This window comes from Pholis gunnellus (genome assembly GCF_910591455.1).
Source record: "Pholis gunnellus genome assembly, chromosome: 21".
NCBI classification, from domain to species: Eukaryota; Metazoa; Chordata; class Actinopteri; order Perciformes; family Pholidae; genus Pholis; species Pholis gunnellus.
Genome location: NC_136548.1, coordinates 16204610 through 16468620, shown reverse-complemented (window position 1 = coordinate 16468620; position 264011 = coordinate 16204610). Strand labels below are relative to the sequence as shown.

Genomic DNA, 264011 nt, shown 5'->3' with positions numbered 1-264011 from the left:
GTGCGAGTTAAATAACTTGCCCCCGCGATGTGATATCGCCCCACACGACTCCATCTCTTAATTGGCTGCGTGCACACTGGAGCAGCATGACGGATAATCTAGAGATTAGGCCCCGTGCCATCAGCTCAATCTCCGCCTGGCTGCCCCGTTCTCCGGCTCTGTCACTGATCACAGGGTCAACACTGTGAATCCCGCTCCGCCACATGGTGACACTGGAGAATTCCCAGTTTAATCTCCACGGCTGCTGCTGGTAATCACTCGCAGTGAGAAGCACAGCGAGTTAGCAGTGAGGGTGCTAAGCTTTGAAACCGACCTATAAGGTGACAAAGTGAGCGATAAGAAGGGAAAGAGGTAATGATGGCGAGGAGATCCACTCACCTTAAGGTCATCCAGAACTGGTTCTTAAAGCTGGCTTTACCCAAGGTAATGTCTATCCCTTTTTCAAGCCTGATTCTTCATTTATTATTAAACTAAGTAAATGTTGTGACAAAATTAAGTTGCATTCTGGTTCCTCATCTTGGCACTTAAAGCGAGACACTGCAGGCAAAAAACACTGTTTTTCATGCACTGGTCAATTTTGAGAAGTTTCTCAAGTCTTCTGAATCTTCTTCCAGACGAGTGGAAAGAAAACATCCAAAATACACATTTAGGTGTTTATTTTACTACTTTGTCTATCTGTAGATTCCTCCTAAAGTGCTCAAAAGTTAGCGTGTCCTCTGTCAAATAAAGGCAAAAGCGCCCCAAACAATGGACAGTTATTTAAAACAATCCAAATCGATGCAGCAGAACCAGAGATATGGCCCTTTTTATTCCACACAATCTTCTTCCTTGTCTGACTGTAGCGCCTACATTACCCACAATGCAACTCCACCACTGACAGTTGGTTCAGAGATTCAGGTGTGATATGTTAGCAGCTGCGAATGTAGCCTCAAGCAGAGGTGAGCAGCAGGCTACAGAGGTCTGGTGTTTGTTTCTAACTTTCACACCACTCTAACTTTTATTTATTTTTTTTATTTCAAACTTTGTCAGCGCCTCGAAAATCACCTTCTGCCAAAACTGTGTCTAAAGAGGACAGTAGAGGAACCAGACAGGCGGGCACGTTGGTGAGAAACCCTTTGGTGTGGTTTTGTCAGCTGCTGCCTTCATGTCACACACACTGAACACGGCATCGTTTCAACACATCTGCATTTGTTCTGTATGCTGCAGGAGCAGGCGAGGACGTTGACAGCGTGGTGTTGCCTCACTGATGAAAGCTTGGAAAGTAAACACATCTGCCTCGGCGGTGGCACGACCGCTGTGTCGTGCATGACTGGAGAAGAGAGGAATCGGACGAACCGGCAGGTGTGAGTCTGAAATACCTTTTACTATCAGTTACCTCCTGTTTATTGATCTGCAAACGGATCAGATGGGACATTTTAAACTAATTTCAGAGGTAGTCTCTGCCTTCTGGAGCTTATCAAACATCCTGAAATGAAGTCTTAACTTGCCTACAGAAGAGTTTTTCCAGAGTATGATGAAGCTGTTTCCCAATAGGAGCATGGTTTGCAAAATACAAAGAGACATTTCTGCGGAAAGATCGATAAAACAGGTGAGCTATTCCTGTATTTCCTTTAAACTGATCCCACTTAAAATGCCAAACGCTCTGCCACACTTGTGATTACATTTGTGCTAAAGCCATCAACCGACAAATACTGGATAAATATACTTTATTATGTATTATAAGCTAAACTTGAATATGGCATTTCTTTCCTATCTTTAGCCCAAACCACTGGGAGTTGGCATACAGCTGAGCCGTAAATGAGATTACTCACTGCACATTAATGGGAGAATGAGTGGGTTCACCCTGTGGGCTACATTTACTGTGATGTGGAGAAATCTTAACACAAATCTTCTCAAAGAAGCATGAAATTGTTATTGTGTCGCAAATTATCTGCCTCTTCCTACATTGAAAATATATAGAATTGGAAGAATCGCTGTATATCTTGACAATATACACAAAAATAAGAACATGCCATGATTTATCTGGACTCAAGGGGATATAGATAGATATAATTTAAACATTGAAATAGGGTATTCTTTCGTCCTCTAGTTTCTATTTTCCACATAATATGACGGATCATCTCGCCCTCTTTATCTGCGGTCGAATCATAACAAAGATGGAGCACTTTAGAGACATTTCTTGCTCAGATTGTTCAACATTTATAATGAAATAAATCTTCTCATTGGGAAACCGACTTTGTCTTTCAACTTCTTCTCTATTATACTAAAATCTCTCTTTAGCCTCGGTGTACTGTATAATCTAATTCGCACATATTGTGTTATGTGCAGTTTATACACCCTGCTCCTCTCTACACTCGAGGGATGAGATTACCACTTCACTCAACTGTACCACTCTCTAATATTGCGCCCTTTATGTGGAAAGAACGGCTCTGATAATGGTTGGTACATAATTGAATTACAACACTTTATCTCGCTTGTTTTTCCAGGAACAGCTTATGGGTTGCCAGGTTGTGGCTGGTTTTTAGGTATAGCTCCTAAATCCACCATGAAGACCTCACCAATGGTTCGTTTGACCTCCGACCTTCTGCAAAATGTGCTGCAGGGCATCTGACCCACAATTCATTTATGAACAACTTATTAATATGTATAACTGTGGACTTGATGGATTCCTAAAAAAACATTTATTAACGACCTATTAACATTTGCAGACGACTTTTGCTGATGATTGTGAGAAAGTGAGAAACGTTTGACTCTATTTTTAATAACTTTGTTTACATTCACTTCACTTCAACATAATATTTAAGTATTTGTTGTTTACTTGAGGATTTCTGTTTAATGATACTTTACACTTCTACTCCTCGATATTTGAGAGGGGAATATAAGGAAGTACTTCATTTACACAGTTATCTGACAGCATTACTATTCAAATTAAGATTTTAAATATATGATACATCTATGAAATATGTTTTATACATTAATTTAACTTAGCTTCACCACCTTGAATTATTAGAAAGTAACTAAACTAATCTAATTCAACCAACATGGCAGCTCTATCTCATTTATGTCCAAATAAGAGCAAGGATGCATTGACAACTAGTTTTGATGGTTAAGTTGAATGAACTTTTACAACAAACCAGTGACTCTAACACAAACAGACTAATCTCCCTCCTTCTTACATTCACCTTCTACCACGAGTAAGACACGAACACACCTTTGAAACAGAGAATACACATTTCATGTGTGATTTTATGTCAAACCTTTGACTTTAAGAACAATGCAGTCAGAAGCGTCAGGACTCTTGTGATGCATGATGCAAAAACACTCCCGGACATAAGCTAACAGTCATCCCTTTATTTCACCCGCACGAATATGCTAAGTAATAAGTAAGTAATAAAACGCTTATATCGTATGTAAAGCAGCCCGCGTGCGCTAACGAGCGCGCCAACATGCACCCATGTGCACCTGTCCGACCTGGACTGCAGCACCGAGAGGGTAAAACAGCGCTGCACATTATTCAACCACCTTCACCTGAGTGTAGATGCGCGTACAGAGAGCGTGCGGGAAGGAAAAGTGGAGGAAACGCATAGAAATAAAGAGACCAGTAGAAAAGCATTAAAGGAATAAAACACGGACTCACCTTTTCTTTTGTTTCCTGGAGTCCACAAATATCCTCTGAGTCGTCCTCTCCGCACCGAGCTGCGCTGCTGCTGCTGCAGTTACCCAATGCTGCTCAAACACAACCAGTCCTCCCCCACCCCCTATCTCTCTCTCTCTCTCCCTCTCCCTCTCCCTCTCCCTCTCCCTCTCCCTCTCCCTCTGCCTCTCTCTCTCTCTCTCTCTCTCTCTCTCTCTCTCACACACACAATGTATAGCCCGTATAAGTCGACCTGCCTTATGTTTTTTTGACCATATAGTTTCCTTTTGTAGTCTTTGCTTATCGTTGTTTTGATACATAAACGTCGGGGCTGCTTTTCTTATAGCAATGTTTAAAATTATTAAAAAAACATTTTTTAAACAGAATATAGTTTATATATGTCCTGGTAAAAGTATTATAAATTACAGGTCTATATTATTTTGACAGGATAAGTTATATGCGTTTTCATTATTGTCTGTAACTCACTGTTATTGCTGCCTTTCTTTCTTTTTGACCTGGAAGCTCCAATGAGGCTTCAATAAAGGTTAAATAGTTTTTATAAATAGCACTTAATGAGTAATGAGGGAGTGGAAACAACTATTAAAGTATAGTATAATAATAATGGCATGATATGCCAGTGTTGATTATAGACAGCCATGAAATACGTATAGAAATATAACTGTAACATTGTTACTGATACATAATTCTTATCATTTGTGCTTTCTAATGTGTCGTAAATACAGTCTGTGTTGTAGCGGTGGTCTGTGTCCCGTGACTGCTCCCTGCTGGAGAAGAGATAGAAAGACACACAAAACATGGTCTGTGGCTTTTTCCTGTTTTCTCTTCAATGTGTATCACCAATGCAGCTTCATTTGTTTGCCTATTTATATAGATGTTGTAGGACAGTGCTGTCAATTATAGTCCACTGTTTTTGTATTTAAGTAGAAACAGTAGAAAGTTATCAGAATACCTCTCTGAGGATTTCAATGTGTTTTACTAATAAGCAGTTGATTAGCAGTCTCAAGCGAACTTTCCTTTCCTTGACTGATTTATACCTCAAATGATCAGACAAACAGACTCTGCATCAGAAATTATAGTGTACTTGCAATAGTATGTACAATGCAAAGAGAGTGTGAATGGGGCCAGATTTGTCTTCAATGAACTTCTTTATATTTCTTTTATATTTCCATATCAAAAAAGCGAGAAATATTACTTAATCATGTTATATCTGGTGTTGTTAACATGTAAATAAAATCCCACGCTGTCACGTTTTTATGGTTTTCATTTTTACTTCTATTCTTATTCTAGTTTTACAGCCTACATCTATTTTAACCTCTGTATGTCTGCCCTTGTGCAGCAGAGGATCAATAAAGGCTCATATATTTAATCCTATTCTAAAGTAGCAGAAAATAGAAATACTGAAGCATCTTACGGTACAAGTACCTCAAATTGTGCTTAAGTGCAGAAGCCTACTTAATTCATGTAAATGTTACTTTCCCCCACTGACAGAGGAATAAACTTTCCTGCAGCTCATGCAGCTCTTCCTGGTTGACCTATATCTACAAGTACTCTGGACTGACTGGGTTAACAGGATCTGGTAGCACTGGGTGTCGCCGTATTTATCTGAAAACCCCTTTAACAAACCCAGTACGGTTCGTCACGGATGTGAGTAACCCAGTGTAGTACTCGTGACGTCGGTCTGTCCGTGTCCAGACGCACGTCATGCCGGTCTCCGTCCAGTGATCGAGACACAGCTGCTGCTGACGAGCCAACAAGTCACAGTTTCACTATCGAGACTAAAAACGTCTTTATCCGGTCTGGTTATCTGCTCTTCTGACGGTACGTGACATTTATCTATCTCTCTCTCTCTCTCTTTCTCTCTCTGTGTGTCATGAATACACATAACGCGTTTATCTCCAGTTAGGCAGCCACCCTTTTAACCGTTATCGTTAACCTAGCTAACGTTAGCTACTGCTAGCATATAAATTAGGCTAGCTTGTGCTAACCATTAGCGGTATTTGGCTTAGCCCAATAACAGATCAGTAATAGATGTATAGCTTTATTGTCAGGTAGTTATTGATCTGTTATCAGACACAGCAGACCACACAACAAGTGAGGCGTTGTAGCTTTAATGGACCAGAGAGTAACGGTAACATTAGTACAAGTTTATTGATTAGATAGCTAACGAGCTGCTGGAAACGTTCACCATACTAGATAGTGTATCTCTGTCTGTCTCTATCTCTCTGTGTGTCTGTCTATCTCTCTCTCTCTGTCTCTCTCTCTCTTGTCTTTCTGTCTCATCTCTGTCTCTCATCTCTCTCGTCTCTCTTTCTCTCTCTCTCTCTCTCTCTCTCTCTCTCTCTTAATAAGCAGTAAAGCAACCTTTCCTTCCCTCCTCTGCCTTAAAGCTCCTAAATCAGTCATCCATATTAATACTTTCAATATGAAATCATTGCAACAGAAGAAGACAGAGAATGGAGCCCGATCAGTCTTCAAATGCTTTGTTCTTTCTGTGTGTGAAAGGAGTGTTGTGTTCCCAATGTTTTCTACGCCACAGTGTCACAATGACAGGGTTTTAGAAGCTGCATGAGAATACAACAGAAACGTCTTTCCACAGGTGTAAACAGCTCCTGAATCAGCTGTGGCTGAGAGGACCTGAATTGGATATCTGTAGATCCATGTTCCGCTCTTTTGCCTGTTCCCAAGTCGACCACTTCTGATTCTTTTTGAAAGATATGTGTTAGAGATGTGATACGGAGCAGCCAGCTGAGAGTCATCCCGCTTCAATGCTTGGACCTGATGGTTGGAAAGCTTTTTATTTCACTCCTGATCCTGATATGAATGAAGAGCTTTGCATAGACGCTCCATTGTGGTCGACTCCCACAGAAAGAATCACATCACCCTGAGACACTGTTATTGTGAGCTATTATGTGCCCCCCCCGCTGAAGATGTGAGAGGATGTTTTGTAGATCGGGGCAAGTCTGAGCTTGTGGGAGTCAGGTGTGAATAGATTGCAGTGAAATTACTTTGCCTGAAAAGAATGACCGACTGAGGATCGTGTGACTTTCCCTTTTCGTCGTGTCAATGTGAAGTAGACCAGCTTTTTGTCAGGGCAGTGTAGTTTTACACACACAGACCACAGCTGTGCGTGGGCCAGAGCAGACAGGAACAGCGGCCTGCAGCCTAACTAACTTTAATGACTACTTACGGTGCCATTGCTATGAAAATAGCTCCCTGTTGCTCGGCTCAAACATCTGCAGAGACGGAGACATGTTAATAACACGTATGTGGCTGTAACTACCAATAACGCTCAGAAATGTTTCACCCTATCCAGATGTAGAACGCTCGCATACGATTATGTCTTTTATTTGCTTCAGGGTGAACTGAAAACCTGCGCTGTGTCTTTTGCAGGCTATGATGATGAGGTGGTGACCCGGGGTCGGCCAGGCCGTGAGATGACTGCAGCTTGGCACGGAGGAAAGACAGAGCAGCGTGACTGAGAGCGAAGAAGAAGAATGGGCAGGAGAGCCTGGGGCAGCTGGCAAAGCGTCGTCTCCACTGCAGTGCTCTACGGCTCTTTGGCCCTCTTCATCTCCATCCTCCACAATGTGTTCCTCCTCTACTATGTGGAGACGTTCGTGTCCATCTACAAGATTGATAAGATCTCCTTCTGGGTTGGAGAGGTGAGTGACGAGAGACCTGCGTCAGTTAAAATGTGGGTTGTTGTTATTCTTAGAAGCTTGATATCGTGTTCTAGCTTATCAATAAACAATCATGGCATTATTGTCCTCTCTCCTGCTCCACAGACGGTGTTCCTTATATGGAACAGTGTGAATGATCCTCTCTTCGGCTGGCTGAGCGATCGCTCCTTCCTCAGCTCTCCTCAGTAAGTGTCTCACCGTCTTCTTCCTCCTTTCTTCTTAGACAAATCAACTCCCTACAACTGTTTCCTAAATTAGAGCTGTTGAACTCGGACAACGGACACGACGCTAACGTGAACAAGAAACCATAATTAGCGGCTAATTGTTTATGTTTTAGCAAATTGTCTCATTCAATGCCGTCCCAAAGCAAAGACATTTTCTTTTTTTGTCAAGCTGAACATAATTTGGTGTTATTACAGTGGGCGGATACAATAACCTGCTTTAACCTATCTCCGGATATGATAAGTTAGTTCTGAGAATGTTTTTTTAGTTACACATCCTCTTTATTTAGTTTTGTTCTCTTTTTACTGTAAACACACAGCAATAACAAAGTAGTTCAGCAAAAAACATTGGTCCACACAGTCAGCATGAATAATAATGATTCCCACACACACGACAAAACACACCCATGACTGTTTAAGTGTTTAAGCGTGAACTCTTTCATCGGCTTCAGTAATGCTCACAAGGCTCGGCAAACACCTCGTCAGAGCCAGATCCGTCAAACAGAAAGCTGCCATCTGTGTTTGCATTTCATTCTGATTAAGCCTTCTGTAACTGTGCTGTCGTCAGTACACAGTCACTGTTGACATAAGTCAGTTATCACATTAAAGTTTGTAATATCTGCAACACCTAACCTGATCGTACAGCGAGAGACTTTAACTATTCACCCTTGTATGTATCTGTCCTCTTTTTATGATGGTTTTAGTATATTTTATTGTGTTTATCTGTATTTACATAGGTGGTTATACAGTCAAACATCAGCCAAGTTAAAGTTGGCTGATTGTAGCCAAACAAACGTCACGTTGCACCAGAGGGATTGCTCAGTTGTCACAAAAGTTGTATTTGTATCTAATTAATTCAGTTTTTTTCTGTTTTTCCACTAAGGTCAGGCTCTCAGATCACGACTCCAGAGGTGGTGCTGAAGCGCCTGAAGGCCCTCTCCACAAATGGCCCTCTCTTCGCTCTGTCCTTCCTGGCCTTCTGGGTGGCGTGGGCCCGACCGGGGCTGCAGTTCCTGCTGTGCCTGTGTCTGTACGACGGTTTCCTCTCGATGGTGGACCTCCACCACAGCGCCCTGCTGGCGGACCTCGCCGTGTCCGCCGGCGACCGCACGCGCCTCAACTTCCACTGCTCCGTGTTCAGCGCGTTGGGCTCGCTCTCCGTATTTCTGTCCTACTCCTTCTGGGACAAGGAGGATTTATACTCCTTCCGCCTCTTCTGTGTGACCCTGGCAGCGTTTTCCATCTTGGGCTTTTTCTTAGTGTCACGGTTGCTTCGGCGTCGTTTCCAAAAGGAAGTCCGGTCGAGACAGGATGAGGCTCTGGCACTCAAAGAGTAAGGATTTATCTGAAGATCTGGAGTTTCTCAGGTCAGTGTGGTTGTCTTTCCTCTCCATCTCACTCCTCTCTCTGGTCTTCTTTTGCTGTATCACAGGCTGAATGTTGGCCATGCTCCACTCACCCACACAGAAAGCCCCGTCACCATTGGACAGTACCTCAAGCAGCTCTCCAAACACAGGAACTTCCTGTGGTTTGTGTCCATGAACCTGGTTCAGGTACGATATCAATCACATTGGATGTGCTATGAATGCTAGTAGAGATAAAGTGGGAGGACACTATCACTCTTACGATAAGTGTTTTATTACTCCATCTGGTCTGTTACAAACTCCATTGTTGTCTCTGCCCCCCCCTGCAGGTGTTTCACTGCCATTTCAACAGCAACTTCTTCCCTCTGTTTCTGGAACATCTCCTGTCTGACAGTATTACTGCCTCCACAGGTTCAATCCTACTCGGTAAGAGACAGGAAGTGACATTCAAGTCTTCTTAAAACATGTTTGATAGTGCAGTGATTATCACACATTTTTAGATATTTTATACTGGGTTGGAATGGAAAACACAGATTGAAGGTTTACCATTACTGCCAGTAATTTGAGTTGCCAATATTTAGATGAATATGATCCAATCTCCCTCCCACATTTACAGACCAGGAAGACCTCAGTAAACCAGCGATGTGTTATTCTAAAAGACATCTCCTGAATTGTTAGGAACAGATCGTAATTGTAAATGAATTGTGACTGAAACATGTTTCTATTTCTATATGATTTGCTATCTGTGTTTTTGTTTACAATTGCTCTGCTTTCCACTGGTTTATTTTTTAAATTCCGTTCTGCTTCTGCTCCCACGCAGGCATCTCATACATTGCCCCCCACCTGAACAACTTGTATTTCCTGACACTGTGCCAGCGTTACGGGGTTTACCAGGTTATCCGCTGGCTTTTTATGCTCAAACTGGGACTTAGTGTGGCTATGCTGCTGGCGGGGGCTGACCACATTTATCTGCTGTGCATCTTCATCGCTAGGTATGGCCACGCACACACATCAGGGGTCCGATGTGTGACAGCTTGTACTTTTGTTTGCTTGTTTTTGTGGGTTGTTTTTCAAAGCTGAACACACAGCAACACGTAGTGTTCTAGACGAGGACTCTTTTCTGTTTCCAAGGTTAACTCCAAATATTGCGTTTACTTTTCTGTGCAACAGGAACTTTTGTCCCCGAGGACATAAAAATGTTTGTGCCTCTTTCCCTCAGAATGAACAGGAGTCCTTTTATTCATGTAGCCCCAAAATATTTGACTCAAAAGCATTTTAAATCTGTACACACATCTGATTTGAATAAGGAAAAAGTGCCCGAAAGATTTTGGATGTAGTAAACTCTTTTTAAGGGAAAGAAAGAGCAAGAGAAGGGATCATTCTTCCAGAAAGGACAGACGAACAATAGATTGCCACACCTTAATTAAATGGAATGCACTTAAGTAGAGCATAATAATCTACCCTTGATAAACATCTGTCAAATATACATTTCCTTGATGTGTTTTTCCCACAAACCCTGACTGGAGACTTGTCTTCCTCTAGTAACCGGGTGTTTACAGAGGGGACGTGCAAGCTGCTGAAGCTGGTTATTTCCGATCTGGTGGACGAGGACTTTGTGGTGAATCGGCGTCATCAGGCCACCTCCGCTCTGCTCTTCGGGATGGTCGCCTTGTTGACCAAACCGGGCCAGACGTTCGCCCCGCTCATCGGTACCTGGCTGCTGTGTGTTTACACAGGTACAGACAGAAACACTAGGATGTGTGTGTGTGTGTAATGACCTCGTTTCTGCATTCATGTGTCTTTATGATAAGTTTATTATAAGCTAAGCCAGCTGGCTTTTTCCAAATTTAGCTTGAATGCTATCGGCAGAAAAGAAAAGCAAATGTTAGGTTATAAACCTAACATTTACGTACACTGACTGACTGAACTACTTATTTCTCGTTCCCCAGGTTACGATATTTTTGATAGGGAACCCGTGAAGGACTCTCTGGTCTCCGTGCCTGATGTGGCCTCTGGCTCAGGGACTCCGCCTCTCCGCCTGGGCTGCTTCTACATGGTGGTGTTTGTGCCTATCACCTGTGCCCTGCTGCAGCTGGCCGCCTGGTCTCGCTTCACCCTACACGGCCGCAAGCTGCAGGGGATCAAGGCCCTGAGGCAAGGGGCCCAGCATGGCCACCTCATCGATGTCAAGGCCATATAAGCTGAGCGGAGCTGCCGTGAAGCTGCACACAGACACTTTTAAAATGGTCGGTTTTACAATCTCTCAGCCTTGTGTGCAAGAATATGAACCACTACACTACATGTGAGAGATGCACAATAGACTGACAAGAAAATGCAACATTGAGGGGAAAAAAATGAAACCTGCCTTATTTTTATATATTAGATTATTGACCTATATTTATATTTGAACAGAAGACCAAAAGATAAAGTCAAACCAATCAATAGTTGGACCAAGGTGAGAACTTTTCATGGTGTTCGCCAAAGATGGGGTGCCCTCTTTTAACCAGTTTGTTAAGCATAATTCTGGCCGAGAGAACCGTCTAAACGCCGTGGCTGCTGGGTAATTTATCAGTGACATCAGCCAGATGTAAAAAGATGGAGGAGGAGAAGTTTACCACAGAGCTACAGTTCTGATTTCTAATGTTATTAATAAGATGAAGAACATGAAATGAACTTGCATTAATGTGTTCAGAGTGCCATTGAAACTGCATGGATTCCACGTCCAACTTTACCGTTTCGTTACATTTACACACGATGGCCTGCCGGTTTGATGTGAAGAACTGTGTTTTTTTGATCGATGTTTTTGCACAAAACTGCCATTTGTCCATTGTACTTCTAAAGTTCTGATTGTGACATATTTTTGTGTACCGTAATAATGAGAAATGGAATCGGTAAACTATGCTGGTAGCCATATTATCCTATCACTTTTGCAATTTTTCAGATAATACAAAGAATGTTTGGCATTTCCACAAATAAACCATCTAAAACTCAACCTGTGTTTGACCATTTAGAGTCGTGTGTGTGTGTGTGTGTGTATGTGTGTGTGTGTGTGTGTGCGTGCGCGACATTTATAAGCCTGTTTGTTTGTGTATATTCCAGTGACTTATGAATTGTAATTTGGGGGAAATTGCACACAGAACCACAGGCGTATTGACCTGCTAGAGGTCCGAGGGGCAAAGGGAACTGCTGTGTGATCATTTTAGTAAAAACACATATTTAGAAACGTGCTACATGTAAGCACAAAGCTGATCAAATAAAGGTCTGTGGTTCCCAACCATTTGGGCTTTAGGGACGGGACAAAAGTGAAAAGTTCCCTCACACAGTGATTTTGCTTCTCTGAATGTTTAATTTAAAGGATTTTAGAGGCCAGGAAAGATAAAAACATCCCCAAAAATAGGTATAAATGAGAGAATACACATAGTAAAAATGAATACGTTATTCACTGTGACAAAAATGTATGAAAACAATAGACTATATATAACACTAAATATTGACCTGCGCAGGTCACATGTCTGATTTTTATGATCGTTTTAACGGCTGAAATTCATTATTAAAAAAAAAAAAGTAAAAGATACTTAGTTTTAACGGGTAATCTAAAGGAACTTCACATAATGTAAGTGTCTCACGAAGATGGGGACCAGACTAGATACAAAGAATCATGAACAACTCTTTGTACTGGGATGCTTCCTGTGCAAAGACGGAAGTAGCAGACGGTAATCCTCTTGTTTTGCCTTTCTACTCCCTGTGTGCGTTTGGTTTCCCTTTTATTCCATATTCACGTTATTCCCATGTTTTTAATTTCACAGTTAGACTTGTAAATCGTTTGTTTTTCATGTTGCTATCTTAAAGGGCTAACAAAAACTATCCAAGTCATACGTAACCGATATGTAACATATTAAAAGTGCGATCAGCGCGACGCTACCCACCATGCACCGCGTGCAACATTTAACGTGTTCTATAAATCAATCGCTTCAATTTAGAGAGAAAAAAGATATTAAATTAATTCTGAAGTAATATTTAGTCCAACAAGTCTTCAACACAAGTAGATTGTAGATGACGTAATATAGTAGTTGTGTCGGCGCACTGACACCGTGACTGAAGAGGCTGTGTTGGGAAATCAAGACTCTGCCGACTATTTTATAACAGTTAACACTCATGATTCTCTTCAGATCGCATAAATCTTTCGCCTTTTACTAAAGATTTCCGTGGAGAGGATCAACATGAGTTCAATCTAATTTTTTTAATGCCCTGCCTCGTGCCGGGCTTCCTACACTTGTCATAATAAAACCATCTTATAATAGCCTACGGTCGGAATCAATGTGACCTACCACAGAGGGATATTTATCGTAATAGGTAACTATTATGCAGATATGTCAGATAACATGTAGGCCTATGATGTCCTGAGGAATCTGAGTATTTAGTTGATTTCATTGTGACAGTACAGCCACGCCCCCAATTTATGAGCACCGGATGTTCACAGACTGTTCTGTGAAATTGGTGGCATGAAAATAAATGATTTTTAAATGACATTTTTGCATCAACAAACTATATTTTGTAATAACTCTAGTTCTTAAATTAAAACAACACATATTTTTAGATAATCTTAACAAGGAAAGTCATGTCAAGAATTCTTTCTAACCAAAATAAGTGACATTTTACTGTCTGTGTTACAGCTCAATGATACAACTCTCCTTCACACAAAGCTCATTCTCAAGTCATGGGTGGAGATGGACGGAGGTATATTCTAATGAGCGCGCACGTGTTTCATGGGAAGGGGAGCCAAATCTGATTGGCTTGTTGAATCACATGTTTTCAGATCCACAAAAAAAACTGACTGGGTCGCGCAGTATTTAAAATGTTTTATAAATCGGTCGCTTGGATTTAGAAAGAAAAAGCAATTCAATTCATTCTGATGTCGTATTTAATCCAACAAGTCTTCAACACAAGTAGATTGTCGATGACGTAATAAAGTAGTTGTACCGGCGCACTGACACCGTGACTGAAGAGGCTGTGTTGGGAAATCAGGACTCTACCGACTACTTCGTAGCAGTTAACACTCATGATTCTCTTCAGATCGCCTAAATCTTTCGCCTTTTACTAAAGATTTCCGTGGAGAGGATCAACATGAGTTCAATCTAATTTTTGATGCCCAGCTTCCTGCGGGGCTTTCTATTCCTGTAAAAAATAAACCTCTACAAATAAATATGCAGGTATTGCAGTCGGGATTAACGTGGAGGTACATTCACATGGCAGGATTATGCAGTAATGTCAGATAACATAGGCTCTGTGATGAACAGAGGAATCTGAATGATATTTAGTTTATTTCATTGTGACAGCAGGCCTACAGCCGCGCCCCCAATTTATGAGCACCGGATGTTCACAGACTATTGTATGACAATAAAGAGACTATAAATTACCACAAATAAACCTAAAACGACAATACAAAGACTATAAATGACCACAAGGATTCTGGTTTATGATGTGTTTTCTTTCCTAATCCCTCCTTTTAGGTGTGTGTGTGTGTGTGTTTTGTGTATATAGGAATTAAGTGTGTAAGTATTTTGTGTGCAGTCAGCCAGATCATTTCATGTCGTGGTAAAGAGAGGAAACTGTGGCACTAAGTTGTAAACATGCCTTATTCAGTTGTACATGTTTTCTTGTGTGCCTCTCATCTGCTTCAATTAAGAAAATACAAATAACTTCTTTATCTGCTTGAATGTCAACATGACCTTTATTTGCCTTTTTATTTATATATTTCACAACTTTGTTACATGTGTAGTGTTGCTGTGTTTTGATGTCAAAATGAATCACCGCCTTGCCGCTCTTTCCACTCCGCTCCCCGTCAGCGAGGAGCCATAAAAAGAATGCATGAATAGAATATGTTGGGAAGTACGGTTAAAATCAGACTTCCCATTTCTTGTGGCTTTAGTGCTGTAACGTATCGCCGGGTGCCTCCTTCAGTAGAGAGACACACGCTCACACAGAACAGGAAATAAGATTGTGCTCGGCGAGCGGAGACTAAACATTAAGCGGCAGTTTGAGCTCTGCGAGATACAAAACTGCTTCAAGGTTTGTGTGAGAGACGTCCGATGACTGGAGCAAATCTTTGGGAACAGAATCAGGCAAGTAGACACATTGCTTTTTCACACTGAGGCCTCTGGGAAAGCAAGTCCTCAGTGTGACTTTACTTATTGTGTTTTTTTTGTTAGTTTATCCTAATTAATTAGAGTTGTTCTGATTTACCTTTCCTTTTGTAAAAATATACAAATCCAACATTGTATGAGCTAAACTTGTAAATAAATCAGAGTAAAGTCATTTCCCCCATGCTGGTTAACTTTTTTATTTCATGTTTTTTATTCTATTCTTAATTATTCAAGGAGTTTTACAATGCACGTCCGTTTGTTTTATCACATATAAGTTCACTCACGCTTGTTTAAATTCCTATTTTAATGCTTTGATTTAACAATAAGGCTCCAACAAAGACACACAAATTGCACCCTTTGCATAAGAAATGATTGCTGTCATGACATCCTGTGGTTTCTTCTGTGTAACTTGTGCCGTACAGGAGACAACACAGAGCTGCAAATACTCACGGGTAACACAACACCAGATAAGGCAAACTGAGATTGTCCAGGTGACGTCGCACTGACTCCGCACCGAGGTTGGTGCAGACTTCCTGTTTTGTGGCGATGCAGTTTTCAGTGTGATGCTCTGGTGGTTTGTGAGTAACTTTAGGCTCACGATGCTTTGCAGCAACTGGAAGCAGCTTCCTGTCTATTCCTGTGCACACAAATAGAGACTTTTGTTCATAATCTCATCTCCAAACTGCATTGACTTTTCTTGTTAATCAGCATTCTTATGATAAAGTCAAACATTGATAATTACTGGATGGGCACAAGGGCCCGAGGGGTCAGAGGGCCCCTGAGTCAGAGTTTGAATATGTCTTGTTTAAAAGTCAATCAAACAGCTACAAACAGACAAAACAGAAGACTACAAAAGACTGCTATTGACACTTGAGATTTCAACTCTTTATATTTGCACTCTGTCCTACTTTGTAGTGCAACTGCTACACAACAATTTCCGACGGGATACATAAAGTTCCATCTAAATTTGTCAAATGGACGCAATCAAGAGAGATGCAAAATGACGACAAAATGACCACAGAGACAACCACCAAGCTATTCAAAACAACTACATTAGGATGCAAAATGACCACAAACAGACCTAAAACGAGAATAAAGAGACTAAAAATGACCACAAATAGACTAACATGAGAATAAAGAGACTAAAAATGACCACAAAGAGACCTAAAGCGACAATAAAGAGACATAAGGGAGTACAAGGTTAAAAGAGGTGGAAGGGTGGGACAGTGAAATGTGAGCCGCTGACTGACATTTACAGTACAACAACCGCTTTTTTAAAAGCCACACCAACTTCACATTTCCTCTATTTGCAGTTCCAATATGTTCACACTGTGTCCACGTTAACGCAGAGGACACAAAACGTCTGCACCCGAGCATGGAGCTGGTGTCGGTGCTGCACGGATTTGAGTACACGGCGAAGGACGGTCGCCTCGTGTCCATCAAGCCTGATGAAAGCTACGTCCTGGTCTCCAAAACTAACGAGCACTGGTGGCACGTCCGCAGAGACCAGCACACCAGACCCTTCTATGTCCCCGCAGAGTATGTGAAGGCGCTTACCGAGGACTCTCCTGGTCCCAATAAGGTGGACTCACCTGAGTGTGTGACTCACATTAAACCAGAGGACACGGCTAATGTAACACCAGTGATTCGTGTATCTGCTCCGGATGCTTCGAGGGCGACTCACCGGTTCTCCACTTTTGGTTTCTGTGAGGACATACCAGATGTGAGGCCCTGTGAGGACATACCCGATGTGAGGCCTTGTGAGAATCCAGAGGAGGAACAAACCACCAGCAGCTTTGCACACAACCAGGACAATATACAGACACACAATTCAGCAGACGGCTTTTCTTTGACGTCTGAACATGTGAATGCTGACGGCCTGCAACTGTATGCAAAACATCATCCTGTGCCAAAGGTCAAAAACGGACAGAGACAGTCTGAAAGCTCCCCGCAGGATGAGAAAGTAGAACAGCCGCAAACGTTTCTACTCGATGAGGATGTGGATTTCCCTTCACCCCCTAATTCTCCCATATACGACACCATACCATTGCTGAACATCCCAGAATATTCTGAGCTGCCCGATCCCGTTGCTTCAGATGACACGTTAATGATTGAGCAGCAGAACTTAAGTCAAGATGCCGAAGTTCCTCCTCCTACAGATGAAGATCCCATTGACCAGGTAAGATGTTCATGTTATTTATTCATCATTCTGTGTTAGTCTGACTCGTGAGATCAACACGTGTCACTGTGGGTTTACAGCCAGCAGGTGGCGCAGTTTCATCAAAATGTGTAGTTGTGCCGCTTCAGTACAGTGAGAAGAAGTTTTTAATGTTTTATTGTCTCACAACTTTGAATTAATAGATTTAAAGTGTTTTGTTTCGACAATAGAAACGTTTTATGTCAATGTGAAAACATATCTCTACAAAATTATCTAAATTAATTACAAATAAAAAATACACATTACTGTTTGCATTAGTATTCATAAGCCGAGTTGTCAAGAGGTTTCCATTGACTGTAGTATAAATAGACTTGTATTTAACACGAGAAGAAAGGATTTAGTGGTTTTCAGATTTTCTCTAAACTGAATTTCTCACTACTTGAAAGTAGACGCTGCTTTATTTTAAGGGGTCGTATGACAAAGAGGTCAGAGGCCCTTTGTTGATGTACACGGTGCTGCAGCATTGTTAAAATCTCACCTACAACTTATTGTCAAATGATTTCACTTCCTGCTTTCAGGAGAACCAAATACCCCATCCTACTTTCATGTGATTGTCTGTATTCCTCAATCTGGTGATGATGTTTAAACATTGCACGGTTCTGTAAGTGGGTGGACATTTTAAAAACTCTGAGAAGAATACGTGTTAAGTGTAATATTTAAAGTGTAAAACTTGTTGCTGTTCACTCAAAACTTGAGTAAAATAAAAAAGCTATTAGCAACACAACAACAAAGTATTAAATTATCATCAAAATCTAAAGTGCATTTAAATGTTGTGATTCTTCAAAGTGGAGCAAATTCTAACTACTCTACATAGTTATTAGTTAATTAGTATGTTAATTTATATGTTGGGTTGTCCTTAACAAGATATCATTTTAGAAACAATACAAGTTTTCTGTGGAGAATCTTAATCTGAAAGAAACTGAATCGGCTTGTTTACTTTCCACTAATGAGTAGATTTTATGAGATTTTATTGGATTTTAATGGATTTTATTAGATTTTAGAGGTCGTCTGACTCAATCACTTGTTGATTTTCACCCTTTTTTTTGCAGTGAAGCTCCAGACTTTTTTAGAATAACGTATTGGTTGAGTTCACAGCTTCCGTGCCAGCTCATTAGCATATGAATAGCCGGCCGTCCCCTTCATGACATTTCAATGGGCGAGGAAAAGAGGTGCTGAATACCTCAGTTTAAGGCGAAAGTCTCTGCGGGTGTGGAGTCCCCTTTACTTTAATACCGGCTGTGTATACTTTACTTTTAGTGAGTAGTTCAGGAAGAAGTGCAGACAGGAGGAGGGTTTGTTATCAACTTTTTAGGTGCTGGTAAAAATTGCCGCACAAGCCAATGATGTAACTCGAGAGAACAGGTTACAAACAGGTATAGTGTCGGCTTCTTCCGAGGAAAGGAACGAGTTAATCCGAAAGCCGACGGCCACTCCTACACCTGCAGCTGCTACCTGGTTTCTCCAGCACCGACGACGATCCTCAGAGTTGTGATTAACCGAAAACGATGAGACATTTGCGAATATAAAAGCTCGTCCTGCCTGCTTCCCCTTGTTGGATGTAGTTGAATACAAAGATTAAAAAAACTACTTTTTGCTTCGGGTAAGTTTCACGGCCATTGTTGTTTGCACCTGTTGCAAGGTTACGAGACACGAGTGAGTTTGTCAAGTGTTTGGTGAGATTTCTGTCCGTCATGTGTGTGTGTGACACTGTAACGACTGCAGCCTCTCCCAGTAAACCCAGTGACTGTGTGCATCCTACCGCTGTAATTACCAGCACAGCGTGTTGCTTTAGTGGGAGGTTTGCATCACTTTGAATACAATTAGATGTATGAAATTCCCTGCGTTTTTAACACTCGTTGTAGTTACTGAGTTTCTATTTCAGCTTGAATGAATGAGCTCCAGGACTGTAGACGTGCCAGGACCCCTCAAGTGCAGTAACCCCCCCCCCCCCCCTACAATGGAGGGCTGTCTCCATGGTGAGGAGAGGGGGTCTGGCCTGACTCCTAACAAGCAGGGCTTTAGAGCTTTTAGTGCCAGCCCTGCCATGCAGTTGGCGTGTGTGTGCATGTGTAATGTGCAGAACTTGCAATTAGCCCCCGAATGTAGGTCACTTAATATCAAGGGCATGTGGGCTGTTTCTTTGGTCTCTGGTGGGAATGTTAAGATTGGCAAGTGGATGACAAACCCAGTTGGGATTGGGAAATCCAAAGTTTGGTTCATTTTTACAGCTTGCAGATAAAACGTACTTAAGTGCATGATGAGGCCTAGTTTTTGTTTTATGGCGACGTTCTTCTCATTGTGGGGCCCTTTACATCATGTTGCAGTGATTATTATAGCGGTTTATGGCCCCAGTGTGTCTGTACTCATTGCAAGAACCTCTCTGAAGCTCCATGATGAATATTAAACATGCCCGATAAATCTTTATCACTCAAAAGTTTAGATGATTGCCAGAAGGGCTCTTAAAGTCCGATTGGTCTTTGGGGACAGCTGAAAGAAGAGTGACCCTCTGTTTTTGTCCTCTTGTGCACGCTGCAGCCGATGGGATTATTATAACGCCGAACAGCCGAGGCCGCTCTTCCATATTTTTGAGAGGACCTGTAGCTTCACCGAGAGCAAGAGTTCAGTGCTTTGTGAAACAGACCGAATCGAATGCCAAGAAACTGCTCCAACAGGTAGCGTGAGAGTGTCTCGTCAGACCTCTCCGAGCACGGCTGCCTGACAGAACACGAGCGTCCATCAAGTGAGTTCGAACAGGTGTAGCTTTCGCTTCCAGGATGAGTCTTTCATTTTGACCATTCTTTGGCGAAACTGTACAACTGAGAACATGCGTGTTGCTATTTAACCAGTAAAGCTCGTCTCGGGTTGAGCAGCCTTTGTGTCACACAGGTGTGTGCAGGTGTTTCACCTGAACTGTATGTTCTGAAAGCACCTTCGTGTACCATGTGAGAGACAGTAAGTTTCCCCTCAATGTGTTGCATTCGAATCACAGAGCTAAATGCTCGTTTAAGACCATTCTCTTCTCTTCTGAAGCTATTTATCAAACTAACCTTGTACAAATTGGGCGCGGAGATGTCATTTTCCGACTTCCGTCTTTGTTCGGATTAGTAGATTTATCTTTCAACAGGCTGAATATTTTGTCACCCCGATGACTAGAAGAGTCTTTTGACGATATTGAAAATACCTTCAGAACAGAAGGTCGTGCTGCTGAACGAGCGTCTTGGTTTTTCAAAGACAGCTGGGTGTTTATTTCTCAGAAAAACAAAAGCTGAGCTCTTTTGAGTCAGCTGTATATGAGAGGCGGGCGTAAGAGTATGTTTCAGAGAGGTTTCATAAACAATATGATGATTGTGTGCTCACACCCAGCATGCAAAGCAAGAAGAGAAAGCAGAAACTTCTCTGCGACAACTTGCAGCTCGTCTTTTGAAGTTGCATGAGTTATGTGTACGGGAATGTCTTTTACGCAATTAGTATTTGTGAAATGTTTTGGTTAAGTTATAATGACAGGTTTATTGCAGTGATCCTGCCGTCCAGTACCTTGAATACAATGGTGCTTTGTCGCAGTTGTTAATGCAAACAAGAAGCTTCTCGGAGGCAGAAATCACAGCTGAAGTCCTGAATACGTCTGTTTTCCGTTTCTTTGCATGCAGACTGTGGATATCTACTTTCACCTGCAAATAAATGTCAAGATGGCTCCCCTTGCAAAAGAATGGGAGTCACAGTTGCCTCAGAGAGCATTGCAACAACTCCTTTTGATATTTCCCCTTCTACTCAGAAAACACTTCACCCACACAGAGTAAGAGTGAGAGGAATCTGTGAGGCATGCAAACGTGGCCCGAAGTGCAAAGATAAGAACGCGGATAAGCTGATGGATTCCACATTGGGTCTTTTTTTGGGGAGTTATCCTGGATTCTGGGCCATGAGGAGTGTGATGTAAGAGGAGGCGGAGCCAGATTGATTCAATAGCTCAACTGTGTGCTTTGTGGCGTGATTTGGGCCCCAAATTGGCGCTCCATTGTTTGATTGGATGAGCGCTAATGTGGTTAAGTAATCAGGCAGATTGCTGCTTCATGCATTGCTGAGGGGAGAGCGTTGTCTTCTCCGCGTATAAGGATGGAAATCATGCTCGAAAACAGCTGTTTAATAAAAGCAGTGCTACCAGACAGCCATTTGCATCTTCCAATTAAAACAAGATCAATAGAAACAGTTTTCTCAAAAATCAGACATAACTGTATAATCTTTTTCAAGGTTTTTCCAAGGCACGTTTGAATGGCAAACTATAATCTGTCCAGACACTTAAAGGAGACATTACTATGCTGAATTTCAGGTTCATACTGTCTGTCTGAATGTACCTGCATTCACCCTTTGTCTGAAATGCTCTGTTTTAGCGCGATGCGTTGCCAGTCAACAGCGTGGGTCCATGTTTACGTCCTGTCAGCTGATGTCATCCACCCACACACTGCAACTGCAAAGAAACGGGGACACGTTTAGTTTTTTGCTTTTAAAACTTTGAACTGGTCTCAATGATCACAAGTTTCTACACGGACCGAGCGTTTCGATACTTTTACAGTATTTGTAAAAAGCACTTAAACCTGCTCTTTAATAAAAATAAAAAAAGAAGTTTTTACAATATGGGAACTTAAATGTGAACTGTTTTCCAGGAAGCATTGATTCATCCTAATTTGAGATTAACCCGACAGTCTCAAAAAAACTAAAACTGCCACAAAGCGTCTGCCTGCTGTCTGCAGACTTGCTCGTGTTGCCCCATGAAGAAGGAAGTGATGGTCTCACAACAATTGGCCCTGAAACCAGACTTCCTGTTTCAAGCCTCGTGGACTCTGCAGTTTTAACAACACGCAGTCTCATCAGAATGGCCGGTTAAAAGTAGCACTCCCACAACATTGTGGGAAAATTATTGCTTCCCTTATTTAGCCCGCTCTTGGCTGAGTGACCTACTGTAGCATAGAGGGTAGAATACTGTACACTGGAGAGCAGCTACTGACCATAAAGATGAAACAAAGTAGCTTTTTGTGTTTTCTTGTTCTGTAATGTTCTCTTTTGAATATAACGCTCAACTAAAGGTCATGTACTCTTATAAAAAAAAACATTTCCTTTTTCATCATATAGGCACACAAGCAGGAAGTAGGTTGAAGTGACCTGCTCAGTTTCTGTTGCTCCCTCTATCGAACTCTCTTTATTGTCTCTTTCTGCTTTTCGCTTCACAGACGGTTGCCCTCTGCCCCCCTACCCTGTGCACAGCAATTTATGCATGTGAACACACACACACACACACACACACACCTCACACAGCCTCTTCCTGCTGCTATTGTAACAGAGCTCACAGTTCTTCTTTTCTATCTGGGCTGCAACTCTCACAGCTGCTGCGAGAGGAGGAGGTGCACGCTGAGGGTGTGCTCATGAATGTGCGTTTGCCTCTCTCCCATCACAAGTTGATCGAACGCGGTCGTACGCTCTGAGCCACTGCAGTTCGGCATCCGTTTGCCTGTTTGGATACATGGCTCCTTTTAGATAGAACGAATTAAACATGGTGGACATGTACTCCAGGGTCTGGTCAAGTCACAGGGCCAAGCCGGACTTGACTCTGCCGGTGGTTCCTCAGGTAGGCCATCACCGCGACACCCTTTTATTGCTACATTGTAAATTTGGAGTCTCTATGGTCAGCGTGCTTTATACGGCTTTGTGTTTTGATGACGGTCCCGCTTCCTGCTTCGCGTAAACATGCCACCCCTGCACTTGTTTCTTTTCCTGTACTAAAGTAAAGTGGTATGAATAGTGAACTGACGGTGTCGCTTAAAAGCTCATTCTCTCAATGTTGGTTTTAGATTTTTTTAGTTTTGATGTTAGTGAACACTTTCAGGTGGTCTTCAGTCTCTAACATGTCTTTTGTATCTGAAAGAGAAAATCTGAATTCACGCGTTTCGGTCTGAATTCTACAGTTTCGTTTGTCGACATTTTTCGTCAATTCATACTTGAGTCTGATATCGGGAACAAGATCAACTCTTTATATCGCAACAACCAGACCAGAGAACTATAGTTATGATGTGTAACATAATACTGATATATATACAGTGCATAGCGGCGTCAAAATACAAGTGACTGAACGTTTTAGTGCTCAAAATGTTATTTTTCTTCCGAAGGTTTGTGTTTTATGGTCAAGACAACGGATTGAGCAAAATGTAAAGTATCAAAAGTAAAAGAACTCCTTCTGCAGAACAATGGCAGCTGTGAGTGTTCTGTAAATGCATGACATTACTCAATATGTAAGTTACATTTTGACTTCTGGTCGAGGTGGAGCTGGTTCTTTATATGAGGTTTTCTCAGTGGTTCCAAACCTAGAGGTCGGGCCCCTCACGGGAGTCACGATATTAATCGGAGAGGTCATGAGATGGTTAATGAGGTCGGAAAGAAGAAGAAAAAAAAGCTCTTTGACAAAAAGTTGGAATCATATTTTCGACACTTCTCTAATCTGACTTTTCTTATTGCGAAATGATGAACCTTGTTTAACCTTGTGCAATCATTTCAATGAAACTATCTAAGAAGTTTAGAAGGAAAACATCTTTCTGGTAGAACTTTTAGGAACCGGCTTAATTTTTAAAAAATGCATAGATTTTGATAAAATATGATATTTTTGTATGTAAAATCTAGAGAAAGTATTAACTACAGCTGTCAAATAGAGGTAGTGGAGTAAAAAGCACAATACTTCCTTCTGAAAGCATCATACTACAAAAAAGCCCCACAAGTAAAGTACCACAAAATTGTACTGAAGTCGTGTACCAGAGTAAATGTACTTGGACTGAGATATTTGCAGGCCAGTACTCTGTGGTATTCCCTTTCAAAGCGATGACAATCCGTCACACATTTGCATCGTGGCGTTTGTTGATCTGTTTGTACAGTCCTCCTTGCATTGCATGATGGGGGCATGCCAGCGTAGCTATTTCAGAGATCAATGATGCAGCTCTTTCATTTCCTCTGTCTGCCTCTGTGGAGGCGTGTTGTGTGGTTTGGAATCGATGTATTTCGGGGTCAGTTGTCTGGCCGTCCGCGTCGATAGCCTCGTGGTCAGATTGAGATCAATGATGAAGCAAAGTGATAACACTGAATAGACGGATGAAAAACACAGCCGATCGTGAAATCCATTATGCGGAAATGCTATTTATGTTAACCACTTATATCTATATAAGTATTCAAATCCTTTACTTATTTAGCAATAATACGATTTAAAAATACTCCGTTACAAGCAAATGTCCTGCATTCACAGTACAGAAGTGTTATCAGCGTAGTATAAAAAGTACTCACACAGGAAATGGTCACTTCCTTTGATGGTGTTGTATTATACATATTCTATATATATATATATATATATATATATATATATATATATATATATATATATATATATATATATATATATATATATATATCATAAGGATTATTAATACAGTACTCATGTATCAATGTATAAATAGCATTTTACCATTGAGGTGGAGCTAATTTTAACTGCTCTATATACTGTTTCTGTCTATAATTATATAATTATATAATAATAATTATAATTACGTCCTAAAACCTGTGAAAGGATCTGTCATTGCAGTAATAATACTGTATTCAACCAGTATTTTCAAAATTCTAAATCAATTAGTTTAAATATGCACCAGAGAGGAGCAGACTAAGGCAAGTTGCTGCAAAAGTATTCTGAAGAATGAAACTTTTTTTTCTCTTTTAAATTAATTGCCGTAAATCGGGTTTATATTGTCGTTAGCCCGCTTCAACGGTCGCAATGGCAACGGTACGTGTTATTGTGGTTCCCACTGCTCTTCTTGGTTAGCTCCCGCCCTGTGCAGCATCCAAGCGCTGGGATTGGCCAGGCGTCCATGCTCGTTGAGTTCCTGGCGACTTGTTCAGGTCCTGTGCCTTCACCGACAGGCTGTCCTGACCCTATAACTACTTGAGGTCTATGCCTAACTTCAACCAGTCGTCTCCACCTAAACCAGCTACGCAGGGCGGGTCTTGCCAAGAAGACGAGTGGGATTCATAATTACGCCAACGGTACACATAAAAAAAAAATGTCATTAAAGCACTGCACATTTATCAGAGTGATGAACGGATGCAGCACACACACGCTCACACACAGACAGGACTCAGGCCTCGGTAAATATAGACCATGAGGCTCGCTGAGAGACAAGAGGTAGTTAGAGCGTCGTCTGAAAGAGAGCAGTGCCATCATGAAGTCGTATGAAAAGCTCTGCGGGGCGACGGGGGTGAGGACGAGTTGCCTCAGTGGAGCCCAGGTGAGAAAAGATCACATTGTTTTCATCCTGGTAGGGGTCATTTCAAGTGTAATAGTGACACTTTTCATTGCGTAACAGAGTTTCAGAGTGCTGAGGACAGAGGCAGCCTTTCATCACGCCGCAGTTTCACTCTTAATTGTCGCGCTTTAAACAAATGAGTTGTGATGATTTGCATTGTGTGGCAATACCTGATGATGGCAACCTAGTTTTTCTTTGTCTTTTTTTTGGAATGTAATCCAGCATTCATCATGGTTATTTTAGCAAAACACACACACACTAAAGCAGACATAACCTCTGGACATCGTTTTCACACACGGGATCATTAAACTGTTTTGTGTAGGTGTGAAAAGGAGATAGAATTGGGTAATGATCATTAATGTGAGAGGAACGCCTCTGTGGCGTGTCTTTTTTTGTTTTCTGCTGTGGGCTACTTCCTGTGCTCTGGTACTCTGTCAGATGCGGAAGGATCACATTATTCAGATCTATGCTGTAGTGAGAGCAGCGGGGCTGAAGCCTGGTTCTTGACACAGCTTTAATCTTGTACACCAAACACTTTTTGCAAGCTTGTTTTACTAAATAATGTCTTTACAAAAGCACACACACACACACAAATCCCACATTATCTTTAGTTCTTGTTCTGTAGAAACACCTGTGCCTGTACTTGAGTTTCTCCATCTCTATTTTTTTGGCCTTCCCACAGGTGGAGAATGAAAGTCTCCGGTCAGCCGTGTACGTCAATGTAGCACAACTTCGCCAAAGCATCTCCGAGTCTCCCCCCTCGGCTCCCTCGTCCTACTCTCCCTCCTACCTCGACCCAGAGGGATGGGAGGCGCACGTTGACCGAGACAGTGGACAGGAGTACTACTACCACCCGTCCACAGGGCGCACCACCTGGGACAACCCCTTTCTAGACTCCCCCACGGACCCTGAGCCGCCTTGTTCCCCCTCGCCTCCTCAGTCTCCCGCCCTTTCTCCGGCCGCCGCCTCCCCGCCCGCGTGGACCTCCGATTGGGAGGAGTTGGTGGATGAGACCAGCGGTCGCCCCTACTTCTACAACGCAATGTCTGGGAGGACGTCCTGGGAGGCCCCGGAGCAGCTGAGCCCGTACCCCCCTCTGATGGAGCCCATGAGCGTGCACAGGTTTCACGAGGACGGGCCGGTAAGGACGGCCTGGCTGCTCTACTTAGCCTCCCTCTCTGTCTCCTGTTTTTAGCTTCACCCTGGGGAAAGCTGCAAATACGGTCTGCTTTTAATGGAATTAAATCTCCTGCACCTACATAGCAGACAAGACTGGTTTTCACAGTTCCAGTGCAGAATGTCCCCAACACAGTGCCCCTAAGTATAAAAGACATTTGTCCTCAATTTATTTTATTACTATTCCAGACAGCTTCAAGAGAGATCGTTCAAATGCTCCACTTTATACGAGTACATTATTCAAACATTCGATGGTTTTCAGCTGCTTTTGCTCACAATGCGAGCAACAAGTGACCCCTTTTTTCTGCCCCTTAATGGCTTTTGTGAGCTAGAAAGAAGCACTTTGAGGCCACGGAAGTGCTGTGACTTATCTATCAAAGTCATGGGAAAGTCATTGAGTATCTGGGTCATAGTGGGAAAGTATTAATTTGCCATTATTCTGTGAGATTTAGCAACATTTCAACACAAAGACCAGTGTCTGGTCTAGTGATCACTGCAATGGTTTGATTAAAGGAATAGTTTGACATTTTAGGAAATACACTTATTTGCTATGAGAAGATCGACACCACTCTTTACGTTAAATATGCTAAGCTTAGCTTAGCACAATGACTGGAAACGGAGGGAAACAGCTAGCCTTGCTCTGTAGAAAGGTCACAAAAGCCGTGTACCACCACCTATAAAGCTCCAACCGGCCAAACTTAAAGTTGGAGATTGTTGAACCTTTGACAGACAACAGTATAAACTGCCAATCAGGAAACGGAGTCCTGTGACATGTTGACCTATGTTACAAAGTGTCTCACACCTCCCGGCCATAAAATGTGTAATTATTGTGGTGAGCTACACTTCACGGCTGCTTGGTGTGTTTCCGACGTTAGAGGTTCTGGATTTTGAGAGCCAGGCTAGCTGTTTCCCCCCGTTTCCAGCCTTTGTGCTAAGCTAAGCTAAACGGCTGTAGCTTTTGTATCTGAAAAACAAAGTGTTATCGATCTTCTCATCTAACTTTAGACGCATTTCCCAAAAATATTTCACTATTGCCTCAAACAATAACGGAAAGATAAGATAAAACTTCATTAATCCCAAAGGAAACTCTTGTGCCAGATATTGATCAAAGATTACAACAGAAGAATAAGAAAAAACAATAAAGTAAGAATAAAAACATATAGAACAATAGAGTAATAAATATTAAATGTATAAAAAAGTAATACAATATAGCGATAAGAGTAAGATACATTTAGTAAAATACAAAAAGTAAATACAACAACATAAGAATAAAAACAAGAGTAAAAAAGTTTATAAGAAGTAATACTAACTAACTAAGAAGAACAAAAACATTTCTGATACAACATTTTTAGTTTTATTATCAAATCTCTGCTTTTTTTTTGGTGAAGTACTGCACAGTTTTCCCAGTTGAGGACTCAAAAAACTATTAAGGTCAAACAAAGAGAACATCACTCATTAGTGAATCTGCACTAAAACTCATAGATGTATTTGCATCCGTGTGTTTTCATGTTCGCTGTGTTTCCCTCCCCAGCCTCCTCTACCCGACGAGGACTACCCCTCGCAGGAATACTCGGCTTCTGATCGGCCGGAGGGATACGACGATCTCCTCGCCGCGGGCCCTCCCACCCTCCCTAAAGAGTACACCCTCAGTCATGTGAGCCAGACCATCATCCCCCGGGCCAGCCTGGACCGCAGCAGCCCGGCTGGTTGGAACCTCAGTGTGGAACCCAACGGGACCTGGGTGTTCACCAATGAGCACTCTCCAGAGCAGGTAGCTCCATGGACTGACTGAGGAAGATGAAGTACAGATAAGATAGACTTCAATTAAGAGATATTTCTATGCTATTTGATTGCAGAAAGCACTTTTGTTTGAAGCGTGCAGATGCTTTTATAATAGTAAAATAATGTAATAATCAATAATATAATCACATAGGGAGCAGAAAAGTATTGTGCAACTCCTTTAAGTCCCCTACCTCACTCCCTTATTGTTACTATCACTGCAGGATATTCTTTTAATTCAAAAGCATTCATATTTTCACATTATATGAATATATTATATAGGAAACAAGCTTTTTATATGTTAAGCTACTTTGGATTAAAGTATTTTTTCTTTCTAGTGAGTCAACTAAAGCTGTGAAAATACTTTTAAAGCTATTTTTTATTTGGGAAATCAACTGTGAGTTTGAATCATCTCTAATAAAGAACTCTTTGTTGTGCCGCAGTGGATCAAGTCTGTGGACGATCGAGGGCAGACCTACTACTACCTGAGAGACGGCTCCAGGTCTCAGTGGACCCTGCCTGAGGTAAAGGCCCCTCGCTGCACGGGGATCAATGAGAACCAGTTTGTTCATGATGCACAGTAGAAGTATAGGCGCCATTCAGAACACAAAGTCTTAAATGTACTCTAGTCTGAAGTCAAACAGGTCCCTCAGGGTTTCAAATACTTTAACTATGACTAAACTAAAATGTGTTTTGGTCCCTTCAGGTCCCTGTAGCTGCTGGTCAGTTCAGGACGGAGAATGGCGTCGAGGCAGGCAATCAGTCGGTCATCAAAAACTGGAGGCACACGATGGGGCCTGGACAGCTCAACTTGGCCCAGGATGAAGGGGTACCCACGTTCATACTTACACACACACACACACTCAGACCTGCAGGTACATGCGCATGCTGTATCACTCACACAGGGTGTGACCGCGAAGCTTAGACAGAACGCTTTAGTCAGCCAGAAGAAGTGAGGGCACTCCCAGGTTTAGCAAGGCAAATCAACTGCAGTGTGCACTCGTATTTACAGCAACAGCTTGAGGACAGAGCTGCGGAGGGAGGGAGGGGGAGGGGAGGGCTGCTGGATTCAAGTGCAGGCTTCTTCCTACCGAGCAGTCAGGGGTTCAACACCTTGCTCGAGGGCACAACAGAAGATTAGGGCTGGCCTCTGTGTTTTTTACGTAAAAAACAAAACAAACAAATTGTGTTCGTAGATGTGTCTCCTAGTCGTGGTTGAATTTGGCACATACAAGGTGGGAATACACACTAAACTGGCTAAAAGTATGTGGAGAATTGTGTGGAAGAATTCCCAACACATGTGATTGTTGGACAAGTCATTCCAAAAATAATGGGAGCCTGATCTGCTCCACTCTTCTAGGAATGCCTTACTGCAAGATGTTATAACCTGGCTTGCATTCAGCCACTAGAGTGAGCAGCAGTCCGGGCACTTTCACATTTTACTCTTTGACTTTTTTCTCACAAGCTGCCGGTACTTTTTCTCCCTGCTCCATATCAGGTTATTTGGGTGATTCATAGTAAATGTAATGTCTCATAAACCGTATGATGATAAAAACAATGTGGAAAACATCATCTGGACAAGCTGAGACACGGGGGAGGTTTTTTTTTGTAATCTATCAATAAAAAGTTCACGTCCTTTTTCTAAAAATAATGAGTGAACTGTTCGTCATAACTCGTCGGGGGAGGGAGGACACTCTAAAAACAATCTCGGGTGTTTTATCTACTGTGGAACTTCATGATGTAATCGTGATTGCTGATACGGGCCGGTACACATGCCAACATGTGAATAAGGAGAGTACTTCAAGCACCGATGATTAGTGGCCTGCAGGCAGCATTCGCTTGATCCCAAAATTGTTCGATGGGGTTGAGGTCAGAGCTCTGCACAGACCGATGAACTGCTTCCACATCAAACTGGGAAAAAGCAACAGGAAAGGGATGCACATAGTTGGAAGCGCATATTCAAATATCAATGTATGCCGGAGCATTAAGACTTTCTTTACTTCAAAAACTTAAGGAGTCCAAACTGCGATAAACTCTTTCGGTCTTAAAGTTTTATTTTCAATTGCGATGACTGTGGAGGCCTGTTTAAAAGTGTGGAATGTGTAAATGTGGTTGTTATTCTAACCTAAACCTTATTCTGTTGTTCAGAGGTTCGTACCAACTCACAGGAGGAACACGTCCGACTACAGCAGCGACAGCTCCAGCACGGGAAACTCTCCAGAGACGCAGCACAACGTGAGTGGAATCCGTCAGTCTGCTTTGTTACTCCAGAGTAACTCGAGGCTGAAAGAATACCTAGTTAGCTACTAACACTTATTCAGCACTGTGAGCTGCCTCGTATCTGAACGGTGTTCTGTCTCTCTCTTAAGGCTTTTGGGTTTAGACCCTGGAGAAACCCCTATTATCTGACCTCCAGGTGGCTGCGCTATAATGTGGGTTGTTGGTTTGAGCGCTCACCTGAGCTCGACTCATAGATAGCAGCGTCTATCTATGACGGGTGGAAGGTGTGACTTTAAATCACTCACGGAGCGTTTGTTTCATTCCCTGTGTCAAAGTGCATGGATTCCCTCTGCTGGGACGCATGTTTTCAACCACACTGCCCACCTGATAGACCCGCTGTTTGTGTTCCTCATGTGTCCTGATGCATTCAGGTAGCTCAGGAGCTAATCCGCCGTAAACCTCACTTCAGATGTTTGACTTTTAAATGTACAATGCACAACCAACGTACGGATGTACGGATGGACAACCCAAAGATATTAGTCACAAAGTGCTTCACAGTCAAAGAAATAAAGTAATATCAGGTAGAATCAAATAAATAAAACAATAATACACAAGGGAAACAGATGTTGAAACATGAAATACCACATGCTACATGAATGCTTGTCTAAACAGGATGTTGCCGGTGTGGAGGAATAAAGGCGTACGTTGGTTGTGGATTGTACATTCATTAGTCAGAAATCTGCAGTGAAGTGTACGGTGGATTAGCTCCTGAGCTATCTGAATACAGCAGGACGTGAAACCAACTCACGATCGTACAATACGTACTTCCTCCCATTCTCCTGATACCTCAGAAAGCCTGGAGGCATTTTCTTTACATTTTGCACAAACGTCCACCTGGACTCAAGGATGAAAAGGATAAGGACTGTGACTCGTGAATCCATAATGCTCGTTATGATAAGATGCTGAAGTGACAGACATGGACTTAAACTGCAAATGGACTGGTTGGCCAACGCATACAACCAGGAGATGTTGATTCTAGTTCTTCTCATCAACAAATTACACAAAAAGACCAAAACCAACAATCAGTTGAGCTTTAAGTATTGTCTGTGTAGCCAAAGCCTGATATAACTTCTTCCTCTGTGCCATAGGGCTTCATTGTTGTCTAAAAACTAAACTAAAATGTAAAAAGCGCCACATGTGTTACTGAAAATAGTTCCCAACAAATGCACTATTTACTCTTGTTCAAGTGACATTAAATAAAAACTACAACATTTAGCTATATGTTAATTTCAAACATTAATTGTTTGGAGTGAGTAAGGCTGAGAGTAAAGAGACTCAGTCAAAGTATTCAGAGCCAGACGAACGCTTTGGTTTCGTTCTTTCATGCAATTTGTTGACAACAACTAATATATTGAATAACACCAGTCTTATCCTTTAAGCATAGACAGAATAGACTAAATAATCTGTTGATTTCTATGGAGTGAAGTCTTCTTTTCTCACAATCTATCAAACAATCAGAAAAGCTTTCACTTCCTCATGGGAAAGCCCCTCTGTGACTCTAAACATAGATGAGGATATTCTTCATATTAGGAATTAATCATCCTGAACGCTGCATGCATGCATGGCTCGACTGATGAAGTTTGTGTTCAACCCAAAACCAGAATTGTGTGTCCCTCACATCAACACTTAGCTTGACTTTCTCACTCGAGCGTAAACAATTACAAATGGCCCATAAAGAATTCAGATGTTGTGACCGTTTCAGGTGCAGAACTTGGAGAAAGCCGGGATCCTCAACAAAACAAAAGTCTGTGAGAACGGCAAGAAAGTACGGTAAGCTACATCTTCACTTTGAGGACACGCTCACCTTTCAGTTTTTGTGTGTCTGGAGTCATGTGTCGTCTCCCCCCCCAAAAGCGCTCTGTTGCCTTGTTCTGCGTTTGTGACGGTTATTCCCCCATCTGAAGGAAAAACTGGGCCCAGACGTGGACGGTTCTCCACGGAGGAGTGCTGACGTTCCACAAAGACCCAAAGTCTGCAGCACTGGGGGCCTTGGTACGACCTACACTTAAATATTAATAACAGAAGCACTGGCATGTTCGTATGTGTGTGTGGGGGGGGGAAGTGCATTAATAAGAAGATCTGACACCTGAATGCTGCTTTCTCTGCTCATGTTGCATTCTGTGCATTACTGAGAAGGTTGTGATGGAAGTGAAAGCTTAGAGACAGAATTATTCACTGACTTTTCTTCTTGAAGCTGCTTCTTATCCTTCACTTTGGTATCATGTTTTACAATTGAAACATTACACTGTTACACTGTGTGTGGCGTTACCTTTATGGGGAGTGACAGCACGGAGAAAAGGATCCCTCGGGGACGGTCACCGCTTTTGTTTGAACGCAGCTCGTCTCTTGGAATGCGGCGCCACCAGTTTCGTAAACTGCTGTGTTTGTTTTGTTTTTGTTTTTCTCTTCCACGCAGCACAAGACCAATCAGATTGTTCCGGAGGTCACGGTGGACCTGCGAGGAGCGTCGATTGGCCGGGCGTCAAAGGACAAGTCCAGCAAGAAGAATGTCTTAGAGGTGTGTTTGTTTGTTTGATGTGGAACACAATGCAGCGTGTGCCACGAGCAAATAACACATGGGCTTCATTTAAGAACTGAGAGTTTTTATGCCTCTCAACTAAATCATGATCTCATGTATTCATATCAAATATTAAGATAAGTGGACTGGGAATTACGTTAATGTGGTTTGTGATTCATGATTGTTTCCCGTTATCTCATTATCTCTCCTCCAGTTAAAAGGCAAGAACGGCGTGGAGTTTTTGATACAGTACGATACAGAAAGCATCATCACAGACTGGCACAAAGTCTTAATGGACACCATACGACAACTGGTGAGTCCGGCCGTCGTCCATAACTGACACATGAAAATGATCCACATCAAACTGCAAAAATATCTCCGGCTTATAGAGTTATTTCTATCTCACAAGTGACAGACAAACCTGACTTAAACAACAAATTTCATTAGCAGTGAATTAGCAGGGACGAGTACGTTCAGTGTTCAATGATCCTTAACCCTGTTTTAAAAGTTTAAAGTAAACGTGATTGTCTTTCTTCGTTTTGACAAATCAAAATAATGTTTAACTCGGGTTTAACTGCGGTAATGTTGCAGTCGACGGTGAGCGATGGGTCTGATTGACTCTACTTTGTACGTCTGTCCATCAGGAGTACCTGGACCATCATTCAGAGGACGAGGACGGGGACATATATGAGAAGATCGTAGAGCGAGATGACAAGGTTGCAAGCGCCATTGACAAGCGAAGATGTAAGTAAAAAACAACAACTATTCCCTTGTTTGAATCTGGCATGAATGATGTCATCGTTCTGACCCAGTTAGACGCATCAGAACCCATCGAGATCTACATTAATTTAAAAGTCCAACATTGTGTTTGTTTGTTTTTTAGCCAGGCCGAGCGTCACAAACTCAACCGGCTCTGCAGGGGACACGGACCAGAAGCGGGTTCGAACCAAGCTGATGAAGTTCCTCATGAAGCGGCCCACGCTGCAGTCCGTGAAGGAGAAGGGCTACATCCGAGGTAAACTCAGACACATGATTTGAATAGAAGCTGATGGAAAAGTGAGTTTCACTTCACCAGACTTTGAACACTCGCACGGTTTGTGGTGATACGTATATATATATATATATATGTAAACACACCCTGTTTTGTATTTTCCAGTGCGCATTTCATATCAGTTCACATCTTCATTGGGAGCTGAACACAACGGACGTTTGTTTTGCAGAAAGACATCATAAAGAAATATAACATGAAGAAAGACAAAACACAATAACAATAAGACAGTAATCATGCTGGAGTTAAACTAGAGTAAAAGGTGGACACAGTAACATAAGATAAAGTATTAACTCTGCAGGAAACCCAGAGACAGTCTACGGTGTATTAGAAATAAAAGCCATAAATTACTTTACTCACCACCACAAACAATTCACCTTTACAAAGACGTAGTGCAGTCTTAATGCTATGAATATATTAGCACATTGTCTATACTTTATTCTGTTTATTGCATGTACAAATAGGAATATACTTATTCATTCAGCACTAATTTCCTATATTATACTATTTATTATTTATTTTGCCCCATCAGCTGCATTTCTGTCTATATTTCCTTCTATTTCTGTTATTTATTTTTATTTTCCCAACATAGCTACATGTTCTCAAATGGAGTAGTAATTCTGTCTCTATTCATGTCTTCAATGGGGTGATAGTACTGCTACTACAACGATTACTACCTCTGTTACTAGTACTAATGACAATGTGCTTCCTCCCTGTAGACAATGTGTTTGGCTGCCATCTGGCCACTCTGTGTGCACAAGAGAAGAACACAGTTCCTAGTTTTGTGGAGAAATGTATCAAAGCAGTGGAAACGAGAGGTAATCCACCATGTTTGAGTCCCTGAAGTATTCTTTTTACTGACTGTGTGCAGTGAAGAAGTTGACTTCCTGATGTTTTGATTTGCAGGTTTAGACATTGATGGACTCTACAGAGTGAGCGGAAACCTCGCCGTCATCCAGAAACTACGCTTCAAGGCCGATCACGGTAAATCTTCCAACAAGTTGAATTTCAGTCACAATGACTCCAGATGTAGAAGGATTCTACACTGCAGCTCACTGCAGACAGCAGCGCCCCCTGCCTGTGCTTTAATGGGCTGTGCACCTGTTTTGTTCAAACAGAGGAACTGGACCTCGAGGACGGCCAGTGGGAGGACGTTCACGTCATCACCGGAGCGCTGAAGTTGTTTTTCCGAGAGCTTCCCGAGCCGCTTTTCCCATTCAGCCACTTTAATAAGTTCATCTCAGCCATCAGTGAGCAGATTTCTGAATCCATAAATCTAATTTCAACACATTCTGTTTGTGTATTCAGTTTAAATGCAGACAATGTTTAAAACTGACATGAATGACGGTATTGGTGATTGGTTGATGTTCATTTTGTCCTGATTTTATAGGAATTCCTGACTACAAAACAAAAGTCTCTTGCATGTTCGAGCTGGTCAAATCACTTCCTCCTTCAAATCATGATACCATGAAACTCCTTTTTGGGCATTTACGCAGGTATCTTTTTATTTTAATTTTATCCTTTGCGTGTTTCCACCAAACAGTTTGAGGATCTATAACAGATGAATAAATATTGATGTAAGAGTGTTATTGAATCGACAAAAAAAGTCAAATGATCCTCTATTTCCTTCTCTCACAGGGTCATTCAATATGGAGAGGACAATCGCATGACTGTGCAGAATGTAGCGATTGTATTCGGCCCGACTCTGCTCCGGCCAGAGATGGAGGCGTCCAACATCGCCATGCACATGGTCTTTCAGAACCAGATAGTGGAGCTCGTCCTGAACGAATACGAGCGTATCTTCTTCTCCAGCTAAAGCGCTCAACAGTGCAGAACCTGCACAAATGTCTCAGTGTGCTCAAGTTATTTGAAGTGCTAGATTTTTACCCTCCTTGCGTTCGCATAAACAGCTTCAGTGCAACATCCGAAATGAAACTCCTCTTGTAAAATAAGTCAACGTTTTCTTTGCTCAGACTATTTGAGGTTTAACCACGTAAAAATGAGATTAAAAGGATCTTCAAATGGTCTTTTCTGAGAATATTTGAAGCATGTTTAACCACTGTTTAGTCCAGATGTGCTCCGTAGGAGGCTGACACCATTAGATCTGTCTTTGGCAGTATTGTCTGATTGAGCCACACAAGCTTGTTGCTTGAGTTGAAGAAGACGTGTATCAGATTGCTCGAGCGGTCTTAATCTCACAAGTCACTTTCTGGAGATTGGAATTGTCTATTTTGTATTTTTTGGCGTAAATAGAACCCAAGTCAAGCCTGGACTGATGCATTGACGCTCTCCTAAAGAAATGATCAATGATTGCTGCCATCTTTATTTTAGAAATTTGAATGACATTTAAATATTGTTTTGAATTTTAAATTACAGTATATCACGTATGGCAATAACTGATATTGTATTCTAATATTGTGTTATTTTTACCTATGAATTTTAATGTAAAATAGAAATGTATAATAAGAAATATTAAAACCAACATCTCGCTGTGAAATAGATGACATAGAATACTTGTGCAACCTATAGATTATTTTCCACTGAATAAAATGCCATGTCATGCTGTCCGTGAAGAAACGGTATAATAACACCATAGAAATATAAACTAATGATTCATCTTTTTGACGGTAAGATCGGTCTGAACGTGAAACAGTAAAGTGGATTCTTGAAGAGATGTATGACCTGTAAATAGAAATAGAAGGCATGTTCATGCTGAATGTTGTTGAAATTGCACAAGTTATTCCGTAATAAAAAAATAACTTTGTAAAAAAGTACAGCTGTTTATTTATTCTTGTCAAGAGGCTCGTGAAATTATGTCTGTAAATGAACAACTTAAAAATGGGAGAAATTCACTACGATCTGGTATTTTGAATTTCAATTACAGAAGTATGATCAACAAAATGTACTTAAACACAAATAAAAGTGCTCTTGCATAGAATTGCCCCTTTTAGAGTGTTTTTGTTTCTTATGTTATTTTATTTTTTCACCATTACCGATGCCTTAATGTCAATGCAGCATCTAAATGTTGCACCTTGATCGAGGTGAAACCATTTTTAACTCGTTTATATACATTTGGGTAGTCATTTTTTATCAGACCATAAAATGGCATTAAAATGCTTACTATTATTTACAGTTTACTGACCTGTTCAATATTTTAATTTCTTCACATAATCAGATATTTTATTCTACTCAGGCTTTAATACACCCACACACTTATATTTATTAATGCATGTATTCATATTCATTTATTGTGTATTAATTTATGTATGTATTTCTTATTTTTTGGTTTTATATATTTACAGTTATTTGTATACATTTATTTTGTAAAGTCAGTGTAGCTAGTCGGAACCATTTGAGGGGGTGGACACTCTTCCGGAAGCTGTCAGCTGTGAACACCGCATCAACTGCAATGAGTTTTGAGTGGCCCTGGCAATATAATTTCCCACCGTTTTTTACGTGAGTCAACTTTTTCTTAAACCATTTATCAACTCTGCTTACTAGCCGCCATTGTTTCCTTGTTGTTGAATCGACGTGCATTGCTTTTGAGAGCTAGCATCACGTTATTCCGGCTACCTGGCTAAACGAAACACAAAATGCTAAGGAAGTGGATTTATTTTTCTACCTAGTAGCTTTCTAAAGTTTGTGTAACAGCCACACGCGTTGACCCAATAAGGCTCGACTGCATGCGAATATTTACAAACATTAAAATGTAGATAATCAACGCTGGTGTGTGCAAGTTCAGAGAATGAGTTTAACGTTAGCTGTTAGCACTAGCTAGCTGTGTTCATAGCTATTAAACAGTGTTACAGACAATTCTGTGACCCATCAGATTATGCGACCTGGCTGGTTTGTAATTTTGGATGTATAATGCCACTGCAAATGTTGTGTTTTTCATTATGGCTGCACACTATATTTTAATTATAATATCACTTTTCATAATCCACATCACAAAGTGCTTCTCAGAGGCTAAAAAGATAAAGCTCGTATTTGTAATATTTACACTTTATACACACACACACACACACACAAGCATAAACAGGTTCTATACACGCGCATTAATGGAGAGATGTTCTAGCACAGGTGTCCCGAGCAGTTGGTGGTTTAGTACCTTGCTCAAGGGCACCTCGGCATTGCCAAGGAGGCGAACCGGCACCTCTCCAGCTACCAGTTAACGCCCCCTACTTGGTCCGTACGGGGACCTGGATCGGTGACCAAGTCTTCATGGAACCTTTTTTAAAGGAAATTAAAATTGAAAAAAGGAAATTAAAGCTCAAGTAAAATCATAATAAGGTTTTCCAATTAAAGTAATTTTTTAGAGAGGACATCAAGGAGATCCCTGACTTCAGCCGACTCGACTCCCTCGGGCAGATTGTTCCAGAGCCTCGTGGCCCTGAATGCAAACGCTCTCCCCCGTTATAAACTGTTGATGTTTTTATCAGAAACATGCTGATTAGTCGATGCTAACATGGCTCAAACGTGATTATTAAACATCTCAATCTGCTGCTATAAAAGCCTCCACTCTACTGGTAAAGCTTTACACAATGCTTTCAAACCTGGGTGCAGAGATTTGCTTCCATTCAACAGCATCAGTGAGGCGTGATCAGTGTTAAAGTTCATCCCAGAGGCACGGAGGACATCGTTTCTGTTGAAGCAGGAAAAGACTTTCTACAAACACTGTTAGTTGTACAATTAATATTAACATACCAGACCAAAAGCCAGTGGACATAAATAATAAATATTATGTAAATCCAGTTGAGAAAGTGTTTATCGATAAAATAACTAAATAGGAATGTCTAATTCAGTGAATTTAATGCCTGAAAAAACATACCATGGTTTTATTCTGTCCAAATATTCACTAAAAACACAAAAACAGGAAAATACCCGAATTTGAAGACACTGTGGGATAAATAGCATATAACAAGAAGAAGCAGACTTTGATAAGATGGTCTGAATGTGAGACAAACACTACATTTTCCGTCTTTCTGCTCCTCTCTTTCTTTCTTTCTTTCTTTCTTTCTTGACAGGCTTCAGCCCAATGTTGACACCAGACAGAAGCAGCTGGCGGCCTGGTGTTCGCTGGCTCTGTCTTACTGCCGGCACCACAAGCTCTACACCCTGGACGTCATGGAGGCTCAGGAGAGCCCCGTGTTCAACAACAAGAAGATAGAGCGTATCCTTACGGTCCACCTGTGGCTCACTATTACACTTACAGTATGCTGCTTCATCCTAAAATAACAAATCCACGTTGTCTCTCATGTTGGTGTAGGTTTTAAAACTACCTACAGAATATTACATATTAAAATCTGCCTCCACACAGACTGTGTTGAATTAGCCTTTTATTTTGATGTTCTTCTCTTTATTTTGGTGAATATAAGTTTCTCACATCAACATCTCTGAATACACTTCATCAGTTTTTCTGGTGTTGCTGATAATAAGCATAAAGAATAACTATATAGAAATATAAAAACGTCTCTCTGATTAAAAGTTCCTCACGGTAACTTTAACTGTGGCACTTCAATAAATGACAGGAGAGTCGGGTTGCATCGTGGGTAATGTAGGCTTCAGGTTTTGACAGAGAAGAAGAAAAAGAGACGATATTTCTGGTTCTGCTGCATCGATTTTGATCCTTTTTTTAAAACCTTAAACTTTCTATTGTGAGATAGTTTGGAGAGAACTGCTTAGTCAGCAGAGTGCTCTTTTAAGAAATGTGAATATTTATTCGCTGAGAGCAAGATGAGACGTTTTAAAATTCAAATAAGCATCAACATTTGTTACTTTCTGTTTGGTTTGCCCTTAACTGAACTCCAGGAAAACTGTCAATGGAAGCAATTCAGGTTGTGTTTGAGGAATTGAGGAAAAAAGGTACAATTTAGTTTTGTCTAAATGTTTATTTTAGGAATACTTACCTCATTGTGTCTCTCAGTGAATTCATTTCAACAGAAATACACCTTTTTCTTCTTTTTTTAATGATTCAGGAAACCTGGATTGGCTGGACAAAAACAAGTCTCGGTGTTTAGTGATGTGGAGACGACCGGAGGAATGGGGAAAGCTAATACACCAGTGGGTGAGTCGTGGACCGTAAGACACATGCCGTTCTGCCCGAAGCAATAAATAATCAGTACATTTGAGAGCAGTGCAATCCGCTGTCGTCAGAGCATGTAACCTGATTTCTTAAATGTCACACGAATGAAAGACGAGATTCAAGGTTCTTCCGGCTAGACTTCTCGCCCATGTCGATGTGTAACCGGGGCTGTAATTGTCCGTTTACATGTACACATGTTAAAGGACAGAGACTTCAGACGGGGAAAGGACCGCTGAGGCATCAGGACGGCCGGATGATTCACGATGAGCAGACCTGGATGTCTGATTTAAGACTTTGTCAAAACGTTGCTGCACCTCATTAAAGGCTCTATTTATAACCGTGTGCTCCAGATCTCATGCCTCCGGTTAACGGGTGTTGTGTCCGTCCTCAACTGATTTACTCACTGATCATTATTCTGTTGTCCCAACATTTCAGGTTTCTAAAATCGGGATGGTCAACTCTGTGTTTACTCTCTATGAGTTGTCCAATGGTGATGACACAGAAGGTGAAGGTACGGAACCGTTTACAAACGTAAAGATGAATCAGAGTCCGTTCATTGGATTTCAGGTTGTTTAACTTATTTAAATATATTTGATCACGTAGAGTAAACATAAAGTATGTCTAAGGACACTTTGCAGAATCACTGACATCTTTTAAATCAACTTGTCAAAAGTACAAAAGAAGAGGCTTTTATTCATTTTATTATTTTTTTATTTCACTTCTTTCTTAAATCTTTTACTAGAATTTGATTCAGAATCAGTAGGTTTTTGACATAAAAGTTTTGATAAAATCAGAAAGCTTTAATATAGAAAAGAAGAATATTGCAACAAATATATTTAGAACAATACTGTAAAATATGTGCAATATATTTCAGTTAAAATGAAAGATCTGTGCAGTTTTTAGAAGTGGTTGTTTTTGTGGAGAAATGTGCAAAATTGTTGACCGTAGCTGTAATCTGTTCCTCCAGAGTTCCACGGTTTAGAGGACTGGATGCTGCTGCGCTCGCTGCAGGCGTTGCAGACCGACGGCAAAGCAGAGATCATCACCATGGATGACGGAAAGGGGGTCAAGTTTTTCTGAAGCGGTGCTGGACTCACACACACACACACTCCGTCTGGGAGGCCTCATACTGAACCTCGCGGGGCACATTTTTCCCCAAGGTGCACCTCAACGCTCAGCCCAGAGGACGCTTTGTCCTGCAGTCGTTGTTGCCTTTTAGTTTGTGCGACGCCTTCTCTCATTGGAGGAGAAGCAATATCATTTCTTAAGTGTTTTCGTGGGAAAAAAGAGCATTTGAGGTGACACCACGTTTAAAGTTGTCGCAGGTAACACTTGTTTTAAACATGCAATGGGCTTTTTCAGGGGACTAAATACTATCTGAATACTCCGGGGGAAAATCTCTCCCCACCAGCTGTTTCTTTATTGTAAATACAACTAGTTTTATCCCGATTTTTGTTTTTTCTTTCCCTCCCCTGCTAACAAATCTCCTGGGTATAATTTGCTGTGAAGCTTTGGCTCGGCTGTTTCTCCTCTGAGTCAACGAGACATCCCAAAGAAATCCCAGAATGCAACACCAGGGGGACTTTTTTTTGTTTTGAGAAGAGGAACACCACAGAGACTGGGAACCACCAATCCTGTCCCGACTCAGCTGAGTGTAATAATAGTGGACTTCATGTACAGATTGCTGTCATCCTATTATTGTGCTGTAGCTACTGTTATATCCTCTCTTTCTGTCTATTTTCAACTTTCATTCTTTTTCATATCCTGTAGGTAAATAAATTAGAAATTTGCTATACTTGCTTCCTTTTTGTTTCTCTGAGACGTTTCTTGTCGTGTGTAAAACATGAGTGATAATGTTAACAGCACCGTGCAGACGCAGTGATGGGGATCTCTACTTTCTGCCTGCAGCTGCACTGAACAGATGATCTACTCACATCATGTACTGTTCCTGCCCTGTGGGGGTGATAACAAGCCTGCGTGTGTGTGCGGGACAGGTGGGGCCCGGTCAGGGTGGCCTTGGCTGATAAAAGTGTCCTGTTTCAGCTTCTGTCCGCTGTGTGGCTCCCCCTGCAGGTTAGACTCGCACGCTGCACACCTTCATTTCAGGTTAGCCAAATGACGACAGACTTTAGTGAGGTGACTCGTTAATTCAGAGAAACTAGAGATGCACTTGTCAGTGGGGGGCCAATTAGGAGACGGAACATCCTGTTCCTCTGCTGTGCTCCTCTGCACAATGTGAAGTGAACGGGGGGGTACTATGCCTGGCACATATACAGCTAATAAATACAAGGAAATATAAAAACAAAGTGTATGGATGCTCTCTGAGACACTGTCCCTTCTTTAACTTCTTGTGATAAGTTAATTAGATTTTAAAGCTCTTTTTGGACACCAATTACGCATGAAATGAAAAGCAGACCACGCTAATGAAATGTTGGGGTTTTAAAAGAGTACTAGTTTGCAAACACTCCTCAAATCCCTCTGTAATTACTCCCTCTGGTGTAGTCGTGTTTGCGCGTCAAAGCTGCGGGAGGGGCGGAGTTGGGAAGGAGCGCACAGGACGCACAGCCCTCCGGAGCTCTGTTAATATAGGCAGAGCCGTCCTCTTTCAGCGGAGGTTATGGCTGAGGACTTTGTAAAGAGGAGAGAAGAGGAAAACTCTGATTATTTGAGTGGAACTATGCGTCAATCTGCGTTTATGTGATTTGTTTTGACGCAGCGGCTGTAATGAGTAAGTACACTTTTCTTACTTTCCTGTGTTTGTTTGTTTTTGCATACTAAAAAGATATTTGGGTGGAGTGTCGCTACAGGTAATGTCATTCCAGATATATTGCAGATCATGAACTGGTTCGTTATGTTACCAGACCTGTTATTTTGTGGCCAGCCTTTGTTTAAAGTCTCTGACATCACGGAAAAGAAACTCGGAACTTACTGTAACGGTATCCTGATGCCATCTCCACATTTAGGCTCCAAACCGAGGAGGCGCTGAACCTGCCACCATGTCACATGCGCAGGTTGAGATCCCAGGACGCGGTTTCCCAGGCCTCCCTGTGGATATGACGGACGACTGCTTGTCCCGGGTCCCCTCCGTGCTGAGGACGCACGGTTGTGGCGCACGGAGAAACTCTTACGGGCTTCAGAAAATTACCATGGACATCGATTCGCCTCTGTACAGCGGCGCCCTTTCCAAAGCCTTGTCCTGGTCCGCTGAGAATATCCTAACGCTCTCCGAGTCCAGGGCAGAGGATGAGAAAACCGACGAGTCCCCGCCGTCGCCCTCCCCGGTTTCCAGTCCGGGCACCAGCTCCAACACGCCCCCCAGCAGCCAGGAGCCCGCAGCCGGGTCTCTCGGTGGGAACTGGGATCCCGTCCCGAGGTCCAGCGCCCGGGACGCCAGCTCGGAGTCTGATAATGAACTTCCGAACAAGCAGCACAAGAAGCACAAGATCTCGCCTCGCGTCATGTTTGATGCCCAGTGGGAGCAGGAACAGAGAGAGGACGTGGAGACCAAAGCGGTGGCGACGTCGCCCGATGGGAGATACCTCAAATTCAACATAGAGATCGGAAGGGGGTCCTTCAAGACGGTCTATAAGGGACTGGACACGGAGACGACAGTGGAGGTTGCATGGTGTGAGCTACAGGTAGGATGGCTTCTTTTATATTTCACTGCAGAGCAAAAGTTGCCAATTTGGATGGAAAAGTTCGGCACACATTTAATAGTTTTTAATGAGGAAAACTGCATTTTATTTGCTGTTTAAATAGCTGCATGATTGCTGATAAAAGCAACGATACATTCAGTCTCACATTTGTGTCATCATGTTCCAGGATTAATCTCCTTTATGTGCACCTCCACACCAGAGTTTCATTGTTTTTCAGCTGTATTTTACTCCACATTACCTCCCCCAGCATCACACCTGTGTCAGGTACACAGGCGGATACTTTCCCTGCTCTCCTGCTCCACTCAGGCTCTAATCCCCTCCTCCTCCTCCTCCCTCGGGTCATCAGAGTTGATGTGAAGCAGCTAATCCACTGACTATTATTCCTTGTTGACCTTGAGTTGGGCTGTGTCAGGCCCGTTCATGGTAACCCGGGTCAAACTGGCAGCTCCCACTGAACTACTCCGCCCGGCCATGATCCCCTCTAATCTCTGTTTTCATTAACAACCGGTGACACCAAGGCTGGTTCATCTGGACGCCTCCACGCGCAAAACCAAGAACAACCGAGAGGCAGCAGACCGTTCATATATTCAGCCGTGATGATCTTCCAGCAGTATTTTTTGGGGGGGGATGATAATAGTTCCGTTTGTGCTTTGAAACGTTCCCATCCTGCGAGGCAGCACCAAGAGATCTGACAGATAATGTGTGGCTCACGTGTAGCATGTAAACACTCAGACAGAGGTGAAAGTTTTTTTTTTTTAGGGTTTGGCATGCAGCCACCAAACAGCCTGGCTACCAGCTGCCTCTCCTCCTGCTTACATGGTTCAATAGCACAGTGGAGGATTACATTTGCTGTTTAGCGTGACGTGCATTGGTATCAGTATCTTGCACCGAGGTGTGAAGTTGTTCTCTCTAAAACCTCAAATTAAACTCTGCGCCACTGATATTAGACTAAATGTCCACCGTCAGCAATCACCTCAGTTGGATGGAGTTGTGTTTCTGACATTGCTGCACCGCAAAAGCACCAATGAACTCTGCTCAGAGGCGGGGTCTCTGTATTGCGTTTAAAGGCTCTGCAGGAGGCACCGGCATGCAGACAGTCAGGGATTACACGGAGGGGAAGTGAATCTGCCCCTGAGGGGTCAAGCTCCCAGCTCCAGCAGGTGGGGACTTCTGCCATCGAGAGCCCACCTGTGTGATCACACAACAGGTGTCTGTTTTGGGGAAGGAAGCGAGAGAGAGAGAGTCCCACCCAGGCTCTCTGAGAGACAGCGGATGTCCCTTTACCTGTCACAACTGTTTCATAACCTGAAGTCAAACACAAGCAGGTGTGGTGTTGACTTTTAAAGCGCTTGCTTTTTAACTTCTGTGGAGGGAAAATAAGTGTGACACATTGTGTCGCAGCTCTTTGGCCGTGGTCCATGTTGGAAATAAGCTCGCTATTTCATCGCCTGACTTCAGACATGAGCCCAGTTAAGCCCCCTTTAATCGGCCCTTTAATGAGCTTAAAGGGGGCCATTGTTTATGTGGTTACTGTTGTGATAAGTTAACCTCAAAGACACGGACTCGGCTGCATGCCGCGTTCCTTATAACTGAAATCTCCTTCCCGTGTGCCCCCGATTGCTTAAATGAACACAAAAGCTGGCTGTTGGTGGCAAAACACAATCGCCTCTGTAATGTTGACGGAGCCGCAGTCCAAGGTGCGTCATTACAAGTCAGGTAGAAAAGGCCCCTAAGCTGTTGTAACTATGCGTTGCAGAGCCCGAGCCAGAAGATCAGCTGCTCAGAATGGGAACATATAAAGATCACCGTTTGAGTTAGTCGTCGTTATAAACTGAGACGCTCGGAGGTGATCTCCTGTGTGCGCTGTGTTGTCTCTGTTGTTACACTGGTTTTTCTGGGCGTTGTCCTCTGGGTGCTCGCAAACAGAAAGGAAACGATACATTTAGATTATTCCATGACATGCAACACAAAAGCTCAGCCAGGACGGCATAAGATACAAGACATGGCTCGCGTCAAGGCTCATGACTAATATTAAGACTATGATACAATAGAAAAGTAATCAGAGCTCCGTTCCTCTTCAGGCAAACACTCACATTAAGGATATATATGTATATGTATATGTATATACTTATTTATTTATGTATTCGTAAGGGACAAGTACAAAGAAACATTGACTATTGCAGAAGCTAATTTCCAACACCAGTCCCTTGATGGGCATTGATAGTTTAAATAATCATTAAAATGTAATGTTCAGTTTAAAATCACTGCATATAATAATAATAATCAATAAACAAGAACTAACATCCATGAAAACACGCAAACAAACATTCAAACCTTTAGATATTCGTCGACTAACGCTCGTATGATTTTGTCGACTAATCGAGTTGATTGAAGCGCCACGTAAACAACAAGTCATTCAGCAGAAAGAACGACAAATCAACCAAAGAGATTTTCATCGACTAAGACTAAAGCGACAGCACAATCTTTCAACTGCAGCATATAAATATCAGCCTCAACTGATGATTATTTCTGCACCCGTTGCACAAAAGTACCTGGACATCATGCTCAGAGATTCCCGCCCTCTGTGTCCGTCCTTATCTAATCATCTCGTTCCTTGAACAAACAGTTTTTACTCGAACAAATGTAGAGAAATCTGTGTAGTTACAGGTTGACTGAGCACACATTGAATTAATCTAGAGAGCTGATTTCCTCTTTTGCTTGCCTCACACATTTTTAGATATCCAGTTACGTCCACCTGTAAAACCTCTGAGACAATGTGCTGCAGCCTCGACTTCACTTGTGTTCCTTGTGTTTGTAATGTTATATTTATTAACTGCTGTAAGATTCTAGAGAAGTTTTCTTTTGCAGTTGCTCCCTTTTGTTGTGATCATAGATAATAGTGATCAATTAGTCCCACATCTCCAGTTTGTCATCAATTCAGATAAAGTACACATAGATGAATAGAATAAAATGCAGATTCATTCTTTTAATCAAGTCATTTTCATCATACATTTGATACAAATTAAGAAATTGTTGTGTAAAAACTTTATTGTGAACTTGAAAGGCTTTAAGTTTAGAGCTGTTAAAAGAACCTTCCCATGTGGCAGCTGCCTAGCAAGCCCCCCCACGGCCTCACAGGTGACCCAGGTGCCATATAGGCAACATAAACTGGGCCTTGAGGGAAATGTAGAGGTGATAAAAAATGGATGAGCCATTGTATGGTCTCCTCCCCGGCCTCCGTTCAATCTACACCGAGGTAAAACGAGTTTACAACCCGCTGTGTTTGCTCCTGTATGTCATGTTTTTATAGCCGAATCAAGAGCAGGAAGCTTCTATCCGGCTTCTATCAGTGAGCTACTCGGTAACTGAGAGGTGCACTGTTGCACGTATCCTTTTTGGTGAGCCCCCTTTTTTTTTTTTTAAAGTGCAATTGTTGCACAATACCTGATCTCATTCAGGGGCAGCACCACCTCTGTAGTAAGAGTTGGAACCATTAATGAAAGTGGGCAGAAAGCGCCGGAAGATGCCTTTGTGTATGTTTCAGCTCAGAGTTTTAATGCTCATATAATAGCCCCGGGTTAAATTAAAGCTGTAAAACCTTATTAACGTCTCGCTGCTCTGGAGCTACGAGGTTCTACGACGACGCATAAATCCAGTTCCTCTGTTGCTCTCCTGGGCCTCACACAAGCCTGGCTGCGTAAACCTTTTATCTGAAAGTAGTCTGGTGTTCAGTGACTTAACGCAAGCTGTGGGCGTCCTATCAGTCCCGCTGTAGCCAACGTCAACACTGTCTTTGACTCGCAGGGCGCAGCGAGATCCAGCTTATCAGGGCCTGCCAAAGTTCTCCGAGGAGAAAGTGAAGGAGGCCCGAGAGGAACGGCCTGCATTTACACATGGCAGCACGTCACTTTGACGCGAGGGCGGACTGTTTGTTTGCTTTTGCTCTGCGCAGTCCCTCGGCGGGAGGGGGGGGGGGGGGGGGGAGGGCTGTACTCTACGAAAAGTGCACCCATTTGGCGACTGCCCTGCAAGATACATAACAGCGTCTCTTTGACTGCTGTTGATAGTGTGTTAGTGTCTTATTTAGGGCGGATAATGCAGGTGCACGCTGAGGCAGCGTGGCGGCTCCGTGTTCAGGGGCCGGGGGGGCCATTGAATGTGTCTTTCTGTCTGTGTTAGACTGGGTGACTGTGCACTGCCGCTCATCTAATCCAGGCTGCTCAGTGACCCTTAACAGGATGAGAGGGTGCAGGAGATAGATGTGGGGCTGGTACAAACCTGTCGGATGCTTTTGAAGACTCAAATACTACGCCTAGAATCCTTTAAGTGTCAAAGAATTAAGGAATAAGTGTCGCTGAAGGGCGTATTTTACTTAAATGTTAAATTAGAGGAGTGGTTGCAGATTGCAACCAACTAATTGCCCCTCTGATCCCTCCTCCCTTTCAAAGAGTGAGTTAACGTGAGCAGCTGAGTGCAAAACCTCGCTCAGAGGTTATCCCATAATAACACTACTTCAGGCGCAATGGAAGTCAGACGCCAGCGGTTTCACATGTTGGAGAACGACGGTGGCCTTCTGCTAATATATCCTACAAAATGCTACACACTGGCCCTTTAGTTTAGCACATTAGTGTATTTACTTCATTCAATTGTATTTAACCGTAGTAGTGTGCAATGTCTGTCCACATAAAATGAGTAGAATTAACTTTTTGTGCAAGACATTATTTGTGTTCTCATTTATTATTCAGTGTAAGAGTCGGAACATATTAATACAATGTTTACAGTGGCCTCTGTCGTTTCTGATTAATAGATAGCTAAACGTGATATCTTGCATAAGCCAGAGGTCCGGCCACCGAGAGACGTACAAACACAGTAATCTGACTCTCTGTTTGTTTTTTCTATTATATTCAAGGCTTCAGCAAACATAACAAGTCACAACAGAGAGAATGCAAAGACATTATCGACTGCAAATGATCACAAGCTTCATCTGAAGATGATCATTTTCATCTGTCAGCAGTAGAAAGCTTCTCAATCAGTAACTCTGCCGCCACAAACTGGGAGCTCGAAGTGGAAACAGAGAGATTATGAACTGGTTGTGTGTCTGCCGGTGGTGATGACTGAGCTGTTGTTGTTCTACCTACACTAACGTGCTGCCCGTGTCTCTGCTGAGTCGCTGCTTTTGTTGGTCTCCCTCGGGTGCTGGGGATCGATTCTTCACGTGAGAGATTTCATGAGGTGGATCTGTTTTACAGCTTCCAGTAATAGTTTTCTGCTGACCCACATATTATTCAGTCTCTGGCTCTGCATTCATGTTTTTCTAGTTTGTTTCTTGACACCAGGCGTTTCCTCTCAAGATAACATCAATATCGAGTCCTCTAGGAGACTCTTTTGTGTCTTTTTAAAGGAGCACAAATATATATTTACCGTATATATCTATGACATATTGGATATTGCTGGACTTTCTCTATCTACTGAGACTTGCCCTCATCTCTAAGTTTAGCTTTGAACCCTTTTGTCTGTCTGTCAATGTGTATCAAGACTATTCTTCATGACGATGATTCCTAACACGCTTTAAGGTTCTGTGCACAGTTTAATGACAGCAATCCTGCAGGTTAATTGCATGTCACGCTGTGCATGGTGGATCTAAAAAGATCTGTCACAATCTGTGTCAGATAGAATAATATTAACTTAACGTTTCTTCTGTTTACGGCACTATATTATGTCTTAAACGTTAATATTTCCTTTTAATCCTATTGCTTTGTTCGCTTATTAAACTATTTCAATCACGGTTTTATTACCTCGGATGCCTTTTTTTTGTGCTATTTTTATCAATGTGCACTGTTAAATAATACAATTTAATAATTAATAGATACAAATATATATTTGAAAAACATACTCTCAATCACTTTCCTAAAAACATTGTTTATGAAGTGCTTTACATCCAATAAAACCCAAAAGCAACAACAATAAAAATGCTCCAGGACCATGGAGGATGATGGAGCTGCGACTATCGAGTATTTTCCGTTAAATCTGCTGCTTATTTGGTGGATTAATTGATTAAACTGTCTACAAATGACCAGAAAATAGTGACAAATGTTCAAATGTGTACTTTCCCAGAACCCAAGTTCTTCAAATTGCTTGTTTTGTGCGACAAACAGCCCAAAACCCAAACAAGAGAAAAGCAAATCCTCACGTTTCAGCTTGATTGATAAATTACTTATCCTATTGATTCATTGTTTGTCAAAATTGTTGTTGATTAATCTGGTAATTGACTAATTGCTTCAACACTGTTTTACAAGTTTCTCTCTTGATCGTGAACTGTTGCAGAGGACAGTTCAATACCGTACAGTGTATCGGGGGAAATGCCTGTTTTCTCCACAGTGTTTACAGTGTTGACAGTGTTTCGACTGTACGGCCGTCCCTTCAGAGGAAAACATGTGATCGCTGTGCAGCTCGAGGCCCGACTTCCTGCTTCCTAAAACAAACCGAGGTTTTAAAAGCTGCCGGGGCACTGAGGCCATAGTTGGTCAGAGAAAAGACTGCTCCTCGGGGTCACCTCGGGTCACTTCTAAACTGACCGTGTGTGTCGGAGCGCGCAGGACGGAGGTCTCGGGGGTGTGAATGTGCTCTTCGGTTGCCACGTGAGTCCTGGGATGAATCGGCCATTGGTGTGGACGGTTAATGGCTCAGCCTAGTCTGGACTCCGGGCACGTTGCAATGCCCGTCAACAAACACTTGTAATGTGTTTTCTCAGTCAACAAGAAAGCATTAGTCTGAGTTCCTCCCAGGTTTGAACTCTGTGGTCTTAGTTCACATTTACCTTCAACCCCTCTGGGTTTCTAGAGTCATTTTTGATTGGACAGAGTTGAAGCAGCGAGTCGAGCATTCGTACATATTTCATCTTGTTGCCTTCCTGTGACAAGGCCACCGCTCGCACACTGTCACTTCGTGAACTATATCCGGTGCTGGTTGCCTGTGGCACTTGATAGCACGTCCCTGTTTGTCTGTGTAACACTATGCGGCTGCACCCTCTCCTGCAGGCCAAGCAAACAAGTCACCAGAAATACCGTTTCAACATGTTTCGTTTGCCAGACTTTCACAAAATCCTATTTTTTTTTTAAACTCATCTATGAGTTGAATAAAAGAATGTTTCGATTATTTTCCCGTATGTGGAATTTCAAGTCATATTCGAGGGTTTTTATCAGCTTTATAGTAAAAAAGTAATATTAAAAAAAGACAAATCTGAGATGAAAGCAGCTTCTCTGTTTGCTGGCGGTTGCTGAGCCTCGGGTCATAACAACCTCAAAGGGCTTTGCTCTCACATCATATCTCAGGCAGGTAGTAGTTCTCAGCAAAGCTTAGCAGATATTGTTCTGCCTGGACTTCCAGATGTGTGGAGCTTTGTGCACCAGGACGGATCAAACGGTGACAGCTTTAGTGACGTCCAGACCTGTGGCTCCTGACATGGAGGTCAAGACACAGTGAATTCCGAGGGGGCGTAAGATTAGATTAGATTCAATTCAACTTTATTGTCCTTGCACAGAGGACAGGTACTGTTTTGATAATTGTTCAATATCTTTCCATGCAAAAATGACAGGAAATGCAGTTTTCAGCCTTTCAAATAAGCAGATGTCCTGCTTTTCTCTGTCTTATATCATATTAAACTGAATATCTTTGGGTTTTGGACGTCTTTCACCATTTTATTTACATTTTACAGACCAAACGACTAATCAAAAATGAAAATTAGAAACCCTTGAAGGGTTTTTAAATAGGTAACTTATGTGTTTATTAATGGTTGCCAGGTCTTGAAGATGTTAATCCCCCACCAGCAGGACACTGCTTTGTCCTCATAAAGAAAACATGCAATGGTCTGTTTGACAACTGCAGATCTGATGTCTTCTTTCAATTTGAAATACGCACAAGCATTATTTCCTACTACCCAAACATTGTTTGTACTAATGGATTTTAACTGATCAATAAAGCATAAGTAAAATGTATTAACCCACAACAAATGCATTAGTTACCAATATTTCATCCACAGAATGTTTATTTTCAGACTTTCTTGTGAAATAAGGAGTTATAGATCAGTTCTTCAAGCCCTGAGAAAATGATTGAAATCAAACAATCTAGAAGAGAAACCGTTTGGGAACTATTGGCCGAGATCGTCTGGAGCCCACCTGTGTGACACCCATAAGATGAACCAAATGAACCATAAGAACAAGTACGTGCAAATACTGTTACCGACACCAGAAGACCTCAGGAATCCGCCCAGTGGGGACGTTCCTTTAAAACCCGACAGGTCTGTATTGTCACGACCTCGTTGAGGCCCGTAGTAACGGTGTAGTAACGGTGTAGTAACGGTGGCACAGATTATGTCGTAAACATATTAAAATAACTCAAATAAATCATTCTTGTTATCAGATCGGGAGTTTGGCCGGTTCCATCCTCTAACGTCAATGATTAGATGATATCTGTGTACTAATAAAGGTAATTGTGAAGCGGTAGGAACATTATGTTTCATGATCAGATTTCATGAATGACGTCCGTTTTAGCATATTATTACATGTGGCTGTTTTATGACTTCCTGAATGCTCATTCTTAGGAGGTCATAAAACGTGACACAGTCGAGCAGCAGCAGATAAATCTTTTCTCACAATGACGTAAATGAATGTACAATAAAATACCACGGTAGAAATATGTGTGATTCCAGCAGCAGTATAACCGATGGAGAAAAGGTTGTAAAGGTGTACGCATGTTATTGTTTGCGGCCGCCACAGTTGCCTGGCGGCTTGGCTCAGATTAATCAGGTTTAAAAGCCCACAGGTTCGGCCTCGGCCTTTTATTGCCGTCTCGGTCGTAACTATGACGGAGCTTGACAGGCTGCTGTGCCGTTCATTTTTCAATACTGGCCCTCTGTGTGCAGGACAAGACTGTCATGTGACACGTTACTTGTTCATTGAATTGTCACGCAGCCTCTCCGGTAAGTAGGCTTCTGATAATTAGTCGTACAGTAGATGAAGTTACTAACAAGCAGCGGTGAACACAAGCTGGTAAAATGATGTGTGATTACGTGTGATTGCGTAACCAAGTTTGATTGGACGACCCATAACTAAGCTGCTCTGCATGTATTTTTTTACATAACTCTTCTCACAGGCTGTGTATCTTCCGGGCATCTTGTGATCTTTCTGTGGTTCTCTGTTTGAGGACAAAGTGTTTTCTGCATTCACACTGTTCTCTTCAAATGCCGTTACGCGGACAGAACCACCTCTATGCTTTCCCATCCGGCATTTCAAAGCTTCCTGTCCTTACAGGGTTGTTTTTGATCGGATTCGAGCATGATTCGTCCTCTTTTCTCCACTTAGCTTTGACCTGAGGTCAGCTGAAAAGTGTCAAACTGGTCTTAAAACTGCAAACACGCCACGGACGTTTACGAGTGTTAAAGTTAAACAAAGGCGGCATTGTTCATGAATCACTGATGAATTATTGCGATCAGTCTGAGTAGTAAGCATTTAATGGACATCTAAAGCAACTGTAGAATACGTGTTTGTTATATCTGTTATCACAAGCTGTCATGTCAAAAGCGTAACAAAAGACAATAATGCAGGGTTTACAGATGTGGACGAATGAGGTGGATCAGGTGTAAATCTCAGTTTGAAAGGCAAGAGGATTATTTAAGAAGAGAGGCCTTTAAAGGGCCGTCGTATGAGTGCAGAGCAGTTTATTGAAGACTGTTAAATGAGGTTTTAGTGAGTCTCTAAAAGCAAACGTCAGGCGGGTTAAGAGATGTCAAGAATAACAAAGTAAACACAGTAAAGATACGAGATCTCCCAGATCTCCAATAAATCAGTGCATGAAGGTGACGCAATACTTTCTGAGGCAGCTCATACTGTACAGAACAGAGGACAGCCTTGTACTTTGTGCAAATATATTAAAGCTCGACCCATATATGGACCAGGCAGATGTATTTTAGCTTTAGCCCATTTGAGCTTTTTCCGTTTATTAATATTGGTGTTATATGTTGGCCGATAAGGAATAAGAAAAAGCAGTGCAAATATGCCAAATAAAGTAGGCTTAAGTGCATAGTCTGTACACCAGAGAACACTAACAAGTTCATTTTTCATGGATCGTGCTGTAAAATATATTAATTTCTAAATAAATAAGGATCTAAACCAGATGGAAAAAAGACTTTTCACTGTTGAAAATATGCGAGAGATTGTGTAATCCTGCATCTAGGTCTCTCCTACTCGTGCAGGTAATTAGCAATTAGCCGGGCGCCACAAGTCAGGTCAGGTAGCCGGCGTGAGAGCAGCAGTCAGAGGCGGGTTTGAGTCCCCGATCCTGATGAGATTACTGGCTAACCTCCGTCTGCCCGCTCCGTTCACAGAGCATGTTGGGTTTCTCTTGGAGAGAGCACACTGCCACCTCAGTTCTCACCTGCAAACATCTAACTGCAACACTGTACCAGTGTAAGTGCCTACGTGCGTGTTTATACAAAGTGTGTGTCACTCAAGACGGGTATGTCAGTGTTGGAGGCATGACGTCAAACATTGCCGTTGACCTCAATCCCAGTTCTTGGCGAGCTGGTCGTCACCGAGCGCTGAAGGTTCTCCCCTCTATCATCAAGAGGTCTGTGTGAACTCTGGCCTAGTATGTTGAAGACGGGAGGAAGAGGGGAGGACTCACCTTATCCTTCTGACTTTTGGGCTTTTAAGCAGGAGGTGTCAGAAAGGGGTTCAAGCAGAGGTCAAGGTAGACGGAAAAGTACGCCAGATTAATACGATTATTCCCGGAATACACAAAAAGTTCTTCTCTGACAGATTATGAACATATTCTCCATCTGCCTCGATCCCATACTCTCTATTAACAGTTTATTTTCTAGCTTTACAACGAATCTTTACCATATTCTTTTCAATGTATCGATTCATTGTTAACACTATAAATTATCAGAAAATAGTCTTAAATGGCTATTACAATTTCACTGATCTCATTCCTCTGAGCCATAGAGCTCAATTTATTTTACTAAAAACTATTAAAAACACTAATAAATGTGTGACCTGTTCCTTCATTACGACAAACATGGGCACTGTAGTTTATTTTGAGTTAATCCCACATTCACGTTCCTGATGCCGTACAGTATAAATACTAACTAGATCAACAAATGTGTGTTAATCCACGGCTGAAAATAGTCCCCAACGAATGACGTTCGATATAAAACTACAGTGACCAAACTTCTCATTTTACTGCAGCAGTGTGTGACAGTCTGCCTCACTCAGTCCTGGTTCTGGTTCTGGTTCTCCCGTTCCACCTATGGTGTCAGTGTTTGGCTCCCAGTGGACCGCCAGAGTAGCTCTGCTCTGCTCTGCTCCTGGCCAGAGGAGGAGACGCTTCTGCCGGGTGCACAGCTCTCCTCCTCCCTCCGCGAAGCCGGATCTGGGTGCGTCCACGGTGGGCTGGTTGCTGCTGGAGTCTGAGCTGAAGGACTTTCTGTGAACCTGCATGACTTCGCCTGATTTCACGCGGAATCCAACCCGGTTGCACCGATGACGAGCATTACGAGTAATAATAATGTATAGAAATAGTCCATGTTCTCGCTGATGGTCTTGTTTATTTATTCAGGTCACATAGAGGCATCGGTTGTAAACGGAGACTGTTTCATAAACATTTAGAGGTTCCTCAGAGTAAATTTAACATCGTTTTGAATGCAGAGCCAAGTGTTCAAGACATCCCTCTGACAAACTGCATTGAGACTCCAGCTTCTAACCCTTAACACACACCTTTGCGGGCTATAAGTAGTATGAGTGAATCCATTTTTTTCACTTGCCCTACTTTTCCCCTCTGTGTTTAGTCAAGACACCACAGTCTGCCCACACTGACTGGATCCTGGTGAGACTTTATCTATTTGAGTGTAACATCAGGACAGCGCAAAGGTATTACGTCCCCGCAGCCGACGCCACCTTGTTTAGTGCAAATGTCGGCTGACATGTCGTGTTCATGTCCCGGTTGTCATAATAGGGGCGCTGACAGGGACTTCTTAATACCAGTGGCTCCTCTACCATCAACACTGCTTATGTAACTCCACTTATGTGGCACCGAGCCCAAATATTTCCAACCCCGGCTATTGCAGACCCCCAACACACACACACACACACACACACACACACACACACACACACACACACACACCTCCCAGCAGCAGCAGCAGCTAAGAATAAAATATCCAGCTGGAAGAGGCGACAGTATGAGAAAACGTTTAGCTTATACTAATTCACAGACCTCTTAATCTGGACTGTTTTTTATATATACATATATATGATAATACTCGCTTGCCTTTTCAAAACGGAGGTGGTTTGTTATTGTAGCCCCCCCCCCCCCCCCCCCCCCCCCCCCCCGCATCGCATTCTCCAGTGTTGCACAATGTTTTTTGGCCTCACTTTTCAAAGAGGGGAGGGGGAAGAGAGCGGTGGCGACAGATAGATGCAGTCAAACATCTCGTGGAAAAGTTAGATGAAGCCGTGCACTGCTGTCAACAGAGGATTCCTTCTTTAGGAAATGCCACAGGGCCTCTGACCAAAGACGGATATTAAGTCCAATTGAAACACACTATAGTTATATGTTATGAAATAAATAATAATTTCTAATAATTGGTCCTGATGGGAAAACAATCTCAGTCAAACTGTGTGGTTTGGTTTTTCATTCCTGCTGTTAGTCACAGCTTAAGTGCGTGTTTTTTACTGGGAGGAGTCGTTACGTGACCCTGAAATTAAGCAGCACCAATAACAATAAAATCACAGAACAGCACGGCAGTGTTAATGCAGTTCATGTCTGTGCTTTGTCGTTTCCATCTGTACTTCATTTTCCACTTCTTTGGCATTTTAAATGAGAAACTCCTCAGTTTTTTGGACACCTTTTTTGATGAGTCACATGAAGAAATCTTCCAGTTTGTTCTGCGGCTCACATTTTTGCCACAGCAGGACTTTTTTTTTTTTTCTCTGAGAGCTCCTCTGAAGTTGCCAAATATCGTCTGCATTTTGCTTTTTAATGTTTTGCATGCCAAAATCTAGTAAGTCCTGTGGTTTTGGATTTGTCAGAGTCTCCGAGTGGCTCGGGCCGCGTGCCACAGCTAACGCGTGTTGCGCTGACTCGGTGTCCGCTGCACAGGCGACTATCCACGGGAGGCAAAGCGCGCCGTGCATGGGGTCCGGTGTTATCGCGCTTAGATACATAAATATCCAGTCAAGCCATAAACCCACTGACTCACTCACCCTGGCTCACGCACAAACCGCACACGTAATTTGTGTCATGTTGCATGATGCCGGTCTAGTGACCTCAATGTCCGTTGATTTGACATCTTTAATAAGGTCCTTTTTAGATCAAAGTTGAACTGGCTTGTTCGCAATATACATTAACATGTGAGGGATCTGACAGTTGTAAACATGTTATAGACATTACTTTAAGATGTTCTTGTAAAACCATTTAGTATTTCTGACAGAGGTCTTGAGGAATAAGCTGCAGCCTGTGTTCACATCACAAACTAATCCACTTAAAAAGTCACCTCTGTGTCCCTCTTTTGAACCCTGGGCCTCATGTTTGAGTCCCTGGTGTATTATGATGTCCTGACAGGTGACTGATGCAGGTAAAAGAGGGTCTTGCGTTGTGCGTCTTCACACCGGACGGGTCTTGAAACAGTCTGATTGAGCAGCAACACCTCTGCGAAACTGAGAAAGAGCAGAGAGGAAGGAGAGAGAGAAAGAGTAGCGGTTAAGTTGATTGTAAGCATAAACATGTGCAGAGCTTTTTCCCCAGAAATCTGCCTCAATGCAGGATTCATGGACCCTGAAGTCTCCCAGGAGTTTTCCACTAACCACCCACCACAGGCAGAGTTACTCCAGCAGCAGCTAAAATCGGCCCATTCATCCTCAGAGGAAGCACAAAAATGTCTTTGTTCGTCCAGCGTGATTGCCATGTTTGGTTCAATTTTTTACATTGGATTTCGTAAACGTCCCCCTGACATGTGTAGAGTCAGAGCTCCACTTATTGGAAAACATATGCGATCATGTAACTGGAGGGTGGCCCAGATGGATGAACCTGTGGTTTCCAGTCCCCACGGCGAGCTCATTAGTTAAAGCAACGCTGATTTATCAAATTGGTCCCGTGTATTTGCGAGCGGTGTTTACTGCTACCTTCTTACGTAACCGTACACAACCCTGACAGGACCAGAGCTCCGCAACTCAGCTGTCAACACAACTGCATTGACAAAACAGTCTCACCTCAAGGTCCATTTAGTGGAGCTTTCAGTCATATCACATGACCTTCATCAGCATGCAGTTCTTTCCTGACTTTGAAAAAAACCCTGTCTTACCTCTATAGTTAAATTGTCTTTATTTATTAACTGTTCTGGAGTGTTTACATCACACTTTTATTCCGGTAATGATCAGGTTTTTGGAGTATACCACTTATGTGTTTGTGCATATAAAGGTCCTACCTGGATAAACCCTTCTATGCTGGTTTTGAGAAACCTGAATATCCTGCTCAGGAACTGGCATACTGTAGCATGTAAACACCTCAAAGAGGTTTCAGATCATTCGCTACTATGTATGCAGGTGCATCCTCAACACAAGTTGTAACTAGATAGCGAGTAAAACCAAAAAGTATGATGATAAGTAATTTAATCACGAGCCACACGTCTGAGGCTTTTATTACTGCAGATAAAAGCCAGCAGAGCAGTAAACACAGTATATTTTCAGCCCAGTTCCAGACCTCAGAATCACATATTTATGTTTGTCATACAATTAAAATGCTGAGAGGACTTCTCCTAGCAACCGATATCGCTTTCTGTGTTGACTGAAAATGACATTGATTGTGCAAAACGAAACATCTCCGCTCCCAAACAGAAATCAGCTAACATAACATGGAGACGATGTCAGGCTGATTGAATGACGTGAAACCAAATGGCAATCTGATTATGAGGCTCATGAATTCGTCCCGGGGATCAACAAAGTCTTTTGTTATCTTATCCAGCCGCAAACCAAACAAACAGCTGCTGAGGTGACTCAGTCGTTTACAGAAATGACACGGTGCTGATAAGTCATGTAACTAAACTACTGTGCACGTAAACTCACAACAGCGCGGTTTTCTCTGCAGACCCTTAAGCTGACCAAAGCGGAGCGGCAGCGTTTCAGCGAGGAGGTGGAGATGCTGAAGGGCCTGCAGCACCCGAACATCGTCCGCTTCCACGACTCCTGGAAGTCGTCGGTGAAGGGCCACAAGTGCATCATCCTGGTGACTGAACTCATGACCTCAGGCACGCTCAAAACGTGAGTTCCTCCATCCAATTCCCCTTTAAACTGCAGTCCTCTCTGTCTTTTTATTAGAAGGTGTCACATCTCTCAAATGGCGGATATCCTGTTTCCATAGAAAAGAGGATCTTTGTCTGATGTTTGACAGCTTGCAGAATAAAGAATAGCTCCACTTTGGATACAATCTTCTGAGAGATAATTCACTCTAAAACTTCCTGTTGGCTGTCAAAATAAGAGATGAGTTATTTCTGGCACTCGCTCCCCGTGCATGTTTGAATACGGGATGTTTACTCGTGTCCTTCTTTTGTTTTAGGTACTTGAAGAGGTTCAAGGAGATGAAACTGAAGCTGCTGCAGCGCTGGAGTCGTCAGATCCTCAAAGGGCTTCACTTCCTGCACACGCGCACTCCTCCCATCATCCACCGGGACCTCAAGTGTGATAACATCTTCATCACCGGCCCCATCGGCTCCGTCAAGATTGGAGATCTTGGTCTGGCCACTCTCAAAAGTGCCTCTTTCGCTAAAAGTGTCATTGGTAAGTGCACATTCTGTCAGATAAATTACACAAATATCTCCTTCCACTGATATCAGAAAATGCTTAAATCTAACAGTTTATGACTATCTAAAAACTCTTTGGAAATTGGGTGAAACATGGAAAAAGACACTAATCTTAAATTGTAGAGTGACTGCAATGAAATGAAGCCGTTGTTTACATTCCTAAATGCTTCTTATTTTGCATTAGAGTTCCACTTTCTGCTGCTTGGATCCCGTCTTCTTTCCGTCTATCAAATCACCAAAGAAATTGATTTTTGAAACACAAACAATGCACAAAACCTGAGTTGCTTTTGAGACACTAGAAAAAGCACAGAAGACGAGGAAACAAGCCCTTCGTCTTGTAGCATTTCTTTTGCTAAAAAGTTTTATCTATAAAGACATATATTAATGGTTTACGCTCATGTACCTTTAAGTACTAGCAGTCCATGAAAGTTTAAAATGTTGCTCGTGTCCTGAGGGTGGGACATTTGGTGGTAACAGGTTCATTTTATATGTGCAGTACCGTTGACCGTGACCTCTGCCCTGTGAAACCCTGACAGGAACACCAGAGTTCATGGCCCCAGAGATGTACGAGGAGAAGTACGACGAGGCGGTGGACGTCTACGCCTTTGGAATGTGCATCCTGGAGATGGCCACCTCTGAGTACCCGTACTCCGAGTGCCAAAACGCCGCCCAGATCTACCGCAAAGTCACCAGTGTGAGTAAAAGGGAACGGAGGGACGGACCGCCTCGGGTTTATTTAATGTAATTGTTCACATGTGTTTCTTCCATGTGGAATTAGAGGATGTCTTGTGTGTATACGTCTGGATATCCTGAATCCTTGGAAAGTAGCGAGGCCACACATGGAATAAAAGCCTCCTTTTGTCTATTAAAGGCTCGGTCTTGTCCATTACAAGCTCTGTACCGTAATCTGACCACTTTTTTTTGTTTTCAGCCTGCAATCATGACGCAGGTTCGCACATGTTAGACTGATGTTTTTACCAAATCAAAGGTCCTGGTTCACTGGAATAGTCCCTTCTCTGTGTAAAAATGACCTGAACTGATTCAGATCATATCAGAATGTTTTACACAGACCACATTTTTGGGGACTTTTTCGAAAAAGAGACCAGGAGCAGTATAGCGAGTTTTAAGACTTGTAGCATTACAACAACTGCTGCTGTATTTCTCGGGACGATGACGCCACGGTGGGCAGAAGCAGGCGACGGTAGAATTATATGTTTTGGAAAATTGTGTCTCACTCTGTGCTCGCACAAAGACGGCTGTTTGTTTCGTGGTGCGTGTCGTGGACGCAAAGCAAACAGTTTCTGACGGAGGCTGGAAAGTGAGAATGTGAGAAAAGCGACGAAGCCGCCAACGAGTCGCCGCGGTTCTGGCTCCTCCACAAACAAGACAACATAATAATGTTCCGTGTGCAGCACAGACGACATCTGTCAGTTTATTGGTATAAAACATTAAACACTTTTCACTTATATGTCTGACTTGTACTTGAAGTCACTTGTGAAAGGCAGAACATAAACAAACGTTGTAAAGTTCTTGGACATGTTGTTTTTTTTCCATGTCGGTGGTCTCAACCGTCTGCAGACTTTTCTTGGTCTTGTTCATAATGTGGTTTAATTTTCACATAAGTAAATTAATAAGGAAATAAATGCCTTCTAGTATACATTACATTGACATTACCACAGGCTTTAATTTGCAACTATAAGAGCCTCCACAACATTTTCTAACCTGACTGCAGGAATTTGCTGCTCTTCGGCTCGGGCTGCAACTAATTATAGTTATAGTTGTGTATTATATTCCTCATTAAGGATTCACGGTCTGGTTTTTAAATTTAAGAAAATGTCCCAGGAGCCCAGATTTGCGTTTGTCCAACCAAGAGTCCAAAACCCCAAAATGTTCAGTTTGTTGATATGAATGCCCGTCGTACTCGCCGTCTCTCACACCAACTCCAGTCTCGCATCTCAAGTTGCTAATCGGACTGTAAACGATGGCACGTACACTTGGCACGTATATCCGCTGGCTACTCCGGATCCTCAGAAACAGAGCCCGTCGTCAAGACCATAGCTGAAGGGTTTTATGCTTTAGTCTTATGTGAAATAATTGTTTTAAGATCATTGAAATGATTGTCTTTAACAAATGTGATACACAAAAATCAATATGACAACCATCTTTTATTTCTCAAGATCTGATCTTGACCTCCGTCACCTCAGGAAACAAGAAACAAGTCATAAATTATATTTGGTTTGAGGGAAAACCGGATTCATTCTGAAGGTGCCTGCGAGGACACTGAAGCAAAAGCTTCAAACAAAGAGACATCTGTGCTGCGCTTCAGATCCTCTAAATCATATTTCACATGTAAGATAATAGCATTTCAGTTTTGGGCTATGCAGTTTGTGAGTTTGGCTGAAATTCTTCTGTAACTTATCAGAAGAATGTGGCTGTAGCGCAGTGAGCTGAGACACTGAAACCCCAAGTTGCTCCCACAGCAGCCCACTGCCCCTAAATGTTTAGGATGGGTTCAATTTAAAGGTCAGATGTCATGTATGTACCTTTTAATGTATATGACAATTGCAGTAAAGGTTTAGTTTAAGAATGCATTCTTTGAAGACAATTACAAAAGTCAAACGTGTGTTTTTTCGAGCTTTGTCTCACTTAAAAAAGGAGCAAAAATATCTTCAGCAGAAGATTTGTGGTCATAACAAGAAAGACGGCAGCTTCTGTGTGACATGTGTGTCAGTCTGTTCATGTGATAACAAATTGTATCACTCTAATTATTTGGGTGTTTTGACCTAATATCAGCTGGTTGCTCGGGTATCTGTCGGCCAAACGTCTCTTTGACCTCGACTCTTTGCTCTCTTATCGGCGTTTTTAGGGATGGGAGCTCTGCTGCAATCTATGTACATTCTCATGATAGCATTTAGGAATAACTCCCTTATTTCATTTCATATAAGTGAGTAGCCTGAATATTTTCAGTCTTGAGATTAAAAACTCTCCATACGAGCTCCAGCTGTCACGGTTTTTTTCCCCATTTTGACGAGCTCTTGGTGTTGTCCCTTCTGGTGTTGACATGATCGCAGAGCCGAATGTCATGCTGGCTGGAGGCCGATGCCTCAAAGCAGAGCATTGACATGCAGTGAAGGTGGGAGTGTCTGCTACTGCTTCGATTAGATCCTCCTGACAAGGAGAACTGCGGGATAAATGCACAAGGAGGAGGTCGATGCTATTGATCACTTATTCTGTTCACAGCACCCTCCTCTGGTACTGGTTGATCCAGTATGAAGTCAAACTCTCCTGATTGTTTTCACAGGGAATGAAACCCGACAGTTTCTACAAAGTCAAAGTCCCGGAGCTCAAGGAGATCATTGAGGGCTGCATTCGTATGAACAACGATGAAAGGTAGAAGCACACACTGTGATCCACAACGTTAAAATAACAAACAGCATGAATCATGTCTCTTTTATTCTCTATTATGAAGTGCACTAATCCCTGTTCTATGAGTTTCCTCCTGGCTGATTTGAAAAGGAGTTTGACTACAAACTAGTGCAACTGACAAAGTGGCTCGCTGTTTTTCTACATAAACTGTTTTAAAATGCTATTTTCTATCATTTTTAGATGTGTTTAAACAACTTCAGCTACAGGATTCTGCTGCAGCTTCTTAATCATATAAGCGGCTGCAGGATTGTATCAAAAACAATAGAATATTTTATTTACAAAACCAGGAGGCTGACAGATGTGTCGGTAACACTTTCTACGATGCAAATGACTATAATGCTTTATAAACACGTTATAATCTATAGGGCTGTATAATCATAGTTATAAGCACTCATAAATATGCTTTATAACAATAACCATAACACATAAAGTATTTTAACGGCTTATAAGGTGAAGTATAAGAATATTTTATGTTATTATTATTGGAGGATCATCGTGTTCTATAATTCCTATAGATGAAATACATTATAAGCTTTCATATAATGCATTATGATTATAAGTTACTTTAAGTGCTCATAAGGGGCTATAAGTATATATAGGCATATTGACTGCATTACAGACTTGTTATAAAAATTCATAAGTGGACATTGTTTGCTTTAAGTAGAGTGAAAAGATATCATTACATTTAAAATATCAATGAGTGACCTGCAATTATAATATACTCTTATACTTCACCTTATAAGTCTTTCTAAAATGCTTTATAATGCGTTATGATTCTATGTTTCTGGTGCATTATAGACATGGGTGTCATTTGTCTCTTAACGACTGCTTTGCTTCCTTTGCTGCAGGTTCACCATTCAGGACCTCCTGGATCACCCGTTCTTCCAGGAGGACAACGGCGTGCACGTGGAGCTGGCGGAGGAGGACGACATGGTGAAGTCGGGCCTGAAGCTGTGGCTGCGCATGGACGACACCAAGAAGCTCCACGGGAAGTACAAGGACAACAACGCCATCGAGTTCCTGTTTGAGCTCTACAAAGACGTGCCCGAGGAGGTGTCTCAGGAGATGGTAGGCAGACGTCGTGAGGTCAACCCGTTACTGCTTCACTCGCCCGGTTTGTTGCAGCCGTTAGCGAGGAAATTGAGTAATTGATCAACAGATAGCGGCGACCTCAGCCAACCCTTTCTTTGCATCCTGTTCTAGATTTATGGTGATTTTACAGGTTTTCTGGGTGGAAGGATGACCGGATATGGAGTTAGTATTGACCTTTCCTAACGCAATTAAGCGCCAGGTTCCTCTGCACAAAAGAAGGATGCAGTGTGGTTGGATGACAGCCTAGATTGGACTCAGGTGTAATGTTTCTCGTAGCTAATTGTTAAGTTGAGATACAGATCAGAAGACACAGGTTAAGCTAACATCACATAACTGAATCTGACAGTATTAGCGAAACAGAAATTCCTTTGAGTTATCCGTCTTTTGACACTTGACCCCCAAACAGCAAATACAGGTTCACTAATGCACCCAGGCATCATTATTGTGTCTTCTTTAACGGCTTTGAAAAGTGCTCCAGCACATAAAGAGAGCGCCTTGCACAGTGTGTCAAGGGCACGGCTCAACATTTAATCATCAGCGTTTCGTAACGTGAGATCGTGTCTCAGGAAGCCGCCGAGGTCACGTCTTTTAATAATATAATGGCTGTCCTGCCCGTAACGAAACGGGCCTTCATGTGCCCCTCCGTAGAGGTCACTTTTAATGAAAATGCAACCCACAATTCCTTACCTGTTTACCTCTGTGTGGTAGTTTTCATCAAGATCAAATTTGGTATCAGCAGGGGACATCTAGTCCGGCCGATCTGCTGTAATCCGACTATGTGTTGAGAGGCGAGTTCGGACTGAGTGTCCCACTTTGCTGGACTGGGTGTCACAAGAGGCTGTGTAAGACAGAAGAATGGAGTCTGTGTGCTTTGGTTTCACAAATGTCACAGCAGGTCAATAAGTGCAACAGCCCTTGTCTACACAATGCGGCGGGACAGCAGGGACCGTGACTTATTTATATATGTTCATGTTGTGCCCTGACCATTTGCTGTGTGCTGTGTTTACGCAGGTTGTGCTCGGCTTTGTGTGTGAGGCAGACTTCAAGCTCGTGGCCAAGGCCATACGGGACAGGGTGGCGGCCATCAAGCGGAAGCGAGAGAAGCTGAGGCGGCAGGCGGAGGAGCGGAAGAAGAAGCAGGAGCGAGAAGCCACAGAGGAGGAAGCGGAGACTCACCGTTCTTTACCTAAAGTCGGCGACGTCGTCGCCAGAGAGTCCCCCATCCCGGCCCTGACGCCTCGGGCCCCCATCCTGTCCCCCGTCACCAGCTCCGTGGACTCTGGAGTCAGCTCCAACTATCCTGCAGAGCCGGAGGAGCCAGAAGCAGACCAGCACTTCCACATCCGCCACAACAGCTTGTCCTCAGCTAACTGTGAGCCGCCTCGTAAAACAGCACATACAAGGAAATGTTTGTAGGCTCTCTACGTCCGTGGTGGTTTGCCTGTTTTCAGATCGAATTCTTAGGCTCATAAAACACTTTTGTAACCAATAGCGTGCTGCAGGAATGAATCCTATGACTGGCAAATGATTCATGATTCATGATTCATGATTCATTGAACTTCCCGTTCCCTTGTCTCAAAGTAATGTTTTTTTGTTTTGTAGTTTATGAATATTTCTCAGTTTTTATCTGAAATAACATCTTGTTGGTGGTCCTCGTGGATCAGTTTGATCTCTAAATAAATTTGCCCGTGTGTCTCCAGAGCAGTGTTAATCCACAGTGGGGTACGTCTCAGTTTGGGGTCATTGGATGTGTTGTTTCAGGTCGTGTGTGTATGTGTTGTACAGTTTGTGTCAGTTAGTGAAGCCACAGTTGGTCACATGCTAATGGCTTATGTCCTTTTGTTGAAACAGCTGACTGCGAGACGGACGGCTATCTGAGCCCCTCTGGGCTTCAGGATCCGCTGGAGGCCGGCAGCTTCAACGCGTCCGGGACCCCTCCCACCACGCACACCGGCACGCTGACGGCTGCAAACGGCCTCCCCATCCCGGCCCTCCGCTTCCCCTCGGTGAGTGGCCTCGATTGCAGAGCTTGTCATCAAAGCGTGGAGAGCATGGAGGGGGTGTGGAGGCGAGAAGGATGACTTTGAAGGCTTTACGAGACCTCCTTCATCAACATGTCTCAGTCTAACACAGTGCTGACAGGGAGTTATGTAAACAGCGTATCGTTGGAGAGTAACACCTGACAATGAGGTTCACAAAACCTTCAGCAGTCGTAACTCACTTTTTCCATTTTAAACTACCCTGAAGTCTGTTTACCTTATTGTTGATCTGCTTTAATAACTTAATTATTTCCCGACAAAGCAAGAAAGTTCTGTCCCTCAGTTTTGCGTGTTAGCATGCTAACATCTGCTAGCACTAAACACAAAGTACAGCAGAGGCTGATGGGATGTCCCAGTTTATAATAGTATTTGTAACTGAAATTGTGACTTAGTTATGGCACTAGATGAGAAGTCAGTGAAGCTCAGTTTGTGCGAACTTGGCTTGGGAACCAGAGGGTCTCGGTTCAAGTCCCCACCTGGACCAAAGTACGGAGTTTGGCCCGGTAGCTGGAGAGGTGCACCAGACCCCCAAATCACTCCCCAGGCGCTATGTAGTAACTGCCCACTGCTCCTAATACTAGAATGGGTTAAATGCAGTGTGCTGTGCTGTGACAATAAAGGTTGACCTACATTTTACAATTCTTCCCGAGGGAGGATGTGTGCTGTATATTTCGGCCAACTTTCTAGCATCCAATAGTTGTGGAGACATTTCACTCAAAACCCACTTCAGTACGTCTTTAATCCACGTTCGCCTCACCACTTCCCTTATTTCTATTTATAGAGTATTGCCGTATCCAACAACATAGAACATGGCAACTCAGGGCTCCCCAGCGGCTTCAACTCTCCTGTGGACAGGTAACGTTCTCTTTATTTTAAACATCCAAGGATCAAGGAAGGTCAATAATCCCTTCTTTATTGAAGTCAGGGGAAAATCAATGAGATCCTCTCGTATAAATGTCTGGTCTTCCCTCTGTAACTCCTCCTCCTCAACATCTGTGGGGCTACGACAACAAGCTAGAGGCAATCGACAGGCTCTTCTGTGTTTTCATTACAGAGAGGCACCGTGGACCCTTGCAGGTTTCTGTGTGATGTTGCGGAGGCCCTGTTGTCCATGTTGGTGGGATGTTAAGAGAGAGAGAGAGCAACTTTATTATTGTGTGTGTGTGTTGTCATCTGCGCATCCAGTGTGTGTTCCAATACCCGCACTTATTATTAAGCACGCCAGAAATGTGTGTAGTAGTCCCGAATGAATGCATTCTGCGTGCAACAGTGTGCACTTTTGTAGGAGCAGCTGCAGCGTGTACTAAAAGAGAAAAGTATGTGATTTGGAATGCAGCTCCAGTATGAAATACTGCAAATGCAACGGCTTTTATCAATGGACAGACATTTATTTAAATGAAAACCATTATTAAAATACAGTTAAAATATGTTGCCCATCAATGTAGAATTTGGGTGGGATTCACAAATAGTGAAAGATCGTCAAAAGGTCTTTAAACGCCCGCTTAGTTTGTCTTGTCGATTGTGTATCTGACTTGTTAGTAGCAGATTAAAACAAATGTCGAGTATCATGTCTCACAGCAGCTTAGACAAGCACTATTTAAGATCCATTAATGACTTCTTCCTCTGAGAAAAGCCTCGGATTACTGGTCAGAACTGCATTTCATCATCACTTGCAATATCAACACAAATCTAATTTAATCTCACTTTGTCCGATTTCCATGTACTCTGTGTCTGAAGGTGGAAACAGGCTTTACTTTGAACCCGAGTTACCCGTGAGCCGGAGGTTTTTAAATAGAGACGAGCGGACGCTGCCAACCAGTAGGCCTGTAAATGTTTGCAGCCTTGGGTGGAGGGGAGCCTGTGACCGCAGCAATTCAAAAAAAGACCCAGGAGACGCAATTAGCTGCTGAACCAAAGCTTTTTATAAAACACTGCTGAATGTTCTCCAGTTCTGCAAAACCGAAAACTCGTCCATCGTACAAACACAGGAGATCACGTCGACGCGTTGCTTCATGAAGACTCATAACAAGCCTCATTAACATGGGTTGTTTAACTCTGCTGTTTAAGATGCTGACACCTCAGAGTTCTGTTTATTATTATTATGTGTGATGCCAAGTCAGCCATGATGGACGATCTGTTGATGATTCTGCCTGAGGAAGGGTTCAATGGCTTTTTTTCTCAACAGTAGCATGTATGCTGTGTTTCTCTGCAGCTACGCCTCCGATGTGACTTCGGGCTTGAGCGACGGCTACGAGGGCCTCTCGGAGAAGAGCGAGAAGACGGCAGCGAGGCGAACGGCGGGGAAGCTGTTCAGGAGGAGGGCGCGCTCGAAGCTGCGCATCACAGGGGTACGATAAATCCAAAGTTCTGTTTTAATTACAACGTTGCAACATCACAAACAAATAAATCAAGCAGCCGGATCGAATGATTGAATCAGTAGCTATGCTGTTATTGCCCCCGCGACCGCAGTACATTTCTCTTCTGATCAGGACACTGTGGTCTTTTAAAACCAGCGTGTTTGGCCCGGAGACAGAGACAAACAGATCATGCATCACCACATGTGGTTCAACGAGTGCATCGCGCAATGCACACCGACACACACTGCCTTTTACAGTAGATGTTTGCTCACACACACACACACACACACATGCATACAAAAACACATTGTTCCTCCTGTGTTTAGCTTTGCTCAGTGTTGTAGAGGGTAAACAGACACACCTGTCATTGCCATTGACCCTGTCCGTCTCTGCAGCTCTCTGATAAAGTGGACCGCGTGGTGGAGTGTCAGCTGCAGACGCACAATGACAAGATGGTGACCTTTAAGTTTGACCTGGATGGAGATAACCCCGAAGACATCGCTGCTGTCATGGTGAGTTGTTGCTGCTGCTTAATGATCAACAGGTCCCATATTCAGAATGTCAATTATAAAACACATCGGGTTAAATAAAGAGGGGTTCTTCTGTTTTTATCCCAGATGTTTACTTTAGCGGTAACTGGTATTACATTTTTGTCAAATTTGACTTTGGAACTTGATTCTGATCAAATGTATCCACAATTGCAGCTTTTCTAGAGTCTCTAATCTAAACCCTAAGAAATGTGTGAAATATAAATTATCTTTTTCGGATCATTGAGATATAAAGTTTGAACAAGAACCTGGATTTAAAGTGTGTTTTCATGGACAATAGTCGCTTGTTTTGATTATGAATGTAACTTTTCTTTTATAAGAGCAAGAAGGTGTTTTATTTTACTTTCAAATGTCACATAATCTCATTTTAAATGACATGGCAGAGGACAAAAATAATTGTCTTTTAGCATCATTACAGACTCGTGCTGTGCAGCCAAACTTTGCTCACTTCACTTCAAATTCTAGGGAAGATCTAAAAATGTCTTAAGATACCAAATATGTTGGGAAAATTTTTATCAAGTGTGTATAAAATGATGCACAAAACATCTCTGATATTTCTATTTGATTGAATGATGCAGCCATAAAAATAACACAGATGTTTGGGTTTGGATGTTTCACTGAGAACAGAACAGAATCTATATAATACTGACCGACGGTGTGGATTTAGTTTTTTCACATTGAAGCCAACAAAGGAGAAATGAAGAGGATGTTATGGGTTAATTGTGGAACTAATCGGTCTTGGTTTATACAGACCGAAGCTTCCAGAACTTTTATAGGACACAGAAATAAATAAATGAAGTCACTCCGTCAGCTGATATGTGTGGCAGATTCCTCTATCTCAGCTGAAGGTACACATGATTAATTGTGCTCTCAGTTAACGGCTCTTTGTTTGTCGATGCTATCTCTGGCTGATGTTATGTCTGAACCTTCTGTGGAGCGAGTGACGCAGGTCTTTAGCTGAGGGGAAGGTGGTGGCTAGATTTCGTTGACAAATAGACAACAATATTGGAGCATGTATTCCTACATCTATTCCTTTACAGTGGTGGAAAGTACATTTAAAGTACTGTGCTTTAGTACAGTTTTACGGCACATTTCTCTACATTTTGTCCACATTAAGTAAAGTATCCAAACTCTTCTACCACCCTTTTTCTTTTCCTCTTCAAGGTGCACAATGAGTTCATCCTGCCGTCAGAGAAGGAGGGCTTCATCTACCGCATGGGCGACATCATCAAACGGGCCGAGGCTCTGATGGCCAAAGAGGAGCCGGTCCACTCCAGCGGGCACCGGCTCCCTCCGCCGGCTTTCCACCACGGGGTTAACTCGTTGTCTTCCTCACAGGTCAGCAGCAGCTCCACACCACAGCACCGATAGCCAGGGAACAAAAGGAAGTAACTGAGCGTATGTTGTGAGATAATAATCATAAATTACATCGGCTATAGTGCGTCTAGCTGTGCTTATCAAAGACAGACTCATAAATCTGGTGCAAATGGAAAGCTGTAGAGTAGCGCTTTCTTCACTGTCCACAATCCCTCCGGAGGTTAAGTGTTCCTAAAGCCACCTGAGGTATTTCTTCCATTTAGAACATCATGTTACTAAAAGCACTAATGTCATAAATCTCTGTGAGTTGTGGGAACATACCCCCCCCCCCCCCTGCCTTTATTTGTTCCCACAAACCGTTTCCGGTGCTTACACCAGAATGAAGTTTCCAGCATGCCTGCCCGCGTTGAATGGGTAGAATAATTAAAGTTTGGATTCATTTCTGACTTCTGCAGAATTGTAAAAACAAAGAAATCCAGGAAAAACATAAAAGAGTTGTTCGTAGCCGTGCCACAGTGTACAAGATGTGACCTAATGCCTAATCAGGTATGTTCGCTCAAAGAAAAGGAAGCGTTTGTTCTGCCAAGATATGCTCCACACTCCTTGTGCCCTTCAGTGAAAATGATCCAAGATGTTCATCAATGACAGAGAAAAGAATAACTGTGTGTGGTTGAATGTCGGGCAAGAAAGAGGAGTAAACCTCAGCCAACTCTCTACCTTATTCACTCTGTTTCCCACCCATTGGCTGCATCATTATCCTCAACCGCTGTGGATAAATCTCTCATGGCTCCACTCCAGCCTCTGATTAAAAACACTGCATGGGCCGCATCCCACAGGACTCATTATGGCCGCTCTCCCCGGCACTGTCCAGACATTGAAATGAAAAAAAAAAACAGACCAAGCTAGTTGAGTTAAGGGAGGAACCCACAGAGACTCGGCTCTCTTCTGGCTCTTGTATCTCTGAGGTAGGGCGCTATTCTGAGAGTTGCTGGAAGAGACACTGGGTGTAAAAGACCATGTTTGTCTAGCTGTTGCTTGTTTCCTCTATCCACCACTTCAACAACTGCACTGGATTTTACTTTTTAAAGTCAATGTATCAGTTAATAACCAACCAGTATAGACAGTTGTATAACTTATTCTGTGGGTGACGTCACTGTGACTACGTTCACTTCGTCACAACTCAATGATTCAAATGCGAAGCACACAAATGTCAAAGAGGATGAAATGATGAGGTGTGATTCTACTAACATCTGTGACTCAGAAGCCTGCAGCAACAGGCACGATGGACTAAGTCCACACTGCTCCATTAATATGAACACAATACTCTCCAGTTCGGCTTCTCCCCACCTATTAGTGCCGGTTAGTTCTGTACTGCAGCTGAATCACACCGGGGTTAGCGGTGGAGACTGTGTTTGACCAAAATGTGCTCTCTTACAGCCTAATCTGCACAGTCACATCCTGCCGCGAACACACTCCTCCTCTTCTCTGCCCGGTGAGTCTCATGTCTGCTCTTAATTCACGCTTTCACGACGATCATTTGATGCATGAGGAGATTATATTGGGATGTGAATGAATCGCATGAATCTTTTACTCTAATCCTGTCATGGAAGATTGAAATTCACCCGAGTAACATTAACTGTGTGTGACCTGCACACAGACTGTCTTACTCACAGCATGTCAGAATAACTTGCATTTGTTTGTTGCATGTTTTTCTTTTTTTTGAACTGTGCATGATAATTGAGTGCATGCTCATCCGCTCATGCATGTGTGTCTTGTCGTAGACTTCAGTGTGGCTAACCCAAACGTAGAGACATGTGGCTCTCCCCCGTGCCCCAATGGAGACGTCTTCAGTGCAGACATTACTTCACCCGGCCGACCTCTAATCCGCTCGCAGTCTTTCCACAACGGTCCAGGTAAATAGCCCTCCCTCTGGTCCCTGCGTGAAGAGGCCCGGCATTGTTTACTGTTTCAGCACACTGAGAAATTGTTACAGTCCTTTTGGCGAAGAATAAGTCAAAGCCAAGCTCAGCTACCTCATAAACCCTCCTCCTCGGCTCCCCTTCTCACTGCCCGTCCTTGGTATTGTTCAGACGTGGCGCCATTCCGCCATCCCTTACACCTCAAAGCCTTCGTCTGTGTCCGCTTTGCAGCAGGGCCTCTTGGGTAATTACCTCACCTGAAGGGCGCATTCTGGCTTGTGAATGCGGCCGCTGTAAAGCATGAGCTTTTCTCCAGTGTTAGCGATAGTCGGCAACATCTGTTTGCCAGCACAAACTCCTACACAATTTCCAAGAAAGCCTCCTCCCACCGTCCAAGTCCTTTTCCCCACGGGGGGGGGAGGGGAGGGGGGGCATCTGAAGTCAATTAAAGAACACACGTCCTCCATATGTCCCCTGTATCTGAACGCTCTATTCCCTCCTTGTCCCCTCTCCGCTGGACGTTCGCTGCATGGTCCGCTTTCGCAATGCTTCTTGGCCGCCCGCCACCCTTGTAGAGTGTTGCCTAACCTAATGTTTCCGTCGGCATTGGAAAAGGTAGAGGCTGGTTTGCATCATCGGGAAACAGGAGGTGTGGTTTTATAACTGTGGAGCCATTGTTGAGGTAAATGTCAAATCAATGGATGGGGCTCGGATATTGGCTCAACTATTCCCCAGTGAGTGATGTATGAAATCCTGACCACTTTTAAATCGCACAATCAGACCCGAGTGAGTTGTGTACACAAACACGTGTGTTCCATTTTAAGCTCCTCCAAAATGTCACAGGCATCGAGCCTCGCTCCACTGATGCTGAATCCCTCGCCGTCTAAGCCCCGGTGTGCAACTGCTCCGGTTTACGAATGTAATTATAGTCGGGTACTATGCTTCAAACAAAACCTCTTTGTTCACCATGGAAACACCATTATTTGAAAGTACGGGAAAGATTCATTCTCCACATGGCGAATGTCTTTGGCACGGGTCTGCAAGAAGAAACTGAACCAAACCCTGAGGAGAGAGGAAGAATGAGTGATCTAACTGGTTTCTCTGAATTCTACATAATACAGCCGTGGTCTTTTTAGGAACACCTGGCGGAGAACTACACTGTCCTCGTTGTACATGTTTTTACCCAAGAAACATCAAATTAAAGCTGCTTTTTAAATCTTTGTCTTCCAGGGTCTCCCCTCCATTATCAGCACCACCACCACCCTGCGTCTCTCCTGCCGCACCACCAGCACTACCACTTGCCCTTCATGGGCCACAATAACTTCCCTTTCCAATACCCAGGCTCTCCAGGTTCCCCCACGCCGGGCATCCATCCTCCCCTCACACGCGTAGCCAGTAACCCCACCTTCTCCTCCATCCCCTCCTCCCCGGGCCCCGGTTCCCCAAGTCCTCACAATGAGACCCAAAGCTCTGGCAGCAGTGATGGTGTCACCATGTCTCCATCTACCCCTCAGCATCCCAACATGTGGCCCGCCCACACGCAGCCTCTATTTTCCTTAGCTAATGTCATCTCGATGGCGATGAGCATGGCCCAGTCTTTCATCCCTCCCGCCGGCATGCCGGCCCAGGGGATGCCCTCCTATCCAGGCTACCACCACCAGCTACCAGCTCACATGGCCCCACAGTCAGGTTACCCCTCCATGTACCCACAACATTACCAGAACTCACCGGGAGAGGCCCATTACCTCACAGCCCAGAACGTCTACCACCACCTTGAGAATTCGCCTCTACTGGATGGAGCCGGTTTTGCTCAGAGCTGTCATCCAAGCTGGCTGCAACCTATCTCTCCACCGTCTATGCCTTCCACTCCTCCACCGGCTCCTCAGGAGCCTTTTCAGCAGGTTGGACTCTTCAGTCCCCCGACCAGTCCCCCCAGCATGACCCAGGAGGACATTCTCCGCAGTTACGTGGCCTCATACTTGCCACAAGTTCCAGTTCATGCTGAACCCAAATCAGAAGTCTCCAGTTCAAACTCAGATCTTTCGACATCTCCCCCTGAGAGCCCAGAAAGCACTGTGAGTCGCCTTCAGTTACCTCTTCCTCAGTCTCTCTTATTTAAAACGATGTTGTGTGCATGAAAATCATCGCTGAAATGATTAGTCGACAGAAAGTTATTTGATATACAATGATATTTCTGGCCAAAATGCCAAACATTTAGCGGTTCCAGCTTCTTAAATGTGAGGATTTTTGCTTGTAAACTGGATTCCTTTGTATTTTGGTCGGACAGAACAAGCTATTTGAAGACACCATTTTGGGCTTTGGGAAATCCAACTTCTTTCACTTCTTTATTTTATAGATTAATTAAAAGAAATTTGACTGTACAACGATCCAATGTTTTTTATTCCAACACCTCAGCTCTGAGTATCTACCAATCACTAATCCATTATGAGAGGTTCGTTTTTCGTTATTTAAAATCTGTGTGCTGCACTGTGTTGTGCTCATTTTATCTAAGCGAGCATTAGGCCAAGGATTTCTGCGACACTAAAACAGTGTTGCTGGCGCACCGTGACAGATAACTGACCGTGAATATGTGTCACGAGTCACGTCTAATACTAACAACGTTTATTCTTCCTGTCCAGTTATCATCCTTCAGCACTCCATTGCACCCCGCTATACCTGAGATGAAAACCAGCACCCCAAAACCAAAAGCCTGCTCTACTGAACCGGGTAAGAAATAATTCCTGCAACAGTTTCTCCTCCGTCTCTGCATCAGAAACGACCTGAGTGCCGGGAGAGCTGGAAAATGACATACACTGTATGAAGTTTATGTTTGCAGCCCAAACAAACCCAGAACACATGCATGTGTGTACACACAAACGCAGTTTCCTCTCCCCCCACCACCCCGTTGCTGCTTTTCATGATGTATTAGGTCTAAATACAGTCTGAGATCTCGGTTACGGACAGTTTGGCCTTGGAGTTGTTTTCAGCTCCCTCTCTCTTTCTCTGCGCTGTATCCTTTGCGACATTATCACCTACTGGCAGTACCTCAGGAGCCATTGCGTAACGGCGAGTCTGCATGTAATGTTCCATTCAGAACGAACACAAACGTAGGTGTGATTGCGGCCCTTCCCACCGGCAATGACCAATCAGCGAGCAGCGGCGCTCGTTACAGGCCTCCTCCTCCCATACCCACGCCCGTCGGTGTTTATACCCCACAGAAGCCCACACTCAACAGAGCCCCTCTGTTTCAGTGGGCGCAGACCCAAACACTGTCTGTGTTTACTGTAAGAGGGACACTTAGTGGGCGAACGGAGGCACTGCAGGATTTGAAAGCCAAGTGAGTTCATGCAGCGTTTGTGACACCAGAACTCCATCACAGTTATCAGTTATTATCTGCCATAGATGCATCAAAAAATACAAATAAGATTTGACACAAACGTGCTTCACACACTACAACCGCCCCATCCACAAACACAAACTTTACATTTCTTTGTAATTAATAAAAGATTCAATAATAACAGAACCACAAAAAAAAGAGGAAATGAGGAAACACCAGAGGTAGGATTTGGAATAAGTAAAGCTCAATTAAAAGCCAGACTAAAGAGGTGAAATATTGTAAATAATTAAAAAGATAAATAAATAAAGCTTGATTTAAAGAGACTAAAAATGTAAAAATGGTAAAATATTGATTTCTGTGCCAAGAGATAATTTCACTAAATTCAGTCGACATCTAGTGTTTCCACTATGATGTGCAATTGACATACAGGGTAATTTATTAGAAATATGCTCTTGTCAAATTTTTGTTTATATATTTTTTTTAATTCACCGCCATTCAAAGCAGGCAGCAGGCCGCAGTTTGGCCACCCCAGATTAACACCTTCTCTTCTCTCTCTTCTCTTCTCAGAAGTCCAGTCTGCACCCGTCACTGTGGGGCGATTCCAGGTGTCGCCCAGCATGCACATCCCTGCGCCCGCCGTGCCAGCCGGTGCCGTAACCGCTGCAGCGCCGCCGGCAGACAGCGGCAGCACCCCGTCAGAGAGCAGCACAGAGGAGCAGGGGGAGTCCGAGACGAGCCTGGGCACCTCCCTCACCCTGTCCCCTCCTCACCAGCATCCCCACAGAGGGTCCACCACGGGGGTCCTCCAGGGGGTGGACGGGCAGCTGGGATGGAGCCAAGAGAAGCAGCAGGACAGAGAAGAAGAGGTGGATGATGAGGAGGAGGGGGGAGAAGAGGTTGTTGGGGAACGACAGAGGACGAGGAAGAGGTGTCGGAGGAGAGCGTACAGCCTGAGCCTGATGGGGACGTCTCCGGACAGCGGACTCTCCGTGACGACGGCTGAGATGGAGGGGAGGCTGTGGGACGGAGCGGCAGGCAGCCCGCAGTACAGCAACGCCCTTCATCATCTGTGGCTGATGACTTACAACCGCAACGCTCTCTACATCAGCAGCGACGACTCCGACAGCGACGACTTGCTGGAGGAGCTTCAGGAACTCAGAGAGAAGTAAGTGACAAAGGTCAACACAGCTTTTGACATTGAAAAGAGTGTGTGGTCAACCAGAATATGAATATTATAGTAATATTAAGAGCTTTCACCGGGGCTCTCACACTCATCACACATTTTAAATGACTTCGTGTCATAACACAAGATTAAAGTAAAAAATGTCTTTTCCACTTTTCATTTTATTTATTTGAAATGGGTACATGTACATTAATCACCATTCAAACAAATGTAAATGTACCATGAGTTAGCTGAAAGGCTAGTTTTCATCTGCAGTCCCTTTGCCTGATGTTGTTCGGCGATAAATAAAATAATACAAAGGATGTCAGCAGAACATGATACATTCTGATAAAAAAACATACACAATACAGTTAAACCACATGAGCGGACAATATGTAAGTACAAGTGCACTCATGTGCTACTTCTTCTCCCTTATCAGACATCTGACGGAGGTGCAGAGCCTGCAGGCCGCCCAGAAGAGAGAGATTGAGGAGCTGTATGAGAAGATGGGGAAGGTTCCCCCTCCGGGCATCGTCTCTCCTGCCGCCATGCTCTCCAGCCGGCAGCGCCGCCTCTCCAAGGGCGGCGGCTTCCCCTCGCCCCGCAGGAACAGCCTGCAGCGCTTGGACATGTTGCCACTCCAAGGTAAGCGAGAATGTCCACATTTACTACCTTGTATGTGACAACCTTTTTTATCGTTGTGTTAATACGACACGTTTGTTCTCCTAGGTATCATTAGGAGAAACTCCATTGGAGGCAGCAGCAGCGGCGGCTCCCATGATAAACTGAACAAAGGCGTCACCTTCGCCACTGACATTAGTAGAATGGTGAGTGTATTAACAGACGTCATGTCACTAACATTCTACCCTTTTAAACATGTCACTAAATGCTTCGTTCTCACTTCGTGTATCTGTTTTCTTCTCGCCTCCCCAGTAAGAAACTCTGCAGCCGAGCACGCTGTGTATCTGCACTACCTCATCTGAAGTGTGACTGCAGGGGTCCAACTCCGTCCTGTAGGTGGATCGCTTTTTCACTGGCTCACCGATCAGCAAACTGCTTCCCTCTGCCAGTGGTCACTTACCTCAACGTATAAATACAGAAACTGTCATCGATAAGAGCTGGAATTCACACAGGAACCGTAACATCCAGCTTCCAGCCCGCCGTCTGATCTGGGGAAATTGTTGCAGCCGAAGAACAGAATAACTTCCAAATCTGGATCATGTTAAAAAGTTTTGAATGCTCTTTTGTAAATAAACTCTTAAAGACCCAACGGTTCAGACTGAAACGTCAGTGCAGGCTGCCACAGTAAACCGGTTGTTTTTAAGCGTTTTATCCGAGCAAGCTTTTAGCTTTAACGCAATCAAGCGATGGTACCAAGTGCTGCGGAGACATTGCTCCGACTTTGACCCAGAATGAAGATGGTTGTTGTTGCCGTTGATCCATCTGAGCATCGTAATGTGAACCCCAGCGAGGCTCTGGCCCTTTTAATGACAACATTTCAGATAATCTTGCAACTTATTTGCTGTAGTTTGTTAACGTCTGAGCACCTGCTGACTGCACAGTGAATATTTCCTTCCAGGGGCTCTAGATGCATCGTACAGTTTGATTTAATCAAATGTGTATAATGGAAGCATTTTGTTGTAGTACATCTTTGGGTTCTCTAGCCTGGAGAGGTTTGACTGCAGTCCTAGACGTAGAGAAAATGATTGTCACTTTGTACAGCACAGCAGTACAATAAGGAGATCAATGCTATCAATGCATTATGAAGATGTAATGCCTCAAAGAAGGAGTTGTTAGAAGCGTAGCTTGCTTCAACAGAGTTTTTGAACAATTAAATACAGAGATTTGTTGAAATGTGCAGTAGATGTTAGCAAAGACATCACACATCAATCTTCAAATGCTGTAGCTGGTTTTAATTTTAAAATATGATTTCTGTTATAAGTTGTAAAAAAATCCATCACGGTCTTCGACTACTGGCTTTCCTGTTGATTGTACATGTGTATATAGTAGATTTATAGATGTTTACAAGTCACGATAAACTAAACATGTCAGTAACCTTAACTCCTACTCAAGCAAAAATCTAATTTGTCGCTTGTTCCATAGATCAAGCACCTTGTGCACTTTAGTAACTTCTTTTGTTCTCAATCATTTTTAACATGTTTGTTGATACGACTGTTCACTTGAGACGTAATGTTTCATGGTATTTGTTTTTCCATAAGGGAGGTAGAGAACATTCTGTTTATTATGTACGATCACAGTAACGACGATCTACCTTCCCACAGTTTTAAATAATTAGTTCAAGCTGTGAATGTGTAGCTGTTGCCTTATGAAATATCAAGAACACACTGAATCTTCTGGCAGTGGAACGCGTGTAAGATTTCCCAAAGTTCATAATATATTCAGAGAAGTTTTCGTTCCAAAAGGTTTGAATGTAAATATATAATTGTATTACTTTCTGAAGCTGCTGCTGTCCTGCCATGCTGAATCTGTGCCTTTCCCTGACAATGTCTTATTTTATATTTCTACTCAAGATTTGGTGGCTCGATCAGACTCCATACATCAAATTTTGACAAAAATAAATGCAATTGTAAATACCACGGCTGCTTTCGTCATCTTTACTGCTTCACTCAAGTGTCTTTTTCTCACATGAATAGTTACACAAACATAATTCAGTTAAAAGAAATCATACATTAGATTTTTATTTTACAAATTTTACTTTATAGACGTAAAGACGTTTCAACAGGTTATCCGAGTATCATTTCAGCATTACTCTGCTGTTCAAGGCCTCTGTAGATTTAACATCATTAGCTGACTGTATATGCATCATATGATCGGAGCCAGAAACGTGTTGGATAAGGGTTGAAATTACTCTGCCGTCTGGGAAGCATGTAAGATCAGTGGATAAGTCCTTTTCCGCCGACAGGCAAACTTAATCAAAATCAAGACACATCTAGTTATAAGTCAGCAGCAGAACCTCACCGTCACAATCAAGACAAAACAAAGTCCACCGCTGTCTCAACATGTAAGACAGCGGCCACCAATGGAATATATATCAGCGGCATCAAGAGTCCACATGAGTCCCTTCTTAGTGCAGTGCAGGACAGACACACAAGAGTCCAAAAACGTGGGTCTCAGTTGGCACCGGTCTTCGCTCCCTGCAGTCTCGCACGCTTGACCTCTTCGTCCATTTCATCCATGATCCGCTCCTGGGAGACTGAGTAAAATGTGTAGCCGTCTAGCAGCGGAGCAAGTGGTCAAGGCAAATATTTGACAGCAAGAAGAAAAATATAACAAACAGAACAGTGCCATGAGTGTCGGTCACTAATTGGCATCTAATTGCCTGAAAACTTAATTTGGCTATCTGTGTGAACCACTTATGGTCGCCTTTAATCATTAAAAACACCAAAATATCACAACTTATCATTTAAGTAGTGCTCAGTTTTGTTAAGTTTTTTAAAAAAAAGGTGTTTATTCAAGTTTAAAGTAATTTTGGGAGCTGCAGTGCAGTTGAGTAGTGTTGCATTATACTGGGAGGTTTTTCTAATATCAAGACCACCCTGTGCTATAAATGGTGTTAATATAGGTCTATACAAGGTTTGCATTATGAAACAAAATCATGCTTATGGTAGCTTAACATTATGCAATGGTGAGTCAATTTAAAACCGTACAATTGTGACTTAGTAAGACAAAACATGGTCATCCATATGTATAACAACAGTAAAAACAGAAGTGTCTTGACAGGTTGATGTGACACCGGAAGTCATCAGGTAGACTGACTTACCTTACCTTACATGCCTTAAAGAAGCTTTAACGTTGTTACAATTAAATACTACAGTGAACGGCACGTTATGCATATTAATACAAATGCAACATTTAACCCGTGTCTTATTTTGTTCACGCACTAAAAAACGAGTTACCGTCAAAACAACCCCTGAGTAACTTTAGCATGCTATGCTAACGTTACATAGTTCACCTTGTGTTACTGCGCATGGCAAAGGATACAAATTCCCAGAACGAGCGCTCCAATGGCGAGGCCCGTGACGACGTTTCGTGTCCGCAGCTTCTGTGTTTTCTTCTTCCACTGCTGGAGCTCTACCTGCCGGATGAAGTGCAGCTGTTCTTGAGAAATGGGCTCTTTTGACGGGTCTATCCTGGTCGCAACTGGGGCACTGACGGGCTCCTTCGGCGTCTTGTCGGCCATGTTTGTAGCGAGTGAAGTAATAACACATTGACGGTGCAACGGCCAAATGGAGCCCTCCAACGGCAGCTTTAAGGTTCCTACCAGGAGACGTTGAAAACCGTGGAAATAGCGCCATCTTCTGGAAGGATATGAGCTTAAATCACGATTTTAGTTTGGCTTTTCCAATTTATACTTGACAAACACAAACTTGTTTTTCTGTAAATATATATTTTTGTGCTCAAATGGCGAAAAGTTTCTGTTGTACGCCAAGACCAAGTTTAAGTTTCAAGTTTGGGGAAGCCTCCTTTGACCTACTCACAGATTTTCTCGTTAATCTCAACGAGAGAAACAAAGACAACCTCAACAGTTTATCAAAATGTAGCGGAGTGTTCAAAAATAAAAGACTAATGGGTAAGTAGCTCAACGTTTATTTGACCACAGAGAGCACTATTGACGCTAATTCTGCCCTTTTTAAATGCAGTAACGTTACTGAAAGAGCAACACAAACGTCGGATTTGCACCTGGGTTTACGTGTAGCCTATAATTATTTGGAGAGAAATCTATTTTTATTATATTTACTGAACATTTCCACTCAAAGAAGGAAGAAAACAGCTATGCTATATATTGTTTTATGTGCAATTAAAATGTGTAATATCACACACAGCTGTGATAATTAGTGTGCAGCTAGATAAATACCTCTTTCCATCTTGATGCATGATTTACAGCTGTATTCACTGTTGCAACTATTGGATAAATTACTGTTATTGCATATAAACGAGGCTTGCATTGGCAGACTTAGACTCATTTGGCAATAGTTTTAATAACCTTGTCAGCAGGTGGTGTTGATGTACAGGAGCGTCTCTGTGAGCTGTCTGTGTTTCATACACCTGGATCTGTGAGGCCTGTTGTACAAACACCTCCAGGTAGCCGAGCAGATGGAAAGCAGTATTAATAACTCCTAATCAACATCCGTATGCCTCCTTGTAGTTCATGACATACAATTTATTTAAATATATTCATGGGAATCTGTTTCTTGAACGTGCTTCTCATGGAACAGAGGGAACTACCAAAGAAATACTTTAATGTCTTTTAAACTGAGTCACGATGAATTTTAAATGAATATTGTTCACTTACAATGACTCCTTCTAATATGTTTAAGTTAGCATCAATGCAAACGTCTCATAAATGTCAGTGAATAACCAGAGTTATGACTTCTATTTGATGTTTATTGATCTCATTTCACAGAACTACATGATCTCTGTTGGTGGAAGATATACATTTAGCAACGCCACGGTGTAAAAACACTCACAAGTAAAAGTGCATTCAAAATCTTATTTAAGTAAAAGTACTGACTATGCAGAATGGCTCGATTCAGTATAATATATATTATATCATAATGTGGTATCTTATCCATAACAACACATCATTTATTTGCTACATTTATATTTTGTATTTATCTGAATCTACAAAGTAAATAGTGATGTTACTAATGTTGTAAAATATATGTATTGGAGTAAAAAGATACAATATTAGCTTCCAAAATAAAGTGGAGTAGAAGTAGCAGAAAAATTAAGATACTCAAGTGAAGTACAAGTACCTCAAAATGTACATAGAATTGCCCAAACACATTTCTTGCCTTACGAATTCCTTTCTTTTGTGTGCTCTGATTATGAACTCTGTCCCAACATGCTGTGTTCAAACAGAAGATTTGTCTGTTTTGTTCTCTGCTGTTCTTTTCTTCGCCTCCATCTTCGGTCGTAGAATACATCTTCCTGATAACACAAGACCTCGGTCTTGATCCGCTGGCCGGATACCATGCCATCGAATTCCTTCAAAGGTAAGAAGGAGCCACGCCTTTTCTTTGCCCCCACCACACCCATTATGATGTTGCTTTATGTGAATGTTCATCTCCCCCCAGGTTCATGGTCAAGCACCTTACGGATTTGTTGACCACGCCCACACCTGAAGGTGCAGCTGCTGATCAACCAGGAAGTCACGAGGATGCTGTGTTGGACAAGCTCAAGGACAAATTCCCGCTCATCGTCTTCTCCTGCGTGCAACTCGCAAGCAAACTGTCTTTGCACAGTCACGTAAGTTCTGAACTGCATTTGATTTATACATTTCAAAGTTATTTAGAATGAAGTAATCTACTTTAATTATTCAAACATTCCCTAGATAATCGACAACAATACAGCTGTGCGCTTTTTGCGTTCAGTCGGCCACAGCGTTTCCAAGCAGACTCTCCTGGAATCAGAGCTGATGGTCTTAAAGGGGCTTGAGTTCAGACTAAATGCTCCCAACCCGCTGACATATGTGGAAATCCTTCTGGAGGTGCTGGGTAAGACATCTCATATTGAAACACAGAGTAACTAATATTAAATATTATGATGTAACAATATCCATTGAACAGCTGTGTGACTCAACTTCTGCAGGACATAACGAGCCATCCATCCCTGTGGAGCGACTGCATCAACTGTGCCACCACGTTCTCCAGTTCGTCAGCCTGCAGAGGGCCGCCATCTACGACTCCTTGTTAGTGACGACCATTCAGTGTGTCAGCCCGTCCAAAGAACACAGGTAGCACATTTCTCTTTGAGACACATCTTCCGATTTCTTTTTGGGAACAGGTGGTTCCTGTCATGGTAGAGTGGACACGCTGCTTGATTGGTAGTCGAGGAGACTCCGACCAGCTGAGCAGTGTCTGCAGTCCGCCAGTCTGCACTTCAAAGTTTCCTTCAAAGTTTCCCCAAAGTGCTCCCGATAGGCAGGCGCTAAATAAACGCAGTCCATTAGAGCGCTGTTCAGTTATACGTGCGGCCTAAAAGTGTTGGTGAGGTAGTTATTAGATATGCAATAACTGATTTTCTGGTCAGATGGAGGCAGCAGAAACAACACCTACACCTTTGATGTGGTGAACACAAACATTCCATTATCCATTCCCCGTTTCAGCCAGGCAGCAACCTCCAGTTCTGAAAAGTGAAGCCAATGCTTAACGTCAATAATGTCAATGCCAATGTCTTACACTTGCATTGTTTCTAATGGCCATCAAGGGGGCGACTCCTCTGGTTGCAAAAAGAAGTCTGATTGTAAATGTCTTATTCAGCTTTCAGTTGCACTTAGCTCCGACCTCTCGTGTCACTTCTGGTTGCAAATAAAACAAGATGGCGACGTCCATAATGCCAAACTTGAGGCTTCAAATCAGCCGTCCACAAACCAATGGATGACGTCATCGAGACTACGTCCACTTCTTCTATACAGTCTGCTTTTAAGCTCTCTTTTGGGTTTTGACTCAACTCCTGAGCTAAAGATCTGACTCTTAACCTAAAACAACAGAGTTGGATGATAGCTATTAAAATTGTAAATGAAGAATATTGATAGAAGCTGCTTCAGTACTAAAGAATCCCTCTTTAAACAGAGAGAGGTTCGTCACAGTGACTGAGGACTGCATGCTTCTTGGTGTCGGTGTCATCGCTGTGGCCACATTCATCCTCTATGTCAGAAACTGGGAACAGGTGAAACACTTTTTATTAGTATTAAAAAAAAACTAATTTAATTTATTTTCTGTGTTTTAAATGTCAAATTGTGGACGTAATATGCAGCCATATTAAAGCAAAATATTACATAGAGTCATTGTCCTTGATGTCAGTGTGTACTGAATCGGTCACAGATACATTTGATCTTTTTTTTGATGCCTCGCAGGTAGTTGGAGAGCTGAGCCACATCACAGGAATCTCAAGGAGGAGCATCAGTGATTTCGCTCATGTGACTTTGACGCACATTGTTCGAACCAGTTCCTCTGTCACATCAACTCGAGTCTAGATAACACTTCACTCTATACTTCTACTGTGGATGGTTGAGTTTGATTTCCAGCTGTCGAAGTTGTCTAAAGCAACATCTGTGTTCTGAAATGTGTCATGTAATGAAAGAGTGATGACTTATTATAGAACTGAACACTTGATAGTTTGCTAAATGTAATGGATATTGTATTAAACAATAAGTTAATGCTGATATACGGTCTATCTTCACTGCTTTTACATTTGCCACATTGATCCACTCGCTTGAATCCGATGCAGAGTGTTTTATTGTAATACTCGTGTTTAGTTGCACATCAGCCGAGACGTGAAGAAGAAAACGGGTCCAGCTGAGCGTCAAGATGACCCCGGTGCGAGGTTCATCCACCGTCCGAGTCTTCTGAGCACCCTTCCAAACTGAGGACACAATAAATAACCAAAGAATTGTAGTTTCCATTCTATGTAAAAAATAAAATGTCCCTCAGTTTAACATAGAATATTTTAAACGTGTTTGGAACTAGATTTGATTTGGTGCTGTTTCCAATACTTTCATATTGTAGAATGTTGTCAAAATCATAACTTTCATCATATCAATGCTGAGTTTTTATCTGGTCTGATTAACGCACTCAAAACTCTCTAAATATCAAATCTATTTATATTGGTCATCATTCAACGTCAGCCTCTGGGTGATGTAACTGTTGCATTCTTGATTCATGGTTTCTCTTCAGGTACCTTAAAGGGACAGTCCACCCCAAAATCAGAACTAATGTTTGCTCTGACCTGCAGTGCTCTTTAAGGATCTAGATTGTTTTTGGTGTGAGTGGCCGTGTGTTGGAGGTATCGACCGTAGAGGTGTCTGCCATCTCTCCAATAAAACGGAACTACATGACACTCGGCTTGTGGTGCTCAAAAGCGGCGAAAAAAATACATCTGAAGAAACTAAACAGCTGTGTCTCTTTTCAGAGATCCTGAACTGGTTACTGGAGACAATCCACGGACCTTGTTGTGAGCAGCTTCCAGGTCCGGTGTCAGCCTCCCCTTACAAAGGTCACATGTTTTGGCAGAATAGGGCCCTGAGCCTGGAGAGAGTGGATACACATTTCTAAACATATCAACCATGATCCCTGAATATAAATCACTCTTTTGCATTCAACTTCTTTGGGATAATTATTGTCTTGGTCAGCATATAAGAGCATCTGCGTTTGCTGATCTGGCCCGCTATCGCCATCAGCTCTCGACTCACCCGTCCAATTCTTCAGGCAGTCGAGGTGAATGAACTTCAGACTTCCCGAACACAGGCACAGAAATAACGGGTCGGTTGGTGAATTGTCGCTACCGTGGCAGATCCGACAGCTGTCCCTATCCTCCTCATTGCCAAATATCTCCTCATATAACCTTTAATAGAGTAGGACATGACACAATTCAAGTTCAACAAGATTTCAACAAAGTTTTAAGCAAAGATAAAATAAAATAAGTGAATCTAGATTTAGGATTAAACCTAATCTATGTATGTAAATCCAAGTTTAAACCAGAATAAATTCTAATATGATGAATATTTTGACTGATATCTCAATAATTTAACTGTAAAATGAAACAATGCCAGTAAAACTATTCCGTGCATTATCAAAAAGCCGGGATTAAAGAGGCATTCCTTTAAGATGTCAGTCCTGGTTGATGAGAATTCATTTTAAAGCCTACAGATTTTATTAGGTCCTGACAGCAATGTGTTTATTTTAGTTTGGGGCGAGCAAGCATCTCCATATCGATTCAACTCTATTTAAGGTTGGATTTACTAAACAGAGATTATAGTTTTAATCGTGCAACAGAGCTTTGCTTAATTTTAAATCTGGATTTACTCATTTTAAACCTAGTTTTCCTGAACTCTGAACTCTGATTAGAACTAATCTTAGATTAAATGAATCCTCGTCGGTACCCAGCCGGCCTATAGTATACGTATGAATCAGAATGTCTTTGAGGACATTTCATTTTGAATGATAACGCAACTTAACTGTACGATTGACTCTTCTAATGTATGAGGCTATTCAGTGTAGGCCTATAATTAAAAAGCCAGGCTTTAAGGTCGATAAAAAAAAAAATATATTTTTGAAAAATATAATAAACTACAAAAACACATTCATCTGTTTATCATATGTTCACCTTAGTTTGGGTCTGCATGAAATCTCTTCGCTGCCGTCTCTCAGAGACTGGGCTGCTGGACATCCTTGATTGTGCGCTAGCTCTTTGGTACATCCTTCCTTCTCGAGGGCCACCGTGGTGGACTTCCTGTGACAGAGGTTCCACCTTGGTGTCAAGATCCGGCCTGTGCTTGAGGTTCGGCAGATCGCCGCAGAGCCCCTGTCGAGTTTGTCAATGATAAGTGGCCTCGATTGCTCTACCGCTGCTCTACAAACTATTGTCTTGGGCTCTGAACTGAAAGCACCGTTGGGACGCCTACAGTCTTGACACAGAGCAGGGTGTACTGAAAAGAAGGAGATGCAAAAAATAAAAAAAATAAAAAGCTGTGCTCAGAAAAGATATCAAACATATTGGCTTGCAATGCAAACACAGTGGCATAGGTGCTAAAATATAGAGATAAATGTAAACACTAGATACTGTGAGAGGACTGGCCGGTTGTGTGCCGCTGCATAACCTGCTAAAATGCAAACAAAAAAAGGAAACTTACATCTGGATGCCAGGAGGGCCTCTCCCCTGCGGGTAATCTTTGAAGTCATTGCCAGCTCTGCAGTCGTGCTCTGGGCTTCACCGGAGACGGCTCGCGGGCAGGACACCGAGCCTTTATTGCGTGCACTCCCCGGCTCAGACGGAGCACCTTCCCCAGAGCAGCGGGGGGACGACTGCAGATGGCGAGCAAAGAGGTTTTGGAGCGTAAATCTAGGATGCTGCTGTGCTGAGGCTGTGGTAAAATGCTGCGAGTGTGTTCTGCAGCTGCTGTGATCTCTACATGTAGGTGTAAGTTGTTGTTGCTGTTGTCACCTGTGAGGCCTTCCTCGCAGGTTGCAATAGTGAGGGAAAAGACTGCATGCCAGGAATCTCTGGTTTCACCAATGTATCTGTCTTCTCTATCTCACCTTTGATCCTGATTGTGACGGATTGAAAAGAGACAGTGAGACAGCAAGGAAGGTTTTCATAAACTGTTTAGCAACTTTCAGTACCTGATGGACCAAATTTAGTTGTTTCCTTCGCACCCGTGACATATTCAGCTGTCGCTCCTGGTTTTGAGGAAAAGCGCTGAAACACAAACAACTATCTGACATAATTACAACATAACAGACGGCAGCTGGCAAGTGTGGAGGAACATTTCCAGGCTCAGGTGTGAAATAATCCTAGGGAAAGCAAGACAGGTGTAACACCTGTATCCACTGTCAGATATTGACTGTGTGCCAGCGACATGTTACAACCTCAGACTTGCAGTTATCCACAAGTTGAGGAAACATTTCCTGTTTTTTGGGGAGGGGGGGGGGGGGGGTTCTTTTATCACATTTTAAATAGTGTTAAACATTAGAAATTTACAGAAAAAGTGTAATTATTATTTTTTAAACCCAATAAAATGCAATTATATTAGTTCATTGTGGATATACTTTTTGTTCTCAGCAAAATTGCAAAGTCTTGGAGAAAAATAGTAAACTTGGGTTTTCTTTGGAAAATCAACATTTATCAACTAAAAATCTCTCTTATCGATTTAAGCTACAAATAAATTAATATTTGGCTCCATACATAAAAAATAGACACCTTTAATACACACACACACACATACACACACACACACACACACACACACACACACACACACACACACACACACATATATATATATATATATATATATATATCATTATAATCTGAAACGTTTTGTGTTAAATTTTAAAATTGTAAGATAAAGATGAGAGCGAGAGAGGACATACGTTTCCTGTAACGTTATATAACAAAATCCATAATCATCATTAATGACATTCAGATGCATCATTAGGCCCATTTGACACCACTTTAACATCGCTGACTCACTCTTTGGACGGGTCGAGGAGAAAAAGATGAAGGCACTTACAGGACGTCGAGCTGGCAGCTGTACACATATACGTTATATTTAAACATCTCACAATGTGTTTTTGTTTTTGTTTTTGTCCGAATGTCACGTTTCCATGGAGCGTCTCGTGTCAAGTGTGAAATGTGGTAGCATAGGTCTTTCTTACGAGAACGAATGTCACAAAAACTGTAGGTTCAGCAGTTTTTTAATGCATTTTGTTGACAGGGTGTAAAGGAGAAGGTAAATCAGAGGGCCACTTTATGGAGGCACCATGCAAGGAACGGCTCTCCCTCCCTCTCATATCCGAATGCTGGTTGCGAATTAATCACACGATAAGAGAATAAGTAGATTAAAGCTAATGCCAGATAAGCACATCACTCGGCTCTAATGTAGTGGTAAATAAAATAAAAAAAAAAGATGATGTAACCACGACCACCAGTCATTATAAAAACAACAACAACAACCACAAATGTAATCAGAGCTGTTCTCAACACATTTAAATGTTCCCTTTTAAAAATGACCCTTTCAGCAAACACTGTACATTAGTTTAATTGTGAGACATTAAATAGATGACCGGAGGGCCATTAACCCTGTAGGCCATAATCAAACACTGTGCATACTTAATTTCACTCTATGCAACATCCCTGATTGTAATTCTGGCTGTTAGGCCTGTAATTGTATTGACTGATCTGGGAAGAGGTCAGCTAATGTCTGACACTCGCCGACCTCTTCTCCATCCATCAGCGCAAAATGTCATTTGCCATCATCTGTAGAGGAGACGAATTGAAGTTTGATTGGCATCGGCTCTGTTTGTCCTGAATAATTATGAATGATTTAGGTATTAGTGCCTTATTTCATCATAAATAATTCATTCGGCCCGCCTTTAACACACACACACACACACACACACACACACGCACACACACACGCACGCACGCACGCACGCACACAAACACACACACAAACACACATTCACACAAACACACACACACACACAAACACACACGCACATAAACACACACCGTATGTTTGTTCCTGTTCAGCTGTGTCAAGCTGGTTGGAGAAAACACGTTAAATACCGGAAATACGGTAAGGATGATGACAAAAACGAAAAACAAAGTAAACATTTTTTTTTTTTGTTGAGTTCATTAATATGATTTCAATTATATTTAGATTTTGGTTTCACCCGCTTTACTCCAGCCAATGTAAACGTTGCAACTGTTTTTGTTTTATTTTATTTTGAAAGCAACTACCGGAAGTCACACGTCTGCTCGCTTTAAACGACTTGACACAGTGATAGGCAGGTCAGTGCTCCATGTTGCGGCGCTGCGTGGCACTGGGCACCGACTGGCTCTGACTGCACCACACACACGCACGCGTACACACACACACACGCACGCACGCGTACACACGCACACATGACTGTGGTTTTGAATGACCAGCGACGCTTGGCACATTTGGCGGGTCGAGAAGTATAGCCGTCGGTCAGGGCGCCGCTACCTGCTGCAGACCGTGCTCGTACACCCATGGGTGTCGCTACTGTGACCGTCTCCTGCGTTCGGACTGACTGCAGCCGCTCTGAACGGTGCGGTAGTTATTTTCAGAGTCGCTCGCTCGAGCTATTTCGGACCGACTGGAAACGTGTGAACTGGTCGCGGTGAGCTGGGTCTGAGGAGCTGCACGGAGCGCTGCAGCAGACACGGTACCGGAGCCGCCGCCGCCGCCGCAGCAGCAGACAGGGTACCGGAGCCGCCGCCGCAGCAGCAGCAGACACGGTACCGGAGCTGCCGCAGCAGCAGCAGCAGCAGAGGAGGAGAAGGCACGGGTGTGATGCCAAAAACTGGCCAGAAAAACAAAGGTTCAAGTCTAGGAAAGGTAATCAATCCTTCTTTTTGTGCTGCAACTTCTGCTCTTCCTCACCTGTGCATTTCATTTTAAACTTTAATTGATTTTGTTACATTCAGTAGAGTACAATGTGTGTGTATGTGTGTGTATGTGTGTTGTAGGTGGCTCCTGCAGCAGCCGATCTATAACCTATAATGCCTGTTTTCTTGCAGCGGCTCATAGGCAAAGCCCAGCCAGCCGGCTAAGCCAATAACCCCCCCACCCCCAGTAGCGTTTAATGAGATAGACTTAAGCTGGTCCTTTGTACATTATAACAAGCATCAGACAGCAACATGTGCAATGCATTTTTTTCACATGACTTTCATGTTAGACCTGTGCAACACATTGTTTTCTCCAACATTATTAGATTTCATTAATGATGATTTTAAAACAGAGGGCTTGCTGGATCTAACAGGGTGCATGGATATTAAGGTTCATATGTGTATTCATTTGTACACGGTGGTGGATGTACTGTAGCTTACACATGGGGGATACTTATCCCCCATGTGTAAGCTATATTCAACGCACGCAGTCTCAAGGTATATGAGGGGGTTGCCCACCCAGACAACAAGCTGTCCCTAAAGTGCAGAGGTTTATATGGAAGAAGCTGTTGTTACTTGTTCAATGGCTTCAGGCCAGCACCTACCTCACTCAGCACAGCCTATTATCTGACATCTGGTCCTTCTCGACAGGGTCTTATGTGGTAATGGTATGTTTCAACAAAGGCTGTTAATCTGTGTAAATGCCTGTTGTTTGGAAGGGGAAAACGCTTATTTCCCGTATGATCACCATTCAGCGCTTTGTGTGGCGCGAGGCTGCTTTATTGGAAGTTGTTGTAGAAGTTATATGGTTGGGATTAGACATTTGTAAAACTGTCACAGAGGGAAAAGGGCATAGTATGCACACACACTCTTAAATCGAATGCTATGCCCTTTATGGCATCAGAGAACTGCTGTGATGAAGCATTTATCAGAATAAAACAGGTCTGCAGACTGCTAAGCTTTGTGTTGCAGACAGTACTCATGGTTTTTGTATGAGGCTGGAGATGACTGCCATCTCGCTGTAAAAAAAGAAATTCAAGTTCTTGGTTGTCAGCTCGACTCGGCGCAGATAAAAGAAAGTCATCCTCAAAGCCTTCTCTCATCACATCAGTGAACGTGCGCTAGTTTTGCTTCTCTCTTGCTACCCTTCTCCTGACACACCGAGTTCACAGCGAGGAGGTTTTCCATTGTGAGATCATGATGTTGTTCTTTTTCTTTTTTTAGTCGGACAGCCCAAAACTTTTTGTGTGTCAGTGCTTATCGCTCTCTGCTCAGGAGAGGGTGTGGGGTGTGGGGTGTGTGTGTGTGTGTGTGTGTGTGTGTGTGTGTGTGTGTGTGTGTGTGTGTGTGTGTGTGGGGGGGGGGGGGGGTAGTGACAGGGCCTTTGTTTTCCACTGTCCGAGCCAACACAGTCCCTCCTGTCACGCTGGCTGACAGGCCAAAGGTTAAAACCAAAAGATTCTGCTGCGGAAAACGGACGAAGGGGTTTCTCTGCAACATCAGTTGACACGAAACAGCCGTCAGTATGAATAAAACATGCCTCGAATCTTTGAATCAAAACTGCCACTGGAAGCAAACCCACCATGCCTGTGTTGCACCAGATAACATGTAATTTATTGTTGAGAGCATCAGTACTACTTGTTTTATTCCACCGGGTTTGTGTTTGACACATTTACAAAACATCCAGGTGCATTATGGTTGTATAGAACGTTGACATTTGACAACACTTTTGGTTCGATCCTCCCTTCAGCCAACAGTCACAGGCCACGATTGCCCCCTAACCTTAATCCTGTGTTTATTATTGCAACCTTTTAGATCACATCTGGGATCATATCGTGTTCAATAATATTCATATACAACACACGTATAACAATATTAATGCAAAAATACATAGCGTAAATAATATAGTATTTTAAAATCCAATCATCTTTGCTTCCTGTGTGCTGATGTAAGCTAGTACGGAACAATTTCAACCAATATTATCATGACAAGCGGCGACTTTTAGTGACATGGAGGTGTGTGTGTGTGGAACCGCGTCCTCATTAGCTCTGGATCGCTCTACATTCTAAGCCCGCCCACTTTTTAGCGGTCCAATCAAATGCACAGGGTTTGATTTAAATCCATCTTGTAACTGTCAAATGTGCAGTTTCACCGGGTAATACGTCTCAGTACAGAAGATAAAGACGCTCTAAGTTTAATAAAGAAGTCCTTTGACCCTCGACCAAAGATGTCTCCCTAAACCTAACCAAACCTCAACAACAGCGTCGGGACACACACAACAAGTGTAACATTTGTGGAAGGCACAGACAAATAATCGGATCACAAAATGCTTCTAAGAGCCGTTCCAGAGGACAAACAAACAACGTGGTTTGTCATTTAATCTGTTGGTACTCAAAAATTCATTCTAGGAAATGTAGAAAATCATTGATTTAAATCAGGAGTGGACGAGGCAGGCAGGCCAATTACAGCACTTTGCCATAAGATAATAAAATGATAGATTGATATTGCGTAAGATTGTTCAAGTTTAAAGTTCTCCTTTTGAAGTGTCACCAGCGGCGGTTTATAGACAGTTTTTCAACAACTTATTCTAGTAAAAACATGTATGACACCGCGCTCATTCTCTGAAGTGTTTGGAGTTAATTAAGAGACTTCTAACTGCACAAGAGTGTTCGACTTCTCCCTCAGATATGAACAAGTCTGCTGTTTAATGAGGCAAAACGTCTCTTTTCGGGGTGTGCATCCACGACCGAGCCAGACTGGGTGTTGCTCTCTAAATCCCATCTGAAAAAATGTGACTTTGTTTCCCGCGCGGGGATTAAAGGTGTCGTCCTCGGGGATGTTTTGATTCATTTCCCTGAGCGCTGAGGGAAACGACTCTCTTTATGGCGTTTCAATCAGGAAAGGCAGTTAAGAGAACTAGGAAAAAAAAAATAAAAATATGCTTGGCTTTTTATTTTTATATGTACATGTGCATGTATGTGCGTGCGTGTGTGTGTGTGTGTGTGTGTGTGTGTGTACCGCAGTATGAATAGCGTAATCATCAGTTTGAGAAAAAGAAATGCAGTGTAAAGGGAATTAAAATTGATATTTCGGTCATAATTTATTTCCTTTCTTGGCTAGTAGCTCAATTCTGAGCCCCGAGAGTGGGCAAGGCAGTCACATTAGAAATGCAAGGCAGTACAGCAGAAACTCAGCTTATATCAGAGAAACACCAGCAGCTTGAACACATTGACAAGTCTGAGGATAAAGATATTTGTGATAGTCCGTTAAAAAAAAATGGTCTCATTTGGTGCACTGAGCTCCCTTTTTAATGAGGGACGGATTCTCCCCAGGCGTGTCCCTCATCTCGCCGTGGCCCTTTGATTATGTAATAATGATGCGAAAAGAAGGCGTCTTCTCAGCGCCTCATTCTTTCTTGTTAGTGAATGGAAGCGGAGGTAAGCCGGACCGTTTCATCTTGGCTTTTTTTCCTGCTCTGCTGTCAGAGGAATAATGCTGCGGTTAGCCGCCGCTGCTGCTGCTGCTGCTGCTGCTGCTACGCTCTCCACTGCTGGGAGTCGGCGACATTCATTGAGTTCTGATGGGAACATTTTCTCACCTACTCGTACCACAACGCCTTTGACAGGATGAAGATTTTGAAGTGTGCGTTGGGGAATCAAGCCCTCTCTCGCTGCAGCTCCGCCTCAGACAGTCGAGGTTGTTCTGGGGGTATTATTTATCACGAATACCACTTCATACTTAGCTTTCTGTTGCTTTCTCATTGCAGAAAAGTGCTTTTCGTTTCAACACAACCACAACAACAATGTGGCGGTATCTCGAACATATTGCCTGTTTGCATTGGAAAAGTCTATGATTTAAAAAAACAAAACATCAAGTGCGATATGAAGAAAGGCGCTGGTGAGACTGTTTTGTATTTCTGGTACATGTTGTTGCCTGTTTCTCTTCAAAGGAGTTGGATATACACCTTGAAAACAAAACCAAATCCAGAAGCTCAACCGAAAATGCAGCGAAAGGATCAAAGGGCTTCAGGTGTTTTCGTTTGCTACTTACAAGGGAGGCTATTATGATATGTAGGCCTAGTTACGGGTTCATAACAATAAATGGGAGCACTGCATCAATATATTATAACTTGAGCTCTGGGATTCTTTTATTTAATATTCATAGTCGGCCTGCTTCTCACAGCGTTGTGTTTTGTATATCTGACAGAAGCATGTGTTCAGTTGCCAGGAGCCGCTGCTTATAGATCATTATAGTAATAGTGACTATTAACACCACACCGTGTCCCAAAAGAGAAGGTGTGTAATGGATCAGATCAGAAGGGCTGTAGTAAATATAGAAGTCGCCTATTCAGACCCTCCCCTGCTGACTGTCAGACTCTGCTGCAGTGAAATGTTTTCTAAAGGGACTCTGGTGCTCAGAAACACTACCGCTCGTGTCCACAGGGACCGCCAGAATCAACACAAAAAAAGTTCCTCGTAGTAGCTTTAAAGACTACATCTGATTTATTAAAAAAACGCAGAAACATCTGATTCCTACATGACATTTTATGTAAATTTAGGACAAGAAAATTCGCATAAACGCATGAACAAATAGCCTTATGTGTGGTTCACAGTCTGCTATGCTGTGTGCAACGTATCTACCTGTGGAGCCAAACATCACAACTAATAAGACTTCTACTGCTATTAATCATTATCAGCATAATCATAATTAACTCCCTTGGCACACTGTTTATCCTGCGAGCAATAGACAACGCTTTGAAAACAGTGGGAAAGGAGCACAGCTGCTGGCTCAAGTGGCCTGTGAATGCCCTGCAGAGGAAATTTAAGTGCTGCTCTTTTTCTTTTTTTTTTAGATGTCGAAAATTATCTTTTTAAAAAGACGCAGAAAGATGCTGACATGTAACAACACGTTCAAACTGATGTGTGAAAATAGCCTGAGACTAGAAGCCTGTTCATGCTGAGCCTGGGAAGTCATTTCTACCCATTTCCCTTAGTTTGCACTGATATATTTCATATTGGCAGTTACTGCTGTGACTGGAGTCTTTGGGCTTATTGCTGCATTGCAGCTTTAATGAAATCAAGTTAATCACTTCGCTCTGGAGGAGCGGAAGTGTTACGTGCACTCCTTTTTATGTGTTCTACCTCTTAAATGACCCGACATTACCCGATTCTACCCAAAGACTGCACATAAGAAGTGGATGTAGTCACCGTGATGTCACCCATTGGTTTGGGTACTACGGTTTTGAAGCCTCGAGTTCGGCATTTTGTCCGTCGCCATCTTTGTTTTTGGCCCTCCCCATCTTGGGATGCTTTTTAGAACCAGAAGTGACGCAAGAAGGTGGAGCTAAGTACAACCGAACGCTGAATAAGACATTTTTAGGCGACCAAAATGTTTGAAAACAAACGCAGACAACTGTCAGACTGGATAACACCGTGGTAGAGACCTGTCAATCTCAAGGTAGCCCCGCCCTAAAGCATCCCCTGCTTTATGGTCTGTTTGACTCTAAATGGACCATCATTTACTAAATGAACATCATGCTGTGTTGAAGAAGACTTGAAACTAGAGATTGAGACCATAAACTCATAGGGAGGGAATAAATCAAGAGAGAAGTAGAGTCATTTTCTCATAGACTTCTATACAACCAGAGGAGTCGCCCCCTGATGGCCACTAGAGAGAATGCAAGTCGGCGGAGGTTGCCGCCGGATTCTGCCAAGACGGCTCGGCTGTTAAATAACAGAGATTGGCTAAGTGGCCGCCTGCAGTCAGTCTGCCACTCAAACTTTCCTCCCGGGAGGTGAAGATCCCCGTTAGCCTATGAGGCAGCTGCTTGAGCCGACCCCAGCTGCTGGTGGCAGATGAATGGCAGAGCATTCATCAGGCCTGAAAGCTGTGTTCTCGTAGCTGGAACAACAGCTATGTTATCAACAACCTTCACTTTACAGCGTTGTCTGGAGCGACAAGTAACCTCTGTTACCCCCCACCCTCCATTTTTATGTGCATAGTTTCACACCCACCAGGTAGTTTTCTTTTTTTTCGTCTCCTTCTGTGCACTCATCATCCAAGTGTTGTGCTCATCCCGGCGCCGCTATTAGCGGATCACCAAGGACTTAGCCATCCGTCTTGAAGGCCGTGCATTTTAACTGTGTGCTGTAATAGGTTCAGCCCAAGATAAATAGGGTAACCAGCATGTCATCTACTTAATGCTCGAGCACCGAAACACTGCTGCCGCCGAGGCTTTTTCTTCAACGAGATCTGTGGGACGGCGCGAGGTTGTCAGTGAAACACTGCTGCTCTGTCACATCTAAATAGCTCCACTGTTCCCCTGTGAGTGGCGCGCAAGTTAGCAGAAGGGAGATGGGCCTCCGCTCTGTGATATGAGGTGCCGTTAATGGGTTAACTCCGTTATAATTCGCCAGGCGTTTCTGTGTCTGTAGAACATAGTGGACGCGTTGTTTTTAACGGTACAGCTGCTTCCATTGGCTTTGTGTGTGCTGAAACAGGGCGTGACGACGAGTGTGGGAGAAGAAGATTTAAAACGTAGCATTGTTTTGAGTCTGGGCCAGCACTCTTTTCAATGATTCCCTTTGTATTAAGGAAATACAAAAAATTATCCAACAGCTGGAGTGGATACATATCCAACCATAACCATCCATGTATTAGGGAGAGTTGTTCAGATTCCAGTATTGAAAATGTCTCTGATACAGCCTGAAACACTAAAATACATGTTATATTCATCAGCTCATGTATGCTGCACAGGAACAACAACATCACTCGCTACTCGCTCATCTGTACATACTGCAAGATCGGCACTGCACATATGCAGCTCTCAACAGAAACATATCATTATAAAAACTTCATTTTTTTTGTCATTCTTATTCCATTTGTGTGATTTGAATAGAAGCAGAAGGGTTTATAGATTGCTTTAGCTTTGACACACAAAACAAGTATCCTTAGAACGAGTAAAACTAAAAAGATGCTTCAAGAAAAGCACTCTTCCCCGCTGCCTGTGCTTTACTAAACACACTGAATACTTTGCCCACAAGCAACACATTTTGATCAAAGAACCAGATCTGAGTAAAGTGGTCCTCGCTCTGCACACTGTCAGTCCCAGTCCTGTAACGCTACGTGGCACAGTATGCAGGCTATTTATAAGAACTATTGTGTTTCTCTCAGGCCACGATGGTTTTACTCGAGCTTGTACATTTCTCAGAGAACTGCAGATCACAGAGATGTACTCGGTTTTCTGAGCTCAACCAATTGTCAGATCACTAACCGCGATGCTTGCAGCTGCATGGTTTTGTTTATTTTTTTGCAAATGAAAAGTCTCCATTGTAGCTTTTCCTGTGGGATCTACAGTGTTATGCTGTACTTAGTGGCACTTAGTGTGAATGCATTTTGTCTCATGCAGTATTTTATTTTTTTCTGTCTAAATGCAGAATAGTCAGTATAAGATTCAACATGCACTAAAACCTTTTTCACGGTTTTGCCCGCTTCCTGTGATATGAAAAGATAAACAGCAGCGCCAGCGTTAGTTTCTAGTGGCTTGTTTTTAAGGTAGGGGAGTGGTCAACCGCTTTTGCCTCCAGTCACCAAAATACGTCCTTGTTCAGGCGCGATAGTTCATTGTGTTAGTCAGAACTTGTAAAATGGCAGCTTGTATTATATATCATCTTTTAAATAAAAACTGAAAAGCCAGCTCAGATATATTCTAATGCAGAGAATCAGCAACTCTTTCTATGATGAGTGTTAATTTACATAGAGTGGTGAGACGGAGGCGTTTATCTGCCACTCCTGTCACTGCTGTAAAGTGTACGGTTGGTATTCTAGCATGGTGATAAGATCTGCATTATAAACAGCCGGCAAAGGACTCAAAACCTCCTCTGTAGTAGTTCCTGCTTCAGTCGGTGTCTCCAGGACTCTCACACAGACTCACATATTCAGGGATACACTTTATAGCTGCCCGCTGCAGCTTGAGGTACACAGTATATATTTTGACACCTCCCTCTCGATTGACTCCGCGTTATCGGACTCACCTTTGAACTTTTTCTCTGACAGAGTTGCAAAAATGACGCTTTTTACAGAAAAATGCACATACAGCTCGGTCTCCGGGCATTTAAATTACTACCGGGTAGCTTAATCCATAAAAATAAATCAGTTAGTTGGTGTATATTTTATATTGATAAGCTATAGCTGTCATGTAAATGTAGTGGAATATCAGCAATATTGGCTTCTAAAATATAGAAGTATAAAGTAGCACAAAATGTAAATACTAAGTAAATTACAAGTACCTCAAAATAGTTCTCAAGAACAGTACTAAACGTACTTAGTTCGACCTCCTGTTATTGATTCATGTTCCATCCATTAACTGCTCTGCTTCTTTACCGCCCATGGCCTCGTGGCTTAAATAAATTATTGTTAAACAATGTGTTTTCCGGATCTGAAGGAAGCATAACTGATACAAAGAGCGCCAGCCTTTCGCTCAAGGTTCAGGGTCAGCCAGCCTCACAGTGGGCGACAGGAAGCCAGAGGGACTGCCGTCGCTAAAAGCCTAATGAGCCTCTAATTGATATCCAGCTGAAAACCCCAACAGAGTGTTAATGCCAGGTCCAAGGAAGCTGTGTAATGTTCCCTCTTCATTTAGCCCAGAACACAGAGGAGGCCCTGAAGCATTCATTTTTAACATGGGAGTCACTGAGGTGATGGAGGTAACGATGACGGACAGGGTCGGTCTGTGCAACTGCCAGTGTCTTAGTGTAATGCAGCCTTTAAAGCCAGGACAAGGCAACGTGATACAATATCCAAAAGACGATATCTAGTCTTGTATCACGATATAGATATAATATCCATATATTGTCTGGCTCTAACTGACATTGATGTAAACTGGCATACAACCTAGTTCTACGTCCTCCAGCTGTATCTTTGGGATCTGGATGTAGAGAGAGAGAGAGAGAGAGAGAGAGAGAGAGAGAGAGAGAGAAACACACATTTCACTTGAGGCTTTACTACCGTGTTAGCCACAGTATGAAGGGCTGAGTAGTATTCCCACCCTTTTATGAGCTGTAACTGCTGTAATGAGATGGATTTTAAGAAAGAGGCTAATCTTAAGGAATGCTTTAAACCGGCTCCCTAACCAGATCCCATTCTCCACGCTTTGAAGGCTCCATCCAGCCCCTCTGCCAGGACGGCTCTCACACTGTAAATGCCGAAAATGTCTTGATCAACACCGAATGAGACCGCGCTTAAAATAGCAGCGGCTGCAAAGCGACTGCATGACTTCGTTGAGTGTAAAGCTCGTGTTTGTTGGCATTGTTTAAAGTCGACTCGTTGATTCAGTGTGCTTGAATAACGGCTCCAACGCGCCGTCGTTCAAACCTGCAACTTAAAGCTCGGACACCTGCCGCTCACATGTTCTGTTTTTATTTCTTATGCAGAGTTTTTCCTGAACAAAAAGCCGCCGAAACCCACAAAGAGGAAGATAAGAGCCATTTAAGAGCACTAAAGAATACAAAACTTCTTGTTCCTGCATTCTGCGTTTGTAAAAGCTGCTCCATGTGTGCCCGAACAACTTTTTTCCCCACTTTATCAAATACAATATTTCAAACGGACATCTGTAAAACTCGATATTAGTTCATTATAATAGCCTGCTGAATCTGAAAACATGACTCCCACATACAGGCTACTGCTGCTTCTTCAATGATATGATAATAAGTGTTTGGATGGTACCACCTCCACCTCATGTTGATCCAGGAGAAACCCTGTTACCAAGAAGTCTTTGACGTTGTATGAGAAGTATAAGTAGGTGTTTGGAGGCGGTTGTCCTCGGCCTCGGCTCTTCTTACAACGCGGTCTAAAGCCTTTGAGTTTCTCTCCGCTCACGGCGACATTAGCAACATGTTTTAATGAGACCAGGTCTCTGCAGCGTCTCTGCTTTTGGGCCCAGGATGAAAGGCCACCTGTGCTTAAAGGATGCAAAGTATTGCGTTGGTGTTTTTTGGGGGGGGGGGGGGGGGGTAAAGGCCAGACTGTCACATTGGAAATTACATTTCGGTCGTGGATGAGTAATGGGACGAGCAGCTCAGCAGTACTTGCGCGTCCTTTTTTAGGGGAAAAATGAGGCGCTGATGAGCAGACCTGTGTTGTGGCTAATAGGCTAATGGGCAGTGTCACCTCTGCAAGATTCATTCCCAATATGCTGAACAGGTGATAAAGTGAACTACACACTTGCAGTACGCTGCCTGCAAAGGGACAGTGAGGAGCCGCTGGACGTATGGATGAACGTTTAAGTAAAACAATAAGTACAAATATTCAATCTTGACACTTAAACAATGAATGAAATGGATCCGAACATTTTCAGAATATAGATAAAACATCATTATATATACAACTGATGTGACATCTCCCATCCTCTGGCTGTTTACTTCTACTTTACAGAACAGCATCTTCATGAGGGAGATTTTTAAATAGCGTTGGGATAGATTGACCTCAGACCTCAGAAAGATATATATTTTTACTCTCATTAGTCCACAACACACACAGTTAAAGGAGTCGCCTTATTAGCCACACATGCGTCTTTGCTGGCTCTCCTGATATCCTGTCTTGGCCAATGTAGCTTCCATTAATTGGCGATGACAATGGAAGGTGATCTTTTCTTTTGTTGTTGTGTAAGTAATTGGTCCGCGGTGGCCCCGTGTTTTTATTTCCCAGACCTTTGGCAAACCCAAAAATATGGTCAGGGTAGAACTCCGACACCTCGCTCTGAGCGGGGAGTCTGGTCTAAAGCCGGCACATTTATCTGAGAAACTATTTCTCAAACTGGCAGAAAGAGTCTGAGACAGAGGAGGGGTTGTTTGGAGGGGCAAACATGAACAGACTCTACACACAGAGGCATTTGTATTACATAAGAGCTTAAGCACTCTTGGCCTCTGAGATGGAGATGAGACGGGGAAGCTAAATGCCATATTTATCAGTGAAATGGCGACTTAGGGTGTTTGTCGCATAATTTGTTTTGATTTCATTTTCTGGCCCTTTTCAGTTAATAATACAGAAGCCCAGTGGACGAAGTAGAACAATGCATTCTGTCACGTGATTGAGATTTGAATGGATGTTGTTTGTTTTTTTCCTCCACATTGTGTACCAGATTGCGTTTCAGCAATCCGTATCGTTGTAAAGCAGACGAGCAGCACGGGGAGGTGTTTTTGCCCCTCGCTTCTCTTCTGATCATCGTCTGCTGGGCGGACAGCTGCCGACCTTTTGTGACCCTTCTAGCTTCCAGTGACAAGAGCAGTCGACCTCGGAGTAATTCTGCACGTCTTTCTGTTTTTACCTCCCGACCATTAGCTGTATCGTCTCCATTTAAGAGTCATACAAAAACTAAATGTTTTCAGACACGTTTTGTTTGAGTAAAATGTATTAAAAGATCACTGTGTGGGATTTAACAAACATTTTATTCACTTTAAATGTAATGAAACAAATGCTTCCCAGAAGCTGTTTAAATTCCTCCTCAAAGCCCCTCAAACACATTTCCTAGAATGACGGAGATGTGACTTTCTTACAGCTTCTTCTTCTTCTTATTGTAACCGTAACTTACTTAGACTCCCCGTTGGTTGGCTCAGCTCGATTAATGTGTTGGCAACTCAGTGTGAAATTCAGATTAAGTCCTGTAACGTGTTCCCCACTGAGAGAAATGTGCAAACTAATTATAAAACGAAGAATACTATGATGTCCATGTGACACCCTTGAGGAAAGTTGATTATTGTTTTGCTGTTTTGTTCTGTTTTGTGCAGAAATTAAATTCCGCGTCCTCTCAGAATCTATGTCTTAGTTTGCCTTCGTGAATACGAGCAAATCGGCTGCATCGACACTCGAGGAAGTTTGAGGGTTGGAGCAAGGACGAATGAATTCCCTAAATTACACTGGGAGCGTTTTTTTTTTTAGGTGTTTGCTTGTTTTAAGGAAAACTTCACCTACAAAATGACCATTTGTATAATGAGGCAGTAGTGGAGGAACGGTTTTAAAAATCGTACGATTTTGACAAAAATGCATGCGTTTGGGAAGTTTGCGGTTGGGCTCGGCAGTCGCCATGTTGAGAGCCGTATGGATTCAACCCCTCTGCTTTGAATATCGTATTAAGAACCTTTTAACGGCCGCTTGTGTTTATAATTGCCTGAAAACCCAAATGTTTCTGTGAGCCGATGCAGCTTTAAATTGAGATGAAATGAAAAAATGCCCTTTTTAGATCACATACCGGCAACAAACAATCTATTTCACCGTAACTTTATATCAAAATACAATCATCTTTTCTTACCATGAAACAAGATATGAACTGTGCTTACGTAATTGTTAGTATTATGACAATCAATGACTCAATCTGCAACTTTTGACAACAAGGGAAGTGAGTGAGAGTAAGCAGTCCCGCTTTTTAGCGGTCTAATCAAATGCGAAGGATTTGATTTAAACCCTTCTTGTAACTGTTCACCGCTCGGATATTCAGTTTCACTGTAGAATACGTCACATTACAGAGGATAAAGACGCCCTAACGCCTGTTTCACTGGGACTTTTGATGAAGCAACCAAACATGAAATATTTGCATCTCTTCATTTCCCCCTCATTTTAGTGTTTATCACATGACTCCCACACAGAAATTCAGTCCCCCCCCCCCCCCCCCCCCCCCCAACGTCCTTAACTCGCCACCTAATGACATAATGACACATTTGGTGAGTGAGTGTTTTCGGGACGGCGTGGCTCCACATCACAAACTCTGAATGGCAGCACTTTATGTCAGATCCTCCCCCTGAAGAGGGGGACAACTGTCTGCTGTCTGCCCGTCGACAGACCAGCCCTTGTAGCTGCCCCGAACGCTTTTGTTTGCATCGCCAACCACTGTTTGTGTTCTCTGTTGGAAAAAGATCATCGACAGTGAACCGAGCGAGCGGTGACCGTCTGCTGCATTGACTTGCCACGCCACTGAGCCGGATGTTAAATTGCCTCTGCTGCGTCTGCTGTGTGTCAATACAAGGCTCTCTCAGTCTGTTGCTCTCCTTGAGTTGAATCTATTTTTTTTTTTGGTTGCCTTTTGTAGAGAGCTGCTGGGTGTCTTCTCTGGAGAGGGATCGGGACTGTGGTTCAGCCCAGCGAAATGTAGCGCCTCGCTGCCCTCAAAGCCGGATTTGGAGACCTGCCTGCTGTCTACTCATGGTGAGTCACCTCTCGAGTTTCATGCCATTTGACCCGGGCGACTGTAGCCGGGACCTCTTTTCAATCTATTGATGCGTCGCACCAAGGTCATCATGGGACGATAACAATAGGTTCATTCATTGTCACCCTTGTGTTTAGCAAGTGGGCCGCGGACGAGAATACATTTACATTCTTTAAACATTCTTTTCCTGAAAAAGATTAAGTGAAAAGCACATTTGTTATTCGTGTTGTGATTGTGGTGCATGTACGGGTGAACATGCAGCACTTTGTTGTCTATGTTTGTTTCCTGCTCTTTTCTTTTTTCAACCCTTGAAAGTCAGTTAGCCTTTAATAATTGGGTTATTCTCTGGTTACAAAAATGAAGTCAGATTGTATAGAAGTCTATGAGAAAATGACTCTACTTCTCTCTTGATTTATTACTTCAGTAAACATTGTAAACATGAGTTTATGGTCTCAATCTCTAGTTTCAAGTCTTCTTCAATACAGCATGATGTTCATTTAGTACATGATGGTCCATTTAGAGTCAAACAGACCATAAAGCAGGGTTTGCTTTAGGGCGGGGCTTACTGTGATTGACAGGTTGTTACCACGGTGTTGTCCATGTTTTTTTCTCTCAACTTTAACCCTTTCACAGAGTGAAAACCAACGGGTGACGTCACGGTGACTGCGTCCACTTCTTATGTACAGTGTGTGGTTCTGCCGTGTTAATGTCTCAGCATGTCTTAAACTTGCTGGATGTCATCAAACAAAAGTAAATGTTAGCGTGATGGACAAGAAATACGTTTTTTCCAATTTTTACAAATTAATTTAAGACTGGTCAGCTCGTGTCCCGACAACCTTCTAACTTCTCAGCCTTGGAGAAATGGATCTTCTATAAACCTACTTAATAGTGATGCATCTTTTTGGGGGAGGAGACTTCGTGCTGCAGAATAACTCGGCCATTTGTCCAGGAAAATCTTTCATCAGAAAAATAGATTCCTGTTGCCCGTTTCAGTTTTCATTGTGGATTTTCACAATGTGTGCGCTGTCATCTCTTCAAGAAGCTGTCTGTCAGAAAAAGTCTTATTTTTAAGTCCCGAGTACTGATCGATGTGCCGGCTCGGGGCCATATGTAATTACTCTTTGACTGGCCAGCCATGAAATTGTTGTTTGGCTCTGAAATAGATCCAAAGTCATTTTATAAGAAGTTTTTTAGAGCAGTGTTTCCCAAACTTTTTTTTTCTGGGGACCAACTTTAAAAAAAATGAGAAACCTTTGCGACCCGCTTCACCATGATTCTTATCTATAATCGTGAGAAGAGAGAATTTGTTCCCGACCACCTTCACTGCCATTCCTGCATCACCTTATATTATCTTGAATAGATAAACCAACCATTACGAAGAGATATTGAAGACATATTTACAAGTTGTAATACTTTATAAATGAGACTAAATATATTTATTCAGGCGGAGTTAACAAGCTCTCGTTTTTGTCCTCTTATCAGTCAAATAAAAAGTATGTACGCTTGTCTTTAATAGTACATTTTATGTTATAAGTCGGCTAAAATTATCAGAACAATAAGAACATTCAGGCTCCCTCGTGTGGCTCAAAGGTTTGATGCTGAATAGATGTTAAATAAACGACAATGGAAGAAATTCAATGAAAGAACTTCTGCAAAATAATTTGCAGACCCTGATACTTTGTCTTTTTTTACTTTTAGTACAAACTGCAGCTGCCCTCACAAAGTACATATTGTTGCATGCAGTATGCATGGGACATACTACATCGTCATAACATTGCACCTTGAACTTTAACCCTCTTGCTTATATATCTGCAGCGCAAAGGATTATGGTCCAGAAAATCATGCTGCCTTGTAAACTGCAAAATGTGTCCGAATGCAGTAGGACATCCTGGTATTTCTTGGCATTCTGCATTAGACATACTATGTATTGGGAGATACTAAATAGTATTGTATTGTATTATGGGTATTGCAACGCACTGCACATCTCCTGTGTGTCCCAGTCTTTTTGAATGACTGTTTTTTTAGAGCGAGGCCAATTAAATACGACCATGGCTGCACCAGGACTTGGTAGGATAAGTTCCTCGGCCATTAAATCAGGTAATGAGAGTGACCTCTGCAGTCTCCTCCACACACGTCAAGTCTGTAGCCGGTTTCAAGTGTGTGTCCTGAAGATGAACAACTTCTGTCAGCTGCTAAAGGGGAGTGTGGAGCTCGCAGGCTGCAGAGAGGTATGCAGAGTGACAGTCGCTGGCTCCCATGCATGCAGCTGTGGCCTGTGAGATGCGTGCCGCCAAATGGAGTGGAAGAGTAGTCCCATTAAACCCTGTCTCTCCTCTGAGAAGGAGGCTAACGGCTCTGAACGCTGGCCTCTCGCTCCCCGGCAGAAAGTGCTGACACAATTATTTTTTTTGTCTGACTAAAACGCCTTCTGACCGCGTGACACTGGCTCTTTTCTTCCTCTGGGATTCCACGGCCGTAAAACCGGCGCTGCACAAAAGAGACACAGTGTACGAGTGCCGCTTAGGAGGTGGCATGAATTATAATCGTACCATAAACTGGTCGCTAAAAGGTCTGCATTACTCGCATTTCAGAGGGCGAGGAAAGGAATTTTCTTTGTTTGAGCAGTTAATTGGGTTTATATGTGCTAAAGCTTTTCCGTTTTTTCATCTCCTACACATTACACATCCTGGAAAAGCAAATTAATTTAGTCCTGCATGCCTCTCCGTCGAGCGTTGGTTAGCTTGTTAAGCAGCTTCACATACACAGTGTGTTTCCCTCGACATCTACTCAAAGATGCTCAAATCCTGTGATTCGCAAGTTGTCCTGGACCAGAGAAAGGCTGCCTTGTGCCTTTTGGCGTGCAGCGTGGACGCGTCGGCTTGTGATTGACGGGGCACGGCTCCCGTGTTGAACGCTGGTGCACAGATGCAACTTGACAGCATCTCCAGGCACATTAAGCTCTGGATTTCTCTATTTTTTTTCACCGAGAAGCCGTCGATACTAATTCCTACATGCCTCGTGTTGCTGTTACAGTAAAACAGCTGTGTTTTTTTAAAGCTTTCTTCCGATAGTATTAGTCAGGCTTTGACCAATCAGATGCTCCAGGCTGCAAATCTCCGCTGGGTGCTCGAGGGGCACGATGATGAAAGAGTGATCAGCGTTGTCAAGTTGTTGAAGGGGATCTGAAGAAGACGGTTGCTCCCCAGTGGGGGGTTGTGTGTGTGTGTGTGTGTGTGTGTGTGTGGGTGGGTGGTGAGCTACAGCCCACAGCTACTGAAGGGGAGCTGTGTCAAATCTGACACACTGAAACCCACAAACGCCAACACTTGACAGCCAGTTGTGACGAAAAACCAATTTACCAGGCAAGAGAAATTCTGTTTGAATTGTGGGGGAGCTGTCCTCCCGTGCTTGATCTGGTTGCTTTAGGTTTTTTTTCTAGTCATCCATGTATGGTGGGAGGTAGGCTGGTTCCTGTTCAGGCTCTGTCAGGACTTGTAGTCACAAATCAAGAGATTTAGAGCAGACGAAAGAGTTTATTTTAGCTGGAATGTTCAAGGAACACAATGCAGGTATGGATGCACGTTTGTCTTGAACACAGAAGCTGCGGTATTGGATCTCTAAGTGGCCCATTTGTTTTTAAGACAGATGGATGAAGGACTGAGGAATGCTTGAGAACCTTCTCTAGCTGCTCTGATTGTCAACATGGCTTGTGCGGTTAGTGTTGTCTCATGTAAAACACTCAGACACACAGACCTACACGTGTAGCACATAGAACTCTCCCCCCACAGAGACCTCAACTACCTCCGGCTTAGTCATGCATTCCAGCTAACACTGTTGTGTTCTTGTCACTGCACTCCAGTCTGAACGATCCAGGGCGAGTAGCATCTCAGCCTCCCCCAGGAAGTAAGTAGTGGCTTTGTACCAGTGTCGTGTTTTTCTGGGCAACGTGGTAAAAGTCCTGTTTAGTGTTATCGCCATGTCAAAATGATGCGATACCCAACCTTAAATCTTGATACCGATAATTAAACGATGCCACGGTCAAAACCCATCGCATCAGAAAAAAGTTATAGAATATGACAAAACATGGATTATTTTCTAAGTAATACTAAGTAATAAAAAAAGTGTTCATGATATGCAGTAATCTGATGTCCGCTGTACTTGGGTTTATGTGAAAGTGGTGTTTATAGAGAGACTGTCACTGCTTTCCCTTTCCGTCCTTTTCCCGTTACTAAGAAACCCGGTGAAGTAATAATTTAACATGTGCCCTTTGGTGGTTTATGTGTTTGCCAAATTACGGGATATCTTTAGACAGATACAGAAAAGAAGGTGAATCTAATTTTAACTGTGCATTTGGTCTGTAATTAGAGCCGCGTTGTTATTGTCCTGGGTTCTGCTTACATACAAACACCAGCTCAGAGCAGCACTGTGCAGGCAGCGAGAGGTTCATGAACTGCTTTATCTTCATATAGACTTCATTTGTTGACTTCATCCTGCAGGTCGGGGCTGGATAATCCCTGGACCTGCAGTTTATTTTGGCTACTGCCCCGAGCTTCCCTAATTTGCCGCCCTGGGAGAGAAACCAGCCTGATCTGGGGGACAACTAATCAACCAACTAGTTCTTTTGACTCATTATGTTCTCTGTCACATCTCAAACACGCCGCTGGTTTAGAAATAAATACTCTGCAGTGTTTTCTGGCTTGAATGCTCAACGCTACAAGCTAGTCTAATTGTCATTCAGAAGCCGGACGCGTTGCTTTGTAGACTCAGTGGCTGGAGACGGGAGGCTGAGAATCGCTCTTTCACGGGGAAATATTGAACGTTGTAGATGAAAGGGCTTCGAGAGGCTTTTTATTTTAGTTTGTCATGTGAGGAGTTTTGTGTTTGTCTCGTCAGTAGAGTTTTGCATTTTTGGAGAAAGCTATTAATGGATCAATAATTGTCATTGGACATGTTTGCAGACGGACAGACGGTAACCAGGAACTTTGCCATTGCTAGAGAATATATCCAGCAGGCTTCCTCAACAATAACGCTCCCCGAGCTTCCACAGAGTCCTATTCAGGCTCCGGCACAGGAAATGAAAGGCACAGAAATCAGTGGGTGCTAATGTATACAGTTTGAGAAATAACACGGCGTGAACGGCATGAAAAGCAAAATCTGCAGTTTAGACTGAACTGTACTCCAATTTCCTTCACATACTTTTCCCGGTTCATTTTTCATGAATAATAATTGTCTGGGGGGGGGGGGGGGGGGCTATGTCCAGGAACCCCACCTCAATTTGATTTGTGTTTGGAGGTAATGCAACAAGACCACAGCAGCTTGTAAATGGACTTTGTGGAGGTGTTTGGTGGGACCCAGGTCTTCGTAAACTCCTACGGTAAATTGCTAGCTATTAAGACGTGGTTTCTTGATCTCCATCACAGTATTTATCACAATTAATGTGTGCATGGGATTGCAAGTACGCCGCAGACTCGGGAGGCAAACAGAGACATCCAGCTATCATCTGGGCTTCTTTAAAGTGATGCTCCTTTGGGACCATGTATGCACAGGTTTGTTCAAAAGCATCTCCGCCCCTCTCATCTCTGCCAGCCGTCATTGACAGCTGGGCCCAGCTAACAGCTGCCTCTCCCCTCCCCCAGAATCCAATACATTCAAAAAACCCAAAAGAGTTGCATGCAAGCGTGCTTTGTAGGAGAGATAATTACTTTGTAAAGCCACAGTGAGTTTGTGGGTGGTCCCTGGTTTAGAGATTTACTTTCATCATCAATTCATCTGCCAATTATTTGCTAGATTAATGGTTTCGTTTGTGAAATGTTGGAAAAAAGTAAACAGCCTAAGATGACTTGTTTGATTAGCTTGTTTTGTTCAACTAACAGCCCAAAACCCTGAAAGATATTTAAACTATCAAAAATATATACATATAAAATTAAAGAAATTTAGCAAATCTTCACAAATGAGAAGCTTTAACGCGGTAATATTTGGCATTTTTGCGTGAGAAATGACTGAAACGGTTAATTGACTATCAAAACAGTGTCTGATTCATTATCTGTCGGTTGACTAATTGATTAATCGACGAATCATTTCAGCTCTAGTCCGGTTCACAAGGGGAAGATTGACGTTTCAGTTCAGTTAATCACAGGTCATTAAAGGGGAATTTCTTAAAAGTTTTGTTATCTAAGATCGCCTAATAATGATGATGGTGATATAACGATTTGGTTCAGTGGGAGACGATTGATTAGAGTCCAGACTTCTGTGATATTCACCTCAGCGACACACGTGACTTCTGAAACCACCCACATGCACAGCAGACATACATGTGGTCGCCGCTTCCAATTACTGTGTGAAGGAAGTTCCTGGCAGGGATCCATTAAGAGGGCGTTCTCTCCCGGGCAGCCTGCCTCTTTAAAGTTCAGTAATGAAACCAGACCACGAGCCGACGACAGAACTTAACTTATTTTTTCATGTCTTTAGTTGGTTTGGGTAAGATTACATGGTCACTTTCTATTCTGATCTACAGTAGATTCGTTTCAAAGATATGATTTGTGATTTGTGGAAAGGGAAATGTAAAAGAATACCATATTAGTTTGTTTTTAAAGGTGCTTTATTCCATATTCAGAGCATTAACATAGCAGCAAACAACTATACAAAGAAAACATGTAAATGTCAGTGTGCACTGGTGATATGAAACATTCATGATTATGGGTTTAGGTTCCTGCTGATCAGTGAAACCAAAACAGATCAAAGTATCACCTGCAGTATAAACTCCACTGGCTACTGCATGGCCTAAAATCAGCAGCTCATTCTTCAAATATTGTTGTTGTTGTGTATCAGTGGTTTGGGCTGTTTCCTCTTCTCTATTTCCATCCGGTCTCCACAATCCCTCCCCACGGTCTCACTGTTTTTGCACTATTTACACTCAGTGTAGATAGTGAGTGTAAGGCTGACACGTTCCATCTCAAGAGGGCAAGAACCACCTCGCCTTTTTCTTTTGCTGACGCCGGCAAGGCCCGGCTCAGCCTGCTAATGTGGACGGCGTAAGGCCCGACGGAAAGGCGGACTCATCTGTCGGCTCGCGACCTTCATCGAGAGAGGGGAAGGACTGGAGGTGACCCTGCGTGTTTCCATCTATCTCCTGCACACTCGGCTGACGGGTTCTTTTACCGAACACGGCGGAGACCGAAACTCGCCTGTATTTGCCACTTAATCATCCTCCTATCTGATCGACGGGTCCACATGTGTGAGGAGTCTCGTATGCGCGCACGTACAGACACGCGTGCCTCCTTGAAGACGCAATGGCGGCTGCGGTTCTGCAGACATCATCACCCAGGAGAGGGTGCAGTGTTCCTGTATACGCCGCCTCGTTTAAACTGAAATGAATAAGGCCTATAGACAGAATGAAGGTGCCCTTTTCTTGTACGTGTAGCTCATTAATATTCTCAACAGAGGCTCATCAACCCAACACTCTGGATTACTCATAATAATAACATGAGACAAATAATTGCAATGGGACATGAAAACAAAAGTCATTTAATGAAATAACTTATGATAAGTATCTTTCAATTAAAAGGCTTTGCTGCTGAAGAGAAAACGGCATGGATGATTGGCAACATCTGTATGAGAGGCTTCTAATCATTTTCATGCTTTTCCTTTTCCAAATTTCTTAAAAGCCGAGCTCCGTGGTGCTATGCGAGTGTGGGAGTAAACTGCAGCTCCATGTGATTGACACCTGCTGCTACGGCGGCTGGGATCTAACAGACATTTATTGGTGGTCATCAAATCGCCATCTGGGGTCAGCGGCCAGCTAACGCGCTAATTGGGTCTCCGTTTCCCGCGGTCCTGTCTGTGCCTTCAATCAAACGTCAGTCCTGCCTGACAGCAATCTGGTGGTGGGCTGAACTGGAAGAGCAAGTAATTTAAGAGGTTTCCTCCCGACTCCCGCCCACGCTCCCGTCTTTCCTTTTTGTACCGTCCTCTCAGATACAGATTCATAGTCACAAATAGCAACCCTGAAGGAATCGTTGCCCTTGTGAGGCGCATTAATGTGATCTTTTCTTTGTGGTATTGTATCGCTGGCTCTGGAATTAATAGTGAGTCTGGATGTCAAGGTTCCACACGGGACCCTTACGGAGGATTCTACCTAGAACCCAACATAAAGGGTTCTACCTACAACCATCTTTAAATGTTTCCACCCGGACAACCCTTCTTTGGTGTAATGGTTCCACCCTGAACCCTCTCTGGAGGTTCTATCTGGAACCTCTCCACCTTTTAAAGGTGCTAACAAGAATCCACCAAGGGGGTTCTTTCGAGAACCATTTTGTATTCCAACAGAACCTTTTTACATCCCACGGGTTCCATCTCGAACTCCACCGGGGGGGTTTTACTAAGAACCATTTAATAATCTAAGGACCGAGTCTGATGTGGTGCAGCATAAGCCACAAACATGGTTCACCATCCTGTGTTGTGGGCGTTCCCTTGGGCTTACCCATGCTTTCATCAATCCTCTTCTGAAAAGGGTTATTTGTATAAAAGGGTTCTTCTTGGGACTCTTAGTGCTACAAAGATTCCTTGAAAAACCTCTTTTTCAGAAGCAAGTGGTTGTGGGTAGAGCCTGAGCCCTTCAGGAAGAACCTGTTTGGAGGCCTTCTTTCTTAGAGAGAAGGGAAGAACACTCCTTGAACCTGTCAGCATTTCATTTTCACAGTTATATTGAGTCATTTGCAGGCTAAAGGCACACACATCTCCCAGAGAAACGGTCTGTGGATGGGATGAAAAGAGATGTGCTGATTCAAAGTGGACAATGAAGTTCTTCAGCGTGAATGTGGTGGTGTACATGGTAATACAGGACTGAACCAATGCATAATTTATGGGGAAGCAGATTCATCTCCTTTTCTCAGTCAGGTCGCCGCTGCTCCAATGAAACCACGTTTTGTAGTCATGCGCATGTAATTCACATACTTATTTCCCCAGACATGAACAGAACTGAGGCAGTTGTCAACAATCACTTTTGAAAATTGGACCTTTTTTTAAATTTTTTTATTTATGTGGCCCATTTGAGGGTAGAAACTCATTTGCTCAGCACTAAATGTCGTTATTGGTGCCCCTTTGACATACCTAAGCCACTCCGTCTCTTTCTCTATCTTTCTCTCTGGCTGTTTGGATGGTTGGCAGAACCGTATTGATCTGTTCTGTTCTTGTCCTGCGGTTTTGAAACCATACCCGCCCTCTGAATGTCTGATGACTCTCTACCTTTGGGGTATGCTGTGTACATGGACTCCTTGTGGGTTTTCTTGTCGTCACCGGCGCTATCTGTGGATGTCATAAATAGAAAGCAACAAAATTTGACCCTCATCATCATGTGTTTTTCACCCTTACTTGACTGGCAGTTTCTTTTGTCTTACATAACACACAATGGAGAATTTAATACCCAGATACACCAACTCTACCCTTAATTAAAGGGTAACTTCGGTATTTTTCAACCATAATTTCCCATGTTTATGTGTGAGACAACAATTTTCTTAAATGGTTCAGGAAACTCCTCACCGTCAATGTACGTCCACTAATTGTGCTTGTGTTTGCCGCTGACAGGCTCCGATCTGTTATTATAAGTGTCCAACAACATTAGTCACAGCGAAATAAAACCTTTTGCTATACCTTTCGCTTGATCTGGTTTATTAAGCGTCTGCCGTCCACAGCGTTCTCCCTCAATACTGGACCAATATCACAAATTGTTGTTCCCATTAATTACAATGGCAAGAAAAGATGGAAAAATGGGCTACAAGGTTGACAAATACAGAAATTACCCTTAAACCAGACTCTAGTTTCCAAGCCTAGATAATGTACATTTAATTTTAGAAAGGTTAGCTTAGGACTGGAAAATGTTGGCATTGAATTCATTCTTAGGTTTTACAGAATCAAAAATTTCTGTCTGGTGAATCTGTGATCTTTGCCCCGATGTGCTGTAGTGACCAGCAACAGTTACCTCCAATCTTTGCATTCCTCATTATGATGGCTGACCCTACTAACTATACGTTTTACTGCTCCCTTATGTGCATTTGTTTTTGAAACCCACTGCAAACAGCAAGTCACTGATTGGCTCGTCGCATTGCTGCAGTGCAAGCAGCAATGCGAGTTGAAGCTTTGTCTTGTGGTCTGCAATTCATTTCACCTACAAATGCCTGTACGGAGGGTTAAATATTATCCCACACAGCTGCGGTGTCTTTGCTCTTTTAAGTTGGTTTAAGTTAATTTCAGATGAGGACTTTTGTGGATTCACGGAGGAAACCAAACCAGGAGTCTCCCCGTGGCTTTACTTCCACTTAGAAGCCATGCTAAGCCTATCAACCACTCACAATACCCCCAGGCAAGGAAGTCCAACACTCTATCTGGCTCTGCTGCTCCGAGATTCAAAGTCACTACAAGCCCTTAACCGGCCTCTGGCTAAGTGTTGTGTGGTCAAGCATTTTAAGGAAATGAACCAAACTGGGACGCACACATGGACATGAAATGAGAGCAAATGGGAGCTTGTGCTAGTTGGTTATTCAGTGCTTCCCTTGAAGTGGTCAAATCAGCCCGTTTGGATTTCATCTGGGGGCTAAGTTATGTGAGGCAGGCAGAGATGACAGCGCAGAGGGAAGGAGTGGCAGTTACAATTCTGTGTGAAACCAGCTTCGGGGCTGGCGCTGGATCCGTGTGACAGCTGAGCCAGGACGAGATGTGAGGGGATGTTACGAGAAGTTATCACAGACATTTTATGCTTGAGTGTAGAGGGAAGAAAAAATTATTCACACCTCTGTGAGATTTCTTTTTTTTTTTTTCTTACACTGAATCTTGCTGGATGCATTTAAGATTATTTGACTCTAATCAACAAAATGTTCTTTATTTAAATTGAGGGATTGGGTTTTCCAATTTTTATCCCGTATTTGGAGAGTCAAGTTAGGAATAGGCAAAATATAGGTTGTTGATATTTCTATTGAAATTCTCTTTACATGCTGACAGCAATCAAGGAATCAAATGCCCAGACTAAAATATTAAGAATCTGTGGTATCTGTGGCTGTCACAGGACTGTAATAAGACCATCCAATCATTTAACTTGGCCCGAATGTAAAGATTGGACGGGCTGCCAATTCTTTTCTAATTAAAGTAGCGAGCATGTTGGTTGTTTACGTTGATCATGATCATTTTGGGGCCGTGGCTTTGGGAGGCCTGAAGGGACGGGCTGTCAGTGTTGCCGACTCGGTGACTTTCTCTCTAGATTTAGGCAAAGTGCTGCCCGCTGCTTTAATTGGAAAACAATTGGCAGCATTGGGCTGGGTTTTTTGGGTGAATAATTAAAACGTTTGAGCTGAATTTTTAAGGCAAGAAAATAAGACGATAAACAAGGATCCAGCTGAAGGTCCTCATCATGTCAGCTGATATTGTGTTGTAGTTTTGCTTATTATCAAGGAAGATTTCGGCTAATTAGAGGCCGCGGAAGTCCTTGAGCCGCGGGGCAGATCCACGCTTTGCCTTGTTTGTGCTCCAACCTTGATGCTAAATGTTGTTGCCAGCCAATGATCTTCTAATAAACAGTATCAAGAGATACAGAAAATATAGAATCCAGGGCCTCTGCAGTGGTGCCCTTTTCTGTTAATCAAGGGGAGAACACTTTATTTTGATCGGCATTGGAGCTCAATTAAATGTAACTTCATAGAAATTGTCATTTATTTACCCTGTAACCCTGTTGTCTCATGTCGCTATCTATCAAATGTCACCGACAGTAGAAGAGGAGTGAATCCCAGTGAAGTGAAGGAGACCGAGAGACGCTGCAGGCGTTTTTTAATTCTAAGAATATCAGCACCTGCCCGGAGACGCCGGCTGATTTTTAAACACCTTCATCTCAATGCAAATGTGCGCTTCTGCCAATGTTGATTACCCGCGGTTGGCGGCCTTCTGCAGAATGACCTTCCCTGCTCATGTCATGACTCTATTTGCCCCTTTTAAGCTGCCTGTCAAACAGCGAACCGCTCTTCTTCCTGGAGCCCTGGTCTATTTGTTTGAACCGGATCGGGTGGAGCGAGAGGCATACAAATGGCAGCCTCTCGAGAGGATTTATGCTAAACACGAATTTTCCGTGTGTTCCACGGACCCGATGATGGGCATGTCCGTGTCATATGTCAGCAGCGGTAGATGAAAGGCTATTATTTAGATTAGGTTTAGATTCATCGCTTTTTTATTAATACTACTCCTGGCACCTCTGCTCGGACTGTCAATGCAAGATGCTGCAGAAAGCACTTCCAAACGGCCAGCAGGTGTAGCAGTGAGGTCTCTGCATGAAGAGGATGAATCAGTGGAAGGGAAGCAGCAGCAGTCAGTGGGATTAATCGAACTGTCTCATTAAACCATCCTCCTCTCTGGGCAGTATTTAACACAGTGTTTGACCTTTCACATCATCATCATCCAGCTTCATTTGTTGTTAAAATGGTAATCTTTTAAGTGTTCACCTGGGTAATGCTAGAAGAGTCTCAATACTTCAGTCCTCCTCCAGCATCTCCCCTCTCTCTCTACCTGCTCTGTGGCAAAGCTCGGAGAGGTTTTACGCCCAACACGAGCTTCTGCTCATCCGCACAGTGTTGTTGTTGCTGTTGTTCACAGCAGCGACCAAAGAAGAGCGAGGGAGCGTTAAAGCAGAGCATTCACAACACATTAAAATCAGAGCTCGGCTGCCGTTGTCATTTCGGTGCCTGCAAGGAAAAAAAAAATAAAAAATCATTAATCACTGACAAATGCCTACATATGCACCGTCTGCCATTGACGAGATTATGAAGAAGACATGCAACTGAACTTTAACAAAAAGGAAACTGTGGCCACGCAGCTCTGAGAGAATAAATAGCTTTTTGTGCATTTAGATGATTTATTTCCCGCCTTAATCTGGCTGCACCTGCCTTCATGGCTCACAGTATTTCATCCCATTATTTGGTCTTGCCCTTACATTTACTAAAACAAACAGCAGGAAATAAAAGGCAATGAGTTATGCCCGCCTTCATCCGGCTCTCTTTGACTGTGATAAAGGTTGAGTCGCTATTTCAGTCGCTTCCTTTTGAGTGGATTTGAGCGGGAGGGTGAGATGGGTCTAAGCTGGTTTAAACTGGGCATAGATTTGGTCACAATGTGTGCCAGTTGGCCTGTGTAGGAGGACTTCTGTTTCCCCACAGGGAGATGACACAACCAAAGCACATCGTACTTCACTTGGCTACATGTGGGCCGCGTTGGAGAAGAAAGATTTCAAGCACAACTTGAGCAGTATGGACTTTAATGAAGGGCATACCTATGTTTTAAAGTAAGCAGTTCTAGCCAAGCTTACAGCAAAGACATTGAAATATTGTGCCAAATGTCGTCTTTGCTCTTAAAGCGTTTGGACTCTCGAAGCGTGAGGTCACAGATGGCACGCTGACATCGGGTCTAAGTTACAGCTCATGTGTCAATGGAGAGCACACGAGTAACTGCTGTTGGGTTTGGGTGTTCACCGCTATAGAGGCGTAAAGCAGGAGGAGTCCCGTTCATTGACTGCAATACACAATGTCGGGTGGAGAGGATATAGAACAATGCTTTTAACAATACTATTTGAAGTTGCGGTGTCTTACTCATAGCTGATATCAAAATGTCAAATGAAACGAACGTGTTTTTAGTTGAAAAACATTCCCATTCTTGGACAAATGTTTATACTTTGGTGTGTGACGATACTCTACGGTTTGATCTGAACACACCTTATGTTCCTTGTAGATCTAGCGATAGAAAGCCAAGGAGCTTTTTAGACCGCAATCTTGGCCACCCTGGGGATCCAAAAACTGTCTCAGCTGTGACTGATCGTGCCCGTATATACGGTGCACCGTGATACAGACATCACCACCTTTCCCCTGCAAAGCAGTGGGTGCAGAGGCATTCATCTAGATTTATAAATAATCTATCGCGCGGGGCAGGAGTGAAACTTTGTTACCAGCAACCTTAAGTGGTTTCTGCATCGCCCTGTGCAGCGCTCACCTTGCCAGCCGGGCCCTGACACTTCCCCTTATTGATATCAGTGTGATTTATGGAACTCTGCTCCCCTGGCCGTCCTCAAACTGGAGATGGGCGTGTGATTCATCCCCCGTCTGATGCTGCAGGGCGTGAGCACGGAGGCTCTTGATTTAATTTAATTTATTTGCATCCCTTTTTGAGTGAGACTATTTTTTCTGTGCCGTGTTAAGAGATGCGGCAGGATTCAGTTTTTTAATGAGCAGGTCCGTTTTGCCACTATCTCCTCACCTCGCCCCTTTCTCCATGAAAGCAACACAGTGTTCGCTGTTCAAGTGGAGGAAATCAGCAGATTGGGGGATGACTCATCTTCAGTTACGCTGCCATTTCAAGATAAATATTCCCTAACAATGCTTCGTCTGGCTCCGTTCTTATTTGATTAAGGTCTGACATTCATGTTTTCCAGACACGCCGCCGGATTCAACTATAATTGCTCTCAGTAACGTGCGTCCCTCAGGGCAGAGTCCATTTGTCGCTCTCAAAACTGTTGATGCTTCATTGTGCTGAGGGGTTTTTCACTCTTCCGACGACAATATTGAGCTGTATTTCTTCCTGCTTTGACTCATAATGACGGATTCGTATTATACTCAGATTTTACTCACAAATTTCCCTAGTCATTCACTTCCATGAAAGATTAAGTTTTAATAGTGGGCACTACAAAATTGCCCCGTTTTGAAATGGCACAATTTTCCCTTCATCTCAATTTAAAAACCTCCCTCGGCTGTAACATCTGTGTTATAGGTAATCACAGTAAGAGCACTCCCGCGGGAAGCCCTCCTCGCTAATTCTATGATTGTGTCTGTGTGGCTTCCTCTCAGATGTCTTTTAATTTGGAGGCCAGGGGTAACACGAGATAAATCCTATTGGCCGCCCTGCAACACTGGCCTTTGCCATGGCAGGCCCCATTAAAGGATACTTTATTGATTGTAAATAAGCTTCGTAATTAATGGAGGGTCACGTCGGTTCTCCGTCCGGGCTCAGACTAGAGTGCGCGCCTGCTGCCAGCGGGATTTCTCTCTCGTTTAAAAATTTAGATGGGGCTTAGTGATTAAAAGTTTAATTCATTCTACAGGAGGATCACAGCACGAAGAGACCTAAGATAATCCTCTAATATGCTCCACATAATGCCATGACCAAGCAATTCTTATTTAATGACTAAAGCTATTCACGGAGTGGAGAGTGTAAAGCCTTTTATACGCAGGTAACTGTCAGGTTTCAGAAGGCATATTTATATTTTAGACCTATTGTGAAGCTTACTGATAGCTATCTAACATTCACACCCATACTACTGGAGCAATTTGGGGTTAAGCGTCTTGCCCAACTGATACTTACACTTCCAGTCAACTGAAGTCCAAAATGTATAGAGACAGAACTCTGCACAGATGTTTTACATTCCAACTGCAGCTTAGTTTATTCCTTTGTACATGTTCCCCTATTTATTTATTACTCCTGTATAAAGGCAATACAACTCAGCAAATATCCAAAAGTGCAATATATATATTACTCTTATTGGTCACAGATAATACATATTTTTATTCTTTATTACTGTCAGATGAATGTGTATGCACTGTAATTTAGTTGTACTTAAAGCAATGACAATAAAGGATTTCTATTACATTCTATACATGCACACATATACAGAGTAATCAGATTACAACAATAGTTTGTATTTAACTGCACGAAGATGTTCCTATTTGCAGAATTCTTATACACATTTTCTGACAAACGTGAGTCAGTATGTGCATGTTGTCGTCAATCTAGACGACGTAAATGTGCATCACGTGCATCCAGAAGAATGATTTTCATATTTCATCGGAACAAACAAGTGCGCCGCCTCTGGGTTTGACCGGAGCGGATGAAGAGTGTCTCGTCGTGGGTGAATGTGCCTTTAAGTGGTTTTTTAAACACGCCTGGAGGAGCGTCGTGCCCGAGCCCGTGGAAGAGCCTGAGATGGGCTGCATCCGCTTACGCACATTATCCGCGAGAGCACGCTGCTTTCTTGGCTTCCCTTCGCGGAGGCCGGTACACAGGGTCAGAGAGAGTGGGAACGAGAGACGTGTACGCTTACACCCTCTGATGAAACACTGCTCGTATTCGGGGAGCATTCCAGTGCCCGTCTCTCTCTCTGTGCGGCGACCCGTCTGTATGTGTGCGTGTGTGCTCACTTGCCTACTCAGTATCCTGTCCTCTAAGATTTCATACATTGATCGCCTCCTCTAGAAACAGACAGCGATATCTCCCCCCCCCCCCCCCCCCCTTATTTTCTGCTCTGGCAGTCGGTAAACTGCTCTGGCTGAGTCTAGTTAGCTCACCGCTACACCATATGGAAGCAGATTTATCGTGGCTCGGGTTTTTTAAAGTCCTCCCGTATTTCATCCCCAAGTCCTCTCTGCTGCTCTGCGGAGAGCCGACAACGCAGCTACAATATGCACTTACTGAGTCATGACTTTTTGAGATTATGATTTAGTATCATAATCACAGAATGCCTTCTGGCCCGTGCGCTAACCAGACCAGACATAATAAGCTGCTCCCCTCTCATATTTTATGCTGAGGTGAAGTTGCGGTGAGTCGTGTATCAGCCGGGGCCGAGTCTCTGGAGAAGATGCGCGCACGACGAGATCTGACCCGTTGTCACCTTACACCCCCCCGCTGCCGCTGTCTACATCTCGTCATGGGACGGCACATTAGTCCTACCAATGGATTGATTTCAGACAGAGGATAAGGGCTTCGACATGATGCAAACCAGTAAAGGAATCATCTACTTAGTTGGGTGAAGAACAGTGTGCAAATGGCTCCCTATTAATAAGCTTGGATTGTAGGATTTATTGGACTCTTCCAGTCAGCCCACACCACGATTTATCTCAAACTAGCACTGCATGCTTTTTGATGTGACTAATGCTTTTCATCCGTTCCTCCGGTAGGCGTGAGGATCACTTTGTGTCACCGTATCATGAAGCAGCTGTAATGACTGCTGCTGCGATTACGCCCGGCTCTTAACTAGTTCTTTCCCACCAGCTGATCCAGTTGAACTTGGACCGTAACACCTTTTTTATCGCATGTCAGCCTACGTTTACGCTGCAACGGGTGATGCAGAAAAGATTAGAAAATCACGAGGATTCTTGAAAAACAAGATTAGTGCTGCAAACCCCAGGTAGTTAAGTGAGTGTCTCAGTCTCTCATTAAAACAAAAGGCCTAATCTATACGGTGGTTTAACACCTATCGAACATGGACCCATCTAGAGACACGGGGGCAGCTTGGCCGAGAATATATACAGCTTGTCTGAGGAAATTGCCTCCTCTTTAATGGAAAAGAGTATTTCATCAGCAGACCCTTTTGTTAACGAGAGACACGCGGCCAAGATGCTGCTTTGTTCTTTGATTATGAAACATTACATTTTCAACCCTTTGTGGCACATGTAATCAGGCACACATCATTTATTTAAAGAGATGTTTTGAGGGAATATTGGCCTGGAGCATCCGTTAACTCGCTTGCCAAGACAATCGTATCAGATGCTGATAAGACGTTTATAATCGACAGCCCTGTGGGACGCTCTTCTCTTTACCACACCGGAGACGAGCTGCTGCATCATCATCCTCTTAAGGCCCACTGATTCTCATTTTTTATTTAGGGGAACCTGTCACAACGGCTGGGGTGACACAACACCGCTCTGCAAATGAGGTCAAACATATTAGTATTTGCTGTCAGTGATCCCTCTAAATCAGAGGAGTTAAGACGTTGTTTTTATGAGCTGTGGAATTATTAGCCCCTGCGATACAAACTGAAGCGCATGCATCAGAAGATGAAACACTATAAAAATGCCATAACCTCCATTTGAATTGGCCTTGATAGGCGCCGCTATTGACCGCGGAGGGTAATGGTACCTGCTGTCAAATGTGTCCTAAGATGCCGGCCATATTTTCTGCAGAGAGTTGTTTTGTTCTCCCTGATGCAAATTGCAAAAGTGCCCTACAGTTTTTGTTTTGTCGTGTTTTTGTTGTTGTAGCAAACAGGCTGAAATTGCATGTCATTGTGCGACCCATTTGTTGCATAATGACAATAGATTATCAATAATCACATCCGACATGAGGATCCTGTAAAGCTGCATGATCATTTCCACAATGATAATCACGGTTATTGTGATCAATATTGAGATTGCTGCTGTTCATCACAGTTATTCATTGATTTTTGAGACAATACATAATTGCACTTTTACATTTAAATAAATTCCTCTGCTACATTCCTACTTATGTACGAATCTTTGCATCATAATAAGACTTAAATAAAAAGGTTCATCTTCATCTGAGTTCACTGCATTTTTCCACAGACAGGCAAAACAAAGTAATACACAGTATACGTGTCTGCAACGTTCAGGAAAGCTCTTCACCTGCTGCTGCAAGGCGCTAATGCAAAATGACATTTAGTAGGCTGTGTTATGGTTCGAAGAGTAATACAGAGATTAGACTTTACATTATGAGCCTAATAATAATAAAGACAGATGTGGGCTGTCGTGACCCAAAATGAGCGTAACGTCTGTGTCCTAATCGAACACAATGACGATGAGTGAATTCTGCTTCTTGTTTCTTGTGCACACTACACAAAAACAGAATACTTAAGTATCACCACACTGCTTCTTTCAAAACAATAAACTTCAATTTTCACCTGATATATTGTTCTTGACTTCTCTTTCATTCTTTTTTACACTTGAGCTAAACTCTAAATTGGCAACTGCCAGAACGGCAATCTTGTTGAGACTTACTGTGGAGAACTTCACTCTACAAGAGGACAGACTGACGCACAGCCTGAGGAAAGCAAAAGGAACATTGGTCTATATATTACTCTCCCCTTGTTACCTTGAAACACGGCGATTGAAAAATCAAAAAACAGAGAAAAGACTTTTATTATTTATTGGTTTATTTGGATAGGGACAGTGCACATTAATAAAACATTCCTGTAAATGCGCCAGAGTTAACCAAGAGGCTATTTTTCATCTGTAGTCCCAATTAAAGTAAATGGCGGTCAGGTTTGACAACATCAAAACAAACCTCTCACACAACTCCTGCAGCGCAATCCAAGTCTCATTCATCCGGTCATATGATGGCTACTCCACAAACACGTGCACCTTCACCAAAATCTTACTGTTTAAAACACTTTTGCATAAACAGTCATGTAAGTGTAAATTGTGTGGGTTTAAGGAAAATATATTTCAATTCATCAAGAAATTCTTTTGATACTTCGTTTGCCTGAAGAGGCAATCAAGTAAAACAAAGTATTCTTGCACCTACTCCTACATTATCAAGTGTTTTAGGCCTTCTCCTACAGCTACAGTCTGGAGATACCTTACACCTCCTGAAACACTCTCAAAAATACAAAAAGTATGAATTTATGAATAAATCAGCAAAGCCAAAGATGTGTTTGGTATGGCTCAGTTTCATCCCAGCTGACTGTAAACATCATGTGTTGTCTCGTTGTCATTGCCGTCTCCCCAGTGTCCCCGTCGGTGTCTGTAGTCTGGTGATCCCGGAGCCTTTTAGACCCTCTCTGAGGGTCAGGGGGGGATTGTGAAAAACATTAGTTAAGCAGGGTTGAGGGGGGGAGATGGGGGAGGAGGGGCTTTTTGAGAGCTTTTCCATGTCCTCCTCTTTGAGTTTTTTTTTTTTTTTTTTTTAATTGTTTGGGTCCAAAGCTGGCTTCTCAGCTGGAGTTTGTCTGTGGGGCTCTGCTGAGTCACTCCCACCTAATGGGGAACATCTGCTGCCATGCTTTTTACTACTCACAGCAGAGATATGTGTTCCTGGAGGAGGGAGGGAGGGAGAGAGGGATGGGGGAGGAATTATCGGGATAGAACAAGCTGCAGGCAATAAATTAAGACAATGTTATTGTTTAAGGTGTGCTTATCTGACAGCATTGTACCTCCTTCTCTGTTCTGAAACATCGTCCTCCATAATTTTATGATACATGGTTTTGTATTTTCTGTGCCAAACTTCTCTTCTATTTATCAGATATGCACATTTCTTCCTCACTTTATTTGCACAAATGAGTGTTTTTGCAGTCTATGTTTATTTACCACAAACGGAGCCAATGGAGACGTTCGCTATACAGCTTTAGGCGAGTTAGCATGTGTCTCTGTGTGATAACCACGGATGTATAAAGAGAACTGGATACAGCGTTTGAGGCGGGGTCCGGTTCAATCTTGTGAAAGTTGCTCAGAGCCGCTTGAAGCCAAAATTGCTCGACTGCCGAGTATGAAATTACCCGGATCTTTGAATATGGAGCCCCATAGAGCAAGAACACTAGCGTCTCCTTTAGCTCCGCCTCCCAGCCCTCTGTCCTACCTTGTTTCTGGATTTTCTGGATTTGGCGAATAGTGCATTTTACAACTTTAAGGATCTAATTATTTAAATAAGGGATATTATTTTTTTCCAATTCAAGTCTATGGAAAAAAGTATTTTGGGGCCCCATGGCATCACTTGATGGACATTGTAGTTCCACCGTTTGGCCACTATGTACAATTGTCTCTACCTGACTGAAAGACTCTTTTCGTAGTTTTTTTTCAGACCCTCAACTTCTTTCTCACTTTAACTCAATTCACCCGCAGTAATTGCGTGTCTCTTGCCATCCACTCACATCTTTGCATTGACTTTGTAAGTAGTCGTGCCGCCTCTAAAATTCACTTGGCACTCTGAAGACTCTTAAACACGACATTCGGGATGTATAAAACCATTCAGGCGCTCTTATAGCACTCTGAATCTTTTATGGCGGTCTTGACACACTATTTTTGAGCCAATACTTGTAAAACAACACAATACAATTACATTCATAGCTTTTTCGATACCATTCCATATGAAAGCTCTTTTATCAGAATGCATAGAGAAAGCAAGAATTGATTCATGAGATATAAGATGTGGTCGTAAAAACACCGCCTAATTGTATTGTGTTGCTCTGATATCTTGATTAATGCCTTCAACAACTGAATTCTATTGTTAACAGTCATTTCTCAAAGCATTATTCATGTTTATTGTCCTGTCTTTCTTTCTTCCAACAGATTTTTCTGTAGTCTGGTCCAGAGCATCTGCTGCAGTCATGTTTAGGAACAGCTTGAAGATGTTGCTGACGGGAGGGAAGGCCAACCGCAAGAGTCGCAGCAGTGGTGAGTCTCGTCTTCTGATGCCAGCCACAAACAATGCCGCATCATGCTGTCAGCACACAGAAGGTGTTCACTACTTCTGTGGGTGTATTTTAGGAAGCAGGGACACGCAGCTCAGAAGTGGAAATGTATTTTTGGTTCTTAAAGAGTAATCTTGTGACTGCTGAGGACCCCTTTATCTGCCTAAAATAGATCCAAGCCAACTCATCAGTTCTGCTGCTTGAATAGCTTCACCTCCTGTTGTGAGACTCTAACACCGCTTTTCTACTGCCACCTAAAATGTGCCATGTCATGTTGAACTGTGAAGGTTTTTGTTGCATTCGCAGTAGTTGCTTTCCTGGTTGTGTAACCGTGGTCTACAACGTGACCAGCTCATCCAAACTCTCTTCGCATCGTGTTCCGTAGCTTTGTAGCACCTGCTTAATGTAGGTTTCACTGTTTTGTCGCTGGAGGTTTGCTTCGCTACGTGCCTCTTCCCTCCTTCGCCTAACATATAGGATCCCTACTGTTTAACGATCGCCTTTCCTTTGCTGCGCCATCAAAGCTGTAATAAAAGGCACGGTTCTTAATCTCCTCGCAAAGCAAACTCAACAGTTCCTGCAGCTGTTTCACAGTAAAAGCTTCCCAGCAGAGCAACAACTTTTTTGCCGGTTGGTTGAACCTCAAGTTTTCAAGGTCAAGCCATGCATTGTTCTTCTTCTTCTTCTTGTGTTTTAACATAGTCCTATCACGCATAATAGGCTGCAGGTATCTGGCCCTAATGCTCAGGTAACCTGGAGGCGCTGAGTCGCTAAAAAATGTAGAGCATATCAATGATTGAGGGATTGCCTCCACAGGCTCTCAACATGGCGGCCAGCTCGCAGCTAACCATGCTAACAACGCTAATAATTGCATCAATGACAACAGTGCTGACTATACAGCTGCAAACTACCGACAAAATATGTATACAAACGTCAATAGAACTGTGTACTTAATGAATAATAGTAGACCTTATCTTCCTACTGCTTTTCCATCATTCTTCGGTATGATCAAGTGTTACATTGAATTTTATGTGGTATTAAAAAGAGCTTTAATTCAGTGAAAAAACGGCCAAAACAAATGTGAAATAACACAGTGGCCATGTCGTTCTGTCCTTTAAACCGCTTGTTCTTACACGTGCACTACTGTCAATCAAGCCTTATGAAGCCCTCACTTAGAGGACCAGGGCCTTGGATGTGGGAGCTACTCCAAGACAAAAGAAACACTTGGGAGAAGAAAAGAGTGTTCATTTTGTTACATCGCAGTTGCTCTTATCTGAATCTAATACGTTTCGAGTTATTGCCAAGGCGATGGAACAACCACCACTCTCTTAACTGCCTCCCCAAAATAGGGTCTTTATTATGGTAGGAAAACGTGAAGTCTGAGGGCTTTCGTCCAGCCGCCCACTCAATTTGCACAGATGAATTCATTTTGTAAAGCTTGAAATATCCCACAATTTGAAATTCAGAAAAAAAGCGATGAGGCAAAGGCTTCGAGTACGAGATGATTATTTGCTCCTCTTTTCCAAATATCCAGTTTTTGAGTGGTATGTAATTCATTTCCTCGAGACTTCATGAGGCCAGATTTAATTTCAGGACAACAACAAAACCCTCATTTGACAGACTTCCTGGCTGTTATCGATCGTACTCGATTTAAAAAGCTTTTTCGTTCTCATGGAGCAGAGGTAATTTACAAAGCTTTTGTTATCTATCAGCTGCTTGTTGAATAAAACTTGCTGCTCTAAAGCCTTTGAAGCTAATACAGTATTGTAATTGTCAGTGAAATCCTATTTGTTCTCACAGCTTTTTATAAAAATCACAAAAAAAGATGAAATTTTATCCATTTTTTGCACAAAGCTGCACCCAATGTTTTCATTCTATGCGACAATAATCAAAATCAAACTCTGAGGTCCTGGTCTTCATATAGTTCACATAAATTCAGTACACATTACGTCTGTGGATTCATTCACTTACATTGTGATGTCCTTCCCGTCACGGCTGAAGTGAGCTGCCTCCTTCTCTGCCGTCATTATGTTTGTGTGTTTATGTGTGAAGGAGAGGAGGCCGAGCGCGTGACTGGAGTACCCTCCAGTGTTTTCATATCCGTTGCTGTCACTTTGCAGGGAATTCGCTCCTCCCGGCAGACGAGTGCTGATCTTACAATCTGGCTGAAACATCTGTATCCCCGCAGTTTCCTGCGGTTTGTAGAACACAGAGGACGTTCGCGCTCGAATGGACGAAAACACACACACACACACTGCCACTTTAAACCTTTTATTTAAAGACACAATTTACACGTATTAGTTATGCATACACAGATTTTCTCTTAGCCGCTCTGCAAGGACATATGGAGGACTGGTTTAAGCAACCCTGACTTATCAGCTTATGACAGACAGGGAGCGCTAGTAAGCTGCATCCTGCTGCTGCTGCTGTGGGAGGAGCGCTCGGCTCAAAGAGAGGACTGAAAAAAAATCGGTGGATGCGCCGGCTGCAGAAACGGTTCTTTTGGTTCAAGTGTTGAGATTGCGAGATACGCCGAGCGTCCTCTCTGTGTGTGTGTGTTTGATGCAGCTTCAAGTGAGCGTCCGGCTTCAGGAATGCTCGAGATCTGAAGGGGAACACACCCTCTAATCTGCAGACAACAGACGAGCCAGCTGTCCCTTGATCTGCACCGGAGACACTGTGCGTGAGCCCCAAGTTACTAAGCTGGTGAATGGCGTTTTTTTAATTGAATAACACAGATTAGCTGCTCCGATTGCGATGATGCTGCGTAAATCTCTATTGTGACACACTCGGGGAACAGGCTGTTATCTCTCTGGATCGACATTGTGGAGACTGTTTTGTCCTCAGACTGCTATTTATAAAGATATAATACTCTAATATAATAGCACGCCGAGACGCCGCTTCACCGCTTTGTCCTTTTGTGACACATTCTCACACCTGCAGCTTGTTTCATTTGTGTCCGAACCGACGAGCGACGAGCTCCATTGTTGCCTTTTTGCTCCGCTCTCCTTCGTCATCAGACTGACTTTCTTTACAAATACACTAAAAGCATCAAGTCACATGGAGTGACTGCTGATTGGCTGGACCGTTTTTATGGCGACTGTCATCGCCACAGTGAATGAGAATCAAATTTCAGAGAGTCATGTGCATTTGAATGCCACCTTTTTATGTTTTATTTATCTTCCGGAAAAAACATAATAGGCCATTCTGTCCTCAGACACTATCATTAATAGTTGAGTCAGTCTGGATCTCGCTGCCATTCCTCTCACTCCAACCACTTTGCCATCAATCAGACGCCTTTTCAAATTGTGAAGTGAATGTTCACTTGAGAGCCGGCATGAATAATCTAAACACCCTGAGATTCAGGCTGTTTAAAAAATGTCTTGTCATTTATAGCCGCAGCAGTGTTTCTGTGGATGTGTTTTAAGGCTTTCTTTGTGACAGAGAGACCCACTCTTACTGTTGCCAGCGGCAGTTTCATGTAAGTACGCCTGCCTGGAAAGCCAGAAAGTTAATGAGAAGGTCTCAGAAATGACATTTTATAGTTTTCTAGCTCGAAATTGGAGCGGATTTGGAGGCGTTTGTTTGATTTTTGTGGTGTAACGGCTGATAATTCTGACTGCCATGTCCTTCTTGCTCCCATCAGTGGGTCTAGACTCGAAACAATGTCAACAGCCTGACACTGCAATTACAGTTTATGGCGCTGGCTGATTGGAAAATGAGAAATGGGGTTGAAAGGTCGTGGAGTCTGGTCCGGGAGCTGTTGCATGACTAATAAGCTCTGAGAGAGATGGACCTGACTGTGACAGTTGTGCAGACAAGACGTAGCTCGCACACATTCGCACGTTGTGACTAACACGATGTAGCTTCTTTTTTTGTGTGCAAAAAACTCACCTGAAAAGAGACAGACAGCAAGTCATGTGGATTATACTGCGCCTTATGTTGAACTCATGTCCTCCGGTGTTCACAAAGAGGATTATAAACATTGATAATCAACTGGACCTTGTGTGTCATAAATAGTGGCAAACTGACAGAAAAGGGACAAAAAGAGGCATCTTGTGTTGTAGGGATGTTATGATACCAGACATGTTGTCAATACAGATACCATTGAAGGTCCACTATTCCCGATAACCAATTTTATACCACAGTAAGAATCCTGTTTATTTCTAATGCTGATTTATTATTAATCCCTGATGATCCGCCTCAAGTAGAGCTTGAACGCATCATAATGTAACTCAATGCAACCTCTGTTATCGTCAGCTGTTAGCTCCGTTATTTAGCCCAGCAGGACTGTGCTGCCCATCGGCTACTAACCGCTAACGTTACTAGCTTTCCACCTGCCAATTTCGACATTGATTTGTTGGTCATAATGTAGCAATTTAAAGTGCACCAATGCCCTCATTTTCAGGTGGTCTGGGCCTGTTTTTCTTCGTTCAAACGACAGCTTTTTTTTCCCACCGGTCCAATCGAACCAGACAAGACGGGGAAACACACTGGAGTTCGATTTGAATTGGACCAGTGTGAAAACAACCATGGTTTATGTTCAGAACAATCTGTTCTATTTACTTATAGCTATCACAATGCTGTGTTGTGCTATCGACGCACTGAGAGACTTGCGAGGATGGATGGTTCTACAACTCACTTGACCGATCCAGACCGGCTCCTGCGGATTGGAGAAGGAACTCCTGTGAACCTGTTCATGTTCTGTTACGGAGGATAATGATGCTCGCTGTTAAGTAGAAGCATTCACTAAGAAACGGATATACGAACCTCCATACACGTGTTTCCATTTCACATAAAAGGTAAAATGAAATGCCGGTACACACACACCGCTTTAATTTCCCCCACGTTTCCTCCCTTTCAGTCAGACGTGGAACGAGTCTGACAGGCAGCAGGTGCTTGACAGGAATCAAATCGGTCCGCCTTATCACAGCACTCTAATTGATGGCTCGTTTCCCACAGTGGTGGGAAAAATCTAATTAGAGATCATCAGATCAGCAAACATGCTTTTGAGCTCTCAGGCACGAGGAGTGACACGACAGTCAAACCCGACGCAGGGTAATTATCGTCAATGTTGAAAACTGCAGATAAGCCCGCCTCCACCGGGTAAAGTGTTACTTTAAGATGACTTGAGATGAGACTCTGTACAAGTTGATTTAAAGCATATTGGCCAATATTAAGCTTGTATTACCTCTGCCGAGGATGCTTTCTGCTTGGTTTGTTAGTCTGTCTGTTTGTCAGCAGGATTACCACTGACGCAATTTTCCCTAAACATGTTTGAAGCATGGGGCCGAGGAAGAAGCCTTTAAATTATGCATCATCCTTCACTTATGGAAACGACCTTGGAGAAGGGCTGCTCTCTCCGAGTGCCCTCCCGGTTTTATTTATCTGTTCGCTTCACATGGTTGAGGGTTGAGCCGACCGAGCGTGACCGTCACTGCTGCTTTCTGCTATTTTCAAAATGAATTAAAAATGTGATCAAATTACAGTTTGGATACGAGGTGAAATGTTAAATATGCTTAAAGCTGTTCACAATAGAGATTTTTCTAGTTTTTTGCCCCCAAATAAACTGGAATGTGTGGAGTATTGAAAAGAAATACATATTTCAGTTAATTTAAAGCCAAAGAATTGCTATCTTTGAGCCGTTCTTTAAAAACAATTAGTCAGGGGTTAAAATAACTTTTAGGTTCCCTGTCTGTGGAAAATCTAATATTAAACCATCCCTCTGTAGACCAAAGATCCACAGTCACATCCAGATTCCACCCGTTATTGGGTTCATCTTTGCTTATGTATTCATGACTGATTTCATCTGTTCGTTCGTCAGTGTGCTGTAAAATCTAACGAATGCAACAGAGGGACATGTATATGCAGATGTTGCACATTTACATATATATTGCTGCTACTTGCATACAAAGCAAGCCGTGGAATATCCGGCGAACATCAGCGACTGTGCATAGAAATGAATCATTCCACCTATCGGAGAGATGGATGAGGCTGCAGGAGCAGCAGCGGCTTAATGTGAGCTGATTCTGGCTGATCTCCACAGAGCGACAGATTGGCACCTACTGCTCCACAGAATGTGCTCTTCCGTCCCGTATTAATGAACCCGGGGGAGGAGAAAATGAATGAATGGAGGGATTTCAGTGGACACGGTTTTTAGAACTCCTGCAGAGGGATATCATATTTAAGCCTTCATTTGCCCCTTTCACTACAGATTACAAGATGTTTGAGTTTACCGAAAAATAGATTGTCATAAAATTCTTTAGTTTTGGACATCGGCGGAAATATTTGATGCTGTAATTTAGGGTTACAACTAGCGACTGCTTTCTTTTTCATCGATCTGTCTATTGTTTTCTTCATTTATCGTTTAAAAAATGCTCTTCAAAAGTTCCCAGAGCCCTTTGGTGGTGTCTGCAAACGACCTTTTGTACGACCAACAGTCCAGAAAACCAAAAGGTAAAAGCAGCACATTGGAGAATCTGGTGCTCGAGAGGAGTTTCTGCTTTCTGCAGATTAATTTTCCGTCCTCATCCTTGATTTCTACTCAGCTCAGGTTTGTTTGTATCATTCTTATGTTGAGCATAGATTCGTCTGTAAACTCCTCTTTATCTCTGCACTGCGCATTAGAAATCGCTGCGTGTCTTCATTCCCTTTTGTAAAATGTGAACATTAGGACGCTGTGTAAACACAGACTGTAGACGGCAAAGCAGACAATGGATCAGTGAATCAATATGGTGCACAGCTGTGGAGTGGAGCGGTGACCTTTGGTTACTAAGGACAGCAGCCTGATGTCTACAACCTCTTTGAGCTCCACTGCGACGTGTCACTTAGCGGTCTTCCTTTCAGCTGTTGACATTCATTTCTGGGGTGCCTTTTATGCGACGGTGACTAAGCAACGGTGCAGCACCAGGAACTGTCTGAGTAAAGTTGTTACGTTGATATATGCGTAATCTGTTTTCCTCATCAGCGCTTGAGAGATAAATTCATCTCCTCCCCCGAGGATTGTCTTCTATATTTTCCTCTTCTCTCTCTAGAAGCTCGTCGTTTATAATTATACTTTCAGACGACTCGGAGAGGAGTCGCTCTGTGACGGTTTCACGAGTGCCGACACCAAGCGGGAAGACCTCATCACCTCGCAGGACGAGGACAGGAGAGGTTGCTCCTCGCGCCGGGTCACAGACAATATAACGAGTGTCGAGCAGGTGGGCGACGCCGCTCCCCGGAAGCTGCCAACCCCGTCAGCAGCGGCGGGCGGCACCTGTGGCCTATAGTCACCGGGTAACGATGGCAACAAAGCTGTAGCAAAACGAAAGTGCGCTGAAGGTCAAAGACAATTCAGACGGGACTCGTCGAGAGGGCCGTGGGCCGGAGAGACGACTTGACCGAAGTGTCAGCGGTGGCGCTCTCCCATTGCGTGGAGTGTGGGAGGCACTTATAGGGGCCGTCATTATGGCTCAGTAGGGGGGCCACTCGATGCACACAATACCGCCCCATGTGCCTCTAGTGAAATACCTCCTTTGAGTCCTTCAGGGACAAGATTGTGACGGCCTGAAAACCTCGCCTACGGTCCTTTCTGAGAGTCCTGTTTAAGGCCGGGAGATGTGGCTGGAATCAATATCGTGACATTAAAGAGTAATTTATCTCTTATAGGGGGTTAGCGTCACTTTATTATACTTTAAATTGATACTGTTGCTGGACTATGGTGGTCACTGAACCAGCAGTTCTTTCAAAATTAGAGCAATGGACCCTTCGCTAAGCCCCCCCGCTGCTACTCCATGAGATATCACAGCTACGTTATCATGGAGCCCACACTGTCACTAACTGCACTCCCCGAATAAATACGATCTCATTTTTGGTAAAAAGCGATTTCAGAGAGAAGCAGACAGAAGGGTTTAAAGGATATCTCCAGGATGTCAAAGTGATTCATTGGTGAAAACATGTTAAAAAGATAGAAGCTAGAGCGTCAGATCAGTGTAAACGTGAACCACCACATCAACCGGAGATCCTGGTGTTGTGCACGCTGTCATCGTGTTGATGTCGTGGTTTTCCTAAAGCGTTAATTTTGGCAGCTATTTTAGATTTAGTCTTGAGATGAAAATGCTTATTCATTTTAGTCACATTTAAGTCATTTTTATCCGTCATAGTTTTAGCCAAAACCAATGATTTTATCAGTTTTGTCTTTGTCTTATTATTTCATATTTCGTCATAGTTTCTGTTAATAGAGTTAACACTGTTCCTACGATGATAAATCAAAATGTCTGCTGTTTTTTACCATTCATCTGTCACCTGTCCTCATAGAGTACATGCAGTACTTTGAAGAAAGCGTTAAAGACACCCAGTTACTGTAATCGCTGAATAAAAACAAAACAAAAAAATCCAATACTGTCAAGTGCATTCTCTGCTGTAATAGCACGCTCTCACTGCTGTCGATTGTACTCGGCTGCACATTGTTCGCAACAATCACAGTGAAGCACATCCTCTTGTGCTTTTGTAGTTGCTACAGCACACTCTTGATGTGTGAAAGATGGCGTGAATCATGCCTCGGTTTGTCGAGCCATCAGTCTGCCCTCCCCGCGTTCAGCAGTTCTGGTTTGATTGCCGTCATAAATCTGCATGAAGGGCCCGATGCGTGTCTAAAAATCAGTACGGTGCGTGTAAGACTCGACCTGTCGGCTCTCAGCCCACAGCGGGGTCCTGAACATCCCACTGACATCGCCGGGTGTGTTTTTTCCCCACAAATGTTCCGAGTAATTCATCTCGCTTTGTGGCAGTACGGTGACATTTTAAATGGAGGCCAGCGCAAGAGTCGGCGGCTGCGTCTCTCCCATGCGGCTCTTTTTTGTGAAGAGGGGAAGCGTGCGTTCCAGTTCTGGCGGTAGGGAGTGGGCTGCACGATGCGTGGGTGAAGAAGCGTCGGTCTAACCTCTCCTCCGCTCTCTTATCACAACGTCAATAGTGGGAAGTCTCACTCATTTTCCCGTCCCTTACTCTTGCTCTACTCACTTTCCTCCTTCTCTCTTTTGGCCTTTTCCCTCTTCCTCGTTTCCTGTCGGGCACCTTATTCCTTATTGGTCTTTCACGCCGGGCTCCAGACAGGAAGTCCGTAATCGAAAACGTGCGAGCACGTGCTTCAATCCTTCTGTCTGATAACTTACTCTGGATCTGAGTCAACTCGTTACTGTTAATGTTGACAGCTTGATGAAAGGGGAGGCGTGACTGATAGTCAGCAGTTGGTGTTACTGTGACCTAGATATGGTGTCTTTTCTTAGGTGGTGACTGAGCAGAGATAACGCTGGCAGGTTGTTTTTCTTTATGGTCATGGAAAGCGATAGGCCTTGAACACGTGAACACCGGTGACACCATTCATGCGTGTTTTTGCTGCGTCGCTGTAAACAGGTCTTACTGGAGGAGGACGCACAATTTTTGTGTTATCTGTGGCTATTTTTAAATTGCTGACTGTTCAGTTTAGGACTACTTTCTTTATTGATATATCTATGGATTAGTTTTTTGAATAGTTGAAAAGAGCTTAGAAAATGAAAAAAACATAAAAAAACCCGTCTATTTCAATTAAAATGTCTTGTCTTGTCCAAAACCAGAGGATATTCAGCGTGCTATCGTAGAAGATTAAGAAAACAATTTAAATTGTGTTTAAAAAAATGACTTTCAACAGTCATTTTTGCCAATAATTTTCCGATCAGCTGGGTGTGGTACCTGATGCATGAAGCACCTGCTCAGGTGTCTGCCTACATGCTTTTATATAATGCTACCACGTGCACACATTTACTAAACCTGCAGGAAACTTAAAGGGAAAAAAACCTAATAATTGCACGATATATAGTATTTAGGACCCCATTATTGAGGCGTATGCTACAGCAGGTACAGTGTTTGATGCATGTGTGCATGCGTGCATCTCTGCAAACATCCACGAGTTACTGTTACCCAGAAGCCCCCTCTCTGCGTCCTGACACACAAGCACATTTGAGGAATCTTCACAGAGGCATGTTTCAGCTCTGTCTCCCTTATGGGCCCTGTGAGCGCTGTGGTGTATTATTTCTCTGCGATATTGGAGCTCTAAAGATGTCGCCTATGGCGATGTAGTGGTCCACATCCTTAAAGAAGGCCATGTAGACGGTAAGCACCCTCCTCTGTAAGACTAAAATAGAATAAAGTGAAGAGACTTTCCTTCACTCCACTCTTGTACTGGAAGTAATGAAAAGGTTTGGCCTGAATAATTTGAGAGAAATATCCATCTGATCAATATCATTTTAATTGCAATTTGATCCCGTGAACTAAACCCTGGGCCTCTATGGTCAACATAGCATGAAATGAGACATATTCGTGCCAAGCATAATCACAAATGTGTCTCGTTTCTTTGTGAATAGAAACAGTTGAAATAATCAGTCAATTCTGCGTAGAACTTAGCTAACCTGGCTAGTTCTGGCTTGTCAAAATATAACCAATTTCGCCCACATTCATCTCGATATTACATCAGAGGGGGCCTCCTGATTCCCACTTTTTAAGGTGATAAGCCTCAAATAATTTTATAAAGACTTCAAAAGTTAGAGTGAATATTCTACTCAGACGGATGCTAACGTCGCTCCACATGATGTATTGATAGTTTTCTTCTTACTTCTTGCTAACAAGTTCGCCATATAAACTGTGTGTTTTCAGCTTATTTCCACTGCCCCAAAGTGTCAAAAATAAATTGCCTTAAAGCAGCGTGATATTTGCCTATTTTGCTTTTCGGGAGTCGCCCTCTTTCAAATCGCAATTTTTTGATAGAAAACCAATTAGCGCGAGTAGAAGTGGAAAGAGTAATCGTGGTTGGAGATCACTGGCTTTGAAAGAGTTAAGTAATTCTGTACTGGCTGAAAGAAGAGAGAGAAAGGAGGAGGATGAGGGAGAGTTATTGCTGCCAGAGAGCGAGAGGAGGAGGAGGGGGAGGAGGAGGGGGAGGAAGAGAGCAAGAGAGAGTTGCCGGTGTGTGTGTGTGTGTGTGTGTGTGTGTGTGTGTGTGTGTGTGTGTGTGTGTGTGTGTGTGTGTGTGTGTGTGTGTGTGTGTGTGTGTGTGTGTGTGTGTGTGTGTGTGTGTGTGTGTGCATGCATGCTCAGTGAGTGTATGCGTACTGACACCTGGCGCTCGCCCTCCCTCGCTGCTCACATTGTGGAGAGCTCTCAGGCTGTCTGGGTCATTCTTTACCTCTCTCTCTCTCTTTCTTTCTCCCTCTCTTCCCTTCTACTCCCTCCCTCTATCTTTCATCCTTTTTTATTTATTTGTTTTTGTCCCCGGGTTGTTGTCCTCCCCCCCCCTCTCTCTCCGTGCCCCCTACGATCTCCTCCTTTTGTGTAGGATCTCCCCTCACTATGGTGCAGGATTTTTATTGCCTGGGCAGACGCGGCGCTCGACTGACAAAGGTGAGCCGGATGAATCGGGGCGGGAGAGAATGGGTGGGAGACTGGGCGGGTGGATCACACAGATGCAGATGTGGGAATCTCTGCATGTCAAATGTGGGGGAGTGATGGAAACTGGCTTTGGAAAGAGCCCCCCCCATTCATCAAGCTTCAGCTGTTAATTGTATTCTCCGGATTAGTTTTGCGCGTTTTCTCTCTTTTTCTTTTTTTTTTACAGTGCAAGTCTGAGCAGCTCTTGCACTGTGTAGGCGTCTGAATGTGTATTTTTCGTTCACAGGTGATGGGTTTGAAGTAGAGCGGAGTAGAGTGTCTCTGTTTTTTCACTGGCGTCAGCAGCATGTGTCAAACCCTCTCTGGTGTGTTTGCTCTGTTGTGGCTGCTGTGCTTAGTGTCACCTTGACCTGGGTAGTAGTAGGTCTCCCACAGCAGTCAAGTCTCTTAGTGGCCTTTGTGCCACACCTTAAGCATGGACACTGTGTGTGTGTGTGTGTGTGTGTGTGTGTGTGTGTGTGTGTGTCTCTGTGTGTGTGTGTGTGTGTACACTGAAGACACATAAGGACTAAGAGAAGCAGAGAGGCCATGTTGTGTGACAGATTGCCATTAGAGGAGGAAATTGTGTGACGGACTGAAATAAAAGACTTCGTGTAATATCAGTCGCTCTTTTTGTCTTCGACTTTATTAATAACGACAAAGTATCTCTGCTTGCTGCTGCTGGTTGGTTTCCACAAAACGATGTCGCTGTTTTAATTTTTCTCCGTCTCTTTTGTGATACAGACCAAAACGTGTCCGTAGCACAGACGACCAAAAACCAGCCAATTTATGCTCCGGTTTCTGGAGAATCAAACTGTTTCAAACTAAACTCAGCTTTACTTCTCTCTCTGACATTTTCTGTTCATCCCTTAAAAACTCTAAATGACTTTTCTCTTTTCCCCAAGTTGTCACCAAATACTTTGTCACATTCTTAGTCTTACTTCTTTCAATCTGACATTTCCCAATTTAAATCCTCATCTTTGTAAAGGATGTTTCTACTTCTCTACAACCGGGATTTTCATTTTGTAGCTTTGCCCAAATGTTATTATGACGTTGTACACAGTGAGTTAATTACTGAGATGTGGCAGAACAGAGTAGTGAGACAATCAGACAAAACAAGACAAAACATTATCCAAACGACTTTATTTAAAGTTTAAATGCTGTAAATAACTCCTCGTTGCACAGCAATAAAGGACAATTTAGATCAGTTTCACTATCTTCTAATCGGCTGATTATTTTCTCAATTAATATATTAATTGTTTGGGCTGTAAAATATTGTAAAATACCGACAAATACCAACATAACAAAATGACTTCCGACCAACAACCCAAAACACAAAGATTCTCAATTCACTACCAAATAAGACAAAGAAAAACAGCACATCATGAATCAGAAGCTGCTTGATAGATGTCTTAAAAGCATCAATGAAATGTCAAAATAGTTGTCATTTAAATTGTCGATTAATCAATTAATCCTTTCAGCGCTGCAGGTTAATGTTCACAGCTGACTTTTAGGCGATCATTTCACCGCTCGCCTCCACTGCAGACGATTGAAACGCCTCATTCATGGAATATTTGCTTTGTGATTTTTACGCCACCGCCCACTCCCCCTGAAGCTTAATGAGCCTATTAATATATCTAATGAAAAAACACGTGAATTCTTCTGAGGTTAGCAGGAGAAATAACCATGAAGCGCTGCCTGATTCCCTCCAGAGATGCTCTTGAATGTCACACTGTGTGTATTTAGTTGTGCGGTTATGGTTTGGGTGACATTAGAGAGATCAGATGTCCTGCTGGTATTATATTGAACGTTTTCTTTTTAAAGATGAACATGCCTGCTTCACTACTCATCTGCTTCCTCTGTCGCTGTTGTTCCTTCTCTCTCCCCCTCACTCTGTCATCACTTCACTTACTGTAACTCTCTCTCTCTCTCGCTCTCTCCCACCCACTCAGATATTTCTGGAGAACAAAAGGAAGGAGAGAGGGAGATAAAACGGTAGAGCGGGGAAGGCTTAATCTACCAGCCTTACGTAGGCTAATGAGTCCTCCTCCTTCTCATCCACATCATCTCATGACCAAACTTGTCCTCCTCACTCCTTCCTTTCAGGATCTCCCACCTCCAGAGTCACTTCCCTCTTCCTCTCTCTCTCTCTGTCTTCTCCGTTCATCGCTTCTGCTTCCTCCTCCTTGGGTTTTTTCTCATCAATCCTTATTCGCTCGTTTTCATCGCAGCGTCACAGCTTCTTGTTACATCCATCCTTTCTTTTTCATTCCTCCTGGAGTGGTTTTTTTTTCCGACACCCCCCCCGCATCTTCCTTTTCTTGTCAAGTCCCACTCATTCCACCCCTTCATCATCCATTTACTCTCATTATTACAGGTGCTAACCATTTGCCATCCCTTGTTTTTCTTTCTTTCCCATCCTCAATCCATCCCATCTCTATCTTTTCTTCTAAATGTATCCGTCTTTTCTCTTCTCCTCGACCCAAAATCCTCCAGAAACAAAACGGCCTGCTGAATTGTGCATTCGGCCGTGATACATTTGAAATAACATGATCGTGGCCCGTTTTAATCTTTGATGCCATGCAGGACTTATGAGCCCCCCCCTCCCATCTTCAGTGGCATCCTGTTGTTTTTTGCCAGTGGGGTGAAACTGGGCTTCCATTGTGCCTCTTGATGTGGACGGGCTCATTATCGCTGCTCAACGCTGTGTGCCTTTGAATGGCAGGAAGTGCCCATGCTAGCCGAGCATACTGAGGGATATTGTGTCGCTTTACACCGCGTGATAAACGCAGCAAAACACAAGGTTGCATAAGCGAGCGGCGGCGGTTTCCCTCCACAAAAAGCTGCGATTTGCGAAGGCCGCGACAGCAAGGCGTGGACTGAAACCCACGCCAGCTGTGTGTCCAAACGCGTCCCGCCGCCTGTCTCTGTTTGATGGCAGTGATCGTGCCGTCTCTGAATTGGAGTCTACAGTCTGTCTATGTCTGTACTTGTCTGTCTGACTCTCTGGTGCCCCCCCCTCCTCTCCTCTCTCTCCTCCCCCTCCTCTCCAGTCTGTGTCAGCCATGTTTTTTCACTCTCAGTAGCTATAACTCCTGCTGACACTCGCTGGAAGGAGGAACTGGATTTCTCAGACCTCCGGATGAATTAATATGCTCCGACAGGTCCGGTGATCGTGCCGAACATACGAAGACACGCGCACTGTAACAGGTGCATCATCCCCACCAGAGCGTAAATCAGTAGTTGACTGGCAGAAAACTAATCTAATGCAAATTTGATAATCGATTAGTCGGATGATTTATCAGTGTTCACTGACTCCAGCTTCTCAAACGCGAGCATTCACAGGCTTTGATCTGTTTTATGTCATTATATGAATATCTTTGGGGGTTTTGGACTGTTGGGTAGACAAAACAAACATTTTGATATCATTTGGAGTCTGGGAACATTTTTTAGACTAAACAATTGATCTAAATTTCAAAAAAAGACCAAACTTCATGTCAATTTATAGCACATTTTGACTCCATGTGTGTTTAAAGTATTGGACTACAACTGATTATTATTAAATGGAGCTTAAACAGTCAATTAATGGATTTATAAAGTGACAGAAACTTACTTATAATACGATATATATAATCGATAGACATAAGGTGCTAAAACAATCCTTTGAGATGCTGAAATGCGACGTCTTCAGCTAGCTCCAGGTCTTTTGGTGGTCGTTTCAGCCCTCGGTTGCATGTTATTGCCGTTGTTCTTTGTCTCTTTAGAAACGGTAATTTAATAATCCTACGGCAGCTTTCTAGTCTTATCCACCCCTCCAAAGTGCTGCACGCCACATGTCGCCATTCACTCATCAGATTTGACGGCGGAGCTGCAGCTGTAAAGGAAAGTACCAAACAATGAGACCAACACCGAAGCAGAATAAAGTGCCCAGCTGAAGGCTACACATGAAATATTAATGTGAGACCTCCACAATGGATCTGTGAAAAACAAAACAATACTCTCCCTCACAGTTTCACACACACACACACACACACACACACACACACACACACACACACACACACACACACACCTTTTGTTGCATTTTTGGATTAAAAGTTCTTTCTCTACAAACTTTAAGTTTATTTCTGAAATGTAAAATTCAGGTTCAGTTGAATGTAATATCAGTTATAAGGTTATAAGTTGTACGCTTACACTATTCTAAATATATACTTACTGTATTATAGGCTGTAGCTGTCATGTTAATGATGAAAGACATCCAGCCACGTACTGTAGCCTACTTTCTCAGTAAGTGTTGGTGTCTGCCGTGGCACTGTAGTTTCTACAATCCCCCAGTCTATTCTATATTTAATGTGTATTTCATTATTCAGGCCTGCTTGTTTGGAGTTGTAGACCCATCTACATTGCAATTGAGATGGTGTGTGGGTATAATCTGCGTGTGTGTGTGTGTGTGTGTGTGTGTGTGTGTGTTTCTCTCTCCTATCGTGACAATGACATTGAGAACTGAATGAATTATTGCACTGCTGTAGGCAAGCAAAGGATAAGAATAACACTCGGCGCTATGAAAGAGGTCGCAGAAGCAAGGATGGTCGCTGTTGTCTTCTTTTTTTTATTTCACCTCTCCGTCCTCCATGCTTGGTCTGTCACCATGGCCACCTCGCTTTCTTTTCCTCCGTCTCTTCCTCCCTCTCTCCTTCTCTCTCTCTCTCTCTTTCCCTAATTGTTGGACGCTTTGCGCTCTGATTGGAACGAGGAGACACACAAAATGAAACTTGTCTCCATTGCCGTTGGGCCTTTTTTCTTACGGTTGTGTTTTTGTGCTTGTGGCTATTTTGGAGACACTGTACGCTGCGCTTTAAAAAAAAATCTATATCCGAATAAAAGGGTACCGAGCATTAAATCATTACATAAATAGATAATCGAGTGATTGCATTCTGTTATTTTGGAGAAGCTTTTGTGTTTGTTGTTCTCTTTAGGCTTTTGTAGAAGTCTTTTTGTGGCGCTAGCAGGCAGTACCCCTCAATTAGGTGGAATTCTTTCAAAACATTACTCATTTCAGAGGCGTCGCTCTCCAAAAAAACCCGAATATCACCAAATGGACGCTGCACAAAATGATTTACATTAGTCACACAGCCTGCAGGCAGTCCGTGAAAAGTGAAATTAACTTCTGTCTGAACCTGCGAGAGAGGATTTAGTCGGTAAATGTGGCATCGTAAACTAATCTGCTGCCTGCAGTTTCTCTGACACTGAATACGGCGCTGCCCTTGTGGCTTGTTTGTCTGAATGTCGTTGATGTTTTTAAAGTCAAGCCACAGTTGTGTTTTAACATATATTTATATATATTTTTTTTTCATTTGAGATATATGTAACCATCAAGTTGTAAGAATCTAATTTCCGTCTTTATGAAAGGCAGAGGTCAACAGGAAAAATAATTGTTGCCTCTGGCATCGTTACAGAGAGCAAACTAATGCATAACTTTGCAGAGTTGCAAAGACAATAGCAGCGGCAGTTCCTCCACGTTTGGTGTCGTATTCATGGATTTCAGTGGAAGAAAACATCCTTTTTTTTGAATAAGTTTACTGTTTTATTGGGTTTTATTATTGTAATATTCCCAAACACAACATAAAAAGGTAAAACTAAAATAGAAATGAATAAATCAAAACAGGCAGGTAACGAAACCAACATTGATAGAGGAAAGATCATTATGTTAAACACTGTACTAAACCAAGTTCAGGTCACTCGTATGTCCAATAAAGCTGTCCCATTGTTCTCTCACCATGTTGATTTTGCAGTTCAGTCTCCCCAATATCTTTTCACATGCGACTATTTCCATCATTTGTTCCTTCCTTATCTTCATTGTTGGTGTTTGAGGCTCTTTTTAACATCTAAGAATTATCCGAGCACAAGTTAATACTCTGAACACAGATTTACTTAATAACTGTGGCACCTTTTGTCCCCAAGAAGACACAATCTTGGCGATAGAGGCAGATCACATTCTAAACATTCACATTTTAAATTTCAAAAACCAAAGGGCGTTCCCATAATGCCTTCTGTTTTACATTTCCATCATAAACTGTCTTAATTAGACCCGTTTTATTGAGTCTTGTTGGGGTGTAATAACATCTTTTGAGTGTTAGAAAACATCCTTGAATGATCTTCAAAGAATGAGTTCATCATCGGTGGAGCTGGCAAAGACAGGATTAGGGCGTGGTACAAACTTCTCCCTCCATATTTCAGGTTTTGTTGTGAAGCTTACAAATCCTGGCGGTGCAGAGAGAGGGCCCTAAGCAACGGGCATAAAGGATGAAATCTAGCAGTATTTCTCGTTAAGCCGCTGTATGGTAATAACACAGTCTGTCATTCACCGAGGCAGTGATTTAAAAGGCAGTAAATATCTCCCAACATAATGAACAAGCACTGACTGCAGCAGGAGCTGCTTCCCCCTCCCTCAGCCTCCCCTGTGTGAATTTATCAGGATCCCAACCTTTTTCTCATTAAACACTCTTCGTCGGTGCAGAGAGAGACATCTGCAACCTTAGCAGGAGTCGCACGTGCTCCTCCTCTCGCTGTCGACAGCCAGAGGTCAAAGGGAACCGGAGGGTGGTGCTCCTCTTGTGCTGCAGACGGAGACGTGCACATTAACTGGGAAACACAAAATCCTGTTTACTCGACAGGCGGATGCAGTGTGATGGTCCCGCATGTGGTCCACATATCAAATGGAACAATGTTAACCTCTGTCTACTTCTTAGTTTACTCTGTAACAATTACTGATCCTGAAGCCTTCGAGCTTCCCATTGCTGCACAGCACACGTGCACTTTACAGCGATAGCGTTGGCAGAATTACAAGTTGAAATCTCAGCCAGAAGATTATGTGTTTTTTCTGTGTGTGTCCACGGCTAATCTTGCATACTACTAGACCCATCGCCTTTATATTATTTATGCTCTTTATTACCTATTAGTAGGTTAATAGATTAAACAGAGCTAACAGCTAACAGGGCTAATACAGCTAAAGTTGTGTGTTTTGTCAGCAGGATTATGAAACAACTACTGACCCGATTTTCGTTAAACCTAGAGCGGTAGAAAGGTGTCTCCTTGGCCACGGATTGAACCCATTCACTGTTGGAGCGTATTTGGCCTTTTGCGGAGGTCTGCGGTCTTAAAGTTTCCTGCTAGTTCTCTTGTGTTTTTAGTTTTAGAGAGGCTAGAAAAGAGAAAACAAATGTAAACGCTGAGTCACTCTTAACCCAGCCCTACTTCAGCATGTGGAGAAATTTGAAGCCTGCCATGACTAGTTGTGTTTTTTTTTTTTTTTAAAGCTATTGTTGGACAACCGCTGCTCGGGGAGTTTCGTGAACAGACAACTGATAACTGATCAATTATTTAAGTCATGCCTGAAGGGAAAAAAATGGCAAAAACAATTCTGAATCCAGCTTTTAAAATGTGAGGAATTGCTGCTTTTTTCTGCGTTATGTCACTGAAAATATCGCTGGATTTTGGAGTGTTTTGAGAAGTCTCGATGCTCGTAGTATTAGCGGTGGAGAAACCATGCAAGAGGGGGAAAGGAGGAGGGAGGTGGTACAGGTGGGATGTCTGCTTTTCCCTTCTTTTGTGGTCCCTCTGTGTGTGTTTGTCAGGGATTAAAAATGGATAGAAACAAAGCCATCGCTCTTCATTGGACCGCCTGGAGGCAGACCAGGAGCCATACCAGCTTTTTGTTTTTTCCCTCCGAGTCTCAACGCAGTCAAAGCAAAACTCCCGATAACACTTCCATTTCCGTTTGGTTTATTTTTCGCTGCGTGCATTTCACTTCTCCGCTCTGTGATGTAACCCCAGTGGTGTGTCAGACTGAAGGTAGGAGATGCTATTATTTTTTTTTTTTCCAGACTCTTCTCCACTACCTTTTTTATTTTTATTTCTTTTTTTCTTTTTCAAACGAAGCCCACCCACTCAGTGCTGCGACACAGCTTTTCTCAGCATCGGATGGCAGTGTAGGAGTCAGGGCACATCACTCTCTTTCTCTCTTTTCTCTCTCTGTTATACATACAAACACATTCTCTATTTCTCCCTACTTCCTCCATCATAACACCTCCGTCCATCCAGGACACTGCTGAGTTGTGGCGCTGTCGGCCAGAGCCTGACGCACTCAGCTACTCACATATGCGTCACCTCGCTGGCCCGGCGCCACCATCATGCTGCTCGCTGTCCTCCACGTATACCTCGGTGGCCAGGGTCATGGGCTCCGGGCTTTTCTGGAGGGTGGGAGGGATACAACGTGTTATTTTAAGCCAAGGAAACACGTTTTTATTGGGTCATGTTTGGGGCAAGTACACCACCATACAGGTATATATATATATATACTGAAGATATATCAGTTAACAACCTTAGAGATACTTGTTTTAAAGCCCAACCAATACTGTTTTTACCAATATAGAGGATTTTTTAACTCATTGTAAACAAACATTTTTGACAAGTATATATAACAGCATATATATACATATTATAGCTCGGAATAACGTGAGGCTAAAATAGAGGAGCAGCAACCGCAGTAGTACGAGCTTAAAAATAGACCCGTATTAGGATTTGTCATCGCCACTGTACTCACGATCAACAGTTATGTAAGAACAGGACAAACAGAGATACCCCCGTAGTGCTTTGGGCATGACTGGGATGTTTCTTCTTTTATTGCATCCGCGGTTGATTGGCAAATTAGAAGAAGCCACTGATTTAGTTTTTGCTCTCGGCCTGTAAACCAATATGCAGAAAGAACAAATGAGCCACAGCAAAGATTCATCTAAATTATGTGCAGTGTTGTTGTATTGTCTTAAATACTCTGTTTACGCTGTGACTCGGGTGCTTTCGCCTCTTTAAAGGAGGTATTTTGCCCACATTATCTGTAGAGCGTGTACTGGCTCAGCTTGGATTTGTATTGAGGACTCAATCAAATAAGCCAAAACGTATAAACGGCACCATATGGTTGTGTGTATTGGCTGTTTGGTGGTCACATTTTGAATCCCTTACGCAGGTGTGCTATGAAATCTTGTTATTGAGATGTGTTGGCACCAGACCAAATGTCAAAAAGCAGTAAAAATCCATCCTATCGAATGCTTTACTATTATTCCCTGGCTTGTTCCTGTCTGTGGTATTCTTAATCTAAACTAAGCATTCTGTGATGTACTTGGCTCATTCAGCCAGTGGTGTTTAGCGCACTCACTCCTCATAAACAGACTCCAGTATAAAGGAAAATCTGTCGAAACAAGTCCAGTTTGTTATGCTTTTAAATTCATTTTGTTTCTGTATATTATTGGACTATTCCGCAGGCAGTAGGCACTAGAAACATTCACAAGTGTCTGCTACCCACACAGTGCATCGGTTTCTTTGCTCTCATGCTGGCTGGCTGTTTTTCTTGCTTGTAAAAGAGCAGGACACACATTTTAAATCAAAGCTGAGAATGAGCATTGTCCTAAACGCCGTTAACGGCTTGTGAAAGTGCCGGCTGTGCTGCTCACGCGGCCTCCTTGCTGCTATTCCTGCATTATATTCTCCCCGCAGACCCACAACATCTACGGTCCATAACGGTGCGGTCCCTCTGCTGGGATCCCTCATAACTGGTGCAGTTTGTCCTCCCCTCAAAGTAGGTTTGCTTGAGAGTTGACAGGATTGTCTTTTGTCGCTGCAGGTAAAACGAGCAGTGTAGCGTGCCTCAGTCTCAGCCTCACGCCTCCTTTTTACATGAGCAGCAGCTTTGGTCACGCCACATGAGAGAGTTCTTGTTGTGTTTCTAGCTGGTTTCAGGTGAATTCATGTACATGATATATGATCTAAACCACGTCTACACAGTCTGTAGTACATTTGGTAATGAATATTTAAGAAGTAATGCCCTCGTGAAACAAGGGGCTTTAATGGAAGCGTACTTCTGTGTCTGGCTGGTGATGGATTTTTGTTGTTCTGTAGCTATAATTTTTTGCGGTCTTGCTGTGTTTCCATCACCACTTTCCGTCTTTTAACTGTGATTTATCAAAACAAAAGCCGGACTAGTTGATTCCAGCTTTGTTCAATGTTATGGACCCAGAACGGAAAACATGACGGCTCAGATTTACCACAACGAAACTTTGCAATTACAAATTAAGTTGATGGATAATTTGTCAATATAATTGCTCAGAAGACACAAATAAAAGTGCAGCCAAACTGTTCAAGAAAAAATAATTGTTGTTGGTCTGATCTCAGTATAGCAGCCTTGCTCCTGGTGTGTGTGTGTGCGTGCGTGCGTGCGTGCGTGCGTGTGTGCGTTTGTGTGTGTGTGTGTGTGTGTGTGTTGTGGTTTGGATGAAAGTGGTTCTCTATTGTTTTACATTGGCTGGATGTCAGAACCCGCCGCTTCCTGTGGTGGACCGGGCTGGCTCACTGCAGCAGTGGAGGGAAAGCACTTGACCAAGCTCTTCTCATAGAAGACTGTGTGTGTGTGTGTGTGTGTGTAGGTGTGTGTGTGTGTGTGTGTGTGTGTGTGTGTGTGTGTACATGCATTTTTTTGTGTCAGCGTACATTGAGGCGGATGCTAATGAAGATGTCCTCCAACCGAACAGATGCCTGCGCTCTCGTGCGGCTCACTGCAGCTCACTGTGGCGTTGTGATTCATTAAGATGCTCCACTTTGTTGAGAATCTGATTAAATCCAACATAAATGAGCGTCAGCACCGCGTTTGACTGAGACCAAACTCAAGCGCACACAGCATCCGTTCTTTGAGGATTAATTGATTGTCGGTGCTGCCACTGTGGCTGCTGACAAAAAGTTTACTTTCGCCAATAGTGCAAAAGAGGATTTTCACCTTTTTTTCTGATTTGTGTCATTTTAAAATCTAATATATTTTGGTTTTGGATTGTTGGCTGGACCAATAAAATAGTTTAAAGACTTTTAAAAGAGCATTTTCTCACTGTTTTCTGATCCGTTTTTTCTAAATGATTCGTGATTTAATCAGAATCCTCATTAGATGGAGCCCTTATGCACACATCATGCGTAGCGTCATGCTGAAAGGCACAGTCGTATCCCAGCGGCCTCTCCTCTCGTGACACAGAAAAAGTTTCAGTTTGGCAGCAGCGATCGCTGCTCTCTACAGAAGTCAGCACACAGCACTGATTCACTTCTTGGCATTTACCTTTTTCCAATTTCAAACTTTTCTTTTTAAATCAATCTCTATTTCGGTAAATAGCCCGCGACCGCACATCTGCTCACACAAACACGACAACTCCATGTGATATATGGCGCACACGCTCGTTTTTTATTTGTGTGTGGGCTGCCGTGTGCTGAATAAATGTCAGCGTGTTTTATTATCGTAGCTCACACATGATCCCTCTGTTTCCACATCAGATTTATAGGGATTTTAGATAGTTTAACACTGAGCTCTCTGGAGAAAGACGACGCATAATAGGATTCCAGAATAATGCATGGGTGGTGTGCACTTAATTAGAAATGGGTCATTTATTGCACCAAACTTGGGACATTTATTTATTGTTCTGTCACGCTGGAAACGTATGCAAAAAACAAAAAAGGGATTTCTGGGCCCAGGTGTAAAGCATTCAAACGGAAACTGCGATAAAATAGAATTCATTGAATATTCCCACTCTTATTTATAACCTGGAATGTTATTCTGATGAACGGTGAGAGGAAGTTACTGTGACACGGAGAGCACGGTTTAATTAGGGGTCTTAGTTTGCTTCCTGGTGAGAAACTTGGGGATTGACAACAAGTTGGCAGCACAGCAACATTAGGGGCCCAACGGAGGCAATCAAAGGTAAGAAATAAAGTACCCGAACCGCACACTGAATCCCTTCGCTGTCACTGAGTGAAGTCATTGAGCCGAAGGATGTAATTCTCTGGTCCCCCTCCTTAATATCCGGGATGTGTCTCAGGTACATGGTAATTCTTTTTCTCTTCACATTGTTCTTTTTTTTTAGCGGGGTACCTATACCGCAAGTAAGAGACGGGCATCGATTGCACTTTCTGGTGCGAGCCTGTTGGTTACTTTTATTAAGTGTGACGTGATCGATCAGTGACGGAAAAAGAACCGAAACCGTTTGAAATCGTAATTTGTTCCACCTACTCTCCTCTCGATTGGTTATTCTGCGACATCCAGCGTGAAGCTCAAAACCCCTAATGATGACTTAGCTTCCTGTCTTTTTCTGGCGGGGTCTTTATACCAAAGGTGATCACACAAAAGAGCACGATTTATAGTAATCACCCTCAGACCAATATACCTCGGGAAAAGAAGCCTCATTTTAGAGCGGGAGGTGACATCGAACACTGTGAACACCGGCGGGTTCATCAAAGTCAGTCTGAGGCGGTAATGATAGCGAAGGCCTCCGCCATGCTCCACGGGACCACTATCAGATGTCACGCTGACTTCTCCCATAATGACTCTTTGTCCAAGTGCGAAATTGGCTTGCTCCTTTGACATCCTAACACAGCCCGGAAGAACAGCCAACGGAGTGAGTGCGTCATTATGGAGGTGGTCTTTTTTAGCTTCAGAGAGAGCGAAGCTTTGATTTTCCAGCTGAATGGGATGCGGTTACAGAGTGCAGATTGTCTGTTCTGACTTTGAATCTGATACTGAGATACTGAGCTTCTCGCGTTGCTGTCGACACGAGATGGTTGACGGACGTTCTCCCAAGGAACCAGAACGATGTTCACTGTTTGTCTCCGCGGTCGGAAAGAAAACACGTCTCTGTCTCCTGTCGACCGTTGGTCCTCCCCTTTCATGTTCCCCGCTTAATAGACCATTGATCTGTGCGGCAGGACATTGTAGCGTGATCGCTGGTAACAAGAGAGCAATCTGCACTGGAGAAAAGAAGCTTTCTGTGCAGAATAAAAGAGGTACAAAGATGTGTTTGCTAAGCCTCAAAAGAAATGGTAGCGGAGAGAAGAAAAGAGCTAGAGCCACATCGATGCTTTGTGGATTTTTCCCACAACCTCACTTACAACCTAATAAAGATTGAAGGTTTAACTTGTCATGTGGCGGCTGGAATGTAACTGAACCGAAATAAAACTTGTTTAATTTCCGGCAAAATCTGCTCCTTTTCTTCCTGTTTACACCAAAGCTACTTGCCAAGTGTAATGCAGAATGTGTCACAATCAGAAGTACTGCACGTCTATGTATCTATTACATGCATTGTCCTTTGTTCATTTGAGTTATTAACGCCTCAAATATGACATTTCGAGCTACTGACGAGCTGAAAACGTCACCTGAGGTGCTAATCAGATCCGCTGCAGGAGCAGAGCAAGTGTGCAAAATCCGTTACTGTATATCACTGAGCTTTCCGCTCGCAGCATCACACTCCTCACATGTTCTCGTGGCCCCGTGTGCAAGTGTCACTTGTAGCCATGGCGCAGCATCATTTTCAGAGCCCGTAATGATTTTCACGACGTTGATTTTACCCGATGATACGGCTCATCTGGCAGATGAGGCAAGAAGCTATTTTTGGTGGGTTTGTTGGTGTTGAACAGGCAAGAAATGGAGGTGTTGGATCTATGGTTTCCAAATCCTTGAGAGTTTGTGAGTGAGAGCAAAAACACACACAAGGCCTTTAAAACATTTGGGAAATACACTTCACTAGACATGTAATTGAAGGGTTTTGGATTTATACATTTTGTGCAAAAATAGAAATAGAAAAATATGTTTTGTGCTGCAGAGATGACAACAGGAAGTTCTCATCTATCTGGTTTACTTGACAGCGGTGATTAAACTTCATCCGTGACTCAAACTATGAAGAAAGTCCTGGAATTTGATGTTTAAGAAGTCGTGGAAACCCTGTAAAAGGTTGCGTTTGCTTCTCAAAATCACTCCCAAATGAAATGTTTTGATTGGATAACATCCCACATCTGTGTTGACACCTTCCTGTGTGAACACTGTGAATCCTCTTGCAGAGAACTCCTTTCCTTCAATCAGTATCAATCTCGGGCTGGCCCAGTTCTCACACAATCATGCCCCACACAGCTCATTCTATCCGGCCATCGACGAGCTCGATCGGTCCACCAGCGGGTCTATCCAGCCCGCTGCTTGGCTTACCGGCACACGGTGTGTGAATCTGCGATGGGAGAGATAAAACTTGAGTATTTGTTTGGGGTTTTTCTGGGCTGATGGTGAGCTCCGTGATTGGAACACAATGGGATAAAACGCCTGCATGCTTTCCCCACTTAATGCAACAATCTTTGATCATTCCTCACACAGCAAATCCACCGGCTTAGACTAGTTTTCATACCTCATCGCAGTTCAGGTTTTTATTAATAGCTCACTTAAATCCAGTGGGACGTATTTATTCTGAGCATAAATCATTTGTTTCCTCCTCCGCTGGCCTGTCGTGCTTTACAGTAGATCCATCCGCACTTGAACAGGATTATGAAACGATCCCCCCCCCGGTGACACTGCCCAGTGATGCCGCCGCCCACCCACCCCCCTCATCTCAGCTCCGCTTCGGCCTGCCTGCTCCCTTGGGCGTAATTGATCCTCATATCATTAACCGTGTGCGGATCTATCCGGGGAAACGCCCACTGGTTCACAGCTAGTCCCCCGCTCAGTGAACCATCAAGCATCCAGTGAGGTCTGTGATCGTGGATCAAACACACAGGACTCTCTGCACGCAACAGTGGCTGCAACGTAAACTATTTTTGTTATCTGCATGGGCAGGCCCTCGAGATTAGAGGCTGTTTAGTCTAACCATGGGGAGACGGAGGACGTGGAGCTTGGCGGCGCAGTCCCCCTTCGCCACCATACGGGGCCGCTTGGGCCCCAGGAGGAAGGGTGTGGAGGGCCTGTGCATGAGCAGCTTGCTGGGGGTCCTGCGCTCCCACACCTGGCTGATTGGAGACGAGGAGGTGGCCCTGCTGCTGGCCTCCTCGCTGCCGCGCTACTACCGAGCTTACTCCTTGTCTTTCTCTTTCTGCTCCTCCTCTGCAGATGGCGGGAACGAGGACTACGCAGACCCCCGCTCGCCCAGTCTAGACCCTCACCTGAGCCACGTCGGCCAAGGTAAGCAAACACATTACACGTTTAAAAAAGGAGAAAAGTTACAGGTAGTAAGCCCGAGCCTCGCCCTCACAGATTCATGAACCATAGTTTATCCTTTTAAAAGGCATCCGAGCACTCCATTGTCCTCTCTTCTGCTGCCTATATGATGGAGCTGAGCTGAGTGCTGTTATGCGAGTGAACGAGAAGCCGAGTTGCTGAGAAGCTTTTTTCCCACCTTTTACCTTCTCATTTCCTGTAACACTTCTCTCTTGGCGGCCTCTTTCCAGACTCCATTTCTTCTCCCTTAATGTTTCCACGGCAGAAACCCGCGGAGGCGAAGTTGTATTTTATTTATCTTTTATAGCTGAAAACTTTACGACTGCTGGAAAAATTTACAGGGGAGAACTGTATGAATGATATGTAATTCGTCCTATAAATCCGAGTCGCTTGGAGGGGAAAGAGGCTGTGCACAGCGGTAGATGTTTATCAACAAGGGGAATGCCGGTGCTTGGCGGGAAACGTTTAGGGCAATTATAATTTCATGTTTCTTTTCCTTCCCTTTCCTGCATGTTTTGAGCCGAACACCTCGACGAGTAGGTGTTTGTGTTTATTTCGAGGCATGGAGTGGCCCTTAAACATGTCTCCCCTCACAGTCTAAAATTAAACACCATCATTTCCCTCTCAACGCTTTTGTTCTCTGGGCTTCACCACTGGAGTGCGGCTTTTCCTCCCTCTCCGCCCTCCATCGTTCTCCTAAAATCACACTATTGATTTAGTGCTGAGAGCATGATTTTGTTAAATAATCAGGTAAAAAAATATTTCCTGGACAATTTTTTATTTATTTTTTAATTAGCAAGACAACAACTAATTGATTTCCTGTTTAGAAAAAGTCAAAACATGGTATTGCTTAAATTGCATACAATCATATTATCAGTCAAAACTAAACAAACTATTTTATATTGCTGTGAAACATTCAAACAGCTGTATTTATTTAAGTGTCTCGCACAACAACATTTTTCCAGATTACAGAACGTTATAATTTCCTTAACTCAATATTTTTACTGAATAGAATCTTGAAGCATTATGATGTAACTCAACGTTAGCCGTTAGCTCCGTTATTTAGCCGAGCAAGACTCCGCAGCTAACAGCTAGGAGCTAACGTTCCCTAGCGCTTCTCCTGCTGATTTCTCGGAGATGGTGCGGACGGACGAGTGGGTCAATGAAGCATGATCTTTGGAAATTGAGTTACTGGAGTTTCTCGAGGAATCGCTCCAGAACTTTTTGGATTTATACTCGTCCTAGTTTAGGCGGAAGGATTGTGCAACAAAAAGTGCTTGATTTTTGCCATTTCATGGTGACTTTAAGATGATTATTTCTTTCCTAAATATGTGACCAATTTCTTTAGCTTCATGGGGAATAATTCATTTATTCTAGTATAATTGTGTGTTTCCATTCAATATTGGAATGCATTCAAATTAAGCGATAATCGCTGCCAGAATACCAAGTCCCCCCGTTGGTATTCACACCATGGCTCTGCATACATGAGGAGAATTTCCATGCTTGGGGATGTAACCGCTGCTCTGGAGGTTGTTTTTGCTTTTTGCAGTGACATTCCCCAGTGAATGGGTGGACTGACTCCAGCACTTCTGCAGCCACAGATGGACGTGTGTGTGTGTGTGTTTGTGTGTTTGTTATTTCTATGCTATATCTGCATTACAACAACCGATGTGACCCCCATCCCATCCCGTCACACGGGCTTCCTCTGGGACATGTCACGGATTAGTGACTGATAATGGCTTCATGTCTCACTGAGGCGGCTGTTGCTTGACCAGTTGGTTTTTGCAGCTCTGTCTGCAGGGACGTGAGCCAGAGCTGATTCACAAAATGGATGTTGTGTTTACAGACAGCTGGCTGGATTTTGTGCACTGGGGAGTGTGTGTGTGTGTGTTTGTGTGTGTGTGAAGTTTTAAAAAGAATAGAAAAGAAAAAGCCCAAACGTTCTCATAATTTGTGGTTTTTGGAGCAAGAGAGGAGAACGAGGGTGAGTGATGGAGAGTGGTGGTTTGGGCTCCGTCTGTAATTACTGCTCATTGTGAAAGCTTTTTTTTTTTGTAAGTAAAATGCTCTGCTGTGATCATGACTGTGCTCTTTTTTTTTTTGCTTGGTCTAAACACATACAGTATGGTTAGATTATATTAAGACTGTGGGATATTGTGTTACTGTGGGGCTAACAGAGGTCAGGCGAGCCGTAGTTTATTACAGTCAATGTAAGCAGCACGTGTTGCCTTCAGGGCTGTTCTCTCTTCTGGGTCACGCCATTCTTGTTTCACTCAATACCGGTGCTGCGATCCAGAGACCACGCTGAGGTACTGACAGAGTGCTCACACGTGTCGGCCATACGCTTTCTGCAGGCGTGGACCAATAGAAACGCCATGAGAATCCAATGCGATGCCGCGCATTGAGCACTACTAGTGCTCAAACGATTAGTTGACGGATAGAAAATAGTTTGATGATCAATACGTTGTTTGTCATTTGCTGCTTGCAGCTTGTTGTCATTTAAAGATGTGCTGCCGTTTCATATTATTGTGAATTAAAGGCGAGACGCTGCAGGCAAAAGCAGTTTTTACATGCACTGGTCTGTTTTGGGAGCTATTTTGCTTCTATAACGCATCTAAAATACACATTTTTGGTCTTTATTTTACTCCTTTTTGTGTCTGTAGGTTTTTCTTCACTAAATAATAAAGCCACATTTGTATACTTAAAATAACATTTTCAGAAAACAAAACATCTCCACTTCAGCAGCTCCTACATACACCAGGTTCATTCCGCTCTTCTATATTCTGAAGGTACAGAGGGCTTTGTTCATATATTATTCATAGCCCGATTTATACAAGATTTTAGTCCTAAAAACATGTCGGAAATAGAAGTTTCTTTATTATGGCTGTTGACAGTATTATCCGTTCAATGGATACAAAGACCTTTGGCTCTTAATATATCAACAGTAATAATAGTTTGTTGTTTTACTAAACATTTCGTGGTGTTATCTATCAGTTAAAATATTTACCCTGTTCACATTTAGTCTCCCTTTAACTGTCTAACTGTAAACATAGAAAGATAAACACAGCCTTGGCATTCCTCATATCTGTTTTGTGATATCTTATAGACAAATAACAGAACAATTAATTTACTCGACAAGGCAATTAATGATGGAAAGAATTGTTAGCTGAAGCCCAAAACACAGCCTCGGAGCATCTTAGTGGAAAATATGTTGTGTCAGAGAGCTTAATGTTCATTTATTAAAGTGTTGTTGTGCTATCTCCTTGCATTCTTTGCAGAAACTGGCTCCAAACATTTGTTCGCAGTTTATCAGATTGAGTTAGAAGCGGAGAAAAGCATCTCATCCTGTGTTTCTCCCCCCCCCCCCCCCCCCCCCATCCTGCAGGTGGCAGCATAGACAGCGACTGTGCCTTTGAAGGAGACTACGCCGTGCCCCCGCTCTCCATGACCGAGGGCATGCAGCACATCCGCATCATGGAGGGCGTGTCGCGCTCGCTGCCCTCCTCCCCGCTGCTCACCCACCAGACCATCAGTGTCCGGCTGCAGCCCGTGAAGAAGCTCACAGGTAAACGACACCGGCAGCTGAAGTTGGAAGTCGTTTTTTAAAGAGCGTTGCGTACAAAGGGGGAAGAAAACCCACAAGCTGACACAGATTGTCTTGTACTCACATCCTTTTCCTGTAGCTGTCCTCCCCCAGAGACTCATTGTGCTAATTCAGCCTTAACCCGTCACTGTGCCACTGTAGGCAGAGAAGCGCACACACGGGGAATACAAACATGAGACAAAGTGAAGAGGAGTGGCTCGTCCTCTGACTCTTGATGGTTGCCGATAATCAGTGATCACTTACCGTCTTACTCATCCGCTCGCCCTCTGGCCCGCGGCAAACGCTGCGACTTCCAGTTCTTGTAATGACCAAAGTCCTGACGAGGCTGCGAGGCCGCGGTCGCCTCCTCATGAACCCGCCGCTAATCGTTTCCCCTCCACACTCATCCCTGACATGCAGGGAATGTAGGGGGAACCCCATCCTCTTCCCCCTCTGTCTCCCCCGTTAACTGGGTTATGAGTCTGTGTCAGGTTCTCTCTGCTTTTATTATAGAAGGGGAAGACGGGGGGGTTTGTGGTTCAGGCCAGCGTGGACATCCGAGGCTCACTGCTGCGCTGTTTTTTTTCTCTTTCAAAATGAGAAAATGAAATATTGGCATTGCAGCTTCAACCCAATATCAGTGCAGCCCCCACATAGAGGCAGAGTGGGTGTGAAGGACTTGATTTCAGCAGTCACCACTAGGGCGCACCAGCCTCTCAGCTACTTTAGATCATTAACCGTTTTCTGATATGCAGGGAGGCGCCGTGGCTTTTTTATTATTTTACATCACACAGAATGATTTATGCTCTCTCCCAGGTCACCGAAAGAGTTTTTAAAAGAGGAAACACGAACACACAGACTGATACTCTTTTATTTTTACCTGGGTGAAATGTAGAGGATGCTGTGTGTGGGTGACGAGACTCAGCAGTGGCTGTTTGGAAGATTTCAGATCGAGCCAGTCTGATCATCAGATTTTGCTCATTGAGGAGCCACCTTTGCTCGGAAGCCTAATTTGATGTCTACACTTTCATCTGTGTGAATCAAAGTGAATTTTTTAGATTGTCAGTGTATGAATCTGTAGATTATATATATATATATATGTGTGTGTGTGTGTGTGTGTGTGTGTGTGTGACATGTTCAAGAGCTTGATTAGTGACAGCAGTGCTGTCTCATTTGTACTATTCTTGCTTCACATAGGGAGATGTCTGCCTGCGGTATTGTCACTCATGTCATCACTTGGCTTGTTTTATTGTGCCAGTCGGGCTGGTTGTGAAGGGTGCGTTTGTATTTTAGATTGTGGATTATTGGAAATTAGAAATCCTTTCTTTTTTTTAATATCCTGTAAGTCTCCGCTGATTATTTGCTGCATTTGAGCTTGATTTGTTTTGCCTTTTGCGTAATTCGCCCTCTTACACTTGTCATCTTAAGGGTTCATGTTTGCGTGCGTCACAGTGAGAGATGTGATTTTTGATTAGCTCGTCACTGCGTTGATGCTTCCAGATTCATGTCTCTCTCTCTCACGCCTCCCGTTGTGTGATACACAGTCTGCAGGAACCATTAAGTCTCAAAATGAAAGTGTGTGATTTTGTACATCTACGCTCTTAGAAATAACGGTGCTATCGATAACCATAAAGGGTTCTTTGGCTTTCCTTTTAGAACCTTTTTATAAAGGTTCCACCTGGAACCCTTTATAGAGAGAACCCCTCTTTGGTACGATGGTTCCATCCAGAACCCTCTCTGAACCAAGAACGCTTTTAAATTCCATGAGTTACATGGGGGATTGTGGGCGTTCCCTTTTAACGCCGATGCTTTCAACAATCATTGAAGAGCTCTTTCTTACAAAAAAGGGTTCTCAGGATGAAAATATATGTTTTAGTCTTACAAATAACCCTTGAGAAAAAAAAAACAGCTTTTCACAACTTGCGTAAACGGGTTTGACTCGTAACAACAACATGCACTAAATTCCTCGAGCGCCCAGGGGTCCTCTTAAAGTCCTCAAAGACCTCAAAGTCCTCAAAGTCCTGTGTCTTCTCTCAAGTATCATTCGAGAGCCCGATCGTACCGGGTCTCAACCACGCCGGCTTTCTCACCCTTTAATTAATTCAACTCAGCGCCACTTCCTGCGCAGCTTGACAGTACCAAGCGTGTGTGTGTGTGTGTGTGTGTGTTTGTGTGTGTGTGTGTGTGTGTGAGAGCTGTCGTCATAGGGCAGAACCTCTCCCATGCCAGAGATGGAAGAGGTGGGAGAAAGAGAGGTGGCAGATAGATGAGCGCAACAGAGAGCAAGCAGCAGCAGCAGCAGGTCTAAAGGCTGCAGCACTTTTGATCCACTTCCCCCCCCCCCCTCACCCCCTTCACCCCCTTCACCCCCCTCTCCCCCCCCCTAGGGGGCCTCCACCAACCGCAGTCCCTCTTGGCCCTCCTGTGGCAGAGTGGTGGTGTTGGGGAGGACTTCAGTTATTCAACCTCAAGGCTCTGATAGAATGAAAACGCTATGAAGGCTCTGACCTTTTTACAGAGTCATTGAGTTTCTGATTTAATCCCCTCCGCCCGCATGAAGACTCTCAAGGGGGCCCTCAGATGCTCGAGGGGTCAACTTGTGAAGCAGACTGGTGAGTAAGGCAGGAGCCATGCTGTACCGTGTCATCGCAGTGGACTCATCATTAGTTGTTGGTGGGATCGCCACCGACTGTAAAAAACTGTTTTGTTTATCAAAAAACGTCAGAAGAAGAAGGAACGCTTTATTAATCTCTCTCGGGGAAATTCAGTTTAGTAAATTAAAAAAGTAAGACGACTGTAGTAAAACACAAGGGATGCTGGCTGGTACAATATTGATGCTTGCATAATAATAGACTGTCTGAGATTCTTTTCACTTCACAAGATATGTCAGAGTAAAGATACTGTACAGTTAAAAAGATCAACTATCATCAAAGAAGACAGTAGATAATAGATGATACTCCATTATTAACAATAAATGTTATTAAATTCAAATTGTTTTAAAAACAAAGCTACGTATGACAGTCACTGAATTATTCTCAGTTCAACACTCTGGTGAGACTTAATATAGTTTTGCTCTTATGAACTAAAGGTTCACTGACTCGCTCTTCCTGGACATTCTTGGGGGAAAGCTGTTAACCCCCGATTTATGTCGGTTCATGTAACCAAAGTATAAGATTTAATGACAACTTCTTCCTCTGATGAAGACCTTAAGAAGTGGTTTAAAGCTCCAGAAAAACCTTGAGTAAAGATGTTTTACGTAAAGACTTCTCAGCGTTGTATTTATGGTGTTTTATTGCTACTTTTACTTCAATAAAACATCTCAATATCCGTTATCTCCTGCTGATGCATTGCTCAGACTTTAATACTTAGCAAGAACTTCATTCATGAAAACTGAAGTCACGTTTAATCCAACTGAACTAACAATAATATTTATGTACTTTATTAAAGCTCCCGGGGAAAGAGCCTTTTAATCCCCCTGCCTTCCAGAGAGGTCAACCAGAGTTTCTCTTTTTAAACAACTTTTACTCAAATACTGTACAACTTTGAGGTACTTTAGTATTTCAATTGTATGCTATTTTCTACTTCTACTCCACGACAGCTGAGAGTTCCTAAAAATGTGATCCATTTACTCTAAATGGACCATAATGTACTAAATGAACATCATGCTGTATTGAAGAAGACTTGGAACTAGAGATTGAGACCATAAACTCATGTTTACAATGTTTACTGAGGTAATAAATCAAGAGAGAAGTAGTCATTTTCTCATAGACTTCTATACAACCAGAGGAGTCGCCCCCTGTTGGTCAGTAGAGAGAAAGCAACTTTAAGACACTTCTGTTGTGTTTACAAACTGTAACGAACAATTCCTGCATAGCATGCCTGTTAAATATGGGGATTTTACACAATTACAAATCTCAGTCGCCTGCCGTGTACTCATGAAAACATATGTTCTCACCAGCAGAGTATGTTTCAGATATGCCCCCCCCCCCCATGTTTACGTTGTCTATATTTAGTCCGCTGTTATCTAAGACTACGAGCGGCGGCGAGTGCTCATTCTCACGGTGATATCTCCGCGGCTGATTGTTATGAGTTGTAATCACTGATTGCTCATTTGTTCCTTTAATAAACACCTCACTCAAGTGTCAGGCTCACCGGAGGCCTCGGCCCAGCTGATTGATTGGCCTCGCTCCACTCTGAAACATTTAAAGGGTATTATTTCAACATCTTTCCCCAGATTACGCTGCTTTCCCCTAATTAATGGCAGCAATCAATACAATTACTCACTCCCCGTGGATTGCCACATGAAGGTGGAAAATTGCATTTGGCCTTAAAACCTGAGAATCTGCTTGATTTAATTACTCCAGCTATAGTTCTCCCACTCTTACTGCACTTATCACAGTAAGTAATATGAGTATATCTGAAATGTATTGTCTCCGTGGTGCTTACAGCGGTAGAGTGGTATGTGGAATAAGTGGCACTGCACTCCGGCGAGCTATAGCTTCTAAATGGTCGTGTGATGCGTGCACACAAATGCTCGGCGGCGGTGTGGACGGTCAGGATTAACAAGGCGCAGAGTGCAGGACTGCTGAGTCAGGTTTAAAGCTCATTGTGTGGGAGCTCTTTACAGGATCCACATTTTATACGGTGACTCGTGACGAATGCTGCCTTTTTCTGGGCCTGTGTCATTGTTTATGTGTCCAAATTGAGATGACGGGATCACTTGTTGGCATGTGTTCTTGCACAGATACAATGGACTATAATAAGATTCCTATTCTAGTCTTAAACTCCACAGCTGAAACAACGTGTTCAGGCAAATTAATTTGGGATCAAAGGAGGGATCTGGGAAATGTAGGATATCGTTATATGGCAACACGTTTTTCCCAGTTCATCACGAGAGTTATCTTGATGGTCGTTGGTGTTAATGATGTCTTAATAGGATAAAATGATGAGGTGATGACATTTTGGAAAGACATAAAACCGCTAAGACGGTAATTCTAGTTTCTGTTATTATTCCAACACAAAATCAAACATTCACTAGTTTCAGCCTCTGAATATGTGGGAGAAGTGTGAAGATTTGCTTCTTTATTTGGTGTTTGTGTGACGCTAAACTCATCACATCGTCCTCATGAGGAGATGGAGTTTCCCCAGTTGTCATGGAATTGCAGATTTTGTCTATTTTTACACTGTAAAGATTTCTCTCAGTGGAGGTACTGTACTGTAGAAGTAGTATTAATACTGTAAAATACTGTGTTGCAACTAAAAGTCTTGTATTCACATTTTACCAAGTAAAGATTTATTGTCAGCAAAATATATCAAAAGTAAACGCATTCATGATAAAGAATCACCCATTTAAGAGTTTATATTATTATATCTATTACTGGATTCTTATTTTTGATGCATCAAATTAGCAGCATTTTAATGTTGCAGCTAATTTTAATTCATAACAATGCATGATTCATTTGTAAAATCTTTAAAAACCAGCTTGTAGGATTAAACACAGTCTCTACATGTGAACAAAGACATGACATCTGTTTCATAAGAGCATATGTATGAGTGGATTTCCTGGTTTCTGAGCACCTTTTAATGTGAAATCTGGACTCCATCACAAAGCTGCAGCCGTGCCTTGAGCCGTTCATGATATCTCGTCCTCTCTGTGTAGTTTTGAGAGGAGGGCTGACATTTGGGACGTCTCAATCTCTCTCTCTCTCTCTCTCTCTCTCTCTCTCTCTCTCTCTCTCTCTCTCTCTCTCTCTCTCTCTCTCTCTCTCTCTCTCTCCGCCTCCTTTTAGCCAGCCTGGCGTTATATACAGCGCCTGGTATCCTCTGAGAATTTCTGAAATGAACACCGACATTTGGGGCCTCTCAATCTCCACGCCTCCGCCTCCTTCTTCAATTATTGTCATTATTTCTTGCCTCGAAAACCGTCCCGGCCACCACGGACCCTCCAAATAATTCGTTCGGCTGAAAGGAAATGTGACATTTTCGGGCTCCACACAGTCACAGGTGAAAAATAAAGAGTGGAAGGTTAAGTGAAGAAAGGAGTAATTGAAATGGCAGTATGATGCCCGCAGGAGCCGCACTAAAGAACCAGCTGGATTAAGTGCTGTGACAGAAGTTCTGTAGTCAGCCGGTCATATCGTAGCATAGCTACCTTTTCTTCATTAAGTGCAGACATCAGTTCTTTTACCGTAGTGTGTCACTGTAAAGGTACTTGAGGGAATTAATTCATATCTATTTCTGTCATTTGTTTCCGTTTATTAAGCTCTGCTGAAGTGATTGTTAAAGGCTGGTGCAGAATGAGAAAACAAAGAGCTGTTATATGTTGCAGGATTTTCTAAAAGAGAATGATTTATTCCACTCTTTTTATATCTGATATGGAGAAAATCAAATATCGCAATATTTTTAACCAAATACCTCAATTGTGATCAGTAATGTGGATATAATGATTAAGTGTGCACAAGGAAATTACATCACTTTACTGTAATGTTGCCTTTAAAACCAGGAAGTCACTTATGCCATGTTACCAGATCCAAGAGCTAAGACAACACCTAGTCTCGTATCACTACGTCGATATAATATTGATATATTGTCCAGCTCTTGTATCTGTACAGTAAATAAGAAGCGACGAATTGTAGCCAGTTAGCTTAGCTTAGCATCAAGACTGGAAATGAGAGGAAATAGCTAGCCTGGCTTTGTCCAATGCTAAAAAAAAAAAGAAAAATCAGCCTACAAGCGCCTCTAAAGCTATAATTAAAGTATATACGTGCAGATTAAACAAACAATATTATACTGTAACGTGGGTAATAGTGAGCTCCAGAGGTGAGGTTTTATAAAGTGTAAATGTGTCCTGATGCTTCTGTTTCTCACACACACACTTATGCAACCTCCTCGTGCTCGTTTGAATCATAACAGTGTCTTTCGTCAGTTGAAGCCAGGCATGTGATCAACCACCCCCACTTGTCACATCTCGCTGGAATATGTTGCATCTTGTTGACAATATGCGACCGGCCCGACAAGAGACATCGCTTGTAAGTCATTTTCTTTTTAAATAAACAATCCCTGATTGTCCAGAGGATGACCTGTTACCGTAGCCTGTAAGGCTTTTTCTTTTGGTAACGCGCCGCAAACGCTGGTTGGACGTGTCACCCCGGGGGAAATAAGTGTGACTGGAGGAGATTAATAACAAGACACTTGGAAAGCAGCGGGCTTTTACAGCCTGGCGGATATGAACCCCTTAACGAAAACAATATGATCTCGGCCCTTGTGGGGTTCGAACCCCCTTTTTTTTAAATCGCCGTAAAACATGGCTGCAGCTGTACAAACACAGTCTGAAGGGTAAAACAAGGACACGCAGGGACGCCTGAGCCCGAGAGGAAGACGGAGGATTGAAACCATAGTTCCTCTCAAACAGTACCGCTCGTCTTTTTTTTTTTCGTGTCCCCAAAGCTGCGTCCACGCACGGCGAAAACTGTGTCCCTTTAATAACACCCTCCCTCCCTCCCTCCCTCCCTCCCTCAATCCATCCTTTTTTTTTATACCATTTTCTTGCCTCCCTCTATACCCACCCTTCTCCTCCCCCTCCTTTTTTGCTCTGCGGTTGCCATGACAACAGCAGCACTGCACCATTCATCTGTTGGAGACCTGAGCTCCTGTTCCTATAGTGAGCTCCTCTCACATCTATACACACATAACACGCTAAGCGCTAATGCGGGCGCCTCGCAGCAGGAAGCTCCCTGTGCTGTTTTTGTTATTGTCAATTTTCTTCTTCTTCTTCTTCTTTTTTTTTTTTAATTGTCGCGGCGAAAGCTTCCGGTCACCTGTCAGCCTTTTCGGCGCTACTTCCATCATAAAAGGTGTCACCTCTGTGTTCCCCGGTGACACAGTGACTGCTGCGTTCTCTTCCTCCTTCCTCCTTCCCTTTTTCCTCCCTCCCCTTCCTCTCTCCTCCTCCTCCTCCTCCTCCTCTCGCTCCTCCCGTCACTGCCACATCTCGCCTGGCTCTGTATCATTTACTGCGACTGCACTGAGCGGGCAGCATCAGCACTGAAACCTGTGGAGATTTCCTCCGAAAAAAAAAGGGAAACGAGAGGGAAGAAAGAGAGGAGGGCGAGAGAGAGAGAGCTTCCGTTTCTTCCTCATTTATCCTCTCCTGCTCGGCTGCAGGTGTTTGTTTTTTTTCTTCTTTCGTTTCTCCCCCCCCCCCCCTTCCCCATCGTTTTCCCTTTTTCTTTTCTTTTGTTGCTTATTTTTTGATGAACTGGTCGTCGCTCAGGGAGGAAGGACTGCTCGTGTCGCTGGAGGGAGAGGGAGGGGAGCTGGTGCCGTACTCCAGCCTTCAGGAATGCGAGATCTGGTTTGAGAATGGTGAGCGGGCCGCCACACCCTCTTGTTTGCTTGTTTCATTCCTCCATCTGTGTCCGCTACCCCCCCCCCCCCCCCCCCCATTTCACCTGCTGCTCCACCTTTGCCTCGGCCCAGGTCTGTCTGCGCCCCACAGCTGCGAGCCGGCTGGTGTTGTCGGCCGCTGGTTCGAGTGACGCCTGTGTGCAGACAATCGGGGCTGATGGGGAGGAGAGCGCAGGAAAGTAATTTCTCTCCGTGATGCATTTGTCAAAGGGGGGCTGCACTCTTAATGACAACGTAGGCTCGAGGACCTGTGAATCAACCAGAGTGCGATAAGTGTTTTTTTTTTTTTCCGTGGCGAGCTGCTCGGTTACATGCGTCAGCGTGGGTGAGCATTCAATTGTCTTTTGAGTGTGTGTGTGTGTGTGTGTGTCTGTTGGACTGTGCGTGTCTAAGCACAAGCTGTGGGCGGCTAATGGTGCTTGTTCTTGTTGTTGTGTGTCTCACTTTTTCCTCCCAGAGCACAGCGTCATATGTAGCGAAACGGTTGCGTACATGGGTCGAAGTTGGTGGGGGGAGTATAGGTTCCCCTCCCCTCGCCGTGCAGTCGGCAGCTTGTTGTTGTGTACCAGCGTCATGTGCCGGGGGAAGTGGGTTCCTCCTTCCAGTTCCATTTGCGGGCGGGCCGCCCACCTCCCTGCCTCGTCCCGGGGGACGGCTAGCTGGTGTGTGAACAGAACAAAATGTCTCAATAATAATGTCTGCCTGGAAAACACAAGCACCTCATCAGCAGCTGCTATTGCTGGTCTCAGGTGAACGGTTTTTGATGAGGCGCCCGCAGCCAGTTTTCACCCCACTTAGTATCGGCACCTGGAGAGTGCTATGATGAGCTCACCTTGTCAGCTGTCGTTCAGGATGCGTCGGGCAGGCAATGACACTTCAAAACTTCAATTTCAGGGAGGATGAATTGGCCGTGTTGAGAGTGTCCAAGGTGGGGAGAACGTTTCCTGGCTACTAAGATCCCTCGTGGGGTTATCTGACTCTTGATGGAGCAGCGTGAACGAGGTCTCGTCCACGGTGATAAACGGCATCCCTTCATGGTTACGACACAAGGATTTCTGTGTTATTTCTCTCCATCTTTAGACGTTTTAGCTGAGGGATCATTGTCTTGACAAGAAGTTGTTATTCAAAGAAACTGAAAAGAGAGCAATTCACCCGGCACATTCTGAGAATACCAAGTGTAAGTGTGTAGCACAGTATAGCTCCATTGATGTGGATCTTATTCTCATCTCTGTTTCCTCTGGAGCCCTTCATGTGTCTTGTAGGTGTATGTCAGTATATGTTCTCACACGTATTTCACAGGAAAAGTCGGTTAAACCCGGCTTTTGTGTTGCCGGGGCTTCTCAGCTGATGTGCCCCACTTTCCTGAAAATCAGCCAAATTAAGCCTCCCACCCTCTGCAGTGGATCACAGTGGTATTGATTTATATAATTGCTCAATTTCCCTCCCTTGCCACCTCTTAAGCGCGCGTGTGTCAGACAAATGGCTTGTGAGCCTGAGACAAGTTATGAAATATATATGACAGACTTCCAAAAAAGCCAGCCTACTCTGGTCAGTTTTTTAGGCACACAGTGTATGAAATGCAGCTCTTGCTGGACTCATATTTAATGCGCTGAAAATTACTGTGATGTTAATTTGCTAACCAGTGGATTATAGGCTATATTCACAGTTTAGTGACATTGTGGTGTCTGGATTTCTGATGCAGCTGCAGGCCTTTATCACCACTCGATCCTGATTACAAGCAGCCTGCTGAGTGGCTCTATTGGCACTCCAGGGTTGGGGGGGGGGGGGGGGGGGGGGCTATAAATCAAGCATTGGACACCACTGTCCTTTAAAATCCCTCACTTTGTTTCTTGGTGCAAAAGGTTAGAAGATGAATTGAATTTGTAGGAAACTAGTTGGAGGGTGTCGTGTTCTGCCACAGAGCGCTGCAGGAATGAGTCCGAAAACACAGAAATGAGTTAGCATTTATGCACTTTGTTCCCTCGTCTCAAAGTCAATGTTCATGGATTGTTTTTGTTGCCCGAAATGAAGTCTGTGTTCAACACAAGCTTTAAGAGGTTTTAACGTTTTGTTCTACGATATAAAATACGTCAGTAAATAACCTCTCTCTTGAATTTTGAAGCTTTTACATGTCTTAAATGAAACCATAGTCCGTCTTTAGCTGAGTGAAGGTGACGTGAAGTCAGTCGCTTGTAGCTTATTTTCTGCAATAATCCAAAATACAGTGAAAAGATCCCTTTGGGCTTTTTTTGGTCGAGGGAACCGGTGCGATGCTAACTTCCGGGTCGGCCTGACAAAAGTACGTCATCCCTGCAGCGCTCTGTTGTCTCCGGGGCAATCAGGTGACCCAGCATCTTTTTTAACACCACAAATGTCTCCTATCTCTATTTCCTTTACAGAATGTGAAGAAGTGAGATGAGTCATCAACAGAGGCCAGTGTTGCCAACTCTGTAACAACTCCCTGTGATCTAGAATTACAATCTTTTATTATGATGAGAAGGGACACAGTTAGTGCCGCCGTTAGCAAAATGAAGTCATCCTCTTGTGTTCGTGATCCCGTCTCCGACCAGGCTCTTTAAAGTCAGCTTCCAGGGTCCACGCCAGGTAACAACCTGCAATTAGAAATCTTCCCCCAAAGCCGTTTAAACAGCCACCAGATACCCTCCGCTAAAGAAATGCAACCCAGACAGTGCCGACCTCGGCGATTCTGTTTTTCAACGATGCAACTTGTCATCTAAATGACGGCGTATTACAAAAAAAACTGGTTATCAAGCAAAACACAGCACTGCAAAAAAACATAATTACTGTAATGATAATAATGATATTGGGTCGCGAAGTGAATATTTTACCCTTATTTGACATCAATAGAATGTAAATCTGTGAATTTGCTTATAAATCCGCCCATAAGATTCAAAGCTTCCCCAAAATCTCTCTGGGAATATGTTTAGTTCAACTCAGATCTTCGGTCTGGGTCCTCTGGTTGAAACCTGCCTCCGTCAGTTTTCTCTAAAATATATGAGACTCATTTTGTGGAGCAATGTTAATCAGCTCCCAGTTTTGAAAAAGATAATCGTTTATATAATAATAGTTTAGTTTTTGGTTAATCTCTTGGATTTAGTTTTTATAATGAGTATTTGGATATTCATTTATTTTCATAACTGTGAGACGTTTTTGTTTGTTTTGACAGGAAAGTGACTTCAGAACTATTTTTACTGAAAGTTAAAATCAGTTTATTTGATGTAAATATTTTCATCAACACGTGTTGGACCTTTGATAAGCCTTGTAGGCTTTTGGCCTCTCATGAATACTCAAATCAAATCAATACAGGAACTGAGCATCATTGTTGGTGCTCTCAGTGTTTGACACCCTTAATAATCACAATTTGAACGACAGTGTTGGGGAAGTGTACTTGTCTAGTTTCCTCGTTGAAGATGGCGTTCCTTACGGAACCGTTCTTAGTCCTTTTCTGTTTTCTTTATACACGATCCCACTTAGTAACATGATCACAATGTTATTTACCACTTTCAGACGATCCCAATGCTCTGAGCTTTAAAACTTAACGTTTGTAGGACCCAGTAGAGCGAGATGAGTCTGTCTGGCCAAACGGATTCAAACGCAGACAGAAATCAGACTGATTTCAATCTTACTTCCCTTTGTTAAATCCCAAGATCACCTCAGAAGCAAAGCTAAATACCTTTTCTGTGCCTAGAATACTTAGAGAAGAGATCATATTACCTCGCTGCTTATGGCGCTAGGCAGGCTAAACACATTTTAAAGCTCTTTTACTTGTTTTGTAAAGCTTTAAATATCAACACTGAAGTCCTTCAGTCCTTCACAGTTTTCTTTCTTAGACATTCACATTTTTTCAGACTGCCTTTTGTGAAATACCTCTTGATCTTAGAATAGCAAACTTTTATCTTTTAAATACCAAGATTCATTATTATTATTATTCTGGCTTTTAATTCTCCAGGCCTTTCATGTTTCTCTCCTCTGGTTTTACTCTTTAATTCCCAGTGTTTAATGCATTTCCTGTTAACATATTTAGCCGTTTTATTTACACAAAACATTGCATTGTTACTGATAGTTTCATTTAGCGTGAGAGCTGCTTCACTAATGACTTAACTATTTCTAGCTTACAGTGTGCCGGTTGCTTACATTTGGTTTTATCTGTATATTTAGCCGTACCTTCTGGGGAAAGCTGTGGAGTGGAACAGAGAAACCCGCAGTGTGCTATAAATAGCGATAATAATGATTTGCTTACAAAACAGAGCGGTGGGTTACATATACCACCTCACTGCTTTCTGCGAATGCTGCCGGTGGAGAGCTGAGCAAACATTTCTGAGATACACACAGAGGCCTAAAGAAGTGTGTTGTTGTGGGTGTATGTGTGTCCATGCGTATCCAAACCCTTACAGACCGCTGCACAGGACCGCACAATGACACCAGCCTACCGTATTAACATTCGCCTCCTGCCTGTCTGCTGTTTAACTTATGTGCTCAGTCATTTCAGGGAGCTGAGCCGCTACGTTGTGTGGCCGCAATCGGTCTTCTAACTTTGTCTGCGGGATTACATAGGGAGGGAGCAACAATTGATTACAGCTTGTGTCGGACATCGAAATCATCCAGCTCGTCCTGAGTTTGTCAATGGCGAGGGGGATGTGGTCCTTCAAGCTGAGTGTAGCCCGACAGGTTATAAATATCCCCGGTACGGGCTGAACACAAGCTGGGCCAGAGGCCAAGGCAGCCGTGCTATTATTAGGCCTCTGTATCAAGCGGTGTCCTTGACAATTATGTTCATCTTCGCTTTCTTAAAGCGGTATCGTATTTAACTTTACAGCTTTTGCTGATATCATTTGGCTTCAGGAGTGCAGGCCTCCCACAACTACCGCTGAGCTATGAGAGAAGTTTACGGCCCAGGGTTTGGGCGATGTTAAGATTCCCTTACGGGCAATATTGCTTCAAGTAAAACAAAAAAGCTGTAGAGAGACGATCATAAGTGGCCAAAAAGTGTTTAAGCGCTGTTTTACAGGAGGACATGCTGATATCAGTAAATCAGATCAGCCTAACTGCCGTCGTTTAGTCTGTTGACTGTCAAGTTTATACTTTGTTTACCGGAGACTCGACGGTCGAGGGTTGATGGAGGGTTTTGGTCCGGCTGCTCTTTGCGGATGAAGTCGTTATCCTGTTGGATGGAAGCAGAGCTTTGTGGTGTTTCCATCTTTGTTTGTTGCACAGCTTACACATCTCTTCGTCTTCGTCTCTGGCTCTTGTTTTTTTGTTTGGTTAAAAAAGAACCAAAGAATTGCCAAAAATAGGCGCATTTGCTTTCTTTTTGCTAAATGGATCGGACGTCTTTCCTGCCGTATTTAGGGCGACATGAGTAATAAATAGGGCTGTACCAAGTAGTTCAAAGCTTCGTTTATAACGTTGACATTCACATTATTATTATTAATAACTTACAGAAACGGTGCATCAGTCGTACACCGGCTTCCAGCTTCTCTCCCCTCTATCTCCCGAACACAAAGCGAACAACACAACGCTGTGTCCTCGTCTTTATGATCATCTCAATCCTTAGTCTAATAGTCTATATTTATTGAAAAATGATAAATGCCTACATTTCCAAAATTCACAAAATGTTTTTTATCTAAAATATTCTACTTCAATCCATATTTGTTGGCGTTCAGCCTTTCAAAAATGGTTTTTACTCTCCTGTATGCTCCTGCATATTCACAGGGCGTTCTAGCAGCAATTCAACAGAACCATAAATTACATTTATATCACCACAATAGCACAAAATCAGACATATGCTAGTGTGTCGTTCCTTTTTTTTGATGGGCTACAACAATGCGGCTTGGCATTGAGAAGGCAAAAGAAAAATAATTGAATATTTTTCTGTTATCGTGGACGCTTGAGGTCCGTTATCGTGGCCAACCAATATCGGTAATCGTGTCATATCGCCCGAAGCCTATCGCGGTCAAACTTCTGTGTCAGACTGAAGGAGGGAAACCATAAGAAAGTTGACAGTGGCTGAAGCGCTCAGTGTTAACAATAGCCGCTACGCCTCAGCAGCTGAGTCATGGAGGCAGAGTCCTTCAGGATTGAAGGGCTTGTTCACTCGAGCAGACAGCGGCACAGAAAGCCTGCAGTATGGACGCAAGTACGTACACAACGGGGATTTACACCAGAGATGGAATGATGAAAAATATTGCTGCTCAGAGCAAATAAGTTGTCCAGTTGTACACGTACAGATTTCACTAAAATAGCGTTGAGTTGAACGGCACACTTGATTAGCTGTTTAATCACTGTTATAAAGTGACTTACAAACAATGACGTTATACAGAAATAGAAGTAGAAAAACCTAAAAAATGTGCTTTTCAGGAGGACGGTTTTGTCCCACAGCGCTGTGGGCCTTGATAAGAAAGAAGCCCCATCATGTTTGGTCAGTGGAGTTCGGTCTTAACTTGATAACAGACTTACAGGCCCTGTGTGAGGATTACTAACTATGTCCCGCTGTCTAGTTATTTTCTAAAGCCAATCACGTTCCAGATCGCTGCTCTTGTCCCAAGGCCGGGACGGCTGCATACAGATTTAATGTTTTGTGAAAAATCTATGTGATTTTGGACACACTGATGGGTAAACGGCGCAGAATTCCTCCAACAGAATCTCCTCCTGAATAGATTAATTTCCTCATTTGTTGATGTGGCTTTGATGTCACTTGGTTTTTGTGCTATTGGTCTAATCCAGGCCCCAGAGAGGTTGTGTGAAACGTTGAATTAACAGCTTTTTGGGGCTTGGGAGAGCTCGGCTAATGAGCGTTCTTAGAAATTCTGCCCCTCCCTTCGCCCTCTTAAAATTCTGCCTGTGCCTCACCTTGCTCTTCTAATCCTCCCAAGGTTGTAATGATAGGTACGTGTGTATGTGTGTACGTGTGTGTGTGTGTGTGTGTGTGTGTGTGTGTGTGTGTGTGTGTGCGAGCGAGCAGCAGACACACTGCCACACATAGAGTACATAAAAGAGGGAGAGGCAGTCTGGCTAATGGACTCGCACTTGCTGCCTCTGTTTCGAAGCTGTGACTGAACAGCGCAGCAACATCTGGTCTGCATTGTTTTGTTCAACAAGTCATCGGGACAAACACTCAAAAATCACCCGTGAGCCGGATTACTCCGCGCACACTGGGAACAAGCCTCTGGGCCGCACATTAAGACTGGTGAAATTAAAGTGAAGCAGCACGTCTGAAGAGCCACATTAATTATCAGCCGCATCTGTGGTTTAATTTATCTATAATGTATTAAAAGAGTACTCCACCGATTTACTACGGCACTTCTACTGCATTCCAAATCACATGCTTTTTAGTTTTAGCACGTACTGCAGCTGCCCTTACAAAGTGCATGCTCTTACTCGGACATGCTACTTCCTCCTAAGGTGGCATCTTCAACTTTGACCCTCTCGCTCAAATATCTGCTGAGCAAAGGATTGTTGTTCAGAATAGCCCGAAAAGCACGCTGACTTATGCTTGACCGTATTTCAAAGAACATCCTGGTATTTTTGGCATACTGCATTCGAGATACTATATATTAGGACGTACTATATATATATAATATGGTAGTATGTGTTGGAATGCACAGATTGTCTTCTATCTTGGCAAAATCTGGCGCCTACATTACCCACAATGCAACTGGACCACCGACAGTTTAGTCATAGATTTGGTAGGGGACTCCCTAAAGATATAAATAAAAAGATATATATATATATATATATATATATATATATATACTGTATATATATGTGTGTGTGGGAAGAGTTGTCTAATTTAAGGCATAACAGCAGAACACAGCTTTTTTATATTTAAGCCGTATCATAATATATCAAGATTTAAGCGCGACCTTCCTGAAGAATAAACCTGTATATATTTACCTTCACTAACGTTTGCAAAGAAGCACAGCAGACAGACTCGAGCCTCGACACAAAGCATCAGAGCGTCGGTTGCCGTTTTGAAAGCTGAGTTCCTTGAATGGAGGTGACGAGGGGGAAGACCTTGCCGACACAAAGACGACATGTTTGATTACATTTAAGCCGACGTATTGGGACCTTTTAAAGCTTTTGGTGTCGGTGTAAAAAAAAAAAGAAAGAAAAAAAAAGGTGGACAAGAGCCGTCTTTTCCTGTGCTCTGCTGTTTCCATAGTGACCAGGGCCGCATGCTCGGTTTCTGTAAAGCTCCGCTCGGGTTGCAGACAGCTGGGCGATGTATGTCCTCACCCACATTATCTTTCGTCGTTTTATGGTAATGCGTTGCTCGTGCGGGTGCCCGGGGTCGTGTGTAACGGAGCCCAGGTTGTGTCCGTGGGGACTGTCGCGTTGAAAAAGAAGAAGCGCTCCTCTTTCATATGCACAACATCCTGCTCACGTGATTCTGAATCACAATATTGACTTGCTTTTTCTCTCTTGTTGAGGATTTCACCAAAGGCTGTGTGCACACGCTGACGATCATGGGAATAGAGATCAGCTTCCTCTTCTTAAAAATGTTCAAACTGTTGTCACCCAGCCTCCCCCTCCCCCTCCCCCGTTCTCCCCCTAATCTCACATGTACACTTGCATACATGCCACATGCATATTCATGTTCACGCCCTCGCATTCAGAGCATGTTACAAATATCTATTTCACGGCCACGTGCATCTGCACACACACAGAGAGACTAGAGATATTTATTCATAAGCTCATTAGAGGAGTGGATTTGCCTGCTGCCATCCATCACAGTGTCACCCATCCTCAGCCTGGCACACACCGACAACAGGACTGGAGAGGAGTCCCTGGGATTTAGTCTCCTGGAGCCGCTGCTGTGGAGGGGATTTACTCCGATAGACAGAGTCTCACTTCGCCATTTTATAGAGGTGAGATCAGGGAGACAAAAAAAAACAAAAGAAGCGGTAATCTCCCATTCACCCGAGTTTATCCCGAAACTGATATTCTGGGGGGGTTGGGGGATGCTTTGAGTCACTTGGTGTAGTCATTGTCAACTGGTGCTCAGCAGCATGCTGGCTTTGTAAAAGATTTGAAATGTAAAAACAGATTTTTTTTTGTGGATGCTCTTGCAGGCGCGCACCATCACGTGAAAGCTCAGTGCGTCACGGTCTCCTCGTAGCTCCGTAACAAGCTGTTGCAAGCTTGTCACTGCGGGTGCAAGAGCGGCTTATCGAAGGAAGGCAGGACTGTGGTTTGAAAGGGAAACGGAGAATTGTAACTTTGGGCTGCTTCCTAGTTTTCCTGCGAGCTGACAATGAGAACTTTTGCCAGAGAAGAAAGAGGAAAAGCAACAAGGTAGAGAGACGTCGTTAGAAATGTGGGAAAAAGAGATTTTTTGAAGTGTCTTAGTAGTGGAGCGCCCTGGGATTGTTTTGTACGTGGGGCAAAAAACTTTACTTGTGCAGAAAGTCTTGTTTCATTGTGGATTCGCCAGTGTCTTCAAATGACTGACACTAACTTTGAAAGAAGACGGATGCTTTGGACGTCAAATTAGGAAAAAAAAACTATACTATAAAAAGTCTGATATACTATGTTTGACACGTACAGTACTATGTATTAGCCTGCTGTCATTGTTTGTTTCTCTTGTATCTGAAGGTAAAGTTAAGTCATCTTGTAAGATGAAACCTTTTGAATGAAAGAAATATTCATTCAATAATTATGGAATATGGATTATTTTCATATCGCACATTGTTTTACTTCTTAAATGTTTATTATTATGATTATTTGTTATAAATTAATTTTACCACAACCTGGTAAGCAAAATGAACTGTATGAAAAATATGTAAAACAAGTAATTAAAAACATCGTTTGAGTTGTTTTGAGGCAGAAAACATGACGTGTCATTTTATGGGTTTTTAAAAAAAATTCATTTTAATCATCTCAATACCAGCAAAATAATGTTTAAAAAAAAAAAACATGGTAAGCCAAGTAACTCAAGCCAAAATGTAAAACAAGTAATAAAAAAACCCCGATAGTTTGAGTTGTTTTGAGGCAGAAAACATGAAGTGTCTCTGTTAGCGTCTTTCATGGCAGCGTATCCAGTGGAGAGTAACTCCGGTCCTTTCTTCCTCCTGGCTGTCAGCTGTAGTTTCTCACTGTGGCATCTGTGCTGGCTCACTTCCTAGATGTGGTCAATTAGCAGGGTCCTCTCCAGACCATACCAACACAGTATCATCACTGTGTGTGTGGCAAGCGAACGCATCTACTTTACACACACACTCATCGCTCTGAAGGAGTTCTTTATTCTCGCTGCCAAGGATATTTTGTTTTTGTTTTGTTTGACTGTGTGTTTGTGAGTGAGCAGAATATCTCGAATCTTGACAGCAGATTGCTGTGGAATTGGTGGAAAGTTGGACCATCGGGACGTTGAATAAGTGCTTAGTTTCTGCTGAAGATTCGGATCGAGGTGCAGGAATTTCCTATGAGTGCAAAATAGGGAGTTTTTAATACCTTTTTTCTTATGAACCTGGAACCTGTGTCTCATTATCGTCCCTGTTTCTTGTGAAATGAGTAAAAGGTCTCCTACTGTTGTCTACACGTTCCTATCAGGATGATATGTAATCACTTAAAAGATCACTTTTAACGTTGCACCATCACCGACATTTATGTTTGGTTTGGGCCCAAATACCTGCACAACTAATCACTTTCCCATCGGCCTCAGCTGTTCTGTTCTAAACTAAGATAGCGAACGTCTTAGCTTAGCCGTTTAGCCTCGGAGCACTGCTGTGCCTACTGTAAGTGGTGCAGCCTCACAGAGCCGCCGCCAGCGTAGCTCTGCCTCAGTGTCGTTCAGATAAAGCGAAGGATTACATGCTCCCTCGTGGCTTGAGAAATCCTAACACTGATATATATTATAAAGCCCTTTACACCCTATTAGATCACCAGCATGTGAGGAGAAGTCATTGTCACTAAGAGCTGACATTTAGAAGACAATGGGCTTGAAGTCAGCGGACAGTGATGACATCTGCTTTTGTGCAGATTCATAAGGATGGAGATTTCTTTTTTAAATGGCAAATTTAGATGATTGTTCTGCCTTTTCATTAACTCTAAAGTGATTTCTGTTGTACTGTACAAATGTGACATTATGTATTTTGCATTGATTAAAGTCTCTACCGCTTCTATTTCTGTCTGTCGTTACATAACTTAAGACGGGGGGGGGGGTAAACAAAAGGGAATGTGTAGTTTTGAATGTGTACTTCTGTATCTGCTGCTCATAAATCTACTCTAAATGAATTATTTTGAACTCTAATACAGTGCATGGCCTTAAAGTGCCCATTTAAAATAGTATGATGGCATATGTAAATATGCAAATGAGTCAAGTTATGTGACTTCCTGCTCTCCTCCGCTCTGGTTCATCGTGTAGCGTTGGACACGTGCACTCACCTACAAGAAGAACGGCTAACAGTTGCAGCATACAGTACATCATCTATTTTAAACCCTCATTTAACCAGATTAACTAATTGAGAACAAATTATGCTCAGATCCTGCCCACACAAGTACAAAAAAAAATAGGTTAAACAAATTATCTCTATTTAGTTGAAATTAGCCGAATTCCTCTGCGCACTCGGGGTTCTGTCCGACTCAAGAACCGCGGCCGTTATTAGACTCAGAGAAAAGATGCTTCGATATCCTGATAACCTGCTGTATGTGAGTAAAGCTGTGGAGGTCTGTATGTATCCTAGCACAGCTGTTCTACTAAGTCCTACGAATGACGTTCTTGTTTGTGCAGCAAGTCTTCACCGGCACAAAGACGCCTCTGTGTTGTGAGTTCTTGTGCCGAGTAGCCCTCGATGTATGCACTCATGATACCATAAGCTGGTCTGTGACCAAGAACCCAGAAAAAGATCGTGTCACAACCACCACCCCCGACTATTCTCTCTCTCTCTCTCTCTCTCTCTCTCTCTCTCTCTCTCTCTCTCTCTCTCTCTCTCTCTCTCTCTCTGAATTTCTTGTCGAAGGGACTCGTTTGATGTCTCAGACTTCGTGCTTGAGTCAGGCGAGAGAACATTCCAAAAATGGATCTCATTTGCATTCTTGGTGTGATTATGACGCCGGACAAATAGACACAACAATTTCTTTTTCTTTTTTATACCGTCCATCTTTTCAGCTGAAAGGTCCATCTTGTGTGCTACTCTGTGAGTGCTGAGGTTCGGGTTGCCCATGCTGCTTGTTTACTTTAGCTTTATTTGACCCAAAGCAAATACAAAGCGGCCATAGAAAGCCTTCAGGATGTTTCTGTCATGTTATCAGTGTGCTGTGCTTCAAGTTCATAAGCTCTCTCTCTCTTCCTCCCTCTCTGTCCTGTCCCTGTCACTCCTCTCTTTCTTGTCTTCTACCATCTCCCTAATCTGTGTATATATATGTGTGTGTGTGTGTGTGTGTGTGTGTGTGTGTGTGTGTCTCTCTGCGTGTGTGTGCATGTCGTCCTCTCCTTTCTCTATATGTGTGTGTGCGCTTTCTGCTCCCAGCCCCTCTGCGGAAAGCAAAGTTTGTGGAGAGCCCTCGCATTCCACAATCAGAGCTTGGCTCCCCTACACACACCTCCACCACTGCCAAGAATCCAGACCTGGACACATACTGCCCCGGTAAGTTTTTGGCCAGCTCGTCCCTCATTTCGTCGTGTTACTTTTCTGCATGTTGGTTCCTGTCTGCGAAGTTGCAGTAGAGCGATGGAGAGATACTAGGGGGGAGTTTTTGCAGCCTGCTGCCGCAAAGACAAAGACATTGCAAAAGGTCATTTAAGAAATAGCTATGCTGGTGCCCACAGTGTCCATCCTCCTTGTCTCCCCCCCCCTCCCTCGCTGTCACTTTAATCCTCCCTCGCTGCTTCCTCACTCTCCCCCGCTTCTTCAACGCAGAGCTTGTTTAGGTGCCCGCCGCTGTTTTTCTGTTAACTTCACAGTTGGCGGTTGCTCGGTTAATCCTGTGGACAGTCCAGATTTCCTTCTACCCCCTGTATCTATCCTTGTCAAACCTCCTCTCTCACCCCTTGTCTCCCCCCCCTCCCCCCTCCTCCTCCTCCCGCGGTAAAGCAAGTCACTCGAGGATCGAGTGCTCTGCTGAGATTCGGTTTCTGGTATATCTGCTTTCTCATCTTGCCTCTCCTCTTCCTGTTGCCACTGAGAAGTGCACCATTAGCTTCCTGACCTGATCTTGGTTGGCTCGACCTCTGGTGGCTGTAAAGACGATGCCCGAAGCACCCCAGGGTTGGATAAAGACATGCGAGCGATAGTGATGGGAGGTCTCAGGACTTAACTTTTGAAACTTAGAGAGGAAAATGGTCGAAAGATTGCTTCCATCCTTCTCCGTCTGCCAGCCTCTTCTGCTGAGTCTCTGCTCAATGGGAGCTCTAAGTAGGTGATCTGTTTATGCAAATTAACTAGAATGTACAGTATTTAATTTTATATAAGTTTGTTAGGAATGACCCTTTAGTTCTGGTGCCTGGCTTGCGGTTGAATCTCATGGATGAAGAGCTGTCGTCCCGGCTTTATTTTGCACCAAACCTGTGAAACAGACTGTGAAATAACCGATCAGCTGTGATGAGCTGCGAAAAACAGCCACTGCAGATGTGACATTTCAGGGCTGAGTAATCTCTCTATCACCATTGAGGCAGGAAAATAGTTGATTACAACCGGGAGTTCTCTGTCTGTCTGTGCAATAACAACTTGAGCTGGAGAGGAACCAGGAGGGATGAGATGAGTTTTCTGGGGGTGAGGACTCGCGCCCTTCAGGTGGACAGATGGACGTCTTAGCTCTTAACGAGGCCAATGACTTCAACATCTGATCGCATTCCAGTCAGCACTCTGCCGCTGACACTATCTTGACATCCCGGAGGATGTCAGCTATACCAGCTGATTGTTATGGCCTACAAAAGAAATTTGTGGTCTCATAAATATTGTTTGTGAATATGTTGTGGCTTGTTAAAGTTCACCACCAGCCGTCCTCCTTGTATCATCAGAGTGAAAGCTCTTATGAAGATGTAAGAGCTCAAAAACTCCTGACAGTAACTTCCCGGACTAGGTGTGGGCGCTACGGACAAAATCCTCCCGTCATGATGTTTGTAACTTTATATCACAATATTCATATATAGTTGACTTTGAGTTGAGTTAAAGTCCAAATGAAATCATGCTTAGTCATCCTTTTTGAAGAAAGAAGCCGTGTCGGGTGTCTGTTTTTGATTGACAGTAATTTGCAGGATGAGTCTCAGCAGGGAAACATTTAAAATAAACAACGGGCAGACTTTTTATAGTAGCGATATTAAGGAGTCAGGACCACATCAGCATCTAAAAGGAACAAAGGGACATTTACATGCTGTTTGATGTGCGATTTCATTGGTTGTATGGAAACAATGTCTCCCATCTACGCCGATGGACTACTGGTGGCATTTTGACGAATGAATGCAAATACATTTAAAACATATTGAAATGAGCCAAATCCGAACAATAATTTCAAAGGAAACCAGTAGCTAAAGACAAAAATGTGTCAAAAACAGGTTTGGAAAGTGTTTGGAAAACCAATGGAGACGCTGTTCATGCGTGAAATAACAAGATAACAATGTGTATGTTTGTTATTATAGAAAATTAGACACACATTAAGGTCCTAAAATCTCATAAATATCCAATAAAAAACTGCTCATTGTCATATTAGCCAAATACACCCAGAATTATTAGATATAAACAGTACAGTGTATGTCTGATGATGGTCTAACGGTGTATACCTGTACTGCTCCTAACTAACCCGGCACCCCGGCGTACTTTCATGTACCGCCTCCAAAATTTGCGTTGCACTGATACGATCACCACTGTGCACACGAGGAATGTGAAATTCACTCCTCTGATCTCGTGATTAGCTTTTACCAGCCGCTGGATTCTTGACGATGTGTTTGCCTGAGCGTACATAATCTGTGCCTGTATGTTCACGGTTAGTCATGTTCTCCTGGAATAGGTGTGAATCCACCCAGTTAGTTCCGTTTTTAGCTGTCAACAGCTACTCCGCGAGTTCATTTTCACCTCTCCGTCGATATGTGCCACCTCCTCCTCTCTGAGCCTTCCATCTTTACCCTTCTAAAGGGAAACGCTTTGGCTGCTTTCTGGGGATTCGAGTCATTGTTTGCATATGTGTGCTCTCTGTGGACTTGCCCCGCTGCAGTGAAAGTTACAGTGACCAGGTGCAGGTGAAACAAGAGCCGCCACATGGTATTCGTCATCTCACCTGCGGCCCCGGACCTATTAATACTCCATCTCCTGTCCGGTCCGGTCCCCCGGCCTGCAGCGCACATGTCTCTCTCTCTCTCTCTCTCTCTCTCTCTCTCTCTCTCTCTCTCCTCTCTCCTCTCTCCTCTCTCCTCTCTCTCTCTCTCCTCTCTCCTCTCTCCTCTCTTGCTCTCTCTCTCTCTTTTTCTTCCTCTTCCCCTCGGAAGCGAGCGAGGGCAGCAGATCCGTGGACGGCCGGGTGAGAAACAGATGCGCTCGCACAGAAACACATTCCTAGCTGTGCGCAAAGATAGTTGCTATGGCAACCATCTGTCTCCTTTCGCGGCGGCTCAGGAATCCAATGGTAGAGGTGTGTGTGTGTGTGTGTGTGTGTGTGTGTGTGTGTGTGTGTGTGTGTGTGTGTGTGTGTGTGTGTGTGTGTGTGTGTGTGTGTGTTGGGGGCTGATTTAGAAAAATAAGAGATGTTTTTTTTCATCCTTGATTTCATCATTAAGGATCCGGTGACGAGGGACGCCTGAGGATCCTCTTTAGGCGATGCTGCTGTCACGTAGCTTTGAAGCGATCGAGATGTTTGTCTTCAGTGAGATGTACTGTGTGCGATGGTCGTTTTTATGTATTTTAAGAACAAAAAGAGCTTTAAACAATATGGTAATGCCTACGTCTGCTTTGATAGCAGCTCATTAGTATTGGTTACTTTGTGGAAGGTTTGAAAACGGATGTACACGACTTTTAAATTATATTCAACAGCTGACAGTGACAGTAGTTGAGTCTGAGCTGTGTGTTTGACTACATTGTAGTTTAAGGATACAACAGGATTGCCTATGTTTAGCTCAAGGGAGTTACCGTGACCTCCAGCGTCCAGATTACAGATTTTTTGCTCCCACGCAAGAGAATAAAAAAATAGCACAGACTGCTCGCCTCTGCACAGGGTTGTCCAACAGCTGGCTGCGACAGAGATGCCGTCAGTAAGAGGAACTAAACAGATATAGTACAGCCGGAGAGAGAGATGGTGAACAAAGAGACGAGTGAAAAGGACGCAGACGAAACACTCAGAGAGAGAGAGAGAGAGAGAGAGAGAGAGAGAGAGAGAGTTTGATCACGGTCACGGCCGCAAAACCCCCCAGGAGCGTTTGACTAATCAGCGCTAATGTATTCACTGCTTGCTACTACCAGTCTGTCAAGTGCCTTCACTGCCTCCGTGTCCAGACGCACAGGCGTACACAGACAACACGTATATAATGGCCAGTGGATAGTCGCACGTCTCATCCGTCCCCTGCGGTATCAGCTGCAAGGAGGTGGAACATTAACACCGTTTACCTACATCCTCTCCATTTCTGCATTCGGCACTCCTTCCTCGAGGGATGCTCGGGGATTTAGTGACCTCGGAGGCCCCTCGTAAAAGTATTCTGCTCCATATATCCAGCCGCTTTACCGAGCCGCTATATCCTCGTACGTAATTAGCTGTTTTGGAGCTAATGCGTGCTGTGATTATCTCATTATTGGTTGCGACAGTTTGTTTTTTTATTGAGGCTAGGCAACACATCGTGCTTCAAAGTTTGTTTGTCTCTGTCCCCCCTCCCTCAGAAGGTGCCAGTCTTTCTTACTTGCTCAAAGGGACTTGCAGTCAATCTAATGAGGATCCTGACAGTGCCCCCTGTCTGTCCGTGCATGAGCGAATGGAGAGGGGGAGGCCGGGCCTTTTAAGATTGCCCTGTCCGTCTGTGAGTCTTTAAACGGACGAGTGAGAGTGAGAGGCCACAGGCTTTTTAGACAAGCTGTCTGTCTTCAGAGAGGTGGTGCGGCCGCCGGGACTTTCTAATGGTCGTCAGTCAGGACTTTGTGTAGCTACCTGCCAGTCTGGTCCGACCTGCCCGGCAGGAAAACGAGCGGGGGGGAGAGAGGAGAGGAGAGAGAGAGAGAGAGAACTGGCCCTGCCGCTCTGTCTCGCTGCTGTTTATTTAAACACCGGCTATTTCGTGCCGCTGCCTTCAATGTCATTAAATGTCTCGGTCAATTCTCAGGCCCGTTCATCCAATTACAGCTGCTGGTGTCCGGCCACTAGTTACCCTGCTGGTTGTTGAGTAATTAGCGAAAAAAAAGCTTCGGCTCAGAGAGTGACACTGTGGTGAATGGAGTGAAATTGATATGGTAGGCACCTCTAGGGCACGATAGCCAGGTGTTATTAAAAAAAAACATGACACCACCAGTGAGGGCTTGTTGTGGGTGGAGAGCAACCAGGTAACAGGGCGACAAGATGAGGTCATTTCTGTTCTTGGTTCCTGTTGCAAAGATGACAACTGAAATCCCTCACTGTGTGTGTGTGTGTATGTGTGTGTGTGTGTGTGTGTGTGTGTGTGTGTGGTGTGTGTGCTCACCCTGGTGGTTTTTTTCCTCTCTTCAGAGCGAGGAGTCTCTGTAAACAGGAGCTGGATACACACCCACTTTGTCTTGAAAAAGCCACACACAGTCTCTCTCTCACACACACACACACACACACACACACACACACACATACACACACATACGTGCAGGTGAAGGGCGTATCTCATTACGTCACACGGGCTGCAGTGGTGATGAGTGTTGCGGAAGGAGCTGTCGTATGAAGCGGAGGATTTTTCTTTTTTGTTGTGTTCTAAATGAGCTTGAAAGGAATTCTGAAGGGATTTTTGAGTTTATGTAAGGGAGACACCTCAACGGAGATGTCCAGCTGGGGTGGAATGCGCCTTTAATGCACAGCTCTGAGCTACGGGAAAACGCAGGTAAGGGTGTTTTCACGTCGCTGCACTGAGCACAGGTGCTGCTGTGTGCTCTGTATCCGGGTCTGTTGTCGCCGCTGTGGTTTAATGCAGAGCGAGTGGAGCAGACACACGGTGTGTGTCTCCAGGTGAAGAGCTGGCGGACGGCAAGATATTTAAAGAATGTTTTCTTTGTGGATGAAAACAAGCTGCTTTTCTGTTCCGACCCACCACTGACACGTTCTTTCTTTCTCTCTCTCTCTCTCTCCTGTCTTCCCCCCCCCTCCTCCTTCACCTCCTTCCTCCTCCCGTCTCTCTCTGCCTCTGCAGGGGAGTCAAGCCATGAGCTGGGCCCCCCTCCGTCGGTGGATGAGGCAGCCAACACATTGATGACGCGCCTGGGTTTCCTTCTGGGAGACAAAGTGAGCGAGGGGCCAGCCGGTACCCAGTACAGCATGGAGGAACCCGAGGCGAGACAGGTACTGGTCTCACTAATGAAACTGAGTGTGAGGGACGTTACTGAGAGACTCCCTTTTGTCATGTTTTAGTTTTTACATCCCTTCATGCTTCTGTTATGGTTCATCCTTATCTAATTGTCTCATCGTGTATGTGATTTTGACAAGTGTCTATCGTGAGAAATCGTGTTTTGGAAGTTGAACAAACACCCGGTCGTCTGATTCGATCTGTTTTGACGTTTATCTTCATCATATCTGTGTTTGCATTCTGGGTTTTGACAGATCTTTGGCTGTCAGGGTTGCCAGATCAAAAGATTCAGAATGTATCAGAGCCTCTCCATCAAGCATCAGCTATCTGTCCAATTACATTTTTATACAAAAAGAAAATGCTCTGAATCATTTAGTTCCCGCTGTGCTTTAAACTTTGCTGATTGAAAACGAGTTTCTTGAGTTGCGGCAGGTTCAAGGTTTTTCTCCTGCACCGCAACCTTTCAATTTGTGAATTTGGCAGTTGTGCAACAAACAGCTCCTGGCACAACGGGCCTGCTCTAAGCTCTGCAGCAGATGCCCTGCTTTCTCTACCAAAACCTGATTTGACAGGTATGAATTTCCCAAACCGAGGGAATAAAGCAGGGGCGGCAGAAAGAGAGAGAAAGAGTAGAAATAAGGAGGGGGGGAGGGGAAAGGGGGAGAACCTGTTGCTGAAGCGTTCAAAGCCGGCATAGGTGCAGGTTTGCACTAAAGCAGTGTGGATAAGCGATTAGACTGATGGCCTGCCTGTGCTCGATGCGAGCGCTGCTGTAGCAGTGGGGGTGTATAAATTGAGAGAGGTTTATTCAAGCGGCTCTTTTTAGAGACGTGACTCACACTAGCGCCCCGCTGCATCGTGCACACATAAGACAAACTTATCATTTTAGAATATATGCCCCAAATACTGTTCTCCGGATTGTTTTATTCATTAACCACCCCGGAAAAAAAAAAAAAAACAATGACAAAAGATTGCCTTGAGACACCATCTATCAGCAGATTAGAGCGTGGGCTTTTGTTGTGGTTTTCCTAATATGCATGGGATTTGCTGGCTTTCAATGGAGAGCAAACGTTTCAGTTATAGACTCACACATGCTGCAAACTCACCAGTGATGCTGAACGTCTGTCCTAATGTTTGTCGTCATCACAGCCAATTTTTATGCCGTAGTTAATTAACAATGAAGCCAGGCAGATGGAATAAAAGAATATAACTCAGTCTGCGTTAGGTGAGGGTTTTCTTTTTTTTTCTTTTCTGTAAAACAGCAGTTCACCCTTTGACACGGTTGAATTGCTACAGTAGCTTGTGTCTCTGCTGCAAGACCTCAACAGCTGACGGAACAAGGTGACCTTAACTCTAAGGGAGTGCAGTTAATTGCCTTCCATACTCTCGTGCTCGAGCTCCCTGAATAGACGCAGCGCTCAAGAGTTCAATCCAATCCTCGTGCGGCGTTTCGAGGTCAGGTCCTTCGCGAGGCGAGGCTCGTTAGCCCCGGCAGATAGCGCTGTGGTGCTGCTGCGTGTTTGTGTACGTTTGTCCGCTCTGGGGTCAAGCTCCTGTAAACATGACACTCCCATCCGCGGCGATAGCAGAGGCCGACGGTGTGTGAAAGATTACCTCGATCAGTCACAAGCTCACAAACACTTAGCTGGAGGCTGTTATGGACAGGGTGTTGGCCGGTTTACAGATGTCACAGTTTATAATTCAAATGCTAAGCTAGTACTTCTGTGCAGCACAAATCCTACCGTTACAAAGCTTATAAAGGCAAGTTTGTTGTTTCAGAGCGGCGTTAATTCAACTATATTACTCACGTTATAGTTGGTGTTTTTCTAATATTCAGGCAGGAAAAACAGACCTCTCAATAACATAAACATAGTTGTCTTGTAAAGGTAGAATTTATGGCTACGATGTTTGCTCACTGGTCATCCTCTGACTTTTCCTTTAGCACCACCTTGATGTTGACATTTGTGGTTTTAAGTAGAATTTCTCTTCAACTAATGGATGGATTGTCTTGAACTTGGTTCAAATATTCATCTTTCCTTCAGGATGAATTGTAAAAACTTTGTTGATCCTCTGACTTTTCGTCTCGCACCATCATCAAGTTACATTTTTTTTGTGACCAAATATCTACAAAACGAATGACATTCCCATCAGCCTCAGTGGTGCCTTGTGTGTTAACACGCCAACGTGCTAAATGGACCATCATTTACTAAATGAACATCATGCTGTATTGAAGAAGACTTGAAACTAGAGATTGAGACCATAAACTCATGTTTACAATGTTTACTGAGGTAATAAATCAAGAGAGGAGTAGAGTCATTTTCTCATAGACTTCTATACAACCAGAGGAGTCGCCCCCTGGTGGCCATTAGAGAGAATGCAGGTTTCGAGCACTTCCGCGGTGGCTTCACTTTTCAGACCCAGAGGTTGCCGCCTGATCAGCATGTTAGCATTGTCATTGTGAGCATGTACGCATGCTGACGTTAGCATGTAGCTCAAATAGCCGCTAGTATTGTTATTCCTTCATTTATTCATTGAAAAATGTAAAACTGCTTCCAGCTTTCCGCTGCTGTATATCATAGTGAATTAAATATATTTGGGTTTTGGACAGTTGGTCAGACAAAATATACTAGAAGACGAAATGATGAATTCATTAATAAGAATTCATCTTAAAAATAACAGCGAATGGACATTCACTGGGTATTCAATGGGCATTTATGTAGCAGTTATACCAAAGCATTTTACATTCACATACACACACACACACACACACACACACGCACACACACAGAATTGGCACTTTTTACATGTGGGATCAAACGTCCAACTCTACGATCAATTGACCCCCCGATTGATATTCTGAGCCACAGCCTGAGAAGCCTGTCATCAGATAATTGACGGTTCAGTCAATAATGGAAATAATCGTTAGTTGCAGCTTTAACACCCGAGTGTATACGTGTGTGGGCGAGTGTATTGGCTTAGTGCGTCCCATCAGTCTTCCTCCCGCAGATTAAACCAGACTATTGAGCCTTGAGCACCACGTCACCCCTCCCCGTTCTCTCCGTGTTCACCCCCAGCGTTGACCCGAACTCATCAGCAGCACCGTAAAGCAGAGACCTCCATGTGTTCCGGCGTCTGATACTCAAACGTAATCACTTGGCAACGTGGTGTCTCTTGCGCCTCTGCACTCCCGTGGATGCTGCATGCATGTATTTCGGTATGGATGTTTGTGTGAGAGTGCGTCTGTGGGTGTTCGCAGCAGCAGATTAGACGCAGCAGAGTGTGTTCCCCCCCCCGTGGTCTCTTGTCTCCTAACTTGAGCTGCAGAAGAGGGTCACGTCAGGTTAACGAAACAATGCCAGGACTGGGAAGAATGTATATATAGTGCTTTATTTCAGTCTAAGCTTCTTTCTTTTTTTTCACTATTACTAAAATGTCAGTAGCGGGTAGATATGTTCTCCTCTCGACAAAATCATTTCTTATTGAGCTCTATCCAAATAATAATAGTCATTTGAAGTTATATCAAGTTTGTGAAGAACTACAGTACACAACCTCACATGTGCCATGGGACCGTGCCCCTCCCTTTGGTTTCTAAAAAGGGGAAATTACTGTTTTCCTGCATTTAAGATGTTGCAGCTCACATCCCCCGATGTGTGTACTAAACTCGTACTCACTTCGTTTTTTTCGTGCCATACTCCTCAGCTGCAGTAGGCTGGGTTATAAGGTACATTTGTAAAGCGATTTTATGATGTTACAGATGCTATTTATTAACATTATTGTTTGTGTAAATATACAGTTTGGGTATGTAGTGCTGGTTGTGTCTGATTTTTGATTTGTGAAGCTCTCTAAAAGCTACAAATTATTATTTGTGTTTGTATGCGTGTGGGAGAGAAAATCCTTTTTGAAGGACTGCATGAAGGCAGCAGGAGGGCTGAGCTTTTAAAAACCACAATATTGAAGTGACATTTTGCTCTGAATATGACTCCGATGTTAAAAGTTCAAACATTGTACTTTGCCTTTTATGCCTGTGTGTTCTAGTTGAGTCATTGGAACCGAACAAAGCTTTTAAATATAAGCTTGTGTATGTGTGTGTGTGTGTGTGTGTGTCTCTCCGCAAGGGCCAGAACCAGAGGATCAGCCCGTGCTCCACCCTGACCAGCAGCACTGCCTCACCCCCTGCAGGCAGCCCCTGCTCCACCCTCCCCCCTGCCATGCCTGGCCAGGCCGGCAACAAGGACTGCGCCTACGGCTCCGTCACCAGTCCCACCTCAACCCTGGAGAGCAGGGACAGCGGGATAATAGGTGAGATCTGCACACGCTTTCACAAAGAATTAACACGTTTGAATGTCAACTACAAAGTCCTTAAAGGATAAGGATTTCCTTCTTTGAAGGGATTTCTCTCTGAACATTTACAACAGCCAATAACCCTTTCAATGTACATATGGGCATGACCGGATATTAAGAACATGAATTCATCTTGTAGAAAGCTTTCATTGTTTCGATTTCAAGTGGTATGAAAAGCAGATAAAGTAAAGGTAGAAAGCAAATCTATAAAACATCAGATTTATAAAGAAAAGGTACAGAAGTAGTCAACTTTACCTGCTCAGGCAGGAAGCTACCAAAGCCTGGGATACCTGACAGTGACGACTTGTGACAGTCAGTGGGAACATGCCTCAGGTTATAGCTTCGCTCCCAAAACCCAAAATGACTTTCTCATCTCCATTGAACCTTAAAATGTCGTAATCTGAATGCTTTTTCCAAACCTCAAAGCGTAGCCGATTACACCCGAACCCTGAGGTCAGTTTCCAGTCAAACTGTGGTCATGAAAAGTCACAACCGGTCCGCACCGCTGCAGCAAGACAAATCCAGGTGTTCATGTCCAGTTGACAGCAACTGTGGTATTCTTGCCATTGTTAGCAATAAAGCAGGTGAGATGAAACGCTCTCTGAAGCACTTGATGTCAAAAGAAGTGTTTACTTACAACAATAGAGAACACCTGCATTTACATGAGGAACAGGTTAGTTGACTCAGAACAACAATAGAAAGCAGACGGGGGAGTTTGGCGGGAGGACAGGGTGAGAATGGTCCTCTCGCATATCTCACTGTCTGTAGCTGTAAGCGCAACATATCGGCACTGACGACGACGTTGTTCTGTTGCAGCCACGCTGACCAGCTACTCGGAGAACATGGAGCGAGGCGGCAAATACGGCGAGGGCTCCCGGGGAAACCTGAAGCTGTGGCAGTCCCAGAAATCAGGCATGGACTCGTTCCTGTACAGGGTGGATGAGAACATGACCGCCTCCACCTACAGCCTCAACAAAATCCCCGAGCGCAACCTGGAGAGCATGTCCTCCCACTCTGCCCACTCCATCCCTCTGTACCTCATGCCCCGCCCTAACTCTGTGGCTGGTGAGTCCCTTCCTCTTTCCTTCCCTTCTCCTGTGAAAGTGCAAAAGGAGGCAACAGTGTGTTTGAGGAGCCAGAAATAAGGTTATTTACAAGTGCATGGGCAATGCGGTGTACCAATTTTGCAAAATTTCTCTGGCAAAATTGGATTGCACTGCTGCTTCTGAGTCCCCTTTTTATATTTATGACTCCTTTAGTGCTCCCTCTTCACTCCTTTCCTCGCCTGTTTCCTCCCGAGATGAGCTGTGATCCTTTCCTTTTGAATTCTTTAACGTCCATTTGTGTGAATCCTGTTACCACGAATGTAAAAATGAAACAAAAATAGAGGAAATGGATTGATATTTTGAAGTCCAACCTCAGGGTGGTCTGTATGACATTAAATCTTTAGACCTTGTCTGAAGCCAGACTTTCCTCCAACTCGGCAAACAAAAAGCACTACTTTAAAGAATGCTTTTCTTATCCTTGTCTCTCATTGGCTAAGGAGAGGCCAAGTCACGCCTTTCCCGGTGGATCACTGTGACCTTATTTTCAGAAAGAAATATGCACGTTAGTCAACGGCAAGAGACGAATACGTTTTTGATCCTGTTTAAATTGGGCCATGAATTACACGTATGACGTTTGTCAATTAAAAGATAACTTTGCATGTCAAGAAAGTCTCATTTTGTCGCACAAACTGTCGAGGTATAAGACTGTGAAAATACGTTATTAGAAAGACTACACACCCAAAAGTTGCGTAAAGGACTTCTCTCTCTCTGAAGCTACGAAGTGTTTTGTCTCGCTCGTTCCTTTGCTTCCCGGCTGATAAAGAGTCGCTGAATAAAACACATCCGGGAAGATAACGTTACATTTGTGCATGGAACGTAGCCAAGTCACTTAACTGGCTAACAAGCTAAGATAATGGCCGTATTGGTGTTGGGGGACGTACATTGTGCAAGAGGAGATATGATGGGACCACGACAAACCTACGACAAACTGCAACTTTGTGCAAAAATGATCTTTTTAAATTAACAAACGTGTAAAACATGGCACGATTCAAACAGGATGAAAAAAGTATACGTCTCTCGCCGTTGACTACCGTGCATATTTCTTCTGAAATAACACGGGGGGGGGGGGGGCTTTGCCTCTCTATTAGCAGCTCTATTATGCAACTCATTCAGATTTTAGCCATAATTATCACATCATTTTGTCAATTATTGGGGCGTCAGATTAAATCTGCTCATGCGGTATTCTGTGAACAAAACCGATCCCAAAGCTCCAGACCACATTTCTCCTGAAAATCTGGGATAAAGCAGCTTAAGCCTTCAATCTGTTGTGACTTTTACAACATGGTTTAATTATCTAGGGAGGAAACAAACTATTGTTCTCAAATTTCAAAGGGGTTTATGTTGAAATTTCGGGAATAGCTTGCAGAGCTGGTATTTCTTTCTCACAACCCCGCGGTGTGGATCGAAACCAGAGAGCAGAATAATAGAGTCTGGGGAAGAAAAAGAAAACGGCTTCAGACGGAGAACATACTGCGGCTGAGAGAATATCACGTAAGAGAAACAGGCATTGGTGTTGCTGCCAGAAGGTCTCATTGATGCGTGTTTCTCATCGCAGGTAAATACATCGGTTTCATAACGCTGAGGCCGTTCTAATGGGCCTGATTGTGTTATTGTTCTCACCGCGAGAGAGGCTGATACAGACGAGGAGCTCTGTCGTGCACTTCACCCACTCCCGCTGGCAAGAAAGTGTGCTGCGCACGTCCTGTGGACATGTATTTCACTAAACACTGCAATGTGCCCGTCGCTGCAGCGACGACCCCTCTCTTTATGCCGGTCATGTTCTGCTGTTTGACACTGCTGTCTGGCAGGCGCAGCGATTTAGAGATTCACCGTGGATCTCATCGCCGCCCTTCAATACCCAGACCTTCAAAAGGAGCCGGAGGCCGCTTTATAGACGTACTATAAGCTGCAGATGATGCAAACAAAATTATAAAGAGAGAGGCAGCGAGAGAAAGAAATAAAAAAAACAAAAAAAGGCATTTGTTATGAACAGGAATCCTGTATTGGGGAGATGGAGACATGTGGAAGAGGAGTGATGGCAGAGTTTCATAATCTCTCTCTCTCTCCCTCTCACTCTCTCCTCCACAAAGAGTTATTAGATGATGTAGGGATGGGAGGCGAGCACAGGCTGAGGATTGGCTGGGCTCACACAGCAGTGGAACATCAAAGCCCAAGGCATTAACCGTTTCTATCCCCCAGAGTGACAGAGAGAGACCGGCTTTGATGTGTGGGGGGGGAGAGAGAGGGAGAGAGATACGGAGCGAGAGCAGAAGGCGAATTGGGAGGAAAACGAGGAGGGAGGTGGCTACTCTATTACCTAATGAAGGCAGTGCGTTGGTAGAGCTCAGGATGAATATGGAGGAAGGAGTAACTTAGACAGATGAGTCCTGTTTCTCTGAGAGAATTTATAAAAAAGGAATCCATTAATATTTACTCATTACTAATATAATTAAAAACAAAAGTAAAGTTGTATGATCCACAACAGATGAGATTTTAAAAAGTACTTTCATTGTAGGCCCGATTGATTCGATTGATTCGTACCGAGTGCCCTCCTGCTCCGCTCCCCCGCCGCTCGGCTTTCACATCCGTGACGTTGTTCCGTACCCGAGGACAGTTGCGTCATCGTCTGCGTGACATTCGTTGATGTTGTCGCTACAGTTTAGGAAAGCGCGCCAATCGCAAGATCCCAAGTCCCGCTGACAAATGCCTTCGCAAAACCCCCCACTCACCAACTGCTACTCGCGTTAAATAGCAGTCCGCTTCTGTGTTTTGGTACAGTTGTATTTCCAAACGGGACTTTAGGGTCAAGTGTACCTGGATCCTTTGTAGACTTGTAGTCCGTAATATGAGTCAAGCTACCAAAATGCTAGGTGCTACATTTCCCATAATGCAACTATCCTTCGTGAAACCCTCCTTGGCTGGTTAAAGAGCAAAGAGAGTTTCCCCTTTTTAAGCTTGAGCGCACCCCCATCACACATTTAATAAATGCATTTGAACCCTGACACACACACCCTCAACCACCTATTTACTGCTGTATTTATTTATCAAGTGTTGGGGGGGGTGAATATGAGATCACCTGGCATTGCGGGGGTGTAGTGTCCCTCCACCGTGTTGGTGTGGAGGCACAAATCTCTTGGCAAATAAAACCAAACAAAGTGTTGTTGTTTTTTAAGTAATTTGGGTGAACTGACCCTTTTAAAATGGCTTGTTGGAGAATCTATGTAATTGCCTGGATCCCTACTCATGCAAAGACTAAAGAGGTATAAAAGACACTGTGAGATTATTCAGTGAACTCACTCTATAGTCTTCTAAATTCACTAAATTAAGATAACAGCTCACCCGAGAGATAAAATGTTTTCAATTTGGTGGGCGGACAAGTGTCATTGATTTCCTTTTCTGCCATTTTCCCCTGATTATCCCACCTCTGCTTATATACTCTGTGTAACACCCGGAAATACTGTTGTTTAAGTAGCAGCACCTCCATTTATTTATCGCCTCAAGTCATCTCTCGGGGAGATGAGAGGAGAATGGCGAGGCGTTTAGAGCACCAGCAGAACACCTCCTATCTGAGATGACTCGTCGGCTCCCCGGCTGATACTGTGACTGGCTCTGGACGGCAGCCCAGCTCGTCTTTGAGTGTGTGCGTGTGTGCACGCTAGCGTTCATGCTATCAGTCACCCTTTGAAACAGGAAGTGTCTGATGTGGCTGTCATCGCCCAAAGCGGCTGAGCTCTGGGCTGCACAGTTAGACTTTTTCCCACTTTTCTTTTCCTGACTCTCTCTCTCTCTCTCTCTCTCTCTTCCATGCTGTTTTTGTTTTTTTTCTTGCCTCTTTATTTCCTTTCACTATGTGTGCAGTCTTAGCGCATTGGCACAGGAACTGTGAATGTGCTCCCCAGCAGCCTGCTGCATTGCAGATAGAGGTGATGAGCACACAGATTTGATTCCTCACATTCAAACACAGTTGAAAGAGACAAAATAAGGAGCCCTTCCAGCCCTGTGGCCCTGAGTCATTCTCTTTTGGTTTAGCGGCAGATTAATGCCTCCACTGTCTCCGCTTTTAGCCCAGTGTGATGACCGGCACCCACATTCCCATCAGGGCCAAGCCTCCAGCATTCCCAGCTGCCATTTTCCCTCCATTTTGGGAAAACCCTTGTGGCTCATTTTTGGGTCCATGGCCTGGGTGACTCGAGCAGTCACAGAGCCGTACACATGCTCAGGACTTCACTGAGCTTTACTCTAGCGGCACAGAAACCACTCTTTAAATTAAGGGGCAGGACCGGATCAGTGTTGAGGTGCTGGTGAGAGGTGGTGGGCTCAGAGACCTGCCTCATGGAGGGATTACTGGGCCTTACTTTGCGGAGTGACTGGAGGAAGAGACAGAAGATGACAGTCACACCGACGCTTTGAATTTGACTTGGGATGTCAGGACTGCAGAGTATTTCAGGTATAGTTAAAAAAGATCCCCAGCTCTGATGCGATGAATCCATTTTATTACGATATAAAGTGGATTTTTGTCAGTTCTATCGCTCATGGTGATGTTGTACTCACCAGGTTGATTGCTAATTTCAGATGGGATAAGAAACGCAAGCAGTCAGATGATCGAGTTTTAAACAAACTGATTTCTTTTAGAGAGATGCTTGCCTAAAACTGTCCATTTAAAACAACAATCACAGTTTACGGACCAATTTATGAGGGATTATTACCGACGTATCGGGTGCACTCGGTTTAAGTCGTTTAAATCCAGCCAACCTGTTGACTTGTTTACAACCTGTCCAATCATTTTAGCACTCGGATTTCTTTCCAAATCGCTCTCAACATGGCGCCGGCCTGCTGCGACCAGCTAACGGTGCTAACAGCGCTAACAGTGCAATCAACAGTGTTTACCGGAGGGGGAACTGGAGGGTGTTGACGTGGGTCGGGTCGGCGTTATCAGATGTAACCGCCGTATGAACGCAGTGCAGAGCAGCGGCGACTAGCTCGCCAGTGGGCCACACACTGAGACTCACATGCACTAAACATGCACGTGCAGCCGGACCGAAGCTCGGATTACAACACACACAGAGGGAGAGCCGCTTCATTCTCTGCTTCGGTAGAAATTACTCCACTATCTCTTCACATAGACAATAGTTGTTTGCTGATATATTAATGCTCTGAATATCGAATTTAGCTGCGTCCTAAACAGCTAGTTTGTGGTTAATTTAATATTCTGTCCTCTCTCACCGTCCCTGCAGCTTTTCCATTATCTCTGCATTAGAAGAGTTTATTCTGACCAGATTTCCTGTCAGAGCACTTGTTGGCTTATTTTAAAGGGACAAACAACCTGCTCTGTCCATGACGGTGTCTTCTCTTAATGTAATGACTTGGCACCTTGGTTCCTCGTCTGTCAGCGACCCCTCAACCTCAGTCTCCTGGATTTTGTTGTCCCGGGTTTCTCGTCTCAACCTCTTCACCGGGGTTCAGGTGTGAGGGAGAATCAAGTCACGCTGGCGGCGTCTAATCTTATTTAACATTCACTGATTCCGAGCGCTGGCCCTGACGACGCAGCGTGGCGCGAAACAATCAGCAGCCGGCGTCAGACGGCGCTCACTCCATGAATAAGACATTTGTCTGCTGAGCTAATTAATCCTGAGAGGGGCCTGATGGCATCTGCCTCCGTGCTGCGTGACAGACACCGAGAGGAGGGAGTTTTAGGACAGAACCGTGTTGGTCTGGCTCGCTCTTCCCTGTAGAAGTTACAAGTATGAGAGCGGGTGTCTGAAAACTGCCTCAAGACACTGGCATCATCCAGTGCCTCCCTTCTTACACACAGTATACACATATATATATATATATATTAAGGTTTTGTTTGTGTGCCTCTTAGTGGTCAATACATTTGCTGACAATAGTATCTTTTTTCTTTCCCCTCTTTCTCTGAAATACCTCCCTCTCTCTGTCACACACTCATACACACACACACACAACAGCTACTAGTTCAGCCCACCTGGAGGACCTGGCGTACCTGGATGAGCAGAGACACACTCCGTTACGCACGTCGCTGCGCATGCCCAGACAGAGCACCACCTGCGGGCCGGGTCGCTCCGGGCAGGACCTGAGAGGTAAGCAAGAGATAAAGACAGCACACACACACACACACACACACACACACAAACACAGACCCCTCCACACCCGTCCCGTCCACTAAAACCACCGCTGATGACGAAAAGCTGCAAACAGCTGTTAGGCACCTGCGTTGTAAATGCTGTAAGAACTGCAGTATGACCATGTGTGCAGGTGGACAAGTTCAAAGTCAGGTTGTGTCACCACTAAGCTAAGATTTCTCTCAGTGCTTAACATTCACAGTTGGTGTGCCAAGTCTAGTAGCGCGCAGCAAGCGCCTCCGTGATCGAGCAAATCTCCTCGGCCTTCTCCCCAAATGGCCGAATGGCCTCATGTCACAACGTTATGTGTCCCCTCGCCCCTTCTTCCTCAGTCACTTAGCCGGTAATGAGCACCGTAATGGCAGCCCTCTGCCATCCAAGCGAACACAAATATGCGTCCCCGTGTGTTTTAAACACCTGTTAAGACCCCACTTAGCTGAGAGTGTGCTGGGCTGAGCTCCGATGTGATCCCCCCCCCCCGCCCGAGGCAGCTGGCCGCGGACAGATGCGGAGTGGAGGAGTGTCGGAAGGAGAGAGAAAAGCTAGCTCCTCTCAAAGCCTCACTGTTACTGCCAGAGCCACTTGTTTCAGCCCTCCTCCTCCTCTAAGGGCAACCAAGTGTGTTTACGAGCCAACCGACTGCGTCCTAGCATGCGTTCTGCCTCCTCGGATCAGTGTCAGAGAAGTGCACCGCTCCTGCAGTTTCACCAGGAGAGGCAGAGGACGAGACGGACGGGAGACTCGACGTGAAGGCCGGCGGCGGCTTGGAGAACTCAGGTTCTTACCTGCGGATAATATGAGGACAAATTCCTTTATTCCTGAAATTTGAGTGTCTTGACCTATAGGTACGAAACGTGGGTCACTTGATTGAAGTTGTCAAATTCATCGATGTATTTGTGGCAAAAGTGTCAATGTTTGTCTGACACTCTGTCCTGGATAACTAGTGTCCAGATTGAATGTTCAGGATCCCCACAGGATGATTCATGATTATGTGACTTCCTATGCAAAAGCCTACAAATGCTGTTTAAATAGTGTGCTATAGTAATGAAGTAGTCCCCTTACAGTCTTCATCTTGGGTCCTTTCATAAATGACAACATATGGAAATATAAATTGTAAGCTTTGCCCTGCGGTAGCTGAGGCGGCATGCACGTTGAAGTCATGACAGGAAAAATAAATACATTTTCTCTCACTCATCGGAGCTCATTACAAACTGCCAAAAAACGAGCCAATGAGAGGCACAACACAGGCTACCTTGTGTCGTCCACTGAAACAACGAAGAAACGGTCGTGGCTGCAAGGGATGGAGACAGAAAACGAGGTTGAAACCACGTTCGAAACATCTGTCCTGTAATTTGAAACGGTCCATAAAATTCAATGACCAGGAAAGCTGTCGGTTTCATAGCCGTATAAACATGTATCGCATAAATAAAGGACTAATGTATAGGGATCAGTTTGACCCGGACAGACGGGATCACCGTGAGCCTTCCTCCAGCAGCACCGAGGATGAGCCGCACTGACGGAGGGGATCCCTCAGCGGTTTCACACATCACGATATTACGACATTTATGGTAAATGGACTTACATTTTATATAGCGCCTCTCTAGTCTTTTCCGACCACTCAAAGCGCTTTACACTCCATGTAAACCTTCAGACACTGACGGCAGAGGCCGCCATGCAAGCTGCGACCTGCCCGTCGGGATCTAAACACAGCGACGGGCAAGACCTTCGGGTTCAGTATGTTGCCCGGAGGACACTTCAACGCTCGCGGACGGGAGGAGCCAGGGTTCAAGCGCTGAGCTGCCACAGCCGTCCTTTTGGATAACAAGTAGATGATCAAACAAATGAGGAAATAACTGACAGATTGATGAATAGCATTTTAAATAGAAATGCACGATAATTGCCAGTTAAGTGATGTAGCTTGTACGACCTGCATTTATATCATTAGTTAGCCTCAGAAAGCACACACGTTTGAGCACATGATGCGTCGCAGAAAGAGGCTCGTTGGTTGTTTGTTGTTGCTTCAGACACAGCTGGATGCGGAGTTACAGATGAACTGGAGGAGACTGCTGGTTATGTGTCGGTCAGGTGGTAACCAGCTGACAGATGCAGCTCTCTCTCTCTCTCTCTCTCTCTCTCTCTCTCTCTCTCTCTCTCTCTCTCTCTCTCTCTCTCTCCTGTTGTTGTTGTTGGTGTTTTATTTTGTTAGCTTCTTTTGATGCCGGGCGGCCATCGGAGGCCCGAGCTGTGCTGCTGTTTTGAGGAGAGTGAGTCAGACTGTAATGGACCTTCTTGTGCTCCTGCCTGCCTACCTCTAAGATTTACCACCCACCATATCTATTCACCGCAAACTCACTCGCATAACTGTACACCGCACACACATTCTCTCCCTCGTTTATCTTCCCTCCCCCCCCCCTCCCCCTCCCCAAGCCTCGCTCTCTTTCTGCCTCTGCTCGCATACACAAAATAGGCCTTGTGTTAGCTGATAAATTATAGCTGATACAAATATTTTCAACTGCGGAGGGTTTTATTACTCCCATATGTATACTCGCTGGCTGTGGATGCAACTTTAATAAAAAGTCTTTTTTTCAGGTTAGCACTGTAATTGACCGGACATTTAAAGGGTAAAGCTGTTGATATGCTTCTCGACAACAAGTCCCGTGAAAGTACCGAAGGCGAAATTGAATTGATCCAACATTGTCTGAGTTAATCCGAAGCGTGATCTAGATGATTCCTCTGTGCTATATAGCCCTTCACTGTTGCCGATGAACCTTGGCTCTGTAGTTTATTTTGAGTCAATCCCACGTACAACATCCGGCTGCTGTAAATACGCACTAGAGCTCCAACTGCGTATTAATCCGCAGCTAAGAATCGTCCCCAACAGAATGCTTGAGGAACGTTTGTGGAGAACTACAGTGCCCAGCTGTTTTAGGAAGTGACTGAGCCTCTTTTTAAAAATGAAGCTCTATATTTGTGACTTGTTTATGAAAAGATGATTCATACACTTTCAGGAGGAACCTATGGGCTCGGAGCTGACGGCCACAGACAGGATAGCAAAGTCAGAAAGCTTTGACTAACATATTGTTGGTTTCGGAAAAATACAGAATAATGCGGCATCAGTTTGAAATAAGTTACTGTTTATAGTTAACATTTATTTACAGCAAACACAGACTAAAGGATGCTGACTTAGCAAAATGAGTCGGATAACTAGCCTCGATTTGATGACAGTGCATGTTTGAGTTTCAGATAATAATCTAGCCTCTGTTGTTTGTTTGTTTTTGTCTGACACCACCGCCTTAATCTGTTGTCTGCAATCTGATAAAAAACATTTTAAATCAAAGAATCTTTGATTCTAGATGCAATATTTATGAAGTTATTTCGAGGGCTTTACATCTTGTGTAATACGTTTTCCTTGTTGCTTGGCTCCAAGATGTAAAGTTAAGTCAGTAAATAGTGTCTCAGCAAGGAAACGGTGTGTTAAATGCCTCCATGAGGAAGATTAGAACACGTTTCCTGAAGAAACACATTATCCATAAACTCATCTAGGTTTATTATGCTGCTCCGACTGTTTTACATAAGATTTCTTTTTTTTTTTTTTAACAGAAATTATGTAAGAACCTGTCAGTGTTGCATAAACTGTAGCTCCACATCCAGCTTGTTGCAGGAAATGACTGGAATTTTAACTGTATGTCTGAAAAACCAGACATCAAACTCCCACATCCACTGACTCCCACATCCGCCGTAAGAAAGGTCACCTGACCTGAGATAACCTGTCGCCACGCTCCCCACACCCTCCATAGCGAGTAGGTCGTCTCAACTGCTCGTCTTCCTCTTCCTCCTCCCCATCATCTCCTCTCTCCCTCCACCTCTGTTCCTCCTCCTCCTCCTCCTCCTCCTCCACCTCTCCCTCCTCCTCCAGGCTGCTCATCCACCGTGAGTCATCCTCACCTGGTGAATAATTAAAACGTCTGAGACTCTCGCTCCGTCTGGCCATCGAGGGCTGGTGGTAGACGAGGGGCGGTGGAGTGATACCTCGCTTAATGTAGCCTGAGGGGGGACTGTTATGGGCAGGATTATGAGCAACTGCCATCCATCCGTCTACCTCTCTCTCACACACACATTTGCTTTCACCGTCCTGGAAAACAACTCCCTCAGCCCCACGTTCACAACATGGCTGCCATGTTTTCGTGGAAGACCTGACCCAGCGGAGCAGTAGTGGCTGCACGACTTAGCGCGCACAAAGCGGTGTAGTCGTTACTGCCGTTTGGAGGATGGTGGCCGATATTGCGAGGGTGTGTTTAGCAATTCCACGAGGACGGAAGGAGCTTTACAGACACATTCAGTCACCCCCACCCCCCCACAGTAATTGGATTAGCGAGCACTTAAAACAGAGTAGCAGTGGGTATTTATCCTCATACTTCAGTGGCCTTCGGTATTATAAATGGCAGCATTGCGTAGTTTTTTGCATTTCCCATCAGCAGTGTTGCATCAGGTTCATTCTGACACCCAACTGGAAGAATATTACATCAGTTTGTGAGTTATAGACGGAACAGAGTAGTCACCTTCTGCCTCTTTGTGTCTCTCTGACTGTGTGTGTGTGTTGAGTTAGCACTAAAATAATCTGACCGGGGAATATGGATGAAATGTCTTTTATTACATTGGGTTGCAGCTGGCACAGAGCTTAGTGCAGTAAAATGCAGAACTGGTCATGTCCTCAGTATAAAACGAGCTTTTCACTTCCACTTCCAGGTATTCCTTTTCGTACTTTTTGCTCATTGCATATAATCTTATCTCAAACCTACTTGACCGTAAGAATACCCTTCAGCGCGATCGTCACGTTTCTTTTCACTCTGCGGCGATAATTAGCGTTTGGAGTGCTGTGTGGTAAAAGGATGCACAAAGCGCAGTATTATCTCATTATGTTATGTAGCTATGCTCCTTATCAGCACACTGGAGTCATTTACAGAAGACATGCAGCTCTAATGCAACACCCCCTCCCTCCCTTCCTTCCTTTCCTGCCCCCTAATGTATTTTGCAGCGCCGCCGTACCTGCACAGAGTATAGAAATTTCTGCCGACACGCAATAAATCCTGCACGCTCTCACCATCGCCTCCGACCCAGTCTTAATGTATGATACATATTTCCCACAGCTCTGACTCCCAGTGTGCTTCATGCTGCTGTGCTGCAGGGTGTGAAAAGAACTACTGCACTGGCTGTCATCTGATCAGCAGTTGTTTCTCGCTGCACGCTGAGCGTCAGTAAAGCAGGGTTCCTGGAGAAAAACAGGAAAACTGTTCCGCTCATGGAAAACTCGAGGAAAATTAGAGATAAAGTCAAATGATCTGGAAAGGCCTGTGTTGTCCTGGAAAATTCTTTCAACATTCTCCTTTTTTTCCCCTTCAGGGCTTAGCGGCCATGTTCCGTTTCCGGGTCATGTTGGCGTTCGAATGGTAGTTTAAGGACGAGAGTATTTTGAATCATCATCCTTCAAATGTAAATATTAGCCACTGCTGGCTGGTAGCTGTGGTAGTTTTTCTCATTATATTATTCTTCTATTGCGATGAATTTGTCCTAATTTCTATGCACCTAACAGCTGATTTCATGGATACGTTTTAGCCATAGGCTGCACTTCTTTTACATTGGACTTCCACGTAAATTCCTGACTGTCATACCAACTACATCGTCCTGAGAAATGATCTCTAGGAAAGAGTGGGAACCCCGTAAAGGAAGCAAAAGAAATACTAAGTGTAAATCCGATTATGCAGTCCCTGTAACAGCTCCAAATGTGGTATTTCTCTCATCCTGAGGTGCTTTCTGTTAAGATGTGACTACCTTTAGGAGCCTGTAATTCACACACAGTCGTCTGTGGAGTTGAGGTTGGAGTTCCCCATTCAAAGGGTCGAATTACTACTAGAACTGGGTTCAATTATTTTTTTTCATGGAGATTGATTGATCTTGCACGGCGCTATGGAACCAATTAGATTCTCCCAAAAGTGCGAACCTTCTCCAGCCTCCCCTCCAGACTATCCGAGGAATACGCTCGATGTAATTTAAAGGATTTCAATTAGTAATCGACCCCGGTGTGGTGGTTCCCCGTATTTCTGACATCATGATGTGCTGATGCTGTTGTCTGCTTCCTTTTTTTAAATTTGTATCTTTACATTGAGCTACATTCCTGTCCTCACTGTCTTTCTTTATCCCCTCTCTCATTACTCTTTCTGTCTCTCTCTCTGTCTTCTGCTCGCTGTTCGTTGCAGCTTCCGCTAATAACACCCATGCCTGGCAATCCCAGTCACGTAAGTTACTTTCATTTTCATTTGTTGCATCAGGTTCTGCTCGCGGCTAGTGTTTCACAAGTCAAAGCTGCACACACACACACACACACACACACACACACACACACACACAATCACTCCTGCCAGCAAAGCATTTGGATTATTTACGCACAACCACATTCTCAATCGGGCGTAATTACAAGATGCTGATCCACCATTTAAAGAAACGACACACCAGATAGAAGAGAGCATCTTTTTTTTTTTATTCTAAAATCTGTTTTAAAAGACGGCACCCAGGAGAGGACACCCAGAAGCAGCAGACTAAATTTTACACTGAATTCTTCACACAGCTTCAGAAGTTCATACCAGATTCATTTTGGCCTCATTAGTCTTTAATGGTCCATATGTTCAGCTGAAAAGATGCGCAACCTCTGGAGGACTTGAGTTTAATGAATCCCCCTAGTGAGTAAAATCAACAGTCGGTAGCGGTAGTTAAAGTATTCACCGCCTCGACTTTGTGCAACAATTTTATTGCAACAAAATGAGCTCGAAGCACAAATCTGGATTGTAAAAGTCATCCCCTTTGAGTTCTTAAGCTGAATTTTCTTGCTCTCAACATTGCTTTAACTATATTATTCCTAATCTTTCTTTAGTTTATAGTGAGATTATAGTGACATCTTTTTATTTCTCAGAGCACATTTTACACCCAGACCTTCCATTTACCTTTAAAGGATTTAAGGGCGCCGTTAGTCACACAATCCTAAAGCACAATAATATTTCTTTCATATTGACCCATCAGTACATATTTAATCTCAGAAGGAGCACTTCCCACCAGGTTATTCACTTTTTTTGTAACCTTGAAATCCACATAAACACACGTATTCTGTGGCTGTTAAACAACAAAATGTTTTTGTATATGAGAACTACTTTTACTGCTAATATACTTGTTTATGCATAGATATGTTGGTGTTTATGTGTTTGCATTCATATGTTGCTAATCATATACAAAATGTTAATAAAGGGGCTTTTTACACACAGTAGCTCGCCCGATATCAGTCTCTAGATGCAGCACTGCAAGAAAGGCGGAGACTCTCTCACTGTAACATTTTAATAAAAGAACGTAAATGTGGCTTGTACCTCTAATTCTCCATTTCCTTGACCCGCCAGTGCGCTTTGCACCCTACCGGCCTCAAGACATCGCCCTCAAACCGCTGCTGTTTGAGGTGCCCAGCATCACCATGGACTCTGTCTTCACGGGCCGCGAGTGGCTCTTCCAGGAGATCGACGCCCACCTCAACAGCCCCAACGCCAGCACCAACCGCGGCGTGGCGGTGGTGGGCAACATCGGCTTCGGCAAGACCGCCATCATCTCTCGCCTGGTGGCGCTCAGCTGCCACGGCACCCGCATGAGACAGATCGCCTCCGACAGCCCTCAGGCCTCGCCCAAACGTAGGCGCCCGCTTAGTTCTCCATATGATTGCAGTGTTTTTATGTATGATGAAGATTCTTTCCTGAACTCCATCGTGAAATGTCTGATAGTCTCACTTCAACCTTTTATTTTAAGAGCAAAGCAGTGCGCGAAAGATTGCATGAATGTCTCACACGTGTTAGAGCTGTGCCTGAGCGTGTTGTGCTGTCTTGTGTCCAGATGGAGAGGGGCTCCCTCTCACTCAGCCTCAGCCCACGCACGGCACCCTGGGAGGAGGCAGCTGTCCCGGGACCCCCGAGATGAGGCGACGTCAGGAAGAAGCCATGAGGAGGCTGGCGTCTCAGGTACCAGATACGACTGTGACCGTGCGCACACATTTCAGCCTCTGATTGACAGAATAATCACACCGAACACATTCGTCTCAAAGTACTTAAACACTCAGATATGGTCGGTGTGTTTTTTTTTTTTTACTTCTTCCCCTCCCATTGGCTTCTCTTACAGATGCAAATTATCTATTTATCAGCCATTTGCTCCAAATATAAGTGTGCTTGTGGTGATTTTCAATATGCAATTTCCAGCTTTCAATTGTTTTTTTGCGTATTACGAAGAAGATAAGTGCACAAGCCTGAGCCACTTATGAATATTTCCACCTCCCCCAAAAACCTCCATTTACCTTTTTGCTTTCACAGCTGTGTGAAATACAAAAAAACGTAGATTTAATTTCCAAATGTTACGTCGGGCATCTCATTTGCGTTCTGCTGTATTGTCAGTTCTTCCTTTCTTATTTTCTTTATCAAAGAGTAAAACTGCATGCTTGATTGTTAGGAGGAAACATCGCTTATGTGGCGTAATAGTACATTTTATGGTTAAGCGTGAAATTTCCAGGCCTCTGTCCGTCGGTAATTGAAAAACCCCAAAGATTATTATAAATGGCTTCTTTTAACGTCTTAATTTTTCAATTAGTGACACCAGAGGTGGTAGGATAGCCGATGATTTGCTCTTTTGAAAATGCATTTCCAAAGTACAAGCACGGACACGGCTTGTAAGCTATCACCAACTCACACACAGTTTGCTCCCCGAGGTGGTAGACTTCAAAAAAGCTGGAGATAAGTTGGGACTTGTGGGTTTGTGCCGCTCTTCTTTGTGTTACATGTTGACTTTTATAACACTATAACTGGAGAGTTTAGCTTGTGTGAAACCGTCCCTCTTTCCCGCTCTTCTTCCTGTCTGCTGTCGCACCTCGCCCCCCCCCCCCCCCCCCCCCCCCCCCCCCCTCCCATGCTGCTTAGCCATCTGCATCCCCCGGTCCCAGCTTGATGCATAATGCAGATGTGTTTAAAAAAGAAAAAACAACTTTGCCAGGGAGCCTTATGAAATATTGATACCTGCAGAAAGCCATTTCCCAGCCAAGCTATTAGATCTTGTTAACTCTGTGCATTAATAATGGAGCTCACTCCCTTTTTCACCCCTTGTGTTTTAAAGACCTTTATCCCATTGTGACAAAAAATTAGCATTTCATTTTGATTAGTCTTTTTATTTTTCTGTCCTCTTTTCCTCACTGCCCTCTGATCGCTGCCACTGCCTTTGAACAATTCAAAGTCTTTGTGATCTCTCAGTCGCCCAGGAGCGCTCGGTCGCACCTGCGTCTATTGTTTTGTTGACTGACCTCCCGGGAAACTCACCTGCCCTCGACTGTCCTCTACTGCCGCTGCATCTCAGCACAGAGACACACGTTCGTTCATTTAATCGCAACCGTGTTTCAAGTGCATTGCTGTGAAACCCGACAGTTTAACACTTGACTCCTTCGTGCCACAGTCGTCCAACACGTCAGCGTGCACGAGCTAACTCCCGAATCGTTATCTCTTGGCAGCCGGAAGCCATGAATTATGAATAGCTAAAACCGTACAGCGAAACGAGAAGTATTATGTGTCATTATACTGCAACCGTCCACCATGAGGTTGACTCAATCCCAAATGAGTTGTAGCTGTAGTAGACGCCGGGGAGAGTGCCTGTGCTCTGGAAGAAACGTTATTTCTAAAAGTGTTGTCATCTGACTCCCATGCTCCCTGACACTGATCCTCAGTTTTGCGATATGGTCATGGTTAGGACTACACGGAAGTTGCACTGGACGTGTTCACCTGTATGTTCTCTCTGACTGACCTGGTCTGCCATCTTCTCCCAACTCTCTGTCGCCCCCAGGTGGTGGCGTACCACTACTGCCAGGCAGATAACGCCTACACCTGCCTGGTGCCGGAGTTTGTGCACAACGTGGCGGCTCTGCTGTGCCGCTCGCCGCACCTGGTCGCCTACAGGGAGCAGCTGCTGAGGGAGCCGCACCTCCAGAGCATCCTGAGTCTGCGCTCCTGCGTCCAGGACCCCCTGGCCTCCTTCAGGAGGGGGGTGCTGGAGCCCCTGGATGCACTTTACAAAGGTGAAACACTGCAGCCTACTCGAAAAGGATTTCAATTTCAGCTTTCCCAAATTCAAATATATTCATAGTGGTCTGTGCCCCAACACACAGGGATCAGAACAGTCACTGAATACATTTACTGTAGAAAACAAGTGTAATGTATAAAAAGTAAGAAGGCCGTTTCAAATGGAAGATATGCAGCGTAGACTTTATTACATGACCTGACTGCTCAACAGAAATGTGGGCTTTTCAGAGCTGAAAGGGAAAAGTACGACAACATTATATGTATTTCTTCTTATGTACATAATCTGTGTAAAGTAAAATGATGTATTGCATAAAAACAATTAATATATTTGTGCAAAATATGTATTTTTAATAAATTTCTAATTATGTAAACTACAGCAGTTTATAGCTCTACTCTTCAGTTTGTCGATTTATTTGCTCTGTTGGTCCAAATGTCGTCACATTCTTCATAAAAACTGGATTTAAAAATAGTTTTAATAATTAGTATTACATTCAAACACTTTTGGGCTTTTGGTAATTTGTAATTAATGCCTCTTCAAACCTCAGCATTCAGTTTATTGTTTGACTCGAGTCCCTGGTGCGTGATATTAGATGTAACATTGTGCACATTGTGCTCAAGATAATCGAGATCAAAGTTGTTCAGCGGATTTCTTTTCTTAAAGCTCCCAACTTATTAAACCAAACAAAGCTTCACAGGTGAGTTCGTTCCAAGCTTTCATTTTAAATAGAGATGAAAACCAAATCTGTGATGATTAGTTTTTAAATATGATGTGGAATTTGACTTTGTGGCTTAGCCTGAAGGTCTAACTTACTTGTTGTTTCCAAGTTCATGAATTAAAGCTCCAAGTCACTGTCACAGTCCATCATTTGTGTAAAAATGTGCACTTTTCTCTTTCAGAGAGGAAGATCAACTCTGAGGAGGACCTCATCATCCTCATAGACGGTCTGAACGAGGCAGAGTTCCACAAGCCGGACTACGGGGACACCATCGTGTCCTTCCTCACCAAAACCATCAACAAGTTCCCTCCCTGGCTCAAGCTGGTGGTGACAGTCAGAACCACGTTACAGGTAAAGGGACAGACGGTCAGTCAGGAGTTTTAGTCACCGCAGTGAATCCAACTGTTTATTTTAAATTCAGCGTGGAATTGTATTTTTCCATTATTATTACCGCGAGCAGCTAATAGGGTTTTACATCAACATCATTAGCGGTTTACTTTAGCATCAACTGGAATAAAAGGTAAAAGGAGCTACTCTTTACCTTAGACGACTAAGTGCGTTGGCAATTTCTCAAGATGTCTCTGCACCAACATCACTGAATTATTGTGACTGTTTAGGAGATCACCAACGCGCTGCCGTTCCACCGCATCTCTCTGGACGGCCTGGAGGAGAACGACGCCATAGACCAGGACCTGCAGGGCTACATCCTGCACCGCATCCACAGCAGCCCGGAGATCCAGAACAACATCTCGCTCAACGGCAAGATGGACAACACCACCTTCGGCAAGCTCAGCGCCCACCTCAAGGCCCTGAGCCAGGGCTCCTATCTGTACCTCAAGCTCACCTTTGACCTCATCGAGAAGGGCTACCTGGTCCTCAAAAGCTCCAGCTACAAGGTATGAAGGTCATCCCGCTAACTAACACAGCCAGCAGTTAGAGCTGCAACAGTGGCTACAATGCACAGCTCGTATAGGAAATGAGGTGCTAAGTTTTCTTTAGTTTCAAAGAAAACCAGTGATAGTTGTCTGTAAGGGTACACTGCAAACAGGAACATCGCATGTACCTACTTTTAATGGAGCCAATTTGCCAAAATGCAAGAAAATATGACTCAAGTTGTAGCCCACAGCGTTACTCACTGCATCCATAGCAACAGGGAAGAGATGAAGCCCTTTTCTAAACCAAATATCCTGGTGCTCATGATTTGCCAAGGCAACACTGGAAACGGTATTTTTTTATTTACTTGCACTCTGACACGCTTTGTGTAAAAATAGTTTCATAAAATCTTCCTCTCGACAGTCGGAACACCTTCTTGATAAATAATGCAGCTGAATTGTTTTAAGTGTACATTTCATAATGAAATATTTTATCTCACACCTCCCGGTTCATTTCATTTCATGTATTCAGAAGTGCTTCCAGACTCCATAAAAAATGAAAACTGATAAATTCACATTCTCCCCCGACCACACGGAATAGTCAAAGACGCGCTGTACAAACACGATGCATTATTCATATTCTCCAGAGCGCCGGCAAAAAAACGAAATCAGCCTTACGATTCGGATTGTCTGCTTCTTGTTCTCAGGTGGTTCCAGTCAACCTGGCTGAGGTGTACCTGCTGCAGTGCAACATGCGCTTCCCCACGCAGTCGTCGTTCGAGCGGGCGCTTCCTCTGCTCAACGTGGCCGTGGCCTCGCTTCATCCGCTGACCGACGAGCAGATTTATCAGGCCATCAACTCTGGTTCGCTGCAGGTAATAATCCTAAAAGTGTACAAGACCTCCCACCCTTGAGACCGTTAAATACCTCAAGGCCTTCGGGTTGAATTTATGTGTTGAAAAATAGCTGCTGTGATCCAGTGTTACTGTCAACCTTTCCCCAAAATAGAACATTTCAATTACACCGTATTTAAATTTATAGCAATACAATTTATTTGAATGAAAAGAATAAAAAATGCATATTATGTTAGTTTTTTTGCTGGAAGACGAAAATGTAACAGCGGTCCTCAGCCTGCTATCAAGAGGAAATGAAGAGGATTGACATAATTATGATTAAATACGATTAATGTGCAAAGTGTTTAGGACTAATTTTGTCTTTGGAAAAGTCTGAATATAAGATAAGATGAAACTTAATCCCGAGGTTAATGTAAACATCAGATATTACATCCTCAATCATACAAATACAAGTCTTGTCATGAACTTAGTTGTTCCCTGCATATAAATAACATCAGCTTGACCTGAGCAATAAAGAACAAATACCATTGAAACGTCGTCTGTGGCTGCAGGGCACACTGGACTGGGAGGATTTCCAACAACGTGTAGACAACCTGTCAGTCTTCCTGGTGAAGAGGAGGGACGGCACCAGGATGTTTGTCCACCCGTCCTTCAGGGAGTGGCTGATCTGGAGAGAAGAAGGAGAAAAGACAAAGTTCCTCTGTGATCCGAGGTGAGGACGCACAGGAGAAGTGGAGGATTGAATGAGGAGAGGTTCTTCTTGTGTGAATTTGGTGATGCTAACCCAGCGATCGAGTCAGCAGTAGACCGTGTTCTGTTGATGATACAACATCAGGAATTAAATAACCGGCTACCTGACGCCATCGCCAGTTAATATTCATCACAAAAATGTGTCAACGAATGATTCTTCCGACAGCCACCTGCTGCTGTATCTCTTACGTCAATGTGTGAATATAAATGTCTCCGTCAGTCGCAGGTACATGATGTTTCTCTAGCAGAGGAGGTGTAGGAACATTGTATTCCCTGTGTTATCATTAAAAATACAATGTAATGACCTGATGAGTCCGTGTTCGTCCTCTCTGCAGGAGCGGTCACACCCTACTGGCCTTCTGGTTCTCTCGGCAGGAGAACAAGCTGAACAGACAGCAGACCATCGAGCTGGGCCATCACATCCTCAAAGCACATATCTTCAAGGTACACTGTTATTTGTCTCCACACACATCTATACAGTCACACACACACACACCCACGCACAGCTGTGGTCTGGCTCCAAAGTGATGAATATTTACAATCCATCTCTCTCTTCAAGGGTCTCAGCAAGAAAGTCGGAGTTTCCTCATCCGTCTTGCAAGGCCTGTGGGTATCCTACAGCACAGAGGGCCTTTCAGCTGCACTTTCTTCACTCCGAAACCTCTACACTCCTAACATCAAGGTACAGGCGCTAACAGAGCAGAGGGGAGTCATATAAGTATGTTCTGGGCACCAAATCAAGGCTACTTCTCGAAATATGCTTCACCATAAAACTTCCTCTCTCTCTGGACTGTGTTAACTTTGTATGTCCTTATTGTTTTACTTTTTGGAGACATTATGTTTTCGGGTTGTCCGACGTCTGTACTTTGGTCTGTCCCATCCTCGTGAAATGCAATATCGCAGGAACACCTTGAGGGAATTTCTTCAAATGTTGCACAAACGTCCACTTGGACTCGAGGATTGAACTGATTATAATTTGGTGGTCAAAGGTCACATTTTTTCGGCCATAATGAAGCGATAATGAAGCGATGACATTTTGAACAGACATGGATGTCGACTGCAACTTGACTGTTTGATGGTAATTCTAGTAATTATTTCTTTCTTCCCAGGTGAGCCGGCTGCTGATGCTGGGCGGCGCCAACGTGAACTACCGCACGGAGGTGCTGAACAACGCCCCCGTCCTGTGCGTCCACTCCCACCTGGGCTACATGGACATGGTGGGTCTGCTGCTGGAGTACGGCGCCTCGGTCGACTCTCCGTCCGAGAGCGGCCTGATGCCGCTGGGCTATGCCGCCGCCGGGGGACACATGGCCATCGTGACGGCGCTTTGCCGCAGGAGAGCGAAGGTGTGTGTGTGAAGAGTTTGACTCTCCTCGGAGTGTGATCAATGCGTTTTGTAATTTGTTTCCCTGATCGTCTCCATGTCCTGTTAAACAGGTGGACCACCTCGATAAGAACGGCCAGTGCGCTCTGGTTCACGCGGCCCTGAGGGGCCACATGGAGGTGGTGAAGTTCCTCATCCAGTGTGACTGGGGCATGGGGCCACAGCAGCAGCAGCAGTCTCCACAAACCCAACAACAGGCGGCCTTCACCAAGAGCCACGCGGTGCAGCAGGCCCTCATCGCTGCAGCCAGTATGGGATACACAGAGGTACAGCAGGGAGGGGAGGAGGTGTCATGGTTCTGATTATCAGGCTCTCCAGTGTCTTTAGCTCCAACTCTCGTATTGAAAATCTCAGCTGTTTTGTAGTTCTTCTGTTTTAAAGGGTTGAGGTGCACAGCTTTGAAGCTGAAAAGGGGGAAATAAATTATTAAAATGCTCGATTTCATTTATTATTAACACATTTCTGTGGCTCTGTGCACCACATTCGCCACATGTTGTCCGTAAAATATATTCAGGAATGCGATGCATTAAGTCATAACTTCTCCTGTGAGCTTACGTTGCAGTACATCAGCCATTTTTAATACTAGAACAGCCGGCAAAGTCCTGTTCACAGGAAAAAAACGAGGACGCAAGAAGAATCAGACCACACTGAAATGTTGATGTTAATTAGTTACACTCACACACACACACACAAGTGCTTTTATGTTTATGTCTCTAATATGTTTATCTGAGTCTGTTTAAAGTAAACTTGGACCTTTTTTAACGTCTGTCATCTCAAATCTTGCCCCCCATCAGATTGTGTCCTACCTGCTGGATCTGCCAGAGAAAGATGAAGAGGAGGTGGAGCGCGCTCAGATCAATAACTTTGACACCTTGTGGGGGGAGACAGGTGGGAATACCTACTTTACATTACACCTGACTCTGAATGCTTAATGCTGTTGTGTGCGGTGGTGTAACGGACCGTCGTCGATCCGTAATCCGGACATGGTTTGGCACGCATGTGAACCGATTTAATTGCACAGTTTACCCATCATAGTTTGGTCGATACTCTGTGAAACGGGGATCAGGAGCTTCCATTCAGTAAAAGGATAACATTTAGAATTTGTGACGGTTTACGCTGACTTCGGGGCAGCTGGAAGAATTTGTTGGGGTCTTGTATACCAGCTGCTACAACAAAACCACAAATAAAAACGATCCGCAAAGTGGCGGATCGAAAAAAATGGTTTTGGCATCTAAAGAAAGTTATATTTGCTCCAAACCGTGACACGATCCAAACCTTTGTGTTCCGTTTCACCCCTAGTACGCTTGGACTCTCTGGACAAAATGTGAAAAATAAACATACCATACATATAATTACTGTTTCTCTTCTTAAGGAGTGTTTTGTGAGAGGGGTTTTTTTCCGTGAGGCAGAGCGCTGCAGTGCGGATATGAGAGATCGGTCTTGTGTGTCTGCTTGCTGCTGCTTGCTGCTGCTGCGTCAGATGCTGATGGCAGTGCAGTGGTGTCATTGGAGCACAGACCGGGCTGGGCTCACACCCCGGGAGGGAGGGAGGGAGGGAGGGGTGAGGGGTGGGGAGGAGGATGGATGAGTGTGCTCCAGGGTGCTTAGAAATGACTAGTCTGATTGCCCTGTGGCTGGCCGTTGAGAAATGCAATGTGTCATTGTATCCTAAAGCTATGAAAACTCATCGCGAGGCATTATTCCCCCGCTGCAGTTTCATAAAGGCTGCTTCTCGCTGTCAGCCGAAGACTTGAGCTCACTCGGCCGTGGTTTGATTGTTTATAAGGGATCAGAGGGATAACGGTTGTTCTGGAAGATGATTTTTAATCCAAGTGTTACCGGATAGGTCAACTGAAAATACATTATTCTTTAACAGCCGGAGGCAGAGTGTGTATGTACTGATAGACTCACTGAACTGTGTGTATCAAAGTGTTCTTCCAGCAGAAAATTGAAAGGTTGAAAATAGAGCTAGACTGATAAATCGTCTGATGTTATCTCATTACAGATATATATCAGTATGTCGGCTGATACAAAAAACTACAGACAGAGAGAGTTTGTCTACCGAAGAGCACTGAAGAGTTGATTTTTCAACCATAAGATGTCACGCTAAATATGTATCTTAGTCTTAATTACTATAATTATCCTTTTTATTTGTTTTTACAGCATTTTAGTTCGCTTTACTCTGTTTTTATGTGTTTACTTTTGGCTTTTATTTCATGGTTAGGTGTTCTGTTTTATTGAAAATAACTAATATATCGTTATGGGATGTTTTTTCACTCCCAGATATCGACGTTGGTATCGGCCTCGTAGTCAGTTCGCGTCGGGCTACAGTTGAAACCGGGGTCAACCCCTCTGGGGCTGCTACCACTCCGCTTAAAAGAGATTTGTTCTCTCTGCTTACATTTATAGTCATTACATTTGAGAAGATGTCTTTTCAAAGATTATTGCTTCCACAGAATCTCAAGGGTCTCCTCTTTCCTCTCCTCTCCTGTCCTCTTCTTTAATCCTCTCTTTCTCTTCTCCTTGTTTCTTCTCTCCTCCTCTTCTCTCTTCTCTTATCTTCTCTTTAAAGCAAGTCTTTGAAATCAATCCCAGAATGGTCCTCCTATAGTGCACAGATTTCTTTTATCAGCTATAATTGACATTTTTATCAAAACATGCATCAATGTATGAACCTACAGAGAATTTCCATCCCAACCTGCAGCTCCCGTTGGCTTTACGAAGCTTCACAGCGAGCTTCAGCTCATTGTTTAGCTGTCCGGCCCTTTTAACTTTACTGTCTTGGTTCAGTTTCACTGCTCTCATAGTGTTGTTTTCAGCCGCAGAAGGCGAAAGCGGCTCTAAGAACCCACTGTTCACTACCTGCTCAGACACCGTTAACGACTAGCTGGTGAACACAGAGGAGCGTTTAGCTGCTGTGAGGCCAGATATTTCCCTCAGGAGCTGGTGGTAGAAGCCAATATTTAACTTTCACCATTCATCAAATGGACACAAGCGTGACTCCAAATGGGTAATAATGTTGCTCTGATGCCATATTAACTTTCTATCCACCACCTGTACCCCACTTATCCTCGTCTCACCCCTGATTCATTGTGTGTTTGTGCGTCCAGCTCTGACTGCAGCCTCCGGTCGGGGGAAGCTGGAGGTTTGTCGCCTGTTGCTGGAGCAGGGGGCGGCTGTGGCCCAGTCCAACAGACGAGGCATCGTCCCGCTGTTCAGCGCCGTCCGGCAGGGACACTGGCAGGTTAGTGTGGCCCCCCCGATCCCCTTCCCCTCATTTAAAACATGCATTTGATTTAAGTAGTCTCCAAGAATAAACTAAACTCCGAAAGGCAGTAAAGACGTGGCAATTGTGCTATTTCCTTCATCTCACAAACACTAAGGAAGTATGACATCCAGTTGCTGTTGACATGTGACATGGGTGCTGTGTTTGGGTGTTTTAGATCGTGGACCTCCTCCTCACACATGGCGCCGATGTCAACCTGGCTGACAAGCAGGGTCGTACTCCTCTAATGATGGCCGCCTCAGAGGGACACCTGGGGACTGTTGAGTTTCTGCTGGCTCAAGGTAAGATGCTACGAAGGAAAACACTGGCTTTAGAGCAGATTTTAAACCACAAATGTGAAACCAAAGTACAAATAGAACCCCCGTAAACACGAATAGATGCATATATTAATAAATAGGAAGATTTTCTAGAGTGCATATATTCAAATTGTAACTTCTGAGCTGAGAATACAAGAATGTTTGCTGTGTTTTCTTTTCTCAGACTTGTGTTTACCCCGTAGTCCTTCGTAGAATCAATTCACAGCCACTGCACTAATAGAAAAGAGTGTAATCACAGTTTATAATTTGTGTTGACGATAATTACAGCCAAATTTAATCAGCGGCAGATTTTTAAAAACCCATCAAAATGCATTAAGCAGTTAGTTCTGAAAAGAATCCGGAGTGAAAGACTGTGTCTTACGGCTGCCGCGTGTCCTCCCAGGAGCCTCTCTGTCTCTGATGGATAAGGAGGGTCTGACCGCTCTGAGCTGGGCGTGTCTGAAAGGACATCTACCCGTCGTCCGCTGCCTGGTGGAGAGCGGCGCCGCCACCGACCACGCGGACAAGAACGGACGCACGCCCCTCGACCTGGCTGCCTTCTACGGAGACTCGGAAGTGGTAAGAGTGTGAATCCACCAATGAAAAGGAACTACAAAGAAATGTGTTTTTGCTTATTGACTGTTTGGAGGAAATCGTTCATTCTTGTGTGATATTGACTGAAATGTGTTTGGATCAAATGGTATCTTCAGACACAGTGTTTCAGGTTTATTTCCTTCTTGTATGGTTGCTTGTGTTTAGACATTTTCAACACAGATATAGAAATTAATTAGTAATGAAAGAATTAGTCATCCAAGTCCTTTTTAAACGTTTTCCAGCTTCAGCATCTCAAATGTGAGAACTTGATAGTCTTCGTCTTATACTTATATGATAATACCTTTTGATATATTTTGGTTTTTGACTGCTGGTTGGACAAAACAAGTCACCTAAAGGCGCCACTTTGGCTGTAACCACACTCATGTCTGGGACTCAGACTATTTCCTCTGTGATACACACACGAGTCGGTTTAGATCACTCTGTACCCGACAAAGAGCCAATCTTTGGTTTCAAAATGTTGCACTTTTCTAAATGTATTAACATATGATTAATTGTTCTTCATAAAGCTATTCTCACCACATTTCTCTCTCTCTCTCTCTCTCTCCTCAGGTCCAGTTCTTGGTTGACCACGGGGCCATGATAGAGCATGTAGACTACAGCGGGATGCGTCCCCTCGACAGGGCGGTGGGCTGCAGAAACACGTCGGTGGTCGTCGCCCTGCTCAAGAAAGGAGCCAAGATAGGTAAGAGCGGGGTGACAGTAAAGAGCCTACCACTTAGCTCTCAAAGGACCCTCTTCTAAACGCGGGCTCGTCGTCCCGTAGCACCCTAGCTAAAGGTCATTCGCCTGCTGTGAAATGAGATACAATTTGAGATTGTATTTTGGCCTGAAAAGGTCACGCATTGGAGTTCAAGCATGAGCTGCATGAAAGACCGTGAAGGGAGAATCCAAAGATGAAAAACGCACTTTCTTTAAAGTACACGCCTCCTGCTTGTCATTAAAGAGCAGTGTAGCATTTTACTGCTATAAGCCATGGATTCAGGTTTGTGTCTCCATGGAGCTTTAACCACTTCCTGCTACTGTATGTCATCCCACACACACACACACACACACACACACACTGCCGCTTGTCCTCAGCTATTTATGGCTCTGATGTGCGTTTCTTTTGATTGTACTACTGTTGCCGCTGTGTTGTTTCTCTCTCTCTCTCTCTCTCTGTCTGTTTGTCTCTATCGCTCACGCTATCTCCCTGTTTCTCTCTCAATCACATCCTCTGTCTCTCTCTCTCTCTCTCTCTCTCTCTCGATTCCCCTGCGGTTGCTCAGAGACAGGTTGTTATTAGCGCTTGCGATGTTTCTTTTCGGTATCTCTCTGTTTTCCTTTATTTTTCTCCTTTTGCCGAGGCACTTACCTTCCGCTTCTCACTGCTGCTTTTTTTGTGTTCCTTTTCTCACTTCTCCTCCTCCTCCATCACCTCTCTTTTTTCTTTCACCTTCTCGCTGTTTCTATCGCTCTGCTCTCCCACTTACACTCCTTCCCTCGCTCTTGACCTCCTTCCTCCTCCTTCTCCCCCTCCCTTCCCCTTCACCCAATACCCACCCACTCTTGCCCCCATCCCCCGCCTCTCTCTCCGGCCCCAGGATGTCAGACGCTGCCCAGTCGGCCCCGAGGTAAAGCCAAGGCTGTCGACTTCTCACCCCACCAGGCATTTTGACAGCTCTATCTCCTCTCTCTGTGTTGTCTGTGTCGCCCTAAGTGTCGGCAGGCCAGCTTAGCTTCTCAAACTGACAAATAATAACATGCAAAGGTATTAGCACTGACAAGTGATGCAGTTGGGATTGCCTAGAGGTAGATGCTAACATTAATGAAAGCATGCCCGGCCTCCGGCCTGTGACGTCGTATCGAGGTGTTGACCTTCCATCCCACAGATGCATGACGGAAGCCCTCAGTAACTCTTGCGTGGTCGCTATCTAGCGGAGCTGCATGTATTTGTAATTTCTCTGTACCACCGCCGCCACAGACTGAGGCGATAAACCACTGTGCTGTGCATCGTTCATCTTCCAGACGTTTCCTCAGTGTCAGCTAGGCCAGTCAGCAGCATTCCTACCCTCACCAGCAGCAGCAGCAGCAGCAGCCGCAGCAGCAGCAGCTCAGAGGACAGCTAACGCCTGCAGAGCTCCATTATATCCCTCCTGCTTGCCTCTTTTGTTGATCGCACCTGCCCCGTGTCTCCTCGTGCAAGATCCCCTTCCTCTTCATCCCCGTGGTGTCGTGTACATGTGTCAAGGATTGCTGTTGCGCAGATACAGAAAAGACATATCAGTTTCAGCAGTCTGCAGGGATTAACTTTTTTTTTTTCCCCCTCTTTTCGTTTTTTTAAATACACAACAGAGTTTTTCCTGCTCTCATGCTGGTCTTGATCACATCCCTGAATCATTCCGTAGCACAAAGACTTACTGTACATCTGCACTTCTTGACAAGACGGAAAGTGTGTCTCAATAGAAAGACAAGACAGCGTTTTTAGGGTTTTTTTAATACTCAGATTTGCAGATAATTGCTACAGTTTAATTCAATTAAACATTTAAAAAAAAAATCAAAATGTGCTCATTCTGCACTCCAATTAGGCTCTTGATTATTGTCAAACAGTATTTGACCCCGGTCTGATGTCTTTTAGCGAGGTCACAGTGTTCTCGACGTGTCAGAGCAGATCTTTATAATCTTTTCTCTGCAGTGGATTGCCTGTCTTTTCTCCTCCATTCCCCCATTTTGGCTGTTGTCCTCATCCCTGTTATTATTGTTGTGTGTAGTGTGACTCCCAGTCGCTCCTTCCCTCTTCCTCCTCTTCTGCTTATTGCTGTGTGTCTCTCTCACTGTGTTTCTGTTTTCATCTGCTCCTTCCTGTGTTACCCAGGTCCAGCCACATGGGCCATGGCCACCTCCAAACCCGACATCATGATCATCTTACTCAGCAAACTCATCGAGGAGGGGGACAGCTTCTACAAGGTCAGAGAACGGGCCCGGCTCCCTGGAGCTCGGATGTCATTGTTGGAATTGAAGAGATTTTAGTTTATTCTATTTGAACACACATACTACTTTTATTTTCCTCTTTAGGACTGTGTACTGATTATATTTCATACTGTTCTGAGCAATATAGACTTAAGTCAATGTCGCTCGATGTGTCTTTATGTTTGTCTCTGGTTTATGTTGTGAAGGTTTTCAGATTAGCTTTAATTATTTCACCGTGAAGTGAGGATAACACGACTTCTTTCTGTTTGTCCGACAGAAGGGGAAGGTGAAGGAGGCAGCGCAGCGTTATCAGTATGCCCTCAAAAAGTTTCCACGCGAAGGCTTCAGCGATGACCTCAAGACATTCAGGGAACTCAAAGTATCGCTCTTCCTCAACCTGTCCCGATGTCGGAGGAAAATGAACGTGAGTCTGCGGAGGACCAGCTGAGTGAATGTCACAGTTTCTGAAGCAGACTTATTTTAACTTTTGAGACGTTTCTCATATTAAAACCATATGTTCACACGTCTCTGTATGTGTTGGGTTTTGTTTAATCTCTCCAGGACTTTGGGATGGCTGAGGAATTTGCTACCAAGGCACTCGAACTGAAACCAAAATCGTTTGAAGCGTACTATGCCAGAGCACGCGCCAAGCGTAGCAGCAGGTACACTCCTTTCACCCATCTACACATCATAATTCATTAAATATGTGAAATACTCTTTGATCTACATTTTAAATCCCTTCTGCAGCTACATTCTCCACTCATATTTGTGCTCATGCATCGTGACTCCCAATATGCTCCTCCGTCCGCTCTGGACGTGACTTTTTCCCCTCAGAACTAACCGTCGTTCTCCTCTTTCCAGACAATTTCCTGAAGCCTTAGAGGACCTGAACGAAGCCATGAGGCAGTGCCCCAACAACCGAGAGATCCAGCGGCTGCTCCAGAGGGTGGAGGAGGAATATCACCAGCTCAACCAGGAGGAGCAGCTGCAGCTGGAGCTGGAGCCTCCCCCCTCCCCTCCTCCTACGCCTCCCCCAGAAGACGAGGAGTCCCTGTCCCTGTCCCTGTCCATGCCTCTTCCCCCTCCGCCAGAGCCCCGTCTGGAGGACATGGAGCCCGTCCAGGACCTGTTTGAGGACGAGGACTACCTGGAGCAGGAGCTGGAGGCCATGTCTGCGTGTCTGCCCCCGCCCGAGTCTCTCAGCAATCCGTCCAGCCTCCAACACATTCAGAGCCCACCGCTCTCCCCAACACATCCAGATCAGATCTACTTAACTGGAGGTTCGCCCATGGGCCAGCCTTACGAATACCACCCCACCTCCTCCTCCATGTCCTCTCCAACCCGCGGGTCATACCAGCCCACATCGCCCTCCCTGTCCCCGACACATCAGAACCACTATCGACACAGCCCGCCTCACACCTCCCCGGTGCACCAGTCGTCCTACGGCTTCGGCTCGCCTTCTATGTGTCCTGGGGGTCAGGGGATGGATCACCAGAGCCCGCCGCCTTCCCCTTTACGTCGAGCTGCTCAGTACAGAGCCAGTCCGCCGGTAGAGAGCGTTTGTATGTACAGGTCCCAGTCCGGGTCGCCTGTGCGCTACCAGACGGAGCAGCTCCCCGGCCGACCCAAATCTCCCCTCTCCAAGATGAGCAGCCAGCGTTCATTCCAGCTGAGCTCTCAGCCTTCTCTGTCCTCCCAGCACCACCAAGCCCAAGGCCTTCGTCTTCAGCCTTCTATAGCCCAAATAGTCCGCACAAACCAGCCCAGCAACGTGATGGGCAACAGCCTCTACGCTGGCCAGATGGGGCACTCCATGGGTGGTCGCTACCAGGGGGGTTCAGTGGACGTTGAGAGCCGGCTGGTGTACCAGCCCTCCCTGGATGGACGGTCCATGCCCCAGGTCCAGGCCAGCCTCAGCTCTGGGGCCCTCTGTCAGCACGGCGGCCGAGGAGGGGTTATGGAGTCGGGCCTGTTGAAGGATGAGCTACCCCAGCGCCCCTCCTCTGCCTACCGCGCCAGCAGCGGGGGCCCGGGGGGCATCCGTTACAGCCAGACACCTCAGATAAGCCGCAGCCAGTCGGCCGCCTACTACCCGGTCTCTGAACACGTGCTGGAGCGAGCCAATGCCATGCCCCCTTGCCAGCTGGGCTCTCCTGAGATGCCACATATGGTGAGACGCCCCGTCAGTGCCAATACTACTGAGTTGAAGCAGCATGTGCCCACCCCCAGGCCTCTCATCCATTCTCAGAGTGTAGGCCTTCGATTCTCCCCCTCCAGCAACAACATCTCAACTGGGTCCACCTCGAATTTAGCGCCGGGTTTCAGGCCGTCCTCTTCCATCCAGCAGATGGAGATCCCCCTGCAAGCCACTTATGAGCACGCCTGCGATGACATGTCTCCCATCTCTCCCTCCCAGGGCGGCGGAGGGCTGTATCCGGGCGAGAGCACCCGCTCTCGGAACACACCCTTCATGGGCATCATAGACAAGACGGCGCGGACTCAGCAGTACCTGCATCAGCCCTCGCGGTCCAGGGCCATGACGTCCATGGACTCTGTCATCAGCCCCACTTCGCCTGGCCAGCTGGTCCATCAGGGCTCCACCTACAGTCCCCCCGCCTCGCTGGGCAACATCGCCTACTACAACAAGACCAACAACGCCCAAAATGGACACCTGTTGGAGGAGGACTACTACACCCAGACCCAGCCCCCCTCGCTGGGCAAGCTGTCCAACGGCTCTCGCGGCAATGGGGACATCCTGGAGCGGGTCAGCCAGGTGCCCACCTACCCGGACGTGAAGGTGGCGAGGACTCTGCCCGTGGCACAGGCCTACCAGGACAACATGTACCGCCAGCTCTCGCGTGACTCCCGGACCCAAGGCCCCACCTCCCCCATCAAACCAAAGAGACCGTTTGTGGAGTCAAATGTGTGATGGTCTGTCTGTGAGTGGTCGGCTGTGGACTGGACTTGTTAGTGGGAAGTGAGAGGTGAAAAATATTTAGCTCAACAGCAGATGCTGCTGACCCTTGTGTACGTGGACATGGAACGAACTCATCCTAAAGAACTCACCGGGAGTCAGTCAGAGAGAAAACCACACACACTGAGGGTACGAGACATTATCCGAAAAACATAACTAACGGAGAGAAGCGATTATTTCATTATCATATTCTGCACACAGGTGGGATAACAGGAGGGTCCTAAGTTCTGATCTCATACTGAATCAAAGACCAGCGCACTTCCAAAATGTTGTGTGGCACAAAGTTCCCACAAGTGAACACAACGACGGGTGGGACTGTAAGAGTGAAAGTACTAATCATCGGACTCTACTTGTGGACTCTGTATCCATCTTCTGTTCTTTCAAAGTGTGCTCTTAACCAAGGTTGCTAGTAGGCTCTATTCTATGTAATACAATAGTATATGTTCAATACTGTACATTGCTCAGAAAATACAAATGGCTCAACAACTCAGTACTTAGAGAAAAATGACAATATTTATAATTAAGTTATATATTGTACATAGAAAGAAAACATAGTTTGCGTTTGAATTGTATTCTGTTAACCTTGCCTTTGTGTCCCACTGCTAGTCATATGGATGTGGAAAGCCGAGCAGGGTAAGGAATGAGGGACAACGACCAACTTTGAGTGATATAATAACCGCTATTGTGGCAAAATAAACAGGATTTTGTTGTGGTTTGATGAGAGAAAATGCGTTCTCTGCTGCAATACGTCCTCGATGATCGGAAGGCCGCACCTGACGAGTACTTTCTTTATATTCTACAGATTCTCTTTTTCTGTACAATGTCAGAAAATAAGTGAAATAAGTCTAGTTCAATCCAACACGACGTCTTCAAAACCCCAAAGACATTCAGTTAGAGATATATAACGCGGAGAAAAGCAGTGAATCCTCACACTGGAGGAAGCTAGAACCAGAGAACGTTTGGCCTTTTTAATTTCCCGTCAATCAAATTGCTTTTAGCTCTAAGTTTATAAACACTTATAGAGATTCAAATCGTACCCAAAGTACCACATAGTGCATGTATGCACTTTTGAAAAGCCCAGGTATTTTTTGCACATATTTTGTTGATTCAATCATTTTAAACTTTGCCTCATTTCTTAGGTTCAGATACACAAATTCTGACTTTCTATAAATATTTTTTTGTATAATTACTGTCTCACAGACCTCAGTGTCAAGGCTGCAATCTCTGACATATTGGACCAGCTTCCTGTCGATAAACTGCTTTGAATACTTGCTCAATCATCTGTTGCTGTAGTTTACAAGCTCGTATGATCGTTTTTGCAGAATTCTTTAAACTTGTTTCGAGGACAGATCGATGTGTTTGGCCTTCGAGTGCAATAAATTAGTTTCTAGTTTGAATCTTTGGCTACAGGAATTTGTAACCAATGAATGATGCGGGTCAAATGCCGAATAGGGTGATTTTATCACGTGGCACATGAGTATCAAAGTTGGCCTTTGTCCCTCCTCCGTAGGTAATCACGCCGTGTGTTCCTGAGACAGAGTACATATGCTAGTGATGGGTTGACATGGATAGTGCTCAGCGATTAAAAGCAAGCAAATGCATACACGACCACTGTTACAGACGTTTCCCCTTTCTCCTGCATTATTCTGTGTCGTTTCTTTTTACCCACAATGCATTTTTATTCCGCCACTTCTGCACTAAAAATGCCTGTTAAGTTCTTAACTAAGGGTGCACTTTATGTATTTGACTTACTTTGTTGTTATGATTGTTGAAATTGGAGAACGTGGGTGTGTGATCAGACAGACCTCTGACCAGTGATACCAGACTATCATAGACACTATTATTAATATTATTATTATTGTTATATGATTTACAAAGCAGTGATGAATGACAATATGAAGAGCAAACAATGTTTTTGAACTGGTGAAGATGTATAGACTTTCTAGCACAAGTTGTATATACTGACTCAGATATTCCACTCACTTCAGCTCGGGTTTGTTAGTGAAGCAAGTCTGTTTCAGGAGTCCGATCATATTTAAGTATTCCACATCTTTAAAATAAAATATATATATACATTAAAGTCCTCTATCTCTAAACCAGCCAGTCTAATCCACTGGTTTTGCACACATCTTGAAATTAAGTCGAATCTACTGCAACAAAAAAGAAGTATGACTGAGGTTCCACTGCCCTGAAACTCCATGTTTGGAGTTTGGGTGATGGAGAAAGTGGAACACTGAGAATATCCAAGTTATTTGTATATGTGGGAAAAGTTATAGACCATTTGTCTGTAACATTTTATTTTGGTTTCTCCGATAAAGAATATCTGAAGAGGGTCAGTTCCTTCTCAGTGTCACCTGCTACCAGAGAGATGCCCGACTTATCTTCACAGAAATGAAGATATGAGCTGTATTATACTTAATTTAAGAGGACTTCTAAGTTGAGGATATTCAAGGGTGTATGGTTTCACGCTGTCTATGTATATTAGTTTGCTGTAAATAATCTGATGCATGTTCTATTCTTTCCATGAGCTCAAGCAGAAACATGTATAGCGGTGTTCTGACCCTGGTGTGTGTGTGATACAACGTTCGGATCAAGATAAGGAGACTGCTATCCCCGAACTATCCTTATCATTTTCCTTCAACCTCACCAGACAAAAAGCAAAAGGTTCTTTTATTTTATTTTAATGTATTTGCTTGCTGAGCAGAGTTCTCTTGTCTGTAAATGTGAGCTTTCAGATCGCTGTGATAAAAAGTTGAATTAAAAACAATAAAAAAGAATGTGTTTTTATCTCATGATAACTGATTGTAATCTGTACAGTCAAACCTATGTATTGGAGAAAAAAAAAAAAGAACATATTTATAAATGGTTACCAACTGAAACACGCCCTGCATGTCAGTCATTTATTTTAATGAATACTTTTATATAACATACACATGTCATTTTCTTATTTTGGATTATTCGTGGTCCACTAAACATATAACACCAGTGTGTCCACAGAGAAAGCTTCTGTACAATATGATGCAATTCAATGCCACTCCCATAAATATTGCATTTTGTAAAGCTATTAATGTTGAAATGAATGGCGTTGCATTGGATTGTGTGTCATTTACATCGTCCTACATCTGTTGACCAAAGTATGAGTCCCACTTTCTCTGGAAATGCTCCATCAGTTTTTTAATCGTTGAGTTTTACACACAATGTTATTTCATGCTAATATGCTCAAAAGGTAACTCCACCCATTTTTCCACATCAGAATCTGTTTGCAGGTCTCCAGCGAAGCTACGCGAACTCTGATAAATTGCCTCAAGTGACGTCACTTGAGGCTGCGTCAGTTAGTGGCTGAAGACGGCAAGATTGAAAAAAGAAATCGTGTTGGTGGAGTTACAAGAAGTGAGTTTACCAGACTTCTGCTGCAGGTTGAGTTGCATTGTGGGTAATATAGGTGCCAGGTTTTTTGACTCCACCGTTTTCAGAGTGCAACGCTGAACCGGTGGAGTACTGCTATGACCTCTCCTGGTTAACGTTAACAATTAGAGTACTATAAAGTTCTGGCAGTCCTTAAAATCGTAGGATCAAAATCCCTCGACTGTCTTGGACACTTGCTCATACTTTATAAACAATTTTCAGTTCTCAGACCTCATTGAGAAAATCTTTTCCATCTGATTGAGCCGATCTGTTACCTGATGGAGGTCTGAGGGCTGAACCTTCGTCAATAAAGTGAGCACAAAGGGTCGACAGCCTTTCTCTGGTAACATTCAAACGCTAGACTGTCAAATATGGTTTTCAAGTCACTTTTTTTTTTTTTTTATGTGCAATGCCTCAAAACTGCACTTTTCCCACCAAAATATACCGTAGTATTAACACTTATTATTATTGCGGTATTTAGAGTCACTGCAAATGTGAAAGAAATACAATCCCCACACTTAAGGCCCACGTAATCTCACCAAAACAAAAGTTTGTAAGAGAACAAAAATAAGGAGATACTAACTACAGCCTTAACACTCCCATGAAATACTTAGAACAGACATTTTAAGTGCTTGGAGTCCTTGGAGGGGTTCAAGACAGACAATAGTTTCTAGTTCTTCCTCTTTTTGTGTGTGAACAGGTGAACCAGTCCAGGCACAAGCACCATGACAATCTGAGGCACCATGACAAATTTGACAAAGAACAGCCCATAGAAGAGTCCCTGTGGTCGGACCGGGAGCGGCAGACGATTGACGTGGTACAGTCCCATGGACGAAATGGCCAGAGACAAAGCCCGAGGAGCCCAGGGCAGAGACCATCCGCCGGGCTTCCAGTACTGGGCCATCCCCAAACCCAGGAGGGCCCCGCAGTCTCGAGTCAGAGAGGAGAACGGGGCTGAATCCAGACGAATCCACTCAGCGCGGCTGCACCATTTCTTAGCCAAAGGAATAGACCTGTGGAAGAAAAATATATATATCAAGTCGGGGCAAATTTACTTCACCTCACAGAGCTTATTGTGCACTGAACAGACTCATCAACACACACAAATGAAATGAAAAGACGAACCAGGAGAGGTCGATTCCCAGTTGCTTCATGCAAGCGTGCAGCATCACGGTGCTGAACAGCAGGCCGGTGCTGAGGCTAAAGAAGAACAGCAGGGAGCGACCGTCTGGGACTCTGCGGCTCAGAACAATCCCCAGAATGAAACCTGACAAAAGTGGGAATTGCTGTATTATGTTGTGTTCAATGTTTGTCTGTAACATTACATATACGGGGGTAAATAGGGTTTAATCCATTGCCCTACAGACACACCATGTTTTAGCTTGTGCATGAAACCGTATTCAGACCTGTAATGGAGCCGGCGATGACCTGGTGAGGGAAGTGTGCGAGGATGAAGATCCTGGAGATTCCAACCGCCACCAGCATCACCACATAGAGCAGGTAGGGAGCAGCTGATAACACCACACTGGAGCCACACACACAAAGAGAGTCATTAACCAATAGCTCTGACATTCTCCATTTTCTTTATTTCAAATGGGCCTACCTGTGAGTACGCGAGTAGAGGAATGACCCCAGTGAGGACACCACGACCCACCAGACTGCTGCCATCACCATCGCATGTCCCGACGGGCTGCCTGAGAGACGGAGGGCGGCTTTAGACCTCTGGCTGTGCCGTGAATTAAGCGTGCTGTCTACGTCTGATACATGTTTGTTTTTGTCTTTACGGGTTTCTCACCTGGGCCGGTTTCACAGGTGGAGGAAAACTGGTGAACGTTGGGTTGCTTGTTGACAAACAGACGGGACTCACCTATCCACCAGAATGGCCTTTCTCCAAACAGCATCCTGGGAAAGATTAAATAAACAATAACCATCTGTCTCTACCAGACGGTATAACAACATGACCTGAGGTAGTCTTTGTACTGCATATTAAACCTACTCCTGTTTGTCCAACAATCATATAATACTTCTTTCAGTTTCAGTTTCTACTAACCCTAATTAATTATCTTTTCTACACCTTCCTCCATGACTTCTAAACCTATAATATCCCCTCCTTTTTTGCATTTATCCCATATTTCATTCCAAGATTTCATTATTCAACAAAAATGTCCATCTATTCCCAGGGTCTAAAGGTTTAATATAATCAGATTTGATATTTCAATTAATAAAAGATCTGCGCAGCAACATTCTAGTTGTATTCTGATTTTAAACCGTCTATTTCAGACTAGACTCATGATAATGACAGTTGTGATGTAGTGTGTGCCAATAATCTATTGGATATTAATATTTTAACCAACTGGATCCAACTGTGTTGTGATAAGTTATCAATGTTATCAGTTGTTTTTATTTTATTTTATCCATGAGGAAATGCCACTCCTAATAACGGCTACACAGTACTGCATATAAAAGGTTCCGCTTGTTTCTGTTTCACGTCGGACAGTGCACACTGCTGGACTGCGTATACTTTCCAGGAGCTGCAACGTCAACAGAAAAAAAATCCAAAAAAAATTTCTAATTGCGAATCGAAATATAAAGAATAAAACACTACAGTTGCCTTTGTATCTATATGATATTGACCCATCTGAATGTCAACTGCCCGTTTAGCGTCATTCTAACACGTTAGACACACCAGAAACACATAAGAAACGTTTAAATACACGTATTGGCTAAGTTACTTACCATTTAAACACCAAGTTTAGCCACTCCGATATAGCTGCCACCCAAAGCACCGCTACTCCAGCTCGTTTGCTGATGAAATATGTGAAGGGAAAGACGAGCAGAAAGGCTGCTTTAGGGTCTCCAATATGAGTGACAACCAGCCACATCTTTTCTAGACTTATCGTCCTCTGCTGTAGACTTTCAGCCATCCAGATACCCTGGGTGTGAATGGCCTCCATGACTTCGTACTCTCCCAAAACATATAACTACTACTAAAAAATCAAGCCGCAATCCTGATTATTTTGTACTTCAGGAAGTGCTGCAGCAACGCTTGTAGTACCGTCGTGTCTCCAGGAGAGGAGCTGTTAGAATGAAGAGCGGTTGAATCACGTTGAATGGGAGACAAAGCCACAAGCTTTATATTTCGATTAATTTAATTACATTTACATGTTACCAACAAAAAAAACGTTATGTGCAATATTTTAATGATGAAACACTATGTTACATAGATTAAATTGTGATTGTGTTCGTCGTATTAGAGTAAAATGACCACGACGCGACGTAATACTTCGACACGCCCATGGTTTCGTCTCTCATACGACATCGCGTCGTTTTACGTAAGGCAGGCGCTCCGGTTTCCTGGCGGAGAAGATGGCGGCTCCTGGACCGGGGGAGTATTTCAGCGTCGGGAGCCATGTCTCTTGCCTCACCTGCTTGGGCCAACGTCTGCAAGGAGAAGTGGTCGCGTTTGACTACCAGTCCAAGATGTTAACTCTGAGTATCCTTTCGTTTGTTTCGAGCTGCGGGACGGTTTGCCTGGCTGGCCTGCCTGGCTTGCAAGGGCCTGTAGGGGTAACCGAAAAAATTGTCAAATAGTGATCCGCGCAGGCGTAATTGGTAGTAGCCGAGTTACATATCTTTGTCCGTTTTATATACTTTAATTCAGAAGATAGTCGCCAATCCTCTTTGTATATATTGAAGACATTATATATGTGACCGGGTCGTCCCGCGGCTTCACGTTATCTGCTAGGAAAGAGCATGTGTTGTGAATCCACTCATTGTATTGCCAGACCTCCAACATGGATCACTATCTGGCAACGAACCCTCTAGTAAAGGCATCATGGCTGTTTGCTCTCAACAGGCACCAACCGTTGCTAAGCTAACTGACATTCGGCGATACCTTGCGCCGGCTCGCGTGCCCACCTCTATTCACACGACCACATAGTTTGTGATGTCATTTTTTTTTACCGTTGATACTAACGGTTTATTTTCAAACGGCAGTTAAGACCGGACGCCGAGTGTTCCCTTCCAACGCTACAATGAAGTTGTGTGTTAGCTTCGGCTAATATGCTAACTGTCGGTCAACCACACACACTGCCGCTACTATTAGCTCAATTAATGCTATTAGCATTCCCGAGCTTATCAGCTGGGCTTTTCCCCCCGCGTCTCATCCGATTCTGGTGACATTGTTGTTATTATTGGGTGAATTATTACACAGATTTGTTTTATTTCAACAAAATTAAAGTGTCACCGCTAGCAGTGAGTTCATTACTACCAACGTTAGCTTGCCGATGGGCATGTCTACACCCTTTTCATAGGTGTGTGTGTGTAATGCACATTATTTAGGTGGCATGCTGGATCAGCTCATGATTTGTATTAATGTATGTGCTGTGGTTTAGTTAACGATAACACGGCCAACCTGTGAGGGTGAAACACCCAAAAAAATGAATGAAGTTATTAATACAGAGTGGAGGTTTGACAGTTGGCATCACAGGCCTTCTCGGTTTGTTTGACACTTCAGTGCCGTCCAACATAAACTGAATTAATATCTCAGTCACATTTGGTTTTCAGTAAAGCCATCTTGAGTCAGGCAGTGCGGTAGAAATCCCAGAAAATGTACATGACGCTTTCTTTTTCAGGGCTTAGATTTAATCTAGTGATGTAGCTCAGAATGAAACTAAACATCAGACCAATACTGAACGTTTGAGTAATTTAAGTTTACTACTGAGATAACAGGTCAAAGTCTGACCTGCCTTGTGTTTTTTTTTTTATTTAAAAATTAAAGAGCACTTTTAAAAAACATGATGCAATATCTTGCAGATCTAACTAAAAAATGAGGAACCCCTGCTGTGCATCAGAATCGCACTGACATGTCTGACACGTTTTCTGTATTACCGACGGGGAAACCACAAATGTGTTAAGATAATTCTGTGACAGTCTTCTTTTACATTGTACATTGTATGTATATATTTCTGTACATAAGTTAATTTTGCTGTTTTTTCACTCAGAAATTTCATTCTGGGAAAAATATGGACTTCATTTGACTAGTGCGCTTAAAGTCTGAGTTTCTATCAATAATCAGGCATTTTGTAAAATAAGACAAACTGTCAGTGGGTAGTTAACTCAAAAGAGGATTAATTTAGTGGGCTTTTCAGCAAAGAAAATCAAGAAGTGAACACTTGCTGTGCTGCTGAATGTATGTGCATTAGCTGTACAATTCTAAGGCCTCTCTTACAATTCATTCATTCATCCATCATAACTATAGGTGGCAGCACTTCCTCTGTAACTGGCACCACCTCTCGGTGTTAGTCGGCCACTGTTCTCTGTATCATAAGCTCCTCTGTGCGGTCTTAACTGATGGTGTTCAGCTCTTAATACTCGTTCTGTGTCCTAGTCATGAAGTTGTGTTGCCTTGACTTTAGTTCTTTCCCAGAATGTGCTTCCTCCAGCGGTAAGCCCAACCTCAACGACGTCATCCTGATCAACTTAGCCTACGTTTCTGATGTGGACATAATTAATGACCGCACTGAGACTCCACCCCCTCTAGCATCACTGAATGTTAGCAAGGTATGTCTTTATTTTGTCTGTTACGCGTGTTGATGAGTGGTTCAGAAGTTGTGTATTGTAAGTGAATGTGAGTAAATGCCGTTTACTGCATATTCAGCTTGTGATGACCTATTTGGTCTAGAAATATGAACTACCGGGGACACAGCGATTATACAAATTGCATTCTGATAGATGGATCTTTTTGTATTGCTAAAATAATTAATGTTTTTCTGTAAATTACGCCTTGTGTGTTTTCTGTAAAAGTGAAATGTAAAGAGAAAGACCACTTTGTTGTCACAATTATGAATGGAAATTAGATTTATAAAATGCCATCTCGAGTCTCCCTTGTGGAGCAAAAGATTGTGAGCAAGATTTCCTTTGATTATGCAAAACATCTCAGAAGACACGTTTTGAAACTGTCCTGTTCTTATTCCAGTTAAAGATATAAAGCTGGTCCTCATTCAAATCTGTTAAATAATGTTAAAAATGCCTTTTGTGATCTTTTCGCAGCTTGCCAATCGAGCACGGTCAGAAAAGGAGGACAAGCTGTCCCAAGCCTATGCAATCAGTGCTGGGGTTTCTGTGGAGGGCCAACAGCTATTCCAGACTATTCACAAAACGTAAGAACTTCACACCAGCTGCTCAACGTTCTACAGTGATCAGAAGCATCCGTACATGTGTGTCCGACAGTTATGGATAACTAAGAGGAAATTGTGCAGATGATTTTATGCCATCTGTAGTTGGCTAACTTCACCTGAACCCGTCTCTCATAGATTACATTCCTGATAGAGACCTCGTACCTTTTCTGAGCGGGACCAAAGGGCTTGAAGCTGATCTTATTCCTTCAGTGACTATGATTCACCGTGTGATTAGAGCTGGTAGTGAGTCCGCAATAGAGCGGGACCCTGACCTGATAGAACCGGGTTCAGAGTCAGCTCACCCCGAGACTACAACAAAGTCTAAACAAAAGAAAACTTAAACAAAGGCCTTTATGCTGTCAATCCTGCTAGAAAGTCATATTTAACACACAATTTGACCAGCGGCCTGAATGTCTTTAGACTATATAATTGTCTAATGGATGATGTTTGCTTCTCTTCGCAGCATCAAAGACTGTAAATGGCAGGAGAAGAACATTATGGTGATGGACGACGTCGTTATCTCGCCGCCTTACCAGGTTGAGAACTGCAAAGGCAAAGAGGGAAGCGCTTTAAGTCATGTACGCAAAATAGTAAGTATGCTTCATGTCTCTACGATATGTCACACGCTGTACACGACTGTAGCCGGACAGCCGGCTTCAGCAATACAATGCATCTTACATGTCACTGCATTAAGAAGAAGAACTTAAGAGACCATTTGTTTTACTTTTATACTTACAGTATATTTTCTTGATTCATGCTTTCACGTGAAATTGTAACTTACACACTCAAAAATACAAAATTAGCGCATATGGGATGATTTTGTGTTTAGTCTGAAGCTCTGAAAGTTAAAACATCGTAATAAACATCTCGCATGACTTCCTGTGGCTACATATAATAGTAAAGGTATTGTTTTGTCCCTGCAAACACTTAGAAGCCATGAAAAGGTTCAATAGAAATTCACCCCAGCATCAGCTGCTGTTTGACTGTCGTACCTGCTGCTGCCGGCTCTCCGTGTAACTGAATATGTAGTGTTGCGTTATGTTGTGCACATGAGAAGGGACACAAGTAGTTGTGAATGAAACAAGAGAGCTAGAGAGATTATTTAAAGTCCTGCCTGATCGAATGAAAGAATACACCTAAACACTTCCATTAATACCCACGACTACTGTCACAATATCCGATTTTCACTGCACCATTGTGGCCAAAAGAATTCACAATATGGCAATATTTTGACAGTATCATATGTGTATGAACATATCATGATTTCATTTTTAATTTTCACGTTGTAGTCCCACGTGTGTAAGTTATTTGAAGACCAGGTTGTACCTTCATCAGCTGTTAGTACTTTACAGTGTTGTGATTATTTAGAGACGAGATCTGTACAATGACGGCATGAGATGTGTTTTTAGGGTTGGAAATGTCTGTTTTTTTTTAATGCTGTGGTTTCGTTCTTGCAGGTTGAGAAACATTTTAGAGACGTAGAAAGTCAGAAGTCCATGCAACGTTCACAAGCACAGCAAACACAGAAGGACTCCACTTTATCTTCTTGAGTCGGCAGCGTTGGGTCGACCGGCGAAGGCGACGCGGGTGGTTTTGTTCCCACTGCCAGACGAAGTCGGCATTCCTTGTCCTCAGTCGGAGACCACAAGGAGCAGCGCTGAGGGCCCTGGATCCAGAAGATCAAAATACCATTAAAAGAAAAAGACAAAAAAGAAAGAGGAAAGATTAAATCTTAAATTAGACTTTATAAAGAATAATTTAAACATGAACCATAAAGCAACCATAGTTTTCCTTAACTAACTCGTCTCATTCTCCCCCCCCCCATCCTCCTCCTCCTCTTCCTCTTTCCCCTCTTGTCCCTGAAGCCTTTTCTTTTTCCGCCCTCCTTCCTTTGCCTTCAGTTCCATTTCAAAAAGAGAAAACTAGAGCAGTCAGAAAGGCTTGTTAGCTTTATTTTCTGTCATTGTTTCCTTTTTTGCTGTATCCATGTTCTACTGTCTGTATTTTCTGTATTTTAAACAAAATGTGACTTGAAACGCCACACTTTAAGGACATTTTCTAAAATAAAAGTAACAAAAATTCTGACTGTAATACCGTAATTTTCAACCACTTTTTGAAGGACTCGCTTAAAAAAAAAACGATTTTAACTTCACACATTCTGCAAACATTTATCTCAGGGGCATAACCACGGGTAGAATGTTTGTGATTTGTCCTCATGGTGACGGATCCGGCCGACGCATCGTCCACATCTTCATGCTCAATGCTCAGGTTTCTTCTCGCAGGGTGTTCAGAAGCCTGAGTAATGCTTCCATGTAGTTACAGGGAACTGAAGCCAACGCTGTAACAAGTTAATTATTAAGTGTCTTAATCCTCTGGCTTCTCCAAAGCTGCTTGATGACATTCACTGCTGTCCTCTTGGCGTGAAATCTTCATCTAAACATGGAGTTCACACGGTTAACTTAATACGGCTGTTGAAACTTGATTTGTGTGGACAATAATTCCTTAAAAACTGATTTCTATGCTTTTGGGTGGAGTTGCAGGTAGATTTCAGGTTGGCTGGTGTGGTTTGATGGTGGTTGGTTGTTCACTGGTAACTCGATTATAGTAAATCTGGAAGGTTATTGTCAATATCAAATAATCTTCAGATTATTTTCTTGAGTAATTGGTTTGTTCCAAAAAATAGTTTAAAGTACTTCCTTAAAATGTTTTGTTTGACAAACGGTACAAAACCCCCAAATATTCATTTTTTTTAATAGTGAAAACATGCAAATATTAACATTTTAGAGGCTGTTCCGGAGAATTTTGCTTTGAAAATTACTAAAACAATTGATTGATCATTAGAATTATATCTTTGCCTGATGATCCACAGTGTTGCAAAGATAATACGTCTTGTGTTATTTTTACATTGTAAATGATGAAGCTTGATTCCCTCACCAACATGTAATGTGGTGAAACATCAAGACAAAGTAACTGCTTCCATTAAATATTAAAAACGGCATCCTGTATCCAAATAGAGGAGCAGATGTGAATCCTTATTTTAGGAAAGGATCCAACACAGACCAGGTTTGCTCCCCAGATATGGCTGCGTTTTGCGATTATCTGTTTAAGCCCATAATCCCTCTGTAATCAGGAATATCCAAAGTCTGGTCATAGAGAATTTAGTGAAATGACATCAATATCGCGTTGTGGTAGGAAGACGATAGCGATGCCTTTCAGCAGGAGTCACCAGACTCTGATCTGAACACAAGATGCCCGTCAGTGGCTGCACAATGCTCGCTGTGATGCTTCTGCTGCCTCCTCTTCTGAACGCCGTGTTGGGCCTCAAGCTGTGTCCCAGCCACTGCCTGTGTGACGAACCCTCCGACCTGGTGGACTGCCGGTCTCGTGGTCTGGTCCGGGTCCCTCCCGATGTCCCCCACGGCATCTGGCTGCTGGACCTGAGTGGGAACCGGCTGACTGAGGTACACAGCAGATCCTTCGTGGGGCTGTGGTCTCTGAAGATCCTCCTGATGTCCAACAGCAGCATCCAGACTCTGCAGCCACAGGTACCCAAAATAGCAACTGTGCATTTAGTTTTATTCTGCACCTAATACTGTTATAGACCAGTGGTGGTGCATTACTTAATTAAAAGTAATAGTAATGAAAAACTACTAAAGAATGAATACAATGTAATCAGTATGAGCTAAATTTACTTAAAATTCCAACAGTGAAAGCGGTCACAATACAGAAATAAATGGCCCAAATAAGTATTACATTACTATTACGTTACTATTACTATTTCATGACTTTAATTTAATTTTTATTGGTTCATTAATGTGTTTAATGTTGCAGCTTGTGGAGCTGAAACTAATAAATACTAATAATACTTTATATACTAGAAGTTTAATCTATAGTAAATAAAACATTTTATATTTATTGAAGTTATTAAGTCAATATTTGCATGTGAAATCTTAACATACAAAATGACTTAACTAAAGCTTTAAATTGCAATCAATTATTTTCACTATCTAGTAAGCATTGATTATTTTTCGAATCATTGATGAGACATTTTGTCCTCTAAATGTCAGAAAATAGTTTCAAAAAAGGGGAAAAACAATGAAACCAAAGATTTGTAATTTAGGAAGATGTAAAAAGCAGCTAATCATCACTTCTGAGAGGCTAATATTAGCATTTATTTGATGAATGACATGCATTTATCTTTATAAAAATGTATCCATTATTTCCGCTCTACTGTGAAATATATCTTGTTGGGTAGAAAGTACAATATTAGTATAGTATAAAGTAGCATATAATAGTAAGTCCTCAAAGTACGATTACCTTAAACGGTACTAGAGTAATTCACTTAAGTTACATTTCACCAGTGTTTTGCTTATATTCTGTCCTGATTCTGCTTCAGTGTCTGTCGACGCTGCAGTTTCTGGAGAGGCTGGACTTGAGTTTTAACCGGCTGCGTTGGCTTCCTCAGGACTTCTCTCAGAGTCTGTCCTCCCTCCAGGAGCTCCAGCTGGACCACAACCTGCTGCAGCACCTGGACTCCACCTCACTGGGTGATTTTGAAAGCCTGAGGAAGCTGGACCTCAGTTACAACCGTATCCGGGCGATGGATGTCGGGGCTTTCAGCCGCCTGTCTCGACTGAGCCTCCTCAACCTGACGGGAAACGGGCTGAACGTGCTCAAAGATGGCGTGTTGAGCAGGCAGCGGCGACTGGAGGTGCTGCTGCTCGGCCACAACAACATCTCACTGATCGAGACACAAGCTCTTGCTCCTTTGCGGAGTCTGACACTGTTTGGTCTCAAGGGGAACCAGCTGGAGCACATCAGGTTCAAGACCTTCCTGAAGCTCCAGACCACCTCCACCCACCTTCAGATGTCCTTCAACCCCTGGACCTGCGACTGCGAGCTGCAGCGCGTCTTCAGCAAGATCCATCACGTTCGACATCTGCACGTGGACGACTACAAGGACATCGTGTGCCACGCTCCTCTTCAGCATGCCGGGAGCTTCCTGGCGTCGCTGGACAGCCAGCTGTGTATCGCTGAGACGGCATCGATGCTCGTCATCACCATTACCGTGATGCTGGCTGTGATTGGTACCCTGATCAAAGCCGAGCACAACCGCAGCAAGAACAAACAAACTGCAAGTGATACAGAGTCAGAGTGACAAGAAAGATGAAGAAGAAGATGTTTTATTCATGGGAAGGAGTGGCCTGGTGTTACTTAGAAGTTGTAGTCAACCACACTGTCACATTTCATTCACATGGTCTGACTTTAGTTTTATATTTAGATCACCTTTAAAGCTTTCTTTCAAAGCACAGAATGAATTGAGTGACTAACCCAATACAAAGTGTATTACAGTGTAATATAAGTAATACACAAGAGCTAGAAACACAATCTTGTTCCCTATAACCAACACACACAGACTTGAGCTTCAGGAGGGTGATGTCTTGTAGAGGTTTCTTCTATGTGTACCCTCCACCAGGGGACCAGATGTCTGAACAAAGCCATACTATGACTTTTCGACATGCTATACAATAACTTTTATTGCTGACTTTTTTTATGAATTTCTGCGACACACTATACTATAACTTTTTGTAACATGCTACACTATGACTTTTTTTCGACATGCTATGACTTTTTCCACATGCTACACTATGACTTTTTTCGACATGCTACACTATGACTTTTTTTCGACATGCTATGACTTTTTTCGACATGCCATACTAGGTCTTTTTTCAACATGCTACACTATGAATATTTTTAAACCTACTGAAACCGTCGAAGATGTTGGTCCAACATCTTCACACAGACCTGGCTCCATCATACATCCCGGATCAAGCCGCCCTTGACAGGCGGACAGCAGGACACAGAGCAGGACTCCGGAGGGACGAGAGAAGGTGGACTCCTAGAGTCTTGGGAGTGGGCTCTACCCTCACTAAAGTGATCATTGCGAGTTGAGTGGTATCGGTCCCGAGTGTCTAGGAACTTGGGAAGAGGACAATCTCATTCATGAGCTCACTTCAAATCACATTCATGGGACAATTTGTCTCATTTCAAATGAGATTTTAGAGTATAGTATGTTGAAATAAGTCATAAAAAGTCAGGACGTGGGGAAAATTCATAGTATAGCATGTTGAAAAAAGTCATCGTATAGTATTTCAAATATAGTGATGAAAAGTCATAGTATAATATGTTCCACATATAGCATGTTTCAAAACTCAATGCTGCGTCTGTGTCGTGGTATTTGACGTTCTGTACATGACAACATAACGCAGTCGTAAGCATCTAGTGATGTGAATGCTTGTAATATCTAGTTTCTCCACCAAATACAAGTATATATCTGACCACTAAATATTGGGCCACTTGCTGATGTTTTCTACCCACTCACTAATAACACACTGATCAGGAAAGTCCATTTGTTTAAGTCGTGTTTGTGATCTTTGGTGGTCAATGCTCTTGCATAGCATGAGAAGCTACTGCAGTCCGCTGTACTTCCATCGCTGGAGCGCTCACTTATGTATGTTATCATTGTTTACGAATTGTAAATGATCTAGTAAATTGAGAGAAATTCACACACACACACAAATACAATTTTAAGTATCCCTTTATTTGCAAATTATTTAATCCATATACTGTGCAGTATACCATTTAAGACTATGATTTTTGGAGTAGAAGGTATATTCTCTGTAGATATACAGTACCAATACTCAACATTAGTGTCATGTTTCAGAGCATAAAGGAGACAAACATGTAATCATGAATCTGAATAAATAATAGAATTGTGAAAAAAAAAAAAAAGGAAGCTTGTTTTTTCCCCCCTCTTTTTCTTGCAAAAGCAAAGACAATCGACGCCGCTTACATCCAACAGTCTCAGTCTGGAGTGTTTGAATCCTGAGAGGTCACCGAGCGACGGCAGCTTTGAGTACAAAGTCAGGCTCTGGCGCAAAAGGCCGACAATCGCATCCTGCGGCAAGACACCTCGGTCTGTAAAAATCTGTCTCTGAGAGCCCAAAGGGTTCAACCGTCAGTGGCCAGGATCAGCACGGCGCCGAAGATGCCCACGTTATGTCCGATCAGCTTCATCTGGTTCCAGAACTCCACCTTGCGAGTGTGGTGCCAGTAGCCCAGATTGCCGTCAATGAGCAGGATCACCAGAGGCAGGGTGGTGGCCAGGATCTGTGCGGCCAGGCGGACGTAGTAGCCAGAGAGGAAGGCCAGAGCCAGCACCCCAAACAGCACCTCCAGCAGCAGCAGAGTTATCTCTCCTCCCACGATGTGGTTCAGATAGGCCTGCTGGTCCTCTTTGCTGTGCTGGAGGGAGTACACCTAGTGGGGGGAGAGTGGTACTGCGTTATTTAACGGGACACTGAAAACGGGTTTTGGTGTGTACAGTCTGACTTACAAAAAACGGATAATAGGATAATAAAAAAAACCTCTACGGACCTACATGATTCACGTGGATGATATATTTTTGATTCAAAACGCCGAATTTCACTGAAAAGCGACAAGTTTGCAGGTATGCAAGTAGCTCTCCATGTAGTGAGATACAGACACAAAATTATCTTGATCAGACTCAGTGAATCCAAACTAAAAAAGCCTTTAAATTGTCTTGTTAACTAATACTTATAATCAATTCATCTACCAATTACTTTCTTGATTAGGAATAGAATCTATAAAATGTCAGAAGATAATGAGAAATGAGCTTCGGTACCGCAGGAGTGTTAAGTGTCAGAGTGTCTTACTGAGTCTGTCCACATCCAAACAAAAAATAATAAAACTGACGTGGGTCTTACCATGCAGATGAGGTAAACTCCCAGGAAGACTTGTCCCGTAGACTGCAGGGATCTGCTGCGAGGTTTCTGTCTGTACACCTCCCCCGCCCCGCTGGCCAGGACCAGAAAGCCTCCAATAATGGCCAGCGCTCTGGAATACATCCGTACCTGCAGGGCAACAACGTTCAGGCTGTAATAACCACATAATAACTCACGTTTACGCTACAAAGTCAATCTATAACAAAACCAGTGTTTCCAATGTGAGCCTGGTTCCTTTTCAGAACTGGGTTAAAATATTGAATAATATAATTACTAGACTAAATGATATTTTCATGGCAAATTGAGTTCAACAGCAACTACATACAGACAGCTTTTGTTTTAGCTTGTGTAGCCAAGGTTTATGCTGAGCTTATACTTAATGAAGGACAAATGGAAACATAATCCACGAGTGCCATTATTTAAAGTGTATAATGATACCCGAGTATTGTTATAAGAAGGCAGCACACCGTGGTGTTCCTGTAAACCACAGAAGGTGACTCACCTTAAGCCAGTCCCCGTAGTACACCTGTTCTCCAATATACGACGCGTATGTGCTGATGGCCAGTTGTACGGCGGCGGCCATTGCAAACCACCTCCTCTTCACCCCGAAGGACATGAAGCTGGCACAGAGCACTGCTGCCCCCATGTCCACATACAGGTATGGTACATGGATGTCCGGCTTCCTGGAGATGACAATGAATGAAAAGAGGTTAAATATGTATTTTATACAGCGACTGCTTTATTATCTATCATTATTGCTTGCCTCATAACGTATTGCATATGTATTTATTGTGTATCGCAAAGAGGTAGTCAGAACACATGCTGTACATTGCAGTGACTCAAAATAATTGTGTCAAGTCTACAAGAATAAAAGGATATTTGAGATATACTGCTGTTGTGTGGGATTATTAGTTTTTGCCTTTGAAAAAAAGAAATTCACATTCATGAAGCTGTAAGCAGCACATATTCAAGTAAAAACACCCAATTAATAAACAACATAAATCCAAATATTACTTATTGTAAGTGAACCCTTTCAGCACAAAACCAACTAAAACACTCTTGCACCTATTTTAACAGAGGGGGGAAATAACCCAAATGAAAGAGGCAGCCAAGTACGACAAAGTAATTACAGGATAATTCAGAGGGGTGTGGTAGTCCAAATGTAAAAACCAGCCAACCACAGACAGAAACAATACACGCCCAGTGTACATAATAGATTGAAGTCACCTTTAACATTACCAACAGCAGTCCTAAAATTACAGACCAGGCAATATATAACATATAATTATAATTTAAACAACTCCATATGGCTTAAACCTTTTGCTTGAGGTTGCCGTTAGCTAGCTCGTTAGCTAGCATTAGCTATTTCCCAGGGCTCTATTCGCTCACTCTTCTTACCTTTTAGAGTCTGCTCGTTCAGCAAACAGCATCAACATGCTAAAGCAGTTCCAAAACCCGAACCGGGTCAAAATAAACGCTCCTAACTGGCTGAGAAACCTTAAAGTCTGCTTCCTGCTGGGAGCTGCCATTGCTGCTGCTATCTATCCGCCAACGATACGTTTGGTCAAAGAGACTTCCGGCCAAAATACACACAAGTTTCGAAATAAAAGCACACGTCTTTCTATACGTATAGAACGTGGCTGTAATTCATATGCAGTTGCTCTTATTTTGAAAAGAGATTCAGTTCTAGTGCGCAAACGTCTTCCTATTGGCTGATGGAACCAAGTGGACGGGATAGATTCGTTCATTGGTGCTGGAGCCGTTTAAAGAGAGAGTCGCGTTAACGGAAGTTCGAAATGCTGGATTGTCACGTGATTCATGTAGCCCTCAGATAGTTCCAGGAAGTACTCGGCAGGCAATTTGCATGAGCAGATATTGGTAGAAATTGGTAGAAACGTCTTATATAAGTCTATGGTACAAACAGAGAGACAGTATTGCGATTTTTGCTAATTAGTAGTTCATAAATCAACTTATTAATGACGTTATATAGTGACTTGTTGTTGTAAACATTACTGTCGCTGCTCTAGAAACTCCTTTGTTGTATCTAAATTATAAATAACTTCCAATCCTGTTCTGTATTAATTTGTTTTTAAAGTTCTATATGTGTTTTTAAAAGCAATCATTTAGTCATGTATCCCTAGTAATTCTGCAACCTCACCACTAGATGCCACTAAATCTCACACACTGTTCCTTAAATATGAACATTTAAGCGCTGAACCAGAGAATATTTGAAATGTTTTTGTTGAACGAATACTTGATTATTGAAAGTGATTCAAAGTATGGAACTGAAATAGGACAGACAAATAGGGGAGGGGAGTATTTCATCAGGTGATCACAGCGCTGTTGATCCACAGTGACGTGTCTCGCGTTAATCTTTAGTAGATGAGACTAACCCAGATCCTGAAAATGGCTTAGTGAGAGTCCTGCTGAAGGTTTAGTTCAGGATCAGGAGCTTGTCGTGTCTCAGATGAAATGTCAGTTGGAGGTGAGTAGCACAGAGTGGTGGGACTATTTCACACAGCAACAAAATGTATTCATAAAAAGCTTTAGCTTCAGCTCCAGAAACAATAGTTTGAATGGCTTCACTTCACTTTCACTGGATCTGTGAGTTTTCTGTTTGTATCAACACGCTTTTTTTGATGCCATCAGCCTTTTTTCAGCCCGACAAGCCTCCATCCATCCATTAACTAAACCTGTTATTTCTATGTAGGGTTGGATGCTGCAGCCTATCCCTGGTTACATTAAGTGAGAGGTGGGGTTAGGTGTGCTAACATATACTGTACAATATAAGGACGCTATAATTTACATTTATGGGTACTTTAAAGGGCCATAAAATGCCAGTGAATTTGAATTCAGGATCAACAATCTGCCCACAAACAAGCACAAGAAATTTAAAATATTCTCAGTGTTAAAAGAATACAGAATAATGCAAACATTACTAAACAAACATATGCATGCAGTTTTGTTTCCCAAACCCTGGTTGTAAACAGGAAGGGTAGTCTCCTTAACCCGTTGGACACATTTAGTAAAAATGTATATATTTATTCCCAAAAACGTCAGTGTCATTAGACTGAAGCCTTCTACGTGTCCACATTTTCTTTATTAGAATGACGTCGCAACTGATTGGATGGACTCCCAGAATAAAGTATATAATCAAATCAATGGTGAAGACTTGGCCTCCTTCCTCTTAGCACGAGGCCCAGTGCTCATGATGTATAAAACCATGGAGTGTTACCCCCGTTATTAAAGCCGAGTCAAATGTCTGATTTAGCTACTGATATGATATTTAAAGTATCAGTGAAAAGTAATTGAGAAGCAAAACTGTTTAAGTCAAAGTTTATAAGAGCCCAGCAGGACAAAGCCTGCCTCAAGAGGCTGCACATATAATAAAAACAATGAGCAACATCAGCAAAATATATTAAAAAAAGAACAGAAGTGAGACAACACACACACACACACACACACACACACACACACACACACACACACACACACATATATACATATACTGTATATATATATATATATACACATATATATATGACAGAACTTGAAAAACACGAGATCAATGTCTCATTTTCAAGAGAGAGTGCATAAGTGTATCAATAGAACATAAAACAAACCATTTACAAATATACAATTGCAATCGTGATAATTACAATTAATATAATATAATTCAAAAATTAAAAAATGAAATAATACAACAATAGTCAATTAAACAAGTTAAAAAACAGTCACAAATAAAAATGAAGGATCCGGACTAGAGTATAAATCTTCAAACTCATTCCAGATGTTTGGTGCATGAATCTAAAAGCCTTCTCTCCCAAATCAGAGTTAATTCTAGAAACCTGCAGCACAAAGCCAGATCTGTGAGCCAGAGAGGCTCACAGGACAAGTCTTAAGTCTCTTATGGTGTTATAGAAAGTTTTGTCATCTGGTCTGCTTAGAACTAGGAGATATATCTATGAATTCAAAGAGTGTAATTTATCATCATGCCTTCATCTATTAGCACACAGTATCAGCATTGATCAGCTGTTTGGTATACGCTCACTTTAAACTGGCTTTTGCAATGCAATATGAAAAACACACACAATGAACACACTGGGTCTCCAGCTATTGACAGACTCTGTAATTTAACAATAGTATCCTGTAGCCTCTCAAACCCAGACGTCCAAATCAGGTCTCAAGTGTTTGCGACTAAAGTGCGACTTTGAGTCCAAGTATCAGAATAATAAGTGCAAATAAAGGCGCCAATAATATAAGGACAATTCTTGGAGAAGCCCATTATGAAGAAATAAACAACAAATGCTGGTCGTTTCAAATGAAAAGAGAAGGCCAACCCACGGTTTGATACAGAATACAGCGATGAGAGCCATAACTGTCTATAAATCTAAACTGAATACTGACCAGCATATTGTTCACATGTTCCTCAGAGGAGACATAAGGACCCAGAGATCTCTAATACAAGCGCTTTGTTCAGAGTGAGATCACACAATTGATTTCTGATCTGCTTTGGATCAAGAATTAGCACTTCACTTTTAAAAGAAGGAAGTTAGGTGACATCCATCGTTTGATCGAGAGGCAGATGTGACGTTGAGTACACACAGTTAGAAACAGATGCTGTGAAGTTGACACGTCTTATCGTTTTCTATGTCCCACTTTCTCCACCTCACCTGCAGGTCTATAAGGATCCCTTACCTTCCTCCTTCCTGTTCAGAGGTTATGGCTCCTGATTGTTTAATCTCATCAGGGGGGATTGGTGACATCAGGTCCAATCCTCTGCCGACCTCTCCCAAAAGCCAGCAGCAGGGATGAGCTGGGATGAAGAGCAGTGGGACAAAAGGGATCAGTCAGTGTGAAGAAGCGAACCGGACTACAGGGACGCATACAGTCGATGAGCTCTTAGGAGCCAACACATTTCTCGCATTTTTGGGGATCCCACCATTTAACAGGTAACGATTGATGATTGAGATGTTTGTCTGTGATGGATTTACATTTATTTTGTCAAAGGATTTGAAGAGAATAACCTAAAGAAACTATATATATTTTTTATTTTAACATTTTGATCTTGATTTCCTCTTACAGTCAGGATGGCTCGGGATATGTCAGATAAGGAAATCTTGAAAATGGAGCTGGACCAGTTGAAGAAGGAAGTTAGCACAACTAGGGCACCAGTAAGTAAATTACCTCTTTTAAAATCTTTTTTAAGAAGACATTTTCTATCGATTGTTAAGATTCTTTCAAATATCTTCTTTAATTGTAGCTACCAAGAGCTTTCATATTAAAACAATGTGGGAAAACAAATTAGGGGAGATAACTGCTGAATGAATATTTTAGCATGCACATTTAAATCTTTGTTAAGCTTACATTTGTCTCCATCTTTCCTCTCAACAGCTGGCTGCAAGCTGTGCAGAAACGGTCTCTTATGTCGAGGCGCTGGTACCAAACGATCCGCTGATAAAAGGCGTTTCAGATGAGAAGAACCCCTACAAGGGAGACAAGGGAGGCTGCGTAGTAACATAGCACAGAGACACGCAGGGAACAGTCAAACAGTTTTTTATGAGAGCCGGTTACATCGCTGTTTTCATCCCTGTAGAATTCATGTGGATAAAAATGTACAGTAGTAGGAAAACTCAGATCTGCAAAGGTTATTGCTAACAGGAGAAAGACCCTTTTCCATCACCGGATTACTGTATGTACCTGTTGATATGAAAATGTTTCTTTGCCAATTTGTAATTAAATGCAAATAGCTGTACAAAGCTTTGACCTGACCTGGCTGCTCTTTTTCTAATGACATGTACATTAGGATATCTCACTTTTATTGCACTCCTAACTGCACTTTCATCTCATTATATCATATTGGTTAATGTTAAATAGGGTTGACTGGATATTGGTCAGAGGGTAGATCATCATTTGTCAACATGACATTTAACTGTGTTGCTGTAGAAGGCGGAACAAAGTCACAGGAGTCGTGCAGCTACTGCTTAGTCTAATTCTTAATAGGATTTCTCCTCACAGTCGGTCACACTGACGACACAGAGCTGCTTCCTGTATCAACGTCTTTAAGCTCATTCCAGCGGCTTCACACCGGCTTCCATTTCGGGCTTTCCATCCAATTAGTGCCAATCTCCGTAACAACAAATACAACTATCAGTATGAACGTAGCTTTTGTATTGTAAAGGTTTAATTTCTAAGATTGCAATAAACAAACATGCTGCATTGAAGCTGTTTCTGTCCAATGACCATAGGCAGCGCATATCAGCACCTTTGCACAACTGTCTCCAAGATAGTTACCTTTTTATGGTCTCTTATCATTTGGAGGACATCGGTGATATTATCAGTATTTTACTTCATTGTCAAAACAACCTCTAAGCTTTAAACTTCCTGCTTCAGTTAAAGAGCTTAGTTCATGAAAATTAATTACAACATGTTGAACGTCAAAAAATGTCTTATTCTAGCTGCGAAAAACCAAGATGGTTGATGGCCCAAAACCAAGATGGCGACGGCAAAAATTACAAACTCAAAGTTTCAAAACCGTTACGGTGACTACGTCCAATTCTTATGTACAGTCCATGGTCTTCACGAGGAATGTTTCTTTGGTTCTGTTGCATCTATTTTTATTTTATTTTATAATATTACATATTATTATAAAGTTAAATCTGCAGAGCGCCCTCTTAAGTACCCAAATGACAATACTATAAATAACACTGATCACATACCACAACTGATTAAACCAATCCAAGATGTCAGAAATGTGTTTGATTGAATTTTATAGCAAAAAAATGATCTATATATTTCCTAAGATATAAACATTCTCAAATAAGAAAAGAATCATAGAGATCTATGAATTAGTTTTCGGTCATGATATCTAAAGACCAGGAACTAAAATGGGGCATTTAAATAAAATTGTGTGGTTTTTCCTTTGTCTGTCTGAATTTAAAATAAAGTGGAGCCAACAGAACAGCTTAGTTATATACTAAGTTGCGAAGTGTAATGTCTCAATTTCTTCTCGTCTTTTAAAAAAAAAAAAAAAAAAAAAAATGCTTCCCCAAGGACACCAACTCTGTCCTTATTGAACCTAAAATTATAAAGGCAGTGATTTCCCTCAGCTGCAATGTTGTAAAGACATAAACTTTGACACTGCATGTTTAAAGTCTAGGGTGACTTGTCCACAATCTTAATCTTAATTGTTTTATCAGATAAGAGTAATTGTGGATGTGTCAAATCAATGCAAGCTTCCAATAAACTCTTTGAAATGACATAACTTGACAACATGCAGGAGGACAACAACATGTGTCATAACCCTCAGAAGGGTTTTAACTGTGAGAATTTGTTTAATTTTAAAACCATTGATTTTTCAAAATATTATGCAGATTCCTTATGCAATGTGTGTTTATGGAATAGTGCATCTTTCATCACTTTTTGTAGAATTAATTTAAAGACAAGTGAAAAGTGCCCATTATTTGCGTTTCGGATATATTTGCACTGTCATCGCAAAAAAACCCACCACTCTATCTTTATTACTTTTATCTCCAGACCTTTGGCCCTCTGCATAAGTAAAAGAAGCCTCATAAGGAGAGAAGTGCAGAGTAAAAACCTGTCACTGCTGCTGTGAACACGCTAACAGAAACAGTGATTTCATCGCCTCCACGATGTGGCTCTTGGTGTTCTTAGTGTGGTTGGTTATTTGGGCCGGTGGCACGTACTGGTACCTGTTTGGGAAACCGAGCCCTTTCTCGCTGGAGTCAGTGAGACCGCCTGGACCTCGAGAGTTTGATCAGAAGAAGCGGGACAAAGTCATCAAGCAAGGTAAAATCATTATAGTTAGAAATGCATGTATGCAACATCACAACTTATCACCACTGTGAAGCTGATCTTATACCAGTTAAAGGTTTAAAAATGAATGTATGTTATTCCAACTGTCTAAAGAATATTACTAAACATGATCAACTCTCTACCAAATCCAAAAACTAGAGTGCTAAAACTTACATTTGTGATGCCTTCAAGTATAAAGTGTGGAACTGCTCCATAGACAATGAATTGGAAAAGAAGTTATAGATGACATTGAGCATATGATTCATTTCTGTTTCACAACTGAGAACACAACAATAGAATAAATGTCATTTTGGAATAATAAAAAAAGAAAACAACAAAAAATCGGTCTCTCATTCATTGTCTATGGAGCAGCTCCAGACTTTATACATGTATGTGAGACTACTTCTCTAGTTTCTGGCTTTGAGAGGGACTATAGATCATGTACAACTTTCATCGGCAAAGGAAACAACATATTCTTAATTTAGGTGGTGTTCACTTGATTAGCTCAAAGATAAACTACATTCAATGTTTAATACATTATACTAATATGTTATCGTATGACTTGACAGTAAACTCCCTGGAGGAGAATGCACATGAACAAAATTCAAAATGCAAAATTAAGATGACAACTAGATTAGAAAAATATTCTGTTTTAATTCTGTTGGATAAATAAAAAGTATCCACTTAAATGTTGATATGGGGGTTTCTATATATTTATGGCAGAAATGGTCAACCTCAGCAGGCATCTGCCCCCCCAAAAAATTATTATTTTTTTATTAAAAAAAGATTATTTAGTGCTTCTGTGAGAGAATTGAGAATTTCATGGAATAAAAGTATATATATACAAAATATATTTAAAAAAATTAAATGCATATACAGTTAGTTCACTGCAGGTCTTACAACTGCGCAGGTGTGCTGGTACAGCTATCTAAAAGACCTGTTTTCTGTGTCATAACTCAGAGTTTAGTACAGTAATTGTTTTTCACCTGTAGGTTTTATCTTAATTAGATTATGGACCAGGAGATTATGTTCGCCGCCTAATCTACGGTTTATTACCAAGAAGAGAACACAGATACAGGCATTAGATCAGAAGTGTTTATGACAGGAGAGGTATGAAGTGCAACCTTCAAACTTTATTATACAACCCAATTATGCATGCTATTTCAGCACGATAACATTTATCTTTGTTCAACCCGTTTTAACTAGAAAGATAAATTGTTACCGTGTTAACATTCGCTCCGTGTGTTTCTGTCCAGGCTTCAACCTTGACAAAGTGCCCCAGAACCTGGATGTCATCGTCATTGGGAGCGGTATTGGGGGGCTCACAGTTGGAGCCACATTGGCCAAAGCGGGGAAGAAAGTTCTGGTGCTGGAGCAACACGACCAGGCGGGAGGCTGCTGCCACACCTACATAGAGAAAGGCTTCGAGTTTGATGTTGGTAAGACTGTGAGAAGTACTGCCTGTAATTTATGTGATTGACACATGTGTGTATGTGTGTATTTATTTTCTTCTGACTGTTGATTGATAATTTAATAAAATGTCCGATTAATAAACAAAAATCAAAATTTCATAAAGTTTTAAATACAGAATGTTTAAAAATAACCAGAGCTGACCAAGATACAATGAACTGCACAATAATAGTGAAATAAAATAAAACGTCAACAAAAGCAATAAAACAACAACAAGTTGCAGTGGAAAAATACAAGAAAATATCAGAACATGTGCACCAATCTGACACAGAAACAGAATAAAACGTGTCAACACACGTTCTTTTAAACACTTAAGACAGAGTCTATAAAGACAGCAAACACATAACTTTTAAACTATTTTCAGAGGGACTTTGGGGGTCGAGACATTTTTTGGAGCCAATAACTGCCGGCCATAAAGGCACTGCAGGCACCTCCACTTTGGCTTTTGGCTCCAAATCAAAGCACTCACATACAAATTATATTTTAGCAATGTCTTTATGAGACATGTGTGTTTATGTACATGTATGTAAGATCCTAAAAAATGAAAAATATTGCACATGGGTGTCAGGTGTGACTGAAGTTAACACCATGTTCTTGTTTCCCGGTCTTTCTTCCCCAGGCCTTCACTACATCGGTCAGGTCCACGAGAACAGTCTGCTGCGCATCGCCTTCGACCAGATCTCCGAGGGCCAGCTGGAGTTCCAGGAGCTAAAGCAACACTTCGACACCATCCATATCGGCCTGGGCGACGAGAAACGAGAGTACACCATCTTCTCCGGCAAAACCGAGATGAAAGCCCATCTGATGAAGCAATTCCCCGACGACACGGAGGCCATCGAGACATTCTTCAACATCATGAAGGTGCCGTTAGCTGCTGGACACATATTTCAGTGCGTCGTCTGTTCAAAACATGAATCCCAAAACATCCTCTGTGTCCCAACAGATCTCAGCTAAGAAGACTCACTACCTGGCCACTCTGAAGCTGATCCCGCAGTGGGTGTCTTTGTTCCTGCTGAAGTCAGGCATTGGAAACCTCGTCACTCCGGTCTTCCGTCTCACTGGCACATGTGCAACGGACTTGGTGAACACCCTGACCAGCAACAAGGACCTCCACATCATCTTTTCTTATCTTTTCTATGGTGGGTTCTCAAAAATAAGTTTAAAAGAAATGAGTAAGAAGAAAACTTCAGAGATTTGGTCCAAAGTGTCCTGCGGCACACAGCTTTAAGCCACAAACTTTATTAACCTCATAATCTCTGCTTCAACGCAAACTGAGTCTCAAAAGCATCTGCACTTTTTTGTTCTTTTAAATGATTTAAGTCCTGTCGTTGGGTTAATGACTCATACAATATATAACTTAATGAGTGGACTTGTCACTGGATGGCGGTCCCAGTTGGGCCTAAAATGAAGATATTTATTATAAAGAAATAATCACCACAAAGTAATAACCAATGCTTTGCTCTGTGTATATTTAGGCGTGCCTCCAAAGGACTCCAGCATCCTGATCAATGCCCTCCTGATTCATCACTACAAACGAGGCGCCTACTACCCTAAAGGTGGTGGCAGCGAGATCGCCTTCCACATCATCCGCACCATTCAGAAACATGGAGGAAACTGCCTGGTCAGAGCTCCCGTCTCCCGGATCCTGGTTAATGAAAACGGAGCCGCTTATGGTGAGAAATGATTCCAGCTCCATTTTTTTTTTTTACCTGTTTAAAGGGGGACATACTCTGCAGGTAGCTGACTTAATACTTCCTTTGTGTGCCACGTGACAGGTGTGAAAGTGAGGAAAGGTCAGGAGGAAGTGGAGGTTCATGCACCTGTGGTCATTTCAAACTGTGGCATCTTCACCACCTTCCAGACACTTCTTCCCCCTGAGATTCTCATGAAGACAGGTGAGCAACACATCCCTTATTACCAAAATAGTTTTTGCTGTGAAAATAAGGACGACTTTTTAAAGTGTCTGTAAACTTACCCATATTGTAGACATTCAGGAAAGACTGAAAATGATGAAACATGGCAGAGGATCATTCTTGGTCTTCTCTGGCTTTGATGGGACTGAAGAGGAGTTGGGTCTCGAATCCACCAACTTCTGGCTGTACAAAAACAACGAAATGGACAAGTCGTAAGTCTGCAGAGCAGCCAACCCAATGAACACTAATATGTAATCAACACAAGGGGGCGCTGTTGTATAAGAAGTAGTAACACAATCCGTACATTAAACATACTGTATATTACTGGCTGATGTAATTGCCAAGTTAAGTTCAATAATTATTTTATGCATGGCCACACTGCTGATAAACTGCCCAGACCTGAATTTTACATTTACATGTTATTTTGTTGTTGTTTTTTAGGATGGAGGACTTCTTTGCATTGAGCAAAGAGGAAGCACCGGATAATATTCCCATGATGTTCATCACAATGCCATCTTCCAAAGACCCAGAAGCCAAAATCAGACACCCAGGTAGAAACACCCACTACTGTTGTAAATAATAGTTGTGACAGGAAATGATGTCCAAATGAAAGAAAGCAGTGTCCTTATTAAATTAAAGCTAAAGAGACATCTTTAATTAAATATGTACTGCTAGAAAATCTCACGAATTGGATATGATCTCATACAAAATACCACATCTGAGTCCATACAGATCAGGTGTGATGTCTTTTCTTCTTCCATGTTCACAGGTAAATGTTGCATGACAATACTGACGATGGTGAAGTATGAATGGTTTGAGGAATGGAAGGACACTACAGTGCGCAAAAGGGGCAATGAATATCACGACTACAAAATGAGGTTTGCCAAGAACCTCTTTGACTGGGCCTGCACTTTGTTCCCTAAAATCAAAGACAAGGTAGGACCGGTCATTTACTGTCATGCTCGTCTATGCATATATGCCTTCTTGTTATCTATTTAACTGATCTAAAACATCAAAAAGACTTATTTATAGCTGTGAAAGCATAGCCAGAGTTATTCTAGGTTGTCAATGCTTTTATTTCGTGTTGACAGCGTTGTAATTATTGTACGACTTGTTTTTCAGTTGGTTTTCCAGGACGTGGCGACCCCGCTGACCAACATGCACTATCTGGGCTCCCAGCGTGGAGCCATGTACTCTGCCGAGCACAACCTCGAGCGTTTCCATGCCGAGAATGTGGCGAGGAACAGGTGCAACACCCCCGTCAAAAACCTCTACATCTCAGGTAAGAAAAGTTACTTGTCCCACACTTTCACATTAAAAAAAAGTCAGTCAATTCTTTGTGATTGTTTTCACGGGCACAGAAATGTCTCAACATGACCTAAGATTGACTCTTTGATGCTTTGAAATGTTGAGTTTCTTCTCAACAAACTTCATTTACCTCTACAGATAATTGTAAGAAAGTCACAAAGCAGAAGGAATTAAAGCTTGTGAAGAAAACATTATCTAGAGGGGAAACACAGACAGTGTTTCCAATCCAGACTGGATAGTCTTGTCTCGTCCATCAGGGTGTATTTGTGTGTCTGTTCCAGGTCAAGACGTGTTCAGCTGTGGGATAGCAGGCGCTCTGCATGGCGGACTCCTCTGCGCCTCTGCGGTGTTGGATCACATTGTCTACATTGACTTGCTCCTCCTCAAGAAGAAGCTGAAGAAGAGGAAAGCCAGAGAGTTGACCCAGCTGGCTAACAAGAAACTGCAGTGAGAAGTGCTCTGTACTTCCCCTGCAGGACAATAGTGAAACTGCACAAACCAGGCGCTAAAGGACCCTCGAATGTTGTGGGAAAACACCAGCAGAGAGTCCCAGACATATTGTATATAATAATATTATAAAGTCCACACATACTAACTCGTAAAATTGAGTATGTAGTGCGTTCCAACTGCATATTATGTGCATGAGAGAAAGGTATTGTATTTTAGAAACAATTTTGTTTTATTTGTTGGAATTCTCTTCACACCCCGACAGCAATCAATACATCAAATGCTCGTTTAATGACTTTAATGAAATGATTAGACAGGCTACCTGCCCTGCTTACCTCTCTGGCCCTGCACTCACTGAGCGATATATCGTCTTCCACTAGTTGCCAACTTTACAGTTGGGAGTACTAACAACAGCCAGGTTTGTTGTTTATGTTCATAATGATAATTTGGGGGGAGTGGCTTTGGAGGGTGGTCTGAAATGAGCTGTAAGTGTTGCAGACTTCGTGACTTTCTTGCTAGCAACTTTTGAAGCTAGTGCTGCTAGCTACTTTCATTGGAAAGGTTGTCAACAGGTTGTTTTTTGGATTTCTGCTTCTGTTTCTCAAGATTACCACTACTTCACTTCACCTCATGTTATCTCGCCTTAATGTAAAACTATCAATATCAACAAATGGTTAATCATTAGTATAATTGCATCATACCAACTGCTTTGGTTATAAAATATTTTCTAATGCCTGTTTTTGTGATCTATGTACATAGAGTTTACTTTTCTTTATATCGTTTTACTGTCACACAGGTTTGTTTTTGCATCATACAAAATGCACATTCTTATTTTTTGTTGTACATAAATAAATAAATAAAATAAATACTGTTGAATAAACTTGATAAACCAAATGAAAATGTTCACTCTGTCTATCCGAATGCTCAAAACATTAAACTTTTAATGTGCTTAAAACTGTAAAAGTTACAGAAAGATTATAGAAGATGTTAAATACTTAAAACAATTAAGAAATTAAGATAATTTAATTAAACAGGAAATCATTTTGAAAACATCAACTAAAAGCCTTAATGTGTAGATTTGATTGTGTGATTAAATCAATCTATCCAGGATAATCAGGTATGATGGGAGATTATCTTTGCTAATTATTTATACATCACACACTGGTGAACTGAGGCTGTAAGTCCCCTCTGGGTTTTTTAGTTCCCACCTATGGTGTTCTGACCTCTCTTATAACCCGAGTGTTGTTTGGGTAACTGCTGAAATCAAACGTACGGGGGGGAAACCTCACACTTCCTGCACTAAGTGAACATTTCCTCAGTAAACGGAGGGCATACTGGCTGACAAACTGTGGTCTGCAGGAGACGACCGGGGGGATCCGAGGAGAAGAATGCCCCTTCTGTCCAGCCAGCCGGTGGGATGCCAGTGCCTCTCTCGCTCTCTTAACCTCCATCCCTCTCCCAGGGAAAAGCTCTCCCTGCTCCTAGACTGCTAAAAAGGCAAGTTCAAGGAACAAAATGGTAGGGAGAGGAGTTAATTATGTTGACTTGAACTGGCTTGAAGTTCAGTAGGCCACAATATGTAATTACCGTGGCATGATAAAACGCAGTACTTCACCAGAAATAAATCCACATCCACAGACTCTTACTTTCCTATGCTGTGCTCCGACTGACTCACAGAGCTATATACATACCCACCTGCCCTTTGAGCTCTGAAATAAAGAGAACCCTCCCTCTGTTAGCCAAACGCTAGTGCTGCGGCTGTAGGGATGGCAATGTGGACCGGTTGGTTAGTCCACCGCTTTGGTCCAGGACTGAAATATCCCAACGACTTTTGAATGGATTGTCATGAAATTCGGGGTCCCCAGAGGATGAATCCTCGTGACTTTGCTGATCCCCTGATCTTTCCTCTGGCGCCACCATGAGGGAAACATTTTAGTGAAACATCTCACCAACTATTGGATGGATTATAATGACCTTTGGACACGCACATTTTCGCACCTTTTCCGGTGTGATGCTGTGGGACTAGCGTTGATGCGAATATATAACTAAATCGACAGGGATTTGGAAAATTATCATAATTAATTATCGTACGAAACAGAAAATGAATATGCTCTCCTCAAAGCCACCAGACCCCAGTAAGAGAACAGTCGTTTTACAGCACTGATCGTCGCAAAAAACACTTCATATTCTGTGAAAATGTAACGGTCTAAATGAACAGAAACAAAATACAACTCATCAAAACCGTCGTTGTTCGTCATTCCACTGTTCCAACAATCACCTGGTGACTCTGGTGTGAGAGTTTGAAAGAGGAACTGAATAAGTAACAAAAGAAGTAACTACCACAACATGTTTACCTCAAACGTGACACGTCGATCGTTGGTTTTTATTCCTTATAATAATCACTGACTGAAAGTCACAACTACTCCTTTCACACCTTGAATCAGTGGCCATAGGAATTTCCCATCAGTGTAGTTTTTCCAATGGTTTGTAGACTGTTTATAAAACATTTCAACTTTGTAGTAACAAAAGGTTTTCCTATGTAATTGCAGAAAGTAAGTACAGACACACTGAAGAGGAAATGTGTCATTTCACTAAGAAAGTTCAGTATTCAACGTGATAGAAAAGCCAGAATGGGCAGATCTGAGGAGGAGGAATTTAAAGTTTTTCTTGACCAGCACAAGCACCACCTCCACCCCCTTCCTCTTTTTTTCCTCTTGCAGGCGGCTCCCACATGTTTAGACATGCTATTACATCGAGAGAGGCCCAGAGGGTCGGATCTCAAAAACAGCAGTCCACTCTTTCCACTGTCTCGGCCGCTCTGTCACTCTCTAATGCAGCAGAATCATGCTTTTAAATGAAACTAATATTTCAGAGGCTGTAGTTCTAATCCAACAACGCTCACACCTAAAAACATGTATTTACACAAAGCAAACTGTAAACTCGCAAGCACTGTGGCGTCAGGATTCGCATTTCTAGGCTCTCATCTCTGTGTTTTCAGCCAGCTTTTCCTTCTTTTCCAGATGTTGAGCTCCTCCCCGCTGGCCTGCCGCAGACTCCCACAGCTTGAACCCGGCCAACAACCACAGCTGCTACCAATCTGAGGACTCTCATAAGAAACTTTTTCAGACGACCAAGATGAGAGGAAGACCCAGTCTGAAGATAGTACCCCGGATCAGACTGGGCTCAAAGGCATGAGCAGGTGATAAAGAAGCAACACCCCTCATGTTTAAAGGGTCACTCCTACTTTAACTACTAACATTAACAACTTCTATTTGTATTTAGTGCAGCGTGATGCCCTTGATAGATACAAAACTATACATTTCGCCCAACATGGGGGTTTAAAGCCAAAGTTTTCACAGGAAAAAAAACAGATTTCTTCATTTCTGTTTCTGTGGATGAAACCAAATTTGACTGAAGTTATTTTGCTGCTCACAGCCCTCTTCTCCAATGTCGGCTGAAAGCTGCTGCTTGAGGCCAACTTTCTGTAGAGCTAAATGGAAAATCCAAGGAAAATGGCATCTTCCCCAAATCTCCCCTTCTGCCTACAAAAACCCAACAACTCTTTCTAGAATCTGAAACACTACTGGTCCAACATGTCTGCACACGTAAGCTCAACACTAGCAGATGCACATAAAGTTTATCTCTGAATTCTCTACTCTATGTCATGTCATTGTTATATACACTGATACAATGTTTTATTTCTGTCAATAAAATCGACTGAAATTAGCGCCAACTTGCGGGGATTTGCTTTTCTTTGTCATAGCTGATAGTAACTTGAATATTTCAGGTTTTTCTGACATTTTAGACACTTTCATGAACCTAAACTCGCAATAACTTGATCCAGCAGTTACAGAGCAACATCATCATTCATTTGGAGTTGTGCTTGTGTCCACCTGATGAATCAAAGCCCAATAATCACTCTCTTTTAGCTCAATGGTCTCTACCGTCTCCTGATGGAATTATGTCTCTTTAGCTGCTAATACTCCACTCTGTAGTGTACAGTCAGTTTTTTTAAGCTTTTTTTACAGAAACCGCTGCCTAATCCTGCTGATAACAATGTCATGAGAGCAGTGAGAGTGAACCAAAACAGTAAAGCTGTCGGCCAGACAGCTAAAACAATGAGCTCTCCTCAATTGACTTGATTGTTATTACAAAAATATTGCTTATAGCCATTTTAAAATCCAAGAAACTTATCAGCAGACTAATCTATAAAGAAAATAATCGTTGATTAATTTCAATGCTACAACATTTCAGAAAGCTGAAATCATAAACATGCTTGTTAGCGTCCCTGTTTGCCGCATTTCCATCCTCAAACCAGAGAAAGCAGGTAATTTGAGCTGCTATTTTGAAGTGTTTCCACCCCATAGTTTCATCTAGTTTGAACACATCTACAATGACTTGCTTTTATCACACATAGAAGAACTCAATTAACTCCCTCACTTTGTCACTTCTTCTTCATCCCAGCCTACCGACTGAATTTAAATGAAGGAATGTATCTTGGCGGGCCTCTACTTTCCCTTTTCAGCTGTTTGTAATATTTCCTGTGAGGCTGCGCCGCACATTTGATTGTAAATTATGATGCATGTTGGCGTTTGGATAAGAGAGAGAGAGAAAGAGAGAGAGAGAGAGAGAGAGAGAAGAGGAGGCAGGAATAGGGAGGCCTGGAGAAAGGAGAACCACGGAGCACCATCTCATATGAGTCATAGTTGGTATTTGCTCTGCCTGCTTCTTCACTCAAGCTCCTGCTTCATTGTGAATTATGAGAGAGGAACACATACAGAAAGTTTACTCCGCCTCTGCACAAGCTGACCATTCACATCCAGGTCGCCTTTAAAAAGACCCCAACAATGACACGGAGGTCCCACTTCTAACTCAGCCTTTCTGTCCATTTAGTGCAACAGAGTTACTGGGCGGGCGACATTGTTATCGAGAAAACAAAAGTAATCACCACCTGCTAAACCGCAAAGCCACAACACTCTATTACGTGATCATAGTTTACAGTGTTTCCCACCTGCACTGAGGATAGCAATCTCTGGATTTAACCTAGAAGATTGTTGTCAGGTTATGGACAAAAAGTTGTGAATTTTACATGTGAATAATCACACAGGAGACGTCGAGAATCTACCTTTCATAGAAGAGGAAGATACATTAAACTTGTGTGTTAAAATCAAAGAGTTAATCTCTTCGCTCTTTCACACCCATCTGCACTATGTGAGTACAGCTCCGCCTTCCAGTGGATGCTTCAGACATGATCCAGAGTCTCACATTTCACCCCCCCCCCCACCTCCACTGAGTAATCCTCATCAGCCTAAAGCATCCGCATTCGTCATGACTGCTGTGTGTTTACATGGTGGGCCAGCTTGTGAAGTTGGGGTGAGTCTAAACGCTGGAGACGGTATGCGCTAGAGGGGGCTCTTCTGTGGGTGTGATCCCAGCCTCTACTCATAAGGAGATGACTCCTCAACACATGGTTTGGATACAGATAGTATACTGTAGGGTTTATGTGGCGTTCTTCCTTATCCGAATCAGGGCTCTAAGGACAGAAGGAGTTAAATGATGCACAGACTTTAAAGCAATTAGGACAAACTTGTGATTTTGGGGCGACACAAATAAACTTGAATTTACTTGATGAGGTTTTATGCATCAGCAGAAAAGAAGACCACTATTCTAGAAAAGATGCAGCTGAAAAACATTTAGGAAATCAGGTTTTAGAGTTGATTATCTTTAAAAAAACCATTTCTAAGCAACAAAAATGGCTGATTCCTTTCTACATTTGCTCCTGAGCGAACTTTCACCACACAGTTGTGCAAAGTGTTTCACAGTTTGCTGAGACATGCTTAGGTCTTGGTCTTCACACACCAACTGTTTACTTTTCCACTTAACACTGACACAAGAAACATCCATCCAGAAGGTGGCACACTTCCTGGATTCTAATGCCCTTTAATGTTGTATTTAATATTTTAGCCACATGTCAAAATGTGTTAAAACTGCTCCTGCGTTGACACATCTTCCTGTGATTGTGAAGGTTTACCACTTCGGGACAACTCAAGGACTTGCTGTTGTGATCAAAATCTACCAGAGCAAATTCCTCTGAGGTTAAGAGACAAACACAAATAGTTTGGGATGTCCTCTGTTGTGTCTCAGCTCCGGTGTCCGGCTGACTGACACCAATTCCTCTGTCCTGATCTCCTGTGTGAGTGAAAGCTTTGCTCTTCCATTGGGAGAGGTTGTTTTCTCTGGCCCCCGGCTCTGAGGACAAGGCCTCACAGCATGATGATCCCAGAGGGGTCGTACCTATGTGTTTACTTCTGCACTGAGGCCGTGTTGGCAGGATGACCTCTCAGTTTAGACTACATCTAAAGTGTTCCAGGTGGAAAACATTGTGAACTATTGTGAACTCATTACAGCTGATAACACAACCTTTTTTTAAGCTTTCCACACATTTTGTTCTGGTCGTCTTCCCTTCAGACATAATGTGAGATAAAGAATGAGTAGATAACAGAGCTTTTGTTACTGACGAGATGCTCTGCCTCATGATTCATCCTCTATGGACTCAAACGTTTGGTCTGCCAGCAGACTGTGATTGAAGTCGCCCAGTGAAAAGGCTGCACCACAGAAGAAGACAGACCACAATGAGAGACTCCACCTTTTGCCTCCTGATCTTTTCCTACAAAGACAGCTGCATAGCCAGGCCTTCTTTCTGTGTCATTCATGCTAACGCGTTTTAGCTTACGAGTTGGGCAACAACACTTCTTGGTTAGGTTTAGGAAAAGATTGAGGTTTGGTGAACGAAGGAAGATGCTTTACTTAAGTATGGAAGTTACGTGAAAATAAGTCGACTTTAACTTCTGGTTTTAAACGGAACAAAACCAGCAGCCTTCTGAGTGATAGTTTGGTGTTTTTGGACCCACCCATCCAGCTCAGCCTCCTTCCTGTGCAGACTTTGTCGCTCTTCATACTTCCTGGTTCATGATTATGTAGATTACAGTGCATTACTTTTCATAGGTATAGATACGTACAGTGTAGTAGAACAGCCTGAGGTTTTTATTAAGTACAGTGGGGCAAAAAATAAAACACTTTTTTGTAAATTAATTCAGTAAAGCACCATGAAGCGCTCATGTAAAATAGACTGTATAGCTAGTGGAGGTGGAATATATGTAGCTACAGGTCATATAAATGAGGTATACCTGACTTGTTGGGGCTTGTACGGCCCTGAAGGTACTGGAGCAAAACAAACTGAGACGAGGAATCACTTTCTCTCTCTCGTTACACACACACACTTATCTTTGCACAATCTACTACAATAGGTGTGACAATAATTAATGATCGATATAATAATGTGTGGAGAAACAAGTATTCTGATGAGAGTAAAGGTTCATACATGAACTCCATCCGCTGATGAAGAAGCTGAGAGCTTCAGAAAAAGCTATGAAGTGGACCATGATTTAGGGATTATGATGTCAAAAGTATTCTGATCTTTAGGTTCAACAAAAACCAAAGAATAAAAAAGTAAACGTTCTGTATTTGGAGGCTATTTCAGTAAAAGATTATATATATTATCAGTAAGAGTAATTAAATATCAAACGTAAAAGAGATTATAATAACAATCGGACATTTCCAGAGTGTAAATATATGAATGCATTCATGTTACGGAGCAAATTCTAACTACTTTCAGGACATTTAATCTATGTAAAAGCATTCTTTTGTGTAAAATGTACAATATTTTCCTAGTAAAAGTAAAAAGTGTAAAGTTGCAAGAGTTATATATACAAAATGGTAGAGTAAGAGCGGCTATTTAAGTTATTTTTCTGCTCCTGAAGTGAGCTACTTGCATTCTTTCAGGCTATAAAATGCACAGATTTTAAACTGAATTTACAAAATGGTGAAAGATACCAACAAATTTGGGCTCAGGCGTGGACACAAATAATCAACCATGACAGTTAAAAAAACATCTTTCTTATAGGTTATATAGATTACTGGCAATAGTCCCAAAAAAATCCCCTATGTATAGTTTTACTGGCTGTTCTTAATTCTGATAAGAGAAGAAACAATCACACAGTTAGTGAATGTATGCTCGTATGCTTATTGCTTCACCATTTGCACGAGAAGTTTGTAGAAAGTTAAAATGGCTGCCTGGATTTCATCCGTCACCATCATCTGGTCGTGCTGGGCTCATTGCTCACTAAGTAATTTTCAAATCACTGTAAGTATTTTGGTCTCTATCAGTGAGAGTGAAGATGTAATTAACATGGTAGATAATTGCCACAAGCAAACCGTACGTATATGACGGCATACAGACTGTTTTCTGACCAAAAAAAACCTCCACAGTCCTCTGGACTGACTGCTTCAGGACTGTTTTCATTTTTCCTCCTTCAGGTTTTCTTTCCGAAGCTGAAGTCACAGAGCAGAGCTGAGCATAATACGGGCAGCAGTGCAGCGTTAAGTGATTCCAGATGATTTAAGAAATTGAACTCATGTGCAGAACAAAAAGATGTTCCCCTTTCCCCTCATGTATCCAAACGTTTGTCATCCTATGTTTTCTTTCCTGCTTTCACTCACAAAATAAAAGCACTTAGAGAGTGTTACCTGTGTTGTGGACAACATTTGGGCAGGGAAATTATTTTTTTCTTTTTTTTAAAAGATGTGATATCAGATTGCACGACTATGGAGGGGAAGAAAAAATTTGGAACATTTGGAAGAAAAGCAATCCTGGTGAGAATAGGGAGGAGTCAGAGCCATTTTACTGCAGTGAATCAAACAATAAAAGACCTCTGCATGTGTCACAGAAACTACACCAACACTCCTTAGAGCCAATGCTGCATCTACTTGCATCAACACAAGCAACCTCCATCCATTTGACAACTTGTATGATTTCATGATGCCGTATTTGTCTCAGTGTGAAGTGAAAGTGCTTCGTGCGAGGCAGGGAGAGGCTGGGTGGGACTGGGCTGGGTTTAGTTTCTGGGAGAGGGTGGAGTCTGACACAAGGCCTGCACACCCACCTCGTGAACTCTCAGGAAGGACGCCCTCAGGGTGGCTACTCTTTTAACTGGGTGCTTCTCTCCCTCCCACTGCTCGGTGGATGTTTAAGGGGAAGCAAAGGGGGGGGGGGGGGGGGGTGAAGAACTTCAGCAATGCGCAGGACAGGTAGAGACAGGACACAAACTAAAAGAGAGAGAGAGAGAGAGAGAGAGAGAGAGAGAGAGAGAGAGGAAGAGACACCAACATGTGAACAGAGGTGGAGATGTGGCAGACTAAAAGAAAGAGAAACAGTTGAAGCATTAACACTGAAACATTTGAGCTGCTTCACGTCTGTTTTTTGGGGAAATTCTATATGTCTACAGCGGCAACATGAGCGTCAAAAGAGAGGACAAATAATACACCGTGCCAACAGCTTATATAATAAACTCCATCACTATTTCTATTGCAGATGATAGGGAAAGCAGACTGCATTCGGTGTCTTGTTAAGCGGCTGAGCTCCAGGAAAACCGTTCGTAGGAGGAATGCAGACTGTTGAGTGTCTTGACATGTTGAGGGAGAGGCAGTGGGCCGAGAGGAGGTTTACATCCTCCATACTTTAAATATAGGGTAAATATGAATGATCGCTTTACCTCAAGATACAAGATTTTTGCATTCAACATTTCAGGTTTTCAAGAAAATATCATTCAAAAAGGGGGGGGGGGGGGGTTCCTGATAGCAGATTTTAAAGCCTAACAAAAAACACAGGTGTCTCTGCAGCTTAAGTGCAGTCATTAGAGTCAGAGGGACAGGAAGCTGTGGATCCTGTCTTAAATGTGTCCACTGTCATTATCAGGTTAAGTATAACCATTAAACGTAATGTAAAGTCTAACTTGTGTTGCCCACTTGATACCCCGACCTTTACTCAGACATCCAGGCCAGGCGTCTACTGTATGAAGCTGTTTGCTGTATTTTGTCCTGTCCATTAAATATTTTTCTAATCTGCAGATTATATTCCGCTGTAGGACCTTCAAACTCTTTCCTGAATGAGACAATGTGCTTTAACTAAGACCAACATCTGTTTTGAATGAACTCAGATATTTGGTTCTCTGCAGAGATGATTCACTTTGTTCAGCCATTGCCTCACGAAAAGGGTTTCCTTCATCAAAAAACACCGCAATCGTCATGCAGCGAGGAGCATATCTCATGCATTAGAAACAAGCTCGGCTCATTGCGGACATCAACATTAACAGAAACTGTAGGTAATGGCTTCAGAGGGGACTCTAAGTGCAAACTCATTTTTGTCAGATTGGGCTGCTCCTCCCTCCCCTTTTTCCCCCTCTGTGGTTAATTCTTACTCTTTTTTTGTCTCAACGCCGTTTTTGTTCCTCCTCTTTGCATCACCGCCAAGTGTACTCCCTTTGTGGATGTGGCAGGCCTGGGAAATGAAAAGTTGATACTTCATCTCAGGCAAAGAGGAGCACCTCCTCTTCTTTCTTTTCTTTTTTTTTCACTCATTTGCTTGCAAACGTGGACAGAAAGTTTTAAAAAAAAGAAGATAATTTGGGAAGCTAACACAATGACACAGAATGTCAGGTTTAACAAATGGTGGGTTAGGGTTAAGCAGAGGTTTTTTGGAGAAAAGCTGGAGGAAAGAGGGGGTTGATTTTGTGCATATAACATAAACTTTCATCTCACTGTTTTGACTCTGGGGCCACAAGGAAAAGATGATACTTGAAGTGTTATCAATAAACAATTTGATTTCCATCTATAGCACCAATCATGTGCAAGAAAAAAGAACACAACTCATATTTCATTAAAAACGTATTAGAAAAGCGAATACAGAGCCAGTGAGCTCGCTCTCAGTGAGTTTCCATGATGTGATGTGGAGGCAAAGACAGAGAGGAACCAGACATCTTGCCTTTCATTCCAAAGCACAGCTGAACACAGAGCAGGGAGGGACAAGACAGTAATCTAAATATGGGCAACCGGCTGGAGCCAATCAGAGCCTGAGCATCCATTACCCCCCACCCGCCCACTCCAGCTCACCCTAAACCATCTAGCAGAGCTTATTGTAGTTAAACATGTGACGTGGAGACCTCAAAACCTGCTGTCTCCTTACCATGGCTCAGAGTGTCTGTTCTTCTTCTTCTCTGTATATCTGGTATTTCCTCTGAGGAGCCTGTGCTACAGTATACACCAATGTCTGCAGATGGCTACCTCAGTATCCTGACACCAGTAACATCTAGAAAACCTTGCTATGAAATGTTTTTTTTCCATTCACTTTAGCATCAATGCAAAGCTTTGTCTGATTAATCATCAATATTTCCATGCACAGAAAACAGTATCCTTTTTTGCAAAAACAGAGACAATTTAACAGCATCAGTCAAGATTTCACAGAAGAAACTAATTCCAGACTTTGATACCGGGCCGCTCCGTCTGAGCTGTGACGTGGACTCTCAACCCAGAATGTGCACTTTCATGTGGGCCGTCCTGAGTGGGGCCAAATCTGTTTAAATTCTTGCCGTGTGCATCCAGGCTTTAAGGTGTTGTCCAGCTGAATCAGGGCGCCCCTCCCCCCAAGTGTGAGCAGCCGCCAGCGCCACATGAATTGCGTTTCTCCTGATCACCGACAGAAGGCGTTTAAACTTCACATGCCTTGAATCTAGTTTGATACAGCTGTGAAGATCTTGAGCTGTAGAGCTGCTTTTCACTTCAAACTGTCAAGTGATTGTTTGATACTGTAAATAAGCAGCACGCAATACACCTGGCTGTAAGGATGCAGTCATGTCAGCATCTCGTAAAGCGTAATTGCCAGCTCTGCGTTGCACCTATGGAGGTTTCCTAGAGGCAGGGGGTCAGGGTTTACACGTTGATGGTTTGACTGAGAACACGACGTCTAATCGTGTCTGGAGCTGCGTAAAAACCTGCCGCCACATCGTTGGTACCCTTACCCATCTACCCGACCGTATGCTACCCATTAGCTGGAGGGAAGCAGGCTGCTTTATGGAGCCCTGTCACCGGGGAGCCTTATCCTGGCGTAGCTTAATCTGCTGAGTAACCAGCAAAAGCCCAGCGGCAAGAATCAGCACTTCAGTACCGAAGTAGTAAAGACCCTAAACATCATAACGTTAGATTTAATGGCAGTCAGTTTACATTCAATCTCCTTTGGTTTAGAAAGCTTGAAGTCAGTTATCTCCTAAATTTAACTCAGTTGTATTATTCAACAAACAGTTAGCACAAAAACGAGTTTTAGGTAAATGCACTAGTTTTCTATCTATGTTCTTCTCGTTCTTTCATATCGTTTGGACCCAAATGTTTTATTTCTTGTCTCCGTACAATAATGAACTAGGTAAATCACATAAGTGATGATACTGTCATACTTTGTTTGCCAGCCTTGTTTAAAGCTGCTATAATCCATTTTTTAATAAACAATCATTAAAATGAGTATTTGTAATGTGAAAGGGATCGCTTGAGTGACAAAGTCAACAAGAATTATCACTCGACTCTCAGTCCTCTCAGCTACAACGCGCTTTAGCATCTTTCAGCTCGTTGTTTTGGTTTGCTGGCTTTGCTGTTCTGAGCAGACTTGTAGCAGTTGTTTTTAACGAAGGAGCTCTGAAAACCAACTGAACGTTACCCGTCCAACACTAAAAGTCAGACCAACAAAGGCAACAACTAGCTGGTTAACACAGTGGAGCATTTAGCAGCTGATGAGCCAAGTATTTACCATGGGAGTTGGTAGAGACCAAAACTTTTATTCATCAGGTGGACAGAAACACGACTGCTGAAATGCTGATGTGGCTCCATAATTAAACAATTGTTTACATCATAGATCCGGTATTAGAATAGTTGTGCAACAACAGCGATGAAAGAGGTCACACTTTTCCAAATTCATTTTCCACTATCATAAAACGTTAATGCCCCGTTTAGCACTCAATGCCCCCTACTGTACATTTTGCAGGGGCCCAAAACTGGTTTCTGGCTCCCAATTAAGTAACAGAAGCACCTAAAGGCGTTGTAAAAACACCCAGGGGTGTCGAAACACTTCCAATGAAGAGCCCTTGATCTTTTTCTTTTAGTAAATAATGAGGGCAGCAAAAAGAGCTTTTTTTAAAAGTGGACTTGCCCTTGCATATGAATCTCAACTTACCCTAATAAACGTTTGCATAAAAGCGTCTTTTTTCCTTCACACAAACAGTAGCTTGTCTTTGATGTGGCGTTACGATGGCAGAGGTATTCATTTTTATGATAAAAGATAACAGATGTGACCTGTTCAAAACGCGCAGATGCAAAGATAATTTCATGAAACTATGAACAGCCCACGTTGAATATTGCAGACAGTCTTCGTTTACACTTGTTTTAGTCTGAATATCGATCACACATTCTGCTGCTGAAGAGATGTGATGTTCGCTCAGCATCCAAAACCAGCTGGTTTTGTCACTCTTGCACATTAAACACATCTAACTAGGATATGACTGGAAAAGGAATTAGGCAGAAGGCAGAGAAGAGGTGCAGTGTTCGGAAGAGTTTTAGGGAATTTCTATACCTGTGTTAGAACATCGCTTGCCTGAGATGAACAAAAACTAAGGATCCCAACTATTATAAACAACAACCATGAGTTGGGGACTCAAAGCTCCAAGTAGGATCTTGCTAAGATCTCTCTTTAGGCGGCTCCACTCAGTTAGAATCAATGAGGATTTGGAGGTGATTCTGCTTCTTTCAGTCAATAACATTAAAGGCCCGGTCACACCATAAAGTGGCACAACAAAATTCATTGTGTGAATGAGTGAAATATGAGATCCTAGAAGCTTGGTGAAGTAGCGACTATTCGCAGGGCTAGTTGGTAAAGTGTAGTTGACGTGCTAACTACTAAGACGCTAATCAACCAGGGAACATGTAAACACTAGTCAGTTATATTAGCTCTCTGGTTTTTTCCCTGTACTGGGCCAATAAAGAGTGGAGGAGGATAACTGTCAGTTAGCAAGCTACGCTAGCTTAGTCACTAACGAGACAATACATTTAAATTTGTACCATCGACTGAAACTGTCTTCAAACTACTTCTCCGCTGTGGAGCAGTTTTTACCCTAACAGATAAGGTTAACAAAATTCTTGGACATTCTAGTTCTCAGTTCAGCACCATTAAGACTTTTTTAAAAAAGCAAGCAGATATACTTCGCATCAATGAGCCACCCATTTCGAATGTCATCAGACCTTTGAATGGACGTTATCAGTCGTCACTACCATTCTAATGGTTCAGATGGGGGGAAAAATTGACAAACTGCAACTACCCGCACCCGCAAAAGTGAAGCTTAATAGTCTCAGACTTCTTTTACGTCTTTTACGCAACAAAATTACTTGATTTGGTTTAGAAAACGATCATTGTTTGGGTTAAAATAAGTATGTTTGTAACGTAACATTAGCTAATGCGTAGAGTCTTGGTTTCACACAGGACATGAACACCAGTCTCCTGGGTGAAAGTCCTGTGGTTATAGACCCTATCTAAGCCATATCAGTGGACTGTAAACATCTGAAGCAGATCCAGAGATCGCAGTTATTCTATTGGGATTAATTGACTTTACTGTAAAATGTCAGCATTATAAATGCTGATGTGATTGGGCCAAAAGTCAACATCAACAGTTTGCTTTGAATTTCAGAAAAATATTTATAGGGATTACAGAATGCTGTCCAGGAAACTGCCTCTAGACAAGCGTTTGTTGACCAGGAAGCTGAGCTTTTTAGTAAAAAATGTAAATGCTACTGTGGACCGAAACTACAGCTCTCACAAAATGGCTGCACTAGAACTCCTCCCAAGTTTTCTACATT

At 43.2% G+C, this 264011-nt stretch overlaps 13 protein-coding genes across 21 annotated transcripts; 10 read left to right on the top strand and 3 right to left on the bottom strand.

The window, feature by feature from the left end:
• The first annotated feature begins 5346 nt into the window (after positions 1 to 5346).
• On the top strand, positions 5347 to 11901 carry mfsd13a (major facilitator superfamily domain containing 13A). The gene is made up of 9 exons (XM_079183062.1): positions 5347 to 5473; positions 7046 to 7317; positions 7441 to 7520; positions 8440 to 8889; positions 8989 to 9109; positions 9250 to 9346; positions 9741 to 9912; positions 10463 to 10656; positions 10870 to 11901. The coding sequence occupies exons 2-9, from the start codon at positions 7150 to 7152 to the stop codon at positions 11118 to 11120; spliced, it is 1533 nt and encodes a 510-aa protein (XP_079039188.1). The 5' UTR covers positions 5347 to 5473; positions 7046 to 7149; the 3' UTR covers positions 11121 to 11901.
• A 10780-nt stretch (positions 11902 to 22681) lies between these two features.
• On the top strand, positions 22682 to 37338 carry arhgap27 (Rho GTPase activating protein 27). 2 transcript variants are annotated; one of them, XM_079182765.1, is made up of 17 exons: positions 22682 to 22898; positions 26288 to 26746; positions 28313 to 28552; positions 29004 to 29084; positions 29267 to 29389; positions 30709 to 30795; positions 32549 to 32610; positions 32745 to 32832; positions 33257 to 33358; positions 33573 to 33671; positions 34003 to 34102; positions 34242 to 34373; positions 35126 to 35224; positions 35313 to 35390; positions 35525 to 35656; positions 35797 to 35902; positions 36045 to 37338. In XM_079182765.1, the coding sequence occupies exons 1-17, from the start codon at positions 22824 to 22826 to the stop codon at positions 36220 to 36222; spliced, it is 2241 nt and encodes a 746-aa protein (XP_079038891.1). In that variant the 5' UTR covers positions 22682 to 22823; the 3' UTR covers positions 36223 to 37338. The 2 variants fall into 2 exon arrangements, with proteins under 2 accessions (XP_079038891.1, XP_079038890.1); XM_079182764.1 differs by having other exon boundaries at positions 32543 to 32610.
• A 424-nt stretch (positions 37339 to 37762) lies between these two features.
• vps25 (vacuolar protein sorting 25 homolog) lies at positions 37763 to 41705 on the top strand. Its single transcript, XM_079182172.1, has 6 exons — positions 37763 to 37862; positions 39431 to 39576; positions 40215 to 40268; positions 40382 to 40470; positions 40924 to 40999; positions 41456 to 41705. Exons 1-6 carry the CDS (start codon positions 37816 to 37818, stop codon positions 41566 to 41568), a joined length of 525 nt encoding a protein of 174 aa, XP_079038298.1. The 5' UTR covers positions 37763 to 37815; the 3' UTR covers positions 41569 to 41705.
• Positions 41706 to 43087: 1382 nt separating this feature from the next.
• On the top strand, positions 43088 to 79788 carry wnk4a (WNK lysine deficient protein kinase 4a). Of its 2 annotated transcripts, XM_079182784.1 has the most exons (21): positions 43088 to 43216; positions 43452 to 44126; positions 59283 to 59455; positions 59751 to 59971; positions 60531 to 60688; positions 63296 to 63384; positions 64269 to 64488; positions 65524 to 65884; positions 66364 to 66518; positions 67333 to 67406; positions 68764 to 68899; positions 69304 to 69420; positions 70621 to 70794; positions 72211 to 72265; positions 72555 to 72686; positions 73923 to 74767; positions 75332 to 75419; positions 76597 to 77194; positions 77631 to 77836; positions 77921 to 78018; positions 78125 to 79788. In XM_079182784.1, the coding sequence occupies exons 2-21, from the start codon at positions 43485 to 43487 to the stop codon at positions 78125 to 78127; spliced, it is 4545 nt and encodes a 1514-aa protein (XP_079038910.1). In that variant the 5' UTR covers positions 43088 to 43216; positions 43452 to 43484; the 3' UTR covers positions 78128 to 79788. The 2 variants fall into 2 exon arrangements, with proteins under 2 accessions (XP_079038910.1, XP_079038911.1); XM_079182785.1 differs by lacking the exon at positions 72555 to 72686.
• Positions 79789 to 79898: 110 nt separating this feature from the next.
• Positions 79899 to 81392, bottom strand: coa3a (cytochrome C oxidase assembly factor 3a; the record flags this gene model as incomplete). Its single annotated transcript, XM_079182786.1, has 2 exons — positions 79899 to 80426; positions 81194 to 81392. 2 exons carry the CDS (start codon positions 81390 to 81392, stop codon positions 80323 to 80325), a joined length of 303 nt encoding a protein of 100 aa, XP_079038912.1. The 3' UTR covers positions 79899 to 80322.
• Positions 81393 to 81699: 307 nt separating this feature from the next.
• cntd1 (cyclin N-terminal domain containing 1) lies at positions 81700 to 85190 on the top strand (the record flags this gene model as incomplete). Its single annotated transcript, XM_079182942.1, has 7 exons — positions 81700 to 81782; positions 83133 to 83208; positions 83290 to 83461; positions 83547 to 83709; positions 83804 to 83948; positions 84787 to 84883; positions 85071 to 85190. The coding sequence occupies exons 1-7, from the start codon at positions 81779 to 81781 to the stop codon at positions 85188 to 85190; spliced, it is 777 nt and encodes a 258-aa protein (XP_079039068.1). The 5' UTR covers positions 81700 to 81778.
• A 5692-nt stretch (positions 85191 to 90882) lies between these two features.
• Positions 90883 to 218851, top strand: tanc2b (tetratricopeptide repeat, ankyrin repeat and coiled-coil containing 2b). 7 transcript variants are annotated; one of them, XM_079182737.1, is made up of 31 exons: positions 90883 to 91079; positions 104208 to 104323; positions 125414 to 125518; positions 151922 to 151993; positions 155415 to 155594; positions 176507 to 176623; positions 182317 to 182465; positions 186591 to 186768; positions 187627 to 187875; positions 193883 to 194014; positions 200311 to 200349; positions 201496 to 201777; positions 201977 to 202101; positions 203957 to 204188; positions 205090 to 205259; positions 205526 to 205804; positions 206488 to 206655; positions 207186 to 207346; positions 207720 to 207828; positions 207944 to 208066; positions 208494 to 208730; positions 208822 to 209034; positions 209563 to 209656; positions 211879 to 212012; positions 212212 to 212335; positions 212754 to 212929; positions 213515 to 213647; positions 215817 to 215908; positions 216189 to 216335; positions 216473 to 216573; positions 216773 to 218851. In XM_079182737.1, the coding sequence occupies exons 3-31, from the start codon at positions 125452 to 125454 to the stop codon at positions 218838 to 218840; spliced, it is 6351 nt and encodes a 2116-aa protein (XP_079038863.1). In that variant the 5' UTR covers positions 90883 to 91079; positions 104208 to 104323; positions 125414 to 125451; the 3' UTR covers positions 218841 to 218851. The 7 variants fall into 7 exon arrangements, with proteins under 7 accessions (XP_079038863.1, XP_079038861.1, XP_079038865.1 ...); XM_079182735.1 differs by having other exon boundaries at positions 186585 to 186768; XM_079182739.1 differs by lacking the exon at positions 176507 to 176623 and having other exon boundaries at positions 186585 to 186768.
• Positions 218852 to 222945: 4094 nt separating this feature from the next.
• On the bottom strand, positions 222946 to 225322 carry g6pc3 (glucose-6-phosphatase catalytic subunit 3). Its single transcript, XM_079182742.1, has 6 exons — positions 225027 to 225322; positions 224086 to 224192; positions 223894 to 223984; positions 223697 to 223815; positions 223416 to 223557; positions 222946 to 223303 (listed from the first exon to the last, which is right to left on the bottom strand). Exons 1-6 carry the CDS (start codon positions 225242 to 225244, stop codon positions 222961 to 222963), a joined length of 1020 nt encoding a protein of 339 aa, XP_079038868.1. The 5' UTR covers positions 225245 to 225322; the 3' UTR covers positions 222946 to 222960.
• A 301-nt stretch (positions 225323 to 225623) lies between these two features.
• lsm12b (LSM12 homolog b) lies at positions 225624 to 230548 on the top strand. The gene is made up of 5 exons (XM_079182103.1): positions 225624 to 225783; positions 227719 to 227852; positions 228342 to 228451; positions 228933 to 229059; positions 229927 to 230548. The coding sequence occupies exons 1-5, from the start codon at positions 225657 to 225659 to the stop codon at positions 230017 to 230019; spliced, it is 591 nt and encodes a 196-aa protein (XP_079038229.1). The 5' UTR covers positions 225624 to 225656; the 3' UTR covers positions 230020 to 230548.
• Positions 230549 to 231717: 1169 nt separating this feature from the next.
• LOC306713288 (uncharacterized protein) lies at positions 231718 to 233627 on the top strand (the record flags this gene model as incomplete). The annotated part of the gene is made up of 2 exons (XM_079182941.1): positions 231718 to 232014; positions 232866 to 233627. 2 exons carry the CDS (start codon positions 231718 to 231720, stop codon positions 233625 to 233627), a joined length of 1059 nt encoding a protein of 352 aa, XP_079039067.1.
• Positions 233628 to 235057: 1430 nt separating this feature from the next.
• Positions 235058 to 237817, bottom strand: tmem101 (transmembrane protein 101). The gene is made up of 4 exons (XM_079182214.1): positions 237673 to 237817; positions 236777 to 236957; positions 236257 to 236403; positions 235058 to 235789 (listed from the first exon to the last, which is right to left on the bottom strand). The coding sequence occupies exons 1-4, from the start codon at positions 237801 to 237803 to the stop codon at positions 235481 to 235483; spliced, it is 768 nt and encodes a 255-aa protein (XP_079038340.1). The 5' UTR covers positions 237804 to 237817; the 3' UTR covers positions 235058 to 235480.
• A 3547-nt stretch (positions 237818 to 241364) lies between these two features.
• gngt2b (guanine nucleotide binding protein (G protein), gamma transducing activity polypeptide 2b) lies at positions 241365 to 241797 on the top strand (the record flags this gene model as incomplete). The annotated part of the gene is made up of 2 exons (XM_079182940.1): positions 241365 to 241448; positions 241669 to 241797. 2 exons carry the CDS (start codon positions 241365 to 241367, stop codon positions 241795 to 241797), a joined length of 213 nt encoding a protein of 70 aa, XP_079039066.1.
• A 2084-nt stretch (positions 241798 to 243881) lies between these two features.
• On the top strand, positions 243882 to 250115 carry LOC306712924 (inactive all-trans-retinol 13,14-reductase). The gene is made up of 11 exons (XM_079182401.1): positions 243882 to 244083; positions 245346 to 245528; positions 246179 to 246420; positions 246503 to 246698; positions 247035 to 247232; positions 247335 to 247454; positions 247546 to 247684; positions 247914 to 248023; positions 248242 to 248408; positions 248595 to 248754; positions 249062 to 250115. Exons 1-11 carry the CDS (start codon positions 243927 to 243929, stop codon positions 249229 to 249231), a joined length of 1842 nt encoding a protein of 613 aa, XP_079038527.1. The 5' UTR covers positions 243882 to 243926; the 3' UTR covers positions 249232 to 250115.
• Positions 250116 to 264011: the final 13896 nt, after the last annotated feature.

Coding starts and splice junctions, on each gene's coding strand:
- mfsd13a (XM_079183062.1), top strand. CDS start 7,150: ATGGGCAGGAGAGCCTGGGGCAGCTGGCAAAGCGTCGTCTCCACTGCA. Junction 9,110..9,249: donor TGTCCATGAACCTGGTTCAG/GTACGATATCAA, acceptor CCCCCCCTGCAG/GTGTTTCACTGCCATTTCAA. Junction 10,657..10,869: donor GCTGCTGTGTGTTTACACAG/GTACAGACAGAA, acceptor CTCGTTCCCCAG/GTTACGATATTTTTGATAGG.
- arhgap27 (XM_079182764.1), top strand. CDS start 22,824: ATGGTGGACATGTACTCCAGGGTCTGGTCAAGTCACAGGGCCAAGCCG. Junction 35,225..35,312: donor CAAAGCAGTGGAAACGAGAG/GTAATCCACCAT, acceptor TTTGATTTGCAG/GTTTAGACATTGATGGACTC. Junction 35,391..35,524: donor ACGCTTCAAGGCCGATCACG/GTAAATCTTCCA, acceptor TTGTTCAAACAG/AGGAACTGGACCTCGAGGAC.
- vps25 (XM_079182172.1), top strand. CDS start 37,816: ATGAGTTTTGAGTGGCCCTGGCAATATAATTTCCCACCGTTTTTTAC. Junction 40,269..40,381: donor TGAGGAATTGAGGAAAAAAG/GTACAATTTAGT, acceptor TTAATGATTCAG/GAAACCTGGATTGGCTGGAC. Junction 40,471..40,923: donor GAAAGCTAATACACCAGTGG/GTGAGTCGTGGA, acceptor CCAACATTTCAG/GTTTCTAAAATCGGGATGGT.
- wnk4a (XM_079182784.1), top strand. CDS start 43,485: ATGTCACATGCGCAGGTTGAGATCCCAGGACGCGGTTTCCCAGGCCTC. Junction 44,127..59,282: donor TTGCATGGTGTGAGCTACAG/GTAGGATGGCTT, acceptor TTTTCTCTGCAG/ACCCTTAAGCTGACCAAAGC. Junction 70,795..72,210: donor ACTCGTTGTCTTCCTCACAG/GTCAGCAGCAGC, acceptor GCTCTCTTACAG/CCTAATCTGCACAGTCACAT.
- tanc2b (XM_079182735.1), top strand. CDS start 125,452: ATGTTTAGGAACAGCTTGAAGATGTTGCTGACGGGAGGGAAGGCCAAC. Junction 204,189..205,089: donor CCTGGATGCACTTTACAAAG/GTGAAACACTGC, acceptor TTTCTCTTTCAG/AGAGGAAGATCAACTCTGAG. Junction 212,336..212,753: donor TGAGTTTCTGCTGGCTCAAG/GTAAGATGCTAC, acceptor GTGTCCTCCCAG/GAGCCTCTCTGTCTCTGATG.
- g6pc3 (XM_079182742.1), bottom strand. CDS start 225,244: ATGGAGGCCATTCACACCCAGGGTATCTGGATGGCTGAAAGTCTACAG. Junction 224,193..225,026: donor CTAAACTTGGTGTTTAAATG/GTAAGTAACTTA, acceptor AATCTTTCCCAG/GATGCTGTTTGGAGAAAGGC. Junction 223,558..223,696: donor CATCGCCGGCTCCATTACAG/GTCTGAATACGG, acceptor CACTTTTGTCAG/GTTTCATTCTGGGGATTGTT.
- lsm12b (XM_079182103.1), top strand. CDS start 225,657: ATGGCGGCTCCTGGACCGGGGGAGTATTTCAGCGTCGGGAGCCATGTC. Junction 227,853..228,341: donor CATCACTGAATGTTAGCAAG/GTATGTCTTTAT, acceptor ATCTTTTCGCAG/CTTGCCAATCGAGCACGGTC. Junction 228,452..228,932: donor TTCCAGACTATTCACAAAAC/GTAAGAACTTCA, acceptor TTCTCTTCGCAG/CATCAAAGACTGTAAATGGC.
- tmem101 (XM_079182214.1), bottom strand. CDS start 237,803: ATGGCAGCTCCCAGCAGGAAGCAGACTTTAAGGTTTCTCAGCCAGTTA. Junction 236,958..237,672: donor GAACGAGCAGACTCTAAAAG/GTAAGAAGAGTG, acceptor TGTCATCTCCAG/GAAGCCGGACATCCATGTAC. Junction 235,790..236,256: donor GAGTTTACCTCATCTGCATG/GTAAGACCCACG, acceptor TCCCCCCACTAG/GTGTACTCCCTCCAGCACAG.
- LOC306712924 (XM_079182401.1), top strand. CDS start 243,927: ATGTGGCTCTTGGTGTTCTTAGTGTGGTTGGTTATTTGGGCCGGTGGC. Junction 246,699..247,034: donor CTTTTCTTATCTTTTCTATG/GTGGGTTCTCAA, acceptor GTGTATATTTAG/GCGTGCCTCCAAAGGACTCC. Junction 247,233..247,334: donor TGAAAACGGAGCCGCTTATG/GTGAGAAATGAT, acceptor GCCACGTGACAG/GTGTGAAAGTGAGGAAAGGT.